The sequence below is a fragment of the Chlorocebus sabaeus genome, chromosome 26 (genome assembly GCF_047675955.1).
Source record: "Chlorocebus sabaeus isolate Y175 chromosome 26, mChlSab1.0.hap1, whole genome shotgun sequence".
NCBI lineage: Eukaryota > Metazoa > Chordata > Mammalia > Primates > Cercopithecidae > Chlorocebus > Chlorocebus sabaeus.
Genome location: NC_132929.1, coordinates 16,765,841 through 17,052,448, shown reverse-complemented (window position 1 = coordinate 17,052,448; position 286,608 = coordinate 16,765,841). Strand labels below are relative to the sequence as shown.

Here is a 286,608-nt window from a genome sequence, read left to right as displayed (position 1 = left end):
TCCAGTTTTATGTATTTTTTCTTTAAAAATCTCCTTTTGCCTGTTGGATTAGCTTAAAGAATGATTTTTCTTAGACCCTCTGATGACTTGTTTTATGTTCTATCTGGATGCATAACACTTGGTCTTGCACTAGACTACAAACATCCTACCCTAGAGGCCTGGTCTTAGTTCAGATTGCATTACCTTCTAGCTGTGTGACTTTGGGCAGGTGTCTTAACCTTCTAAACTTCAGTTTCTTCATTTGTAAATTAGGTTATGGTTGTTGTATCAAGTAATATTTGTGTAAGCACTTGATAGACCTTAAAATGTAAAAATATAGGTTATTTATTTGACTGAAAATTGTATGTAACATCTCACCTTCCTAGTTGACTTAGGCTCTAGTTATTTCATCAGTGTTTTTATGGTTAAATTGCAAAATTCACTGGATGAATTTTCCTAGTGTGGCAAAAGTAAGCAGCTTTTAAATTTAAAAAACTGTAGAAGAATATTTAAGTTTCCAAATACAAGGACATCTAAACAGAATAGTTCTAAAATAACTTTTAAACAATTACTGTATTATGGTAAAGAATGTAAGAGTACCTGCTTTTTGTTTGTTTTTTTTGTTTTGTTTTGTTTTTTGAGACAGAGTTTCACTCTTGTCTCCCAGGCTGGAGTGCAATGGTGTGATCTTGGCTCACTGCAATCTCCACCTTCTGGGTTCAAGCGATTCTCCTGCCTCAGCCTCCTGAGTAGCTGGGATTACAGGTGCACGTCACTACACCTGGCTAATTTTTGTGTTTTTAGTAGAGACGGGGTTTCACCATGTTGGTCAGACTGGTCTCGAACTCCTGACCTCAGGTAATCTGCCCATCTTGGCCTCCCAAAGTGCTGGGATTACTGGCATGAGTCACTGCACCCAGTGGTGAGTACCTACTATGAATATTTCTTAGTACCTTTTTTCTTTACTTTTTACATTTCTGTATGGTTATAAATTTTTTTTTTTTTTTTTTTTTGAGACAAGTGTGTTGCTCTGTCGCCCAGGCTGGAGTACAGTGGCGCAATCTCGCAATCTCGGCTCACTGCAACCTCTGCCTCCCAGGTTCAAGCGATTCTCCTACCTCAGGCTCCTGAGTAGCTGGGACTACGGGCCTGTGCCACCACGCCTGCCGATTTTTGTATTTTAAGTAGAAGTGGGGTTTCACCATATTGGCCAGGCTGGTCTCGAAGTCCTGATCTCAATTAACCTGCCTGTCTTGGCTTCCCAAAGTGCTAGGATTACAGGTGTGAGCCACTGCACCTGGCCTGTATTGTTGTAATTCTTTATAATGGACATGTATCATTTTTACAAAAACATTTGAGTGTGTGGTATGTGGCAGTTCCATCTGTCAGGCTGCACATGACTGGTGATAGTATGCAGCCCAATTCCTGAGCTATGGCCAGGGTGGCATGGAATGGCCCTTCCAATAATCTGGCAACTGGATTGGTTATGCATTAATTGTGTTGGTTGGCTGGTAACAATGTCAAACTATGGAAATGTTATTAATCCAGAAAAGGATATATCCAGAAGAGGGTACATCCCAGACATTTCTGGGTAAACAATTTATTTTTCAATCTTCAATTTAGCTTTTATTTTATTTTATTTTTTATTTTTTTTGAGACGGAGTTTTGCTCTTGTTGCCCAGGCTGGAGTGCAATGGTGGGATCTTGGCTCACCACAACCTCCGCCTCCTGGGTTCAAGCGATTCTCCTGCCTCAGCCTTCCTGAGTAGCTGGGATTACAGGCATGCGCCACCACGCCCGGCTAATTTTGTATTTTTAGTAAAGACAGGGTTTCTCCATGTTGGTCAGGCTGGTCTCGAACTCCCGACCTCAGATGATCCACCTGCCTCGGCCTTCCAAAGTGGTGGGATTACAGGCATGAGCCACCATGCCTGGCCAATTTGGCTTTTATTTTAAAATACCTTTAGCATAGAACTGTCGTAGGACAGAAAATTTAAAAAAACACACACGCAAAGAAATAGAACATTTCAAGTACCTAGACTTAAAAATTAATAGGATAGCATAGACCCAACTTATGGGAAACAGTCTCTAAAATTCAATTCATTAAACACAATTTGAAAGAAAAGCTCTTTTCCCAATGTACCACTATCCTCCTACCTGCCTTGATTTCCTTTAATTCCTAAGTAAAGGGTAAATTTAGTTGCTTTACTTAAAATATCAGCTTCAGTTTTGGTAAAAATTACCACGCCCTTCAATTCTCAACCAGAGTTGTAAAAAATAGGAGCTCAAGTAGTTGTGCTGCCCTAAACAATGTATTGCAACATGTATTGGCAAATATTTCTGTGTATGTCCATTTTTTTCATTTGCTCTTTTCGTTTTTTTGTTATAATGATGTATAAATGTGCCATTAAAAAACCTCTAAATGTTCTGCTTCTTCCATTTAGCTAAGGAAGGAAAGATGATATCTTGCCCATTTTATAAACATAGAAGCCAAGCCTAACTTGCCCAGTTTTTTATGGTTTTCAGTTTCCTACATATGAGAGTTGGTGCTTGCAATGATCCTTTTCTCATCATTCCAAAAAGATGAACAAAACTGAATTATTCAGATTTTATTCTTGTCGATTACTGATATGGGGAAAGGGAAAATACTCCCAAAAAATCTTGTAAAATTCATAGATCTCTTTATTAATTTTCAAGTGTTTGGATGCGTAAAGAAGATTATTTGAAGACGGCTTTTGGAATCAATTAGCATGGACCCCAGCAGTGACTACCATTTCCTCAGCCAGATTTTGTGGAAGAGGGTGAAACTCACATTGGTTTGTGGCGTCTTCGAGGGTGTGCTTCAGCATGTTGACCCTAATAAGATTGTTATCCTGAAGAAAGGTCTTGTTCTATTTCTCATACTGTTCTGCCTTTTAAGAGATTAGTGATTTTCAGTGATAGCTTTCATCTCCATTAGCGATTGGGAGGGTGGCATTATTCCTATTTTAGGGAAAGTATGGGAGGAAGGTTAGAATATCGTTTTCCCAAACAGAACAATGTGACTGAATATGCTGGTTTGTCCCTAATTCTTTTTTTTTTTTTTTTTTTTTTTTTGGGGGAGATGGAGTATCTCTCTGTTGCCCAGGCTGGAGTGCAGTGGCGCGATCTTGGCTCACTGCAAATTCCACCTCCTGGGTTCACGTTATTCTCCTGCCTCAGCCTCCCGCATAGCTGGACTACAGGCGCCCACCACTGCGACTCGCTAATTATTTGTATTTTTAGTAGATAGGGTTTCACCGTGTTAGCCAGGATGGTCTCAATCTCCTGACCTCGTGATCCACCCACCTTGGTCTCCCAAAATGCTGGGATTACAGGTGTGAGCCACTGCGCCTGGCCTGGTTTGTCCCCACTTTTGATATGATAGCAGGGATTTTCAATATAAAAAGTTTTTTTTAATTACTTGGGTACTTCTTTTTTTAATTTCCTTTTTTTTTTTTTTTTTTTTCTTGATATGTCTTGCTCCGTCCCCCAGACCCCCCAGGCTGGAGTGCAGTGGCATGATAGCTCACCGAAACCTCCTGGGTTCAAGTGATTCTCCTGCTTCAGCCTCCCAAGTAGCTGGGATTACAGGCACACACCACCACGCCCAGCTAATTTTTGTATTTTTAATACAAAAAGTATAAAATACAGCTGTTGGCTGGTCTCAAACTCCTGACCTCAGGTGATCTGCCCACCTTGGCCCCCCAAAGTGCTGGGGTTATAGGCATGAGCCACTGCTCCTGGCCTTTTTTTTTTTTTTTTTTTCTCTGAGAATGAGTCTCACTCTGTTGCCCAGGCTGGACTAGTGGCGTGATCGTGGCTCACTGCAACCTCTGCCTCCCAGGTTCAAGCGATTCTCCTGCCTCAGCCTCCCAAGTAGCTGGGATTACAGGCACCCACCACCAAGCCTGGCTAATTTTTGTATTTTTAGTAGTGACAGAGTTTCATTGTGTTGGCCAGGCTGGTCTCAAAGTCCTGACTTCAGGTGATCCGCCCACCTCGGTCTCCCTAAAGTGCTGGGATTACAGGCTTGAGCCACCAATGCCTGGCTCTTTAATTTCTTTCCATATGCATTTTGAAATTAAAAATAACCACCACATTATTTAGAATTGTTTTTGGCTTCAGCAGATGAGTTGATACAGTAAGGGGTTAATTTTTTCATACAAAAAGTAAAGAGGTAGTCAGACGAAGAATAGTGCAATGGCTGTAAGACACCAGCAGGAACCAGGCGCCTTTTGCTCCTGCTCTGCCACGTCAGTGATCATCTGTTATCCTCATGGTCACCAGGTAGCCTCTACAACGCCCAGCTGCAATTCCAGTTCATCATAAAGGATAAAGCTCAAGAACGGGTAAATGCAAGAGAAACATAGGGCAATCTTTTTTTTTTTTTTAAAGACACATTCATGCTCTATTATCCAGTCTGAATTGCAATGGCATGGTGTGATCACGGCTCACTGCAGCTTCAACTTCCTAGGGTCAAGTGATCCTCCGACCTCAGCCTCCTGAGTAGCTGGGACTACACTTGTGCAGACTGCACCTGGTTAGTGTTTTTAATCTTTATTTTTTGTAGAGATGGAGCCTCCCTATGTTGCCCAGGCTGGTCTTAAACTCCTGGCTCTAGTGATCCACCTTGGCCTCCCAAAATGCTAGGTTTATAGGCGTGAGCCACCATGCCCAGCCAGGACAACCTTAAATCTTACAACTTGCAGCTGCATCCAATGAAATAACTTCGTGTTAATATTTTTTTCTGATTTAAGGTTTCTTTTTTGTGTGGAGGAAGGCACATGGAATTTCCATGTCCTCTTTGGTTGTGCCACCCTCCCAGTACCTCCATATCTGCCAATCTGGAAGTTTCAATATATAGAGTTTCCTGGCATAAGTTTCAGGTTCATCATTGAAACATGTATAAATGGCATTTGAAAGATTAATGTTATTAAGCCAAATTTTGAGTTAAAACAGACTTTTAGGGGCTCGGATGGGATTGTAACAGGTTTGTGCAACATTAATTCATTTAGTAATCGTATATTGATTGCTTTATATCTCAGGAACTGTGCTTGGTACCAGGGGTACATGCAGAAATAAGGTGGTCCCTGTTCTTAAAAAGCTTAGTCTAGGGACTGGGCTCAGTGGCTCACGCCTGTAGTCCCAGCACAAAATTAGCTAAGCATGGTAGCGGATGCCTGTAATCCCAGCTACTTGGGAGGCTGAGGCAGGAGAATGGCTTGAACCTGGGAGGTGGAGGTTGCAGTGAGAACTTAGTCTAGCCTATAGTCCCAGCTACCTGGGAGGGTAAGGCAGAATTGCTTGAGGCCAGGAGTTTAAGGCCATCCCAGGCAGCATAGCAAAACCACATCTGTAGAAAAATTATTTTTAATTAATTTAGTTTTTCTTGTTTTTTTTTTTTTTGAAACAGAGTCTCGCTGTGTCACCCAGGCTGGAGTGCAGTGGCGCAATCTCAGCTCACTATAACCTCCGCCTCCCAGGTTCAAGCCATTCTCCTGCCTCAGACTCCCAAGTAGCTGGGACTACAGGTGCCCACCACCACGCCCGGCTGATTTTTTTTTGTATTTTTACAAAGTACAAAACTATAAAAAACATAGACGGGGTTTCACTATGTTGGCCAGGGCGGTCTTGAACTCCTGACCTCGTGATCCGCCTGCCTTGGCCTCCCAAAGTGCTGGGATTACAGATGTGAGCCACCGTGCCAGGCCTATTTTTTCTTTTTTTAAAAATTGAGATGGGGTCTCACCACGTTACCCAGGCTTGTCTCCAGCTCCTGGGCTCAAGTGATCCTCCCGCCTCAGCTTCCCAAAGTGCTGAGATTATAGGCATGAACCACCACACCCAGCCCCTGACAAAAAATATTTTCGACACAGAGTCTTGCTCTGTCATTCAAGCTGGAGTGCAGTGGCACTATCATGGCTTATTGCAACCTTGACCTCATGGGCGCAAGTGATTCTCCTGCTTCAGCCTCCCAAATAGCTGGGACTACAGGCATGTGCCACCAAGACTAGCTAATTTTTTAAATTTTTTGTAGAGATGGGGTCTCTCTGGGTTGCCCAAGCTGGTCTTGAACTCCTGGACTCAAGCAGTTCTCCCACTCAGCCTCCAAAGTGCTGGGATTAGAAGTGTGAACCACCACATCCAGCCTAAAAAACAATTTTTTTTTTTTAAACGGAGTTTTGCTCTTGTTGCCCAGACTGGAGTGCAATGACACGGTATCGGCTCATGGCAACCTCCACCTCCCGGGTTCAAGCAATTCTCCTGCCTCAGCCTCCCGAGTAGCTGGAATTACAGGCATGTGCCACCACACCCAGCTAATTTTATATTTTTAGTAGAGATGGGGTTTCTCTGTGTTGGTCAGGTTGATCTTGAACTCCTGACCTCAGTTGATCCTCCCACCTCGGCCTCCCAAAGTGCTGGGATTACAGGCGTGAGCCACTGCACCCAGCCAAATTTTTTTTTTTTTAATTAGCCAGTCATGGTGGTTCCTACCTGTAGTCCCAGCTACTTGGAGGCTGAAGTGGGAGGATCACTTAAGCCCAGGAGTTCGAGGCTACAGTGAGCTATGATCATGCTCCTGTACTCCAGTCTGGGCAACAGCGCAAGACCCCATCTCTAAAAAAAAATTTTTCTTTTTTTTTTAGAGATGGAGTCTCGGTCTGTCGCGAGGCTGGAGTGCAGTGGCTCAATCTCGTCTCACTGGAACCTCTGCCTCCCAAGTTCAAGCAATTCACCTGCCTCAGCCTCTTGAGTAGCTGGGACTATAGGCGTGCACCACCACGCCCAGCTAATTTTTGTATTTTTGATAGAGACGGGATTTCACCATATTGGCCAGAATCGTCTCAATCTCTTGACCTTGTGATCCTTCCACCTCAGCCTCCCAAGATGCTGGGATTATAGGCGTGAGCCACTGCATCTGGCAAAAAAAAAAAAATTTTTAAATAAAAACTTAGTATCATAAATAGACAAATAGGTAGACAGGTATAATGGAGTGTGAGATCCTCTCTGATAGAAAGTTGCAAAGGATGCTATAAAAACACAAATATTCAACTAATTTCTATCTAGAAGTGCTTGAATTAGGACAGTGGAGTGATTTCCTAAAGGAGGAATTGGTGATGGAACTCCATCTGGTTGAGTAGGAGTTAACAATGGGAAAGGGGCTGGGCACTGTGGCTCACGCCTATACTCCCAGCACTTTGGGAGGGATCGCAACTCATTGCAACCTCCGCCTCCCAAGTTCAAGTGATTCTCCTGCCTTGGCCTCTGAATAGATGGGATTACAGGTGCATGGCACCACACTTGGCTAATTTTTGTATTTTTTAGTAGAGATGGGGTTTCACCATGTTGGCCAGGTCTCGAACTCCTGACCTCAGGTGATCTGCCTACCTTGGCCTCCCAAAAGGCTAGGTTTACAGGCATGAGCCACCGAACCTGGCCCCTTTTGAAAATTCTTTTTTTTTTTTTTTTTTTTTTGAGATGGAGTCTCACTTTGTCGCCCCGTCTGGAGTGTAGTGGCGTGATCTCGGCTCACTGCAACCTCTGACGCCGGGGTTCAAGCGATTCTCCTACCTCAGCCTCCCGAGTAGTTGGGATTACAGGCACCTGCCACCGCGCCTGGCTAAGTTTTGATGTTTTAGTAGAGACGGGGTTTCACGCTCTTGGTCAGGCTGGTTTTGAACTCTTGACCTCATGATCCACCTGTCTTGGCCTCCCAAAGTGCTGGGATTACAGGCATGAGCCACTGCGCCCGGCCTGAAAATTCTTTAGTAAGTTTGTTCTTAGTTGAAAATATGAGTGGAGCTGAGAAGAATAGTCCATGCGGGAGAAAAAATAAATGTCAGGGCAACTAAGAAGTGGGTATGATCATTCAAAGAGAAGGAAAAAGGATGAGGGACAAAGCGTTGGGGACTATCAGTGTATAAGGGGCAAGCAGAGGTATAGAGACAGCTAGGGAGACTGGAAGGAGCAAATCAGGGAGCCACTGTAACAGGGGTTATAAGAAAGTGTATTTCCAGGCAGGGTGGCTCACATCTGTAATCCCACGACTTTTGGGAGGCTGAGGTAGGAGGATGGCTTGAGCCCAGGAGTTTGAATCTAGCCTGGGCAACGTAGTAAGACCCAATCTCTACCAAAAAAAAAGAATAGCCAGGCATGCTGGCATATGCCTGTTGTCCCAGCTACTCGGAAGGCTAAGGCAGGATTGCTTAAGCCCAGGTATTCGAGGCTGCAGCGAGCTAGGATTGTGCCACTGCACTCTAGCCTGTAAGACCGTCTCAATTAACAACAACAAAAAACGTATTAAAATCACTGAGGCCTGAATTTAAATCCTGACTGTTTTTTGCTAGCAGTGGAACCTTGAGCTAGTTTTTCAACCTTGCTGAGCCTCAGAGTCCTCCATAATTGAGACAATGAAATTCTTCTTATGTTACTAGAAAATTGAATATAGGGAAATAGCATGATGCCTGGCTCAGAGTGCGTGCTCAATATGGTAGCTCTAGGTAATTAGTAGGAAAAGAACTAAACACGGTGTCCTGTAACTAAAGAAGAAAGAAGAGAAGGCTGGGCATGGTGGCTCACACCTGTAATCCCAGTACTTTGGGAGGCTGAGATGGGAGGATCACTTGAGGCCAGGAGTTACAAAGAAAGGAGAGAACAGTATTGCCAAAGGTTGCAGGAAAGTCAAGGAAGATAAGGTTGCAAAACATTTTTTTTGGATTTGACAAATAAGTAGTTGGTGATCTTTGACCCTGGTAGGAATATATTCAGTGCAATAGTGAGGGCGGAACTCAGTTATTTGGATTGCTGAGAGGTGTGGAAAAAGACCGCTGCTATGAATACTTCCATCTAGGAAAATGACAGCACATTGTGGACATGGCATCTAACCTTCTCCTAACTCCCTTATCTCCTCATAGGAGAACCAGGATTTGGATCATTGTCCTCGATGATACTTTTGAGTGTGTAGCATGACATGAAGCAGGGTGTGGTCACTAGAAGTTGTGGGCTGCCTTGGCCGGGCGCGGTGACTCACACCTGTAATCCCAGCACTTTGGGAGGCTGAGGCGAGCGGATCACGAGGTCGGGAGATTGAGACCATCCTGGCTAACACGGTGAAACCCGTCTCTACTAAAAATATAAAACATGGTGACTCGCCTATAGTCTGAACTACTCGGGAGGCTGAGGCAGGAGAATTGCTTGAACCCGGGAGGCAGAAGTTGCAGTGAGCCAAGATCGTGCTACTGCACTCCAGCCTGTGCGACAGAACGAGACTCAAAAAAAAAAGAAGTTGTGGGCTGCCTTAAATTTTTTTTCTGGAGTTAAGTGGAGTAAAAATAAATAGAAATATAATTAATAGACAGTCCTTAGCCCCAAAGGACTTAGAATATTCTCAGGAGAATTTTAAATTCAGTGTACTATACTTTTTAGTTTCTCCTGGACCTTAATGGGGTTTCCCTTGTTTTTTTATACTACTTGTTTAAAGGCTGCAGCTTTGTCATTTATTATTGACTCTTCATTCCTTGGGGAAAGATTTGGAGATTTTTTTCGTGATTTTTTTTTAAATAAAACTCAGACTTGGGAAATTTTGAGAGGCATCATATTTTCTTAGAGTTTTAGGAAAATATTATTTTTTATTAACCAAATGAATTGTTTTCTGTAACAGTGAAGAATGTGGAGACAGGTCGAAGTGTCCCAGGAGTGAAGTTGTTTTTTGGGCATGAGATTGTGAATGGTGAGACCCCCATGTTCCTTGAATGCTGGTACTGAGATTTCATTCCAATATTTGATATTGTCTTGCCTTTAATGTTGCGCTTATGAATTCTTAAAGTTGGTATTTGAGAATTGATCCTTCTTACTGCCTCTGTGGGTACTCTATGAGTAAAAGAGTCTTATAGAATTATAATCATTTTGGTTTTACAATGTCAGGTCTGCTGGTGATTATCACTATAGACTCGGACCAGCAGGCAGTTAGGAACGTGAACAGGAAGGGATTGTCTTGCTAAGCAAGCTGCTTAAAATTCACAGTCCGTTCACAATTCCTCATCCAAAACCTTGGGGCCAAATGTCCAGAATCAAGAATTGTTCTGGATTTTTGGAAAATGTAATGGAGTATATGCTGTTTATATTACATAACACCTCCAGAAAGTCGGGCAGTACTCTATAATCACACATTTCTCCAGAGAAATTGGTGGACAGTCATACTAAGTGGAATAAAATCAGACTATCAGACTATAAGGCCGGGCGCGGTGGCTCATGCCTGTAATCCCAGCACTTTGGGAGGCCGAGGTGGGTGGATTATGAGGTCAGGTGATCGAGACCATCCTGGCTAACACAGTGAAACCCCGTCTCTACTAAAAATGTAAAAAACTAGCTGGGCAGGGTGGTGGTCGCCTGTAGTCCCAGCTACTCGGGAGGCTGAGGCAGGAGAATGGTGTAAACCCGGGAGGCAGAGCTTGCAGTGAGCCAAGATGGTGCCACTGCACTCCAGCCTGGGCGACAGAGCAAGACTCTGTCTCAAAAAAAAAAAAAAAAAAAATCGGACTGTAAATAGCTTCTCAGGTCAAGTTTTGCCACCAAGAGTTACAACAAAATTTTGGTTTTCAGAGCTTTTCAGATTTTGGAATGGCAGGAAGCAGCCCTATTCTTTATTTCTGCTAACACAAACCATTTAGCAAGAGTAAGTACAATTGTTTGCCTGAAAGAGTAGCTGTAGAAGCTCATCGGTGTGCTTCATACATGTCAAGTAGGATAAGAGAAAGCAAGAACATTTCTTGCTTTCAGGGACTCAGGAGCTTTGTGCTTCTGCCTTTTAAGGAGTACAGATCAGGAGCTGGATAGAAGGAGTGGAGGAATGAGCGCTCTGGGACCTCTTAGGACTGTGCATCTCTCACTTTGGGGCAGATCTGAAGAAAGGAAAGGACTCCTGTAAATGAGAGTTTACTACTACCTGAAAGATTGCTTTGCTTTGTGAGAAAACTAGAATTTAGGGGCCAGGCGCAGTGGCTCACACCTGTAATCCCAGCACTTTGGGAGGCCGAGATGGGTGGATCACGAGGTCAGGAGATTGAGACCATCCTGGCTAACACGGTGAAACCCCGTCTCTACTAAAAAATACAAAAAACTAGCCGGGCGAGGTGGCGGGCGCCTGTAGTCCCAGCTACTCGGGAGGCTGAGGCAGGAGAATGGCGTAAACCCGGGAGGCGGAGCTTGCAGTGAGCTGAGATCCGGCCACTGCACTCCAGCCTGGGCAACAGAGCCAGACTTGTCTCAAAAAAAAAAAAAAAGAAAAAAGAAAACTAGAATTTAGGAGGAAATTTAAATCTCACCAAATTAATGACTGCCAATCCAGAGCCACTTCAGGGAATACAAGTCTGGACAGCTACCTATTTCTTTCTCATTGCGTATGCTGTCACGAACACTCTGTCCCTTGAATACGCTTTTATAATGGCAGGGATAGTGGTGGTAGTTGGAGTTCTTAATTGTGTTTTCACTATCGGCCTTTGCAGTGAAACAGAGCTCTGGATTGGAGCAAAGCTAGGCTGTGAATGGGTTTGTAGAGAGAAGTGAAGGAATCACTGCTATTGTCTCCCCAACTCAGGAGGCTGATGACTGACCAGCTTTGTGATCTGTTCGCACAGAATTCATCACCTGCTAAATTCTTCTCCAGGATTTGGTCTTCGTTCATACTTTTTTTGAGACAGATTCTCAGTCTGTCACTCAGGCTGGAGTGCAGTGGTGCGAACTTGTCTCACTGCAACCTTTGCCCCTGGGGTTTCAAGCAATTCTCCTGCCTCATCCTCTCCAGGAGCTGGGATTACAGGCGTGTGCCACCAGACCCAGCTATTTTTTTTTTATTTTTAGTAGAAACGGGGTTTCACCATGTTGGCCAGGTTGGTCTCAAACTCCTGACCTCAAATGATTCGCCCCCCTCGGCCTCCCAAAGTGATGAGATTACAGGCATGAGCCACTGCACCTAGCCCAATTTTTGTATTTTTTTTTTAGTAGAGACACAGGGTTTCGTTATGTTGGCCAGGCTGGTCTCGAACTCCTGACCTCAGGTGATTTGCCTGCCTCAGCTTCCCTGAGTGCTGGGATTATAGGCTTTGTTCATAATTTTTAAGCTTTAAGGATAGTCATTTCTTTCTTTGTCCTGTGGCCCAATCAACTGTGGAGGAGTCTTCCCCAAAAGTACCTTGGATAAAAATTGTCAAGATGAAGGATAATAATGGCTAATCAGCATTTTTCAGTCACTTTTACCTTTTCTCTGCTCCAGATTCAGTATTTCTAGATAGTACAGAAAAAAGAGACTTTTGAAACATAGAGGCTTTTTGCTTGAAAAGTACCTAAATGAGGCCAGGTGTGGTGGCTCACACCTGTAATCCAGCACTTTGGGAGGCTGAGGTGAGTGGATCACGAGGTCAAGAGATCGAGACCCATCCTGGCCAACATGGTGAAACCCCCTCTCTACCAAAAATACAAAAATTAGCTGTGCGTGGTGGCGTGCATGCCTATAGTCCCAGGCATGGGACTCGGGAGGCTGAGGCAGGAATATTGCTTGAACCTGGGAGGTGGAGGTTGCAGTGAGCCGAGATCATACCCCTGCACTCCAACCCAGGTGACAGTGCAAGACCTCGTCTCAAAAAAAAAAAAAAAAAAAGAAGGGGAAAACCCTCAAGCAGCACACCATGTGTGGGAAGGTGCATTAAGATTGGGATGAGTGGGAAAGAAATCTCTAGAGCTAATTTGACCACAAAGGTTCCCTAGAACAAAAAGGGTGAAGGGGATATATAGAAAGGTTCCTAATCGTTCTAGATAACCAAGAAGCTTTGTAGGGATAGAATATTGAGAGTCTTTGGTACTTTAGATGATCTCTTCTGTTGTATTTATTGCTGGCCAGTAAAAGCCTCTGTGGACTAACATTTCATTTCCAACTATTGTTTGCAGTACATGGTTAAACTGGGAGTGTGTGGGTAGTGGAGTAGTTAATTGATTTCTGATTGGAAACTCTGTTGGAAGCCATTTGGTTATTTTACAGTGGAACTACTAGATGAAGTGGAACAAGGCTCAGTGAGAGAAAAAGCATCTTCTGTTAGGTAAGATGGAATAATTTTCTTAATTATGATATTTCCTAAATATGCACATTAGGGTAGAAAGCCTTAACTCTAATTCACCAGCCGCTTAATTCCTTGGCATAAGGAAATAGAAATGAGAAGAAATATATAGGTGTTTTCTTCTATTGTTAGATAGCGCCCTCAAGTCAGTGTAATCAGTGGATAAATGGGTCCTCTAGTTAATGAAGGACCACTGTCCTTAATGTTAATGGGTGGCAAAATCTGTGTTTGGTGTCAACGACAAAGAACAAGTTCACCCAAATGTTGTTTCTTGTAAGGATAGTCTAAATGCAGAAAGAACCCGGAAGGAGAAAATGAAGGTTGAAGACCTAAATGCATGTGAGCCTGCTTCTCCTGCCCCTGAGGCACCAACTACCTCTCTGCTGAATGACCTCAAGTACAGCCCATCAGGTGAGTATAGGGGCTCTGAATTTTTTCTTTTCTTTCTTTTTTTTTTTTTTTTTTTGAGACGGAGTTTCACTCTTGTTGCGTAGGCTGCAGTGCAATGGCGTGATCTTGGCTCACTGCAGCCTCTGCCTCCTGGGTTCAAGCGATTATCCTGCCTCTGCCTCCCAAGTAGCTAGGATTACAGGCATGCGCCACCACGCCTGGCTAATTTTGTTTTTAGTAGAGACAGGGTTTTTCCATGTTGGTCAGGTTGGTCTCAAACTCCTGACCTCAGGTGATCTGCCCGCCTTGGCCTGTTAAAGTGCTGGGATTACAGGTGTGAGCCACCGTGCCCGGCCGAGGCTCTGAATTTTCTGGGCTCTCTCTCTTTTTTTTTTTTTTTTTTGAATCAAGTCAGTCAAATTCAACTAGGCTGTCTTTACTGTTTAGAGTTGGTATAACCCTGAATCAAGATTCTCTACAGAATGCTCAGCTGAGCCATTGCTTCTAGGTTCTGAATTAAGATAAAATATTGTGATTCATTTGTTTATTTACTAATTGAGTGCATACTGTGTGTGTACTCATTTATTGGGGTACACTCATTCATTGGGGATTCTGAAGTATGGTATCCCTTCCCTTATTGAGCAGCAAACACGTGCTAAATAAGATAAATAAGTATGGCCGGGCGCGGTGGCTCACGCCTGTAATCCCAGCACTTTGGGAGGCCAAGGCGGGCGGATCAGGAGGTCAGGAGATCGAGACCATCCTGGCTAACACTGTGAAACCCCGTCTCTACTAAAAATACAAAAAATTAGCCAGGCGTGGTGGCGGGCACCTGTAGTCCCAGCTACTTGGGAGGCTGAGGCAGGAGAATGGCGTGAACCCAGGAGGCGGAGCTTGCAGTGAGCTGAGATCACGCCACTGCACTCCAGCCTGGGCGACATAGCGAGACTCCGTCTCAAAAAAAAAAAAAAAAAAAAAACAGATAAATAAGTAAAATATATACTATAATAGTGCCAAATACTAGGGAGGAAAAAAATGGAAGAGAAGTGGTATGTAGGGAGGGTGGTTTTGCAATTTTAGGGTATCCAGGACAAGTCTTGCTGAAATGATAACATTTGCGTAAAGGCCTGAAGGAGGTGAGGGATCAAGCTTTAGGGATATCTTGGGGAAATGTGCTTTAGGCTGAAAAAAAAAAAAAAAACATTACAAAGACACTGAGGTAGGAACATGCCAGGATCTTGAAAGAACAGCAAGGAGATCAGAGCAGCTGGAGCAGGGAGAGAAGCAGTAGATGAGATGGGACCGGTGAGTCAAAGAGGAGTTTGTAGAGCTTTGTGGGGACTTAAACTTTTTTTTTCTGGAGACAGAGTCTCGCTGTGTCCTCCAGGCTAGAGTGCAGTGGTGCGATCTTGGCTCACTGCAATCTCCACCTCCCATGTTCAAGTGATTCTCCTGCTTCAGCCTCCTCAGTAGCTGGGATTACAAGCATGTGCCACCACGCCTGGCTAATCTTTTTTTTTTTTTTTTGAGATGGAGTCTTGCTCTGTCACTGAGACTGGAGTGCAGTGGCACGATCTCGGCTCACTGCAACCTCCACCTGCCAGGTACAAGTGATTCTCCTGCCTCATCCTCCCGAGTAGCTGGGACTACAGGCGTGCCCACTGCGCCTGGCTAATTTTTGTATTTTTAGTAGAGATGGGGTTTCACCATGTTAGCCAGGCTGATCTCAAGCTCCTGACCTTGTGATATGCCTGCCTAAGCCTCCCCAAGTGCTGGATTACAAGCCTGAGCCAGCACGCCCAACTGGGACTTAAACTTTTACCTTGAAATGAGAAGAGAAGCCATTGTAGGGTTTTGGGGTTTTTTTTTTTTTTTGGTTTTGTTTGTTTGTTTGTTTCATTAAAAACAAAACAGGGCCAGGCATAGTGGCTCATGCCTGTAATCCCAGCACTTAGGGAGGCCAAGGTGGGAGGATTGCTTGAAGCCAGGAGTTCAAGACCAGCCTGGGCACCATAGTGGAACCCTATCTCTATTAAAAAAAAATAAAATAAGACTGGGTATGGTGGCTCATGCCTGTAATCCCAGCACTTCAGGGGGCTGAGGTGGGCGGATTGTGCAGACCGCCTGAGCCCAAAAGCTCAAGACCAGCGTGGGCAACATGGTGAAACCCCATCTCAATTTAAATAAAATATTAACAAATTTTGACTGGACGCGGTGGCTCACACATGTAATCCCAGCACTTTGGGAGGTTGAGGCAGGTGGATCGCCTGAGGTCAGGAGTTCAAGACCAGCCTGGCTAACGTGGCAAAACCCTGTCTCTACTAAAAATACAAAAATTAGCTGGGCTTGGTGGTGGGCGCCTGTAATCCCAGCTACTCAGGAGGCTGAGGTGGGAGAATTGCTTGAAACCGGGAGGCAGAGGTTGCAGTGAGCCGAGATTGTGCCATTGTACACCAGCCTGGGCAACAAGAGTGAAACTCTGTCTTAAAAAAAAAAAAAAAGTGTACGCCTTGAAGTATTTAAGATATAAACCTATGAGGAGGGAAACATTACTGGATTATCACAGGACATGTAAACAGTTCAGTTTGTAAGATTATCATTGGTGGGGTTTTTGTTTATTCTGATTTGACAAACAAGATGTTAATTAGTGTTCACTGTGTGATGGGCTAATGCAGGTGATAATGAAATAACACTAGACATTTGAATTGCAATAGAGTAAGAATATATGAGTATGGCCAAAATTAGTGGGAAAGCTATTCTGTTGCTGAGGAAGAGAAATATATCTAATACGATCCTTGTCCTGTAGAGGAAGAGGAGGTGACATACACCGTCATTAATCAATTCCAGCAGAAGTTTGGTGCTGCAGTAAGTATTGTCCTCAGTCATTACTAGTATTGCCTGTATGTAGGTATCATGTCTGTGTCTCATAAATTTCTTTATTATAAGATTTTTGATTTTTTTTCCCTATTAATTCAACGTAGTATTTGGTGGCTGCTATATGCCAGGCACTGTTCTGAGATCTGGAGTAAAACCATAATCAAGACAAAGTTCCAGCACTCCAGGAGCTTATATTCTAATGCAAGACAATAAACAAACGCTTATATTTTAGGTGGCAGTAAGTGCTGGGAATAAAAATAAAGCATGTTATGGGGACTAGAGTGACAAGGAGGTCCTATTTTATGTAGGATAAACAAAGAAAACATCTCTAAGCAGGTGACATTAGAACAAACACTTGAGTAAGTAAGGGAACCATGTAGATATCAAAGTGGAGAACTTAAAGGCTGGACGCTGTGGATCACACCTGTAATCCCAGCACTTTGGGAGGCTGAGGCAGGCGGATCATGAGGTCAGGAGATCGAGACCATCCTAGCTAACACGGTGAAACCCCATCTCTACTGAAAATGCAAAAAACTAGCCAGGCGTGGTGGCAGGCGCCTGTAGTCCCAGCTACTCAGGAGGCTGAGGCAGGAGAATGGCGTGAACCCGGGAGGTGGAGCTTGCAGTGAGCTGAGATCCGGCCACTGCACTCCAGCCTGGGGGACAGAGCGAGACTCCGTCTCAAAAAAAAAAAAAGTGAAGAACTTAAAAGTGGAATTAGCAAGCACAAAGGCCCTGAGGCTGAAATATTCCTAGCTTGTGTGGATGAACAGCAGGGAGGTCAGTGTGACAGTACCACAGTGAAGAAGAATGGTAGGGGATGGAAGAGGGCAGGAGGCAGTTCACTTAGGGCTTTCTAGACATTGTAAAGATTTTGAGTTTAACTTGAGTGAGATGGAAAGCCATTGGCAGTTTCAGGGAAGAGTCAGAATTTTTTATTTATGTTTTTTTTTGAGATGGAGTCTCGCCCTGTGCCCCAGGCTGGAGTTCGGTGGGACAATCTTGGCTCACCTCAACCTCCGCCTCCCAGGTTCAAGCAATTCTGCTGGCTCAGCCTCCCAAGTAACTGGGATTACAGGCATGCACTACCACACCCAGCTAATTTTTGTATTTTTAGTAGTAGAGATGGAGTTTTGCCATGTTGGCCAGGCTGGTCTCAAACTCCTGACCTCAGGTGATCCACCTGTCTCAGCCTCCCAAAGTGCTAGGATTACAGGCATGAGCCACTATGCCTGGCCCATGGATGCATTTTTTTTTTTTTTTTTTTTTGGGACAGAGTCTCACTCTGTCGCCTGGGCTGGAGTGCAGTGGCCGGATCTCAGCTCACTGTAAGCTCCGCCTCCCGGGTTTATGCCATTCTCCTGCCTCAGCCTCCTGAGTAGCTGGGACTACAGGCGCCCACCACCTTGCTCGGCCAGTTTTTTGTATTTTTTAGTAGAGACGGGGTTTCACCGGGTTAGCCAGGATGGTCTCAATCTCCTGACCTCGTGATCTGCCCGTCTCGGCCTCCCAAAGTGCTGGGATTACAGGCTTAAGCCACCGCACCCCGCCTATGGATGCATTCTTAAAATGAGAGTTAGTTATCAACAGGTTATTTTTTAAGTCTGAACTGAAGATTTTTATAAAAAAAAAATAGTATTATTGAGATATGATCCACGTGCCATACAATTTATTTAGTTAAAATGTACAACTCACTTGCTTTTAGTATATTCACAGAGTTGTACATAAAGCAACATAATAAATTTTAGAATATTTTCGATATACCAGAAAGAAACCTCACACCCCTTATCCATCACTCCTAATCACTCCTCAGCCCCTGGCAACCACTAAAACTGCCTGGCCAACATGGCGAAACCCCATCTCTACTAAAAATACAAAAATTAGCTGGGTGTGGTGGCAGGTACTTGTAATCCCAGCTACTGGGGAGTCTGAGAGGGAGGAGGTGGAGGTTATAGTGAGCCGAGATCCTGTACTCCAGCTTGGGAGACAGTGAGACTCTGTCTCAAAAAACAAACAAACAAAACAGGCCGGGCACGGTGGCTCGCGCCTGTAATCCCAGCACTTTGGGAGGCCAAGATGGGTGAATCACAAGGTCAGGAGTTCAAGACCAGCCTGACCAACATGGTGAAACTGTCTCTACTAAATACACAAAATTTAGCTGGGTGTGGTGGTGCGCGCCTGTATTCCCAGCTACTCAGGAGGCTGAGGCAGGAGAATTGCTTGAATCCAGGAGGCGGAGGTTGCAGTGAGCCGAGATCACGCCACTGCATTCCAGCCTGGGTGACAGAGTGAGACTCTATCTCAAAAAAATAAATAAATAAATAAAAATAAGTAAATAAGTAAATAAAATAATAAAATTTGTAGTTTTTTTGACAGGCTTTGTTTATTTAGCATAATGCTTTCAAGGTTCATCCACATTGTAGCTTATATGAGTATTTCACTTATTTTTATTGCCAAATAATATTCCTTATAAATTAAAACAAATTTTTTTTTGAGACAGGGTCTTGCTGTGTCACCCAGGTTGGAGTACAGTGGCATGATCACAGTTCACTGCAGCTTGGACCTACTGGGCTCAAGCAATCCTCCCACCTTAGCCTCGCAAGTAGTTGGGACTACAGGCATGTGCCACAACATCTGGCTAATTCTTTTATATTTTTTGTAGAGACAGCGTCTCATTATGTTGCCTAGGCTGGTCTCAAACTATTGGGCTCAAGCAATCTACCTGCCCCGGCTTCCCAAAGTGCTGGGATTATAAGCATGAGACACCACAGCCAGCCACCAAATCATATTCTATTCTATGAATATACTACATTTTATTTATCCATTCACCATTTGATGGACATTTGGGTTGTTTCTTCTTTTTGGTTATTGTGAATAATGCTACTATGAACATTTATGGACAAGTTTTTGTGTGGATGATTTTATTTCTCTTGGGTAGTTACCTAGGAGTGAAATTGCTAGATCATATGGTAACTCTGTGTTTAACTTTTTTGAGGAATGGCCAGACTTTTTTCCAAAGCTGTTGCACCATTTTACATTTCTACCAGCAGTCTGTGAGGGTTCCAATTTCTTTACATCCTTGCCAACACTTATCTGTAATTTTGAGTATATCCATCCTAGTGGGTATGAAGTGGTATCTAATTGTGGTTTTGATTTGCATTTCTGTGATGGCTAATGATGTTGAACATTTCCATGAGCTTACTAGCCATTTGTATAACTTCTTTGGAGAAACGTCTATTTAGATCATTTGCCTTTTTTTTTTGAGACAGAGTCTTGCTTGGTAGCCCAGGCTGGAGTGCAGTGGCATGATCTTGGCTCACTGCAACCTCCACCTCCTACGATCTCAAGCAATCCTCCCACCTCAGCCTCCTGAGTAACTCGGACCATAGGCATGTACCACCATGCCCAGCTCTTTTTTTTTTTTTTTTTTTTTTTTAAGAGATGAGGTCTTGCTATGTTCCCCAAGCTGGTCTTGAACTCCTGGACTCAAGCAGTCTGTCTTCCTCAGCCTCCCAAAGTACTGGGATAACAGGCGTGAGCCACTGCACCCAGCCTTAATTTTTATATTTTGTGTAGAGACAGTTTCTCACTATGTTGCCTAGGCTGGTCTCAAACTCCTGGGCTCAAGCAATCTGTCCTCCTCAGCCTCCTTCAGTGCTGGGATTACAGGCATGAGCCACCGTGCCCAAACCTTTTCCTATTTTTTAATTGAGTTGTAATAATTATTTTTATCATTGAGTTGTAAGAATTATTTATGTATCAACAGATTATTTAAAGGGTCCTTGACAACAATAAGAAAAAAATGAGGGTAAGAATTGTGGCCAGGCATGGTGGCTCACTCTTGTAATACCAGCACTTTTGGAGGCCAAGGCAGGCAGATCACTTGAGCCCAGGAATTAGAGACCAGCCTGGGCAACAAGGCAAAACCCACCTCTACAAAAAATACAAAAAATTAGCTGGGCATGGTGGCACAGGTCTGTAGTTCCAGCTGCCTGGGAGGCTGAGATGGGAGGATCAGCTGAGCCCGGGGGGTCGAGGCTGCAGGAAGCTAAATTGGAAGGATAACTGGAGCCCAGGAGTTCATGCCGCAGTGAGCTATAATCTGCACTCCAGCCTGGAGGACAGCGTGAGACTGTCTCAAACAAAACAAAACAAAAACCAAAATAAAGCTTTTGCTCTGGAAGTTTGAAGAGGTAATTAGGAATTCTCATCAATAGAGAATGCAGCTTTTGTTGCCAGTTCTGCAGCCATCTTTGGTTGATTGGGGATGAAGCTGAAATTCAGTGCCATTTTCTCATCATTGATGAGAGATACTCAGAATTTAGAACACTTTATGCTCTCTAAAGGGAGATATGTTGCTAGTGTAAATTACTATGCCTTTCTATTATTGAATAATTTACCTATAAAACGGGGAGAATCTTGTATCACGTAAAAGTTTTTATGAATGACGGATTAAGGATTATAGAATTATATAATGAAATAGGATAAGATGATAGATAATCAAAGAACAAGAGTGTGTACCTGGGGTACCATTATTTTGTTTTTTTGTGGGTTTTTTTTTTTTTTTTTTGAGACGGAGCCTCGCTCAGTCGCCCAGGCTGGAGTGCAGTGGCCGGATCTCAGCTCACCACAAGCTCCGCCTCCCAGGTTCATGCCATTCTCCTGCCTCAGCCTCCCGAGTAGCTGGTACTATGGGCGCCCGCCACCACGCCCAGCTAGTTTTTTTTTTTGTATTTTTTAGTAGAGATGGGGTTTCACCAGGTTAGCCAGGATGGTCTCGATCTCCTGACCTCGTGATCCACCCATCTCGGCCTCCCAAAATGCTGGGATTACAGGCTTGAGCCACCGCGCCCGGCCTTTTTTTTTTTTTTAACACAGGCTGAAGTGCATCATCATGGCTCACTGCAGCCTCAGCCTCCCAGGCTCAAGTGATCCTCCCACTTCAGCCTCCCGAGTAGCTGGGGCTACACTACAGGTGTGCACCATCATGCCTGGATAATTTTTTGTATTTTTTGTAGAGATGCTGCTTTGCCCAGGCTGATCTCAAACCCTTGGGCTCAAGCGATCCTCCTGCCTCAGCCTCCCAAAGTGCTCGTATTACAGGCATGAGCCACTGTGCCTGGCCACTGTTTCAGTTTTGAGTAATTCTGTGAATCCGAGGCTTTAAGGGACCTGAAGAGTCCTTGTTTCCGTCTTTCTGAGCAGTGGATACTCTGAGACTTAGCCACCACATATATTCCTTTCAGATATGGTAAATTGCCCTGTGTTAGGGCATGCCATAGTTTGCATGAGGAATCTTGTCTTAAAGATTATAATTTTGGTCCAGGCTTGGTGGCTCACACCTGTAATCCTAGCACTTTGGGAGGCCAAGGCGGGTGGATCACTTGAGGTCAGGAATTTGAGACCAGCCTGACCAACATAGTGACACTCTGTCACTCCTAAAAATACAAAATTAGCTGGGTGTGTTGGTGCATGCCTGTAATCCCAGCTACTTGGGAGGTTGAGGGAAGAGAATCACTTGAACCTGAGAGGTGGAGGTTGCAGTGAGCCAAGATCACGCCATTGCACTCCAGCCTGGGCAACAAGAGTGAAACTCTGTCTCAATTAAAAAAATAAAAACAGATTATGAGTCTTTCTCTGTAGCATCAGTGGTAACAAAAAGTGTCTGAGTTTTCAACTCTTATTGTCATTTGGGGTCTGAGTGATTTGTTTTCCAGCTGTGGAACACTTTTGCTAAAACAAAAAAAAAGAATCAGAAGTATTCAGTGCTGATTTATGTGTGTATGTAAAACATACTGTTTTGGATTAATCAAATTTTGTGAGTTTAACAAAGATGATGCACTTTGTTTACTGCTGACGATTGTACTTGTGCCAATAATGATGTTATCATGCCAACATTCATTCCCTGAAACTTTTTCCTTTCCTTCTTTTTCTTACCAGATACTCCATATCAAGAAGCAGAATGTCCTGAGTGTGGCAGCAGAGGGAGCGAATGTGTGTCGCCATGGCAAACTGTGCTGGCTGCAGGTCAAAGAGTTTTGAAAACTTTTTATTTTGAAGTAATTATAGAGCCACTGGTAGATTTTTTCTTTCTTTCTTTTTGAAAACTGTATTTTAGAGATGGGGTCTCACTCTGTCACCCAGGCCACAGTGCAGATCAGAGCTCACTGCAGCATTGAACTCCTGGCTCATGCTGTCTATCCTGTCACTTTAGCCTCCTGAGTAGCTGGAACTACAGATGAGTGTCACCACACCCAGCTTTGTTTTTTTGAAATGGGGTCTTGCTGTGTTGCCCAGGCTGATCTCAAACTCCTGGCCTCATGTAATCCTCTTGCCTTAGACCCCCTAGTCACTGAGATTACAGGGATAGGCCACTGCACCTGGCTCACTGGTAGATTTATTAATTGTCTTCTTTCTATCATCCTAGTGTCATTGTTGCATAGCTTGTTGGAATGTTCTTCCTTCTCCTGGTACTCAATTTATTCTTTTCAAAAGGAAAGAGCTTCTGTCTCCTATAAGGAGAATCTATAAGATTCACTGTTTTGTTTTTTTTTTAAAGCTCAGTGGCAAGAATAGGTTCACTGTTAAACCATCAGTGCTGTCTCTCAGGCTCTGCTGGAGGTCCTTCCCAGTTCTGTTCTGTCACCTTCGTTCTATGAAGAGTGTTGTCTCTTTTCATTCTGAGGTGGTAGCTTTCCAGAGCAGGTTTCTCACTACATCATTTTAGTTTCCCTGGACCTGGGAGATATCAAATGAGAGTCTCTATTATCATTACTATTATTATTATTTATTATTGTTATTATTATTATTTTGAGACAAAGTCTTGCTCTGTCATCCAGGCTGGGGTGCGATCTTGGCTCATTGCAACCTCTGCCTCCTGGGTTCAAGCGATTCTCCTGCCTCAGCCTCCTGGGTAGCTGGGATTATAGGGATGTGCCACCACACCTGGCTAATTTTTGTGTTTTTATTAGAGACGGGGTTTCACCACGTTGGCCAGGCTGGTCACAAACTCCTGATCTCAAGTGATCCGCCCACCTTGGCCTCCCAAAGTGCTAGGATTACAGGCATGAGCCACCACCCTGGCCAATATTTTTTAAAAGTTCATAGTTAGCCTTGAAGAATAGCTAGAGGATGGATAACCTTTGGGTCCCTCTTCCTTTACTTTTTTTTTTCTCCCAGAGATGAGGTCTTCCTATGTTGTCCAGGCTGGTCTCAAACTCCTGGTCTCAAGTGATCCTTCTGAGTCAGCCTTACTGCAAAGTGCTGAGGTTACAGGCATGAGCCACTGCAGCTAGCCAAGCTTAGCTTTTAGATGACGAGGTTTGAATTAGCAGCACAATACAAATTACTTAAAACAACCCAAAACTTCCATCTACCAAAACAAAAGAGAGTAGTCTTCCTGGTAACACAGGTCTGGGCAGTTCTAGGTTATTTCCTAAATTGTCCCCTTTGGTTTTCTGGGTGTCAGAGGAACATGCAGTTGGCTATAGGTGTCCTTCTTTGTTTTTTTTTTTTTTTTTTTTTTTTTTTTTGAGACAGGGTCTTGCTGTGTTGCATGGGCTGGAACGCAGTGACACAATCTTTTTTTTTTTTTTTTTTAAGAAACATTTTTTTTTTAAATTTATTATTATTATACTTTAAGTTGTAGGGTACATGTGCATAACGTGCAGGTTTGTTACATATGTATACTTGTGCCATGTCGGTGTGCTGCACCCATCAACTCGTCATTTACATCAGGTATAACTCCCAATGCAATCCCTCTCCCCTCCCCCCTCCCCATGATAGGCCCCGGTGTGTGATGTTCCCCTTCCCGAGTCCAAGTGATCTCATTGTTCAGTTCCTACCTATGAGTGAGAACATGCGGTGTTTGGTTTTCTGTTCTTGTGATAGTTTGCACACGTATGTTTATTGCAGCACTATTCACAATAGCAAAGACTTGGAATCAACCCAAATGTCCATCAGTGACAGATTGGATTAAGAAAATGTGGGCCGGGTGCGGTGGCTCAAGCCTGTAATCCCAGCACTTTGGGAGGCCGAGACGGGCGGATCACGAGGTCAGGAGATCAAGACCATCCTGGCTAACACGGTGAAACCCCGTCTCTACTAAAAAAAAAAGTACCAAAAAAAAAAAAAAAAAAAGAAAATGTGGCACATATACACCATGGAATACTATGCAGCCATAAAAAAGGTTGAGTTTGTGTCCTTTGTAGGGACATGGATGCAGCTGGTGACACAATCTTGACTCACTACAACCTCCGCCTCCCAGGTTCAAGCGATTCTAGTGCCTCAGCCTCCTGAGTAGCTGGGATTACAGGCATGAGCCATCATGCCTGGCTAATTTTTGTCTTTTTAGTAGAGACGGGGTTTCACCATGTTGGCCAGGCTGGTCTCAAATTCCTGGCCTAAGGTGATCTGCCCACCTTGACCTCGCAAATTGCTGGGATTACAGGTGTGAGCCACTGTGCCTGGCCTACAGCTGTCCTTTCTGCAACTGGAAGTAAATTAATGGACACGTTTTCCCCAACCAGATCCCTGGGCTTGTGTGTTTAATTTTTTAAATAAAAGCATCGCATGCACTTGTATTAAAAGCAAAAAATAAAAATAAAACTTATGAGAGAAAAAAATCTCCACTCCATTTCAGAGGCACTACTTTTTTTTTTTCTTTTCTTTGGTGGGATGGAATTTTGCTTTTGTTGCCCAGGCTGGAGTGCAGTGGCGCGATCTAGGCTCACCACAACCTCTGCCTCCCAGGTTCAAGCAATTCTCCTGCCTCAGCCTCCCGAGTAGCTGAGATTGCAGGCATGCGCCACCACGCCCGGCTAATGTATTTTTAGTAGAGATGGGGTTTCTCCATGTTGGTCAGGCTGGTCTCGAACTCCCGACCTCAGGTGATCTGCCCGCCGTGGCTTCCCAAAGTGCTGGGATTACAGGCATGAGCCACTGTGCCCGGCCAGAGGCACTACTTGTTTTTGAGATGGAGTTTTGCTCTGTCGCCCAGGCTAGAGTGCAGTGGCACAATCGCAGTTCACTGCAACCTCCGCCTCCCAGGTTCAAGCAATTCTCCTGCTTCAGCCTCCTGAGTAGCTGGGACTACAGGCGCCCGCCACCACACCAGGTTAATTTTTGTATTTTTAGTAGAGAGGGGGTTTCACCACGTTGGCCAGGCTGGTCTCGAACTCCTGACCTCGTGATCTGCCTGCCTCGGCCTCCCAAAGTTCTGGGATTACAGGCATGAGCCACTGTGCCCGGCCCAGAGGCACTACTTTTTTTTTTTTTTTAAAGAGTTGACTAGGCCATGCACTGTGGCTATTCACCGTGGCAAGGTATGGGGGAAGGGGTGTGCCATCCACCCCCCCAGGAACCTGCCCCTGCTCAGCTATCCAGAGGCCCTGTGAATTTAGGCCTTTTCTTTTTTTTTTTTTTTTTTTTGACAGACTCTTAAAAATTAATAAAAGAAAAAAAACGGGCCGGACATGGTGGTACACACCTGTAATCCCAGCACTTTGGGAGGCTGAGACAGGTGGATCACTTGTGTCGAAGAATTCAAGACCAGCCTTGGTAACATAGGGAGACCCCATTGCCATATTAAAAAAAATTTTGGCTGGGCGTGGTGGCTCACGCATGTAATCCCAGGGAGGCCAAGGCAGGTGGATCACCTGAGGTCAGGAGTTCACGACCAGCCTGGCCAACGTGGTGAAATCCCGTCTCTACTAAAAATACAAAATTAGCTGGGTGTGGTGGCGCGCGCCTGTCGTCCCAGCTACTTGGGAGACTGAGGCAGGAGAATTGCTCCCAGGAGGCAGAGGTTGCGGTGAGCTGAGATCACGCCATTGCACTTCAGCCTGCGCAACAGATTGAGACTCCATCTCCAAAAAAAAGGCCGGGTGTCGTGGTTCACGCCTGTAATCCCAGTACTTTGGGAGGCCTAGGCGAGTGGATCACCAAACCTAGTCTCTACTAAAAATACAAATTACCTGGGTTTGGTGGCAGGCACCTGTAATCGCAGATACTCAGGAGGCTGAGGCAGGATAATCGCTTGAACCAGGGAGGCGGAGGTTGCGGTGAGCTGAGATTGTGCCATTGCACACCAGCCTGGGCAACAAGAGTGAAACTCCATCTCAAAAAAAGAAATTTTGTTTTAATTAAGAAAGAAAAAGAGAGTGTATCTCTATCACCTAGGCTAGAGTGCAGTAGTACAAACACAGCTTACTGCAACCTGGAGCTCCTAGGCTCAAGTGATCCTCCCACCTCAGCCTCCCGAGTAGCTGGGATCACAGATGTACCACCATGCTCAGCTGATTTTTTAATTTTTTGTACAGATGGGGTCTCCGTAAGTTTTCCAGGTGGTCTTGAACTCCTGGGTTCAAGAGATCCTCCTACCTTGGCCTCCCAAAGTGCTTATGATTACAGGCGTGAACCACCTTGCCCAGCCTCCCTTTGGGGTTTTTAATGGAGGTTTCATTATGTAGGCATAATTGATTAAGTCATTGGCCATTTGTGATCAACTTAACCTTCAGCCCCTTTCTCCTCCCTTGAAGTTGGGTAGTGGGATGAAAGTCCCAGCCCTCTAATCATGTGTTTGTCTTTCCTATGACCAGTACCCATCCTGAAACTCTAGGAGCATCTAGGAGCCCCCAGCCACCAGACATCCCATTAATACACAAAAAACACTCATCACTCACTTTCAAGATTCCAAGGGGTTTAGGAGCTATATTTCAGGAAACCAGAAGGAAGACCAAATATTTAGTTCATAATTAGAATGCCATAGATGAGACTGGTAAAATTTATTTATTTATTTTTATTTATTTTGAGACAAAGTCTCGCTCTTGTCCCCCAGGCTGGAATGCAATGGCGCGATCTCGGCTCATTACAACCTCCACCTCCCGGGTTCAAGCGATTCTCCTGCCTCGCCCCACCGAGTAGCTGAGATTACAGGCGCTTGCCACCACACCTGGCTAAGTTGTGTGTGTGTGTGTGTTTAGTAGAGACAGGGTTTCACCATGTTGGCCAGGCTGGTCTAGAACTCTTGACCTCTGGTGATCCACCCGCCTCGGCCTTCCAAAGTGCTGGGATTACAGGCATGAGCCACCGCGTCTGGCCGAGACTGGTCAAATATTAAAGTTGAAACTGTAACAAGTGAAAGTCTCGGCCATGCGCCTGTGGTTCCAGCTACTTGGGATACTGAGGCCAGAAAATCACCTGAGCCTGGGAGACGGAGGCTGCAGTGAGCCATGATTGCACCACTGCACTCCACTCTAGCCTGGGTGACAGAAAGACCCTGTCTCAAAAAAAAAAAAAAAAAAAAGGCAGGCACGGTGTCTCACGCCTGTAATCCCAGCACTTTGGGAAGCCGAGGTGGGTGGATCACCTGAGGTCAGGAGTTCAAGACCAGCCTGGCCAACATAGTGAAATCCTGTCTCTACTAAAATATACAAAAAATTAGCCAGATGTGGTGGCGGGTCCCTGTAATCCCAGCTACTCAGGAGGCAGGAGAATCACTTGAACCCAGGAGGCGGAGGTTGCAGTGAGCCAAGATCACGCCCTTGCACTCCAGCCTGGGCAACAAGAGCGAAACTCTGTCTCAAAAAAAAAAAAAGGGAAAGTCTCTTTCACCAGCTTGTCCTTTTCTTTCCTTTTGAAAATCACAGTGATTGTGTCTTACTTTTTCTACTTAAGAGCAAGTTATACCTGTTTTCTCCAAGAATCAAGTACCTATCTTTGGCCAGGCTTGGTGGCTCACGCCTGTAATCCCAGCACTTTGGGAGGCTGAGATGGGCGGATCATGAGGTCAGGAGATTGCGACCATCCTGGCTAACACGGTGAAACCTCGTCTCTACTAAAAACACACACACACACAAAAATTAGCCTGGCATGGTAGCAGGCGCCTGTAGTCCCAGCTACTTAGGAGGCTGAGGCAGGAGAATGGCGTGAATCTGGGCAGTGGAGGTTGCAGTGAGCCGAGATCGCGTCACTACACTCCAGCCTGGGCAACAGAGCGAGACTCCGTCTCAAAAAATAAAAACAAAGAAAAAAGAAAATCACAGTGATTGTATCTTACTTTTTTTACTTAAGAACAAATTATACCTGTTTTCTCTAAGAATCAAGTACCTATCATTTAAAAGTGAAAATGTGGTGGGATATGGTGGCTCACGCCTATAATCCCAGCATTTTGGGAGGCCAAGGCAGGCAGATTGCTTTACCCTAGGAGTTTGAAACCAGCCTGGGCAACATGGCAAAGCCCAGTCTCTACAAAAAATACAAAAATTAGCCAAGTGTGGTGGTGGATGCTGTAATCCAGGTACTTGGGAGGCTGAGGTGGGAGAATCACAAGAGCCTGGGTGGTGGAGGTTGCAGTGAGCCAAGATCACGCCACTGTCATCCAGCCTGGGTGACAGAGCAAGGCCCTGTCTCAAAAAAAATAAAGTTTTGGGAGGCTGATGCAGGTGGATCATTTGAGGTCAGGAGTTTGAGACCAGCCTGGCCAACATGGTGAAACCCCATCTCTACAAAAAATATAAAAATTGGCCAGGTGCAGGGGCTTACGCCTGTAATCCCAGCACTTTAGGAGGTTGAGGTGGGTGGATCACCTGAGGTCAGGAATTCGAGTCTAGCCTGGCCAATGTGGTGAAACCCCTTCTCGCTGGACGCGGAGGCTCATGCATGTAATCCTAGCACTTTGGAAGGCCAAGGCGGGTGGATCATGAGGTCAAGAGATCGAGACCATCCTGGCCAACATGGTGAAACCCCTTCTCTACTAAAAATAACAAAAATTAGCTGGGCATGGTGGCATGCACCTGTAATCCCAGCTACTTGGGAGGCTGAGACAAGAGAATTGCTTGAACCCAGGAGGCAGAGGCTGCAGTGAGCCGAGATCACACCACTGCACTCCAGCCTGGGTGACAGAGCAAGACTCTGTCTCAAAAAAACCCAAAAAAACAAAAAACAAAACCAAAAATTATCTGGACTTGGTGCCGCATGCCTGTAATCCCAGCTACTTGGGAGGCCGAGGCAGGAGAATTGCTTGAATCCAGGAGATGGAGGTTGCAGTGAGCCGTGAGTGTGCCACTGCACTCCAGCCTGGGCAACAGAGCAAAACTTTGTCTCTAAATAAATAAATAAATAAAGTGAAGATGTTACATATTTTATCACATGTCTTTTACTCTTCATCCTCAAATTTCCCTTCCTCAGTTTTGTTTATCCTATGATATGCGTGTCTGGATGGTCTATTGTAGGTGGCCACAAATTGCCGAGTTTACTTATTTGACATTTTCCTTCTGGGAAGTCAAGCTTTCAACAATGGACTTCAGATGATATTAGAAGACAAGAGAATTTTGAAGGTAAGTATATAAACCGATTCCTGTGCTATTAAGATTAGCAGCCAGGTTCTAATGACTGTTCCCTTCTGATTCCTTAGGTTATCCATGATTGTCGTTGGCTTTCTGATTGCCTCTCTCATCAGTATGGAATTTTGCTGAATAATGTCTTTGACACACAGGTACATGAAGGGAAGCACTGGATTCAAACCATTATATGCAGCTCCTGTAGATAAAAAGGCTCATCTGGTAATCTGATGAGTGAAAGTGTTTTTAAATTTTTTTTTTTCATGCTCCATTTCTGCTCACTTTTCATGTAAAATGTTTGTACAATATGTGAGAACATTTGGTATACTATAAAAGCACTGCAGAAAAGTTGCTTAAAATTATTTATAAAGATGTTTTCCTCATTTTGCTCCAGAATTTGTCAAATAAGAAGCAAGATTCATACTCCATAGCATTCAGAAACTTGAGCAATTTAGGGATCATTCAGAAGCCTGACATGGGAGACATAGTGTGAGATGAACAATCACATATCTGCCTTTACCACATATGTAACAATTAAGGCAAGCTGACATCTAGCTCAGGGGTACAGGCCATCCTGCATATGCCCCCCCAAATCTATGTGGGCCCCAAACAGCCTGAAGTGATACAATTTGTCTGTCATCTAGGGGACCTTAGAGAAATGATAAATCCTTAGATTCTACTAGCCATTATTGTTGTTGTTATTATTATTATTATTTGGAAGTGGAGTCTTACTGTGTTGCCCAAGCTGGTCTCAAACTCTTGCTCTCAAGCCATCCTCCTGCCTCAGCCACCCAAGTAAAGGCATGAACCTCTACTAGCTCTTAGAGCTGATCTGGGTTTCTGGTTTGACTGTGAGAACAGTAAAACCACTAGTTTTAATTATGTTTTCTTCAGGTTCTTCTAGTCTTTTAGGTTAATGACAGGAAAGGGAAATCTTGATTATGCAAGCTTAGAGCCTTTGGAGAGAAATTGAACTAATGAGTTGGCCAATTATTTTTGAGCAGCAATCTCTAAAAGTTCAATTTTATGTTACTATATTTGGTTCACTTTTTCTGTTTGTATATCTACTCATAATGAATTTGCTGCCATTTCTCACTTACCTGTTCCTTTGTGCCTTCTTTCAGGATGTTTCACTTAGTAGGGATTGCTTTTATGCTTACTCCAAAATCTAACATAATTGCTGTTTGTTTCCTTGAGGACATTAGGCTTCTTGATTAGATCTTATACATATTGTCTAACGAAGACCTTGGCATATCTGTTCATGTTTTTCTTTTTAGAGTTACATAGTCCAAGAAGCAGAATTTTCACCAATTTGTTTTTCTATAACAGTGTATTAGTTTCTTATTGCTGCTGTGACAAATCACCACAAATTTAGTGGCCCAAAACAATGCAAATTTATTATTTTATTGTTTTAGGGGTCAGAAATCTTGAATCATTTTCACTAGGCTAAAGTCAAGGTGTCTTGCACGGCTGGTTTATTCTAGAGGCTCTTCTGAAGAGAGAGTGAGTTTTCTTGCCTTTTTCAGCTTCTAGCAGCCACTTGTATTCCTTGGCTTGTAGCCCCTTCCTCCATTTTCACCAGTGCATCACTGTAATCCCTGCTTCCATCATCACATCACCTTCTCCTCTGACTGTAGTAAAATCTCCTTCTGCCTCACTCTTAAAAAAAATCACTTGTCAGGCCGGGCGCAGTGGCTCACGCCTGTAGTCCCAGCACTTTGGGAGGCCAAGGCGGGTGGATCACGAGTTCAGGAGATCGAGACCATCCTGGCTAACACAGTGAAACCTCATCTCTACTAAAAATACAAAAAATTAGCCAGTCGTGGTGGTGGCGGGTGCCTGTAGTCCCAGCTACTCAGAAGGCTGAGGCAGGGGAATGGTGTGAACCCAGGAAGCAGAGCTTGCAGTGAGCCGAGATCGCACCACTGCACTCCACCCTGGGTGACAGAGCGAGACTCTGTGCCACAAAAAAAAATAAAAAATAAAAAAATTTTTTAAAAAATCACTTGTCATTCCATTTAGGGACTACCTGGATAATTCAGGATAATCTCATTTCAAAATCCTTAACTTAATCCCAGCTGCAAAGTCCCCTTTGCATGTAAGATAACATTCACAGGTTCCAGTGCTTATGAAGTAGTTATCTTTGGGGGCCATTGGCCAGCCTACCACACATAGATAAATACTTTTAATTATTTATTTTATTAGGTTTTCTTATAAAATTTTCCTGGTTACCAGTAGATAATAAAAGTAATTTTTTTTTTTTTTTTGAGACAAGGTCTGGCTCTGTTGCCCAGGCTGGAGTGCAGTGGCATGATCATAGCTCTCTGCTAGTGAGGCCTCAAAGTCCTGGGCTCAAGCCATCCTCCCACTTCAGCCTCCCAAGTAGCTGGGACTACAGGTACACACCACCATGCCTGGCTGATTTTTAATTTTTTTTAATATATGGGATCTCTCTATGTTGTCCAGGCTGGTCTTGAACTCCCGACCTCAAACAGTCCTCTAGCCTTGGCTTCCCAAAGTGCCGGGATTACAGGTGTGAGCCAACATGCCAGGCCCATCTGTTTTCCTCCCAGAAATGGAGTCTCACTATGTTGCCCATGCTGGCCCTGAACTCCTGAGCTCAAGAGATCCTCCTGGTTCAGCTCCCAACTCGCTGGGACTATAGGAATGCATTCTCAGCCCACTAAAAATAGTTCTTGAATTTTATCTCCCTTTCTTCATTCCCTAAAGGGTAACAAAGACTAATAAACAACCATAAGGCAGGCAGGTATTATAAAACAAGGAGAAAAAAAAAAAATTAGGGGCAGTGGCTCACGCCTATAATCCCAAGACTTTGGGAGGCAGAGACAGGGGGATTGCTTGAGCCCAGGAATTTGAGATCAGCCTGAACAATGTAGCGAGACCCTGTCTCTACAAAAAAGTTTAAGAATACTAGCCAGGTGTAGTGGGATGTGCCTGTAGTCCTAGCTACTTGGAGGCTGAGGCGGGAGGATCCCTTGAACCTGGAAGATTGAGGCTGCAATGAGCCATAATTGTGGCATTGTACTCCAGCCTGGGAGATAGAGCAAGACCCTATATCAAAAAAAAAAAAAAAAAAAAAAGGCCTGGCGCAGTGGTTCATGCCTGTAATCCCAACACTTTGGGAACCCAAGGCGGGCGGATCACAAGGTCAAGAGATCGAGACTATCCTGGCCAACATGGTGAAACCCTGGTAAAAATACAAAAATTATCCAGGCATGGTGGCGCACACCTGTAATCACAGCTACTCAGGAGGCTGAGGCAGGATAATTGCTTGAATCCAGGAGGTGGAGGTTGCAGTGAGCTGAGATCACACCATTGCACTCCAGCTCTGGGCGACAGAGGAAGACCCATCTCAGGAAAAGAAAAAAGAAAGTAGATAAGAACACAGTAAAGTTGGGTTGCTGGGTGTGATGGCTTGTGCCTGTAGTCATGGTTACTATGGAGGCTGAGGTGGGAGGATTGCTTGAGCTAAGGAGTTTTGGACTGTAGGGCGCTGTGCTGATTGGATGCCTGTACTAAGATTGGCATCCATGTGGTGACCTCCCAGGAGCGGGGAAAACCACCAGGCTGCCTAAGTAAGGGTGAACGAACCCAGGTCAGACATGGAACAGGTCAGAACCCCTGTGCTCATCAGTAGTGGAATCCTGCCTGTGAATAGCCACTGCACTCCAGCCTGGACAACATAGCAAGACCCTGTCTCTAAAAAAAAAAAAAAAGTTGAAAATTAGCCAGGCGTCATGGCTTGCACCTGTAGTCCCAGCTACTTGGGAGGCTGAGGCAGGAAAATCGCTTGAACCTGGAAGGTGGGGGTTGCAGTGAGCTGAGATCACACCACTGCACTCCAGCCTGGGTGACAGAGCAAGACTCCACCTTAAAAAAAAAAAAAAATAAGAAATTGAACTTTTATTCTGGTTTTTTTTTTCCCCCATTTTTCAGAATAAGTTGACTGAACAACTTTAAATTTCCTGATGACATGGTCTATTGTGTGGGTCCTTGGGGAAAATGTTATTTAGACATTTCTCTAAATATATTTCTGGCATGAGATAGCTCTCTGTATATATTCAACTGCTCTGTTTGTCTTTTCAAAATACCACAGGTAGCAGATGTACTTCAGTTTTCCATGGAAACGGGTGGCTATCTTCCAAACTGCATCACTACTTTGCAGGAGAGTTTAATCAAACACCTTAAAGTAGCCCCTAAATATCTCTCCTTTCTAGAAAAGAGACAAAAACTGATTCAGGTGAGTGTTAGAGGATGTCGTGTATGACATTATCTTTTTTCAAGTGTTTTCTGAGCAGTATTATCAGCCTGTTATACAGAAAAATGACAGCTGCCATGTAATCATATGAACATTGCCAAAATCTTAACTGTGCCAAATGGGAATAGTTTATATCTGGTCTCAAGTGGATAAAAGCCAGGATCCAGATTTGCTGGCTATCAATTAAAAAGCACTTTTAGGCCGGGCTCAGTGGCTCACGCCTGTAATCCCAGCACTTTGGGAGGCCGAGGTGGGCGGATTACCTGAGGTCAGGAGTTCAAGACCAGCCTGACTAACATGGTGAAATCTCGTCTCTACTAAAAATACAAAAATTAACTGGGCATGGTGGCAGGCGTCTGTAATCTCAGCCACTCGGGAGACGGAGGCAGGAGAATCGCTTGAACCCGGAGTTGGGGGCAGGGGCAGCGGACATTGCAGTGAGCTGAGATCGTGCCACTGCACTCCAGCCTGGGCAACAGAGTGAGACTCCATCTCAAAAAATAATAAATAAATAAATAAAATAAGCACTTTTAAATAAATTTTCTAGCTGTGATGGGGGAAATTTTTGTGAGAATTTGGATCAAGGCAATGGAACCAAAAATCACCCTAGTTATTTCTCCCAAAGTAAAGTAAATTTTCTTTAGCTTCTGACAGCCTTGCATGCAAACTTAGGTCATAATTGTATTGGCTGCAGTTCTGTTCACATAATCAAGTTTGCTGCCTCTGGCTTTGAGAAGTCTTGATTGACCAGCCTCTACCCTGCTCTTTCTCTGTTACACACACACTGTTAATGTAGGAGTATGTGTGCAAAGCGTGTGTATGCTCAAAGGCTATCAATAGTGTGAAAGTAGAAGGTAATAATAGAAGAAAACAATAGTGTCTTAAATTAAGCAACACTTTAAACAGTTCTTTTCTTGAGTCTCACTCTGTCACCAGGCTGGAGTGCTGTGGGGTGATCTCAGCTCACCGCAACCTCTGCCTCCTGGGTTAAAGCGATTCTCCTGTCTCAGCCTCCTGAGTAGCTGAGACTACAGGCACGCACCACCACACCCAGCTAATTTTTGTATTTTTAGTAGAGATGGGGTTTCACCATGTTAGCCAGGATGGTCTCGATGTCTTGACCTTGTGATCCGCCCATCTCGGCCTCCCAAAGTGCTGGGATTACAGGCGTGAGCCACTGCGCCCAGCCTTAAACAGTTATTTTCTTTAAAGTCTTGCTTACTATTCAGAGGAAATTGTTTTATTGTCTCCAGGAAAATCCAGAAGTATGGTTCATCCGACCTGTGTCACCCTCTTTACTGAAAATTTTGGCCCTGGAAGCTACCTACCTGTTACCCCTTCGCTTGGCACTCCTAGATGAGATGATGTCTGACCTAACCACCCTGGTGGATGGTTACCTAAACACGTATCGCGAAGGGTCTGCAGACCGGCTTGGAGGCACCGAGGTAGGTGCAGCTGTCTGTCTTCAGGACCTCCTTTCTGCCTTCTTCTCAAGGAAGGCAGACGCAGTGACACCCTTTCTTCATAGCTGCAATAGTTTTTATGGGGCCAACTTGGTGATAAATACTCTTGAAGGGGTAACAGCTTGGGCATGATCCATCCCCTCACCTTTTTATAATATTAAGTTAGGTTTCCAGGAAATATTTCTGTCTAAGAATGGGTAAGTTTAATATTTCCATGTTTATTTTTTATTTTTATTTTATTTTATTTTATTTTTTTTTTTGAGACAGAGTCTTACTCTGTCACCTAGGCTGGAGTACAATGACGTGATCTCAGCTCACTGAAAACTCCACCTCTTGGGTTCCAGCGATTCTCCTGCCTCAGCCTCTTGAGTAGCTGGGATTACAGGCACCTGCCACCACGCCCAGCTAATTTTTGTATTTTTAGTAGAGGCAGGGTTTCACCATGTTGGCCAGGTTGTTCTCAAACTCCTGACCTCGTGATACGCCCACCTTGGCCTCCCAAAGTGCTGGGATTACAGGTGTGAGTCACCACGCCCAGCCTTTTTTTTTTTTTTTTTTTTTTTGAGACAGAGTCTCGCTCTGTTGCCCAGGCTGGAGTGCAGTGGCCAGATCTCAGCTCACTGCAAGCTCCGCCTCCCAGGTCCACGCCATTCTCCTGCCTCAGCCTCCGGAGTAGCTGGGACTACAGGCGCCCGCCACCTCGCCCGGCTAGTTTTTTTTTGTATTTTTTAGTAGAAACGGGGTTTCACTGTGTTAGCCAGGATGGTCTCGATCTCCTGACCTCGTGATCCACCCGTCTCGGCCTCCCAAAGTGCTGGGATTACAGGCTTGAGCAACCGCGCCTGGCAATGCCCAGCCTATTTTTATTTTTTGAGATGCAGTCTCGTTCTGTCACCCAGGCTGGAATGCAGTGGTATGATCTCAGCTCACTGTAGCCTCAGCCTCCTGGGTTCAAGGAATTCTCCTGCCTCAGCCTCCCAAGTAACTGGGATTACAGGCACCTGCCACCATGCCCGGCTAATTTTTGTATTTTTAGTAGAGACGGGGTTTTACCATGTTGGCCAGGCTGGTCTTGAACTCCTGACCTTAGGTGATTAGCCTGCCTCAGCCTCCCAGAGTGCTGGGATTACAGGCATAAGCCACTGTGCCTGGCCTCCATATTTATTCTTTTTTTTTTTTTTTTTTTTTGAGATGGAGTCTTGCTCTGTTGCCTAGGCTGGAGTGCAGTGGCACAATCTTGGCTCACTGCAAGCTCTGCCTCCCGGGTTCAGCCATTCTCCTGTCTCAGCCTCCCAAGTAGCTGGGACTACAGGCGCCCACTACCACGCCTGGCTAATTTTTTTTTTTTTTTTTTTTTTTTTTTTTTGTATTTTATAGTAGAGATGGGGTTTCACCGTGGTCTCAATCTCCTGACCTTGTGATCCACCCACCTCGGCCTCCCAAAGTGCTGAGATTACAGGCGTGAGCCATCGCACCCGGCCACCCATATTTATTCTTATGCAGCAGAGAGATATAAAAAAACTATAGGTCTGAGGTTAGGAGTTCGAGACCAGCCTGGCCAACATGATGAAATCCCATCTCTACTAAAAATACAAAAAATGAACCAGGTGTGGTGCCACATGCCTGTAGTCCCAGCTACTCAGGAGGCTGAGGCAGGAGAACAGCTTGAACCCGGGAGGTGGAGGTTGCAGTGAGCTGAGATCATACCACTGCACTCCAGCCTGGGTGACAGAGCAAGACTCTGTCTCAAAAAAAAAAAAAAAAAGAAAAGAAAAGAAAAAAAGGAAAAGAAAAGCTTAAACGATTAAACTGAGAATTTCAATCATTTTTCAAGCATACTATGAATATTAGCAATGACTGTCTCAAAAAAATAAAGGGCCGGGGCCGGCTACGGTGGCTTACGCCTGTAATCCCAGCACTTTGGGAGGCCAAGGCTGATGATCACCTGAGGTCAAGAGTTTGAAATAAGCCTGGCAAACATGGTGAAACACCGTCTCTACAAAAAATACAAAAATTAGCTGGGCATGGTGGTGGGCACCTGTAGTCCCAGCTACTTGGGAGACTGAGGCAGGAGAATTGTTTGAACCCAGGAGGTGGGGGCTGCAGTGAGCCAAAATTCTGCCGCTGCACTCCAGTCTGGGTGACCAGCAGAGACTCTGTCTGAAAAAGAAAAGAAAAGAAATGAGAGGCAAGGGAAGGGGAGGGGAGGGGAGGAGTGTGGAGGGAAGGAGAGGAGGAGGAAGGGAGAGAAGGGAAGGGGGAGGAAGAGGGAGAGGGAGGAGGAGGAGGGGAGGGAGACTATAGACCAGGATTTGGCAAACTGTAGCCTGCTGGCCAAATCTGGCCTGCAGACTGTTTTCTCCAGCTCATGAGCTAAGAACAAATTTAACATTTTTAAACGATTGTTTGAAAAAAAAGGAGTAGAAGTAGTATATGAGACTGTGGCTCACAAAGCCTAAACTATTTGCTGTTTTGTCCTTTACAGGAAAAGTTTGCCAGTTGCCACTATAAACCAATCTTACTTATGAATATTGATATCAAATCTTAAAATAATAGCTTTTTTTTTTTTCTTTGTTTTGAGATGGGGTTTTGCTCTTGTTGCCCAGGCTGGAGTGCAGTGGCATGATAGCGGCTCACTACAACCTCCACCTCCTGGGTTCAAGCGATTCTCCTGCCTCAGCCTCCCGAGTAGCTGGGATTACAGGCATGCGCTACCACGCCTGGCTAATTTTGTATTTTTAGTAGAGACGGGGTTTCTCCATCTTGGTCAGACTGGTCTTGAACTCTTGACCTCAGATGATCCGCCCTCCTTGGCCATCCAAGATGCTAGGATTACAGGCGTGAGCCACTGCGCCCAGCCTAATACTGGTATTTTTTATATGAACCCTATATATATTATTGTTTTTAATGTGTCACTGGATTCTAGTTGTAAGCATGGTTCAGTGTGACAAGATTCTCCATTTCAGTAGAGCCAAGAAAGTCTTATGATTATCTTATAAATTGTAATATTCTACATGCATTATTTGTCACAGTTGGAATAGATGGTAACTTTTCTAACCCAATAAAATATATACAGTCATCTCTTAGTATCTGTGGGGGATTGGTTCCAGGATCCCCTGTGGATTCCAAAATCCATGATGCTCAAGTCCCTTATGTGAAATGTAAGGATGATATTATGAAACATATGAATGAACCGGGCGTGGTGGCTCATGCCTGTAATCCCAGCACTTTGGGAGGCCAAGGAAGGCAGATACCTTGGGCACGGGAGTTTGAAAACAGACTGGCCAACATGGTGAAATCCTGTCTCTACTAATAATACAAAAATTAGCTGGGCATGGTGGTGCATGCCTGTAATCCCAGCTACTTGGGAGGCTGAGGCAGGAGAATCGCTTGAACCCAGGAGGTGGAGGTTGCAGTGAGCCAAGATTGCACCATTGTACTCCAGCCTGGGCGACAAGAGCAAAACTCCATCTCCTAAAAAAAAAAAAAGAAATGTATGGATGAAATGTAATGTCCCTTATATGAAATGTAAGGATGATTTAAAGTATAGGGGAGGGTATGTATAGGTTATATGGAAATGTGCAGCAGCATTTTTTCATTTTTCACTATCATATCTTCCCCTATACTTTAAATCATTCTTAGATTACTTATAATAGCTAATACAATGTAAATGCTATGTAAATAGTTGTCATATTGCATTGTTTATGGAATAATGAAATGAAAAAACAAGTTTGTACATAATCATTTCAAATGCAGCCATCCTTTTTTTTTTTTTTTTTTTTTTTTTTTTTTGAGACAGAGTCTTGCTCTGTCACCCAGGCTGGAGTGCAGTGGTACAACCTGGGTCATTGCAACCTCCACCTCCTGAGTTCAAGTGATTCTCCTCCCTCAGCCTCCTGAGTAGCTGAAATTACAAGCATGTGCTACCACGCTCAGCTAATTTTTGTATTTTTAGTAGAGATGGGATTTGGCCATGTTGGTCAGGCTGGTCTGGAACGCCTGACCTCAAGTGATCCGCCCACCTCAGCCTCCCAAAGTGCTGGGATTACAGGTGTGAACCACTTTTTCCTTGCTATTGCAATCTACAATTGGTTGAATCCATGGATGCAGAACCCATGGATATGGAAAGTATCTGAAGAGAGAAGACTACATATTTGTTTGAGAACACTAATATCAGGAATAGTACAAAAATTGTGACTCTCACCACTATTTTAGCATTTTTGAAGCTATTAGCCAGTGTAATTAGAAAATAAAATGTGAGCTATGAAAATCGAAAAAAGGAATCAGAATTATGACTTGCCAGTTATACAACTAAAAACTGAAAAGGAACAACTGAAAAAGACTACCACAAACAAAAAGCCAATTTATAAAGTGCCTGGGTACAAATGTAAAAATTACTAGTTTTTTGATATCCATATAAGCAGCTAAAAAAACATAATCAGAGGCCAGGTGTGGTGGCTTATGCCTATAATCCCAGCACTTTGGAAGGCTGAGGTGGGAGGATCGCTTGAGCCCAGGGGTTCAAGACCAGCCTGGCCAGCGTAGTGAAACCCTGTCTCTACAAAAAAATTAAAAATTAGCCAGGCGTGGTGGCACACACCTGAAGTTCCAGCTACTCTGAGTGGCCGAGGCTGAGGTGGGAGGATTGCTTGACCCCAGCAGGTGGAGATTGCAGTAAACCATGATCACACCACTGTACTTCAGCCTGGGTGACAGAACAAGGCCCTGTCTCAAAAAAAAAACCCACAAAAATTAGCAAGGTGTGGTGGCATGCACCTGTGCTTCCAGCTACTCAGGAGGCTGAGGCAGGAGGATCACTAAAGGCCAGGAGTTAGAGGTTATAGTGAGCCATGATTGCACCATTGCACTCCAGCCTAGGCAACAGAGCAAGACCCTTTCTAAAAAAAAAAAAAATAAAACTCCCCCAAACCTGAAAGAGTTAACAAAAATTTGTAGGAAAATAAAAATGTAATCCAATGAAAAAAAATATATGCATATGATCAGGTAGACTATCTTTGGGAGCTAACACAAGAAACTGCTCTAAGAAGATGTACCTGCTAAGGCAGCTGAGGCCAGGTTGGAAGGGAGACTAACTTTTCCTGTATAATCTTTTTACATGCGTGCATACACAAACAGACACACAGCCCTATGGATTCATTCCCTTTTCAAAATATTGAAATTAGTGGAAAAATGCTACTACTATAATTGAAGACACCAGAGGGTGCTATATGAACACATTTGAATAGACTCTCATTTACCAATTACCATTTGGTACAATAGAAGTGATTTCAGGCCAGGCGCGGTTGCTCGCAACTATAATTCCAGCATTTTGGGAGGCCAAGGCAGGCCGGCTGATCATGAGGTCAGGAGATCGAGACCATCCTGGTTAACATGGTGAAACCCCATCTCTACTAAAACACAAAATTTACTTGGGCATGGCTAGGTGCGGCGGCTCACACCTGTAATCCCAGCACTTTGGGAGGCCGAGGCAGGTGGATCACGAGGTCAGGAGATCGAGACCATCCTGGCTAATGCAGTGAAACCCTGTCTCTATTTAAAAAAAAAAAAAAAAAAAATTAACTGGGCGTGGTGGCAGGCGCCTGTAGTCCCAGCTACTTGGGAGGCTGAGGCAGGAGAATGGCCTGAACCCAGGAGGCGTATCTTGCAGTGAGCCCAGGTCGCACCACTGCACTTCAGCCTGGGCAACAGAGGGAGACTGTCTCAAAAAAAAAAAAAAAAAAAATTTACCTGGGCAGGGTGGCGCATGCCTCTAATCCCAGCTACTTGAGAAGCTAAGGCAGGAGAATTGCTTGAACCAGGGAATCAGAGGTTGCAGTGAGCTGAGATCGCCCCACTGCACTCCAGCCTGGTGACAGAGGGACACTCTGTCTCAAAAAAAAAAAAAAGTGATTTTAAGTACCAAATTCAGAAGTTTAGTTACAATAAACTTGTGTTTGCTTTCTCTTCTTAGCCTACATGTATGGAGCTGCCAGAGGAACTGCTTCAACTCAAGGACTTCCAGAAGCAGCGCAGGGAGAAAGCTGCAAGAGAATACAGGGTGAATGCACAGGGACTCCTAATAAGGACAGTGCTACAGCCAAAGAAATTAGTGATAGAGACAGCAGGAAAAGAGGAGAAAGTCAAAGGCTTCTTATTTGGTAAAAATTGTAGGATAGATAAAGCTCCAAGTTTTACATCTCAAGACTTTCATGGGGATGTGAATTTACTGAAAGAAGAATCTTTGAATAAACAAGCTACAAAGCCTCAGCATCTGCCTCCCATAGAGGAAGGGGAAACCAGTGAGGATTCCAGTAACAAACTCATTTGCTCTGAGTCAAAGGGGTCAGAGGACCAGAGAATAACTCAGAAAGAACACTTTATGACACCCAAACATGAGTTGCAGGCAAATTTATCTTTGAAAGAGGAGATAGAACAGTTATTGATGGTGGAAAACAAGGAAGATTTAAAATGCACAAAACAGGCTATTTCAATGTCTTCCTTTTCTCAGGAAACCAGAATGTCTCCAAGTGACACCTTTTATCCTATAAAAAATGCTGTCCTTTCCACACTCCCTCCTTGTCCAGCCTTGGAGAAGATCGATTCCTGGATAAATCCTTTTCTAACTCTGCCTTAGAGATGTGCAGTTTGTTCTTAAGGCCATGCAGGTGGCATATTTCCTTTGCCATCAGGGCCTTCCACAGTGCCCACGTTCCTCATGTTGTAAATGTAGTAATGCTTCAGTCACAGGGGAAAATTATATCCTCTTGCTTACTCCTGTGTTCCGGGTATGCAGAGAATGAGAACGAATAAGTTAAATGATGGAAGAAGTATAATTTCTGATTATGTCACTGTGTAGAAATGTTCTCAGTGACCAGAGTGCATTATTTCTCATAATTTGGGTTTAGAGGATTTGAAGAAAGGAAAAATCTTGGGCTTAGTGTCAGGAAGACGCCATCATTTTCAAATTTTGTTTTGCTTCTTGACTTGCAGATTCCTTTGAAGGGAGCTGGTAAAACTATTAATGATCCATTTTAAAAATTGGTACCTGATAATTTTACCAGTACTTTTTTTCTTTTTTATTTATTTATTTGTTTTATTTATTTATTTATTTTACCGCTCCTTGTGGAGCAGGGCTACACCATAGGCAGTGTGCCTGGAGTAGCCACTTTTTTCCTTTTTAAAATATATTATTAACTTTATGTTTGAATGTTGTATGTTTTGTCTGTCTCTTAGGCAAATAGTTAATATTATAGGAATCAATAATTTAATTTTTGTTTTATTTATTTATTTTTTGATGGAGTCTCGCTCTGTTGCCCAGGCTGGAGTGCAGTGGTGTGATCTCTGCTCACTGCAACCTCCACCTCCCGGGTTCAAGCGATTCTCCTGCCTCAGCCCCCCGAGTAGCTGGGATTACAGGTGCCTGCCACCACGCCCGGCTAATTTTTGTATTTTTAGTAGAGACAGGGTTTCACCATGTTGGCCAGGCTGGTCTCGAACTCCTGACTGACCTCGTGGTCCACCTGCCTTGGCCTTCCAAAGTGCTGGGATTACAGGTATGAGTCACCGTGCCCAGCCAATATCTTTATTTTAATTTGTTTTTATTTCCTTTACTGTTAGCTGGTTTTGTCCATTTTCCTAACAAAGCAGGAACCCTGGGTTTCTTTTTAGTCTGTCTGTTGTATAAACTTGAAATCTGACTCCATTCTATTTGCCTGGGGTTAGTATACTTTCTTAGGTTGAAAGGAAGGCAGCTTGTATTGAGCCTTTTAAAGTATTGAATGCTTGCAAATTGCTCACGTTCTTTTGTGTAAAATAACCAATAAAGCTGTTTTGGCATATTCTACTTAAAAAGAACAATCTCTCACTTTTCTTAATTGGGTCAGGGTGGAAAGAAATATCTGGATTTCTAGGTCCAGAGTCCAGTTTATAAATCTGTGATTCGGCCGGGCGCGGTGGCTCAAGCCTGTAATCCCAGCACTTTGGGAGGCCGAGACGGGCGGATCACGAGGTCAGGAGATCGAGACCATCCTGACTAACGCGGTGAAACCCCGTCTCTACCAAAAAAACACAAAAAACTAGCCAGGCGAGGTGGCGGGCGCCTGTAGTCCCAGCTACTCGGGAGGCCGAGGCAGGAGAATGGCGTAAACCCGGGAGGCGGAGCTTGCAGTGAGCTGAGATCCGGCCACTGCACTCCAGCCTGGGCGACTGAGCGAGGCTCCGTCTCAAAAAAAAAAAAAAAAAAAGAAGTTGCAATTCTTCTTATAGTTATGTCCAAATGAACATTTATTTCCTCTTTTGTTATCTCTGATTACACTACAAAAAGTCCACTTGTAGAAGAACTGGTATCAAAAACTCAACACAGCGGCCTGTTTATAAGAAACAGCATAAAATAGTTACTTCGGTTCTAAAATAACTTCTCTATTGAAAAAGACTAATCATTTCTACATTTGGGAAATGTTTGTGTTAATTAGTTTTCTGTGGTCAAGTGTTCTTATATTGCTATATTTTCATAATAAATAAATATCGACTCTTACTCTTTTTGCACTTAGGAACAATGTAAGATGAGGAGCATCCTTGTCTGCACTAGTTGATTCTGAGTGCCACTGAGAGAATTGCTATGCCTTTGCAAACTCCGGAACCCAGATCTAATCTGAGTTTAAGATTAAGGCAGGCCTAAGGGCAGTCGGTTCAGCCCTGCAGTTGCCTTATCTCACCTTATACTTAGTTTAGAAAGTCACTTGGGGCCAGAGTAGTTACTGGTTTATCTCTGGTGAATGCATCTCCAGGTTGAGCCCAGAATGTGGTCAATCGAGGTTAACTCTGCAAAAGGCATGGATTCCTGTAAAATTTTTGAACTTCATTTAGCTTCTTAACAGAACCACTCAGTTGCTGGTCTTGAACTCCTGACCTCAGGTGAGCCACAAGATCATTCAGTTGCTACTCATAACATATATATATACATGCTATAAAGTACAATGTAAAAAAAAAAAAAAAATTGAAAAAAAAAAGTACAATGTAGTACCCCTCAGGGTGGGCACGGTGACTCACGCCTGTAATCCCAGCACTCTGGGAGGCCGAGGCGGGTGGATCACGAGGTCAGGAGTTTGAGACCAGCCTGGCCAAGATGGTGAAACACTGTCTCTACTAAAAATACAAAAATTAGCCAGGCGTGGTGGCATGCGCCTGTAATTCCAGTGCCTTGTAATTCCAGGCTGAGGCAGAAGAATCGCTTGAACCCAGGAGGCAGAGGTTGCAGTGAGCCGAGATCATGCCACTGCACTCTAGCCTGAGCGACAGAACGAAACTCCATCTCAAAAAAAAAAAAAAAAAAGAAAAAAAAGAAAGTACAATGTAGGACCCCTCATGTTATAAAAAGGATTTTTCTGGCCCAGAGTGGTGGCTCATGCCTGTAATCCCAGCAGTTTGGGAGGCTGAGGCAGGTGGATCACCTGAGGTCAGGTGTTCAAGACCAGCCTGGGCAACATGGTGAAACCCCATCTCTACTAAAAATACAAAAATTAGCTGGGCACAGTGGTGCGTGCCTGTAATTCCAGCTTCTTGGGAGGCTGAGGCAGGAAAATCGCTTGAGCCTGGGAAGTGGAGGTTGCAGTGAGCCGAGATTGCACCACTGCACTCCAACCTTTCAACCTGGGAGACAGAGAGAGACTCCGTCTCAAAAAAAAAAAAAAAAAAAAAAAAAAGAATTTTTCTGCTGGGTGTGGTAGCTAATGCCTGTAATCCCAGCACTTTGGGAGGCTGAGGAAGTGAATCACCTGAGGTCAGGAGTTGGAGACCAGCCTGGCCAACATGGTGAAACTCTGTCTCTACAAAAAATACAAAAAGTAGCCAGGTGTGATAGCGCACAAGTAATCCCAGTTACTTAGGAGGCTGAGGCAGGAGAATCACTTGAACCTGGGAGGTGGAGGTTGCACTGAGCTGACATGGCACCACTGCACTACAGCCTGGGCAACAGAGTGAGACTCTTATCGCAAAAAAAAAAAAAAAAAAAAAAAAAGCCAGGTGCAGTGGTTCACATCTGTAATTTCAGAACTTTGGGAGGTGAGACAGGCAGATCAATCGAGGTCAGGACTTTGACACCAGACTGGCCAACGTGGTGAATCCCTCTGTCTACTAAAAATACAAAAATTAGCCAGGTATGCTGGCAGGTGCCTGTAATCCCAGCTACTCAGGAAGCTGAGGTGAGAGAATCATATGAACCAGGGAGGTGGAGGTTGCAGTGAGCTAAGATCATGCCACTGCACTCCAACCTGGGTGACAAGAGCGAGACTCCATCTAAAAAAAAAACCAAGCGTGGTGGCGCGCACTTGTAGTCCCAGCTTTTCAAGAGGCTGAGGCGGGAGACTTGCTGGAACCCAGGAGGTGGAGGTTGCAGTGAGCCAAGATCGCACCACTGGACTCCAGCCTGGGCGACAGAGCGAGATAACGTCTCAAAAAAAAAAAAAAAAAAAAGGAAAAAAAAGTTATACTGGACAGTGTGTTTGAGAGCTACTGACTCCCCAAACTAAATGAGCCTTTTGGGCTTCGTTACAGTATTCTCTCAAGTGAAACACTCATCTATACCCGAAACAGCATTTTTCTCTACATCTTAATCCTAGCCTGGAGTGCCTACCCAAATTCTATGAATTTACCATGAATTTCTGTTCTTTGCTAGATCGAGTCTAAAAAAATTCCTGTTAACACAAGACCTGTTGCTAGTGCCATGCGCCATTACCCAGACTTCTTGTCTACCTTTTGGGAAACCCTGCACTTTTGTCTCAACCCATTGTTGAGTTCTTTACTTACTCTGTATTTTCCTAGTCTGAGAGATCATAACCCATGCTTCCCAGACTCTTGGAGTCTTGCTCTAGTCTACCACTAATTTTCTTTATCTCCTCTACTCGGCTGACTTTTCTATACATAACCTATAATTAGAGACTCACGAGTAATCTGACCCTTTTAGTATCCGAAAAAGGAAAGGAGGTTAAATGACCACCCTGGTCAAAAATGCAGAACTGAAAAAGAACCAGTGTTTCTTGGCTTCTTGTTCCATTCAGGCATTCTTTCAACTATAGTACGAAAAGTCACTGCAGCGGCTTTGCCCCTATATAAGAGCTTGATAGATTATGGCACAATAGAACTTTAATTCCCTAGAGGCATCTTATCATTTTGAGACAAAGCACATCCCAGCAGCAAGCTAAGATGAGGCCTCCGGTAAACCGGGATGCCTGGGTGCAATTGACTCCCTATGAGTAATTTGTCAAAAAGATATTTATTTTAAAAGCAACACAAATAACTTACAGAAAATTTAGAAAATAAGAGAAAAAAATAACTACAACCCTACTTTATACAATCCTTCCTGGCATTTTGATATTTTTCTTTCCTCTCTCTCCCCCACCGTACACACACACACTTGAAACACAATTACAATTATACTGTAAATACAATTGTGCTTTTGATATGTATTTTTCTGTTTTGATGTTTCATCATTTGATATGCATTTTTCTATTGTGCTTTTTATGTTATGTATTTTTTTATTTTAAATCGTAACAGCCAACATTTCACTATTTTATTATTTTTTTTTTTTTTGTATTTTTTTTGAGACAGGGTCGCACTCTGACATCCAGGCTGGAGTGCAGTGGCACAATCTTGGTTCACTGCAACCTCCACCTCCCAAGCTCAAGTGATCCTCCCACCTCAGCCTCCTGAGTAGCTGGGACTACAGGCATGTACCACCAGACCCGACTAATTTTTGTATTTTTAGTAGAGATGGGGTTTTGCATGTTGGCCAGGCTGGTCTTGAACTCTTGACCTCAGGTGAACCACCAGCCTCGGCTTCGGCCTCCCAAAGTGCTGGGATTACAGGTGTGAGCCACTGCACCTGGCCAGATACATTAGATCTTCCTTCCTTCCTTCCTTCCTTCCTTCCTTCCTTCCTTCCTTCCTTCCTTCCTTCCTTCCTCCCTTCCCTCCTTCCCTCCCTCCCTCCCTCCTTTCTTTCTTTCTTTCTTTCTTTCTTTCTTTCTTTCTTTCTTTCTTTCTTTCTTTCTTTCTTTCTTTCTTTCTTTCTTTCTTTCTTTCTTTCTTTCTTTCTTTCTTTCTTTCTTTCTTTCTCTTTCCTTCTCTCTCTCTCTCTCTTTCTTTCTTTCTTTCTTTCTTTCTTTCTTTCTTTCTTTTTGAGACAGAATTTTGCTCTGTCACTTGGGTCACAGTGCAGTGGGGTGATCTTGGCTCACTGCAACCTCCACCTCTCAGGTTCAAGCGATTCTTCTGCCTCAGCCTCCTGAGTAGCTGGGATCACAGGTGTGCACCAACACACACGGCTAATTTTTGTACTTTTAGTAGAGACAGGGTTTTACCATGTGGGCCAGGCTGGTCTCAAACTCCTGACCTCATGTGATCCGCCTGCCTCTGCCTCCCAAAGTGCTAGGATTACAGGCGTGAGCTGCTGCACCTGGCCTAGATATTTCATTTTAAAATTAACATGCTATTCAATAGGATTTGGAAAGTGGCTGGGCATGGTGGCTTGTGCTTACAATCCTAGCTCTTTGGGAGGCCAAGGTGGGAAGATTGCTTGAACCTCGTGAGCTAAGATCACAACACTGCACTCTAACCTGGGCAACAGGGCAAGATCCTGTGTCTAAAAAAGGAATAAAATAAAATAGAATTTGAAAAATACAGGAAAATAGAGAAAAATGTACTTATTTTTCTAACCCAATGGAAAAAGCAGCTGACATTTTTGTTAATTCCAGCCTCTATGGATGGGACATTTTTCCCACTACATAGTTGTAATCATACATGTGTATTTTTCCTGCCTCATGCATGCCTTCCTGTGCTGTTACACAAACTAAAGATTTTTAATAACTGCATAATATTCCTAAGAAGATACAGTATGGCTTATTTAACTATTTGGGTATGTTCCGGTTGTTTCCAATGATTTCATGCATAAAGCTTTTTCCATATCTTGGATCATTTTGTTAGAATGAAAATTCAATGTTAGAACTTGCAAATCAAAGTTTGTTTTTAACAATTGTTTTTGTTTATTACAGATCTTGCTAAGTTGCTTTCTAAAAGCATTAACCAATTATTAACCATTGAGAGCATGAGATTTTTTTCTTTTTTCTTTCTTTCTTTTTTTTTTTTTTGTGGCAAGGCCTCTGTCACCCAGGCAGGAGTGCAGTAACACAATCTTGGCTCACTGCAACCTCTACCTCCTAGGTTGAAGCAATTCTCCCTCCTCAGCCTCCTGAGTAGCTGGGATTACAGGCATGCGCCACCACGCCCAAAGAGTTTTTGTGTTTTTGGTAGAGATAGGGCTTCACCATGTTAGCCAGTCTGGTCTCAAACTCCTGACCTCAAGCGATCTACTCACCTCAGCCTCCCAAACTGCTGGGATTACAGGTGTGAGCCACAATGCCCAGTCAAGAGCATGAGATTTTTCTCTTGAGAGGCATGGCATACTTCTAACTTTAAAAATTCGAACTTCTTGGCCGGCGCGGTGGCTCAGGCCTATAATCCCAGTACTTTGTGAGGCTGAGGCGGGTGGATCACAAGGTCAGGAGATTGAGACCAGTCTGGCCAACATGGTGAAACCTCGTTTATAGTAAAAATACAAAAATTAGCTGGGTGTGGTGGCACGTGCCTGTAATCCCAGCTACTTGGGAGGCTGAGGCACGAGAATCACTTGAACCAGGGAGTCAGAAGTTGCAGTGAGCTGAGATCATGCCACTGTAACACAGCCTGGTGACAGAGCGAGTCTCTGTCTTAAAAAAAAAAAAAAAAAAAAAATTCAAACTTCTTTGCCCAGAAACCTCTCTCTCTCTCTTTTTTTTTTTTTTAGACAGAGTTTCACTCCTGTTGCCCAGGCTAGAGTGCAATGGCATGATCTCGGCTCACCAATACCTCTGCCTCCCAGGTTCAAGCGATTCTCCTGCCTCAGCCTCCTGAGTAGCTGGGATTATAGGCATGCGCCACCACACTAATTTTGTATTTTTAGTAGAGACGAGGTTTCTCCATGTTGGTCAGGCTGGTCTTGAACTCCTGATCTCAGGTGATCCGCCCACCTCAGCCTCCAAAAGTGCTGGAATTATAGGCGTGAGCCACCATGCCCGGCCTTTACCCAGAAATCTTAAAGGTTTCTTGTCATTTTTTGGGTAAATTACCTGAATTGGATGCAGTGAAAAATAATGAGAACATAAGTATTAGGAACATGTGAATTCTGATAAATGTTCCTAATCTCTAAGGATATTATGTATATCTTTTATTTTTTATTTTTTTTTTGAGATGGAGTTTCGCTCTTATTGCCCAGGCTGGAGTGAAATGGTGTGATCTCAGCTCACTACAACCTCCGCCTCCTGGGTTCAAGTGATTCTCCTACCTCAGCCTCCCAAGTAGCTGGTATTACAGGTAAGCGCCACCCCACCCGGCTAATTTTGTTTTTTAGTAGAGACACAGTTTCTCAGTGTTGGTCAGGCTGGTCTCAAACTCCAGACCTCAGGTGATTCACCTGCCTCAGCCTCCCAAAGTGCTGGAATTATAGGCGTGAGCCACTGCTCCCTGCCATATAATATGTATCTTAATCATAGAAACTCTAAAAAAGTTAACATACTCATTGTAAAAGGTTACTTTGAAATGTCTTCAGAGCTGGGCAGGGTGAGGTGAGTCATGCTTGTAATCCCAGCACTTTGGGAGGCCAAGGCGGGTGGATCGCTTGAGGTCAGGAGTTTGAGACCAGCCTGGCCAACATGGTGAAACCCTGTCTCTACTGAAAATACAAAAATTAACCAGGCATGGTGGCACACACCTGTAATCCCAGCTACTCACAAGGCTGGGGCAGGAGAATTGCTTGAGCCTAGGAGGCAGTGGGTGCAGTGTAAGCTGAGATCGTGCCACTGCACTCCAGCCTGGGCGACAGAGCAAGACTGTGTGTCAAAAAAAAAAAGACAAATGAAAGAGCAACAACAACAAAGAATGAAAGAGGGGCTATCATTTTAGATTCTACATATGTTTAAAGGATAAAGGAATACTACAGACAATGCTATGCCCATAAGTTGAACAACTTAGTTTTATGGACAAATTCACTGAAAATCACAAATTACTAAAACTGATTCAAGAAGAAAGGGTAGGGGGCTGGGCGTGGTGGCTCACACCTGTAAATCCTAGCACTTTGGGAGACCAAGGTGGGTGGATCCCTTGAGGTTAGGAATTCGAGACCAGCCTGGCCAATATGGTGAAACCCCATCTCTACTAACAATACAAAAATTAGCCGGGTGTGGTGGCACATGCCTGTAATCCCAGCTACTTGGGAAGCTGAGGCAGGAGAATCACTCCAACCCAGGAAGCAGAGGTTGCAGTGAGCCAAGATCTCACCACTGCACTTTAGCCTAGGTGACAGAGGGAGACTCTGTCTTGGAGAAAAAAAAAAAGAAGGGAAAAGGTAGGATAAAGGGACGTCGATTAATGGGTACAAATAGCTGGGTGCTGTGGCTCAGGCCTGTAATCCCAGCACCTTGGGAGGTCAAGGTTGGTGGATTGCTTGAGGTCAGGAGTTTGAGACCAGCCTGGCCAACATGATGAAACCCCGTCTCTACTAAAAATACAAAAATTAGCTAGGCATGGTGGTGCCTGTCTGTAATCTCAGCCACTCGGGAGGCTGAGGCAGGAGAATCGCTTGAATCTGGGAGGTGGAGGTTGCAGTGAGCCGAAATTGCGCCACTGCACTTTCAGCCTGGGTGACAGAAGAAACTCCGTCTCGGGGGAAAAAAAAAAATACAGGCTGGGCAGGAAATTGAAACCATCCTGACCAACACAGTGAAACCCTAAAACCCCGAAACCCCGTCTCTACTAAAAATCAAAAAATTAGCCAGGCGTGGTGGTGTGTGCCTGTAATCCTTGCTACTCAGAAGACTGAGGCAGGAAAATTGCTTGAAGCCGGGAGGTGGAGGTTGCAGTGAGCTGAGATTGCACTGCTGCACTGCAGCCTGGGTGACAGAGCAAGACTCCGTCTTGGAAAAAAAAAAATTAAAAAAATAAAAATACAAAAATTAGCTGGGTGTGGTGGCAGGTGCCTGTAATCCTAGCTACTCGGAAAGTTGAGGGAGAATAATTGCTTGAACCTGGAGGTGGAGGTCACAGTGAGTGGAGATCATGCCATTGCACTACAGCCTGGATGACAAGAGTGAAACTCCATCTCAAAAAATAATAATAATAATAAAATAAATGGGTATAAATATACGATTGATAGGAGAAATAAGACGGTGTTAGATCAGTAGGGTGACTATAGTTTGCAATAATCTATTGTACCTTTCAAAATAGCTAGAAGACAATAATTCAAATGGTTCTAGCATAAAGAAAATAAACATATTTAAAGTGATGGCTATCCAGCTACACCAACTTGATCGTTACAAATTATATGAATATATTAAAATAGCATGTTCTCCAAAATTATATGCATCTATTATGCATCAATAAGAATTAATGAAGAAATAGAAAACCTGAATGGTCCTAAATCAATTAAATAAATTGAATTCATCATGTAAGACCTTCCCAAAAAGAAAACTTTGTACCCAGATAGTTTCACCAGTGAATTTCTATCACACATTTAAGTCAAATAATACCAATCCTGGCCGGGCGTGGTGCCTCGTGCCTATAATCCCAGCATTTTCGGAGGCCAAGTCGGGCAGATTGCTTGAGCTCAGCAGTTCGACACCAGCTGGGCAACATGGCAAAACCCCATGTCCATCAAAAATATAAAAAAATTAGCTGGACGTGGTGGCACGCACCTGTGGTCCCAGCTACTCCAGAGGCTGAGGCAGGAGGATCACTGGAGCCCAGGAGGCAGAGATTGCTGTGAGCCGAGATGGTGCCACTGCACTCCAGCCTGGGTGACAGAGCGAGACCCTGTTTCAAAAAGAAATTACATGTTTTTACAAAAAATTACCAAAAAAGACCAATCCTTCCAGGAAATAAAGGGGATGCATTTCCTGACTCAGTTTATGAGGACAGCATTACCCAGATATCAAAACCAGACAACTACATTGCAAGAAAACTGTAGATCGATATCCTTCATTAATATAGATGCAATTTTTTTTTTTTTTTTTTGAGATAGGGTCTCACTTTATCACAATGGAGTGCAGTGGTGTGATCACAGCTTACTACAGCCTCGACCTCCCTGGGCTCAGTTGATCCTCCCATATCATCCTCCTGAGTAGCTGGGACTACAGGTGCACACCACCAGGCCCAGCTAATTTTTCTATTTTTTGTAGAGACAGGGTTTCCCATGTTGCCTAGGCTGGTCTCAAACTCCTGCGCTCAAGCGATCCAGCTGCCTCAGCCTCCCAAAGTGCTAGGATTATAGGCATGAACCACCGCTCCAAATTTATCAACAAAATATTTTAAAATAACATCTTGAAATATATAAAAAGGATAATACAAAGCATCAAATAACTGTAAAAGTAGCCAGCAACCCTCGGGGCTGCTCTGCCTATGGAATAGCCATTCTTTTATTCCTTTACTTTCTTAATAAACTTGCTTTCACTTTACTGTATGGACTTGCCCCAAATTCTTTTTCACACAAAGTCCAAGAACCCTTTCTTGGTGTCTGTATTGGGACCCCTTTCCGGTAGCAAGGGGACATGGGAACCTTCTCAGGTGATATGAGTGTTCTACATCTTGATTATGCTGGTAGTTACACTGATGTATATATTTGTTGAAACTCACTGAACAATATACTTTAATTGGTGCTTTTTATTGTATGTAAATTACGCTTCAGAAAATTAATTTTAAAACATTTGGAAGCTGCTGGTCTAGTGGGTGTCAGGAAAATAACCATTAGGGCTACAACATTTTTGTTAAATGATGTCAATGAACAGAAGGAGCAAATATGTGTTGCTCTTACAGTTGGATAAAATTCAAACATAATTTTAAAGGAAGCAGTAATACAGTCACATGATTATAAAAGAAACAGAGGCTGAGCATGGTGGCTCACGCCTGTAATCTCAGCACTTTGGGAGGCCGAGGCGGACAGATCACCTGAGGTCAAGAGTTTGAGACCAGCCTGACCAACATGGTGAAACCCCTTCTCTACTAAAAATGCAAAAATTAGTTGGGCGTGGTGGTGGGTGCCTGTAATCCCAGCTAATCGGGAGGCTGAGGCAGGAGAATCGCTTGAACCCAGGAGGCAGAGGTTGTAGTGAGCTGAGATCATGCCAGTTGCACTCCAGCCTGGGCAACAGATTGAGACTCTGTCTCAAAAAAAAAAAAAAAAAAAAGAAAGAAAGAAACAATACAGAAGGGCTTATTAATGAAAATAGATGTTCCCTTGGCTCCTCCTTTCCTAACACAGTCCTGTTCCCTAGAATCATCCACTTTTAATACTTACAATTTTGTTTTGCTCTTTTTCTGAATGAAATAATGTCCTTTGGAGCAACATGGATAGAGCTGGAGACCATTGTCCGAAATGAAATAACTCAGATACAGAAAATCAAATACCATATGTTCTCACTCAAAATGGGAGCTAAACAGTGGGTAGACATGGACATAAGGATGGAAATAATAGACACTGGGACCTCCAAAAGGGGAAAATGGGGGAGGAAGGATTAAAAAAATTACCTGTTGGGTACAATAGAAGCCCAAATCTCACCATTATGTAATATAACGGGTAACAAACCTATACATGTACCCCCCTGAATCCAAAATTTAAAAATTAAAAAGTTGGCTGGGTGCAGTGGCTCACACCTGTAATCCTAGCACTTTGGGAGGCCAAGGCAGGTGGATCACAAGGTCAGGAGATCGAGACCATCCTGGCTAACACAGTGAAACCCTGTCTCTACTAAAAATACAAAAAATTAGCCGGACATGGTGGCGGGCACCTGTAGTCCCAGCCGCTCAGGAGGCTGAGACAGGAGAATGGCGTGAACTCGGGAGGCGGAGCTTGCAGTGAGCTAAGATCGCGCCACTGCACTCCAGCCTGGGTGACAGAGTAAGACTCCATCTCTAAATAAATAAATAAATAAATAAATAAAATAAAATAAAAATTAAAATTTAAAACATTATTTTTTTTTCTGTCATTCAGGCTCGAGTGCAGTGGCCCAATCTCGTCTTACTGCAACCTCTGCCTCCCAGGTTCAAGCAATTCTCCTGCCTCAGTCTCCCAAGTAACTGGGATTACAGGCACCCACCACCACGTCTGGCTAATTTTTGTATTTTTAGTAAGAGACAGTGTTTCACTATGTTGGCCAGGCTTGAACTACTGACCTCAGGTGATCTGCCTGCCTTGGCCTCCCAAAGTGCTAGGATTACAAGCGTGAGCCACTGCACCTGGCCAAAAAAATAAATTTTTGTTCCTCTTTTTCCCAAATGAACCACAGTGTAAACCAGTGGATGTGGAACAGTTGATCGAAGGCATTTAATTGCAACGTAAGCCAGAGAAATCAGAGGGCCAGTAACTTCAGCCTCTTGCTGTGGATCTCTCCATATTGCAACAGTAGCCTCTATGATTAGGATGAGACACTTCCACATTCTGGAATTCTCCAATTCCCCAAGTACATTATTGTTTATAACTTGAAAGCCACCTGATGGCTAAACCCTCAGTATTTTAAATAAGAACTTTGTAATGGAAACAAATTCTAATGAAAACATTCCTTAGGAAGAGCCAAAATGGCAAGTTCCAGGAATGAGGGAATTAAGGGAAAGAAGTTTTTTATTGTATAACTTGTTGGGATGCCATTGAAATAGCAAAATCTCAATGTGGAGAAAAGGAAATTCCTCCTCAGCACTTCCCTCTGAGAAGGTCCACTTAAATGAAAAAAATATATAAATGAAAATATTACATGTACGTCTAGTAGGTATTCAAACTTGCCTTTAAAATAGAGAGCACTGAGCCATGGCGGTAAAGCTGCCTTATACTGTGTCCCACATGGTAGGCTTCATTTGTTTTTTTGTTTGTGTGTGTGTTTGTTTTTTGTGATAGAGTCTTGCTCTGTCACCCACGCTGGAGTGCAGTGGTGCGTGCGATCCGGGCTCACTGCAACCTCTGCCTACTGGGTTCAGGTGATTCTCCTGCCTCAACCTCCCGAGTAGCTGGGATTAAAGGTGCTCGCCACCATGCCCAGCTAATTTTTATATTTTTAGTAGAGACCGGGTTTCACCATATTGGCCAGGCTGGTCTCAAACTCCTGACCTCAAGTGATCCACCCACCTTACCCTCCCAAAGTGCTGGGATTACAGGTGTGAGCTACCGCACCCAGCAGGCTTCATTTGTTTTGTGCTTTCATTAGCAAACATTTTGGAGGACCTTTTTGAAGCCAGGCACTGGACGAGATTGGGGAATCAGAGAAAAAAACACACAATCCCTACTCTCAAAGAACTTCGAGTCTAGTGGGCAATATGTACAAAAAATTATAACTGACGTAATAGTTATGTTCAAAGTGTACTGGTGCATTGTACACATCGGGGAAGTCAGAGGAGCCTTGGAGAAGACATAGCACTTGTCCTGGAACTGAGATCTGTGTCAAAAGCTTTCTTCAGAGGAAAGGGTGCACTTTGAGTAAGAGAACTATAAGGATTTCACCACTGAAAGAGGGGAAAAAATATAGGGTATGATAGTGAGAGATAAGGCTAGGAAATAGACAAGGTCCATGTATCTGTTACAGTTTTTTGGTCAGAAGCAAAACTGACTGGGTGTATTAGTCCATTCTCACACTGTTCTCACACTGCTATAAAGACATACCTGGGCCGGGTGTGGTGGCTTACGCCTGTAATCCCAGCACTTTGGGAAGGCAAGGTGGGCAGATCACCTGAGGTCAGGAGTTTGAGACCGACCTGGCCAACATGGTGAAACCCCATCTTTACTAAAAATACAAAAATTAACCGGGCATAGTAGCACACGCCTGGAGTCACAGCCACTTGGGAGGCTGAGGCAGAATAACTGCTTGAATCCAGGAGGTGGAGGTTGCAGTGAACTGAGATTACACCACAGCACTCCAACCTGGGTGAAGGAGCAAGACTCCATTTCAAGAAAAAAAAAAAAAAAAAAAAGACATACCTGAGACTGAGTAATTGGCTGCCTGCAGCCAATTAAATCTCTTTTCTTTATAAATTATCATTATTAAATCATAATGCTTCAAACTAAATGTATTCTCTCTGTAAATGGTACCAACTTCCAAACAGATGCCCAAGTCAGAAACCCGGGAGCCAGCCAAGACTGTACAGGCTTGTACGGGCTTATACAGGCTGTACAGACCTCTGTTTCTTGGGAGGCCTCAGGAAACTTACAATCCTGGTGGCAGGCAAAAGAGAAGCAAGCACGTCTTACGTTTCTGGAGCAGGAGGAAAACAGCAAAAGGGGAAGTGCCACACACTTTCAAAAAAACAGATCTCGGGAGAACTCTATCACAAGACAGCACTAGGGAGATGGTGCTAAACCATTAGAAACCACCCCGTGATCCAATCACCTCCCACCAGGCCCCTCCTCCAACACTGGGGATCACAATTTAGCTCGATATCTGAGTGGGGACACAGAACCAAACTAGATTACTTGGATAATATAAACAAGAAGGGAATTTACTGGAAAAATGAGTGACTCACAGAACTGACTAGAAGGCTAAAAAACTACACTTGGAAATAGGATTGAGGGCTATGGCAGAACTCTAGTTAGCAGAAACAACTCAACTGGCAGAGTGAGTGCCAGTTATGAATGAGGAACTGAGATGATCAGAAATGTAGATTTTTATATATATATATTTATATAATCTTTATTATATATATATAATCTACATTTATATATATATATATATGTTTGAAACAGAGTTTCACTGTTTTCGCCCAGGCTGGAGTGCAGTGATGTGATCTCAGCTCACTGCAACCGGAAATGTAGATGCTAGATCGTCCTGGTTTAAACTGGAGGATGGATTAAAAAGGAGCAAGAATAATATGAGGAAGGCTTGTATGAAAACTCTCGCACTGATAAAGGTGGAAGATGTGAATGCTTGAATTTGGGAGGGATACAGTGGGATACAGTTGGTAGGATGGAGAGGAATACACAAATATGGGATTTTAGGAAGCAGAATGAACCAAATGACCAATTGAATATGGATGGTAAAGTGTAGAAAGGAGTCTTGGCTGACTCCCAGGTTTCTGACTTGGGCATCTGTTTGGAAGTTGGTGCCATTTACAGAGAGAATATATTGAGAGGATAGTTTGAAGAACTGTGATTTCATAGTTGAATTTTACATGTTTCTCGTTTAGAATACATTTGGAATTCCTACACGGATGTGTCTACTAGGCAGTTAGATATATGTGAATATAGAGAAGGAGAAAGATCGAGCTAGAGAGATTGGGAGATGTAAATGGCCCTTGAAGTGATGAGCATGTACAGTATTTTCTAGGTTTGAGTATAGAGAGTAAGAGAAAAGGAATGAGAAAGATCACACTCTTGAAACAGGGTAAGGCTGGGCGCTGTGGCTCATGCCTGTAATCCCAGCATTTTGGGAGGCCAAGGCAGGCGGATCACCTGAGGTCTGGAGTTCAAGACCAGCCTGACCAACATTGAGAAATTCCGTCTATACTGAAAATATGAAATTAGCTGGGTGTGGTGGCGCATGCCTGTAATCCCAGCTACACAGGAGGCTGAGGCAGGAGAATTACTTGAACCCGGGAGGCGGAGGTTGTGGTGAGCTGAGATCTCGCCATTGCACTCCAGCCTGGGCAACAAGAGTAAAACTCCTTCTCAAAACAAACAAACAAACAAAAAAGGTAAACAGGAAGAGATTCACACAGAGGTCCAGAAGGAGAAGACAAATAGGAAGAAAATCAGAATAGTATTATGTAAACCAGCAACCTCATTTGTAGTTTGATGAACTCTCATTGTGAATTATGTCAACCACAAATTATTTTTAACAGTTTTACTAAGATATAATTTCTTTTCTTTTCTTTTTGTTTTTTTGAGACAGAGTTTCGCTCTTGTTGCCTAGCCTGGAGTGCAATGGTGTGATCTTGGATCACCACAACCTCTGCATTCTGGGTTCAAACGATTCTCCTGCCTCAGCCTCCCAAGTGGCTGGGATTACAGGCATGTGCCACCTTGCCTGGCTAATTTTGTATTTTTAGTACAGACAGGGTTTCACCATGTTGGTCAGGCTGGTCTTGAACTCCCGACCTCAGGTGATCCGCCTTCCTTGGCCTCCCAAAGTGCTGGGATTACAGGTATGAGCCACCATGCAAGACTGATAACAATTTTTTTTTTTTTTTTGAGACAATGTTTCACTCTATCACCCAGGATGGAGTGCAGTGGCGAAATCTTGGCTCACTGCAACCTCTGCCCTCTGGGGTTAAGTGAAACTCCCACTTCAGTAGCTGGGACCACAGGCATGTGCACCACCACACCCGGCTATTTTTTTTTTTTTTTTTTTTTGTATTTTTAGTAGAGACAGAGTCTCGCCATGTTGCCCAGGCTGATCTCAAACTCCTGGACCCAAGCGAACTGCCCACCTCGGCCTCTTTTTCTTTCAAGTCAAATGATCTTACTAGACTATGTTTTGGTGTTGGTCATTCTGGATCACCATTTTCAGATACAGTGTGATTTTTAAGATATACTGTATAGTTTTTGTTTGATTTTTAGAGATGGGGTTCTTACTATATTGCCAAGGCTAGACTCAAACTCCTGGCCTCAAGTGAGCCTCTCAAAGTGCTGGGATTACAGACATGAGACACCCTGCCTGGCCATCTTACATAACATTCTTTTTTTTTTTTTTTTTTTTTGAAACGGAGTCTCGCTCTGTCGCCCAGGCTGGAGTGCTGTGGCTGGATCTCAGCTCACTGCAAGCTCTGCCTCCCGGGTTCCCGCCATTCTCCTGCCTCAGCCTCCCGAGTAGCTGGGACTACAGGCACCCGCCACCTCGCCCGGCTAGTTTTTTGTATTTTTTAGTAGAGACGGGGTTTCACCGTGTTAGCCAGGATGGTCTCGATCTCCTGACCTCGTGATCCGCCCGTCTCGGCCTCCCAAAGTGCTGGGATTACAGGCTTGAGCCACCGCGCCCGGCCTTACATAATATTCTTAATGCCTTTTAGCTTTTTATGCAGCGATACATTAGAGTGTTAATCTGTTTATTTATTTTTTATATTTTTTTATTTTGAGACACTCTCACTCTGTCACCCAGGCTGGAGTGCAGTGACATAATCACTGCTCACTGCAGTCTTGACTTCCTGGGCTCAAGCAGACCTCCCACCTAAGCCTCCCAAGTAGCTAGGACTAGAGGCGTGTGCCACCATGCCCAGCTAGTTTTTTAAAAAAAATTTGGGCTAGGCACAGTGTCTCACACCTGTAATCCCAGCACTTTGGGAGGCCGAGGCAGGCGAATCACAAGGTCAGGAGTTCGAGACCAGCCTGGCCAATATGGTGAAACCTCGTCTCTACTAAAAATACAAAAATTAGCCAGGCATTGTGGCATGCACCTGTAGGCCCAGCTACTCAGGAGTCTGAGGCAGAAGAATCGCTTGAAGTCGGGAGGTGGAGGTAGCAGTGAGCTGAGATCGCGCCACTGCATTACAGCCTGGTTGATATAGCAAGACTCCATCTCAAAAAAAAAAAAAAAGAATTTTTTTTGGGCTGGGCACGGTGGCTCATGCCTGTAATCCCAGCACTTTGGGAGGCCAAGGAGTGCAGATCACCTGAGGTCAGGAGTTTGAGACCAGCCAGGCCAACATGGTGAAACCCCACCTCTACTAAAAATACAAAAATTAGCCGGGCATGGTGGCACGTGCCTATAATCCCAGCTACTCAGGAGGTGAGGCAGGAGAATCACATGAACCTGAAGGCAGAGGTTACAGTGAGCTGAGATTACGCCACTGCACTCCAGCCTGGGTGAGAGTTAGACTTTGTCTCAAAAAAAATTTTTTTTTTTTTTTTTTTTTTTTTTTTTTGCGGAGACAGCGTCCCACTATGTTGTCCAGGCAGTCTAGAACTCCTTGCTTCAATCAGTTTTCCTGCCTTGGCCTCCCAAAGTATTGGGATTACAGGTGTGAGCCACCACATCAGGCTAGGCTCAATTAATTTTTTAACTTCACAGAGCTTCCTATTTTGTTGCTTTTGTGTAGTGTTAAAATCACAGTGGTTTGCTTTCTGAGATTTCCTGGCTTTTCCTTCTTCCCTTACTTTTCTCTCCCTTTCCTTTTCTGTTTTCCCTATCCTGCTCAGTTTTTATTCCATTTCTAGAAGTTTCTCCTCAGTGTGTGGTCTTGTCCTGGAAGGGATCCATGGTTGGTTTTTATACAGAGTTTATAGGGTCTAGACTGTTCAAGCCTGGGTATACCTTCAGACTTTGGGATCTTTATATGCAATCGCTATTGGAGTGAACAAACCCCTTTTTGTTTCAGCTGTTGTTCTCAAATTGACCCTTAGCACTCTCTAGTGAATACCAATTTTCTTCTTAGGTCTGTCAGATACCCATCGCTTCCCTCTGCTGTTTTTCCCACATGGATGTCACTATCTCTTGGGTTGTGCCTCTTTGCAATTTCAGGTTTATGGGTTACTTCGTCACCTAGTATGTTGTAAATATTGTTCATGGGTTTGGAGTTTTGCCTTCTAATTATTCTGTTTTTATGTGGGGATTTGAGAAGATCTAAAAAGTACGCCACCATTACCACTCTGCCATCTTCCCAGAATCTTGGTATATACTTTTCTTGTTACTAAAAGGCCTAATGCTGTGGCGTCCATCTTGGGTGCGCTCTCTCTGTCAGATCACTTGCTCTGGTTACCGTGTTGGGAGAATACTCTTGGGAGGATTCAGCCTGACAAAGAACCACCGACTCCAGTCAACAGTCTGTGAAGGACTATGTCTTCATCTCCAACAACCAAACAACGGTCGTTCCTCTCCAGCAGATCCTCCCCAGGCAAGCCTTCAGGTGACTACAGTCCAGCCTATAGCTAGATCACAAACTCATAAGAGACCCTGAACCAGAACCACCCAGCTCAACTGATCCTGGATTCCTGACTCCCCAGAAATTGGGAGATAATAAGGATTTGCTGCTTTAAGCTGCTAAATTTTGGGTAATTTGTTACCAGTGATAGATAACCAATACACCTATCAACAGATGATCCCATTTTGTGGTCCTGGATGTCTTGCTGCCTTTGATGGTGTTTTTGTAACTTTTTTTTTTTTTTTTTTTTTGAGACGGAGTCTCGCTCTGTCGCCCAGGCTGGAGTGCAGTGGCCGGATCTCAGCTCACTGCAAGCTCCACCTCCCGGGTCTACGCCATTCTCCTGCCTCAGCCTCCCGAGTAGCTGGGACTACAGGCGCCCGCCACCTCGCCCGGCTAATTTTTTGCATTTTTAGTAGAGACGGGGTTTCACCGTGTTAGCCAGGCTGGTCTCGATCTCTTGACCTCATGATCCGCCTGTCTCGGCCTCCCAAAGTGCTGGGATTACAGGCTTGAGCCACCGCGCCCGGCCTTTTTTTTTTTTTTTTTTTTGAGATGGAGTCTCGCCCTGTCGCCCAGGCTGGAGTACAGTGGCGCAATCTCAGCTCCCTGCAAGCTCCGCCTCCCGGGTTCACGCCATTCTCCTGCCTCAGCCTCCCGAGTAGCTGGGACTACAGGTGCCCGCACCACGCCCGGCTAATTTTTTTGTATTTTTAGTAGAGACGGGGTTTCACCATGTTAGCCAGGATGGTCTTGATCTCCTGACCTTGTGATCCGCCCACCTCGGCCTCCCAAAGTGCTGGGATTACAGGCGTGAGCCACCACGCCCCGCTAAATTTTTTTTTTTTTTTTGAACATTTAAAATACATAGTAAAGTCAAAAGATTGCACAGTGAGCACCCACATACCCACTACCTGGATTCTGCCACTCATATCTTTCTGTGGCTTTTTTTTTTTTTCTTTTTGAGACAGAGTCTCACTCTGTCGCCCAGGCTGGAGTGCAATGGGGAGGTCTTGGCTCACTCTAAGCTCTGCCTCCTGGGTTCGAGTGATTCTGCTGCCTCAGCCTCCCGAGTAGCTGGCATTACAGGCGCCCACCACCATGCCTGGTTAATTTTTGTATTTTTAGTAAAGACGGGGTTTTACCATGTTGGCCAGGCTGGTCTCGAACTCCTGACCTCATGATCTGCCTGCCTCAGCCTCCCAAAGTGCTGGGATTACAGGCATGAGCCACCGTACCCGGCTGGCTCTTCCATCTCTTGATCCTCCCATGTGCCATGGAGAATAAATCCATTCCCTCTCCCAAGTGATAGTCCTTTGAGCGCTTGGAGATGAGTGTCATGACTTCTCCAAATCTCCTTTTCTTCCCAAACCTTTCATTTCTTGCCCTTGCCCTGTTCTCCTGCTGCTGTTGGGTTTTAGCTGGATTTGGCTACAGAAAAGCACTGGTGGAATCTAGGAGGGAAGAGGGAGGATGCCAGGATATTGTCCTGCCTCATTTTGCCCTGGGTAGTATTTCCAGCATTGGCTACCTCTCCTCCATGGCAGCATTATCAGCCTGACAGACCTGCCATGGTTTCAGCTTCTACAAGGTCATTCTGGCTCCTAGGCCTTAGTAATACCACTTCTTTGCTTTGCTCCTTCAGCTAAGGTATAGTAGTGTCTTCCTGCTGTTGATAATCTCTAGACTGCCTCACCTTCTCATCTCCTCCATCAGCCATGCAATTTATTTCCTGTACTAAATTTCCTCCGTTTCCAATACTTTGAATGCTTCCTATTTTCCTGGTTAGAGTCTGACAAATACAGGGATATACCACATAAATTTTGAGGAAGATCCATGTCATAAGAGAACACCTGTAGTGCTTACCGCAATCGTCTGTGATTTCTCCCAGAGACAGAAAATCATGTTGCGTGAATTTATGTTGTCTTATCTGTGCCCTGCTGTCCACATAATGCCTGGAGGAATGAGAAAAGTCCTCTTTTCAGAGGTGCATTGTAATTAGAAGTAAAAAAATTTACAATAATATTTTGGAACATGGTATAGTAGTGAGTTTTAAGTGTAGGAAAGGAAGTGGTGTTTGGAGTGATATCTTTGAAATGAGATTAGAAGAAACTTGACAACCAAGAAAGAATGTCAGAGGATTCCATTTTGGTCAGGCAGATGAATGAAAAGTTGACTGTACATTGAAAATCTCCCTTCGGTAAGAAAAAATTAGGCCTAGTGATGATGAAATGCAAATACCAGTAATATTGTATGACTTGTTGCTAATGTTTAAAAAAAAAGGGAAATAAAAGTATCATCCATCAGTTGTGTTTCTCATTGTATGACATAGATTAAATATTTTATTTATTGTTATTTTTGTAAATATCAACGATGTGTCGTTGTGATATTCCTACACCCCCCTGCCCGCCCTGATTTATGTTGTAGGTGCTGAACAAATAATAGGAATTCAGGAAGAATGAGGAAAGAATACATGAATTTCAGAAAATGTTTCTGGAAATTACCACAGTGTAATTCTAATTTCAACATTAAATAAAATAAAGAAATAAATATTTAGAAAGAAAAAATGTGTACGCCTCTAAAGGATGAAGGAATTCTGACTAATCAACAGCAGTGATGAATTATAAATAGTTGACCTTGTCAGATTGGTATGAGTGGTTTTCTGGGGGATTTTTGGATTAAGAATTCCAGGAATGAGAGAAGAAGAGAAGTGTTAGATATTCAAAATTGGGCTATCAGTAAAGCATTTTGATCTAGCATCTTGTGAAATCTCAATTACGAAATTAATTTGTAGTGATTTCCAGGTGAGAGTGGTAACTGGAAACTTTCAAGGAAGACTTAGAGGAACAAGAGAGGAATGCCAGGAAAATTTTAAAACTTTTTTATTGTGAAATATACTTAGAAGTTAACTAAATGAAAATGTACTGTTTACGGAAAAATCCAAAGCGAACATCCAGTTCAGGAAATAAAACATTACGCGGCCAGGCAGGGTGGTTCATGCCTGTAATCCCAGCACTTTGGGAGGCCAAGATGGGTGGATCCTGAGGTCAGGAGTTCGAGACCAGCCTGTAGAACATGGTGAAACCTATCTCTGCTAAAAATACAAAAATTAGCCAGCCATGGTGGCACATGCCTGTAATCTCAGGTACTCAGGAGGCTGAGGCAGGAGAATCACTAGAACCCAGGAGGCAGAGGTCGCAGTGAGCTTATTTCACGCCACTGCACTCCAGCCTGAGTTACGTATTGAGGCTCTGTCTCAAAAAAAAAAAAAGGAAAGGAGGCGCATTTTACCACCACTTACCACCACTATTGATGTTCCCTTTGTTTAGTTATTGCAAACAGTGTTGTTATGAGGTTTCTTATATATGTATCCTGGTGTAAACATGCATTAATTTCTCCAGGAGTGGATTTGTTACATATGTGTATATTTAACTTTGCTGCCTTCTGCCAAACTGTTTACTGATTTACACACCCAACAGCAGTGTATGAGAGTTCCTAATATGCCACATTCTCACTAACATTAGGCATACTGTTTTTTGTTTTATTTCATTATATTTTATTTTTCGAGATGGAGTCTCGCTCTGTCACCCAGGCTGGAGTGCAGTGGTGCGATCTCGGTTCACTGCAACCTCTGCCTCCCAGGTTCAAGCGATTCTCCCGCCTCAGCCTCCTGAGTAGCTGGGATTACAGGCATGCACCACCACACCCGGCTAATTTTTGTATTTTTAGTCGAGACAGGGTTTCACCATATTGGCCAGGCTAGTCTCGAACTCCTGACCTCAGGTGATCCACCCACCTTGGCCTCTGAAAGTGCTGTGATTACAGGCGCGAGGCACCACACCCAGTCTGGAGAGAAATAACGTAATTCATATGGGTCAAAATCATTTTTAAGGATGCAGTCTAAGAAGAAATAAATTAATAATAAGGAAAATAAACAGAACAGCAAATACAATTACTTTGTAAACAAAATTAAATATCGTAAAATATATATATATATATATATTTTGAGATGGAGTCTCAGCCTCCCAAAGTGCTGGGATTACAGGCATGAATTTTAGGCCCAGCCTAAAATTAAAATTAAAATTTAAAAAATTAGCCAGGTGTGGTGGCACCTGTAGTCCCATCTCCTGGGGAGGCTGAGGTGGGAGGACTGCTTGAACTGGGGGATGGAGGATGCAATGAGCTATAATGGCTTCCCTACACTCCAGCTTGGGCAACAGAGCAAGACCCTGTCTCAAAAAAAACACAAAAATTATTTTCTGGCCCGACACAATGGCTCATGCCTGTAATCCTAGCACTTTGGGAGACTGAAGTGAGAGGATCGCTTGAGCCCAGGAATTGGAGGCTGCTGTGAGCCATGATCGTGCCACTGCACTCCAGCCTGGGCAACAGACCAAGACCTTGTCTCAGAAAGAAAATTCTTTTCTTTTTCTTTTTCTTTCTTCTTTTCTTTTCTTTCTATTTCTTTCTTTTTTCTTTTTTCTTTTTTTGAAACAGAGTATCACTCTGTTGCACAGGCTGGAGTGCAGTGGCACGATCTAAGCTCACTGCAACCTCTGCCTCCAGGGTTCAAACAATTTCTCCTGCCTCAGCCTCCCGAGTAGCTGGGACTACAGGTGCACACTACCATACCCAGCTAATTTTTGTATTTTTAGTGGAGACGGAGTTTCACCATATTGATCAGACTGGCCTCAAACTCCTGTCTTCAAGCGATCCACCTGCCTCAGCCTCCCAAAGAGCTGGTATTACAGGCATGAGCCACCACACTCTGCCAGAAAAATTATTTTCTTACTCCACCATTCCAAGGATATTTCCTTTGTTATGTTTTTTGGTTCTGCCATTTATATTTGAATTTCTAATTTACCTGGGATTGATTTTTTAATAAACTGTGAGGTAGGGATCCAATTTAACATGTTTCTGTAGATGGACACCTAATTGTGTGGCATCACTTATTGAAAAACTGCAGTGCTCCCACCACAAATTATCCAGTGTCAATGCATGATGAGTCTTTGCTGGGTTCTCTACTCTGTACTATTGGTTATTTATTTATTTTATGTTGGTAACACACTGTCTTAATTATTATAGCTATTTTATTTTTATTTGTTTATTTATTTTTTGAGGCAGAGTCTCACCCTGTCACCCAGACTGGAGTGCAGTGGTGCCATCTTGGCTCATTGCAACCTCTGCCTCTTGGGTTCAAGCAATTCTTCTGCCTCAGCCTCCTGAATGGCTGGGATTACAGACCCATGCCACCACGCCTGGCTAATTTGTGTATTTTTAGTAAATACAGGGTTTCACCACGTTGGACAGGCTAGTCTCAAACTCCTGACCTCAGGTGATCCACCTGCATCGGCCTCCCAAATTGCTGGGATTACAGGCATGAGCCAGCATGCCTGGCCTCTAATGTTACTATCTTAGAAACCATGATACATCTGTAAAAACTAAGACATAGATATTGGTAAAATAAGATTAAACTGCAGGCTATATTTGGATTCTGCAATTTTTCCACTAACGACCTTTTTCGGCTCCAAAATCGAGTCCAGGGTAATACATTGTTAGCTACTCTTAATAGCATATTTTTTATAAAACTTATTTTTGGCCGGGCATGGTATCTCACGCCTGTAATCGAAGCACTTTGGGAGGCCGCGGTGGGTAGATCACCTGAGGTTAGGAGTTTGAGTCCAGCCTGGCCAATACCACGTAACCCTGTCTCTACTAAAAGTATAAAAAACTCCCTGGGTGTGGTGGCATGTACCTGTAATCCCAGCTACTCGGGAGGCTGAGGCAGGAGAATTGCTTGAATACGGGAGGTGGAGGTTGCAGTGAGCCAAGACTGCACCACTGAACTCCAGCCTGCATGACAGAGAGAGACTCCATCTCAGAAAACAAAAACAAAACAAAACAAAACAAAATCCATAGAACTTTCTAGTAATTCTAATTACTATGTAGATTCATTAGTATTTTCTACATATACAATAATATTGGCCGGGCGCGGTGGCTCAAGCCTGTAATCCCAGCACTTTGGGAGGCCGAGACGGGCGGATCACGAGGTCAGGAGATCGAGACCATCCTGGCTAACCTGGTGAAACCCCGTCTCTACTAAAAAATACAAAAAAACTAGCCGGGCGAGGTGGCGGGCGCCTGTAGTCCCAGCTACTCAGGAGGCTGAGGCAGGAGAATGGAGTAAACCCGGGAGGCGGAGCTTGCAGTGAGCTGAGATCCGGCCACTGCACTCCAGCCTGGGCGACAGAGCGAGACTCCGTCTCAAAAAAAAAAAAAAAAAAAAATATTGGCTGAGGATGGTATTTCCTGCCTGTAATCCCAGTACTGTGGGAGGCCAGGGCAGGAGGATAACTTGCGCCCGGGAGTTTGAGACCAGCCTAGGCAACATAGCAAGACTCTGCATCTAAAAATATATAAAACATTAGCCAGTCATGGTGGCACACCCCTGTAGTCCCAGTTACTCAGGGGGCTAAAGTGGGAGGATCACTTGAGCCCAGGAAGTTGAGGCAGCAGTGAGCTGTTACCGTGCCAGTGCACTCAGCCTGGGATACAGAATGAGACCCTCTCTTACAAAAATATTCTTTTCCTCGGGAGGCTGAGGCAGGAGAATTGCTTGAATCCAGGATGTGGAGACTGCTGTAAGCCAAGATCATGCCACTGAACTCCAGCCTGGGTAAGAGTGAGATTCCGTCTCAAAAACTATATATATTTTTTCAGTTTTTTTAAAATTAAATTTTAAAAGATTATTAGGCATATTCTTTTCCAAAATATAATAATCTGGTAAAAATGAATATACTGTGTAAAAGACATATCAGATTTACCATGTTGGGAGCCAGAGCAAGTAATACCTGAAATTAACCAGTACTCAGAGTCTGTCTTCTTTGTATATATTTACTGCTCCTAGTTTTTATCAGTTCTTTCTCATAAATTATTTCTCTTTTCCAAATGTGCTTTTTTCTTGTCTTAGTTCAAGCATTGATCTCCTTATTTTTGTTTGTTGGTTGGTTTGTCACTCAGGCTGGAGTACAGTGGCACGATCTTGGGTGGGCCACTGCGCCCAGCCAATTAGACAGTTTTTATATTCAAGGTCCTTATAATCTGAAAAACAAGATATGTAAAAATCAGTATTCTAATGGAGTAGCTCTTGCATTCACATGCTGGGAGCTCCTAGTAAGGACCTTAGAATGGGGGAGACAGGCGGGGTGTGGTGGCTCATGCCTGTAATCCCAGCACTTTGAAAGGCCAAGGCAGGAGGATCACGAGATCAAGAGATCGAGATCATCCCGGCCAACATGGTGAAACGCCGTATCTACTAAAAATACAAAAATTAGCTGGGCATGGTGGTGCGTGCCTGTAGTCCCAGCTACTTGGGAGGCTGAGGCAGGAGAATCACTTGAACTGGGGAGGTTCAAGAGGAGCAAGACTCTATCAAAAAAAAAAAAAAGAATGGGGAAGTCTAGGATAAATCAGGCGGTCTGAGAGGAAACCTTATAATGGGGTCCAAAGAACATAATTTTGGGGTCAGTCTTTGAGGGCCCCAAAGAGAGGGGTCAGGATATGGGTGCAGAATTTCTCATCAGCAAAGATGCTGGCCACAAAGTAGAACAAGAGGGGTCGTGTGAGTCAGTGTAAGCAGTACTGCAGAAAGAGTCAGTTAGAAACTGTGTAAGGGGTCAGAGCTTCTGCTGAAAAGACTCCAGGGCTGGTCTGCTGCCCTGAAAGGAAACTGGAATGACAGCCAGGAACCCAAGCTAGAGGTCTGTTGTTCAGACTGACTGTGTACACTGGAGAGGCAAACAGGAAGACTCGATTCAGTGTTTTTTTTTTTTTTTTTTGAGATGGAGTTTCGCTCTTGTTGCCCAGACTGGAGTGCAATGGCGCAATCTCGGCTCACTGCAACCTCCGCCTCCCACGTTCAAGTGATTCTCCTGCCTCAGCCTCCCCAGTAGCTGGGACAACAGATGCACACCATCATGGGTGGCTAATTTTTGTATTTTTAGTAGAGAAGGGGTTTCACCGTATTTGTCAGGCTGGTCTCAAACTCCTGACCTCAGGTGATCCACCCACCTCGGCCTCCAAAACTGCTGAGATTACTGGTGTGAGCCACCACACCCAGCCCCAGTCATTTTCTCACTGTTATAATTTTTGGAAAGGCAGTTTCAAGATCTGTGTGTCTATCTCTACACCAATACTAGACAGCTTTAACTTATTTAGCTATCTAGTAAGTTTTGAAATTAGATAGACTGACTCCCCTCCCTTTATTCTGCATCTTCAAAATTGTTTTAGCTATTCTAGTTCTCTTACCAAAATGGTTCCCAATCCAGACCTCAAGAGACAGTTCTTGGACCTCTCACAAGAAAGAATTTGGGGTAAGGCAACAGAGAAAAGCAAAAAGAAATGTATTAGACAGTATGAGGCTGGGAGCACTGGTACACGCCTGTAATCCCAGCATTTTGGGAGGCTGAGGCAAGCAGATCACTTGAGGTCAGGAGTTTGAGAACAACCTGGCCAACTTGGCAAAACCTCATCTCTACTAAAAATACAAAAATTAGCTGAGTGTGGTGATGCGTGCTTGTAATCCCAGCTACTTGGGAGGCTAAGGCAGGAGAATCACTTGAACGTGGGAGGTGGAGGTTTCAGTGAACCAAGATTGTGCCACAGCACAAGAGATACCATCTCAAAGAAAAAAAAAAAAAAGTATGAGAGGGGCTGAGGGATAAAAGACTACAAATTGGGTTTAGTATATACTGCTCGGGTGATGGGTGCACCAAAATATCACAAATCACCACTAAATAACTTACTCATGTAACCAAATACCACCCGTTCCCCCAAAATCTGTGGAAATAAATTTTTTTTTTTTTAAAAAAAGGGGAAAAAATGTTAGGGCAAGAGAATTAAAGCTCATCTTTCTTAGCACAAAATCAATTTGTAAAGTCTTTTTTTTTTTTTTTTTTCCAAAATGGAGTTTTGCTCTTGTTGCCCAGGCTGGAGTGCAATGGTGCAAACTTGGCTCACTGCAACCTCTGCTTTCTGGGTTCAAGAAATTCTCCTGCCTCAGCCTCCTAATAGCTGGGATTACAGACACCCGCCACCATGCCCCATTTATTTTTGTATTTTTAGTAGAAACAGGGTTTCACCATGTGGGCCGAGCTGGTCTCAAACTTGTGACCTTAGGTGATCCACCACCTTGGCCTCCCAAAGAATTGGGATTACAAGCGTGAGCCACTGTGCCCTTCCAATTTGTAATATTGTACATGTGAAAATAAAAAATCTCATGTACCCTATAAATATATACACCTACTATGTACCAACAAAAATTAAAAATTAAAATATTACAAAGTGGACAACAAAGGAAAGTGAAGAAATAGAGTGGCTACTCCATAGGCAGAGCAATGTACGGGCTGCTCAACTGAGTATACTTATAGTTATTTCTGGATTATATGCTAAACAAGGTGTGGATTATTCATGAGTTTTCTGGGAAACAGGTGGAGATTTCCCAGAAATCACAACTGAGGGTTCCTCCCCTTTTTAGACCATATAGGGTAATTTCTGGGTGTTTCCATGGCATTTGTAAACTGTCATGGTGCTGGTGGGAGTGTTTTTTAGTATGCTAATGTGTTACAATTAGTATTTAATGAGCAGTGAGGACAACCAAAGGTCACTTTCTTCTTTTTTTTGAGACAGAGTTTTGCTCTTGTTGCCCAGGCTGGAGTGCAATGGTGCGATCTCAGCTCACTGCAACCTCCACCTCTCAGGTTCAAGCGATTCTCCTGCCTCAGTCTCCCATGTATCTGGGATTACAGGTGGCCGCCACCAAGCCTGGCTAATTTTTGTACTTTTAGTAGAGACGGGGTTTCACCATTTTGGCCAGTCTGTCCTCAAACTCCTGACCTCAGGTGATCTGCCCACCTCGGACTCCCAAAGTACTGGGAATGCAGGCGTGAGCAACCGTGCCTGACCCCCAAAGGTTACTTTCATGGCCCTCTTGGTTTTGGCAGGTTTTGGCTGGTTTCTTTACCGCATCCTGTTTTATCAGCAGAGTCTTTGTGACGTGTATCTTTTGCCAACCTCCTATCTCATCCTGTGACTAAGAACACCTAAGCTCCTGGGAATGCAGTCCAGCAGGTCTCAGTCTTATTTACTCAGGCCCTATTCAAGATGGAGTCACTCTCGTTCAAATGCCTCTGACAATGTCTTTGCTTTGCTTTTATTTATTATTATTTTTTTTGAAACAGAGTCTTGTTTTGTCTTCCAAGCTGGAGTGCGGTGGTGTGATCTCGGCTCACTTCAACCTCTGCCTCCTGGGTTCAAGAGATTCTCCTGCCTCAGCCTCCTGAGCAGCTGGGACTACAGGCGTTCACCACCGTGCCCGGCTAATTTTTGTACTTCTAGTAGAGACGGGATTTCACCATGTTGGCCAGGCTGGTCTCAAATTCCTAACCTCAAGTGATCTGCTGGCCTCGGCTTCCCAAAGTGCTGGGATTACAGGCATGAGTTACTGCACATTGCCTTGCTTTTCTTTTAGAAAAAGTTTTCCTGTATCATCATATAAATCTTGCTGGGATTTTTTTTTTTTTTTTTTTTTTTTTTTTTGAGACAGAGTCTTGCCCTGTTACCCAGGCTGGAGTGCAGTAGTACAACTTCGGCTCACCCCAAACTCCACCTCCCGGGTTCAAGGGATTCTCGTGCCTCAGCCTCTCAAGTAGCTGGGAGTACAGGTGCATGCCACCACGCCAGGCTAATTTTTATATTTTCAGTAGAGACAGGGTTTTGCCATGTTGGCCAGCCTTGTCTCAAAATTCTGACTATGCAGGTGGATCACTTGAGGCCAGGAGTTCAAGACCAGCCCGACCCATATGGAGAAACCCCGTCTCTACTAAAAATACAAAAAATTAGCCAGGCGTGGTGGCACATGCCTGTAATCCCAGCTACTTGGGAAGTTGAGGCAGGAGAATCGCTTGAACCTGGGAGGCAGAGGTTGCAGTGAACTGAGATCTTGCCATTGCATGCCAGCCTGGGGAACAAGAGCGAAACTTCATCTCAAAAATAAATAAATAAGTAATAAAAATAGACTGGGCGTGGTGGCTCATGCCTGTAATCCCAGCACTTTGGGAGGCCAAGGTGGGTCGATCACCTGAGGTCAGGAGTTCGAGCTCAGCCTGGCCAACGTGGTAAAACCCCATCTCTACTAAAACTACAAAAATTAGCCAGGTGTAGTGGCAAGTGCCCATAGTCCCAGCTACTCAGGAGGCTGAGGCACAAGAATCACTTGAACCCAGGAGGCAGAGGTTGCAATGAGCTGAGACTGAGCCGCTGCACTCCAGCCTGGGCAACAGAGTGATACTCAGTCTCAAAAAATAAAAATATATATATAAAAAATTAAATGTATATATCAGTTTGGGGAGAATTAACATCTATACTATGTTGCATCTTCTAGTCCATAATCATGGGATATCTCTCTCTTAGAACTTCTTTGATTTTTTTCACCAATATGTTATGGTTTTAAGCAAATAATTCCTATGTGCTAGATTTACACATAAGTGTTTTTTGAACAATTTAAATGGTATAGGTCGGGCATGGTGGCTCATGCCTGTAATCCCAGCACTTTAGGAGGCCCAGGCAGGCGAATCACTTGAGTAAAGGAGCTCCAGATCTGCCTGGCCAAATCCTGTTTCTACTAAAAATACAAAAATTACCCGGGCATGGTGGGACACACCTGTCACAAAGTCAATTGATCAGTTAGGGTGGGGCAGGAACAGATCACAATGTCATCAGTTAAGGTAGGAACTAGCTATTTTCACTTATTTTGTGGATCTTCAGTTGCTTCAGGCCATCTGGATGTATACATGCAGGTCACAGGGGATATGATGGTTTAGCTTGAGCTCAGAGGCCTGACATTCCTGTCTTCTTATATGAATAAGAAAAATAAAACAAAATAGTGGTGAAGTGTTGAGGCGGTGAAAATTTTGGAGGTGGTTTGGAGAGATAATGGGCGATGTTTCTCAGGGCTGCTTCGAGCGGGATTAGGGGTGGCGTGGGAACCTAGAGTGGGAGAGATTAAACTGAGGAAAGATTTTGGGGTAGGGGTGATATTGTGGGGCTGTTAGAGGGAGCATTTGTCATATAGAATGATTGCTGATGGCCTGGATGTGTTTTCGTGTGAATTGAGAAACTAAACAGGAGACACAAGGTCCAAATAAGAGAAGGGGAAACACAGGTATTAAAGGGCTAAGAATTGGGAGGACCCGGGGCATTCAATTAGAGAGTGCCCAAGGGCGTTCAGTGTAATTACTTGTTTGGTTGGCAAGTTTTTGGGCTCTATCCTTGAGTTGTTTTTTTTTTAATGTTGTCATATACCAGGCCAGATTGATTTAGGTAAAAAACCACTCTTCATTTAAAAATATACAGAGTCTTCCCTTTTCAGCAGTGAGTTAGTCGAGGCCTATTCCTGTCTTTTTATGTTAATAAGAAAAATAAAACAAAATAGTGGTGAAGTGTTGGTGTCATGAGGGGAAGATAAAGCTGTTTGGTCCTATTTGCTAATTGAATTTTGGAGGAAGGAAAACGAATGTGCATGTGCCTGTCCAATTAGCAGGTAAACACATGTAGGTGGAGGAGTCACAGAGGAAGAAGAGGCCTTTTGTAAGGCAAAACTGGAAATGTAAAGTAAAAAGATGAGAAGGAGAAAAACTGGGCGTGACCGACAGAAGTTGGAAGGCTAGCTGCTTCTTTAGTTACCTTATTAGCATAAGCATTGCCTTGAGCAATGGGATCTGATGCCTTTTGGTGGCCCTTACAGTGAATGACCCTAGCTTCCTTGGAAGTTGAGCAGCTTTAAGAAGAGTTTTTATTAAGGAGGCATTAATGATGGAGGACCCTTGTGTAGTAAGGAAATTTCTTTCTGCCCATATAACAGCATAGTGGTGCAGGATATGGAAGGCATATTTAGAGTCAGTATAAATATTGACACGTAGTCCCTTTGCAAGAGTGAGAGCCCAAGTTAAGGCAATGAGTTTGGCTTGCTTAGAGGTAGTGGAGCAGGGCAGAGTGGTAACCTCAGGAATAGGTGTAGAAGCTACTATAGCATTGCCTGCCTTTGCTGGTGAGTGGCAATTAGGCCTGGTGGAACTGCCATCAATAAACCAAGGGTGATTAGGGTGACGAACAGAAAAGAAGGATGGGGAAATGGAGTGAATGTCAGGTGGATCAGAGAGATACAGTCATGGGGGTCAGGTGTGGTATCAGGAATAATGTGGGAGGCTGGATTGAAGTCCGGGTCAGGAACAATGGTAACTGTGGGAAACTCAACAAAGAGTGAGTACAGCCAAAGGAGCCAGGGGACAGAAAGTATATGCATCAGATGTGAGGAAGAAAATAAGATTTTAGAAGTTATGAGAACTGTAGAGAGTGAGTTCGGCATAGTTTGTGATTTTGAGGGCCTCTAAATATTAAAGCAGTGGCAGCTGCCACACACAGACATGAGGGCTAAGTTAAAACAGTAAGGTCAAGTTGTTTGAACAGAAAGGCTACAGGGCATGGTCCTGGCTCTTGTGTAAGAATTTTGACTGCACAGCCCTGTACTTTGGCTGTGTGTAATGAAAAGGGTTGGGATGAGTTAGGGAGAGCTAGTGTGGGAGCAGCTTCTAGGGTTGTTTTTAAGGAATGGAAAGAGGAGTGGTGAAAGGATTTCGGATCTATGGGGTCAGCTAGGTTTGCTTTTGTAAGTTTATATAATGGTTTAGTCAGGATGGCAAAACCAGGTATCCAAAGACAAAAGTACCCAATCATGCCTAGGAAGGAAAGGAGTTGTTGCTTTGTAGAAGGGGTTGGAATTTGGGAGATTAGCCAGACATGATCAGCAGGGAGAGCACGTGCTTTTGTTTGTTTGTTTGTTTGTTTTGTTTTTTTGACAAGAGTCTCACTCTGTCACTCAGACTGAAGTGCAGTGGCACGATCTCAGCTCACTGCAACCTCCAACACCCAGGTTCAAGGGATTGTCCTGCCTCAGCCTCCTGAGTAGCTGGGACTACAGGTGCATGCCACCATGCCCAGTTAATTTTTTTTTTTTTTTGTATTTTTAGTAGAGATGGGGTTTCACTGTGTTAACCAGGATGGTCTCGATCTCCTGACCTTGTGATCCACCCGCCTCAGCCTCCCAAAGTGCTGGGATTACAGGCATGAGCCACCACGCCCGGCCCAAGAGCATGTGTGTTTTTATGAACAATTATGCTGAGATAGGTAACAGATGAGGTAGAAATTTGGGCTTTGGAGCAGGATATGTGATATCCCTTTGAGAACAGATGTTGCAGGAGCAGGAGGATGCCCTGTTGAGAAGATTTATAGAGGGTGCTATAAAGTAGAAGGTTGTCAAAATATTGAATAAGGTGAGAAGCAGATGGATGGAAAGAAAGTAAATAATGAGAAAGGGTTTGACTGAAGTAATGGGGGCTGTCTTTGAAGCCTTGCGGCAATACAGTCCAGGTAAGTTGATGAGACTGATGGGTGTCAGAGTCAGTCCAAGTGAAAGTGAAGAGAGACTGGGATGAAGGGTGTAAAGGAATAGTAAAGAAAGTATATTTTAGATCCAGAACAGAATAACGGCTTATGGAGGGAGGTATTGAGGATAGGAGAATATATGGGTTTGGCTGGATAGACAAGACAATTTGGTTGATAAGGTAAAGATCTTGGACCAGCCTGTAAGACTTGTCTGGTTTTTGGACAGGTAGAATATGACAGTTGTAAGGAGAGTTTGTAGGCTTTAAGAGGGCATGTTGTAACAGGCAGGTGATAACAGGATTTAACTTTTTAAAGCCTGCTGTGGGATGGGATATTGGTGTTGGGGGAGGTAAGGGTGATTATGTTTTAATGGGATGATAAGGGGTGCATGACCGGTCACCAAGGAGGGAGTAGAGGTGTCCCATACTTGTGGATGAAGGTAGGGAGACATGAGGGAAGGATTCAATGGAGGCTTTGAACTGGGGAAAAGGGCAGCAATGAGGTGTGGCTGTAGTCTAGGAATAATCAGGGTAGTGGATAATTTTGTTAAAACGTCTTGACCTAATAAGGGAACTGGGCAGGTGGGGATAACTAAAAAGGAGTGCATAAAAGAATATTGTTTGGGAGTTTTAAGAGGTTTAGAAGCCTGGCCATCAATACCCACAACAGTTATGGGGGCAAGGGAAACAGGCCCTTGAAAAGAAGGTAATGTGGAGTGGGCAGCCCCTGTATTGATTAAAAAGGGGACGGACTTACCCTCCACTGTGAGAGTTACCTGAAGCTCGGCGTCCGTGATGGTCCAGAGGACCTCTGAGACGATCGGGCAGCATCAATCTTCAGCTGCTAAGCCGAGCCGATCTAGGAAGGAGTCAGTCAGAGAGCCTTGGGCCAGAGCTCTGGGGCTCTGGCAGTGGCTGCCAGGCAAGCTGAACAGTGTGATTTCCAGTGGGGTCCCGCACAGATGGTACACAGCTTAGGAGGAATCCTGGGCTGTGGGCATTCCTTGGCACAGTGGCCAGATTTCTGGCACTTGAAGCAAGGTCCTGGGGGACGAGGCCCTGGAGGAAAGCCTGGCCACTGCAGTTTAGGCGTTTTGAAGTTCTTGTCTGCTGGAGATGTGGCTGGGGTTTCTCTCACAGTGGAGGCAAGTAATTGCAACTCAGAAATATGTTGCTGCTTGGCTGTCTCTTCTCTATTATTGCACACCTTGAAGGCGAGGTTAATTAAGTCCTGTTTTGGGGTTTGAGGGCCGGAGTCCAACTTTTGGAGTTTCTTTCTAATGTCAGGAGCAGATTGAGTGCTAAAATGCATATTGAGAATAAGACGGCCTTCTGGCCCTTCTGAGTCCAAGGCTGTAAAGCATCTCAGGGTTGCTGCTAAAGGAGCCATGAACTGGCTGGGTTTTCATCCTTTCCTTGGGTGGTTTCTTTAAGTTTGCCATAATTAAGAGATTTGTATGCTGCCTTTTTAAGCCCTTCAACTAGGCAGGAAATCATGTAATCTCACTGAGCTATATCTGGGGAATCTGTCTGATAGTTCCATTGGGGGCCCTCTTGGGGAACTGCTCTAATGCCTTCCTGGAGGCCTGGCTCATGAAGCTGGTGGCTGTCCGTGTGAGATTGGGCTAGACAAAAAACTCTTTCCCATTCATCTGGGGAGAACATAGAAGTTAGGATGACATTTAAGTCACTCCAGGTTAAATTGTAGGACAGAGTTAGATATTGGAATTCCTGTATATATTTAGTGAGGTCTGATGAGAAAGAGCCTAAACTCTGGCTGATCTGGGAAAAGTCTGATAGAGAAAAAGGCACATGTACCCTGACTATGCCTTCAGCTCCAGCCACCTCTGTAAGAGGAAATTGTTGGGCAAGTGGGGGAGAGTTAGTTGCGGAACAAAACTGTAAGCCAGACCGGGTGTGAGGAGGGGAGGTAACAGAAGGGTTATGGGGTTGGGGAGTGGAGGCTGAAGAAGAGTTGGAGCCTTATTCAGCCTGGCAGGTAGCGACCTGAGGAGCAGTAGTCTGGGGAGGAGGGGAGAAGTCAGATGGATCAGTAGAAAAGGAAGATTCAAAAGACTCAGTGATGCTTGGGGTTGGGACTCACGAGACAGGTGGGAGGGAAAGAAGGAGGATTTGGGATGAGTCACATTGGGAACAGAGACTAGGGAGGGAACGAAGTGTGAAAAATGCCTGGATGTAAGGCACCTCAGACCATTTGCCCATTTTTCAACAAAAATTATCTAGGTCTTGTAGGATGGAGAAATTGAAAGTGCCATTTTCCGGCCATTTAGAGCCATTATCAAATTTGTACTGGGGCCAAGTGGTGTTGCAGAAGAAAATAAGATGCTTAGGTTTTAGGTCAGGGGAGAGTTGAAGAGGTTTTAAGTTCTTGGGAACACAGGCTAAGGGAGAAGAAGGAGGAATGGAGGGTGGAAGGTTGCCCATAGTGAAGGAGATGAGCCCAGAGGAAAGAGACGGTAGAGACACAGGGGGCAGGGGGTGGTACTTGCCACCCAGGGGAGGCAGTGCTTGCCACCAACATGAAGGATCAAGGCAGGTGTCCCCGTGGTGATCAGACACCTCTGAAATGTGGGTGAATAATCAGGCAGGCATCCCCGCAGTGATTAAACACCAAGGGAAGACTGTCTTCCTGAGTCTGTAACTGGCAGCAGAGTTTTGAGTTCACAGATAAAATGCGTTTCTTCTGTCTCTACCAGAAAGGGAAAGGAACCAAAATTAAGGAAGGGAGAGATTGAAGAGTGGAGAGATAGTGAGAGAAGTTGGAGAAGAGAGTGAAAAGACCGCTTACCCAATTTGAAGTTGGTGAGATGTTCCTTGGGCTGGTTGGTCTGAGTACCCAAGGTCATAGGTGGATCTCCTCACGGAGTGAGGATGAGGACAGGGGACCAGTCTCCTGAAGGAGTCCCTCTGTCCCAGGTCTTCACCACCAAATGTCACGCACATCCATGTGAAGAGACCACCAAACAGGCTTTGTGTGAGCATAAAGCTTTTAAATCACTTGAGTGCAGATGGGCTGAGTCTGAAAAGAGAGTCAGCAAAGGGTGGTGGTATTATCATTAGTTCTTACAGGTTTGGGTTAGGCAGTAGAGTTAGGAGCAATTTTTTGTGGGCAGGGGGTGGATCTTACAAAGTACATTCTCAAGGGCTGGGAGAATATTAAATGTACCATCTTAAGGGTGGGGAGGATGTACCGTACAAAGTACATTCACGAGGGTGGGGGAATATCGCAAAGTACATTATCGCAAGAGCGGGGAGGGTGTATTGTCACAAAGTCAACCGATCAGTTAGGGTGGGGCAGGAACAAATCACAATGGTGGAATGTCATCAGTTAACGCAGGAACTGGCTATTTTCTCTTCTTTTATGGATCTTCAGTTGCTTCAGGCCATCTGGATGTATATGTGCAGGTCACAGAGGATATGATAGCTTAGCTTGGGCTCAGAGGCCTGACAACGGCAACCTCCGTCCCCCAGGTTCAAGCGATTCTCCTGCCTCACCCTCCTGAGTAGCTGTAGTTACAGGTGTGCACCACCATGCCCAGCTAATTTTTGTATTTTTAGTAGAGATTGGGTTTTACCATGTTGGCCAGGCTTGTCTCAAACTCCTGACCTCAGGTTATCTGCTCACCTTGGCCTGCCAAAGTGCTGGGATTTTTTTGTTTTGTTTTGTTTTGTTTTGTGAGGTAGTCTCACTCAGTTGCCCAGGTTGGAGCGCAATGGCACAATCTTGGCTCACTGCAACCTCTGCCTCCTGAGTTCAAGCGATTCTCCCACCTCAGCCTTCCAAGTAGCTGAGATTGCAGGTGCCTGCCACCACGCCCAGCTAATTTTTGTATTTTTAGTAGAGACGGGGTTTTGCCATGTTGGCCAGGTTGATCTTGAACTCCTGACCTCAGGTGATCCACCTGCCTCAGCCTCCCAAAGTGCTGGGGCTACCGGCATGAGCCACAGTGCCCGGCTCATGATAGGTTTGATGACTATGAACTCTCTTCATCAGACAGTGTGTTCCTCCATCTGACAATATCTTGATTTTCCATTTACCCTTGAAGGACATTTTCACTGGGTATAAGATTCTGAGTTGTCAGTTCTTCCATCATTAGAAAAATATTTTGCGACTTTCTTCTGACTTCCATGGTTTCTGATAAGAAATTCACTGTCATTTGAATTGTTTTTCCTCTATAAGTAATGTATTATATCTGTCATATTGGTGTTGACTTCTAGTGATTATCTTTTTTCATTCAGTTTAAGATTTTCCTGGTTCTTGGTGATTCTGCATGGAAACTTGGACATTTTCACATTATATCTCAAAATAAGACTCTAATCTTATTTAACTTTTTTTTTTTTTTTTTTTTTTTTTTTTTGAGATGGAGACTTGCTCTGTTACCCAGGCTGGAGTGCAGTGGCGTGATCTTGGCTCACTTCAACCTCTGCCTCCTGGGTTCCAGAGATTCTCCTGCCTCAGCCTCCCGAGTAGCTTGAACTACAGTCACCCACCACCATGCTAGGCTAAATTTGCTATTTTTTAGTAGAGACGGGGTTTCACCATATTGACCAGGCTGGTCTTGAACTCCTGACCTCATGATCCACCTGCCTCGGCCTCCCAAAGTGCCAGGATTACAGGTGTGAGCCACCGCGCCCATCCTAAATCTATTTTAGTTGGCTTTCTCTGACACTATTCCAGCCAGAGAAGAGGAGGATTCCTCTTCCCATCATGTAGAGGGAGAAGTCCAGATTCCCCACTTGCTCTACATTGACATGAGGGCTGGAGTTCCAGATAACCACTTGGTCTTCACTGATGCTATGAGGTAGGGGCCCTTGTTATTCCCAGATGTTAATGAAAGTCCTGGTTCCCTCGGCCTTTTGCTGCTTAGCAGAGGTGTTGGACACCTTGGTACAGTCTTTAATAGTAGAAGTCTAGGCTCTTCACTCAGCCTTTGATGACAAGAATATTGGCTGGGCCACTTTTTACTGTGGTATTTAGAGTAAAGTGGTTATTGTGTAAAAATATTCTGTCTTACCAGGCTGTACCTTTCCTGGTTGTTTGGCAAGACAGACAGCTTTCACTGGGGCCTTTTTGTTATATGCATTGGTTTCAGTGGGCTAATTTTTGTATTTTTAGTACAGATGAAGTTTCACAATGTTGGCTAGGCTGGTCTCAAACTCCTGATCTCAGGTAATCCGCCCCCCTCAGCCTCCCAAAGTGCTGGGATTACAGGTGTGAGCCATGGCACCTGGCCCATAGTTGCTAACTTCTTTAGATCCAAGTCTGAGATATGAAACAAAAAGAAAACACAAGGAGGGCCAGGCATGGTGACTCAACCTGTAATCCCGGCACTTTGGGAGGCCGAGGTGGGTGGATCACCTGAGGTCCGGAGATCGAGACCAGCCTGACCAACATGGAGAAACCCCGTGTCTACTAAAAATTCAAAAATTAGCCAGGCATGGTGGCGGGCGTCTGTAGTCCCAGCTACTCGGGAGGCTGAGGCAGGAGAATCGCTTGAACCTGGGAGGCGGAGGTTTCAGTGAGCCAAGATTATGCCATTGTACTCCAGCCTGGGCAACAAGAGTGAAACTCTGTCTCAAAAAAAAAAAAAAAAAAAGAAGAGAGAATATAAAAAGGAAACATAAGGAAAACATAAGGAGATCACCATAGTGTTGCTCCTTGAACCCTGAGGGTTCTTGCTGGTCTCTTTGTTTTATACTTTTCAGAGTCTTTTTTTTTTTTGAAATGGAGTCTCGCTCTGTCGCCCAGGCTGGAGTGCAGTGGTGCGATCTGGGCTAACTGCAAGCTCCGCCTCCCGGGTTCACGCCATTCTCCTGCCTCAGCCTCCCGAGTAGCTGGGACTACAGGTGCCCGCCACCTCGCCCGGCTAGTTTTTTGTATTTTTTTTTAGTAGAGACGGGGTTTCACTGTGTTAGCCAGGATGGTCTCGATCTCCTGACCTCATGATCCACCTGTCTTGGCCTCCCAAAGTGCCGGGATTACAGGCTTGAGCCACCGCACCCAGCCACTTTTCAGAGTCTTGTGTTGAATTTAAATATAATGTCTAGGAGTTTTAGTTGCATTTAGTGGGAGGACTAGGGAAAAATTTGTCTACTGTGTCATCCTTAAAACTCTGGTTTTGCAAGTTAATGTATCTCAATTTATTTCTCTGATACTCCCTCGTGATTAGATTTGGGTTAGATTAATTTAGCTGTAATTCTGCAGAAGTGATGCTGAGTTCTTTTCAGTGCATCATATCAGAAAGCACGTTATCAATTAATATCATTATCAGCCATGTTAACTTTGTTACCTTTGATCACTTGTTTGCCAGGCTTCTCCACTGTGAAGTTACTATTTTACCTTTTATAGTTACTAAGTATCTTGTAGGGAGATAGTTGAGATTATGTAAGCATCCTCTTGCTCCTTTAACTTTTACTCACTAGTTTTAGCACTGCACAGTGTACAGTGATACATCGATAATTGAATCGGTTATTATGATGGTTATCAAATGGTGATTTTCCAATTCCATTATATCTTCTTCACTTACTATTTTGCATTTTCCTGAAAAAACTTTCTTGCCAGGAGCGGTGGCTCATGCCTGTAATCCCAGCACTTTGGGAGGCCGAGGCGGGCCAATCCCTTGAGGTCAGGAGTTCAAGACCAGACTGACAAACAAGGAGAAACTTTGTCTCTACTAAAAATACAAAAAAATTATCCAGGCATGTTCGTGTATGCCTGTAATCACAGCTACATGGGAGGCTGAGGCAGGAGAATCGCTTGAACCCAGGAGGTGGAGGTTGTAGTGAGCTGAGATTGCTCCACTGCCCTCTAGCCTAGGCAACAGAGCTAGATTCTATCTCAAAAAAAAAAAAAAAGAAAAAAAAGAAATTTCTCTTCTCCATCATTCATTCATTCATTATTCATTATTTATTTATTTATTTTTTATTTTTTGAGATGGAGTTTTGCCTTTGTTGCTCAGGCTGGAGTGCGATGGCAGAATCTCGGCTCACAGCAACCTCTGCCTCCTGGGTTCAAGCAATTCTCCTGCTTCAGCCTCCCAAGAGGCTGGGATTACAGGCACATGCCACCGTGAATGGCTAATTTTGTATTTTTAGTAGAGACTGGGTTTCTTTATGTTGGTCAGGCTGGTCTCGAACTCCTGACCTCAGGTGGTCTGCCCGCCTTGGCCTCCCAAAGTGCTGGGATTACAGGCATGAGCCACCATGCCCGGCCTTTTTTTAAAGATGGAGTCTTGCTCTGTGGCCAGGCTAGAGTGCAGTGGCACAATCTCGGCTCACTGCAACCTTTACCTCCCAGGTTCAAGTCATCCTCCTGCCTCAGCCTCCCATGTAGCTGGGACTACAGGCACGTGCCACCACGCCCAGCTAATATTTTGTATTTTTAGTAGAGATGGGATTTTACCATGTTGGCTGGGATGGTCTTGATCTCTTGACCTAGTGATCCACCCACCTCGGCCTCCTAAAGTGCTGGGATTACACCAGTGAGCCACCGTGCCTGGCCTGTGCCATACAGTTTTAAACAACCAGATCTCATATGAAATCAGACAGGAACTCACTTATCACCAAGGGGATGGTGCTACGCCATGTGTGAGGGATCCACCCCCATGATCCAGTCACCTCTCAGCAGGCCCCATCCCCAACATGGGGACTCACATTTCTTTTTCTTTTTCTTTTTCTCTTATTTTTTTTGAGATGGAGTCTTGCTCTGTTGCCAGGCTGGATGAAGTGCAGTGGCGCGATCTTGGCTCACTGCAACCTCTAACTAACCTCCAACTCCCGGGTTCAAACAATTCTCCTGCCTCAACTTTCCAAGTAGCTGGGATTACAGGTGCCCGCCACCACACCCAGCTAATTTTTGTATTTTTAGTAGAGATGGGGTTTCACTATCTTGGCCAAGCTGGTCTCAAACTCCCGACCTTGTGTTCCGTCTTCCTCGACCTCCTAAAGTGCTGGGATTACAGGCATGAGCCACCATGCCTGGCCCCGGAACTCACATTTCAACATGAGATTTAGTAGGGAAAAACATCCAAACCAAAGTCTTTCATGGCATTTTGTTATTATAAATTGTATTTTCAATATTTTAACTTTCAATTGCTTGTTTCTATTATATGAAAATATAATTTTTTTTTATACAGTTGAGACCAACACAGGTTTGATCTGCACAGATCCACATATCTTTCTATGAATTTTCTTCAGGTCTGCCGCCACTGAGACAGTAAGACCCTTCTCTTCCTCCTCCTCCTCAGCCTACTCAGTGTGAAGGCAGTGAGGATGAAGACCTTTATGATGCTCCACTTCCACTTAATGAACAGTGTGGTATCTGAACCAGGATTCATTCCCCTCCTCTCCCCTTCCAGTTCAGCCAAGTGGAGACTCCACTCCAGGGTGGTGCAGCCAAGAGCACGGGCCTTCCTCTCTCCCCAGCTTCCAGTTGGAGAGCCATCTTCCTGGTAAGGGCAGGATGTCAGCAGTTCTCATCCAGCTCCCAGCTACCCGTTGCTGACACCAAATTCCGGGCAAATGTGCCAGGATCCTTTCTGCTGCCTAGCCCCTGCTGTGGGACAGAGGCTGTACCTTGGGTGTGGCTGTGCTGAGAACACTGAGCCATTCTTTGCTCTAGGAGTGGCTCTGAAGGTGGTGGTTCCACACCAAGGCAAACCAACACCTGTGGCTTCTCCACCACATCCACTGAGCTCTCAGCTCCTAGGCAGAAAGATCATTTGGAGAGAATTATGGCATTGTCTCTCCCACACTCCAAAGACTTGGCCTAGAGATTTTGCCTGGCAGGGGAAACAGGTTTTAAAGCAAGTATCTCCTAAAAGAAATGAAAAAAAAAAAAAAAAAAGCAAGTAGCTCCTAATCTCTTCCCAGAAGAACTGACTTAATTTGCAACAAAGTGTGGGAGAATTTGAGCCTAAGCGTTCTCTCAAAAATAGTGGAGGTTGTGATGAGGCAATTGGGAGGAGTCATTGGATATATAGACTAAAATGTGGGTTGGCTAGTGTGCCCAAGAGAACTGGAAAGGTAGACATTTGTGAGAAACTTGCCTTGGGACTGAACAAATCTCAAATCTTAAAAATTGACCTTGACAACCATCTCCTTAAAGGAGCCTGAATTCGATTGGATTATTCTGTGAAGCAATTTGTGACCAAGGGCATTATTGAAAGGAACAGAGCAATCAGTGGTGAATGGAATTTAATAACTAGATGTGATCAGGGAAAAGACACTGTCAAAAAGATCCCTGCCAAAATCTGTCATCCCAGATTGTGGGATGGTCCTGAGTGACCAACATCAGAGGCTTAGAACTGTTGGGAGTAGGAAGCTGGGTGCAGTGGCTCACGCCTGTAATCCCAGCACTTTGGGAGGCTGATGCGGGCAGATCACCTGAGGTCAGGAGTTCAAGGCCAGCCTGGCCAACATGGCGAACCCCGTCTTTACTCAAAATACAAAAATTAGCTGGGCATGGTGGTGTGTGCCTGTAATCCCAGCTACTTGGGAGGCTGAGGCAGGAGAATCGCTTGAACTAGGAAGCAGAGGTTGCAGTGAGGCAAGATGGCAGCACTGCACTCCAGCCTGGGCAACAGAGTGAGACTCTGTCTCAAAAAAAAAAAAAGAACTGTTAGGAGTAGGGAACAGGTTGCACTGAAGCATTCCACCTAGTCACTAAACAAACAATCAAATAACAGGACCAGCCCTTTAATAGCAGATCAGTACCCATAGTTACTATATTACTTATTTATTATTTATTTACTTTGACAGGGTCTCACTCTGTGGGCCAGGCTGGAGTACAAAGGCATGATCATGGCTCACTGCAGCCTTGATCTCCTGGGCTCAAGCAATCCTCCTGCCTCAGCCTCCCAAGAAGCTGAGACTACAGGCATGCACCATCATGCCTGGCTAATTTTTATATTTTTCATAGAGATGGGGTTTCACCATGTTGCCCAAACTGGTCTTGAACTCCAGAGCTCAAGCAATTTGCTCACCTCAGCTTCCCAAAGTTCTGGGATTACAGGTGGGTGCCACTGTACCTGGCCTAATATTTTAAATATGCCAGTTTCCCATAAACAAATTATGATACTTATAAAAAAACAGCAAACTATGATCCATACACCGGAAAAAAGCAGGAAACATACACTGCCTGCAACTGCAAGCAGATGTTGCATTTGAAAGGTTTCATGGTACCCATTATATTATTTTCAGAGAACTAAAGGAAAACACGGTTTGTGAAGGAAAGTAGGATAACAATGTCAAATGAAGTAGAGATTATATCAATGAAGACATAAAAATTATTATTATTATTTTTTTTGAGACAGAGTCAGCCCAGGCTGGAGTGCAGTGGTGCTATCTCGGCTCACTGCAAGCTCCGCCTCCCAGGTTCAAGCCATTCTCCTGCCTCAGCCTCCTGGGTAGCTGGGACTACAGGCGCCCGCCACCACACCCGGCTAATTTTTTGTATTTTTTAGTAGAGACGGGGTTTCACCGTGTTAGCCAGGATGGTCTCGATCTCCTGACCTTGTGATCTGCCTGCCTCGGCCTCCCAAAGTGCTGGGATTACAGGTGTGAGCCACTGCACCTGGCCAAAAACTCTTTTTTTATTTTTTGAGATGGAGTCTCGCTCTGTTGCCCAGGCTGAAGTGCAGTGGCATGATCTCCGATCAGTACAACCTCTGCCTCCCAGGTTCAAGTGATTGTCCTGCTTCAGCGTCCTGAATAGCTGGGATTATAGGTGCCTGCCACCATGCCTGGCTAATTTTTGTATTTTTGGTGGAGACGGGATTTCGCCATGTTGGCCAGGCTGGTCTTGAACTCCTGACCTCAGGTGCTATGCCTGCCTCAGCCTCCCAAAGTGCTGGGATTACAGGCGTGAGCCACCGCACCAGTCTGAAGACATTCTAAAAAAGAACTCCATAGAAATTCTGATGTTGGCTGGGCTCAGTGGCTCACACCTATAATCCCAGCACTTGGGAGGCTGAGGCAGGTGGATCTCTTGAGCCCAAGAGTTTGAGACCAGCCTGGACAACATGGTAAAACGTAAATACAAAAACTAGCTGGGCGTGGTGGTGTATGTTCCTTGTCCCAGCTACTTGGGAGGCTGAGGTGGGAGGATCACTTGAGTCCAGAACGTCAAGGATGCAGTGAGCTGTGATTGTACCATTGTACTCCAGCTTGAATGACAGAGTGAGATCCTGTCTCAAAAACAAAACAAAACAAAAAAACAGAAAAAAAAGGAATTCTGATGTTGAAAAACACAGTAACTGAAATGAAAAAGTCACTAGTAGGACTCAATTTTTGATGTGAATTATCAGAAGAATGAATTTGCTGTCATGAAAATAGGTTGACATATTTTACGCAATCCAGGGAACAGACAGAAAAGTGAATGCAGAAAAATGAACAGAGCCTCAGAGACTCATTGGACACCATTGAGCATACAACAAAATACATAATAGGAGTACTCAGAAGAAGGAAAAGTACTCAAAGGAGGGAATAAAATCATGTCTCTATGTTTGATTTTTAATAAGAGTGGCAAGACCATTTAATGAGAAAATAAAAATTTACATTTTTATTTTTTAGTTGTAAATATCTTCTATAAAAGAATCATTTTTTAACAAATGGTGCTGGATATTCATATGCAAAAGAATGAAGTTGGAGTCTTACTTCACTCCATATACAGAGATTAACTAAAAATTGGACATAGACCTAGGTGTCAGAGCAAAACCCAGAAAATTCGTAGAAAAATACAAGTAAATCTTTACAATCATAGATTTGGCAATACATTATTTTTTTCTTTGAGACAGGTTTTCACTCAGTCACCCAGTCTGGAGTGCAGGGGTGTGGTCAAAGCTCACTGCAGTCTTGTCCTCCTAGGCTCACATTTTTATTTTTAGCTGTAAAAAAAAAAAAATGTATTTTTAGTTCCACCCTCCCAAGGAGCGAGACTACAGGTGCATGCCACCATGCCCAACTAATATTTCTATTTTTTGTAGAGAAGGGATCTCACTATGTTGCCCAGGTTGCTTTCAAATTCCTGGGCTCACTTGATCCTCTTGCATTGGCCTCCCAAAGTGGTGGGATTACAGGCATGAGCCACTGCACCTGGATGGCTATTAATTCTTATATATGACATCAAAAGCATGAGTGATCAAAGCTAAAGTAGGTAAAGTGAACATCAAAATTAACTTTTCTGGCCAGGCACTGGGGCTCACGCCTGTAATCCCAGCAGCTACTTGGGAGACTGAGGCAGGAGAATCACTTGAACCCAAGAGGCAGAGGTTACAGTGAGCCGAGATTGCGCCATTGCACTCCAGCCTGGGTGACGAGAGCGAAAATCCATCTCAAAAACAAACAAAAAAATTACCTTTTCTATTTCAGAGGACCCCATCAAGAAAGTAAAAAAAAACCTATAGATGAGAGAAAATATTTGGAAATCAGAGTTCTGAAAAAGAACTTGTATCTTGAATATGTAAAGAACAATTACAACTTAAAAAGAAAAATCAATTGTAAAAAGGGGCAAAAGATTTGCATAAAACTTTCTTTTTTTCCTTCCCTTCCCTGCCCCTCCCTCCCTCCCTCTTTTTTTTTTTTTTTAAGATGGAGTCTCACTCTCTTTTTTTTTTTTTTTTTTTTTTTTTTTTTTTTTGAGACGGAGTCTCACTCTGTCGCCCAGGCTGGAGTGCAATGGCTGGATCTCAGCTCACTGCAAGCTCCGCCTCCCGGGTTCAAGTGATTCTCCTGCCTCAGCCTCCCGAGTAGCTGGGACAACAGGCGCCCACCACCTCACCCGGCTAGTTTTTTGTATTTTTTAGTAGAGACGGGGTTTCACTGTGTTAGCCAGGATGGTCTCGATCTCCTGACCTCGTGATCCGCCCGTCTCGTCCTCCCAAAGTGCTGGGATTACAGGCTTGAGCCACCGCGCCCGGCAAGTCTCACTCTCTCACTCAGTCTGGAGTACAGTGGTTCAATCTTGACTCACTGCAATCTCTGCCTCCCACGTTCAGGTGATTCTCCTGCTTCAGCTGTCTGAGTAGCTGGGACTACAGGTGTGCGCCACCACACCTGGCTAATTTTTGTATTTTTAGCACAGACCAGGTTGGCCAGGCTGGTCTCAAACTCTGGACCTCAGGTGATCTGCCTGCCTCAGGCTCCTAAAGTTCTGGGATTACAGGCATGAGCTATTGCGCCTGTCCTTTTTTTAAAATTATTTTTTGAGGAGGTCTTGCTCTGTTGCCTAGACTGGAGTGCAGTAGCACAATCTCAGCTCATGCTGGAGCCTCTATCTCTTGGGCTCAAGTAATCCTCCTACCTCAGCTTCTTGAGTAGTTGGGACTACAGGCATGTGCTACACTCCTGGCTAATTGTTGTATTTTTTTGTAGAGGTGAGATTTTGCCATGTTGCCCTCACTGCTCCCAAACTTCTGGACAGAAGCCATTTGCCCACATTACCCTCTCAAATTGCTGGGATTATAGGCACGAGCCACTGCACCCAGCCTAAACCAATTCTTTTTTTTTTTTTTTTTTTTTTTTTTTGAGACGGAGTCTCGCCCTATTGCCCAGGTTGGACTACAATGGCATGATCTTGGCTCACCACAATCTCTGCCTCTTGGGTTCAAGCGATTCTTCTGCCTCAGCCTCCCGAGTAACTGGGATTACAGGCATGTACCATCATGCCTGGCTAATTTTGTATTTTTAGTAGAGATGGGGTTTCTCCATGTTGGTCAGGCTGGTCTCGAACTCCCGACCTCAGGTGATCCACCCGCCTTGGCCTCCAAAAGTGCTGGGATTACAGGCATGAGCCACTATGCCCAGCCCAAAACGAATCTTTTATTGTAGTAACTGCAAACTGAAAATTCTGCAGACATTTGAAACAGTGTCAGTGAGTTGGGACTCAGGTGAGCAGGAAAGATGTGGGCAGGTATACTGTGCCTAAAGGCTGAAGCTGTGGTTCACTTCCATTTAGCTGTTGCACAAGCATCGCTACATTGTCCTAGTTTTCAAGAAAAAAAAAAACTCGAAACAAAATCACACATCTGAAGGCCAGTTATAGACAAAGACCGGTTTCTGTCCCTTGCTTTAATACTTAAAATGCATATGTAGCCAGGCGTGGTGGCTCACGCCTGTAATCCCAGCACTCTGGGAGGCCGAGGTGGGCGGATCATGAGGTCAGGAGATCAAGACCATCCTGGCTAACACAGTGAAACCCTGTCTCTACTAAAAATACAAAAAAATTAGCTGGGTGCGGTGGCGGCACCTGTAGTCCCAGCTACTCAGGAGACAGAAGCAGGAGAATGGCGTGAACCAGGGAGGTGGAGCTTGCAGTGAGCCGAGATCGTGCCACTGCACTCCAGCCTGGGCAACAGAGCGAGACTCCATCTCAAAAAAAAAAAAAAAATGCATATGCATCCCGTTTATTCCCAGCTGAATGCACTTGTTCTTCACCTGCCTGTTTTCCCTGGAATCTCAGATAACAATGAGGATGGTGGTAACTATTTGCTCAGTGGAATTGGTGGTTGGTGGGCACAGCCTTATGGTTATTATTGTTCGTATTGTTGCCATCTCTGTTACATCTGATAAATCTTTTTTTTTTTTTTTTTTTTCTTTTGAGATGGAGTCTCCCTCTGTCACCCAGGCTGGAGTCCAATGGCGTGGTCTCAGCTCATTACAACCTCCGCCTCCTGGGTTCAAGGGATTCTACTGCTTCAGCCTCCCAAGCAGCTGGGATTACAGGTGCACACCACTGCACCCAGCTAATTTTTGTATTTTTAGTAGAGACGGGGTTTCACCATCTTGGCCAGGCTGGTCTTGAACTCCTGACCTCAGGTGATCCACCCGCCTTGGCCTCCCAAAGTGCTGGGATTACAGGTGTGAGCCACCGTGCCTGGCCCCCCCTTTTTTTTTTTAAGACCGTCATTGTTAATATTCATTGTGTGCTTGAAAAATGATTGAAATTCTCAGTTTAACAGTTTAAGCTTTTCCTTTTGTTCCTTTTTTTTCTTTTCCTTCTCTTTCTTTTTTTTTTTTTTTTTGACAGAGTCTTGCTCTGTCACCCAGGCTGTAGTGCAGTGGTGCGATCTCGGCTCACTGCAACCTCCACCTCCTGGGTTCAAGTGATTCTCCTGCCTCAGCCTCCCAAGTAGCTGGCATTACAGGCATGTGCCACCAGGCTTTGCTCATTTTTTGTATTTTTAGTAGAGACGGGGTTTCATCATGTTGGCCAGGCTGGTCTCGAACTCCTGACCAAGATCCACCGACCGTGGCCTCCCAAAGTGCTAGGATTATAAGCATGAGCCACTGCACCTGGCCACAACAGTACAATTTCTTTCTTTTTTTTTTTTTTTTGACATGGAGTTTCACTCTTTATGCCCAGACTGGAGTGCAATGGCACGATCTCAGTTCACTGCCACCTCTGCCTCCCGGGTTCAAGTGATTCTCCTGCTTCAGCCTCTTGAGTAGCTGGGATTACAGGCATGCGCCACCACGCCTGGCTAATTTTGTATTTTTAGTAGAAACTGGGTTTCTCCATGTTGGTCAGGGTGGTCTTGAACTCCCAACCTCAGGTGATCCACCCGCCTCAGCCTCCCAAAGTTCTGGGATTATAGGTGTGAGCCACTGCGCCCAGTCAATAATAGAGTTTCTAAAACGAGGAAGTCAGCATTGATACAATACTACGAACCACATTAAAAAACTTATACAAGTGTCATCAGTTTTTCTACTGATGTCCAGTTTCTGTTCCAGGTTCCCTCCTAGGACTCCACGTTGCATTTACTTGTTATTTCTCCTTAGTCTGTAGGTCTCTGAGGGTCCTTGGGTCTTTCCTTGTCTTTTTCGTGACCTTGATGGTTTCGAAGAGTATTGATCAATTATTTTGTGGTATAAGTCCCTGAATTTGAAATAGTGTGGTGTTTTTTTCATGAATGGAATGTGGTTATGAATATTTGGTAAGAATACCACAGAAATTATGTTGGGTCTTTCTCAATGCAAAATATTAAGGGGTTCAGGATGTAAACATATCTTATTACTTGTTTACCTTGATTGGTTGGTTAAGGTGGTTTCTGCTGAGTTTCACCACTATAAAGTTACTGTCTTTCCCTTTGTGCTAAAATGTATCTTGGGTGAGACACTTTGAATCTATGCAAATCCTGTTTCACCACAAATTTTTTTTTTTTTTTTTTTTTTTGAGACGGAGTCTTGCTCTGTCGCCCAGGCTGGAGTGCAGTGGCCAGATCTCAGCTCACTGCAAGCTCCGCCTCCCGGGTTCACGCCATTCTCCTGCCTCAGCCTCCCGAGTAGCTGGGACTACAGGCACCCGCCACCTCGCCCGGCTAGTTTTTTGTAATATTTAGTAGAGACGGGGTTTCACCGTGTTAGCCAGGATGGTCTCCTGACCTCGTGATCCACCCGTCTCCGCCTCCCAAAGTGCTGGGATTACAGGCTTGAGCCACTGCGCCCGGCCTCACCACAAATTTTTAACCACTATTTTAGCATCCCTTAGTGAATCTTGTCTGCAGCAGTGATTACTGTAGTGTTTGTCTAATGGTGAGTTTTGTTATCCCTCTTTCCTTCCACATTTACTAACTAAAATTCTACTCTAAGAAAGAGCATTCTTTTCTTCCTTCTTCTAATTTATTTATATTAGTATTTATATCAGATATTTACTTATATCAGAATGAATATTAAAATTAATATATATGGTTCATCTATGGTTCATGATCCAATGCTATTATGATTTTCTTTGTTGCCTTGGCCATTAGGAGTTCTTTCAGGTTGCTTTCTGTGGTTTCTAGTTTTTTTTTTTTTTTTTGAAACAGAGTTTGCTCTTGTTACCCAGGCTGGAAACTTTGCCATTTCTGCCTCAATCCTGCTACATAATTCCCATTCCTTCCCTTCTTCCATTCTCCTCATGTAAGAAATCAATCGCATTAGTTCCTGGCTAAAACTTTTTTTTTTTCTTAATTATTATTTTTTGAGACAGAGTCTGGCTCTGTCGCCCAGGCTGGAGTTCAGTGGCCTGATCTCGGCTCACTGCAAGCTCCGCCTCCCGGGTTCACGCCATTCTCCTGCCTCAGCCTCCCAAGGAGCTGGGACTACAGGCACCTGCCACCATGCCCGGCTAATATTTTTGTACTTTTTTAGTAGAGACGGGGTGTCACGGTGATAAACAGGATGGTCTTGATCTCCTGACCTCGTGATCTGCCTGCCTCGGCCTCCCAAAGTGCTGGGATTACAGGTGTGTGTGACAAAGTGGTGTAGCATTTGCATATCACCTACACATCCTCCCATACACTTTAGATCATCTCTAGATTACTTATAATACCAATACAATGCAAATGTTATGCAAATAATTATAGTGTATTCTGAAATGAGTTATTATTTATTTTTTGAATATTTGGTAGAAATGGGGTCTTCTTTTGTCGCCCAAGCCGATCTCTATCTAACTCCTGGCTTCAAACGACACTCCAGCTCAGCCTCTTAAAGTGCTGGGGATTACAGGCCTGGCTAATTATTTGTATTTTTTTTTTTTTTTTTTTTTTTTTTTTTTGAAGCGGAGTCTCGCTCTGTCGCCCAGGCTGGAGTGCAGTGGCCGGATCTCAGCTCACTGCAAGCTCCGCCTCCCGGGTTCACGCCATTCTCCTGCCTCAGCCTCCCGAGTAGCTGGGACTACAGGCGCCCGCCACCTCGCCCGGCTAGATTTTTGTATTTTTTAGTAGAGACGGGGTTTCACCGTGTTAGCCAGGATGGTCTTGATCTCCTGACCTCGTGATCCGCCCGTCTCGGCCTCCCAAAGTGCTGGGATTACAGGCTTGAGCCACCGCGCCCGGCCAATTATTTGTATTTTTAGTAGAGACGGGGTTTCACTGTGTTAGCCAAGATGGTCTTGATCTCCTGACCTCAAGATCTACCCCGCCTTGGCCTCCCAAAGTGCTGGGATTACAGGCGTGAGCCACCGTGCCCAGCCTTTTTTTTGAGTATTTTTGATCTGCTGTTGGTTGAATCCATGGATACTGATCCCGCAGATATAAGGACCAACTATATATTATACTTTTGCCTTTAAGCACTTTTTTTTTTTTTTAAGACAGAGTCTTGCTCCGTCGCCCAGGCTGGAGTGCAATGGGCTCATGGCAACCTCCACCTCCTGGGTTCAAGCGATTCCCCTGCCTCCTGAGTAGCTGGGTGGATTACAGGCGCACGCCATCATGCCCAGCTAATTTTTGTATTTTTGGTAGAGATGGGGTTTCAAGGTTGGTCAGGCTGGTCTCGAACTCCTGACCTCGTGATCTGCCCACCTCGGCCTCCCAAAGTGCTGGGATTACAGGTGTGAGCCACCGTGCCTGGCCATGCATTTAAGCAAATTTAAGGTTTTTTTTTTTTTTTTGGTCCTTGAGACAGAGTCTCGCTCTGTCCCAGGCTGGAGTACAGTGGCTCAGTCTCGGCTCACTGCAACCCCTGCCTCTCAGGTTCAAGAGATTCTCCTGCCTCAGACTCCCGAGTAGCTATTATTACAGGTGACCGCCACCACGCCTGGCTAATTTTTTTTTTTTTTTAAGTAGAGATGGGTTTTCGCCATGTTGGCCAGGCTGGTCTTGAACCCCTGACCTCAAGTGATCCACCCGCCTCGGCCTCCCAAAGTGCTGGGATTACAGCCACCGCACCCGGCTTGCAAATGTAACTTTTTTTTTTTTCCTTTTGAGGCGGAATTTCGCTCTTGTTGCCCAGGCTGGAGTGCAATGGCGCGATCTCGGCTCACCGCAACCTCTGCCTCCAGGGTTCAAGCGATTCTCCTGCCTCAGCTTCCCAACTGGCTGGAATTTCAGGCATGCGCCACCACGCCTGGCTAATTTTGTATTTTTAGTAGAGCCGGGGTTTCACCATGTTGGTCAGGCTGGCCTGAACTCCCGACCTCAGGTGATCCGCCTGCCTGACCTCCCAAAGTGCTGGGATGACAGGCGTGTGGCACCGCGCCAGGCCACAAATTTAACTTTTTAAAGGTCAGTTAACTCAGCACAAGGCGGCTACTTGATGACCGTAATAAAGTACTTTTCGGTAAAATGCTAAGGGCCAGATTGAAATGGATTAAACAATGACACCCAAAGGAACTGAAATAACAGCACATTTAACTTTTAGAAAGTTCTAATTCTTATCTATACCTAGGCCTTACACTAGGCAATTCTCACCACATATCCTGGTGGTTGGGTCGATTACGTGTATTACGTTTTCTCTTTCGTAGAGACGGGGTCTTGCTATGTTGACCAGTCTAATGGACTGCTCTAAGACGTTTGGCCTGAGGTGATCCTTCCAGGCAGGAGGATCACTACAGGCCAGGAGACTGGGACCAGCCCACTAGACTGGGCAACATAGCGAGACCCCAAGTTTAGTAAATGTGGGTGGCAGTGGACTCAAATTGTAGAGTTGGCACAGGTAAAAGTAATTATTCACTTTTCAAAGGCATACTGTATGGATGTGAGAACAGGCTGGCATTTCCGATAACAGGTCTGCGTGTTCCCAAGTCCTTGTATCCTACAACCTTCACATAGACATCTAACTATGCTCTTACCTAACCTCTAGCGCTCTTGGTCCCAGAGTCTAAATAGGAGCCCCAAACTAATCACTGTATAGTAGTCGAACTTCCCGGCACTTCCCCGACAATCTACAACCCCATCCAAAGGGGTCAGAAACTGGTAATAAAATACCAGCTATGAGCCTCTCCTTCCCCTCAAGAGATCTATCAATTCGGCCTCACCTTCCCACCTCTAGCCTGCGGGAACAAACATCCCAGGATCCCGGGCGGTTTCGATTGACGTTACTTCCGGGAAAAGTAACCTTGCTTCGGCGGTTGCGGGCCTGAAAAGCTCTCGCGACATTTCCTCCCGCGAGATCTGCTTGCTCACTGTAGCGATGACATCCTCCTCCTCCTCCCCGCCGCCTTTCGGCAATCTTCGCCAGTCCCAGCCCCGACCAATCTGTACTCAGATGGCATGGATCAGGGTCTCCCCTCGAACCCCGGTTCGCACGGGGCGTCAGGTGGCAGCGGCGGGGTGCGAGCTGCGCGAGGCCGACGGCAGCGGCACTGCGGGTGGCCACGGGCAGGCGACAAGCAGTGAGTGTGGGCGGGGCGGGGGTAACCCACCCGTGTAGCGGCTCGATTGTTCTGGCCTGGCTATGGCGCCTCTCCTCCCCCCCGCCATGGCTCCCCGTGTCCCTGCTCCGCTCCTCTCAGTGAGTGAAAGTGGCCGCCGCCGCCGCCGGCCCAGCGCCCGCAGCCGCCTCAGCGCCGCCGCCATCTTGGGGTCCCAGGAGCCGCGGAGGGAGCGAGCTAGGAGCGTCCACGCCCAACGCAGTCACCGTCCCACGGCCTCAGAGAGCGAACCGCGGCTCCACCGTCGGCGGGGCGACCCCCCCCTCCGGACCCCGCCCGCACCCCGCCCCCCCTCCGCCGCCGTCGCGGCGGCGGGGCCAGGCGGCCCGAGGTGAGGCGACTAGACGTGGGCGGGCGAACGGAGAGGGGGTTGTGTAGGTCGTGTTGCGCCCCTCTCTGCTGGCGACAACTGGGCCGCGTCTTAAAGGGGCCGTCGCCCCCGGCCCTTGCATTTGTTGGGGTTAGTATGGAGGATGGGTGTGGACACTCCCCGCAGGATTGGGACCTCGGTGACTAGGGCCTTGTCCTTCCCGTCTCTTATCTCTGGAGACCCGGGGTCATGCGGTGACCTCAGCTACCTGAGGAAGCCCGTGGGGCGCCCACACGTGGGGAGTGTGTTAGACCAGGTGCACGTGGGACCCGGTGGGGCGGTGTCGGGCTAACACGTGTGTAGGTTTGGGGGTGGGCAGGGGCAGGGCGGAGGCTGGAAGGCCTTGAGTGGGAACCCCGTGAGGGTTGTATATCTGTCATTTTAAACAAATGAGATCAAAGGGCTCGTTAGTGTAAGTGTCAATTTGTAAGGGGCAAGTTAAGATATGGTTGAATGGTGCACGCTGCTGGCTGGTGTTGGGTGAGGGCAGGCTGACACCTGCATAGACTTAGGAGTGTCTAGATGACACCCCTTCTGGTTTTTTAGGTTTTTGCAGAGCGACTAGGAAAGTGTCATCCTATTTTGACACTTCTTCTTGAGCTTGCTAATGAAAAGTACTACTTCCGTAATCTCCGAGGCTGGAAGCCCCCTACAGTTTAGGAGTGACAGAGCCTAGGAAGCCACTTACTATTCTAGTTAACAGCCAACTGTGCCTGGAATTCTTTGATTCACACACTGTCTCTAGTTTGATGTACTTGTTAGAAATGGGGGAAGGAATTTGGAGGTTGACCTGGCTAACGTCACAGGTTAGTTTTCCAGTCAGTGACTTTCATTATTTCCTTCACAAAATAATTGTGGCTTTTCAGTGGCAATATAAATTAAATAATAGCTTTATTGAAATATGATTCAAATACCAAAAGATTCAGCTTTCTAAAGTGTATAATGCAGTGATTTTCTAAAACTATATTTATTAAGTTCTGTAGCCATCAACCACTATTTTAATCACCCTAAAATTAATCACCTTAAAAAAGAATCTCTAGAAGCCATTTAGCAGTCACTCCCCATTCCCTCTCTCTCCAGCCTCAGGTAACCACTAATATATTTTCTGCCTAGATTGCCTAAAAAAAGAAACATACAACATGTATCTTTCTTTGCCTGGTTTGTTTCACTTAACATGGTGTTTTCAGGGTTCATCCATGTTGTAGCATATATCGGAACTTAATTCTTTATTTTTTGTTATTTTTTTATTTTTTGAGAATGAGCCTCCCTCTGTCGCCCAGGCTGAAGTGCGGTGGCGTGGTCCCGACTCACTGCAACCTCTGCCTCCCAGGTTCAAGCGCTTCTCGTGGGTCAGCCGAGTAGCTGGGATTACAGGCGGCTGCCACCACACCCGGCCAATTTTTGTATTTTTAGTAAAGACGTGGTTTCACCATGTTGACCAGACCTGTCTCGAACTCCTGACCTCAAGTGATCGGCCTGCCTTGGCCTCCCAGAGTGCTGGGATTACAGGCATGAGCCACCGCACATGGCCTCATTCGCTTTTAATGCCTAATAATATTCTGTTGTAGTTGCATTTTATGTTTGAAATTTCCAAGCTCCTCCTCCTATAAAACAATTTGAGATCATTATGTGTGGTAAAAGTTGCATACCTTCTAGACTTTAAAATGAATTTTGTTTTTAAGGGATTAAATTCCATCGTTTTTGTTTACTGTGTTCTTTTCCTCTACATTTTATTTCAGTAGAAACTGAATCAATTTTTGAAAGTCTGTAAATTGTGATAGGAAATAATTGTAGTGAGCACAAATGTGATTAGAAAAGTTTATGACTAATAAAAACATTTTGAGTACATCAAGGTGGAAATGTGATTAAGCCAAAGCAACAAATCAAGAGCTATGATGCTGGGTATGGTGTCTCAAGCCTGTAGTCCATTACTCAGGAGGCAAGAGGATCACTTGAGTCCCTTGTGAGCTATGATTGTGCCAGTGCACTCAAGCCTGGGCGGAGAGTGAGACCCTGTTTCTAGAAACAAAACAAAACAAAACAAATTATAAGCTGTGGTATTAGAAGTTCACTTAATGAAAGTTTGTTGGCCGGGTGCGGTGGCTCATGCCTGTAATCCCTGCACTTTGGGAGACTGAGGCGGGTGGATCACCTGAGGTCAGGAGTTCGAAACCAGCCTGGCCAACATGGTGAAACTCCGTCTCTACCAAAAATACAAAAAATTAGCTGGGCGTGGTGGCACACACCTGTAATCCCAGCTACTCAGGAGGTTGAGGCAGGAGAATCGCTTAAACCTGGGAGGCAGCGGTTGCAGTGAGCCGAGATCACACCACTGCACTCCAGCCTGGGCAACAAGAGCAAACTCCATCTCAACAAAACAAAACAAACAAACAAAAAAACTGGCTAGGGGATTTTATATGTCAACCTACAAATTCACATTAAATAGGCTAGGCTTGGTGGCTCACACCTGTAATCCCAGCACTTTGGGAGGCCTAGGCAGGCGGATTGCTTGAGCTCAGGAGTTTGAAATCAGCATGGACAACATGGCAAAATCCTGTCTCTACAGAAAGTACAAAAATTAGCTAAGCATGGTGATGTGCACCTGTAGTCCCAACTACTTGGGAGGCTGAGGTGGGAGGATGGCTTGAGCCCAGGAGGTGGAGATTGCAGTGAGCCGAGATCGAGCCACTGCACTCCAGCCTGGGCGACAAGAGCCCAAGCTGGCTCGACAACAACAACAATGACAAAATACACATGAAATGTAAATGCTAGGACGCAGTGGATTTTAGAGTGGACAGAGTGGGTTAGTGTTCATAGGAGATCGAGTTTTTGTAGGAAAACAGTTGAAAGTTTTTGTTTTTTTTTTTTGAGATAGAGTCTCACCCTGTCACCAGGCTAGAGTGCAGTGGCACGATCTAGGCTCACTGCGGCCTCTGCCTCCTGGGTTGGAGAAATTCTCCCAAGCAGCACATGCCACCACGCCTGGCTAATTTTTGTATTTTTAATAGAGACGGGGTTTCACCGTGTTGGCCAGGCTGGTCTCGATGTCTTGATCTTATGATCTGCCTGCCTCGGCCTCCCAAAGTGCTGGTATTACAGGTGTGAGCCACTGTGCCCAGCCAACAGTTGAAAAGTTTTAAAGTTGGATCTTAAGTATCAAAATCTTGATATGATAGGCTATAGCATGTAGAGAATGAGAAGGGCATACTAATATCAGACAATACTAATATCAGATACTAATATCAGATAATATCAATACTAATACCACATACTAATATCAGATACTAATATCAGACAACTTTTGTGAGTCAGTATGGTAGATACCTTATATATTATCATTTTAATTCTCATGAAACTTCCTGGTAGTTATCCTCATTTTACAGATGAGAAAATTGAAACCAACTTAAATCACATAGCCAGTAAATGACAGAATCAGTATTCTGTTTTTGTTACAGTCCTTCTGCCTTCCCCATAAATATTTTGAAGAGTATTTTCGGCCAGGCCTAGTGGTTTACACTTGTAATTCCAGCACTTTGGGAGGCAGAGGAGGGAGGATTACATGAGCTTGAGTAGCTTGAGACCAGCCTGGTCAACATAGCGAGACCTCATCTCTACAGAAAATAAAATTTTTGGACTAGGGTGATGTGTACCTGTAGTTCAGCTACTTGGAAAGCTGAAATGGGAGGTTTGCTTGAGCCCGGGAAGTTGAGGCTACAGTGAACCCTGATTGTGCCACTGCACTCCAGCCTGGGCAACAGAGCTATTCCCTCCAGAACAGGGTTCTTAACATTTTTTTAATTTTAATTTTTATTTTTTTATTTTTTATTTTTTGAGACGGAGTCTCGCTCTGTCGCCCAGGCTGGAGTGCAGTGGCCGGATCTCAGCTCACTGCAAGCTCCGCCTCCCGGGTTCATGCCATTCTCCTGCCTCAGCCTCCCGAGTAGCTGGGACTACAGGCAGCCGCCACCTCGCCCGGCTAGTTTTTTTTTGTAGTTTTAGTAGAGACGGGGTTTCACCGTGTTAGCCAGGATGGTCTCGATCTTCTGACCTCGTGATCCGCCCGTCTCGGCCTCCCAAAGTGCTGGGATTACAGGCTTGAGCCACCGCGCCCGGCCAACATTTTTTAATGTATCTTGAACCCGTTTGTAGTCTGAAGACACCTATTCTGTTGGGCAAGAGGTATTTTTTCCCCCTCCCGGCAAAGAGGTTTTTTTTTTTTGAGACAGAGTTTTGCTCTTGTAGCTCAGGCTGGAGTGCAATGGTGTGATTTCGGCTGACTGCAGCCTCCACCTCCCAGGTTCAAGGGATTCTCCTGCCTCAGCCTCCCGAGTAGCTAGGATTTTGCACCACCACACCCGGCTAATTTTTGTATTTTTGGTAGAAACGGGGTTTCACCATGTTAGCTAGGCTGGTCTCAAACTCCTGACGTCATGATCCGCCCACCTTGACCTCCCAAAGTGCTGGGATTATAGGTGTGAACCACTGTGCCTGGCCTGTTTTTGAAACTTCTTAGTAAATAAGATTGTGTTAAGGCTTAAGAACAGACCAGACCATTTAAAAAAAAAATCATTTTTTTTGAGACGGAGTCTCGCTCTTTGGCCAGGCTGGAGTGCAGTGGTGCGATCTCGGCTCACTGCAACCTCCGCCTCCCGGGTTCAAGCAATTCTCCTGCTTCAGCCTCTTGAGTAGCTGGGACTACAGGCATGTGCCATCATGCCCAGCTAATTTTTGTATGCTTAGTAGAGATGGGGTTTCACCATGTTGACCAGGCTGGTCTGGAACTCCTGACCTCAGGTGATCTGCCTGCCTCTACCTCCCAAAGTGCTAGGATTATAGGCGTGAACCACTGTGGCTGGTCTATTTTATTTTTTAAGCGTTAACTGTTCCTTATTTGATATTACACATAAACCACACCCTAAAGTGCTTTTCAGTAAGTAAAAGGAACCATTTTAGTTACAAGGAATTCTAATTAGCTTGGCATAGTTAAGGCCAAAAGTGTAGACATTGCTGCCTTATCATCAGCCCTTTCCTTTAAGAGGCAAATAAAAACAAAACACAGGTGAATTGTGCTTGGTTCTGAGACAATGAAGGAATTTTGCCAGTGTTTATATGGGCTAACATAACCAGTTATATAAATCTAAATATAAAGCCAATCTCCTATAGGTTTTAAGATGGCATTCACCATCTTGATGAAAAGTTGAACATTACTAATGAAGTTCAGTCATATCTTTAGAAGGGGAAACCAGTGGTATCATTTACTTAATTGGAATTACTGTTAAAATAAAAACCAAGACCTTCACGGTAGCTCACACCTGTAATCTCAGCACTTTGGGAGACCGAGGCAGGCAAATCACTTGAGTCTAGGAGTTTGAGACCAGCCTGGGCAATATGCCAAAACCCCATCTCCAGAAAAAAATTAGCTGGGCATGGTGGTGCATGCCTGTAGTCCCAGCTACTCTGGAGGCTGGCTAAAATGGGAGGATCGCCTGAGCTCAGCAGGTCAAGGCTACAGTGAGCTGTGATCCTGCCACTTAACTCCAGCCTGGATGACAAGCGAGACCCTGTCTAAAAAATAAAAGAGGCCGAGTACCGTGGCTTAAATTTGTAATCCCAGCACTTTTGGAGGCCGAGGCGGGTGTATCATGAGGTCAAGCGATCGAGACCATCCTGGCCAACATGGTGAAATCCCATCTTTACTAAAAACACAAAAATTAGCTGGGCGTGCTGGCGCGTGCCTATAGTCCCAGCTACTTGGGAGGCTGAGGCAGTAGAATCGCTTGAACCCTAGAGGTGGAGGTTGCAGTGAGCCAAGATTGCGTCCCTGCACTCCAGCCTGGTGACAGAGGGAAACTCCGTCTCAAAATAAAAATAAAAATAAAAATAAAATCCAAAAAACCAAGTATATTCGTTTAACCACGGCCAGTTTTCTTTTTCTTCTTTTTTTTTTTTTTGAGACGGAGTTTTGCTTGTCGCCTAGGTTGGTGTGCAGTAGCATGATCTCAGCTCACTGCAACCTCTGCCTCCCAGGTTCAAGCAATTCTCCTGCCTCAGCCTCCCCAGTAGCTGGGATTACAGGCATCCGCCACCATGCGTGGCCATTTTTTTTTTCTTTTTGAGATGGAGTCTTACTCTGTTGTCCAGGCTGGAGTGCAGTGGTACTGTCTCGGTTCACTGCAACCTCCACCTCCTAGGTTCAAGTGATTCTTCTGCTTCAGCCTCCTACGTAGCTAGGACTACAGGTGCTTGCCACCACACCTGGCTAATTTTTGTATTTTTAGTAGAGATGGGGTTTTACCATGTAGACCAGGCTGATCTCAAACTCCTGACCTCAGGTGATCCATCCGCCTCAGCCTCCCGAAGTGCTGGGGTTATAGGTATGAGCCACTGCGCCTGGCGTAATTTTTTTATTTTTAGTAGAGACGGGGTTTCACCATGTGGCCAAGCTGATTTTGAACTCCAGACCTCAGGTGATCCACCTGCCTCAGCCTCCCAAAGTGCTAGGGTTACAGCCATGAGCCACTGTGCCTGGCCAGACATTTCTGTTTTGTAATAAATATGGCAGTGATCAATTACTCATTAGTACATTTTTTGTTTTTTGTTTTTTTTGCAGTGTCTTACTCTGTCACCCAGGCTATAGTGCAGTGGGGCAGTCTCGGCTCACTGCAACCGCTGCCTCCCGGGTTCAAACAATTCTCCTGCCTCAGCCTCCCTAGAAGCTGGAATTATAGGTGCCCACCACCATGCCCAGCTAATTTTTGTATTTTTAGTAGAGATGGGGTTTCACCATGTTGGCCAGGCTGGTCTCGAGCTCCTGACCTCGAGTGATCTGCCCGCCTTGGCCTCCCAAGGTGCTGGGATTACAGGCGTGAGCCACTGTGCCTAGCCATTAGTAGCTTTTTTGAGGTAAGCTGTCAAATCTGTCCTTTTCTGCCTTATTAATGCTGGCAAAGATCATTTTTGTTCCAGGAATGTACTTCTTGGGATTCTCCAAATACTATATCAGTGTATCCTCCCCCTAGGCGATGCTTTTTTTCTTACTGGCATCTGTGTAAGTGAATCCAATAGCCTGACCTGTCTTCTTTCCAAAGAGACTGTGGAGATTTGGCCCAGTCTTTTGCTGGCCTCCCTTTTCCATGGTGTGGCACTGGGTGTGCTTCTGATCCCACATATTCTTGCGTTTTTCAACATCACCCTTATTTAATTTTCTGTTTTGTACAAAGGTTCCTGTTCTGAGGGTGGATGTCCTGCTGTCTCAGTGTCTACTTAATAGCGTTGTTAGATATAAATGAGGCAATCCATGTGATGTGCTTAGCACCATTCCTGATACATAATGTTTAATAAATACTATATATTGTTAGTTGAATTGAACCCCCATTTAACAGTGGAACTATTGAGACCCAGAGTGGGTAGCTGCCAGTCCTCGTCTATTTATGGCTTTTCAATGGATTCACCTCATAGCTCTTGACTTCATCATCTTTCTTCCTTACCATGCTGTTTCCACTGAAAGTTGTATCGTTTAATTCAGTTAAAATTACTGCTTGATAAAAGTATTCTGTTTGATACTGTAATGGTGGACACGTGGCATTATGCATTTGTCATAACCCATAGAACTTTACAGCACAAAGAGTAAAGCTTGTTTGTTTATTTATTTATTTATTTATTTATTTATTTATTTATTTTTTGAGGCATAGTCTTGCTCTGTTGCCAAGGCTGGAGTGCAGTGGTGCGATCTTGGCTCACCATGACCTCTGCCTCCTGAGTTCAAGCGATTTTCCTGCCTCAGCCTCCCTAGTAGCTGGGATTACAGGCGTGCACCACCATGCCCAGCTAATTTTTGTATTTTTAGTAGGGACGGGGTTTCACCATGTTGGTCAGGCTGGTCTCACACTCCTGACCTCGTGATCCACACGCCTCGGCCTCCCAAAGTGCTGGGATTACAGGCATGAGCCACCATGCCCGGCCTATTTATTTATTTATTGAGACGTAGTCTCGCTCTGTTGCCCAGACTGGAATGCAGTGGCACGATCTCAGCTCACTGCCACCTCTGTTTCCCAGGCTCAAGCGATTCTCCTGTCTCAGCCTCCTGAGTAGCTGGGATTACAGGTGCCCACCAGGGCACCCAGCTAATTTTTGTACTTTTTTTTTTTTTTTGAGGCGGAGTGTAGCTCTGTTGCCCAGGCTGGAGGGCAGTGGCCGGATCTCAGCTCACTGCAAGCTCCGCCTCCCGGGTTCACGCCATTCTCCGGCCTCAGCCTCCCGAGTAGCTGGGACTACAGGCGCCCGCTACCTCGCCTGGCTAGTTTTTTGTATTTTTTAGTAGAGACGGGGTTTCACCGTGTTAACCAGGATGGTCTCGATCTCTTGACCTCGTGATCCGCCCATCTCGGCCTCCCAAAGTGCTGGGATTACAGGCTTGAGCCACCGCGCCCGGCCAATTTTTGTACTTTTAGTACTGACAGGGTTTCACCATGTTGGCCAGGCTGGCCTCGAACTCCTGACCTTAAATGATCCACCCGCCTTGGCCTCCCAAAGTGCTGGGATTATAGGCATGAGCCACCACGCCCGGCCTAGGTAGTTATTTTTTTAATGACAGAGTCTTCTACTGTCACCCATACTGGAGTGCAGTGTCACGATCATGGCTCACTGCAACCTTCACCTCCTGGGTTCAAGCAATTCTCCTGCCTCAGCCTCCGAAGTAGCTGGGATTACAGGTGTGTGCCACAATGCCTGGCTAATTTTTGTATTTTTAGTAGAGATAGGGTTTCACCGTGTTGGCCAGGCTGGTCTCAAACTCCTGGTCTTGAACTCCTGGCCTCAAGTGATCGCCTGCCTTGGCCTCCTGAAGTGCTAGGATTACAGGTGTGATCTGCTGTTCTGGGCTAAGAGTAAGCTTCAATGTATGCAAGTTAAAAAAAATTTTTTTAGAGGTCAAGGCCTCAGGCATGCAAACCTTGGCAGGAGAAACTATCACAAATGTGTGAAACAATCTTGCTAAATGGGAGGAAGGTGCTGTTTTAAGTAACTTGGGAAATGAGTGAACTCTGTAAGACAAAAGGAACTGTACATAAGCCTTATACTTTAATTCATAAAGTTACATCCCAAAGGGTTAGAGGTTAACAATTCTGATACTGGTTTAAATGAAAATGTGTTACTGATTATGTATGTAACTACAATTGAACAGTTAAGTAAATGGATGGCAGGAGGCAGGCTTTTCACTGTTGAAGTGGGATTTACAGATAAGCAAGGTGAGGAGGCTAGAATAATCTTTGTGGTAATGGATTCAAATTGGAGATACCAGTGCAAAATAGTTCCATGTTTATATGTAGAAATATTTGTAGATATATGTACATACTTGAGTTAATATACACAGATATATTTCCATTCTTTGTCAGCTGAGAAAGTTGAAAGAAACAACACCTAGGAGTGCACCTAGTGTCCAGATCTTGGTTTCTTTTCTTCCTTGAGACATGGGTCTTGACCTGTCACCCAGGCTGGAGTGCAGTGGCATGCTCACTGCAACCATGACCTTCCAGACTCAAGCTATCCTCCCACCTCAGCCTCCCAAATAGCTGGGGCTGGGACCGCAGGTGTATGCCACTATGCCCAGCTAATCTAATTTTTTTCTTTTTTTCTTTCTTTTTTTTCTTTTTTTTTTTTTTTTGAGACAGGGTCTGGCCCTGTCACCCAGGCTGGGTTTTGGTGGTGCAATCTCAGCTTACAGCAACCTCTGTCTCTTGGGCTTAAGCCATCCTCGCATCCCAGCCTCCCAGGTAGCTGGGATTATAGGTGCTCGCCACCACGTGTGGCTAATTTTTGTATTTTTCATAGAGATGGGATTTCGCTATGTTGCCCAGACTGGTCTCAAACTCCAGAGCTCAAGTGATTGGCCTCCCAAAATGCTGGTATTACAGGCGTGAGTCACTGCGATCAGTCAAAGTTTTCTGTTTTTATAGAGAGGTGGGTCTCCCTATGTTACCCAGGCTGGTCTTGAACTGGTGGGCTCAAGCAGTCCTCCTGCCTCATCCTCCCAAATCATTGGGATTATAGGTGTGAGCCAGGACACCTGGCCCCGGATCTTAGTTTCTAATACTATTCTCCAGTAAAAGAAACTAGGGCTCCTTGGAGAAATGGTTGATTCTGTGATTGGGGCAGGAAATATATATAAGATGAACCTTGAGTATCTTGTGCCAAAAAATAAGAAGGTGCTCTAAAAACAACAACATTTCACATTAATGGGGTTATGTCAAAGAAGCAAAGGAACCAACTGAAAGTTTCCGGTGACCAAAGCTGGAACAATTTGAGTAGCAAAATCAAAGTAGAATTGGATTATGACCCATATTATAAAATAAAGTTTTATATTGATATAAACAGATGATTGAATGATTGAATAAATTAAAATACTCTTTGAAATACTCCAGTGGCATAGTATTATGTCCTGGGAGCCTCTAATTTGCTGCAAGTACTTCAGACTTGGAGTACTTAATTTTGTGGGGCTTTGAAGTCACACTTCTTGGATTCCCATCTTGGCGCACTTCTGTTTGTATGATCTTGGGTGAGTTAGTTAAGCTCAGTTTTTGGTAAAATGGTGGTTGTAATAATATCGACATCATATAAGGTTTAAATGAAAATGCAAACACATATGAAACATTTGGCACATGAATCTCAGTAGAATGGTTGTGTATGTAGCCTCCTTACTAAGTATTTGAGAAAATAGAGAAATTTGGATCCCCACTTGGAATTCTTTATAATGGAGGTACCTCCCAACCCCCAAGCTTCTTGCATAAAGGAAAATGTCTAACATTTGAAGAAATGTTTATCAACCACCTGGTTTGATGTAAACATATCTCCTTGTTGATTGTTAGACCACATAGTTAATAGAGTGAAAGTAATTACATTTACTCTTTATATAATCATCACAGATATGACTGACTGAAATATCTACAGTTTGAAAAGCAGGATCCAGTTAGTGTACAGTTCAACTCATGCTTATTTGCAGATGGTTTGTCTTTGGGATGAATTACCTTAACTTTGATTTTCAGTCTTCTTTGAGGAACACAGTTCTACATAACTTCTCTGTTACTGCCCAGACTGGTTAAGTGTGTCCACTCCCATAATGAACACTGACTTTTAGCATAGTAAAATTAAGTATAAAAGTGAATTTTGTACAGAATATATAATTCTGTACAATATAAATACTGATAAGAAGTTGGCCGGGTATGGTAGCTCATACCTATAATCCCAGCACTTTGGGAGGACGAGGCAGACAAATCACTTGAGGTCAGGAGTTTGAGACCAGCCTGGCCAACGTGGTGAAACCTCATCTCTACTAAAATACAAAAAAAGTTAGCTGGGCGTGGTGGCTCACGCCTGTAATCCCAGCTACTCAGAAGGCTGAGGCAGGAGAATCCCTTGAATCTGGGAGGCGGAGGTTGCAGTGAGCCGAGATCGGACCGCTGCACTCCAGACTGGGAGAAAGAGCAAGACTACCCATTAAAAAAAAAAAAAAAAAAAAAAGAAAAGAAGTAAGGGCCTAGTAGTAACTAGAGAGTATGAAGCAATCAGCCCAGAATTACTCATGAACACAGCTCAGGAAGTCTGATATATGAGAGTATGATTCTGAAGCATACAGTTTACCATTAACATGAAGCTGTTGGCAGGGCAGCTGAAGTATGATCAGAGTTCGCATTCAGGATAATGAAGAGCCAGAGTTCAGGGTGTGGAACAGGCTATTCAGTGATGAATTGTTCCGAAAACATTGAATAGTTCTTTCATCCTTAGCAATACAGTATGAGCGTGTGGTCAGATGAATTTTATTTTACTTTATTGCTTTTTTTTTTTTTTGAGACGGAGTTTTGTTCTTACTGCCCAGACTGGAGTGCAGTGGCCACAACCTCCGCCTCTCGGGTTCAAGCAATTCTGCTGCCTCCACCTCCCAAGTAGGTGGGATTACAGGCATGCGCCACCATGCCTAGCTAATTTTGTTGTGTTTTTAGTAGAGACGAGGTTTCTCCATGTTGGTCAGGCTGGTCTCGAAACTCCTGACCTCAGGTGATCAGCCTGCCTTGGCCTCCCAAAGTGCCAGAATTATAGGTGTGAGCCAGCACGCCTGGCGGTGAGATGAATTTTAAAGAGCCTTTTTGCTCGAAGTGAGACAGGTCTAATAGGAAGTTAAGAGCCATTTTAAAGGAACTCTTAATTTGGCTGGAATGTGGGGAAGTCGTAAAAGATTAAATTGAAAAGGTAACTCAAAACCAGATGATAAAGGTCTTTAAATTTCAGGCTGAAGAATTTAGATTTTATTGAGTTTTGGAAAACTATTGAGGAACTAATGACATAATCAGAATGATGAATTTGGGCTGGGTGTGGTAGCTTACACCTGTAATCCCAGTGCTTTGGGAGGCTGAGGCAGGTGGATCACTTGAGGTCAAGAGTTTGAGATCAGCCTGACCAACATGGTGAAACCCCTTCTCTACTGAAAATAGGAAAAATTAGCTGGGTGTAGTGATGGGCACCTGTAATCCCAGCTACCTGGGAGGCTGAGGCAGGAAAATTGCTTGAGCCAGGGAGGTGGAGGTTGCAGTGAGCTGGGATCGCGCCACTGGACTCCAGTCGGGGTGGCAAAGCGAGACTGTGTCTCAAAAAAATATAAAACAAGAATGATGATTTGGGAATACTGATCTGAAAGTATCTGTGAGGATGAATTAGAGTGATAAGAACCTGGAGGTGGGAAACTCAATTAGGAAGCAGTAGTCTAGGTGTGAGGCTAAGAAGCTAAATGAAAACACTGATAATAGGAAGAAACTGACATATTCCAGACATTATTCCCAAAGAGGAATTAACTACACATTGGGGCTCAGTGTATGTCAGGAGAGAAGTAGAAGGGGGTGTAAAAAATGATTCATAGATTTTGAGTCTGAATAATTGTTATATAAATAGGAAAGACAGATGAACTAGCTTCTGCGGAGCCATATGAGTAGTTTGGGTTTGTAGGGACTAGAAAGCATCTAGAAAGCATTTCTAGAAGCATCTAGAAATGTGGATTGTATGCTGTGCAAGTTGAGAGCTAGAGGGTCAGTCATACAACAGTGTTAATTGAATTCCTGGTAGAAGATGAGATTTTCTAAGGGGTAGGAATAGATGACAGAACTTTGGTGTACTCCACATTTAGAATAAAGTTTCAGTCAAGGAGTTAAAGAAGGAATAGTCCAAGTTTTCAAAGATTACACAGTAGAGTATCCAAAAGCAAGAGTCGCTCAGCAATATTGACTTCATTCGTTCTGATAAACAGTGGTTATCAGAGAGCATGGTTCTTAACTGTATCAGACCCAACTCTCCTTTTTTATTACAAATATTTTATAATACACCCCCCCTTTTTTTTTCTTTGAGACGGAGTCTCGATCTGTTTCCCAGGCTGGAGTACAGTGGCATGATCTTGGCTCACTGTAACCTCCACCTCCTGAGTTCAAGCAATTCTCCTGCCTCAGCCTCCCAAGTAGCTGGGACTACAAGCACCCACCACCATGCCCAGCTAATTTTTGTATTTTTAGTAGAGATGGAGTTTCACCATATAGGTTAGGCTGGTCTCAAACTCCTGACCTCAGGTGATCCGCCTGCCTCGGCCTCCCAAAGAGCTAGGATTACAGACGTGAGCCACCGCGCCTGGCCTAATATGCCCTTTTTAAAATCCTAGAATGAAATCTATAGGTAATATAACATGTAATTTTAAAAAGCAGTATGATGCCCTAATTGTAATATATTGGGGAAACATAAATAAAGTAACTTACAGTTACACAGTATGTATTTTAAAATGCAAATGCATGGGCACAAACCCATAATAGGTGACATAAGAAATAGTCATATCTTCTTTTTTGAGGTGGAGTCTTGCTCTGTCACCCAGACTGGAGTTCAGTGACACAATCTTGGCTCACTGCAACCTCCACCTCCTGGGTTCAAATAATTCTCCTGCCTCAGCCTCCTGAGTAGCTGGGACTACAGGTGCATGCCACCAAGCCCAGCTAATTTTTTGTATTTTTTTTTCTTTTTTTCTTTTTTTTTTGAGACGGAGTCTCGCTCTGTCGCCCAGGCTGGAGTGCAGTGGCGCGATCTCGGCTCACTGCAAGCTCTGCCTCCCGGGTTCATGCCATTCTCCTGCCTCAGCCTCCCAAGTAGCTGGGACTACAGGCGCCTGCCACTATGCCCGGCTAATTTTTTGTATTTTTAGTAGAGACGGGGTTTCACCATGTTTGCCAGGATGGTCTTGATCTCCTGACCTCATGATCCGCCCGCCTTGGCCTCCCAAAGTGCTGAGATTACAGGCGTTAGCCACCATGCCCAGCCAATTTTTTGTATTTTTAGTAAAGACAGGATTTCACCGTGTTAGCCAGGTTGGTCTCGAACTCCTGACCTTGTGATCCGCCCGCCTCAGCCTCCCAGAGTGCTGGGATTACAGACACAAGCCACTGTGCCCGGCAAGAAATAGTCATATCTTTTGTACGAGTATGGAGAATCACCTTGACTAAGAGTTACAAATAAAGTTTATTTGTGTTGGTGACTCAAATAACACAACAGGTAAGAGGAAACTATTGAGCTAAGGTGAAATAAAAGAGGATGGAATGATTTGCTTCTCAGGCTCTTCCAAGATAAATGGGGAATGACTTCAGAATTTTGAGGAAGAGGGAAAAAAGATTTGAAGTAATCTTGGTAGAGAATGAGAAACAATTGATAGAAGGTGGGTAAAAGGGTTATTGAGAATTATCAAGTGTTTTGCTGAAGCTGGACAATAACAGATGGGTCAGGGTGATGGCCATGCAGTTTTCTTGTAGGGAATGAGAGACAAGTAGAGGAGGTGAAAGTGGTTATTATAGCAGCAGCTTTTAACATGCTAATCAAGACTAGGCTGAATTGGGAGGCCAGCAATCTTAAAAGGTGACAAAAAAATAATTGTCAGCCCAGTGGGTGACTGATGCCTGCCTGTAATCCCAGTACTTTGGGAGGCTGAGGTGGGTGGATCACTTGAGGCCAGGAGTTTGAGACCAGCCTGGCCAACATGGTAAAACTCCATCTCTACTAGAAATACAAAAATTAGCCAGGTGTGGTGGCATGTGCCTATAGTCCCAGCTACTTGGGAGGCTGGAGGTGAGAGAACTACTTGAACCCAGGAGGCGGAGATTGTGGTGAGCCAAGATAGCCCCATTGTGCTCCAGCCTGGGCGACAGAGGGAGACTGTCTCAAAAAAAAAAAAAGAAAAAAAAAAAAGAAAAAATTGTGGATGGTAGGTAGTAATGGTTGTACAACAATGTGAAAGTATATAATGCCACTGAAGTGTACACTTAAAAATGGTTAAAGAGGTAAGTTTTTATGTTATGTATATTTTGCCACCATAAAGAAAAAAATTGAACACTTAAAAAATGATATAACTTGGTTCTCCAGATGTCATCATAAGACTACTTGTGGAGATATGTGGAGAATTTCGTGCTTGCAGCACCTTTTTTTGGTGGTATGGTGGACATAAGGGATTGCATTGCACCTGTCATTTCAGCCATCAGTGGTGATGTGCTGCAAAGATGATTTCTGGGATGAATCAATTGATAGGATTGATGTATACGGGGCGTCCAAAGGGAGTGTATATTGAGCATTGTAAGACTAGAAGTAACTATGGTCTTTCTTCAACAAATTGTTTTTGATTTCATACTCACATAGGTACTGAGGAATAAGTTTTGAAAATATTCCATTCCTTTTGAATCACTCAGTATTACTTGGTAGTCATACCTCGTTAATTAGTGTCATCTTTGTTATCAGGTAAAATAAGTAGAGCATGGATTAATTGTTCTGTAATAAAAGCTTGGGGTGGAGCCAAGCAGAGTACTTTTACTGATTTATACATGCATCAAGATGAATTATTTGCTGTTCTCTAATTAAGGGAATTTTGTTGTATTTTAAAAACCGATGTCTTTGAAATCTTCTGGAGTGGGTATGTTAGGTCTCACTTTGAAAAGGTGAAATTTAAAGTTTTTTTTTTTTTTTTGATAGTCTCACTCTGTTACACAGGCTAGAGTACAGTGGTGCATTCATGACTCACTGAGGTCTCAGCCTCTTAGGCATCAAACCATCCTCCCTCCTCAGCCTCCTGAATAGCTGGGATTACAGGTGCATGCCACCACACTCAGCTAATTTTTAAATTTATTTTGTAGAGACAAGGTCTTGCTATGTTACTCAGGCTGGTCTTGAACTCTTGGACTCAAGCTGTCCTCCTGCCTTACCTCCGAAAGTGCTGGGATTACAAGCTTCAGCCACTGCACCTGGCCAAAATTATTTTTTAGCTTTCTTTTTTCTTCATGTTATCAAGACTGACAATTTACATACTATGAAATTCACATACTTTAAATAAAATACACAGTTCTGCATATTTTGAATATATTTTTGGTAGATTTACAGAATTGTGCAACTGTCGCCACAATGGGAGTTTGGAACTTTTTTTTTTTTTTCTTTCCCTTTCTCTCACTCTCTTGTGTGGTTTTTTTTTGAGACAGGGTCTTACTCCAGGCTAGAGCGCAGTGGCACAATGATAGCTTACTGCAGCCTGGACTTCCTGGGCTCAAGCAATCCTCTTGACTCAGCCTCTTGAGTAGCTGGCACTACAGGCATGCATCACCATACTTGGCTAATTTTAAAATTTTTTGTAGAGACAGGGTCCTGCTCTGTTGCCCAGGCTGGTCTCAAACTCCTGGGCTCAGTGGATCCACCCACTTCAGCCTCCTAAATGTTGGGATTATAGGTGTGAGCCACTGTGTCTAGCCTATCTTTTTTATTATTCTAGTGGGTATAAAGTAGTATGTTGCTGTAATTTTATTTTTAATTTATTGATATTCAGCATTTTTTCATGTGTCCATTAGGTAGTCTTACATCTTTGCTGGTAAAATGTCTGTTCAAAATCTTTTGCCCATTTTTAAATTGGGTTATTTATCTTACAGAGTTGTAAGTTTTACGTGTACACACTGACAAACAACTGTGTAAAAAAAGGAGTTGTTTATGTGAATACAAGACCTTTATCAGATAGATGACTTGCAAATATCTTCTAGTCTGTGGCTTGTCTTCATTTTCTTTTTCTTTTTCTTTTTTTTTCTTTTTGTGTCACCCAGGCTGGAGTGCAGTTGCAAGATCATGGCTCACTGTAGCCTCAACCTCCTGGGCTGTAAATGATCCTCCCACTTCAGCCTCCCTAATAGTTTGTCCAGAGGCCTGTGCCACCATGCCCAGCTGATTTTAAATTCTTTTGAAGAGATGGGATCTCACTGTGTTGCCCAGGTTGATCTTGTCTTCCTGGGCTCAAGTGATCCTTCCGCTTCAGTCTCCCAGAGTGTTGGGATTACAGGCATGAGCTACTGTGCCTAGTTTGTCTTCATTTTCTTGATATACTTTAAAGTGTAAACGTTTTTAATTTGCGTGGTCTCATTTTTGATCTTTCTTGCTTTTGATTGTGTATCTAGAACTTTTTATGGTCAGTCATGAAGATTTTCTCCTGGTTTTTCTAGAAGTTATACTGTTTTAGATAGAAAGGTTATATTAGAAAACTGTAAAAAAAAAAAAAAAAAAAAAAAAGACAACTCAAAGATACATGATTGCCTTTAAAGCTTGTCACTTAGTTGGCCAGGCGTGGGGGCCCACGCCTGTAATCCCAGCACTTTGGGAGGCCGAGGCAGGCAGATCACAAGGTCAGAAGACCATGCTGGCTAACACGGTGAAACCCCGTCTCTACTAAAAATACAAAGAAACAACAAAAATCTTATAACTTAGTGTTTTTTTTTTTTTTTTTTTTTTTTTTGAGATGGGTTTTGCTGTCATTGCCCAGGCTGGAGTGCAGTGGCACAGTCTCGGCTCACTGCAACTTCTGCCTCCCAGGTTCAAGCGATTCTCCTGCCTCAGTCTCCTGAGTAGATGGGATTACAGGTGTCCGCCACCACGCCCAGCTAATTTTTGTATTTTTAGTAGAGACAGGGTTTTACCATGTTGGCTATGCTGGTCTCAAACTCCTGACTTCAAATGATCCGCCCACCTCGGCCTCCCAAGGTGCTGGGATTACAGGCGTGAGCCACCGTGCCCAGCCTCACTTAGTTTGTTTTAGGAACTTTTAATAGAATAATTTATGGGACGGGGCGCAGTGGCTCATGCCTGGAATCCTAGCACTTTGGAAGGCTGGGATGGGTGGATCACCTGAGGTTAGCAGTTCGAGACCAGCCCGGCCAACATGGTGAAACCCTGTCTCTACTGAAAATACAAAAAATTAACCGAGCGTGGTGGCGGACGCCTGTAATCCCAGCTACTTGGGAGCCTGAGGCAGGAGAATCACTTGAACCTATGAAGCAGAGGTTGCCCTGAGCTGACATCACCCCACTGCAAGAGTGAAACTCTGTCTGAAAGAAATAATAATCTATGGCTTATTGAGTATTTACGTCATTTGGTGGGCTTATTAGTCTAAATTAAGTCATTATTTAATTCTACCGTAACCATTTAAGTATTTAGAGATAACCAGGTATAAGGCAGAAGTTACTGTTTGAAAGTGGTGGGAGAAGGCTGGGCGCAGTGGCTCACGCCTGTAATCCCAACACTTTGGGAGGCTGAGGCAGGTGGATTGCTTGAGATCAGGAGTTCAAGACCAGCCTGACCAACATGGTGAAACCCCATCTCCACTAAAAATGCAAAAATTAGCTGGGCGTGGTGATGGGCTCCTGTAGTCCCAGCTACTCGGGAGGCTGAGGCAGGAGAATTGCTTGAACTCCAGCCTGGGCGACAGAGTGAGACTCCATCTCAAAAAACAAAAACAAAAACAAACAAGAAAGTGGTGGGAGAAAAGTTGTTATACTGATTGTGTGATTATGTCTCTAGTGAAGATGTTCTGACCCTAACGTTGTCTTTAACAATGTAAGGTGCCGGGCGCGGTGGCTCAAGCCTGTAATCCCAGCACTTTGGGAGGCCGAGACGGGCGGATCACGAGGTCAGGAGATCGAGACCATCCTGGCTAACACGGTGAAACCCCGTCTCTACTAACAATACAAAAAACTAGCCGGGCGAGGTGGCGGCGCCTCTAGTCCCAGCTACTCGGGAGGCTGAGGCAGGAGAATGGCGTGAACCCGGGAGGCGGAGCTTGCAGTGAGCTGAGATCCGGCCACTGCACTCCAGCCTGGGCGACAGAGCGAGACTCCGTCTCAAAAAAAAAAAAAAAAAAAAAAAAACAATGTAAGGTAACAAAGACAATGCTTAGGCTATACCCGTATTTCTCACCCTCACTTTTATTCTTTTTGCTCCAATTTTCTAAATCATTTCTAAATTTTACTCATTATAGCATTTTTACAAAGGATAGTAAGATACTCTGCCGATACATCTATTCCCTTGTAAATAAGATACTTACATATATGTACGAATATGAATTCAAAATGAAGAGGGTGGCACCTATTTTGAAGGTAATGCTGAGAACGAGTGCTCCTCTAGTACTTTCCTTTCTGAGGTGCACAACAGTGAGCTTGGGGTGTAGATTTGGATAGTTGTTTATTCATAGTTTTGGGCAATTTTTTATTGAAAGGGATAAAGGAAGTGGATATACATTTTAAGATACTATTTTGAAAAAGTATAATATGAATTTTCATTGTGAAATGTAACCGTGTTGCTTTATTTTTATATTCTTCATATCCTTTTAACTTCTGCCTTTGCTTTAGGAGGCAGTGTCTAACAAGAGCTTTATCATGATCTTTTCTGCAGACTCCTATCTTCTGAGTGTCTTGTGTTCTAGAAGGTCTGATTTCTCTTCATATTGGGAGCAAGCAGGCAAGAGAAGGGGAGAATGGATAGTAATTTCATCTTTCACTTCTTATCTCTGTTCTGCAGCCGTGCAGTCGGAGGTCCTTGTGCATGAAGACAGATTTGTTCTATGGCCTCGGAGTTGGGTGCCAGGGATGATGGCGGCTGCACCGAGCTGGCAAAGCCCCTCTATCTTCAGTACTTGGAGAGGGCCCTCCGGTTGGACCATTTCCTGCGACAAACGTCAGCCATCTTCAATAGAAATATTTCTAGGTATGTTATCTTTGCAATATATTTTACCAAATTCCTGATTTCCATCATCCTTATAGATTTTATAGGATTAAAGTATCTTATGATTTTTATATTTGATATTTTCTTTTGCCTCTTTCAAATAAAAACAGTCAATTTATTTCAGAGGATCAGTTTCTTCTGTAATGTGTCCAGTTGTACTAACTTTAAATTATCATATTTTATTGAGTCAGCTGTAATTGTGGATTCATTCTTCAATTTATAGTGATGACAGTGAAGATGGACTGGATGACAGTAATCCCTTATTGCCCCAATCTGGGGATCCCTTAATACAAGTTAAGGAAGAACCTCCAAATTCATTGCTTGGAGAAACTTCTGGAGCAGGCAGTTCTGGAATGTTGAACACATATTCTCTGAATGGAGTTCTACAGTCAGGTCAGTGTGGTGTGACATCCCGCTTTGGACTATCAGTTATCTTGGGGCAGTCATCCTTTAATTTTTTTATTCTTTGTGTTTCTTTATACAGAATCAAAGTGTGATAAGGGGAATTTATATAATTTCTCTAAGCTGAAGAAAAGCAGAAAGTGGCTAAAGGTAAGAGATAAAGCAGAATGTTTACAATGCATATAGTCTACTAAAGTTACTAATAGATGGGAAAGTTGTCAACTCATTTTGGCAGATTGACAGAGTTTTTCAAATATGAGTCCTTTATACTGGATGTGTTTTTTTGAAGAGATTATCGAGAAAATCTGGAGGATTCAGTGAAGTCATTTAGCAAACATGAATTGAGTACAGGTTGAGTATTGCTAATCTGAAATGTTTGAGACCAGACGTGTTTCAGATTTTGTTTGTTTCTTTGTTTTTGAGTTGGTGTTTCGCTCTTGTTGCCCAAGCTGGAGTGCAATGGCGTGATCTCAGCTCACTGCAACCTCTGCCTCCCGGGTTCAAGCAATTCTTCTGGCTCACCCTCCCGAGTAGCTGGGATTACAGGCACGCACCACCATGCCCGGCTAATTTTTTTGTATTTTTAGTAGAAACAGGGTTTCACCATGTTAGCTAGGTTGGTCTTGAACTCCTGACCTCAGGTGATCCGCCCACCTCGGCCTCCCGTAGTGCTGGGATTATAGGCGTGAGCCACCACACCCAGCCTCAGATTTTTTTTTTTTTTTAAATATTTGCAATACAAAATGAGATATCTTGGAGATGGGACCCAAGTTAATAAACACAAAATTCATTTATGTTTTATATACACATTATACACATTGCCTGATGGTATATTTTTCCCTTGGGGATGCTGAATAAACTCTGTGTTGTATACCTGTGTTTTGACTGTGACCTGTTACATGAGGTCAGGTGTGGAATTTTCCACTTGTGTCATCTTATTGGTGCTCAAAACCTTTGAGATTTTGGGGTGTTTTGGGTTTTTGGAATAGGGATGCTCAACCTGTTATAATGTACTGAGGGGAAAGAGGAAGTACAAAAATTTATCAGATGAAGTCCTTGCATTCATTGGGTCGCATAATCAGGAATATTAATTCTATAACTTTCGTAAGTTCCTGAGTAGTTTATTCATTGAACAGATGTTGATTTAGTGCATCCATGTGCACGTGCCAGGTACTATTATGGTTGCGCAAGTTTCCTGCCCAGTGGTGCTTACATTCTAAAGGAGGCAAGCAGTTAGTAAGCCTGTAAACAAGTAAATAAACATGGCTTCTTTAAAGAGGTAACATTTCAACTGATTCTGAATGATCACAGAGAACCATCTTGTATCTAGGGTAACAGCATTTCAGTCAGAAGGAACAACCGTAAAAGTCCTGAGGAAAGAAACAGCTTAGTATGCTTGGCAGAAGAAGAAGTCTAGTATGGCTAGAGCACAGTGAATGAGGAGGATGGTGGAAGATGAAGTTACAAGGCTATGATCACATAGGTCTTATACACTATGTTAAGGAATTTGTGTTTTACTGTCGTTGTAGTCTTAAGCCATTGGAGTGTTTACAAGCAGAGAGGTTGTTAATCTCATTTACACTCTTACAAGATTACTGTCAGTGGCCAAACTGAATTAAGGATAGTATTTCTTTTTTTTTTTTGAGACGAAGTCTCGCTCTGTCCCCCAGGCTGGAGTGCAGTGGTGCGATCTGGGCTCACTGCAAGCTCTGCTTCCTGGGTTCATGCCATTCTCCTGCCTCAGCCTCTTGAGTAGCTGGGACTACAGGCGCCCACCACCGCGCCTGGCTAATTTTTTTTTGTATTTTTAGTAGAGATGGGGTTTCACTGTGGTCTCAATCTCCTGACCTTGTGATCCGCCCACCTCGGCCTCCCAAAGTGCTGAGATTACAGGCGTGAGCCACCGCGCCCGGCCAAGGATAGTACTTCTTTTATTGAAACTAATTATTTATCTTTTCTACTTTTCCTATGAAGTACTCAAAAGCAATTAAAAGCCTTCATTATTATCACTAGGTCCTTCAAAAGGCTCATATGTAAAAGGTCCGATTTGGTCAATATCAGTGACGCTTTAGGCTGTTGGAAATGCAGAAATTGTTATGCTTAGCTGTCATATTTTGAAAAATTGAGTTATAATTCATTGCCATAAATTTCACCTTTTCATTTTATTTTATTTTTGTTTGTTTATTTTTGAGACAGGGTCTCACTTTTTCACCCTGGAGGGAGTGCGGTGGCACAATCTCAGCTTAGTGCAGCTTCGACCTCCTGGGCTCTAGTGATCCTCCAGTCTCACACCTGTGAAGTAGGACTACAGGCCCGCACCACCATGTTCAGCTAATTTTTGGGGGTTTCGCCATGTTGCCCAGGCTGGTCTCGAACTCCTGAGCTCAAGCAATCTGCCTGCCTCAGCCTCCCAAAGTGCTGGGATTACAGGTGTGAGCCACCGTGCCTGGCCAAATTCACCCTTTTAAAGGTTAAAATTTAGTAGTTTTTCATGTATTTACAAAGTTGTATACCCATGATTACAATGTAATCTTAGAAAATTTTTAACATTCTAAAATGAACCTTGTACCCGTTAGCAGTCACTCTCCATTTTCTTTTTTCTTTTTTTTTTGAGATGGAGTCTTTCTCTGTCGCCCAGGCTGTAGTGCAGTGGTGCGATCTCAGCTCACTGCAGCCTCTGCCTCCTGGGTTCAAGTGATTCTCCTGCCTCCACCTCCCAAGTAGCTGGAACTACAGGCGCTCGCCACCACGCCCAGCTAATTTTTGTATTTTTAGGAGAGACAGGGTTTCACCATGTTGGCCAGACTGTTCTCAAACTCCTGACCTTGTGATCCCCCTGCCTCGGCCTCCCAAAGTGCTGGGATTACAGATGTGAGCCACTGCGCCCGGCCAGCAGTCACTCTCCATTTTCTATTTCCTCTGTCTCTTGGCAGCTGCTAGTCTGCTTTTTGTCTGTATTGATTTGCCGCTTCTGGAATTTTTGGTTTTGTTTTTGTTTCCTTTTTAAGAGATAGGCTCTTGCTGTTTCCTAGGTTGGAGTGCAGTGGTGCAGCCATAGCTCACTGCACCCTCAAACTTCTGGGGTCAAGCAGTCCTCCCTCCTCTGTCTCCCAAGTAGCTGGGACTATAGGCACATGCCTTTTTCTGTACCGAAGAGATCTTATTAGGTTGCCCAAGTTGGTCTCGAACTCTTGGCTTCAAGCAATCCTCCTGCCTGGGCCTGCCAAAGTGTTGGGATTACAGGTGTGAGCCACCACTCCCAGGCTAGACATTTCGTATAAATTGAATCCTATGATAACATGTGACCTTTTATGACTGGCTTCTTTAATTTAGCATAACATTTTCAAGATTCTTCATATTGTAGCACCTACTAATGTGTTATTCCTTTTCATGGCTGAATTACACCTCATCTGGATATTCCACATTTTATATATCCGTTTATCAATACATGGATATTTGGGATATTTCTCCTTTTGGGCCATTACAGCTTGCTTTCTGTATTTCTTTATACCCTATAGGTAGTTGTGTTTTTTGCCTTCATGTTTGGCATGTATGTATAGTTTGTATGTATAGGATAGTTATGTATTGTTTCTACTTTTGTAAGTATTCAGAGGAATTTTTAGCCTTGTTGCTGATAGCATGTCCCATTTTTTTTTTTTTTTTTTTTTTTTTTTTTTTTTTTTGAGACGGAGTCTTGCTCTGTCGCCCAGGCTGGAGTGCAGTGGCCGGATCTCAGCTCACTGCAAGCTCCGCCTCCCGGGTTTACGCCATTCTCCTGCCTCAGCCTCCCGAGTAACTGGGACTACAGGCGCCCGCCATCTCACCCGGCTAGTTTTTTTTTTGTATTTTTTAGTAGAGACGGGGTTTCACCGTGTTAGCCAGGATGGTCTCGATCTCCTGACCTCGTGATCCGCCCGTCTCGGCCTCCCAAAGTGCTGGGATTACAGGCTTGAGCCACCGCGCCCGGCCAACATGTCCCATGTTTTATTGCATTTTAATTTGTATTCCCTAAGTTTAATTAGTATCCTTAATGTTTTTCAGTTGAATTTATAAAGCGTATCATAAGGGGAACTGGAGTGTCTGTCTTCCTGCTGTTTTTGTCATTGTTTTGTATCTGGGAAAAAATGCTTGGATTATAAATGGAATTGCTTCACAGCAAAAGATACATTTCTATTTTCATCCTTTTCAGAGCATTTTGCTAAGTGATGAATCCAGCGAGGCTGATTCTCAGAGTGAAGACGATGATGAAGAAGAACTCAATCTCAGCAGAGAAGAACTTCACAACATGCTTCGGCTACACAAATATAAGAAACTTCACCAAAATAAGTATAGTAAAGACAAGGAGGTAAGAGTTTCAGGAGGAACACTTCAGACTGAGTATTCACCCTCTGCTTTATAGTCATTAAAGATACATCATTTTGGCTGGGCGTGGTGGCTCACACCTGTAATCCCAGTACTTTGGGAGGCTGAGGCAGGCGGATCATGAGGTCGAGAGATTGAAACCATCCCGGCCAACATGGTGAAACCCCCTCTCTACTGAAAATACAAAAATTAGCTAGGTGTGGTGGCGTGCGCCTGTACCAGCTACTCAGGAGGCTGAGGCTGGAGAATCGCTTGAACCCAGAGGCGGAGGTTGCAGTGAGCCGAGATCACGCCACTGCATTCCTGCCTGGTGACAGAGCGAGACTCCATCTCAAGATAACATCATTTTGTGGAGCTGGAAATTATCCTCAGCAGTAAGTGTAAGTGGGAGCTGAACAGTGAGAACACATGGACACAGGGAGGGGAACAAGACACACTGGGGCCTGGGCAGATGGGTGCAGGAGGAGGGAGAGCATCAGGAAAAATAGCTAATGCATACCGGGCTCAATACTTAGGTGATGGGTTGATAGGTGCAGCAGACCACATGGCACATATTTACCCGTGTAACAAACATGCACATCTTGCACATGTACCCCGGAACTTAAAGAAAATTCCTGACTGGGTGCGGTGGCTCACGCCTGTAATCCCAGCACTTTGGGAGGCTGAAGTGGGCTGATCACTTAAGGTCAGGAGTTCGAGACCAACCTAGCCAACTTGGTGAAACGCCATCTCTACTAAAAATACAAAAACTTGGCTGGGCGCGGCGACTCAACGCCTGTGATCCCAGCACTTTGGGAGGCCCAGGCAGGTGAATCACCTGAGGTCTGGAGTTCGAGACCAGCCTGACCAGCATGGAGAAACCCTGTCTCTACTATAAATACAAAATTAGCTGGGCATGGTGGCACATGCCTGTAATCCCAGCTACTCAGGAGGCTGAGGCAGGAGAATCGCTTGAACCCAGGAGGTGGAGGTTGCAGTGAGCCGAGATCATGCCACTGCACTCCTGCCTGGGTAACAGAGCGAGACTTCATCTCAAAAAAAAAAAAAATTTTTTTTTCTAAAATTCTCTGATATCAATGAAATTAAACTACTAATACTTCAAATGTACTGGACTAAAAGATATGTTCTTCAAAAAAAAAGATACGTCATTTTAACTTTATGTTTTGGTAGTGATAGAGCAGCTTTATTGAGATGTAATTCATATAACAAAACTTTAGCCTTATATAGTGTGCAATTCAGTGTTTTTTAAATATATTCATAGAGTTGTGTTACTATCATTACTGCCTAATTCCAGAATATTTACATCACCTCATAAACTGCGTGCCCCTTAGCTATTGCCCCTCATTTTATCTATCCCTCAGCCCAGACAACCACCAATCCACTCTATTCTCTTTTTTTTTTTTTTTTGAGACAGTCTCGCTCTGTTGCCCAGGCTGGAGTGCAGTGGCACGATCTTGGCTCACTGCAACCTCTGCCTCCCAGGGTCAAGTGAGTCTCCTGCTCAGCCTACCGAGTAGCTGGGATTACAAGCGTGCGCCACCACGCCTGGCTTATTTTTTCATTTTCAGTAAAGACAGGTTTTCACCATGTTGGCCAGGTTGGTCTCGAGCTCCTGACCCCAGGTGATCCTTCTGCCTTGGCCTCCCAAAGTGCTGGGATTATAGGCGTGAGCCACCATCCCCAGCCCAATCCACTCTGTTTCTATAAATGTGCCCATTCTATACATTTTATACAAATGGAATCATGCAACATGTGGCTGTGTCCAGCTTCTCTCACTTAGTGTCATATTTTCAAGATTGATTAATGTTGTAGCATGTATCAGCATTTCATTTCTTTTTATTGCAAGTATTTGTTGTATTTATACCTTACTTTATATATGCATTGTCCAGTTCATGAACTATGATTAACGTATTTCTACTTTTTGGCTATTTTGAATAATGCTGCTATGAAAATTTGTGTACAGGTTTTGTGTGGATGTGTTTTCATTTCTCTTTATTATGTACTTAACAGAGAAATTGCTGGGTCATATGGAAATTTCTTGCTTAGCCTTTTGAGGAATTACCGGAATGCTTACATTCTAGTGTTGCTTATTCATGCACTTGCTCTTTGGGAGTAGTGTTTCTCTCTTGGAAAGCTCTTCATACACTAACATTAAAATGATGATAGTTTTGAGTGACAGCTATTTGAACGTTGTTACCAAAGCCTTCTAACTCTTTCTTTTCTTTCTTTCTTTTCTCTTTCTTTCTTTCCTTTCTTTTCTTTTCTTTTCTTTTCTTTTTTCTTTTCTTTCTTTCTTTCTTTCTCTTTCTTTCTTTCTTTCTTTCTTTTTTTTTTTTTTTTTTTTTTTTTTTTTTTTTTTTTGAGACGGAGTCTCGCTCTGTCGCCCAGGCTGGAGTGCAGTGGCCGGATCTCTGCTCACTGCAAGCTCCGCCTCCCGGGTTCACGCCATTCTCCTGCCTCAGCCTCCCGAGTAGCTGGGACTACAGGCGCCCGCCACCTCGCCCGGCTAGTTTTTTGTATTTTTTTAGTAGAGACGGGGTTTCACCGGGTTAGCCAGGATGGTCTCGATCTCCTGACCTCGTGATCCGCCCGTCTCGGCCTCCCAAAGTGCTGGGATTACAGGCTTGAGCCACCGCGCCCGGCCTCTTTCTTTCTTTCTTTCTTTTTCTTTTTCTTTCTTTCTTTCTTTTTTTCTCTTTCTTTCTGTCCCTTCTTTCCTTCCTTCCTTGCTTGCTTCCTTCCTTCCTTCCTTCTCCTTCTCCTTCTCCTTCTCCTTCTCCTTCTCCCTCCTTCTCTTTCTCTTTCTCCTTCTCCTTCTCTTTCTTTCTCTTTCTTTCTTTCATTTTGCTGTTGTTGCCCAGGTTCGAGCGCAATGGCGTGATACTTGCTCACTGCCACCTCCACCTTCTGGGTTCAAGCGATACTCCTGCTTCAGTCACCTGAGTAGCTGGGGTTACAGGCATGCGCCACCATGCCCAGCTAATTTTGTATTTTTAGTAGAGACAGGGTTTTTCAGTGTTCGTCAGGCTGGTCTCAAACTCAGGTGATTAGCCTGCCTCGGCCTCTCAAAGTGCTGGGATTACAGGGGTGAGCCACCCTGCCCAGCCGGGTTCTGACTATTTCTACAAGTGTAGAACATTGTACATAATGAACAATAGTATATTTGAAGACCTAAGAATTTTCTAGCAATTAGTTAAGGTCCAAAATTAGTTCAGAGAGATTGGAATAATATTCTGAACCTTATAAACCTGTAGAAGTGGTAAACAGAATATCTGACCAATTTGATGTAAAAAGTTCCTTCCTTCTTAAACTCCAGCACTAAGGGACTTGGCGCTCCATGCTAATTTAATTTTGATTTTTAACAGAGGACATTGTATTAGTTCCCCATGTTAATCTTTCAGTCTTATTTCAATCCTTGGACAATTTATTTGGCTATAATCCAGGAAAGAGATTTAACAGTGGGTTACCTAATTTTAATTTATATTTATGCATTAGTAATATGTGAGACAAAATTAATATGAGATTTGGGGATTAAGTGAAATATTTAAAAGCGTTTACTTATCACTTCCTGGATGGAAAGAATTACATTATTCGTATGTTAGAATTTTGGCAATGTAGGTACTATCTAAATGATAGCAGACTCTCTTAGTGGGAGATGAAGAGAGAAAAGACTTGAAAGATTCAAGAATTGGGATGACTGGTGACTATTTGAAGCAGACATATGACTAATAGAAAAGCAAGCATGAAGGGCCAGTTGCAGTGGCTCACACTTGTAATCCCAGCACTTTGGGAGGCTGAGGTGGACTGATGCCAAGATGGGCTGACCACGAGGTCAGGAGATCAAGATCATCCTGGCCAACGTGGTAAAACCCCATCTCTACTAAAAGTACAAAAATCAGCTGGATATGGTGGTGTGTGCTTGTAATCCTAGCTACTTGGGAGGCTGAGGCACGAGAATTGCTTGAACCAAGGGATGGAGGTTGCAGTGAGCCGAGATCACACCACTGCACTCCAGCCTGGCAACAGAGCAAGACTCTTGTCTCAAAAAAAAAGGAAAAAAAGGAAAGCAAGCATTAGGAACCTTAGTAAATCTGAGGACCTGCTGGTAATAGAAATATGGTTTATTTCTTGGTTGTGAATTTCCAATGGGAGACATTTCTGCAAGGAATTAATTTCATGTCTCAGTATATGTCAGGTTTAAGTAAGTATTCTGGTAGAAATTCAGAAGCATGAAGAGTTTTGCTTTCTTTTTTTTTTTTTTTAAATTATACTTTAAGTTCTAGGGTACATGTGCATAACGTGCCGGTTTGTTACATATGTATACTTGTGCCATCTTGCTGTGCTGCACCCATCAAATTTTCAGTGACCTGTTACATGTATAGGAGTTGAACTCATTTGAAGTTAAGGAAGGGATTCTCTTTGATATACTAAATGTTACTGATCTCTTTGTGGGAAGAATACTGTATTTAGAAGCTATGATTTCCTCTGGCTTAGTTTTCTGTAGTAAAGATAATTTGAATGCTGTACTATAGAAAACAGGCCCATCATGGTCTTTGCCTGCTTCAGTTGCAGCAATATCAGTACTACAGTGCAGGCCTGCTCTCCACATACGACCCTTTCTATGAGCAGCAACGGCACCTACTTGGACCCAAGAAAAAGAAATTTAAGGAGGAAAAGAAACTTAAAGGTGAGCATGTTGAACTGCCTTCCACATATATTCATTCTTAGTTTCAGAATTGCATGTGGCCTACTGGTGCATTTGGACTTTATATATATATAGTCCATATGGTAGAAATTTGCTTTATTTGAAAAACTCTCTTTCTAATTAGTAGCAAGTACAATTTTCCCCTTGGTATCCATGGGTGATTGGATTCTGGACCCCCGGCAGATACCAAAATCCAGAGATGCTCAAGTTCTTTATATAAAATGGTATAGTATTTGCATATGAGCTGTGCACATCCTCTCATATACTTTAAGTCATCTCTGGATTACTTATAATATCTAATGCAATGTAAATGCTATATAAATACTTGTAATCCTATATTGTTTAGGGAATAACAATCAAAAAAAGTTTGTACGTATTCAGTACAGCTGCTGCAACAATTCTCTTTTTTTTTTTCCCTGAATATTTTTGATCCTCAGTTGGTTGAATCCATGATGTAGAACCCACAGATAGGAAGGGTAGACTATATTATTAACCTTAATTCATATTTGGCTTGTAGTCTTTAGTTCTACAATTGGAAAGACGGATTCCTAGCTAAAGGTTTAGGCAAAATTAGTTTATTCCATTTTTCTTATACACACACTGCAAATATTGCAAATGTTCTGGGATAGGAAGTTGGTTATGCACAGAGAAGTAAGAAAAGTAACCCGAAGTGTTTGGAATAAGTTATCATTGTTGCTGTCCGAGGTGATTTAAAATAGATCACCTCCTGATGATCTTCTGTAGTGTTTGTTTGCATGTTTGACAGGAAATGTCCTTTCCTCTCTTATTAAGCTCTCAGCAGCTGGATATCAGGAAGGAAACTGAAAGAGAAAGTTTTAAACTATCTTTATAAGGCAAATTTTATTCCTGTGAAAGTATTAATTCTTTTTTTTTTGAGATGGAGTCTTGCTCTGTCACCCAGGCTGGAGTGCAGTGGCACTATCTCAGCTCACTGCAACCTCCACTTCCTGAGTTCAAGCAGTTCTCATGCCTCAGCCTCCCGAGTAGCTGGGATTACAGGCGCACGCCACTACACCTGGCTAATTTTTGTATTTTTAGTAGAGATGGAGTGTCACCATGTTGGCCAGGCTGGTCTCAAACTCCTAAACTCAGGTGATCCGCCTGTCTTGGCCTCTCAAAAGTGCTGGGATTACTGGTGTGAGCCACCGCACCAGGCTTGACGGTATGAATTCTACTCAGAAAGGCTCCTTTTAGCCTTCCCTTCTTTTTCCATCATCTTTATTAGTGTTTTCTCACCCTCCACACCCTTTCTCCAACCTGAATTAAGGTTTTGTTTCATGTATTTTTGTCTTGCAAGTCTTAGTGACATATCAGTGTGTTTTTTTCTTCTCTTTTATTTTTCTTTATCCACCTTATAGGTATACTTTTTTCTTATTTTCCCCACACTGCATAGATGTATAGCCACCTTATATTGCCACCAAGTAGAAATAAGTTTCCTTCTTTTGACTATTCCTTGAGTCTGTGATACCTCAGACACTTGCTTACCTATTAGGTTCAAAATAAATTTGGTTCTTGCCATGTGCCTGTAGTCCCAGCTACTCAGGAGGCTGAGGCGGGAGAATCACTTGAACCTGGGAGGCAGAGGTTGCAGTGAGCCAAGATTGCGCCCTTGCACTCCTGCCTGGGCGACAGGGTGAGACTCTGTCTCTGGGGAAAAAAAAAAGAAAGAAATTTGGTTCTCGGGTTTTATTCTGTATTTCACTTTCATATAAACAGAGTGAGTATCCAGTGTTCTTTTCCAGGTTAGTGAGTTATCAATCAGTATGTTTCTTCTTCTCTGTTATTTTTCTTCCTCTAGGGATATTCATGGGTCTGAGTAGATAAAGGGATATATGTTGTCAGTGTCAAGTGGAATAAGGAAAGAACCTTGCATTCTTTAAGTTGTGAGGTTGCTTTGTGACCATCTTTTGTGGAAGTGCAACCCTGTTAGCATCTGTTTCTTTTGCAGCTAAGTTGAAAAAAGTGAAGAAAAAAAGACGAAGAGATGAAGAACTTTCCTCTGAAGAATCCCCTCGTCGCCATCACCACCAGACCAAAGTCTTTGCCAAGTTTTCTCATGATGCACCTCCCCCTGGCACTAAGAAAAAGCACTTATCCATTGAGCAGTTGAATGCTCGTCGCAGGAAAGTATGGCTCAGCATTGTGAAAAAGGAACTACCAAAGGTAAGTGAATGCCTCCAGGACATGGAGATTGGGAGAATGTATTCTCTTCCCACCCACTAAAGAGGAACTCTGAGAGCTAGATACTTTCACAGATAGGAGTTCCGCAAGGAAATTAATCTGTTGGAATCAAGGAGATGCTGAGTAGTACTCTTCAGTTAACAGTTTCTTCTAGAATGTGGTCAGAATTCACAGGACAATTAGTTATTGTGTGATGCTCCTTGGTCAAAAAATTGGAGGACAACTTCTTCGAGGAAAGAATGCAGTTTTCTTAAATATAGCGGTAGATACTTGACAGCCAATTTATAGGTGATATTAGAAAAAATTAAAAAGAGGCCAGGCATAGTAAGTCACACCTGTAATCCCAGCACTTTGGGCGGCTGAGGCGGGTGGATCGCTTGAGCCCAGGAGTTTGAGACCAGTCTGGACAACATGGGGAAACCCCATCTCTACAAAAACGAGCTGGGTGTAGTGGCACATGTTTGTAGCCCTACCTATGCAAGTGGCTGAGGCAGGAGGATAGTTTAAGCCCAGGAGGTTGAGGCTGCAGCGAGCTGAGATCGCACCACTGCACTCTAGCTTGTGTAACAGAATGTGTAACATAATAAATATTTATTTATTTTATCTCAAAAATTAAATAAAATAAAAAGGAGTTGATATGTTTCTTAGAGAATTTATAAATGTTTGAATGTTGCTGGATAATCACAGGCACTAGAATAAGATGTGAATGATTTAAAAGAAACATGTATAAACATTTTTCCTCTTTTAATTCATTTGGTTTTGATAACATTTTATTTTATTATTATTATTATTTTTGAGATGGAGTCTTTCTCTGTCACCTGGGCTGGATTGCAGTGTCATGATCTCGGCTCACTGCAAACTCTACTTCCCAGGTTCAAACAATTCTCTTGCCTCAGCCTTCCAAGTAGCTAGGGCTACAGGCAGATGCCACCACCCCTGGCTAATTTTTGTATTTTAGTAGAGATGGGGTTTCACCGTGTTGGCCAGGCTGGTCTCGAACTCCTGACCCCAGATGATCTGCCTGGCTTGGCCTCATACAGTGCTGGGATTACAGGCGTGAGCTACCGTGCCCAGCCAATAACATGTTATTTTGATATAATTTCAAAATTAACAGTTGCAAGCCAGATGCCATATGCAGCGGTTTTTTTTGTTTTTGTTTTTAAAGAAGTTGCAATTATAGTCCAAGGAATGTCTGTTTACCCTTAAGTGAGATGCACCAGTTGTTAACATACTGCTCTTAAGGATGAATTGAGTGCAGTCCTGATAGAAACAGGATATTTCATTATAAATTGGATTTTTTTTAGAAACAGGGTATTTTATGAATTGAGAAAAGTTGATGCTAAAGTCCATGTGATGAAGTCAGAATGTAGGAGTAGCTAGGGAAGAATTGGAAAATCCCTACTAAACGTTAGAACACACTACAAAACCTCTACAGTTAAAAAAGTGTGATACTGGCACATGAATAGGCAAATAGACAAGTAGAATAAACCAGTGGACTTATAAATTAGTAATATTGGGACAACTGGGTAGCAATTTTGAAAAAGATAAAACTAGATCTGCATCTTACTGCAACCTCTGCCTCCTGGGTTCAAGCAGTTCTCCCACTTCAGCCTCCCAAGTTGCTGAGTAGCTGGGACTACAGGTGTGCGCCATCACGCCCAGCTAATTTTTGTATTTTTAGTAGAGACGAGGTTTTGCCATGTCAGCTGGGCTGGTCTTGAACGCCTGACCTCAAGTGATCTGCTCACCTCGGCTTTCCAAAGTGCTGGAATTATAGGCGTGAGCCACCTTGCCAGCCTGTTTTAATGTTTTGAGGATATTGCATTTGATCCCTTGGTGTGGTGGTGTTTTGCTACTGTAAAATAAAAATTTTTTTTCTATAGCAGTTAATAAGTATTTCTGGAGACATAGTTTATGCTTGAGCATTCTTTTTTTGTTGAGACGGAGTCTCGCTCTGTTGCCCAGGCTGGAGTGCAGTGGTACGATTAGTGCTGCGATCTTGGCTCACTGCAACCTCCACCTCCCAGGTTCACACCATTCTCCTGCCTCAGCCTCCTGAGTAGCTGGGACTACAGGCACCTGCCAGGACACCCGGCTAATTTTTTTTGTATTTTTAGTAGAGACAGGGTTTTACCGTGTTAGCCAGGCTGGTCTCGATCTTCTGACCTCGTGATCTGCCTGTCTCGGCCTCCCAAAGTGCTGGGATTACAGACGTGAACCACCGTGCCCAGCCTATGCTTGAGCGTTCTTGATGGGAAAGTTATGGGAAAGCCTGCTTAGTACCTGATGAAGAGGCCTCATATGGTGCCCTTTCAATGAAAGAAATGAGTTTTCGTTTTTTTGAGATGGGATCTTGTTCTCTTGCCCAAGAGAACTGGAGTGCAGTGGACTGATCTTGTTTCACTTCAGCGTTGATCTCCCAGGCTTAAGTAATCTTCTCACCTCAGGCTCCTGAGTACCTGGGGCTATAGGTGTGTGCTACCATGCCGAGCTAATTCTGTTTATTTTATTTAATTTTAATTTTTTTTTTGAGACGGAGTTTCGCTTTTGTCACCCAGGTTGGAGTACCATGGCACGATCTCGACTCACTGCAATCTCCACCTCCTGGGTTCAAGCGATTCTCCTGCCTCAGCCTCCTGGGTAGCTGTGATTACAGATGCCTGTCACCACAGTCAGCTAATTTTTTTTTTTTTTTTTTTTTTTTTGAGACGGAGTCTCGCTCTGTCGCCTAGGCTGGAGTGCAGTGGCGCGATCTCGGCTCACTACAACCTCCGCCTCCTGGGTTCATGCCATTCTCCTGCCTCAGCCTCCCGATTAGCTGGGACTACAGGCACCCGCCACCCCGCCCAGCTAATTTTTTGTATTTTTTAGTAGAGACGGGGTTTCACTGTGTTAGCCAGGATGGTCTCGATCTCCTGACCTCGTGATCCGCCCGCCTCGGCCTCCCAGAGTGCTGGGATTACAGGCTTGAGCCACCGCGCCCGGCCTTTACAGTCAGCTAATTTTTGTATTTTTAGTATAGACAGGATTTCACCAGGTTGACCAGGCTGTCTTGAAGTCCTGACCTCAGGTGAACCAACCACCTCGGCCTCCCAGAGTGTTGGGATTATAGGCATGAGCCACCATGTCCGGCCCAATTCTGTTTATTTTTTCTAGAGACGAGGTCTCACTATGTTGCCCAGGCTAGTCTCGAACTCCTGGACTCAAGTGATCCTCCTGCCTCAGCCTCCCCAAATACCGGGATTGCAGGTGTAAGCTGCTGTGTGTGGCGAAGAAATGGCTTTTTTTTTTTCTTTTTTGAGACGGAGTTTCGCTCGTGTCTCCCAGGCTGGAGTGCAGTGGTGCGATCTCGGCTTACTGCAGCCTCCACCTCCTGAGTTCAAGTGATTCTTCTGCCTCAACCTCCCAAGTAGCTAGGATTACAGGCATGTGCCACCATGCCCGACTAAGTTTTCTATTTTTAGTAGAGATGGGATTTCACCATGTTGGCCACTCTGGTCTCAAACTCATGACCTCAAGTGGTCCACCTGCCTCGGCCTCCCAAAGTGCTGGGATTACAGGTGTGAACCACCACACCTGGCCAAGAAATGACTTTTTAGTGGGAGTATTTGAGGTTCCTGGCTTCAGAGTGACAATAGCTCTTTAATTAGTAAGAGTTTTTTATGAAAGGCTCATATATTCCTTTAAATTTGCTGTCTTATATGCAAACTTTAGAGAAATGGCTTTTAGACCTTCTTTGTCACTTTGAACCCATTGTTTCTTTAGCATCAAGGAGAGTGCTCTTCAGTAATGAAAGAGCCACCCAGCTCTGCCTCTTCAGTGTCTTCTTCCATGTCAGATAGACATCGTGGGGAGTCAGATGTCTGTATTGACTTTTCCCCCCCCTTGGCTAGAGTGGAAAACACAAATAGCTGGATACTGGGTTGTGGGCTGCTGGGTCATTTTGTGTTAGGTCTTCCTTGGAGTTTAGTTTTAGAGAAGATTAGGCTTATGTGGTGACAGAAACTGAGTAGTAGTGATATCAGGTTTGCCTAGGCTGGAGGTGGGGCTAGAATCACAACTTGGGAGACTAGTTTATCGTTTTCCTAATGATTCCTGTATCTGGGTGCCCTGTTCTCTCAGCTTTGCAGATTGGCCCTGGTAAGCAATATGTTTTTACTCAGAATGGTACTAAGGTTTAGGTATTTTGACATTTTGCTAGTCCACTTCAAGCCTTACGTATAACTTAATGTCTTCCTAAAAGTATACAGAAGACTATTTAAGGCATCCACAACACTGATTCTTCTTGATGCTTTTTTAATAGTTTTATGTATGGTGTTGGACAGTACATCTGGATGACTTACAGAAGTAATGTATCTTGCTCGGCTTGACATTTTCTAATCCTCTAGGAATTGATTAAAAGACTGTTCATTCTATATAGTCTTAGTTCAAAAATGAATCCTAAATGAAATGCTGTTTTTTAAATATTTTAGGCAAATAAGCAGAAAGCTTCAGCTCGTAACCTGTTTCTCACCAATAGCCGAAAGGTAAAATTGTAGTTTTGTATTTTCCATTTCATGTTTTGCTGGAATATATTCTTCTTTGGGTCCATCTTGCTGCTCTTGTCTGTTGTAACCTGTTGATCATGAATCTAATAGTTCCTAAGAGAGTTTCTGAATGTTCTCAATCTGTTTGTTTGTTTGTTTGTTTATTTATTTATTTATTTATTTATTTTTTGAGACGGAGTCTCAGCCGCCCAGGCTGGAGTGCAGTGGTGTGATCTCGGCTCACTACAACCACTGTCTCCCCGGTTCAAGCAATTCTCCCATCTCACCCTCCCGAGTAGCTGGGATTACAGGCACCCACCGTCATGCCCTGTAATTTTTGTATTTTAGTAGAGAGAGGGTTTCACCATGTTGGCCAGGCTGGTCTTGAACTCCTGACCTCAGGTGATCTGCCCGCCTCAGCCTCCCAAAGTGCTAAGATTACAGGCATGAGCCACCGTGCCCGGCCTCAATCTGTTTATTAAATAAAATTATTCTTCCTCACATTTCTGGTATTTGAACCTTTTTGGATAAGACCATAGCCCACCCTGATTTCTTGAGCAGATCATGGAATCTTCCTGTCTTCAGTCTCGTCGTCTAAGAAATAATGATGTGAATACCTTCCCTTAGAGGAAACTAAAACAACTTCCTTTCGGAATTGTGAGGATCAGATTAGGCCATGTTATTAGTTGTGTTTCTCTGGGGTAGTCATTCAGCGTCTCTGTTTCCTCATTTATAAGGTGGATGATGGTAAATGAGGGTGATGCTGATGCCAATTTCGTAGGATTTGAAGAGTAGATTAGTTTAATGTATTTTTCAGTGGTGCTAAAGATATAATAAGCAGTGATAGCTATTATTAATGTGTGTGATAACATTTTGTAACTTCCGAGTACATCCCAGGTCCTTCTTAGTCATTATAAATTTTCATCTTCTAAGTTGATAGAAATCAGATAGATTTCTTATCCCTGATATTACCACAGGATCTGGACCTATGTCACAGTACTATACAAGGACATTAATCAAGTTGCAGGAGAAAGAGATGTGGTCAAGGATGACAGTTTGTATTCAACAGAGTGAGGAATGGTGTGGTTTAGAATCCAGGAAGAACCAACCTCTGGTATGGGGTCCTTTCTGCTGTAATGCTGTTGTTGTTTTCAGCTTGCTCACCAGTGCATGAAGGAGGTGCGTCGAGCTGCCTTGCAGGCCCAGAAGAACTGTAAGGAAACCTTGCCTCGTGCCCGCCGCCTCACCAAGGAGATGCTCCTGTACTGGAAGAAATATGAGAAAGTGGAGAAGGAGCACCGCAAGAGAGCAGAGAAGGAAGCTTTGGAGCAGCGGAAGTTGGATGAGGAAATGCGGGAGGTAGGGCAAAAGCATACCATTTTGAAAACCCTAATTATTACAGCCATTTGAAGAGATCGGTTTGCATTTTGAAAATTGTACATCTAACCAATGACACAGTCAGTTATTTTTTTTTTTGGTAGAGATGCAGTTTCGCCATGTTGCCCAGGCTGGTCTCAAACTCCTGAGCTTCAAGTGATCCGCTTGCCTTGCACAGTCTGAAATTTTTTTTTTTTTTTTTTGTTTGAGGCGGAGTCTCGCTCTGTCGCCCAGGCTGGAGTGCAGTAGCGCAGTCTTGGCTTACTGCAAGCTCCGCCTCCCGGGTTTATGCCATTCTCCTGCCTCAGCCTCCCGAGTAGCTGGGACTATAGGCGCCCGCCACCACGCCCGGCTAATTTTTTGTATTTTTAGTAGAGATGGGGTTTCACCGTGTTTGCCAGGATGGTCTCGATCTCCTGACCTCGTGATCCGCCCGCCTCGGCCTCCCAAAGTGTTGGGATTATGGGCGTGAGCCACCGTGCCCGGCCCAGAAATTTTTTTAAAGACTTAATTTTGAGGATGGTGATTTTAGACTAGTAAACCAATTCTGCTTTTAGTCTTTTGGTATGGCCCTCCTCAGGCCTTTTTCTCATTTTCTTCTAAACTGTCTTCCTCTATTTTGGGCTCTTATTCCTCAAAAAAAAAAAAAAAAAAAAAAGGAATGAGCAAAAGAGAAAGTAGCTTTTAATTCATCTTGGTTTGTTTGTAGGTGCTGACTGCACTTTTGCTTTTTTTGGACAATAAGAAATTGATGCCAAATTCAGGGCCAGATAGGGACAGTGGACAATGAGCCCAGTTTTCTAAGACTTACCCTTCACCTACTGTACTGTTTTATTTATTTAGTTTTTGAGATGAAGTTTCACTGTTGTCACCCAGGCTGGAGTGCAGTAATCTTGGTTCATTGCAACCTCTGCCTCCCAGATTCAAGCAATTCTTCTGCCTCAGCCTTCCGAGTAGCTGGGACTATAGGCACCCACCACCACGCCCGGCTAAGTTTTTGTATTTTTAGTAGAGATGGGGTTTCACCGTGTTGGCCAGGCTGGTTTCAAATTCCTGAGCTCAGATGATACGCCTTCCTCAGCCTCCCAAAGTGCTGAGATTACAGGCATGAACCACCATGCCCAGCCTACTTATATTGTTTTAACTTGCAGCAAGTACTGTTGTTAAATCTGATGCCAGCTGTTGTAGGCTGTGTATATTGCTGAGGGAAGCAAGAGGTGAGAATAAGAAGGCAAAGTCATTGTATTGCCATTGATAAACCAGCTGAGATGAATGGAAAGAGAGTTAAGATTTGAAGAAAGAAGGGAATTAGTGGATTGGATGATGTTTTCTTTTGGGTATATGTAGTAACTCATGTCGAAGGGAAGCTTTGGAGCCTCTTCTGAGCTCTTGATCTTCCCTTATTTTATCATGACTTCGAGAATGAAGATGGATTTTGCTCATTTCTCTTTAGTCTCCTGGTTAATTTGCATATTTGTATTTGCATGCAAGGTAATCATATTATCAAGTTAGTAGTAAACATTTGATGCTTTTGGGAATTCTTAACTCACAGAATTTAAAGTCATTTGAGAGTTAGCCACAGATCTTGAAGTTTTGTAGGCAGCTTGGCCTGTATTCTAGATTTGTGAGACCTAGATTCTTAGTTATGTTGATAGCTAACTGATGCTTATGCTGACTTATGCATCTTTTCCTTTGAACTTTTGAAATAAATCTTTGACGTATCCTGTTTTCTTAATCTACTTTGTTCATTTAATCATGTGGTAGTTAACTTCTTTAAAGTTAAAGATGTTATTCTTGGCCGGGTGCGGTGGCTCACATCTATAAACTTAGCACTTTGGGAGGCGGAGGCGGAGGCGGGTGGATCATGAGGTCAGGAGTTCAAGACCAGCCTGGCCAACATGGTGAAACCCCGTCTCTACTAAACATACAAAAATTAGCTGGGCGTGGTGGCGGGTGCCTGTAATCCCAGGTACTCGGGAGACTGAGGCAGAGAATTGCTTGAACCCGGGAGGTGGAAGTTGCAGTGAGCCGAGATCATACCACTACACTCCAACCTGGGTGACAGAGGAAGAATCCATCACACACACACAAAATACACACACACATATATATATATGTGTATATATATATATGTTATTCTTTTTCTTAATTGTTTTACTTTGGGAAGTTTTCCTTAGGCTGAGTGTATTGGCTCATGTCCGTAATCCCAGCAGAAAGGCAGAGAGGCAGGAGGATCGCTGGAATCCAGGAGTTCAAGACCAGTCTGGGCAACATAGTGATACTTCGTATCCATAAACAGTAGAAAAATTAGACAGGTGTAGTGGCAAGTACCTATAGTACCAGTTACTCTGAAGGCTGAGGTGGGAGTATTGCTTGAACCTGGGATGTTGAGGCTGCAGTGAGCTGTGTTCTTGCTACTGCCTCCAGCCTGGGTGACAGAGTGAGATACCATCTCTTCAGAAAAAAACAAAGATTTTCGTGATAGCACTTTAGGTTTGAAACATGAACATTCATTATGACAAAGACTTAATTTTCTCTCTCTTTCTCAAGTGTTCTTCTATTTTGGATCTTGCTCAGGTACTATAATGCTTTAAAGAGACAGGATAATTTTACGTAGATTACTGCTTTATAAAATATACTTTCAATCTTTTGGATTTTTTTTTTTCTGTATTCCTTATTTTATTGTTTTCCTTTTGGGAGAGTGGATCAAGGATAAAGTATATTTTATGAATTTTGTTATGAAATAATTCAAAATAATGACTCTTGGACCAATAATGCTCTTTTTTGGGGAAAAAAAAATAAAGCAAACAAGGCTGGCTCACGCTGTGAGCTCACGCCTGTAATCCCAGCACTTTGAGAGGCTGAGGTGGGCAGATCAAGAGGTCGGTAGATCAAGACCATCCTGGCTAACATGGTGAAACCCCGTCTACTAAAGATACAAAAAATCAGCTGGGTGTGGTAGCATATGCCTGTAGTCCCAGCTACTCAGGAGGCTGAGACAGGAGAATCGCTTGAACTGGGGAAGTGGAGGTTGCAGTGAGCCGAGATTGCACCACTGCACTCCAGCCAGGGCGACAGAGTGAGACTCCACCTCAAAACAAAACAAAACAAAACAAATGACTCTTTAATATGCTACTTATACTGTATTCTGTGTTCCATATAATTTAGTATTTTGGATTATGTTTTCATTTTATTATTCATCTTAGGAATGATTTTATTTATTGACACAATGATTATTTTTCTTACCTGGTTGTTTTAGAGTAGAGGCACTTAAAAAAAAAAAGTGGTATCTTACTCTGTCACCCAGGCTGGAGTGCAGTGGCATGATCTTGGCTCAGCGCAGCGTCTATCTCTTGGGCTTAAGCAATCCTTCCGCCTCAGCCTCCAGTGTAGCTGGGGCTGCAGGTACATGCCACCATGCCTGGCAAATTTTTGTATTTTTTGTAGAAACAAGGTTTTGCCATGTTGCCCAGTCTAGTCTCAAACTCCTGAGGTCAAGCAGTCCACCTGAAAGGCACTTTTAGGCTTCTCACATTAAAAAATATATGTATGTTTGCATGTGTGCGTGTATTCAGTCTATATTCGTTTTTTGTAGCTATTATTATCACAGATGAAGTACAGATTGTTGGGTTTTGTTTCATTTTGTTTGAGGTAGAGTCTTGCTCTGTCACCCAGTCTGAAGTGCAGTGGCACGACCTTGGCTCACTGCAACCTTTCCTCCTGGGTTCAAGCGATTCTCCTGCCTCAGCCTCCAGAGTAGCTGGGATTATAGGCGCCCGCCACCCCACCCAGCTAATTTTTGTATTTTTTATCAGAGACAGGGTTTCTCCATGTTGACCAGGCTGATTTCAAACTCTTGGCCTCCAGTGATCCGCCCGCCTTGGCCTCCCAAAATGCCGGGATTACAGGCATGAGCCACCATGCCTGGCCAAAAAATACAGATTGTGTTGGGGAGTATTTTGTTCCTTCCTATAGATGGTTTTGGGGAGTATTTTCTTCCTTCCATTAGCCTTTTAATTTCATATACCTATTGTATTGGCTTTCAGAATAACTTATAGCTTTTTGTCAGTTATTTTGACTTTTGGTGGTAAAGAAGAGTTTTGGGACCGGTGTGGTGGCTGACCGGGCGCACTGGTCACGCTTGTAATCCCAGCACTTTGTGAGACTGAAAGTGGGTCGATCACCTGAGGTCAGGAGTTTGAGACAAGCCTGGTCAATATGGTGAAACCTGTCTCTACTAAAAAAATACAAAAATACATGCCAGGCACAGTGGCTTACACCTTTAATCCCAGCACTTTGGGAGGCCGAGGCAGGCGGATCACGAAGTCAGGAGATTAATTCTGGCTAATGCAGTGGAACCCCATCTCTACTAAAAATACAAAAAAATTAGCCGGGTGTGGTGGCGGGCGCCTGTAGTCCCAGCTACTCAGGAGGCTAAGGCAGGAGAATGGCATGAACCCAGGAGGCAGAGCTTGCAGTGAGCCAAGATTACGCCACTGCACTCCAGCCTGGGCAACAGAGGGAGACTCTGTCCCAAGAAAAAAAAAAAAATTAGCCAGGCATCGTGGTGTATGCCTGTAATCCCAGTTACTTAGGAGGCTGAGGCAGGAGAATCACTTGAACCTGGGAGGCAGAGGTTGTGGTGAGGCTGCAATCGTGCCATTGCACTCCAGCCTGGCCAACACAGTTAGACTCTTGTCTCAAAAAAAAAAAAAAGTTTCTGACCTGTACGTTTTCAAAAATAATAAAGCTATATAGACATGTATCCACCATCCAGGTTATAAAATGGAATATATGGCCGGGCGCGGTGGCTCAAGCCTGTAATCCCAGCACTTTGGGAGGCCGAGACGGGCGGATCACGAGGTCAGGAGATCGAGACCATCCTGGCTAATACGGTGAAACCCCATCTCTACTAAAAAAAATACAAAAAAACTAGCCAGGCAAGGTGGCAGGCGCCTGTAGTCCCAGCTACTCGGGAGGCTGAGGCAGGAGAATGGCGTAAACCTGGGAGGCGGAGCTTGCAGTGAGCTGAGATCCGGCCACTGCACTCCAGCCTGGACGACAGAGCCAGACTCCATCTCAAAAAAAAAAAAAAAAAAAAAAAAAAAAAAAAAAAAAAAGGAATATATTGTTTGAATTTAGTTGTCTCAGTGCTACCATAGAAAAGTCATGTAAGAAAGAAACATTTTAGTCAGAAGCCTAATGGAGAAAAGATTCACAGTATAAAGAAGAGCAAAACACTCATTACTAGTAGATTATGAATGAAAATTATTCATTGTGGCTCACACCTTAATCCTAACACTTTGAGATGCTGAGGCTGGTGGATCGCCTGAGTTCGAGACCAGCGTGGCCAACATGGTGAAACCCTGTCTTTACTAGTAATACAAAAATTAGCCGAGGTTAGTGGTGCTCACCTGTAATCCCAGCTACTCTGGAGGCTGAGGTACGAGACTAGCTTGAACCTGGGAGGCGGAGGTTGCAGTGAACTGAGATCGCGCCACTGTACTCCAGCCCATACGACCAATCAAGACTTTGTCTGAAAAAGGAAAATAAATTCATTCATTGCTTTTAGTGCCACTGACTTGGCTAAAATAAAATTGTTTATCAGCAATGTTTACATTTTTAAAAGTAAAGAATTGGTAAAGGATTTGAATGCAAATATAAGTGGTGAATTCTCCACTACTTCTTGGATATCATTAATAATTGGGCTCTGTTTTCACCTTTTTCCCTGTTTAGGCCAAGAGGCAACAGCGAAAACTCAACTTCTTAATTACCCAGACAGAGTTGTATGCCCATTTCATGAGTCGCAAACGAGACATGGGTCATGATGGTATCCAGGAAGAAATCCTAAGGAAACTGGAAGACAGTTCTACCCAGAGACAAATCGATATAGGTGGAGGAGTGGTAGTTAACATCACACAGGAGGATTATGGTGAGTCTTCAATCAGGACTTAGAGGAAGACTACCTCTTAATTTTTATATCTAAAGGTTATATACATTAATTCTTGCAAATTTTTTATTGATTCATAGGTAATTTACCAGAAAAGAAAGATTTATTGTACTGGAGTAGGGAAAGTGTGTTTGTAATACAGAAGTATAAGACCATTTATTAAAGAATTTGAATAGGAAAGATTGTGGTTATATGATCTTGCAAGTTTGGGAATATTTTTGTTGTGATTTGTTAGTAGAAATAACCGGTATTGTAATCAGAGTTCAAAGAACTGAACTGCGTTTCAGGAGAGGAAAACATCTCTCACATAATAAGATTCTTGGTTATTTAAGCACGAGAAAGCAGCTGTTCAGTTGTCTTTGTGTGATCACAAGGAGAGGGAGGAATTGGGATGAAGTTTGAGAGGAATTTCACAGAGAATACTGATTAAGATTGTGTTGAGCTAGAAATAGTAGAGATTGTAACTGCTTTATCATATTTTGGGGATTACATATGTCGTATTTCTCCGGTTAAAATAGTTTCACCTAGCATAAATATATTAAAATTTTGAATCCTGGTTGTCTTGATTGTTGTAGCTTGGTATCATTTGGTAGAAGAAACCCTAATACTGAGAGGCAGTGGATGCCAGTGCCGTAGTTTTTGTGAGCTTTCTTTGGCTACTGGAGACCGAGGCAACCCTCCACCTCCATTGCATTTCCAGCTTCTTACCTCTGAGAATTTAGCCTTTCTCTTCCCCCACCCTCTGTGAACCCAGGGATAAGTAGAATGAGGGAATCAGGGATCCACATATATTGGTGTTAATTGCATCTTAGAACAAGATCAGTTGATAAAGTGTGATAATCCATGAATTTTCCTTTTCAGATAGTAACCACTTTAAAGCCCAGGCCCTGAAGAATGCTGAAAATGCTTACCATATTCACCAAGCTCGGGTGAGTCTTCAGATAGAAAGGTTTACTGTAATTGGCCCTGGAAATACCTTACAAGCTTTTACTTAGGTGGTCTTCCTTTAGTCTTAATCACATTTTCGATTAAAAGCATAGACTAGCTTGTGTATATGTGTGTGAGTAATTGTGTGTAGGGTAGGGGGCTGGGTCTCTTTCACTTTAGAATAGTAGGGATACTAGAGGAAAGGCAGAAAAACGAATATTCAGTTTTCTAGCTTCAGCAATGTTTTAATTTCAAATTAGAACAGTTTGTGTTTTTTCTTTCTGAGTAATCATGGGCAATATAGTATGAAATGCATCATAGATGTTTAATGGAAAAAAACATACTCTTGGCTTGTTAAGAGAGCCATATCATAGTTTCAAAAAACTGCTACATTATTTAATGCCTTCTTTCACTTAAGTAATAACTTGCTCTTTGTTATTTATTTTATTTTATTTTTGAGACAGAGTTTCGCTCTGTCGCCCAGGCTGAAGTGCAGCGGGGCGATCTCGGCTTACTGCAAGCCCCGCCTCCTGGGTTCACACCATTCTCCTGCCTCAGCCTCCCAAGTAGCTGGGACTACAGGTGCCTGCCACCACGCCCAGCTAATTTTTTGTATTTTTAGTAGAGACGGGGTTTCACTGTGTTCGCCAGGATGGTCTTGATCTCCTGACCTCGTGATCCACCCACCTCAGCCTCCCAAAGTGCTGGGATTGCAGGCATGAGCCACCGCGCCCGGCCCATTTTTTTTTTTTTTTTTGAGATGGAGTCTTGCTTTGTCAGCCTCCCGAGTAGCTGGGACTACAGGTGCACAACACCATGCCCAGCTAATTTTTTTTATTTTAGTAGAGATGGGGTTTTACCATGTTGGCCAGGATGGTCTCTATTTCCTGACCTCGTGATCCACCCGCCTTGGCCTCCCAAAGTCCTGGGATTATAGGCATGAGCCACTGCGCCCGGCCAAAGCTCTTTGTTATTTATCATATAGTGATGTTTGACAAAATCAGAAAGAAATTATAATCAAGTTGAATTAAGTAAAAAACTTGCTGTTTTTAATATACTGCATAGGAGCCTCTATTTAACATTGACAGAGCGGAAGTCAAGGATAGACGAATGTGACCTTCCCCAATTTCTAATATAATTGTTACATTAAATAATATCATATACTACATTATATTATCAGATTATGAGAAATTTTTTTCCAATTATTTTTCTTAGCACAGGGTAGATATATTGTTATCTTGAGTTTTATTTGCATTTAATATTTTTCCTATTTTTTTTTTTTTTCTAATTTTTTTTTTTTAACTTTCCAGACAAGGTCATTTGATGAAGATGCAAAAGAAAGTCGAGCAGCTGCCCTGCGGGCAGCAAACAAGTCTGGCACTGGGTTTGGGGAGAGTTATAGCCTGGCTAACCCATCTATCCGGGCTGGTGAGGATATTCCACAGCCCACAATTTTTAATGGCAAATTGAAAGGTTATCAACTGAAAGGCATGAATTGGTTGGCCAATCTCTATGAACAGGTGAATTTTAGAACTCTTTTCTAAAATTCTCTTTTATTAACTCTTTTCCTAAAGTCATTTGTTCAGTGTGATTGTGAAACGAGTACAAGATCTGGCTGGGCGCGATGGCTCATGCCTGTAATTCCAGCACTTTGGGAGGCTGAGGCAGGCGGATCACCTGAGGTCAGGAGTTTGAGACCAGCCTGACCAACATGGTGAAACCCCGTCTCTACTAAAAAATAAAAATAAAAAATTAGCCGGGCGTGGTAGTACATGCCTGTGATCCCAGCTACTTGGAAGGCTGAAGCAGGAGAATCACTTGAACCTGGGAGGCAGAGATTGCGTTGAGCCAAGATGGCGTCATTGCACTCCAGCCTGGGCAACAAGAGCAGAACTCCGTCTCAAAAAATAAATAAATAAATTTAAGTACAAGATCATGTTTTAGATTTCACACTTTTGAAAAGCTGTATCCTGGGGAGGGATTGCATTAGGAGAAATACCTAATGTAAATGACGATTTAATGGGTGCAGCACACCAACATGGCACATGTATACATATGTAACAAACCTGCACGTTGTGCACATGTACCCTAGAACTTAAAGTATAATAAAAAAAAATGTAGATTTATTAAAAAAATAAAATAAAAAGCTATATCCTTTGACAAGAGGCAGAAAGTTGTCTCTGTTTCTCTTTGTTTTTGAGACGGGATCTTACTCTGTCACCCAGTCTGAAGTGCAGTGGTGTGTTTATGGCTCACTGTAGCCTTAAACTCCTGGGCTCAAGTGATCCTCCTGCCTCAGCCCCCAGAATAGCTGGGACTATAGACACATGCCACCATGCCTGGCTAATTTTTGTATTTTTTGTAGAAATGGGGTGTCTCTGGGTTGCCCAGGCTGGTCTCAAACTCCCAGGCTCATGCGATGTGCCTGACTTGGCCTCCCAAAGTGCCAAGACAGGCGTGAGCCACTGCACCCAGCTGATGTCTTTTTTTTTTTTTTTAACCTGGAGAGCCTACTAGAGAATATTTGTATATTTCTTATGGTTTGTCTTATATGGACTTGGTAAATCTAATTGTTTTTGTGTCTGGGTTGTATTAGCTAACAAACTGGCCTTGCCCTGTCTCGTGTACCATGGTTCATAGTTGTAGCTAGCTGTAGCATTGGCAAAAGCAATTACTATAGCAGTGGATAAAAGTGTTGAGGCTGAGTATCTCTAGTCACTTCTCTTTAAACAAGCCTGTTATCTTGGTCGTTCTTTTTGGTAATAGGTCAAACTTTATTTGATGAAATGTATGAGGTGTTGACCATGTATTTTTTTCCCCCAGGGTATTAATGGCATTCTTGCTGATGAAATGGGCCTTGGGAAAACAGTACAGAGCATTGCCCTTCTGGCCCATCTGGCTGAGGTGGGTAGATGCAATCTTTCTATCTTAATTTCTCTAGAATTTAGAGTAATTTCTATTGAAAATCAGCCACTTAAAAGCACTATGCTAAGCTCTGTAGCATTCCAAGATAGTGGGACTTGATTCTTGACTGCGAGCTTTATAAGGGGACAGTATTGTGTAACTTTTTGGTTTTTAAGAGGTCTAGGACAGTTTTTGAGCATGTGATTTTGAGACATTCCCTTCCACTCTGCATTGATTACCACCAGTATAGTGGCAAGGGCAATATAGTTAGATCAGAACACCTTGCCTAACATTTCAACTCTACTCTTATTACCAGTGTAAACATGGGCAATTTAGCCTCTTTTCAACTTAACTCTCTGAGGCTTAGTTTCCTCTTCTATGGAGACATTATCTACTTTATGGGAATTTTATAAGAATTAAATTTTAAAAATGTGTAAAAATACTGAAAAAAAAGCAGAAGCTGTATACCTATTAAATAACTGTCAGATTGTCATGATAACTAGTATACTAGAAAACAATACATACAAGTCAGTGTGTCATAAGTGCTCTGTGGCTGCGACCTATAAGAGGTCAGAAGAGGGGATAATTGCTTGCCACTTTTTTCTCAAGGTGTGTCTTTATGTTCTTATTATTAACATAGGATATTATTTTTGAATGTGCAGATTTGGGATTTACTCAGTATTTCTCTTGTTTCCTATTCTTAGATTGTTCTTGTCATTAATTATAATTTTGAATTAAATACCTTCCCTTTTCCTATAGTTGGCTGACTGGGTTTTTCTGTTGCAGAGAGAGAACATTTGGGGACCTTTCTTAATAATTTCACCTGCATCTACACTTAACAATTGGCACCAGGAGTTTACTAGATTTGTTCCTAAATTTAAGGTAAATATCAGTCCAAGCAAAACATTTATTGCTTTTGACTCTCCTTTTCTTGTCTTACTTATTTAATTACTCATAATAGTTTTAAATTTTGTCCAGGCTTGGTGGCTCATGCTTGTAATCCCAGCATTTTGGGAGGTCGAGGTGGGTGGATCACAAGGTCAGAAGGTCAAGACCATCCTGGCTAACATGGTGAAACCCTGTCTCTACTAAAAATACAAAAAATAAAAATAAAAATAAAAATTAGCCAGGTGTGGTGCCATGCACCTGTAGTCCCAGCTACTCAGGAGGCTGAGGCAGGAGAATCGCTTGAACGGGGCGGAGCGGGAGTGGGGGAGGTTGCAGTGAGCCAAGAACACGCTGCTGCACTCCAGCCTGGGCGACAGAGCAAGACTCCTTCCGTCTCAAAAACAAAAATATCTCATACATTGTTCCAGAATAACTTGCATACAATCACTATAAAACTTACTGCTGGGAACAATGAGTGCATATTGCATTTAGCCTGATGATTGATACTCCTTGTCAAACTGCCATAATAGAAAACATCTACCTTGTTTGGTTTAACATAGATTTTGACAAATCATACGGTTAGTACACATCCTGTCATTTATGGCATTGCTCTTTTCATTCAAATCTATTGTAAATAATTCGTATCTTTTTTTAAATACATGTCTTGCTTTTGTTTTTGTTTTTGTTTTGAGACGGAGTCTCGCTCCGTTGCCCAGGCTAGAGTGCAGTGGTGTGATCTTGGCTCACTGCAACCTCCGCCTCCCAGGTTCAAGCAATTCTCCTGCCTCAGCCTGCTGAGTAAGTGGGATTACAGGTGTCTGCCACCTTACCCAGCTAATTGTTTTGTAGTTTTAGTAGCGACTGGGTTTCACCACATTGGCCAGACTGGTCTCAAACTCTTGACCTCAGGTAATCCACATGCCTTAGCCTCCAAAAGTGCTGGGATTACAGGCGTGAGCCACCGCACCCAGCCGGTTTTTTTTTTTTTTTTGAGTCAGAGTTTTGCTTTTGTTGCCCAGTCTGTAGTGCAATGGTGCAGTCTCTGCTCACTGCAACCTTTGCCTCCAGGGTTGAAGCAATTCTCCTGCCCCAGCCTCTCGAGTAGCTGGGATTACAGGCATACGCCACCATGCCCAGCTAATTTTGTATTTTTAGTAGAGGTGGGGTTTCTCCATGTTGGTCAGGCAAGTCTCAAACTCCAGACCTCAGGTGATCCGCCCGCCTCAGCCTCCTGAAGTGCTGGGATTACAGGCATGAGCCACTGCGCCCAGCCCATTTTGCTTTTTTAATAGAGGCAGATCTCACTATGTTGCCCAGGCTGGTCTTGAACTCCTGGCCTCCAGTGATCCTTCCGCCTCAGCCTCCCAAAGTCTTGAAATTACAGGCATGAGCCACTAAACCCAGCCAGTTCATTTTCTTAATACTCTGAAGTCTGATCTCTAGTCTTAGTCCAGCTTATAATGTCTAAGGTAGATAATGTGTACATTGATTTAATTAATTCAGAGGAAAAGAATTCAGGTTGAGGTAGGAGGTGATCAGCAGGGAGGTATTTGGCATTCATTGGGTAAGACATTGATTAGATTTAAACAGCTGCTTAGTTATGAAAAGTTGGAGGAATTTAAGAAAGAATAGGATTTATTATGTTGTTTGCAATTTAAAAGGATTGAAAATGAGTAAACTGTGTTCTGACCCCAGGAATATGATAATGAAGTTGCACAGTTAGGATAGTATTTTGGAGATTATATATCAAAATATGTTGACATGATCTCTGTGATTTTTGGTCTCTGTAGTAGTGATGGGTTTCATGTAGTTTGAGAAGCATGGGATAGGGTGGAAATGTGAGGCAGGTGTTTTTCTGGCCTATGCTTTGTATGGAATAGGAAATTATCTGGGATTTCCCACTTTGAGGCAGCTTTATGGCTGTGGTCCCATTTTGTGGCTAAATTGTAGATATAGAACCCGTACAAGGAGTATTAGGATATATAGCTTTTAACTTGACTGACTCATTTTCATCTTGCTAAGATGATGATGAGATCATTCTTATGCAATTTGTTGAGTATTGTCTCTTGAATTATTTGTCTTGTGGAATGGTGATCACCATCTTTTTCTGCTTTTTTTTTTTCATGTAATGTTCAGTATATATTTGAACAATGCAGATGTTGAAAAATAAAAGGTCTAGGCCAGGCACGGTGGCTCATGCCTATAATCCCAGCACTTTGGGAGGCCAAGGCGGGTGGATCACGAGGTCAGGAGTTCAAGACCAGCCTGGCCAGGATGGTGAAACCCATCTCTACTAAAAATACAAAAATTAGCCGGGTGTTGTGGTGAGGGCCTGTAATCCCAGCTACTTGGGAGGTTGAGGCAGGAGAATCGCTTGAACCCGGGGGGCGGGGGGCAGAGGTTGCAGTGAGCCAAGATCGTGCCACTGTACTCCAGCCTGGGCGACAGAGTGAGAATCTGTCTCAAAAAAAAAAAAAAACCAGAAAAGGTCTTAAAATTTTTTCACCAAACCACTTAAGTTTTCAATAGCTCTTCCACTGGCTGATAGATGGCCATGTGATATTACTAATGTCATTGATACCTTTCCTTTGACTTTATAAGTATGCCTGAAACAGACCTATCATTTGCATGTTGAACTTTCTGTTGATATTCTAATTTAGGGTAATATGCCTGTGGGTGTTGCCACCTCTTTTGATTTTTTTTCTTTGCTTTTTTTTTTTTTTCTTAGATACATTTTCTCCTTCTGTCTTCCAAGGTGGAGTGCAGAGTTGTGATCATAGCTCACTGCAGCCCTGAACTCCGTCTCAAGCCATTTTCCCACATCAGCCTCCCAAGTAGCTAGGACTACAGGCATGCACCACAACACCCAGCTGATTTTTAAAAAATTTTTTGTGGAGATGAGGTCTTGCTATGTTGCCAAGGCTGATGTCTAACTCATGTTCACACAATCATCCCACCTCGGCCTCTTAAAATGCTGGGATTATAGACATGAGCCACTGCATTTGGCCTGATTTTGTTTTTTTCCTAGTGCCCCAATATATGTTTTATTGTGACAAAATACTAGAGCATAGTATTTACCATTTTAACTATTAAAAATGGACTGGGCCTGGTGGGTTATGCCTGTAATCCCAGTACTTTAGGAGGCTGAGGTGGGAAGATCACTTGAGTCCAGGAGTTCAAGAACAGCCTTGCCAACACAGACCTTATCTCTACAAAAAATTTAAAAATTAGTTGGACATGGTAGCGCATGCCTACAGACCAAGCTTATGAAAAAATGGGCTGGGTGTGGTGGCTCACGCCTGTAATCCCAGCATTTCGGGAGGCTGAGACGGGTGGATCACCTGAGATCGGGAGTTCAAAACCAGCCTAACCAACAGGAGAAACCCCATCTCTAGTAAAAATACAAAATTAGCTGGGTGTGGTGGCACATGCCTGTAATCCCAGCTGCTCAGGAGGCTGAGGCGGGAGAATCACTTGAACCCGGGAGGCAGAGGTTGTGGTGAGCCGAGATTGTGTCGTTGCACTCCAGCCTGGGGAACAAGAGTGAAACTCCATCTCAAAAAAAAAAAAAAAAAAAAAAAAAAGTACATTGTAGTAGCATTAGGTACATTCACGGTGTTGTGTAGCCATCACTGCTCTCTAGTTTCATAACTTTTTCATCACCCCAAACAGAAGGCCCTTACCCACTAAGCAATCACTTTCTATTCACCTTGTGCTATAGCCTCTGGCAACCACAAATTCGCCTCCTGTGGCTGGATTTGCTTATTCTGAACACTTCGTGAATGCCTTTTCTGTCTGGCTTCTTTTACTGAGTATAAAGTTTTCAAGCTTCATCCCTATTATATCATGTATCAGTGCTTTATTCCTTTATATGGCTGACTAATATTCCATTGTGTATATATATCACATTGTGGTCATCCATTCATCGTTGATGAATATTTGGGTTGTTTCCACCTTTTGGCTGTTGTGAACAGTACTGCTGTGAACATTCCTGTGCAGGTTTTTGTTTGAACATTTTTACTGTTTTCACTTCTTTTGGGTATATACCTATGAGTAGAATTGTTAGGTCATATGGTAATTCTACTTATTAAGGAATCTACCACCTGGTTTTTGTTTGTTTGTTTGTTTGTTTTTGACACAGAGTCTTGCTCTGTTGCCCAGGCTGGAGTGCAGTGGCGCGATCTTGGCTCACTGCAACTTCCGCCTCCCACGTTCAAGCAATTCTGCTGCCTCAGCCTCCCAAGTAGCTGCAACTACAGGGGTGTACCACCACACCCAGCTAATTTTTGTATTTTTGGTAGAGATGGGGTTTCACCATATTAGCCAATCTGGTCTTGAACTCCTGACCTCAGGTGATCTGCCTGCCTCGGCCTCCCAGAGTGCTAGGATTACAGGCATGAGTCACCGCGCCTGACCTGCCACCTGTTTTTGAATGACTGTAAGCTAAGAATAGTTTTTACATTTTAAAATTATTGATTAAAAAAAACTTTCAGAGAATGTGACATATGAAATTGAAAGTCATACATATTGGAACATAGCCCCACACTGCACTCTTTGTCTACTTTTTTTTTTGAGGCAGTGTCTCGCTCTGTTTCCCAGGCTGGAGTGCAGTGACATGATCTTGGCTCTCTGTAACCTCTGCCTCCCCTGGGTTCAAGGATTCTCCTGCCTCAAGCTCCCGAGGAACTGGAGCAGGAACAGGAGCCTGCCACCATGCCCAGCGAATTTTTGTATTTTTAGTAGAGGCTGAGTTTCCCCATGTTGGCCAGGCTGGTCTCGAATTCCTGAGCTCAAGTGATGCTCCTTGGTCTCTCAAACTGCTGGAATTACAGATGTTAGCCGCCCCCTGCCAGCTTTTTTCTTTATCTGATGTCTTGAGATGGAGCTTAGAGTATTCATTTTCAGCTTCTAATATATGTACATTTAAGGATATTCATTGCTTTCTGAGCATGACTTTAGCCATCCAAAGGTTTGATGTGTCATATATACATTATCTTTGAGTTCATCATAATCTCTAACTTCCATTGCAAGTTCTTTTTTGATCCATGGGTTATTTAAAAGTATATTTCTAGGTGGGATGATAACTTGAGCCCTGGAGTTCAAGGCTACAGTGAGCTATGATCACACCACTGTACTCCAGCCTAGGCAACAGGGTGAGACCCTATCTCTTTTAAAAAATAAGAAGTGTAATTTATAATTTTCAAACAGTAAAGGATTGTCTAGATGTCTTGTTTTTTATTAATTGATACCTTAAATTCACACTGGTAAAATAAACTTTTTATGACTTCAATGCTTTGAAATTTGAATCCTCGTTTTCATGGCTCAGCATATTGTCAGTTTTTATATGTCCTCTGTGTATTGGAAAATTATAGGTGTTCTGCCTTTATTCATTGCAGTGTTGCATATATGTTGATTTAGGTCAAAGTTTGTTAACTTGTCCAGCTCTTTCATGTCTTTGCTGATTTGCCTGCCTATTCTGTCACTGACTGAGAGGGGTATATTAAAATATACCATGATTATGGATTTGTCCATTTCTCTTCTGTCCATTTTTGCTTTATATATTTTGAGGCTGTAAGATATATACAGATTTATAATTTTATCTTTCTGGTGAATTGAACCTTTTATTATGAAATTTTCCTTTTAAAGACTTTTTGACTGAAAGTCTGTATTTTCTGATACCTGTTTTTCTTTGGTTAATTTTTTTCTGAATACAGAATATGAGAACATCTTTGCTTAATTTTTACATGGCTTTTTTCTTCCTTTTATTTATAATCATTTTACATCATTTATGGTGTAATTCTTTTTTTGAGTTGGAGTCTTCGTCTGTCACCAGGCTGGAGTGCAGTGGCACGATCTCAGCTTACTGCAACCTCTGTCTCCAGGGTTCAAACAGTTCTCCTGTCTCAGCCTCCCCAGTAGCTGGGATTACAGGCGCATGCCACCACGCCCGGCTAATTTTTGTATTTTTAGTAGAGAGAGGGTTTCACCATGTTGGCCAGACTGGTCTCTAACTCCTGACCTCAAGTGATTCGCCCGCCTCAACTTCCCAAAGTGCTGGGATTCTGGCGTGAGCCACCGTTCCTGACCTTAAGGTGTATTTCTTGCCTCTTATTGGGAATATTTGTGCTGTTAATGTAAATGCTGATAAATACTGAGTTTAAGTCTGCCGTACTAATTGTTTTTCTACTTGTGGCACCTGTTTAATTTTTCTTTTTTCCGTATTTTTAAATTAAAAAAAATTTTTTTTTTTTTTTTTGAAATGGAGTCTGGCTTTGTTGCCTAGGCTGGAGTGCAGTGGCGTGATCTCAGCTCACTCTGCCTCCCAGGTTCAAGCAATTCTCCTGCCTCAGCCTCCTGAGTAGCTAGAATAACAGGCGCCCACCACCACGCCCAGCTAATTTTGGTATTTTTAGTAGACACAGGGTTTTCACCATGTTGGCCAGGCTGATCTTGAACTCCTGACCTCAGGTCATCTGCCCATCTTGGCTTCCCAAAGTGCTGGGATTGCAGGCATAAGCCACCATGCCCTAATTTAAAAACCCATGACAGCGCTCAGGAGATCCTGAGAAATATGTCCCAGTTTTTCGGTTCTCTCCTTTCTTATGTCCTTTTGGACTGATTAAATGTTACTGCTCTCCCTCCCTCTCTTAGCTTATTATTTGTCTTAGTTTGTTTTGCGCTGCTATAGCAAAACACAGAAAACTGGGTAATTTATAAAGAAAAGAGATTTATTTCTTACAATTCCAGAGGGCCTGAGAAGTCAAAAAGTGAGGGGTCCTCATCTCACAAGGGCCTTCTTGTTGCATCACCCCAGATTGGAAAGCAGAGGAGCAGAAGAGCCCAGGGGTGAGGGGAACTCCTGTGATAATGGCGTTAATTCATTCATGTGGGCAAAGCCCCCATGACCCCCCTGAAAGGTCCCACCTCTCACTATTGTTGCATTGAGGATTAAGTTTCCAATACATAAACCTCTAGAGAGATGTTCAAACCATAGCACTAGTCATATATTTATTCTTTTTGGTTTTTTATTGGAGACAGACTCTCGCTCTGTCCCCCACATTTCAGTGCAGTGGTGTGATCTCCACTCACTGCACCCTCTGTGCCCAGCTAATTTTTGTATTTTTACTAGAGACAGAGTTGGCCCGGCTGGTCTTGAACTCTTGGCCTCGAGTGATCCATCCGCCTCAGCCTCCCAAAGTGCTGAGATTGCAGACATGAGCCACCACACTTGGCCTATTTTATTCTCTAGTAGATAATCTGGGGGAGAAACTTGCTTTCTTGACTTAAGAAATATATATAAATTAAGAGTTACTACTTTCTGGATAATATAAAGACTTCGGTATACTTGAACTACGTCCCTTGTGTCTAGACTTACATGCTCTAGGGTTTTTTGTTTTGTTTTGTTTTTGTTTGTTTGTTTTTTTTTTTTTTGAGACGGAGTCTTGCTCTGTTGCCCAGGCTGGAGTGCAGTGGCCGGATCTCAGCTCACTGCAAGCTCTGCCTCCCGGGTTGACGCCATTCTCCTGCCTCAGCCTCCGGAGTAGCTGGGACTACAGGCGCCCGCCACCTCACCCGGCTAGTTTTTTGTATTTTTTAGTAGAGATGGGGTTTCACCATATTCGCCAGGATGGTCTCGATCTCCTGACCTCGTGGTCCACCCATCTCGGCCTCCCAAAGTGCTGGGATTACAGGCTTGAGCCACCGCGCCCGGCCTATGCTCTAGGTTTTATATACTTTTAGTATTTTAAACCCCATGAGACATTTTATTATTGCTTATATATTTTATGTTTAGATATATTCATATTATATATTCAGTTTTTATTAATCTTCATTTCTTCCTGCATACTTCTGCTTCCATTTGGCTGAAATTTTTCAAAACAATAAAAAATAGCAGTCTGCAGATTAAAGAAGCCCTATGAGGTCCAGGGATAAAGAGAAAGAAAACCACATCTAGAAACATCACAGAAAAAGTGCTGAATCTTGCATTCTTTGGTTTGTTTGTGCTTTAATCTGGATATTATCTTCTGACTTGTCATCTAGTTCACTAATTTTCTCTTCAGCTGCATCTAATCTGTCATTAGATGCAACCATTAATTTCTAGATTTTAGTTTTATTTTTCAGTTCTAAAAATTCACTTTGATTATTTTATAATTTACAGCATACCACTGAAATTCTGTCTTGTGTTTCATTAACAAATTAGCATTTTAAAAAGTATTTTTTATTTTTATTTTTAAATTTTTAAATTTTATTTAGTTTTTTGAGACACAGTCTCACTCTGTCACCCAGGCTGGAGTACGGTAGCATGATCTCAGCTCACTGCAACTTCCACCTCCCGGATTCAAGCGATTCTCCTGCCTCAGCCTCCCGTATAGTTGGGACTACAGGTGCATGCGACCACTCTCAGCTAATTTATTTTATTTATTTATTTTTTTATTTTTAGTAGAGACGGTGTTTCACCATGTTGGCCAGGATGGTCTCGATCTCCTGAGTTCGTGATCCACCCGCTTTGGCCTCCCAAAGTGTTAGGATTACAGGTGTGAGCCACCACGCCTGGCCTAAACTTTTATTTATTTATTTTTTTTTTTTGAGGCAAAGTCTTGCTCTGTTGCCCAGGCTGGAGTACAGTGGCACAATCTTGGCTCACTGCAACATCTCCCAGGCTCAAGCAATTCTGCCTTAGACTCATGAGTTCCTGGGACTGCAGGCGCGTGTCACCACACCTAGCTAACTTTTGTATTTTTTGTAGAAGCAGGGTTTCACCACGTTGCCCAGGCTGGTCTGAAACTCCTGAGCTCAGGTGATCTGCCAGCCTCAGTCTCCCAAAATGCTGGGATTACAGGCATGAGCCACCACACCCAGCCAAAAGTCTGTTTTTAACATTTTTATTATTTTAATCCCTTCTGTGTACATTATCTTTCTTTCATGTAGGCTTTCAGTCATGTGGTATGGTCTTTCTATATGTCTGATTATTTTCTAATGCTATGCCAGACATTGTATAGGAAAAACTATAGAAATAAGTGTGGGCTCTCACTACTGTTTTCTTCTAGAGAGGATTTATATGTTAGAGAGGATTTATATGTTTTTCTGCCACTAGTAGTTTTTTGGGGATTGGTAGGGATGCAAATTATTCAAATCCTTCTTAATCTGGTCAGGAATTCAGATGTTCTGAGACTGGGAGTCGGTATCTATTCAGGCAAGTCTATGTATGGTTTACTATAACTACTATCTTGTAGCCTTTGAATTCCAATTTAAAGCCAGGGATGTGGCTGGTTACAAGAGTCTTTTTCCTTGAACTCCAATTTTTGTTCTCTATGTCTTACATCTTTTTTTTTTTTTTTTTTTTTTTTTAAGACAAAGCCTTGCTCTTGTCCCCCTGGCAGGAGTGTAATGGCATCATTTCTGTTCACTGCAGCTGCCTCCCAGGTTCAAGCGATTCTCCTGCCTCAGCCTCCCTAGTAGCTGGGGTTACAGGCACATGCCGTCACACCCGGCTGATTTTTGTATTTTTAGTAGAGACGGGGTCTGACCGTGTTGGCCAGGTTAGTCTCCAACTCCTGACCTCAGGTCATCCACCCGCCTCGACCTTCCAAAGTGCTGGGATTATAGGCGTGAGCCACCGTGCCCAGCCTGTCTTACATCTCTTTAGAAAATGTGTCCTCAGTTTCTTACCCTCTCAACTAGAACTTTTGTGTTGCAATGGTACCATCAGTGAGAAAGTATACCACATACGAGGCTGACCTCTCTGGGCTTCCATTCTTTTCTTATTTGGGCCTCTGTAATTGCCTACTATCTCAGTAGCTGTATTATGCCTTCAGACAAATGAATTTTGTGTGTGTGTGTGTGTGTGTGTGTGTGTGTATTTGGACAACAGGGTTGGTTAAACCACTTATTCCACCATTGGCAGGAGAGGACTTCCTATACTCATTTTATTAGTTTCTTTTTAAATCATTCCGAATTATATATTTGTTATGATACTTTTAAGATCATCAATAGAAAGTAATGTATATATCGGCCCTTTTTCTAGGTGCTACCATATTGGGGAAATCCTCATGATAGAAAAGTCATCAGAAGGTTCTGGAGTCAGGTAACATTCTACTTAAACTGCATACATACATACCGTGCATGCAGTCATTATTTCTCTAATCGATGTGGATAATTTCTTTTAGACAAAATCTCATTTATTATGTATTTCTGGACACTGATCAAGTTTCCATTTTTCTCATACAGTACTTTTCCTATTGTAGGCAATCAGCTGGACTTGATTTCCAGGATTAATTAAGAATCTTTTTTTTTTGAAACAAGGTCTTACTCTGTTGCCCAGGCTGGAGTGCAGTGGCATGATCACAGTTCACTGTAGCCTTGACACCCTGGCTCAAGCAATCCTCCCACCTCAGCCTCCCAAACTACAAGCAGGAGACAGCACACCCTATAGGCTTGCTACACCACGCCTGGCTAATTTTTGTATTTTTTGTAGAGATGTGGTTTCAACCTGTTGCACAAGGTGGTCTCAAACTCCTGGGCTTAAGTGATCCTCCTGCCTTAGCCTCCCAAAGTGCTGGGATTACAGGTGTGAGCCACCACACCTGGCCAGAACTTTTTTCTTTAATAAGCTGAAGACTAGTTTTCAGCCTAGTTTGTGGTAAATGTGACTGCTTTAAAAACAGTAGTGACTGGGAATGGTGGCTCTTGCTTGTAATCCCGGTATTTTGGGAGGCTGAGGCAGGAGGATCACTTGAGTCCAGGAGTTTGAGACCAGCCTGGGTAACACAGTGAGACCCCATCTCTACGTAAAATAAAATAAAAAAAATTAGCCAGGCATGGTGGTGCATGCCTGTAGTCCCAGCTATTTGGGAGACTAAGGCGGGAGGATCACTAGAGCCCAGGAGGTTATGTTTGCAGTGAACCATGTTCACACTGCTGTACTCTAACGTGGGTAATGGAGTGAGACCCTATCTTAACAATAGTAAAACAAACAAAACCCCACAGTATGGTTCACTTCACTGCACATCTCCCTACCATATGGGAGAAGCACATCTTCAGGGCTATCTTAAACATTTCGGCCCTAGAAAAACAGTCCATACATCAGTTCCTTATTATGAATTATTAGGTTTCTCTTTTCACCCTTCCCCTTTTATATTTACAGAAGACCCTCTACACTCAGGATGCCCCCTTCCATGTGGTTATTACCAGCTATCAGCTGGTGGTGCAGGATGTAAAGTATTTCCAGCGGGTCAAGTGGCAATACATGGTACTGGATGAGGCTCAGGCGCTCAAGAGTAGTTCCAGGTAACATGAGTAGCAGAAACCAAACTCAATGCATTGGGTTAAGTATACACACACACATAGACACAGACACACACAGACACACGCACACACACATATAGACTTGTGTATATGAATGAAGATATGAGAAGTTTTATTTTATTTTTTTTGTAGAGACAAGGTCTCGCTTTGCTGCCCAGGCTAGTCTTGAACTCCTGGCTTCAAGCGATCCTCTTGCATCGGCCTCCCCAGGTGTTGGGATTACAGGGATGAGCCACCCGTCCAATATATGAGAGGTTTTAAATCAGACATGACTTGATCTCTGCATCAGTCATGTACCTGATCAGAAGACAGAAATTCCCTTTTTTTATTTTTTCATGGAACACAAAGTTAATGCCAAGAATACGAAGACTTTTCTCAACTTTTATCTCCCTCTTCAAGAAGGTGACATTTTTACAGGTCATCTCTTCAGGGAAAATTTCTGTAGAGGAGGGAGTCTCTGCCCTTGCTTTAAGATATTATTTTAGACAGGAGTTCTAAGTAGGAAGTAGAATGTTAGGTTATGTGGATTGGATGCTCTGTTTGTTTTATGTAGATTATCTGAGTCCCTGGATGGTTTTCAGATCTCCCAGAATCCTTTTATTTTAAGTCATGTGTTTAAAATATTCCAATACCTTTGAAGTCCCAAAGTAAAAAAAAAAAGTGTTATTTGGTGATATTAAACCTTGGCTTTGATGTATTTTTTATTAACTCTTGGTGAGTCCTTAGAACTTGATTAAAGGTCTGTGTTAACTGGCTGGATGATATTTTCTGCAGAACTTTCTTTTTTCTTTTCGTTTCTTTTCTTTCTTTCTTTTTTTTTTTTTGACACGTAGTTTCGCTCTTGTTACCCAGGCTGGAGTGCAGTGGCGCAGTCTCTGCTCACTGCAACCTCCACCTCCCAGATTCAAGCAATTCTCCTGCCCCAGCCTCCTGAGTAGCTGGGATTACAAGTGCTTGCCACCATGCTCTGCTAATTTTTGTTATTTTTAGTAGAGACGGGGTTTTGCCATTTTGGATCTCGAACTCCTGACCTCAGGTTATCCACCTGCCTCTGCCTCCCAAAGTGCTGGGATTACAGGCATGAGCCACTGTACCCGCCCTTCTGTGGAACTTTCTATCCTCAGAAAGGTATTACTTCCTACAGCAATCTTTTTTTTTTTTTTGAGACAGGGGACAGGGTCTTGCTTTGTTGCCCAGGATGGAGTGGTACAGTGGCACAGTTGGGGCTCACTGCAGCTTTGACCTCCCTGTCTCAAAGGATCCTCTCATCTCAGTCTCAGAGCTGGGACTATAGGCGTGTGCCACCATGCTGAGCTGATTTTTTGTGTTTATAGTAGAGACGGGGTTTATCCATGCTGCACAGGTTGGTCTTGAACTTCTGGACCCAAGCCTTCCAAAGTGCTGGGAGTACAGACATGAGCCGCCATGCCTGGCATACCGCAGTTGTTCGAAGGAGCATATGCCTTTGGCCAGGAGCAACGAAGATTCGTTTTACGTTTTCTTCTCACACAACACTCCTCATAACTGCTCCCTCCAAACTCATACTGGAAGTGTACAGATTAATAATTTTAACACTTTATACTACAGATATGTACTTTCTAATTAGATGACTTATATCAGCAAAACTGACTAAAGATAATGGAAGAGTTTATAAAATCAGAAATTATCCAACTCTGCCTATTTGAGGCTATTTTTTCTGAATCCAAATACCATGTTTTCAGTAGAGAGGAGTCATTTCCCTTGGAAGTTTCCTGTTTTCAGCTTTGTTGAATAATGTTTTTCAGTTGAATACATGATGGAGTACTTGATTCTGAATGTTAGTTTTTTGGAAGGCATTTTTGTCAATATGGGGTCTCAGTAGGATAATTAAAGAATGATTTGTTGCTAACATGAATTTGTAACTTATTTTATTAAACAGCGTTCGTTGGAAGATCCTCTTACAGTTCCAGTGTCGGAATCGTCTTTTGCTAACCGGGACCCCAATTCAGAACACCATGGCAGAGGTAGGCACTAGTCCAGGTCCCAGGTTTTATATCTTCATAAAACAGAAGGATTCCAGCAGAGCGTAGAATTCTTTACCCATTCCCCTGCAGTGCTACTGCTTTGTATAAATTATAGTCCCCACATAAAAGACTTGCCCCAACTCATCTTTCAGGCATAGGCATCATTCCTGTTTTCTTATTCTCTGGCATAAGGCCAATGAGTTACTGTATTCTTTTGCATTTATGTAAGGAATACTGACCACATTAGAAAATGTAAACATTTAACGCAGAGACGTGTTTTTGCTAGAGTTGAAATGTAATATTTGTTGACGCAAAGGGGAGCTAAAATTTTTGGGGGGAGTTGATCATCTAGAATAAGGGTCAGAAATCTTTATAGAGGCTGAGTGCAGTGGCTCATGCCTGTAATCCTAACAACTTGGGAGGTCGAAGTAGGAGGATGCCTTGAACCCAGCAGTTCAAGACCAGCCTGGGCAACATGGGGAAACCCCAACTCTACCAAAAAAAAATCAAAAAATTGGCCAAGCATAGTGGTGCACACCTGTAGTCCCAGCTACTTAGGAGGCTGAGTTGGGATGATTGCTTGAATCCTGAGGTCAAAGTTGCAATGAGCCGAGATCATGCCACCTTACTCCAGCCTGGGCAACAGAGTGAGACTCCATCTCAAAAAAAACAAAAACAAAAAACAAAAAGAAGAAAACTTCATAGAAACTGGCAGATAGTACATGTTTTATAGAGTTTGCAGGCCATACAACCATGGTTGCAGCTACTCAACTTTGCTTGTTTAGTATAGTAGCCATAGACAATACATATAAGTGAATGGCCATGGCTATGTTTCAATAAAACTTGATTTAAAATAGTGGTAGACCAGACTTGGCCCAACAGGCCATGTTTTTCTAATGCCTAATCTAGGATTATTAGTAGCAAGTTATCATACCTTAGGTTGTGTTGAGTTATGGGATAGATTTTTATAAGAAGATCGTTAAAACTATTCCATTGCAAAATCTGAGCATGACTTTCACTTTCAAACTTTTAAATTTGAAATTAATTGAAAAATAATCACACTTTGCTACAGCACCTAATAAAATTAGGGTTGGTTGATGAGGCAAGCATGTAGTTGAATTCATTCATTCTCTTGTCTTTCACTCACACATACACATAGATCTAGGCACTTACACACGAATACACCTGCAGTTATCTCTCTCTGTCTACCCTAATACATCCTTACACACTGTCGTTTTGTTGCTCTATAGCTATTTCATTTGTATCTTTGTTTACAGCTTTGGGCTCTGCTGCATTTCATTATGCCAACATTATTTGATTCACATGAAGAATTTAATGAATGGTTTTCCAAGGACATTGAGAGCCATGCCGAAAACAAATCCGCTATTGATGAGAGTGAGTACTATTATGAACTGGCTTTCTTTCTGTCTACCTATCCGTATAGGCAACCACATAATTGCATATTTTATTTTATTTGAAGAATTTTTCTTTCAGTATACATAGACAAATCAGGGAAACAAAACCACATATTTTGCTTATAAAATGCTTACATTTTTTGTACATATTTAACAGTCAAAAAAGAATTAATTTAGATGATTACTACTATAGTCTTATCTAATCAAGGCAGATCAGGCTTGATTCATAAAGTACTATATTTTAGCTTGCAGAATTCATGTTTCCCATTTAGATCTTGGAAAATTCATATTGGCCAGGCATGGTGGCTCACACCAGTAATCCCAGCACTTTGGGAGGCTGAGGTGGGCAGATCACCTTAGGTCAGGAGTTTAAAACCAGCCCGGCCAACATGGTAAAACCCTGTCTCTACAAAAATACAAAAATTAGCCGGGCATGATGATGGCAGGTGCCTGTAATCCCAGCTACACGGGAGGCTGAGGTAGGTGAATCGCTTGAACCTGGGAGAGGTGGAGGTTGCAGTGAGCCGAGATTGCCTCATTGCACTCCAGCCTGGGTGACAGAGCAAGACTCCATCTCAAAAGAAAAATTCATATTTAATTGTTTGTGTAATGGATCAAGACTTTTTTCCTATGATAAAAACAGCAAATATTAGAAGGGTCATTTTGTTATTTTTCTCTCTGTCTTAGAATTTGTTTCCGTTGTGAGCATTTTTAGCCTTATCAATACTTTTGATCTTGTTGAATAATATCTCTCTGATTTTAAGAGCATTCTGGAGTGTTTATTACACAGACATGAGCTTGCTCACTATTAGAAAAGTCCTTATGTGGTTTTACACTACAAGTTGTTAATTTACTGACGTCTTTTGGAAGGTAATTTTCGGGGAACACTGACAGTCCCAGGTAATTTTTATTATACTTATAACCCTATTATTGGTAAAATGTCCCTAAAACGTAAAAATGAATTCTAATGAAAATAGAGCCTAATACATTTACCCTGTTGACTATAGCAAAATGGTACAGAAAGTTAAAATTCCTTGCTTTCCTACTTGGGGAAAAGTTTTAGTCTACTTTTAGAGAATCATTGAGCCAAAGGATTTTTGAAGAGTTCAGTGAGAGATGAATGTGGTATTTGTTTCTGTTGTTTTTGTGAAATCAGTATAATGTATTATTTGGGGGCCTCCTGGCATTTCAGATCAACTTTCTCGCTTACACATGATTTTGAAGCCATTTATGCTGAGGAGAATCAAGAAAGATGTGGAAAATGAATTATCTGACAAGGTGAGTAAAGAAGACCTCATGTGTTTAAGCATCATTAGGCACCAACTTAAGATTCCAGGGGGAGAAATTTGTTGGTATATGTTTAGTTGGAAAGTTTGCTTGAAGGAAGAGGTTCAAATTTGCATGGATCAAAGAGAACTTAAAATGAGGCAAATAATTGAGGAAAATAACATCTTTTTTTCTTTTTCTTTTAATGCTTTTTACTAGAGAATTTGAAACATTACAAAAGTAGAAAGATAGTATAATGAATCCCCTTGACCCATTGTTCCATTACAATAATCATTAACTCTACCTCTCTCTTACTCAAAAGCAAATCCCGGATGTTTTATAAATGATTATTTGTTTATAAAGTGTTTTCATGTGTATTTCTAAAAGATTCAGTTTTTTAAAATACTGCCTAACTGCATGCCATTATCACACCTATTTCAAAAGACCAATTCCATGATAGCATCACATATCTAGTCAGTGTTCAGATATCTCCAGTTGTCTTTGTGTGTCTGTCTCTCTTCTTCAAAGAACTAATTTTGTAGCCAGGTGCAGTGGCTCACGCCTGTAATCCCAGCACTTTGGGAGGCCGAGGCGGGCGGATCATGAGGTCAGGAAATCGAGACCATCCTGGTTAACATGGTTAACTAAAAATTACTCTACTAAAAATACAAAAAATTAGCCCGTCGTGGCGGCAGGAGCTTGTAGTCTCAGCTTCTTGAGAGGCTGAGACAGGAGAATGGCATGAACCCAGGAGGCGGAGCTTGCAGTGAGCCAAAATCACGCCACTGCACTCCAGCCTGTGCGACAGAACGAGACTCTATCTCAAAAAAAAAAAAAAAAAAAAAGATTTTGTCAGAATAAGGATACAAGCAAGGTCCACACATAGCATTTGGATGGTCTGTGTCTCAGTATCTGGTTTGTTGTTTCTTTTGAGGCAGAGTCTTACTCCTTCACCCACACTGGAGTGCAGTGGCACAATCTTGGTTTACTGTTGCCTTGACCACCTGGGCTCCAGTGATCCTCCCCTGTCAGCCTCCCAGGTAGCTGGGACTACAGGTGTGTGCCACAGCACCTGGCTAATTTTTGTATTTTTTTTTTTATTTTTTGTAGTGACCAGTTTTGTCATGTTGCCCATGCTGGTCTCAAACTCCTGAGTTCAAGGGATTCACCTGCCTGGGCCTCTGAAAGTGCTGGGATTACAGGTGTGAGCTACTGTGCCCGACCTCTTAGTATCTTTTAATCCCTCCCTTCTTTTTTCCCCCTTGTAATTTTTTTTTTTTGTAAGACAAGGGCTCGCTCTGTCACCCATGGTGGACTGCAGTGGTGCAATCATGGCTCACTTCAGCCTTGACCTCCCTGGCTCAAGCAATCCTCCCACCTCAGCCTCCCTAGTAGCTGGGTCTACAGGTGTACACCACCATACCTGGCTAATTTTTCATTTTTTTATAGAGACAGGATCTTGCTATGTTGCCCAAGCTAGTCTGGACTCCAGCAATCCTCCCACCTCAACCTCCCAGAGTGCTAGGACTATAAGCGTGAGCCACCGTGCTGGACTTAAAAAAATCAGGGATTGTATGTATATACACTTCAAAGAGAGGAGTGGAACTGTACCTTTTCAGCCTCCCTAGTAGATGGTACTATAGGTACACACCACCATGCCTGGCTAATTATTTATTTATTTATTATTTTTTTGAGACTGAGTCTTGCTCTGTCAACCAGGCTGGAGTGCAGTGGCACGATCTCGGCTCACTGCAACCTCCGTCTGCCTGGTTCAAGCAACTCTCCTGCCTCAGCCTCCCGAGTAGCTGGGACTACAGGTGTGCGCCACTGTGCCCAGCTAATTTTTGTATTTTTAGTAGAGATGGTGTTTCACCATGTTGGTTGGCCAGGATGGTCTCGATCTCTTGACCTCATGATCTTCCCGCCTCGGCCTCCTGAAGTGCTGGGATTGCAGGCATGAACCACCACATCTGGCCCTGATTTTTTATTTTTCAATTTTTGTAGAGTCAGGGTCTCCACTGTGTTGCCCAGGCTGGTCTCAGAACTCCTTGGCTCAAGCAATTCTCCTGCCTTGGCCTCCCAAAGTGCTGGGATTACAGGTGTGAGTCACTGCACCCAGCTAGTTCATAACTGTTGTTTAGTGCTACATAGGGAGGTGATCTGAAGATCTAGTATGGTGCTTAACCACTGTGTATAGTATGTGTTTCTTCAACATCATTTAGTGTTTTCTATCTTATTATAGTTTTGTTAGGGAAAGTTAGAGAGGGCATTAAAGCAAAGATGACATGTGAGCCAAGTTTCAAATGATGAGTTGGCATTTACTAGGAAAATATGGTGGGAATGGGGGGCTAGGCAACAAGGGCAGCATGAGCAAAGATAGAGTAACATTTAAATATGCAGCCTGTTTTGGCTAACTTTCAGATAATTGTGGTTAAGTGACTTAAGTGGTATGTGAGGAGGTTATGATGACGAGAAACTCAGACAGTAAGGTAGGTTAGATTATGGGAGAACTTTCTTTCTTTTTTTTTTTTTTTTTTTTTTGGAGATGGAGCCTCGCTCTGTTGCCCAGGCTGGAGTGCAATGGTGCAGTCTTGGCTCACTGCAACCTCTGCCTCCCGGGTTCAAGTGATTCTCCTGCCTCAGCCTCCTGGGTAGCTAGGATTACAGGCTCATGCTACCACACCCGACTAATTTTTGTATTTAGTAGAGACGGAGTTTCACTGTGTTGGCCAGGCTGGTCTTGAACTCCTAACCTGTGATCTGCCCACCTCAGCCTCCCAAAGTGCTGGGATTACAGGCGTGAGCCAGTGCACCCGGCCTGATTATTGGCGGCTCTCTTTGCCGTGATGAGAAGTTTCAACATTTTACTATAGGCAGAAATGCACATTGAAGATTTTTTAGCAGTTGAATTCCTTTATAAGCTATATGTGGAATGTATATCACAACCAGAAGAAACTGGAGGCAGGAGGACCGCAAAATATTATCAGTCTATACTATATCAGATGAAGGCCAGCAGCAGGCAATGGGTGTGATTAGAAAGGGTGGTAGATTTCCAAGCTGAATTGAAGGATTTAGGAAATACTAGAACACGGGGTGTCAGAGAGCATTCAGAAGTGAATTAAGTTTGTCTTTCCCAACTGATGGAATGGTAATGCTATTCACCAATTTAGTAAATTGTGGAAAAAAGAACTGTTTTTCTGACACATCACGTATACAATTGCTGCAGACTGAGTGGTACTCTTAGAGTTAGTAGTTGCAGGTACTGGCCTGGCTATGTTTGGGAATATATTTTTGTATGTTACTGTGATAACTGCTAGTTGGCACTGTTAGAAGTGGAAGAAATTGCCCAGGGAAAGCAAATGGAATGAGTGATGAAGAGAAGAGGGCTGAGGAATATACATGTTTTCTGAATGATTGTCCAGTTCACAGGTTTATAGAGATACTGAGTTCACATATGTTTATTCTCAATCATAATAATGGTTTGTGTGTGTTTTCAACTTTAAGCTGATGCTGAATTTTCTTAGAAACTACTTTTCCAAATATAAATGTTCTTATTGATTTTTAGATTGAGATTCTAATGTATTGCCAACTGACCAGCCGACAGAAACTGTTATATCAGGCATTAAAGAACAAAATTTCCATTGAGGATTTATTACAGTCTTCTATGGGCTCTACCCAACAAGCACAGAACACCACCAGCAGCCTCATGAATCTGGTCATGCAGTTTAGGAAGGTAAGAGCTTAGGTCAGTTGCCTTGAAGTTTTGTTTTTTTGTTTTTGGGGGTTTTTTGAGATAGAGTCGTCTAGCTCTGTCGCCCAGGCTGGAGTGCAATGGCGCGATCTCAGCTCACTGCAACCTCTGGCTCCCAGGTTCGGGTGATTCTCCTGCCTCAGCCTCCCAAGGAGCTGAAACTATAGGAGCCTGCCACCATGCCTGGCTAATTTTTGTATTTTTAGTAGAGATGAGGCTTCCCCATGTTGGTCTCAAACTCTTGGCCTCAAGTGATCCACCCACCTCAGCCTCTCGAAGTGCTGGGTGAGCCACTGCGCCTGGCCTTGAAGTTGTCTTTATAACCCACTTCAAGAAAAACAGTCTATCGTTGATGTCAGATAAACAAAGGCTGTTAATGAGATGAAAATGGGAAAGTATCCATTCCCAAAGGTAAACATTTGGGATTTGGGATCCCCTATCATTACGTATAAAGATGTCTGCATGTGGTAATATTGTCTTACCATTTCCCTTCCTTTTTAGGTGTGTAATCATCCAGAGTTATTTGAACGACAAGAAACTTGGTCTCCATTTCATATTTCCCTAAAGCCATACCACATTTCAAAGTTTATCTACCGTCATGGACAGATCAGGGTCTTCAATCATTCACGAGACAGGTAGGGAAGTATTACTATCTGTTCGCTATTAGTGTTTTATAATTTACAGTTTTATTGCTTAGCAGATAAATATAATAGAGAGTATATGAGATCTCCAACAATGAGACATTTAAGTAAAGGGTGGACAACTATTTGTTGAGGGATCTTATGGAAGGAATTTGAGCACTGTTAGATCTTCAGCTAGGTAGCCTTAAAGGCACTAGTCACTTCTGGTTCTTCTTTGAATCAGGAATGTGCACGGATTTGTAAATAATATACTTGCAGCCAGCATGCATATCTATGCCCCATTGCTGAAATTGGTTTGTGATGGCTTACTTTACATTTGGAATTGCACTTGTGGGTGAACTGATTGTATTGTAAGTTAATCATATTTACCTTTTTCTCAGAGTCGGCAATGATAAATTTAATAAAGTTTAAAGTGGTTGTTAAGGTGATACACTAGAGATGACTTCCATTCGGAAAATAGATGTGTGGTCCATTCCACACCTGTGAGTTAGTATGGCCCTGGCTTCTGAATTTTTAAACAAGTTCCCAGGGGTTTTTTCTGCATATCAACATTTGAGAACCATGGATTTAGAAAGCTCTTTAGAGAAAGTCATCACCAATATTTAGTTTAATGAAACTGAAATTGAAACACATTTCTTGGATTTTACTTTATGAGTTATTTGTAGCTCCAGGTTAATATTTAACTTGAGCAGGGGGAAACAGGCCAGAGCTATATTGCTTTTTTGTTTAATATAGTATACGATGCCTTAGGGCACTAGAATTGTGATTCTCTGAAATAAATTGAGACTACTTTTAACTTGTATTATCTTCTTACACTGTCATTAAATACTTTGTATTTTTTGACATGTATGCTATGATTTTTGCTTGGTAATGTGGCAAGAAACTTCTTAGAAGTGAAAATAATTCCAAAACTAAAAGGTTTTACTTGGTATGGAGCCTCTAGTTAACTTTCTATTATTTATATTTGGGTTTGGCTTTATTTTATTTACTTACTTTGCAGGTGGTTAAGGGTTCTTTCTCCATTTGCACCGGACTATATCCAACAGTCTCTCTTTCATAGAAAAGGTAGGTGTTTTGATCTTTGGGAAAGGAAGTTTGTCAGGGTTTTACCAGGATGCTCTTTGTTTTGCTGAGAGACTGATTTAGAACGAGTATTAGTTTTGCCTATATGGTAGGCCTTTATTTATAAAATCTTGGTAAGATTTAATTAAGGAAATTAGTTATCTTTATAGGCTCTGTGATTTGTAGCTGTGAGAGGAAGAAGTAGAAAATAGTATTATTGACTTTCCGTCTTTATTTTATACCTGCCTTTCAATTTCTTGCCCTTGAAACTTGACAAAGTCAGTGCTGGAGTCTCTCATTAATGAGACTTCCATCCGTCTTAGCCTAAGGAAAAGAAGCTACTCAACTTTGCGCATTGTCCAAAATATTAAGGCCAAGGTTCAGGACCTTTCACCTCTGTCCTGTCCTTATCTTTTTCCTGGCATTGGACAAAGAGAAGCCATTTAGGCAAGCATCCAAAAATCCCAAAGGTAACATAGGAGCCATCTCTAGTCTGGTCCATATATGCCGTATCTCATAGGCCTGCCTCCCTTATCTATAATTGTAGTATAAAGGTGTGGCACCCTAACTTCCACCGAAGTGGCTATATCAGAACCTTTAGATTAGTGTTTTGTTCTTAAGTCAGAACTCAGCAGTTGAGCAGGCTTTAACTGAGCATCGTCTCTTGGTTTGCTGTTGGGTTTCAAATTGTCTTTTCTATTTCAGGTATTAATGAAGAAAGCTGTTTCTCTTTCCTTCGCTTTATTGATATATCTCCGGCAGAAATGGCAAACCTTATGCTTCAGGGACTTTTGGCCAGGTGAGAGGTTTGCTTATTGTTTGATAAGAGAGCAGTTAGGAATAAATGGGATAGATATTGAATACCATGGAATTAAATATTTAATATTAAATCATCTTAGGGAACTTGTCATTAATTTTCTTTTGTTAAGAATGAAGTTTGTAGGCCAGGCACGGTAGCTCATGCCTGTAATCCCAGCACTTTGGGAGACCGAGGTGGTTGGATCACCCGAGGTTGGCAGTTCGAGACCAGCCTGACCAACATGGAGAAACCCTATCTCTAAAAAATACAAAATTAGCTGGACATGGTGGTGCATATCTGTAATCCCAGCTACTCAGGAGGCTGAGGCAGGAGAATTGCTTGAACCTGGGAGGTGGAGGTTGCCGTGAGCTGAGATTGTACCATTGCACTCCAGCCTGGATCAGTTGAGGCCAGCCAGGATCAGTTGAGACAACAAGAGCAAAATTCCTTATTAAAAAAAAAAAGAATAAAGTTTGTTTGCCAGGCCCAGGTGCAGTGGCTCACACTTGTAATCCCAGCACTTTGGGGGGCCAAGGCGGGTGGATCACTTAAGGTCAGGAGTTCAAGACTAGCCTGGCTAACATGGTGAAACCCCATCTCTACCAAAAATACAAAAATTAGCTGGGTGTGGTGGTACACCCTTGTAGTCCCAGCTACTCGGGAGGCCAAGGCAAGAGAATTGCTTGAACCCGGGAGGCGAAGGTTGCAGTGAGTCAAGATCACTCCACTGCACTCCAGCCTGGACAACAGAGCGAGACTCCATCTCAGAACAAAGCAAAACAAACAAACAGACTAATTTGTTATTCATAAGTGAATTGTACCTTTCTTTTGCTCATTTAATAATTTTATGATGCTTCATAATATACCTTAAATAGGCCAGGCGCAGTGGTCATGCCTGTAATCCAGCACTTTGGGAGGCTGAGGCAGGTGGATCACCTGAGGTCAGGAGTTTGAGAGCAGCCTGGCCAACATAGTGAAACCCTGTCTGTAATAAAAATACAAAAATTAGCCGGTCATGGTGCCAATGGCCTGTTTTAGCTATTCAGGAGGCTGAGGGGGGAGAATCGCTTGAACCCAGGAAGCGGAGGTTGCAGTGAGCCTAGATCATGCCACTGCACCCCAGCCCAGGCAACAGAATGAGAATACACACACACACACACCCCCCCACACCACACACCACACACATATGTATACACACACACACACACACCCCTTAAATATAAACTGTTTAGGCTTTTCTCCCGTAATTTCTAGTAAGTCTTATTTTACTTATTTCTATAGGGCGAATGGAAGCTGGTGATTCATTTAGTTAGTGGTGATTGCAGCATAGCCTGCCTCAAGTGTTATGGGAAGTTTAATTCTCTGTTCTTTGGTATAATGGTTCTCACTGATTTTATTACTTTTGATTTATGTAATTAGAAATGGTTATCTCCTTAATATGAAGGTTTTTTTTTTTTTCTTTTTTGGAGACGAAGTCTCGCTCGGTCGCCTAGGCTGGAGTGCAGTGACTGCAACCTCCACTTCCTGGGTTCAAGTTACTCTCCTGCCTCAGCCTCCCAAGTAGCTGGGATTATAGATGTGCACAACCATGCCTGGCTAATTTTTGTATTTTTAGTAGAGATGGTGTTTTGCCATGTTGGCCAGGCCAGTATCAAACTCCTGACCTCAGTTGATCCACCCACCTCGGCCCGCCAAAGTGCTGAGATTACAGACCTGAGCCACTGTGCCTGGCTGAAGACATTTTTATGATACGACTTTTTGTGCTAGAGGTGAATGTTTCTTTTTTCTTCTTCTTTTCTTTCGGGAGACGGGATCTCACTCTGTTACCCAGGCTGGAGTGCAGTGGTGCGATCTCGGCTCACCGAAACTTTTACCTCTGAGGTTCAAGTGATTCTCCTGCTTCAGCCTCCCAAGTAGCTGTACCACCTCTACTTTTGTAGAGGTGAGGTTTCACCATGTTGGCCAGGCTGTTCCCAAATTCCTGACCTCAATTGATCTGCCTGTCTCATTCTCCCAAAATGCTGGGATTAAAGGCGTGAGCCACCGCACTCGGCCAAGGTGAATTTGTTTTTGTTTGTTTGTTTTTGTTTGTTTGAGACAGAGTCTTGCTCTGTTGCCCAGGCTGGAGTGCAATGGGGCGATCTCAGCTCACTACAATCTCCACCTCCCGGGTTCAAGCGATTTTCATGCCTCAGCCTGCCAAGTAGCTGGGATTACAGGCGCGCACCACCACGCCCAGCTAATTTTTTTTTTTTTTTTTTTTTTTTTAGTGGAGACCAGGTTTTGCCATGTTGGTCAGCCTGGTCTCAAACTCCTGACCTGAGATAATCCACCTGCCTTGACCTCCCAAAGTGTTTGAATTACAGGCATGAGCCACTGCACCTGGCAAATTTTTTTTAATATTGATAGGAGCTTTGCGGAGGATTTTAGTTTTCATGGTAGCAAACCATGTAATGTGAAAGAATTTATCTGAAAGTAGGAAAGTAGGAAAGAACTGTTTCTAAAATGATAAAGATTTACAAAAGAGTTATGTTAATGAAAGACAATCCTTGGATCATTCCTTGCTGCTATGAACGACCCTCAGACCTCCATGGAGCACTGAATAAACGTGTCTGCTGTGGTTTGTTTCAGATGGTTAGCTCTTTTCCTGTCTCTGAAAGCCTCCTACAGGCTCTATCAGCTACGCTCCTGGGGAGAGCCAGAAGGGGAGAGCCATCAGAGATACCTGAGAAACAAGGATTTCCTTCTTGGGGTTAATTTTCCACTCTCCTTTCCAAACCTTTGCAGCTGCCCTTTGTTAAAGGTAAGCACTTATTTGAGCGTACATTACCTCCTTAGTATCTTCTTTCGTTTTCCTTGAATCAGTAAAAATAATAGTAAAGTAAATGAAGGCCTGACAGAACCAAAAAGTTCCCAGAGGAGTGGGTGGTGCAGGGTATTGAGTTCTAACTTAATTTATACTTTGTATATATATTTTTGAGTGCATTTATATTTTCAAAATGTTTATTTTTTACATTACTGTGAAGTACACAGATCTTAAGTGTACAGCTCTGTGAATTTATATATGTGTATACTCTTGTGTAACAACCATCTAGGTTAATATATAGAACACTTCCAACTCCCTCATGCTCCTTTCTGTTTAATACCTCTAGTTTAGAAAAGACAAACCAACAATTAAAGGTAATTGCCATTCTACTTCTGTCACCATAGATTATTTTTGCCTGTTTTGGAACTTTATATAAATGAAATTATCTTGTATGTACACTTTTGTAACTAGGATTTTTCACTCAGTATTATTTATGAGTTTTGTCCATGTCATATATAGCATTATTTTTTTATGGCTATGAAGTATTACATTGTCTGAACGGACTACAATTTATTAGTCTGTTCTACTGTGGTAGATATTTTGGTTGTTTCCAGTTTTAGGTTATTATGAATGAAACCTGTATGCACATTTGTGTACATGTTATTTGATGAATGCAAACATTACTTTCTTTGGCGTTTACATCCAGGAATGGAATTGCTATACTGTCAAGCATAACGCTGTTTAGGTTTAGTAGCTTTTGCCAAACGGTTTTCCAAAATGGTTTTATAAATTTACATTTGCACCTACGGTATGTTATTCAGCATCCTCCACTACACCTGGGAATGGCAATCTGTTTTGTTTTGTTTTGTTTTGTTTTGTTGTGTGACTCCTTATGAATAATCATTCCTTACAGTTATAATTAAGTTTTTAATTATTTTGAGTATTATATTTAAATATTAATTATTATGTAGTGGCATCTCATTGTAATCTTAAATTGTATTTCCATGGAAAGTAATGATGATGTGTACAGTTTCATACAATTCTTGGCCCTTACAGAATAGTAGGTGACAAAGAAGGTGAAATAAGGTGACAGGAACTGAAGTTATAGATGTAGGTCCAGATCATATGCAACCTCATAAGAATTGCCGAGGGTTTGGAATTTATTCTGAGTGAAATGAGTAATACTAGAGAGTTTTGAGAAGAGGAGTGACAGTTCGTTTGTTAAAGTCCTTCAGCTAGATTGAAGTTTAGAAACTAGGTCATTTTCCTTGTATTCTATAGAAAATGTTAATGGGGTAGTTTGACAGTTACTGTTGTGGAATGAAGGACATTTTTTGGCTAGGTCGTCCAGTATTTGCACCCTGTACACTGAAAAGCTCACATGATTTCCTTCTCTTCTATTTTCCCAGTTGGTTTCTTAAGCATTACTCCATGTAATTTTTGGACTTTGGAGAGGGAGTCAGTAATGCAAATTAATGTAACTGGATTCCAGCCTGTTTGGAATAATGCAGTCAGTGGTGGCAGGGTGATTTCCTGCTGCTGGTGAAATATTCCTAGTACGTCTACTGGGAACACTGGTATGTCTGAAGAGTTGCTTAACCTTCTGTAAAAGATTAATTCCTTCTCTCAACCCCTAAATTTGGTAATATATGTTACTACTGTAATACATTTTTATCAATTCTGCTTTTTATACAAAAAGCACCATTCTTCCAAGAGATTGTTGTTCCCTGTTATGTAGACACCTGCATTTTTCTTAACACTAGAGATATGCATCATTCATTTGTATTCTCTGTTTTCTGAAAATATTATAGTATGTTCCAGAGCGTCTGCTTAGTGAGGTCCTTATATCAGTTAGAACTGCCTGAGAAAGGCAGATGTGGGTAGTATGCTTTTTGGGAAACTGGTCATAAAATATGTTTACCCAGTTGAAAGATTCACTTATATTTACTCATTTTAATTTTATCCCATGTTGTGGATAGACATTTGCTCTTGTAGTGGTTTAGAGTATATAGTAAATTAATGAGCTAATGGGCCACAGGGAACTGAAAGCTTATCATATATGTGTGGAGACACTGTTCTGCTTTCAATCTCATCATCCTTATCTCCAACATATGTATGTATATTGAAATACCAACCAAGTTGTATTTTGCTAGAGCTTATTGTTCTCATAATTAATGATAAGACTGTCAGCCGGGTGTAGTGGCTCACACCTGTAATCCCAGCACTTTTTGAGGCCGAGGCAGGAGTTCAAGACCAGCCTGGCCAAAGTAGTGAAACCACCGCATCTACTAAAAATACAAGAATTAGCTGGGTATGGTGGCACGCGCCTGTAATCCCAGCTACTTGGGAGGCTGAGGCACGAGAATTGCTTAAAGGGAGGCTGAGGTTACAGTTAGCAGAGATCACATCACTGCACTCCAGCCTGGGTGACAGAGCAAGACTCCTTCTCAAAAAAATAAATAAATAAAAATACAAAAAAAATTAGCTGGGTGTGGTGGCATGTGCCTGTAATCTCAGCCACTCAGGAGCCTGAGGCAGGAGAATCTCTTGAACACGGAGGCAGAGGTTGCAGTGAGCCGAGATCATGCAGCTGCACTCCAGCCTGGGCGAGAGAACAAGACTCTGTCTCCAAAAAAAAAAAAAAAAAATTAAAAATTAGCCAAGCATGGTGGTGGGTGCCTGTAGTCCTAGCTACTCAATAGTCTGAGGCAGGAGAATCCCTTGAACCCAGGATGTCAAGGCTGCAGGGAACCCCGATTACACCACTGTACTCCAGCCTCGGTAACAGAGCGGGACCCTGTCTCAAAAAAAAAAAAAAAAAAAACTCAAAAAGGAAATCTTTGTTTTTCAGCCAAGCAAAATGATCATTAGATATTATCCACTCTTAAAGGTTAGCCTAGGTTCTGAATATAGAACCAGAAGCCAGCTGGGTGCGGTGGCTCATGCCTGTTAATCCCAGTACTTTGGGAGGCCGAGGCAGGTGGATCACCTGAGGTCAGCAGTTCAAGACCAGCCTGGCCAACATAGTAAAACCCCGTCTCTACTTAAAAAAAATACAAAAATTAGCCGGGCATGGTGGTGGGCGCCTGTAAGCCCAGCTACTAGGGAGGATGAGGCAGGAGAATCACTTGGACCCGGGAGGTGGAGGTTGCAATGAGTCAAGATCGTGCCATTGCACTCCAGCCTGCAGAACAGAAGCAAAACTCCGTCTCAAAAAAAAAAAAAAAAAAAGAACTAGGAGCTCCAGATTTAACAATTAACAACAATGTAGAGGCTAGGCATGGTGGCTCATGCCTGTAATTCCATAATTCCAGCACTTTGGGAGGCTGAGGCGGGATGATCGCTTGAGCCCAGGAGTTAGAGACCAGCCAGGCCAACATGACAAAACCCCATCTCTACCAAAAGAATACAAAAATTAACCAAGCCTGATGCCATGTACCTGTAGTTCCACCTACTTGGGAGGCTGAGGTGGGAGGATTGGGAGGCTGAGGTGGGAGGTTCGCCTGAGCCCAGGAGGTTGAGGCTAAAATAAACAGTGATCTCACCACTGCACTCTGGGCTTCTGAGGGTGACAGAGTGAGGCGCTCTACATCTTTGCAAGAATGTGGTATTGTCTGTCTCTTCATTTAAACTTTGTTGGGTAGTGGTGTCTTACTGTGTCTTTAGTTAAATTTCTCTTGTGAAAATGATTTTGAATACCTTTTCTGGTGTTTATTGGCCATTTGGATAATTGCCTTTTTGAAATGTTTGTTCAAAACTCTTGCTTATTTTTCTATTGGGCTGACTGTATTTTTCTTATAATTTGTAGTTCTTTGTATATTATAAATATCTTCTTCTCTATAACTTTCTCATTTTCAGTGGTACCCTCCCCTGCCCACTCTTTTTTTTGAAACAGGGTCTGGCTTGTTCTATTTCCCAGGCTGGAGTACACTGATGCAGTCATAGCTCAGGATTAGAGTTAGGTTAGGGTTAGGTTTACTGTGTTGTTCAGGCTGGCCTTGAACTCTGGCCTCAAACAATTCTCCGGCCTCAGCCTCCCAAAGTGCTGGAACTTAAGCGTGACCTACTGCACCCAGCCTCAGTGTTGTCTTCTGACGAATAGTTAATAATTTTTGTGTCCTACTGAAGAATTCTTTGCCTCCAACAAATTCGTGAAGAGAGTTCTGTTTCTTTCCGTATCCCATCTGTTGAAAAGACCATTCTTACTGGACTGTAGCATCACTTGTCAAGCAGGTGTCCATATATGTGTTGGTCAGTTTCTGAACTCTCTTCTCTTCCATGAACCCATTTGACTATCCTTGAACCAGTGCTACTCTATCTTAATAAGTACAGCTTCACAGTAAGTCTTGATAACTGGTGCACAGGTCCTCTGACTTTGCATTTCTTCTGTATTGTGTTGGCTGTTCTTAGCCCTTTGTGTTTTCATGTAAATTTTAGAATTGGCCTATAAATCTTACTTTATCATATCCTCTTTCCTTTTTTTTGGTAGCAGCAGGGTCTCACTATGTTGTATCCAGGCTGGTCTTGAACTCCTAGGCTTAAGCAGTTCTTCCACCTTGGCCTCCCAAAGTGCTGGGTTTACAGTTGTGAGCCCATGTGCTCGGCTAAATCTTTAATCTCACCTCTTTTTAGCAGTCTAGGTGGTATATAGGTCAGAAGTCCCCAAATGTTTTGATTATGTACCCCTGTAATAACAACATTCTTAATCTGTTTCTCCAATGTCTGTATGCTATCTTGTTTTAAATTGTGTACATGTACTAACATATTAATATTTACGTTGTGAAGTTTGCGTGTGCCTACTTTGGAAACCACTGATGTGAACATTTTATTTGAATAGGGAATGGTGGTAGAGGGGAGACTCAGTGTTCACTATAGAAGATATTCCTGTGTTTTACATGCTGTACATTGTTTCTCAAACTATTTTAAATTATTTGACCTCAAAGGTCCATGGAGGGCATTGATTTGTATATTGTAAGTGCTTATCGATTGAATGAATATCCAGTGTAGAATGTGATCTTTGGGAATTGTCTGGTGCTTCTTTTTTCATTGCTCTAGGCTACCTTCAGAACAGCCTCTTCCCAGTGTTAGTCCAGTCCAGCAAGGAGAAACATGTAATTAATGTTGTTTACAAACGTATTATTGCATACCACAGTAGGCAAAGTGTGTTAACAATCATTATCCCTGTGCTGTATTTGGAAGAGTCACTCGTGCACGCATTGAAAATATACACTCACGCTTTAAAAAACACACACACACTTAATGTGGTTCAAGATAAGACTTTAAATACTACACAATTAACTGCCTGATTAATGGTAGATAATTAATGGTAGAGTTCAGAATGGGAGAAGATTACTTGATAGAAATAGTATTGTGAAGTTGCATGCAGGCTGGGTGTGGTGTTGGCTCGTGCCTTTAATCCCAGTACTTTAGGAGGCTGAGGTGGGAGGATTGCTTGGAGCCAGGAGGCAAGACCAGCCTGGACAACATAGTGAGACTGTGTCTCTAATTTTGAAAAAGTTAGATTTTGAGTGGTAGAGATTTGGATAGGCGGAACATAATTCCAAGTTAAGGATTTGAGCCAAAATAAAGGACAGTAATGACAGAACAGTCTAGAAGGGTAAGTTTGGAAAGTCTTTGAATGCCAGCCTATGTGGGTTTAGATAATAAGCCTGTTGTCCCAGCCCTATTTGTGTTACTTTCTTCAACAAATACTGAAAGTTGTATTCCTGGGGTCAAAGTGTTGGTAGCCGCTGTGAAGTCATGAGAAGGAGTATTCTGGTAGTGAGTTCAAGTAAGGCTGCTAAACCACCAGTGTCATTATATCAAACCAGTTGGGGATCTTTGTTATTTGTATTTTATGAAAATTAACCTCAGAGTGTGATATTAGGAAGAATGGAGGCAGCAATCCATGTTAAGGAAGATCTTAAGCAAAAGTTTGAAGTGTCAGGTACTGAAGACCCGATAGCAATGGTTGTAACAGAAAGATTATAGAAAAGGGATCAAGGGACTTTGATCGGCTTGGATATGGATGGGCATTGGAGATGGAAAAATTACTTTGAAAAGCCAGAGTTCAAGAGAGGATCCAGAGGGGATCTTAAGTTCCATATCAAGTTTAAAGCAAAAATGAAAGAGTGAGATTAAGAACTCTTTGTGAGTACAGATAGAAAAGAGAAGGCAGGACCGGGCGCGGTGGCTCACACCTGTAATCCTAGCACTTTGGGAGGCCGAGACGGGCGGATCACGAGGTCAGGAGATCGAGACCATCCTGGCTAACATGGTGAAACCCTGTCTCTACTAAAAATACATTTTAAAAAATGAGCCGGGCGTGGTGGCGGGCGCCTTTAGTCCCAGCTACACAGGAGGCTGAGGCAGGAGAATGGTGTGAACCCGGGAAGCGGAGCTTGCAGTGAGTGGAGGTCGTGCCACTGCACTCCAGCCTGGGTGACAAAGCAAGACTCTGTCTCAAAAAAAAAAAAAAAAAAAAAAAAAAAAAGGCAGAACCACAGTTGTAAGGATTTATAGGGAGAAAGATCCTGGTTAGGAGGGTTAGATAATGAGTATTGAAGTGTGACAGTTAAAAAGAAAAAGTAAGGTATTTCAGGAGGGGAGTTTGGTTTAAGTGAAAGTTGACTTTTTTTTTTTTTTAAGAGAAAAGAGCCTTGCAGATTTCACAATGAAAAGGGAAGAAGAGGTCGGGTGCAGTAGCTCACGCCTGTAATCCCAGCACTTTGAGAGGCCGAGGTGGGCGGATCACCTGAGGTCAGGAGTTGGAGACTAGCCTGGCAAACATGGCGAAACCTTCTCTACTAAACATAAAAAAAACTAGCCAGGCGTAGTGGCCTGTACCTGTAATCCCAGCTACAGGAGAATCACTTGAAAACGGGAGACAAAGTTTGCGGTGAGCTGAGATCATGCCACTGCATTCTAGCCTGGGCGACAAAGCAAGACTCCATCGCAAAAAAAAAAAAAAAAAAAAAAAGGAAGAGGAAGACAGTAAAGAGGGCAATTGAATGTGCAACAGAGACATTTTGTGGGGGTGCACAAGTAGGTTAACTATACTTTTTTTTTGAGACAGAGTCTTACTCTGTTACCCAGGCTAGGGTACAGTGGCACAACCTTGGCTTACTGCATCCTCTGCCTCCCAGGTACAAGTGATTCTCCCGCCTTGGCCTCCCGAGTAGCTGGGACTACAGGCGTGCGCCACCACTCCGGGCTATTTTTTGTATTTTTAGTAGAAGGGGGGGTTTCGCCATGTGGGCCAGGCTGGTCTCGAACTCCTGGTCTCGAGTGATCCTCTCGCCTCGGCCTTGCAAAGTACTGGGATTATAGGCGTGAGCCACTGCACCCGGCTCAACTATACTTTTTAATAGGATGAAAAACTCTTGTGAATACTGGCAGGCTGTATGATTAACAGAAAGATACTTCTCTGCCACAAAGAGTGTTTTACAATGTCCAGAACAACTAACACTAAGCTTAACATTATTTTATTTTATTTTATTTTATTTTTTTGAGATGGAGTCTTGCTCCGTTGCCCAGGCTGGAGTGCGGTGGCACAATATTGGCTCACTGCAACCTCTGCCTCCTGGGTTCAAACTATTCTCCTGCCTCAGCCTCCCAAGTAGTTGAGACTACAGACATGTGCCACCACGCCCAGCTCATTTTTGTATTTTTAGTAGAGATGGGGTTTCACCATGTTAGCCAGGCTGGTCTCGAACTCCTGACCTCAGGCAGTTTTGCCCGCCTGAGCTTCCCAGAGTGCTGGGATTATAGGCTTGGGCCACTGTTCCGGCCTTAAGCTTAACATTAAAAAAAAAAAAAAAAAAAAGCCCTATTAAGTGGTTCTCTTTCTCTCTCTTTTTTGTTCTTTTTTCTTCAAGGTAGAAATCAATCTATTTTTAGTTTTTGTTTTTGTTTTTTTTTGAGACAGTCTTGCTCTGTCACCCAGGCTGGAGTGCAGCGGAGTGACCTCAGCTCACTGCAACCTCCACCTCCGAGGTTTAAACGATTCTCTTGCCTCAGCCTCCCGAGTAGCTGGGATTACAGGCTCCTGCCACCACACCTGGCTAATTTTTGTATTTTTAGTACAGAGGTGGGGTTTTGCCATGTGGGCTATACTGATCTCAAACTCCTGACCTAAAGTAACCTGCCTGCCTCAGCCTCCCAAAGTTCTGGGATTACAGTCGTGAGCCACCATGCCTGGCTAAAATCAATTTAAATGTTTGGACATTTTATATAATTCATCTTGCCTTTGTGGTCCGGTTATTTTGGGCACTTTTAAGGTTAAATAAGTGTTTGCTGAATGACCTAGTGAATAATGGCACATATGTTAATGAACCAATATTAATATTAATACCAATATTGGTGCATTGGTACTAATTGGAACATGGTATGTATTAATCTGAGGGAATGTCTTCTAGCCTAAAATTACAAGTACAGTTTTACTCTTAATATTTTAAATAGAATTTTGTGAAGAGCACTAACTTCTCCTAGGGGTTTAGGGAAAGTGGGCAGGATAGGTAATCTGATCATTCATTGATCTTATTGCACTTAGTTATTTTTGCCCTGCATTTGATCTGAGAACTAGAGGTGACATTCTTTGGGTAGTAAGGAACACCAGAGAGAAGTGAATCTATAGAAACTTGCAATAGAGGTTGCTAATGAGCTCAACTATGGATTTTAGCCCCTGTAGTAGTACTTATATAACATATTATCTTAAAACCTAGAGATTAAAACAATAAACATTTGATATCTCACACTATTTCCATTGGCTGGGAACTTTGGAGCAGCTTAGCTAGGTGGTTCTTTTTTTTTTTTTTTTGAGAGAGAGTTGCACTCTGTTGCCAGGCTGGATCGCACCGTGGTGCGATCTCGGCTCGCTGCAACCTCCGCCTCCCAGGTTCATGCCATTCTCCCACCTCAGCCTCCTGAGTAGCTAGGACTACAGGTGCCCGCCACCGTGCCCATCTTATTTTTTGCATTTTTAGTAGAGACGGGATTTCATCATGTTAATCAGGATGGTCTTAGCTCCTGACCTCGTGATCCACCTGCCTCAGCCTCTCAAAGTGTTGGGATTACAGGCATGAGCCACCGCGCCCGGCCTTTTTTTTTTTTTTTTTTTAAAAGAGATATAGTCTTGCTTTGTCACCCAAGAAAGAGCGTAGTGGTATAGTCATGGCTCACTGCAATCTCCACCTTCAGGGCTCGAGCAATCCTCCCACCTCAGCCTCTCAAGTAGCTAGGACTACAGGCACATGCCACCACACCCAATTAATTTTTGGATTTTGGTCTCAAGGGATTCCCCTGCCTCAGCCTCCCAGAGTGCTGGGATTAGGTGTGAGCCATCGCACCTGGCCAAGGAATTTGTGGCCTTATAAAACTACCACAGCCCCTTATTTCCAGGCTAATCCCATTGTATCAGATATTTCATTATGAAATTTCTTTTGGGTTTCCTGTTCTGAGATTCTGGCTTAGACTGTAGATGAGTTCTGACTGTAGTACTAGTTCTCAACCAGTTTTTCAACTAGAAAGGATTTTGGACTCTCTCTTTGTGCTCTGTTACCCGTGTTTCTTCACCGCAAATGTTAGCTGGGAAAAATAGTAACTATAGTATAATAACGAGGTTTTATTTTCAGCAGGGATTCTTTACTCATAAACTCTAACTTCTTGTGAGCATTTTTTTTTCTTTTCATTGCAAACTCTGTGTTTTCATTTAATTTGTCACATTAGTTCTGATTATGTAACTTTAATTATATGGAAACATAATGCAGAAGAGAAGCCATTCTCCAATGAAGACAAATTATGTTTCAAGGTTTTAATGGAAGAATATGCAAGTTGAGCCCAAATTCCATGTTCCAGATCAGTCTTAAAAAGTTTGGGCTTGTTCTTCAGCCAACAGACCTGAGAAGAGACATGGGGAAATGTAAAAGTTGGAAGGGGTCTCATCATTCTTTCTCTTATGAAATTAAAATAATATTTTAGACTAAAGCTCCTTTGGAGCTAACACGCTAGTTTTGAATTAATTTCCCCATTTTTAGCTTTGTCTCTTAAGGCAGACAATTTTTCATTCTGTTTCCTTCTATGCCTTTGTTTTATAAAGAGGGATATACTGTTCCTGTAGCCTGTCTCCTAAATACAGCTTCCTGTCATCAGATCAAGGTAAAGGCTTTGTTTTTCTCCTCTGGTGGAGACAGATGAGTGTTCACTTAGCTACATGTTGTCATATTGGTCTTACTAAGCTGTGTGAGGTCACATACTACCTGAGCCATATTCAGCAGTCTAACCCAGTCCTCCCCTTCTTTTCTTACTCCCCAGGGAAAGGAATGAATCCAAACAGCGAGAAACTCTCCTCTCCCCACCTCCCCCAACCCCATAATGTGCCTCTCTAAAACCCTTGCCCTCACCCACCCTACGGTGAAGACAAAATATGAATTTTTTTGGTTACAGAATCCAAAGAAGTACTATTTTTGTATTATTAGCTTCAGGATGATACATAAATATCAAGAAACTAAGAACTAGGCTACGGACACAGATCAGTTGATACTTAGGGATGTTTTGGATAAAGTTTTGGGTTTTTAAATCTCTTAATTGATGTGAATGCTTTTCAGATACTTCCTTCTCTCATGTTTGTAGAACAAAAACTAGCATGGTTCCATGTATTCTACTTACTTTTCTTGTGTTCTACCCTGCTTTGCTGTTAAGAATTTCAAGAAGAGGCCGGGCGCGGTGGCTCAAGCCTGTAATCCCAGCACTTTGGGAGGCCGAGACGGGCGGATCACGAGGTCAGGAGATCGAGACCATCCTGGCTAACACGGTGAAACCCCGTCTCTACTAAAAAGTACAAAAAACTAGCCGGGCGAGGTGGCGGGCGCCTGTAGTCCCAGCTTCTCCGGAGGCTGAGGCAGGAGAATGGCGTAAACCCGGAAGGAGGAGCTTGCAGTGAGCAGAGATCCGGCCACTGCACTCCAGCCTGGGTGACAGAGCCAGACTCCATCTCAAAAAAAAAAAAAAAAAAAAAAAAAAAAAGAATTTCAAGAAGGAATAGATTTGGGTCAAAACTTTCACACACCTTCCCTGCACTATGGTACCTCGGCCAGAGTTATTTTCTTACACTGTTTTGCAGTAAAGAGTGTGATTTTGTTTGTTTGTTTGTTTTGAGACAGTGTCTCACTCTGTCTCTCTACTCAAGGAGGCTGAGGTGGGAGGATCACTTGAGTCCAGGAATTTGAGATTACAGTGAGCTATGATCACACTACTGCACCCCAGCCTGGGTAACGAGATCGTGTCTCAAAAAAAAAAAAAAAAAAAAAAAAAAAATCTTATTCAGGCAGCAGAGATAGAAAAGAAAATCTTACTTTGCTTAGAAGAATAAAGACAAAAAAGAGAGGCTGTCATAAATATACCATTTAGTTATCTTTCTTGGGGCGGAACAGATTTGAGTCTATTCCAATTAAATGTCATGTTAAAAATTAAAAATGATGGTTGGCAGACACAGAGTACAGTACCAGTATTGATTCTGTCTCCTGTCTGTCTCATTGAAACTGTTGTCATGGTAATGGTCTACTTATGCGTAGTATGTGTTGAACGTTTTTTTTTTTTTTTTTTTTGAGACAGAGTCTCTGTCACCCAGGCTGGAGTGCAATGGCATGATCTCGGCTCACTGCAACCTCCGCCTCCCGGGTTCAAGCGATTCTTCCGCCTCAGCCTCCTGAGTAACTGGAACTATAGACACATGCCACCACACCTGGCTAATTTTTGTATTTTTAGTAGAGACGGAGTTTCATTATGTTGGCCAGACTGGTCTCAAACTCCTGACCTCGTGATCCGCCCTCCTCGGCCGCCGAGTGCTGGGATTACAGGCATGAGCCACCACGCCCGGTTGAACGTTTTGTATACTCTACAGCTCTAGTGAGTCAAGCGACTTATAAAAATTGGGGACATTTCAGATTTTGCAATTTAAAATACACAAAGGTTCTAAATATAGAGTTGTTTTGAAAAGAGTGGCATGTGTTGAAGTTTTAAACACTATTCTGTATTAAATCCTTAGAGTTTTTTTGACAGGCTATTGATGAAGATTCACCCAAACAGGAAGTTTTCAAAAACTCTTCCACTAAATGTTAATTTTCAGCTATAGTATCTGTATCTATCATCATTTCCTAAGATCGTAAGTGCTACAGATGCCCCTTATGGAAAACTCTGGGAAACTATTGTGTTTGTCTGCATTAATTTTCCCCCTTTTTGTTTGGATGCTTAAAGTATCCATGAAAGTGGAATCAGTGTAATCTAAGAGCTGATTTATCGACACTACTATTTCATTTAAAGTGAAACTTTTTCCTCTGTATCTAAATTTGACATGTTCTTTAAGATGTAGAAAGCTAATTTTGAGTAATGGAGACCTACATTTTTAACATAAGCATTTTTAATTTTAAACAAAACATGTAGCACAAAGCATGGCCTTTTATTAAATGAGTAAGTCTAGGTCTGAGGGAAAAACATCTGTGTGTTTTCTGTGCTGTGCTGTGCTGTGGCAAGGAGTATGCAGCTGTGGAGCCTGTCATCCTGGCCTGCTTATTTTCACTTGAGACTTTTGTATGGTGCAAAAAGAGTCTTTAGAAAAGCCTAACTTCACTACTGTGTGCATATTATAGTCTTGGCGGCAAGACGCACACAGCTGCCAGTGCTTCCAGGGTAATGAGACATTCAAGAGCATGAGAAAGGGACAAAAGAATAGCAAAAGCTGTGACCACGTGAAAACCAAGTCAGATTCCCCATAGTATGGCCTTCTTCCTCCCTCCCTCCCTCCCTCCCTCCCTTCTTCCGTCCTTCCTTCCCCTTCCTTCCTTCTCCTTCCTCCCCTCCCTCCCTCCTTTCCTCCCTCCTTCCCTCTCTCTTTTCCTTCCCCTCCTTTCCTTCTTTCTTTCTCCCTCTTCCCTTCTCTATGTCTTTTCTTCTTTCTTTCATGGCTAAGTTAGATTAAAGAAGTAATGAACAAACTTTCTTTTCTATCCACAATATTGCTTAAGGTATTCTTTGTATTCTTCCATGTCAGGCATACATTTTTCATTATCTAGCAATGTCTAGCAGTTCATGTTGCTACGTGAAGGGAAATTGGATAGTGTGTTGGTACCAAGGTTCACATATACTAAACCAGATTTGATGGAACTAATGTTAAGAGAAAAGAATCTAGAAAAGTATATATTGGGTAAAACATTCTAGGAGTAGTCAGGGTTTCTCTAAAGCTGAGGCTATATGTTGAGCATTTTGAACATTGTTACTGTTTTTTAAAACCTGGAATCAGAAAGCTATACATCACCTTGACTTAGCAACTTCAATGAGAATACTGTTTTAACCCAGCTCATAAAAAATAAGTGAATGAGCCGGGTGCAGTGGCTCACGCCTGTAATTCCAGCGCTTTGAGAGGCCAAGGTGGACAGATCATGAGGTCAGGAGTTTGAGACCATCCTGGCCAACATGGTGAAACCCTGTCTCTACTAAAAATACAAAAATTAGCCAGGTGTGGTGGCACACACCTGTAATCCCAGCTACTCAGTAGGCTAAGGCAGGAGAATTACTTGAACTGTGGAGGTGGAGGTTGCAGTGAGACTAGATCACGCCACTGCACTCCATCCTGGGTTACAGAGCGAGACTCAGTCTCCAAAAAAAATGAAATAAAATAAGTGAATGTTGGCCGGGCATGGTGGCTCATGCCTGTAATCCCAGCACTTTGGGAGGCTGAGGAGAGGGGATCACTTGTGGCCAGGAGTTTGAGACCAGCCTGACCAACATGGCGAAACCCCATCGCTACTAAGAATACAAAAATTAAAGGCATGGTGGCGCACACCTGTAGGCCCAGCTACTCAGGAGGCTGATGTAGGAGATCGCTTCAACCTGGGAAGGCGGAGGTTGCAGTGAGCTGAGATCGTGCCACTGCATTCCTGATTGACAGAGAGAGACTCTGTCCCAAAAATAAAAATAAATGCATGTGTTCTAATTTGGGAATGACCACCCTTGGGAATAGAATGTTGCTAGTCAGACTTTTTCCAGAAAGGTGATAACAAATAATGTGCTTTGTTAAAAGAACTCCCTGTGGTGAGTTGTATTCTTTTCTTACTAATAACTACAGTGCTGAAGAGAAGATAATTGGAGGAAATGTTCATTCTTTTATTTTCTACCTTTATATTATTGGAACAAAGTAAGAAACAGGTTTCTGTTGAATTTTGCCATTTTAGAGTACTCAAAATGAAGATGATTTCATGTGATCCCTGACAGAGACATTATTTAGTTGCTGGTCTGTAGAAGTTAGTAAGAATTCAGAAGTCTTTAGGTCAGCTACTGCTGCTACCTCAGCCATCTGCCCAGGAATGGTCTGATTGACAGTGGATGTCCCAACTGGCAGCCCTGGACTACTACTTAGCTGGCCGTAATGAGCACAAGTTGCTAGACTTGCCATCTCTCCAACCTAGTGAGGGAGCAAGATGGGCTATTGCTGATGTCACTTTCAGGAAACAAACAAAAAACATGGCTACATCTTTTTACCTTTTTCCTCCTAGTTATTCAATATTAGAAGAACAGTCTGACACCTAGCCTACTAATCTTTGTAATGATCCTCATGTTAGACATTCAGGTGATAATGGGCATAACCATGTAGAGAGATAATGAACTTCAGTGGAGATGCTACCCAAAATCAAGATGGGAACATAGATGTTATTAAAAGACTGTCAGAAGGTTAAAATTCTTCTTTGGGTAATGACAGGGACCTCAATATTTAGAGAAAAGGCCAAACATATCATAGCTACATGGGCCTAGCAGTATGTCAAATGTTGTAAACACTTCTGTAGTCTGTAGTTAGAAACCACCGAAAGACAGCCAAGCTATCCTGGAAAATAGCTATAGTCTTCAAATTGTTTGTGACAGTTATTTAGAAGATGCTGATTGGTTCATAGAAACAGGTAACAATGCATATGTCATACTAGACAACTTGAGATCACTCCTTTCAAACTGTGAGCCTTAAGAACCCATTTCCTTACAGAGATTCAAGCCCTGTGGAAAATAAAGCTGTACAAGTGGAAGAGCAGGATATGAGCTGAACATATTGTCCTCAGAGTGATTTGGTACTGGTATTATAACTATTCTCTTACGGAGGATCCAGGTTGCTGTTCTGACCTTGGAATTTGTATTCTTGACCTTATAACAATGTATAAATTAGACTGCCTTGTATGTTATCTTCATCTACATGGTTATTTTGGTCATCAGCCTGCCTCACTGAGATATCAGTAAAACAAATAAGAATGCAGATCCAAAGATAAAATGTATAACATACTGAAGAAGGAACTTCTGCATCTCTGAAATAGAACACCATGTCCCACTGAGGACTTATTTGTATGTGAACTTTTCATACATAAAATCTTTCATATGACTAGCTGTAACCTGACGCTTTAACATGAGTTGTGAAGTCTGTTAAAATCCTTTTTTTTTTTTTTTGAGACGGGATTTCACTCTTTCACCCAGCTGGAGTGCAATGGCATGATCTCGGCTCACTGCAGCCTCCACCTCCTGGGTTCAAACAGTTCTCTTGCCTCAGCCTCCCGAGTAGCTGGGATTATAGGCACCTGCTACCACGCTGGCTAATTTCTGTATTTTTAGTAGAGACAGGGTTTCACCATGTTGGCCCCGCTAGTCTCAAACTCCTGACCTCAAGTGATCCACCTAAAGGGGATCCTGGCCTAAAATACATTTTTGATAGAGCAACATAAGTTGACAATAAATATATTTTAAATGGTTGTCAGAGGCACTAAAGAGATATGATTTCCTGTTATTGACCACTTGTATTGATTACTCTGAATAAATTAATAAGAAAACAAATGATGCTAAACTGCCTTAAAGAAAAATTTAGAAGGAAATTGCCAGGTGCAGTGGCTCACGCCTATAATCCCAGCACTTTGGGAGGCCGAGGCGGGCAGATCACCCGAGGTCAGGAGTTCAAGACCAGCCTGGCCAACATGGTGAAACCCCGTCTGTACCAAAAATGCAAAAATTTGCCAGGTGTGGTGATGAATGCTTATAGTCCCAGCTACTTGGGAGGCTGAGGCTTGAGAATAGCTTGAAGCTGGGAGGTGGAGGTTGCAGTGAGCTGAGATCATGCCACTGTGCTCCAGCCTGAGTGACAGAGCAAGACTCTGTCTCAAAAAAAAAAAAAAAAAAAAAAAAGAGAAAAATTTAGAAGGAAATTGTGTTGGTCATCATTGTTTTCAACACAAGACATGAGTTTGCATCCACAGTACAACAGATGAACCAAACTTCCCCTGACATTCCCATACAAGTGTTTTGTCTAATGAAGTTTTGCTGTACCTGTTTTTGATTAACAATATCTCTTCCAGAAAAAGGTAGACTTATAAATGACAGTTGTTTAAGGTGTATTAATAAAACCACATTTTGAAATTAACATAGGCTTCAACTGTATTATATACTTGGGTCTAATTAGTGGTTGTTTATTAGAATTAATAGTATTTCAGGGAAGAAAGCTCTTAAAGTTAGATGTTTAATATGTGACTTTTTTTCATTTTGCTTACATTAAACATAATTATAATTGGCACTCATTTGCATTTTTATTTTGCAGTCTCTTGTTTTCAGCAGCCACTGTAAAGCAGTGAGTGGCTACTCAGACCAGGTCGTCCATCAGCGGAGATCAGCTACCTCCTCTCTGCGTCGCTGCCTGCTCACTGAGCTGCCATCTTTTTTGTGTGTGGCCAGTCCACGAGTAAGTGCCCCAGGAGGGAGGAGATTAAATAGATGGTAATAGGAGAAATAAACCAATTTTTAAGGGATTTATTTCTTAAAAACAATTGTTTTAAACTATTTGGACTTTAAGAAACATATAAATTCTAGTATTTTAAAAGGTGGGCATTTGTGGTTCTGGCTTTCCCCAGACAACACTTATACTCACCTTCATTTGTTGATTTCAGAGTAGTTTATGGTAGATAGCTTCTTTTTATTTAGTCAGGGGCTCTAAACTATGGTAGGAATAAGCCATCTGTCAGGTAGAATATATATCACCCAACAGCAGGGTCGGGGCGAGGGAGCCATTTGTCACCTGTGTTGAGGTTTTTGAGGGTTTTCATGGGAGGGGGTCAGATTGGTAAGGATGGGGGGAGATTTGATCTGGTCATATCACCTCAGTACAGTCTCCAAATAACAAGAGGAAACATAACACTCCAGCATCAAGAACCTTCTCAGTGTTGTGTTTTCTTGCTTTCCGAAGCAGCCTCGCTTGGACTGTCATTCACATGTCTGTTCCATCTGAAAAGTGACTGTTGTATCTTCTTTGCTATTCACCTTTTATCCACTGTTATTTGCAGATTAGGGTTAGTTTCTATTGTGGTTTCAACTTTGAGCAGTTGTCTGCATCCTTCCTAATACACTGTTTATCAAAATAGAGCATTCTTACCATTGCTGACAAGCATTGCTGCAAAGGCTTTAATTGGCACATTGGGGTTGTTTACTTTGCCTACATCTTCCATCCTCTTTTTTATCCCTGTTGATCAGAGCCAGACGAAAGATCTACGAAGAAGGGAAATAATCCAACTGTGGCCACGTTCTGTGGTTAGAGCCAAGAATGAATTTCTGTCTTCCCAGTTCATTTCTTTTTGCTCCAAGAGGCAACTTTCAGTTAGCCAGGAAGCTCTAAGAGGTTGACATTTCTTACCCTTCTATGTTTTTCTCTTGTTTATCCACTCATCTTAACAAGTGTACTGTTTTTACAGTTTTTTTTTTTTTTTTTTTTTTTATGTTTTTGAGGCAGGATCACACTGTGTCACCCAGCCTGGAGTGCAGTGGCATGATTTCAGCTCATTGCAACCTCGACCTCCTGGGCTCAAGTGATCCTCCCTCCTCAGCCTCCCAAGTAGCTGGGACTACAGGTGCACACCGCCACTCCTGGCTACTTTTTAAATCTTTCGTAAAGAAGAGGTTTTTGTCATGTCGCCCAGGCTGTTCTCGAACTCCTGAGTTCAAGCAATATGCCTGCCTTGACCTCCCAAAGTACTGGGATCACAGGTGTGAGCCACCGTGCCCGGCCTATTTTCACAGTTCTATTCAAAGAAGAAGGAGCCTTTTCTATCTTCCTTGTTAATATTTTTCTACCATTATTTTTTATCAGCTTGCGTTCTTTATTTAGTTTATCAAAAGACAGAATCCGCCAGGGGACCCCTAGAAAGATGAATCCTGTTGACTCCTGCCTGCCTAGATTTCTGTCTGCTGCTCCTGTGCAATATGAGTTTAATAACCCTTGTCACTATCAACTTTGTTTGGTTTATACTAGTTATCTGGAAAGTATTTGGGTTTTGTACATACCCAACATGTTCTTCCAAAGTATTCTTGGTCTTAGAAGCTTAAGTTGATGCAGGGAAATGCACTTTTTCTAGGAAGCATTTAAAGCCAAGTGCTTCCATAGAAGGCAGTCTTCGGTCTTTCATGGTTGTATGGTTGGTCTTGTTCTCTTAGTATGATAGGTGTATATACCAAGAGACCTAATAAGAGGAAGTTTAGATTTCTTTTTTTTTTTTTTTTTTTTTTTTTTTTTTGAGACGGAGTCTCGCTCTGTCGCCCAGGTTGGAGTGCTGTGGCCGGATCTCAGCTCACTGCAAGCTCCGCCTCCCGGGTTCACACCATTCTCCTGCCTCAGCCTCCCGAGTAGCTGGGACTACAGGCGCCCGCCACGGCGCCCGGCTAGTTTTTTGTATTTTTTTAGTAGAGACGGGGTTTCACCCTGCTAGCCAGGATGGTCTCGATCTCCTGACCTTGTGATCCACCCGTCTCGGCCTCCCAAAGTGCTGGGATTACAGGCTTGAGCCACCGCGCCCGGCCGGAAGTTTATATTTCTGAGAGAGGCACATCAAGTCTTTTTTAACTTCTCCTGTTCCCAGTGTTTTGTTTTTTGTTTTTTGGTTGTTGGTTTTTTGTTTGTTTTTTGAGATGGAGCCTTACTCTGTCACCCTGGCTGGAGTGCAGTGACACAATTTTGGTTGAATGCAGCCTTCGCCTCTCAGGTTCAAGCAATTCTCGTGCCTCAGCCCCCCAAGTAGCTGGAATTACAGGCGCATGCCATCACACCCAGCTAATTTTTGTACTTTTAGTAGAGACAGGGTTTCACCTTTTTGGCCAGGCTGAGCTCAAACTCCTGACCTCATGTGATCCCCCTGCCTAAGCCCCCCAAAGTGCTAGGATTACAGGCCTGAGCAGCTGCACCCAGCCTGTTTCCAGTGTGTAAGGAGCCAATAAAGATGAACTATCTTGGCCTGTCATTGTATTTATTTGTTTACCTGAAAGTTCTTCATTTGTTACCAGTTGGATCTCCCCAAATATCTATAGCCCACCACTCTCAAGAACAGCGCCGCTCTCTCACGCATGCATGTCCCATCTGTACTACTTCAGTATTGTTTTTAGAGGAGCCAGAAATCCCAGCTACCATGCCTGCTGCTGCTGTTTCTCTCAAGAAAAGTAAATGTAGCTCGAGGAAAACTCTTAATTACTGTGAACATGTGTTGGCAAGCAGGGAGCAGGAGAAAGCTTTTATCGTTTGGCTGAAAGCCTGCTCCTTTCCCACTTGGCCCCTCTCATGTTTGTAGAGTTTCTTTACATAGCTAAACCTGAAAATGGGAGTAATTACACCATGATTAGGAGGACAGGAAGAAGAGTTTAGGTATCTCTGAATATTTCATACACAGGTATACAACTTTTACCTTTCAGATCAGTCCTAGGGATTCAAATCAGTGAATAAGGCAAAATGTCATGAGATACCCTAATTATCTTATATTGACTTCTAACCTATCTGTATTGGGGGAGAGAAACTGATGTCCTTTGAAGCCAACCCTGGCCTTGAATTAGGCAAATTAATATCTCTGACACATGCTATGAAAAACTTCAGGGTCAGTTCAGGAAGAACTGTGCCACTATGGAAGGAATTATAGGAGTTGTTTTATCATTAGCTGAGGAATTAATTCTGCAGGGTTAATAAATTAAGGCCCTAGGAATTCTTACCAAAATACTGCAGCGCTTGGAGCGGTTACGCTTCCTTCACCTAGAGCAGGAACATACATGTCCTCAGGAAGGACGCGCTGAACGCTTAAGGAGGCAGCCCCTGAAGGTACTGTAGCTTCAGAAGTTAATGAAGCAAGAAAGGGGTTAGCTCCTGTAGGACAAGAGGGAGTATGCATTTTTTGTGGGGCGGGAAGAATGGTACGTCATGCTTCATCTCCCCTTCTGATCAAATCAGAAGGTCACTTGGGGTTAGCAGAATAGTGGGAGGCTGTCTGGGATACAGCTGACTTAGAAAGCAGGATTTATTCTAAGTAGATTGTACATTTTTGCCCTCATTTGGACCTCATAAGTACATTGCTTACATACTTACAACATGACATTGTATGATTCTGCATATATTAATATCTTGATCCTGGGCTTCTGGCCAAAGAAGCCTGTCAAAACATGCAAAAATATTTCACTAAGAACAGTGTCTTAGAAACCTCTCAGCATTCAGTCCTGGACCTGGAAGGGTGTCATCAAAATGTAAATTGAAAAATGGATGAAAGTTTATAAGTGGAAAAAGTTGTTTTGTTTTTAAACTATAAGAGTGCCTAGAAATGAATCCCAGGCAGAAAAACCATTCTTCTTGTGTGTCTGTTCTTTCATGCTGAGATTCTGGCTTTTGGCTTTTCATCTCGAGAATATGAGCACAGAGTCTTTATGTAAAAAAAATTTTTTTAATCAAAACGGTTATCTGTGAATATAAAATTGGTCTGTATGATTTTTTTTTTTTTTTTTTTCCTAAGACAGAGTCTTGCTGTGTCACGCAGGCTGGAGTGCAGTGGCGCAATCTCATCTCACTGCTGCAACCTCCACCTGTTGGATTCAAGTGATTCTATCACCTCAGCCTCTCGAGTAGCTGCAATTATAAGCAGGCACTACCATGCCCGGCTAATTTTTGTATTTTTAGTAGAGGCGGGTTTCACCATGTTGGCCAGGCCGGTCTCGAACTCCTGACCTCCGGTGATTCACCCACCTCGGCCTCCCAAAGTGCTGGGATTACAGGTGTGAGCCACCGTGCCCGGCGGTATGAGTCTTACTAGAGAAGACTAAATATGCTTTACTCATCTAAGAGTATGCATGCTGTTCAAGATACATAGAACTGGTCATATTTCTGTAGTGTACACTATTACTTTTAAAACTTTTTATAGAGGTATAGCTGCTATTAATTTTGCAGGTCTGCGACACATATCCTACAGGGGAGATGTCTGCTCTGACCCAGAATCTGCTGGGATACTGCCATGTCAAGTCATAGAAGGGAAAGAGACCCAATTTTCATCCATCTGCTTTGTATTCCCATATTTATTTGCTTTTATTTGGTCCATATTTATTTGCCCGTGCTCATTTATTCATGGGAAAAATGAATAAGTTGGAAGCAAGAAAACAAGCTCCTTTTTTTACCTTTTTTTTTTGAGACAGTCTCTCACCCTATCACCCAGGCTGGAGTACAGTGGCATAGTTTTGGCTCATTGCAACATCTGCCTCCTAGGTTCAAGCCATTCTTGTGCCTCAGTCTCCCAACTATCTGGGATTACAGGTGCACGCCACCATGCCAGGCTAATTTTTGTATTTTTTGTAGAGATAGGGTTTTGCCGTGTTGGCCAGGCTAGTCTCGAACTCCTGACCTTAAGCGATCTGCCACCTCGACCTTCCAAAGTGCTGGGATTACAAGTGTGAGCCACCACGCCCAGCCGAAAACAAGTTCCTTCTGGAGAGGATAAAGGTGTTACGAGTTTCTGGTACTGTTTGGATAAACTATTTTTGTTGTGAACTGGTTTTGGAACTCCAGGCCCAGTTTGCTGTGACCCTCTGTAGTTTTGCATCTGGACTATAGATGGCACTGCTCCCTAGCAAACTCAGTTCAGCTTCATCTGCAAGCCAGAGTATTCTCTGGTTATTGGTAAATGATGCTCTTTCTGTCACGTTGGTACCCTCCAGAGGCACCTGCAGCCCCGTGGTCAGCTGTTTATATGCCTCAAGGCAGTATTTCTCAAGGTTCAGCTTGGGATGCTGGGGTGCTTGTCAAAAACATAGATCTGTTGGCCCCTCCCTCAGTTCTTCTGTATTGAAATCTACACTTTTGATCTGCTTCAAAGGAGGTCCTTATGCATACCAAAACTTGACAGCCATTTCCCTAAAGCTTGATCAACATGAAAATAGAAAAGTTAATAGCAAGATCAAGTTCCCTCGGTGCCTAACTTCCATGAAATAATAGAACTACCTAACTAGATACAGCCAGTGTTTTATGTTCTGATCTCTCCTATGCTGTGGCCCTTGCTTCTCATACCCTGTTTCTCCCCATGTCTTAGTCTAGCTCTAGGGTTCTTCTGAGCAATTCTGCGTATGCAGATTGAGTATCTCATCCAAAAATCCCAAACCCAAAATGCTCCAATGAGCATTTCCTTAGTGCATCATGTAGGCACTCAAAAGTTTTAGATTTTGGAACATTTTGGATTTTAGATTTTCAGATTAGGGATATTCAACCTGAAATGGGCTTTGAGCATTTTTGTCAGCGTGGGCTTGACAGATAATCACAGCCTCCACATTTTAACAAAAGCTAGCCTTGTCATCTTCAACAAGTTCCTTACCAATTGACTTCACAGGTATCCAAATACTGCCTGTTAGAGTAAGAATAAACCCAGATAGCCAAAGAAGGATAAAATCTGTATTTCTGAATTGGCGTGAGCCCTCTACTCCATTGAGTGAGCAGCAGCTGAGTATTGTTTGGTTACACCTTGTATTGAGATAAGAATTTGTGTATAGCCTTTGGCCAAGCCAGGAAACGAATCTGCTACTCTCTGGCAATTGCTTCCCTACTCAGTTCCCTGCCCTCCCCACTCCCCCTTCTCCAGTTTACCGCCTGAAAGAAAGTTTCTCTTTCATTAGGTTTGTCAGTCAGCAACCTGGTCAGGGAAGAGGAGAAAGCTGTCGATAAATTTGGGAGCTTTGCCACAAAAGCATTAAAGATGACTTTAAATATGCCAGGCCAATATTCTTTAGTTTTTAAATGATGTCTGACTAGCTGCAGCTCCCTTTCTGTCATCACCATCATGCGTATGGCTAAGAGAACTTTGCCAAGAATAGTATCTAGCAGTGAAGGAGGTGGGAAAATGATCAGATATATATGCATGTAATAGAGTTATTGTTGACTGGTATCCTGGTTTGTCTGCAAACTCCAGCTGTCTTTGGATCTTTAGTTTGTTTGCAGGTTTCATGTTATAAGAGGTTGGCTTTTTATCTGGAAAAGCTCACTAAGTCATTAGGGACAGCTTAGTGTGCCAGAACAGGTATTTAAAACCACTAGTCTAAGAACCATCCACATTAGTCTGATTTCAAAGTTGAGGTTCCCAAAAGGCATAGTGTGTATGGACAATGTGAAACAGCCATCTCATGTGAATCTTTAACTGCAGGTTACCGCCGTACCATTGGATTCTTACTGCAATGACCGAAGTGCAGAATATGAAAGGCGAGTTCTAAAGGAAGGAGGGAGTCTGGCAGCCAAGCAGTGTTTGTTGAATGGGGCCCCTGAACTAGCTGCAGACTGGCTAAATCGACCATCACAGTTCTTCCCAGAGCCAGCTGGAGGTCTGTGGAGCATCAGGCCTCAGAATGGCTGGTCTTTCATCAGGATTCCAGGTGAGTTCTCAGTTCTCTTGGAATATGTTCCTCGCTTTGGCAAGGGGAGAACCAGGGTTCTCTCCATGTGGTCCTTTCAGATAGTTGGAGTTTACTGTTCTTGAGGTTTCTACTTCCTTTTTTGTCCTTAGTAGTTTATAGGTAAGAACATTAGTAATTTATGATGAGTGGAGAGAGAAATATTTTTAGATTTCTGCTTAAATACACTCCTTTGACATGCTTACAGCTGAGAAAGAAATGCCACTCTTAAAAAGAAAAGGTAGAAATAAACTTAGTAGGATAGGCTGTAGGTCGAATGAGTACGGTTGTCTTGTGCCATTGCCAGTGGAATGAATGAGAATGTTGTCACTCACAGAAAGCCTAGTTTAAATAGCATAAACAGTGTCCTACATGAAGCACTAGAGATATGAATGATAACAAGAGAAAAACAGTGCATTCTATGCCAAAATACTAGCGGATTCCCAGATCCCCTAGGGTCAAAGTCAAGGGTTGAAAGGAAACTATGTTTTCATCTTTGCTTTAGTGAGACTACTTTTAAGGAAACTGAACACAGAGAATTCATAGGCTCACGTTCTTTGCTTACACCTGTAGGCAAACTGGAGTGGTAGCTTGGAGCTATAGTGTTAGTTTTGGTTGTCCAGATTCTCTGACATTTTGACTGTATTCCGGTTTTGTTTGTTTGTTTGTTTGTTTGTTTGTTTTGAGATGGAGTCTTACTCTGTCGCCCAGGCTGGAATGCAGTGGCATGATCTCGGCTCACTGCAAACCCTGCCTCAACCTCCCAAGTAGGTGGGACTATAGGCACCCACCACCACGCCCGGCTAATTTTTTGTATTTTTAGTAGAGACAGGGTTTCACCATGTCAGCCAGGATGGTCTTGATCTCCTGACCTTGTGATCTGCCTGCCTTGGCCTCCCAAAGTGCTGGGATTACAGGCGTGAACCACGCGCCTGGTCGACTATATCCCTTTTACTGGCATGTAATGGAAATAAACTAGAGCTAAGCATTGAACAGAGGTCTTCTTCTGTCTCTAAGAGATAACTGGATTCCAGTGTGCAAGGCCTGGTTTTTCCATTTTATTTTGTCAAGTGTCAAGGTGTTTGCACCAGTCTGTTAGTAGCTTGGGAGTGCTTTGAGAACTCCAAGATGTCTTTCTGAGTATCTGAAAGCAGTATTACACATGGCCTTGTAGCTGACTTAAAGCACATGAAAGCAGTGAGTGGAAATAATATTGTTTGAAAATCGGGGGGGGCAACCTAAGTGTAAAGCAAGCTGATAAGGAAACCACAGAATCCCAGGCAAGAGATGAGCACCGTTATTGAAAGAAGCAAGATAGCACCTTACTTCTTTTTTCTCCCTTCTTCATTCTGGCTCCTAAGTTCCCATTATAGGAGTAGATGGCTTATTGCTGGCGTTGTGGGAATCTCTTGTGGCTTTTCCTGTTCTTTGAAAGAAAAATGGACCTTGTTTAAATAGCAGGAAGCGTCTGAGTTCTTTTTGCATCGATAAAAAGCACCAGCCTCACTGGCTGTTTACTGTGAGAACCAACCAGCTCCTCACCCCATTGTGCTCTGTAGACTAGCTGGGACAGGGCGGGGGTTGGGGGTGTCTCACTGGAACCCTTATTTCATCTCTTTCCTTTATACTTTTACATTTTCTCTTTCCCTGAGAAGGGTTGCTTCCATATTCCTTGAGAGACTAACCAAAATCTTTTGGGTTTCACACCTTTTCTTCTCCATGTTTCACCAGAAAGATGTACAGTCCCTTCAAAAAGTCCCCTTTCCTGGGAAAAAGGAGATATTATTTAATCTTCTGCCCTAATTTTACTGCCATAGGATACATTCTTTTTATCGCTGAACAGGATTTTACACTGTGGATGGTAAAAACCTATATCTAAATGAAAGTACTATAAGATTATACCATAGGATTGTAGGAAAGTTTGTAAGAGAGTATGATAGGTTTGTTCATTTCAACATTTTTTAAGCTCCTGTTTTATTTATTTTTAGCACCCAAGGATCCAGAAAGCTCCTGTTTTAAAGAAGGGGTTGGACACAGGTTTGACTTAGCAGAATCAGCTGGATTTCCAGAGAATTGTGTTCCTTATGTCTCTGTATCCTGCTTAACAACAGGTGGAGCTCTTGTCCAGTGCAACTTAAGTGACTTCTTAAAACTTGGCTAACAAATGCCAGCCCCAGAAGTCACTCTAGGGTGTTCAGAGAAAGAAACCTGTTTTTCCTGCATATCTTATTTCCTCCATTTAGCATGCTTACCAGCAAATCAGAGATAGTGTTCATTGCTTAAGTGTTTTAAGGCTGTTGCTGAAGTGTTTCTTCTTAGTCCTTTTCCTTCAGGGCAGTACAAAGAAATCCAGTCCATCCACTTCTCCCTTCCCCACCTACACGATAACTAGATAACAAGCTGACAGCAGGTACCACTTCATGCTTCCTTTAGTCGTAGCAGAGTTCTGTCTTTATAAGTATATGCACATCTTCATTTCTGAGCTTTTCTAATCCTAGGAACAGTTCATTCTGATTAGTAAAGTAGATGTGGGAAGCAGGACTGTTTGAAAACCATTGAATCATGATTTAGTTTCTCAAAATTCAGACATAAAACAAATTTGTATATGCATTAACATTTGTGCTGAGAGAGTATATCTAAATGGAGAAAGAAGATAAGCAGGCTACAGAAATCTTACGAACTTAGCTTGCCCACTCTCACTCAAGGGCTGAAAAATATATCGTCTTTTTTTTTTTCACCTTGTGCTTTTAATGAGAACAGAGAGAAGTATAATATCTAAAGCTGATTGGTAGCTCTGTGGTGAATGTTTAGGAGCTATCAAAATTTTTTTTTTTTTTTTTTTTTTTTTTGAGACGGAGTCTCGCTTTGTCGCCCAGGCTGGAGTGCAGTGGCGCGATCTCGGCTCACTGCAAGCTCCACCTCCCGGGTTCACGCCATTCTCCTGCCTCAGCCTCCGAGTAGCTGGGACTACAGGCGCCCGCCACCTCGCCCGGCTAATTTTTTGTATTTTTAGTAGAGACGGGGTTTCACCGTGTTAGCCAGGTTGGTCTCAATCTCCCGACCTCGTGATCCACCCGCCTCGGCCTCCCAAAGTGCTGGGATTACAGGCGTGAGCCACCGCGCCCGGCCAAAATTGAGAGACCTTAGGGAATTCAGTTACTGGAGAAGGGTAATTGTGGTAAGAATAAAACCTTAAAAGTTGTTATGAAAGCTTTGCTGCCTGCTCAGACTTGGAATTTATACAGTACTCCTTGTCTGGTGCCAGGGAGAGGGCTTAGCAGTCAGTTCTGTCCCAGCTGCCGTCATTTGATTGTGTTGGTAAGGAGACCAACAAAAAGAAGAGCATTTCAATAATCTAAACAGGACCAAACAAAGAGACTGAACAAAGGTGTGTGCCACAGTGTCAGGGAGGGGGTGGTGGAAGGAGACATGGCCTGGCAGCATTCTGAAGGTGGGAAATGGCAGGCTGCAGTGCAGAGGGAGTAAACAGCCAGGACCTGTGGCTTTGTAGCAAAAACAGAGTGGCCAGTGATTTGTTATGGTGCTGTCAGCACATCCGTTCTTATTCTTTGTACACAATAATTGTGCATTTGGCAAATTGTGGCAAGAACAGAGAATGACTGTTGAGAACTTTTGGATTGCTGTCAACAGTCAGACTCTGTCATTATGAAGAAATGCCATAGGTTCAAACCCAGAAACTGAGGAGGTACATTGTGTTTTTCTTAACAGTTTTTCTCTTTTAGGTGTTAGTTGTCTACATAATATCTCTGTCCTTTCTCCCTTTTTGTGTCCTATGGCCACTTCCACATGTACTCTTACCCAACCCCTTAAGCCTATACTCTTCCCCTCTTAATGGCAGCAATTGTTCAGGGCATGTTTATGGACCAGTCTGCAAACAGGAAACTCTACTTCCTGAATATGATGGGAGTTAAATGATACTAACTTAATAAGATGAAAATTTGTGAGTTAAGTGTTCTTTAAAGATCTGTTGCTGAAATGCTTTTCTTGTGAGAAGAGGAAGGAGAACGCCCAAGTTAGTGAGCGAGAGGAGCTTCATTGCGGAGAAACTCAAAGTCAGTCTTTCTGAAAAGACCTGCTGTCTTTATTGAATTAACATACAACTAGGGTTAATGACATTTACCTGCCAACCGATTTGCAGTCCTCTCAGAGAGCTAGTTTTGGGTTTAAAAAAAAAAAAAAAAAAAAAGGTAGGGGGCTGAGTACCATGGCTCAGCACTTTAGGAGGCCAAGGCGGGAGGTTCCCTTGAGCCCAGGAGTTCAAGACCAACCTAGGCAATATGGCAATACCCTGCTTCTACAAAAAACAGAGACAAAATTAACTGGGTGTAATAGCTCACCTGTAGTCCAAGCTACTCAGAAGGCTGAGATGGGAGGATCACTCGAGCCCAAGAGGTCAAGGCTGCAATGAGCTGTTATCGTGCCACTGCATTCCAGCCTGGGTGAAGAGTGGGACCCTGTCTTGAAAAAGGGGAAAAAAAAGAGAGAGGTTATAAATCTCTTTGTTTGCTGTTCTCCAAAGGCAGGTAGGTTACATTCTCAGTGCTTTCGAGATGTAGACAGTCACAGAACTAGCAGAAACAGATGTCTAGAGATAGGATGAACAAAGGAAAAACAAAATTTTCAGGTCACTTAACAGCAGATTGATGTAGATGTCACCCATAGGTGTCAGTGTATACCTGGTGTCCTCTGAGTAAGGATGTGGAGCAGGGATGCTTTTAAGTAAAGAGCACATGTCTTGTTGAGAGTCATCAGGGAATTTACACTTCCCCCTTTTGGGATATCTTTTCCCAGGGCACTCTTGGAGTCATGATCTTTTCAGGGCTTTGCATTCTCCCTTTAGAGCACTTTTCTGATCTCATGATGACAAGCATCTTGGTTATAGTGTTTGTGGTTGCATACAGCTTTGCATTGAGTGATTTTGTCACTTCAATTAAATACAGTTCCCCCCCACCCCCTTTTCTTCTCCCCAGGCAAGGAGAGCCTCATCACTGACAGTGGAAAGCTGTATGCCCTTGATGTCCTGCTGACTCGGCTCAAGTCTCAAGGGCATAGGGTCCTTATCTACTCCCAGATGACCAGGATGATAGACCTGCTGGAGGTAGGAGAAGGAATCTTGGGGACCTAGGATACCTTGACATTTAATTTGTAGTAATCAGATGTCCATGACTAATGTTAGTCCTGCTTAATGGGAACCCCAAAACTCCCTTTTTTCTTTTTTCTTTTTCCTCTTTTTTTTTGAGACATAGTCTCACTCTGTCACCCAGGCTGGAGTGCAGTTACACGATCTCAGCTCTGCAACCTCTGCCTTCCGGGTTCAAGCGGTTCTTCTGCTCCAGTCTCCCGAGTAACTGGGATTACAGGTGTGCACCGCCACACCCCTCTTTGTTTTTTTGTTTTTTTTTTCTTGTTTTTTTTTTTGTATTTTTAGTAGAGGTGGTGTTTCTCCATGTTAGCCGGGCTGGTTTTGAACTCCTGGCCTCAAGTGATCCACCCACCTCAGCCTCTCAAAGTGTTGGGATTACAGGCGTAAGCCACCAAACCCAGCCCCCAAAACTCCTTATTTTGATTTTATAATCTATAAAGGGAGCAGAGTTAGATCCTGGCGTGGGGAGTGTGTGAAGGACTTGCGCCCCCTTCCGTATAGCAGTGAAATAGAACACCCTTTACATCCTTCTTTTACTAGGGAAGACATTTCTTAATTTTAAAGTAGGTCACAGCGTAGGAATCTAAAATTATGTATGGAAAACAAGATTTAGGATTAGTTCTCTATGTAAAAAAGCAGAGAACAGCTATTCAACCTGAGTTAATGTAGTGATTCTCAACTTGACTACTTATTGCAATTACCTGAGAAGCTTTTTAAAAATATGGATGTCTAGTCCCATTCCTAGAGATTCTTTCTTACTACGTTTGAAATGAGGTCTGGGCATCAGGATATTTAAAAGGTCCTGGGGTGATTCTAATATGCATCCAGGCTTGACAGCTACTAAGTTAGTGGAAAAGATATAACTGTGCAAAGCAGCTTTTGTTTCTTTAATTGCTTCTTTGTTGAGGTTTTTCTCTTTCTTATCTGAGTGGTGACTTATTTTTTAAGGGACAGGAGGTCACAGACCTTGAAACAGGAGAGTGAAAATGAGAACAGATAATCACAAACTAGCAGAATAAGTCTTTACATAAATAAAGTTTGAGAGGCAAAAGCACCTGGTTGTCAGAAGTACATGAATATTCTCATGTTTTTATATATGTAAGGCTTCATACCCTCACCCTGTTACACCAGGGAATAGTAATAAGTAAGTGGAAATTGTACTGTTGTTATCATTACCTAGGAATAAAGCAATAGGGACCATATCAGTAGAGAAGGAATGAAGGCTAGCATTAAGGAGGGTTTTTAGGCTTTTTGGAAGCCAGGATTGGCTTGTTGAATTTTGCAATGAATTTATCTGAAATCAGTGGGAGGTTTCTTTTAATAATTTGGTAACTTCTTTTAGCCAGAGACATAAATGATTTTTGGGGTCAGTTTCAGCACCAAGTCTTAGGTTTCATAGCCCCTTGAATGATGTTGACAGGCTAAACTCTCTGGTTTGTATTATGAGTAGGCCACTTATTCCTAAATGATGAAAGTGCCTATAAGTGAATGTAAGTCACCATAAGAGAGGTGATTAAGCTGTTGCGTTTGATGTATATGTTAACTATGTTAAATGTCCTAACAGCAGTAATCCAAAATAGAAGGACCGCCTGCATGTCTAGTGTTCCGTTCAAACATGCTCCCAACAGCCAAAACAACATGAGTAACTTTTCCTGCAGTGGGGCTCTTTTTAGGTAAAGTGCACTTTCCTTGTCCTCAAGAGGCAGGGAAACTATAGCTAAAGTAGTGATCTTCAGCTGCTAACAATTAAAGAAAAAGCAGTATGCTAAGGATACTAGTAAGGGACATAATGGTGTTTCTTTTCCAAGACTGTAGTATTACATGTTGATTTATATTAAAGGGAAGTTCCAAGGGAATGTGAATGAGCAATCAAAAAATAAACTAGCTTTGGTAGGTAAAGGTGAGTGTAGGTGGTTTTAAGTTTGATACAGCCTCTATTTTAGTCCTTCCCTTGGTGTATTGCACACTTCTAGGTTCTCATTAAATATTACTAAAATAAGTAATTCAGAGTATGATAAGTTTCGTTCAGGATAAGTGCTGTAAATTCTACCCACCAGGATCACTTCCTCTCTATCTATAATCCAACAGTTATTTTTGGGTTGTGGACCTAGTGAGTAGGTTTTGCAAATAAGCAGCTTGAGAGCCTCTCTAAACATAGATGTATTTCTAAGGGGAATTCCAAATTAGGGAAATGCAAATTCAAAGCCTGAATTTCACAACTGCTGACATTCCTTAGCCATATGTATAACATGCATCTTGGATGCTGAAACTAGAAAATGTTGCAACTATTTGTATGTTTTAAAAGCTAAAATGAAACTCTTGTCTGGTTTCCTTAATACTAGTGGTTCTTCATTTATTTTCTTAAAGTTATTCATTTTTAATTTATTTTAATATTATCCACTCAAATGAACCACATTCTGTATTCCAGGAGATTAGTACTGAAATAGAATTTAATTTATGAGCACAGAATTACAGTGCCCACAGTGTTTACTGTATATCTAATCATTGATTGAAATATAAACATATTGTACATCTTGAGATAGTGCAGCACTAGGCCTGCATTTTTTTGTCTTTGAAAGAGTGTTTTTCAGTCACTTTCATAATAGAAACTCTGAGTACTAACATTCATTAAAGCCATGTTTCAGCATTAAAGCATGACCTGGCACGTGGTCTTGCACTAGGACCTTCTGAATAGATGCTGTCCATTGAGTGTTCTTGACCTTAAGAAAAAACACAAACTTAAGTCTCAAAATGTTGGTTGTTTTGTTATTTCAGGATTTTCCTTTTTCTCTTGAAATCGTATACCCTCTTCAAAGAGAGAAAGAAATGCTTCCAATAGAGTAAGAGTTAGAAACACACTGCGGGTATCAAAGCTCTGTGTTGCTGTGGAGTATGTCAGCAGCTCTCTTTCATCCAACAGGCTTTTTGGAGTTTTGTTGTTGTTGTTATGTGCCTTAGCCATGCCTGTCTGTCTCTGTTTCTGGGGCTTGGCAGAACTAGAAGACATTAAGAATTCACATACTTCTCTATGGCCAGGTTTCCATTCTGTGAGAAATACTCGTTTTGGACATTACTATTTGCACAGTATTTTTTAAAGTCATTGATCGCTTCCTTTTTTCCTTGGGTAAAAATCTGGCTTTAAATTTCTTGTGTGTATATCAGATCTTCTTCCAAATAGAATGTATTCAGAAATGTTGTATTATTTCATATGGCATCTAAATAGTAGTATTTCCAGATAGGGAATTTTTAAAAGGAGAGTGCTTTTGCTGTAACAAATGGGCACTAAGAAAAACCAAAATAGTGAAGAGGAGACTGCTTAATTTCCAGGGCTAGGAGTTTTTAGTTTGCCACTGGCAGAAGTCAAGGACATAAATAGGTGAGGGAATCATAGATCAATAAATGTCGTTATGAGTTTATATTTACTGAACCACCAATAGGATCTTTTTTGTTGTTTTTTTTGTTGTTGTTGTTTTGTTTTAGACGGAATCTCACTCTGTCACCCAGGCTGGAGTGCAGTGGCGGGATCTCGGCTCACTGCAACCTCCACCTGCTGGGTTCAAGCACTTCTTCCTCAGCCTCTGGAACAGCTGGAATTACAGGCACGCATCACCATGCTTGGCTAATTTTTGTATTTTTGTAGAGATGGGGTTTCACTGTGTTGGCCAGGCTGGGCTCGAACTCCTGACCTTAAGTAATCCTCCCATCTTGGCCTCCCAAAGTGTTGGGATTACAGGCGTGAGCCACCGCACCTGGCCACCTATAGGATCTTGGCTGTTGGGCATACTAGGGGAACACATGATCCCTGTGCATTTGGGATGGTGGTATCCAGCTGGATGTCAGGCAGAACTTTTCCTGCCACCACCAATTTTACCATGGTTAGGGACTATTCTCTGTATTCTAGTAGCAAAGATCTTTTAACTTACTACAAATGACTTATCTCTGGGTCTTCTCTTTTGAGTTTCATTCCTGTTGCATCAAGCAACTGAGTTTGTAGTTTAAGGAAATAAGCCACTTGATACTTTCCTATGCAATAAAGAGTACTTGGAAAGAGTTAATCATTTTTTGCTATATGTAGTGTAATTGTTAAATACTGAAATCCAGACAAATCTTGAACTGCACCAATATGTGATAATAGTGCAATATAGAATTAAATCCAGATAATCCATACATAATGACATTTGAGACCCTGAGTTGTGTAACTTGCTCAGTCAGCTATCCAAGTGCAGTTGCTCACTGGGGGAAGATTTATCCTGAGTAGACATTCTGTCATTTATGAGTTGGCCTGTCTTAGAAATGCAGGTTACCTTTGGAAGCTGTGATTCTGAAGATACTGTAAAGCTGGGTATTCTGAAAATGCCCCATGGAATGAAAAGCAAATTGGGTTGGCACATCTGATATCTTAAGTTGCCTGCTTGGCCTTCTTCCAAGTGTACTCTACTTCCTTTCAAAAAAAAGAAAAAGAAAGAAAATTGGGGCTACTGTTAACTAGAGTTCTTATTAGGTCTTAGGAATTATAGGAGAAAAATTGTCAGCTTACAGCCATGCTGTGTATAGTCTTTTTAATTCTTTTTTTCCTCCATGCTACCTTTGAGCAAAGCATTAATGCTAGGCAGATGCAAATATTAGTTAAACATGGTGTTTGACTTTAAGGAATGTATCTAGTGGAGGAGACATATACATATACAAGTAACTGTCAGTGAACCCTGATACTAATGTCAAAATGTGTGAATAGAGCTGAGGATAGCAAGAAGGATACGTTTATTTCTATCTGAGTCACTCTTAAGGAAGGCATCACAAAGACAGTGACATCTGAACTTAAGAACAAATAGAATTTCAACCATCAGGGAGAAAGGAATTTGAGACTAAGGAAGCCAGATGTAAAAAGAGAGATGGAAAGGTACAAGAGTAGTCCACTGTGACTGGAACATATGGCATAGAAGAAAGGGAGATAAAAGGAGTAGGTTGAAGTCAGATTATTTTGGGCCCATGATTGCCTTTTGCTTGTCTTGCTCCAAAGGGCTCTGTATTAGATAAGGGAATTATGGTTGTCAACTTAACTCGCTTGGTTCAATTTACTTGGACTGCAGAAAAATTGTAATAGAGAGAGTAGCCTTTTTGCTAATTATATACCCCAAAGATGGAAAACAGCATGTCTAAGAAAATAAAATTACATCACATTTGCAGGTTTGTGGACCATACTGAGTCCTTTCCCAAAATTGTTTTATCAAAATGAAATCTGGTTAAAATGAAATCAGAGCCAGCTTTGGAATAGAAGTTTCAGAATGAAAGGTTGGTAATAGGATATATAAAACATTTGCCTTTATTTTTTCAGGTGTCCGATTATCCTTTCTTTATGATGGTGGTGGATCAGATTATGGACAGGATATATCAAAAACCATAGGGTTAATGGGGCTCCCTTTTATTTCATGTTAGTAGTGCTGATCATCCCTTCCATCTGAGAAATAGTGGGAGGGTTAAGCCAAGGACTCGGGAACCAATCTGCTTGAGTTTCAATCCTAGGTCTGCCACCGACTGCCTGTGTCACATGAGGGACCTTAACATCTGTAAAATAGGAGGGACAATAATGAACCTACTCTTAATATACACTCATGAAAATTAAAAATCTAAAAAAAAAAAAAATGTAAGAAGGAGGTGATTGGAAGCTGTTGCAGGGCAGATCATGAAGATTTTGATCGTGATCTCTCATCCTGGGGGAAAAAAATTAAAAGAGAAATTTAAAAATATATTAAATAGCACCTACCTTAAAGGTTGCCATAATGATTAGATGAACATAACCAGGTAAAATAGAATAGTGACTGGCAGTTAGTGAATGCTCAGTAAAACTATCTTGAGTTATGCTGGCAGCTTTGTTTGCATGCCACTGATGTGGCATGTGGATGTGATCCGAAGTCCTACCTTTTAATCAGTGACATGCAAACAGAGCATTGTCTTCCCAACTTGTATAGTAAAACAGTGGTTTTCAAACTGATGAGATGTGTTAGAGGACCGGTAGATATTAAACAGAGATGGCCACTCTTTATCAGTCAGGATAGCAATGCTTTTATCTATTATCTATATTAGAGGGGTTCCATATAAGAGTTTGCTTGAAGAAAGTATTCTAATGCTTTAAAAACAGTGTATGTTTGGCCAGGCACAGTGGCTTACACCTGTAATCCTAGCACTTTGGAAGGCCAAGGGAGGAGGATCACTTGAACCCAGGAGTTCAAGACCAGCCTGGACAACATAGCAAGACCCCCATCTCTATAAAAATTTTAAATTTAAATTAAAAAATTAGCTGGGCATAATAGTGCGTGCCTATAGTTCCAGCTACTTGGGAGACTGAGGTGAGAGGATCACTTGAGCCCAGGAGGTCGAGGCTGCAGTGATCCAAGAAAACTATTCTTCAGCCTGTGCAATAGAGCAAGACCCTGCCTCAAATACAAAACAAAACCAAAAAAACTGCATATGTCTACCATAGTGCTTCTCAAAATTAATGCTTTCGAATCAAATGTTATTAAAATGCATATTTTAATGGTGTGCTGGACATCGTGGCTGACGCCTGCAATCCCAGCACTTTGGGAAGCCAAGGTGGATGTATCACCTGAGGTCAGGAGTTTGAGATCAGCCCGACCAACATGGTGAAACCCCATCTCCACTGAAAATACAAACTTAGCCAGGCATGGTGGCGCATGCCTATAATCCAGCTACCTGGGAGGCTGAGGCACAAGAATCACTTAAACCCCAGAAGTGAAAGTTGCAGTGAGCCAAGATCACGCCATTGCACTCCAGCCTGGGCAACAGAGCAAGACTGCATCTCAAAAAAAATAAAAATAAAATGCAGATTACGATTTACTGGGTAAGAGGTGTGTCCCTCAATTCTGCATTTCTAACAGACCTCAGGTGGTACAAGTGCTGCCCATCTAAGGGCCATGCTGAATGGCAAGGTTCAAAGGGAAACTGCCCTGCATTCCCTGTCTAGTGGTTGTTCTCAGCTGCCAATATAGGCTATCAGAATAATCTTTGAAGTTTTTTCCAGCTACAGCTTTACTGATGTATGCTTGATAAATAAAAATTGTATATATTTGAGGTAGATCATGTGATATTGTCTCTCTTAGAAGATTTCACATATACGATACAATATTATTAGCTGTAGTCACCATAATGGTTAGATCTCCAGGATTTTTTTGATTTTGCATAACTAAATCTTTGTACCCTTTGACCAACATCTCCCCATTTCCCCTAGCCCCTGGCAACCCCCCTTCTACTCTCTACTTTTATGAGTTTAACTTTTTAAGCTTGCACATGTAAGTTGAACCATGCAGTACTTGTCTTTCCATGTCTGGCGTATTTCATTTAACATAATCAGGTTTACTTATGTTGATTTCCTTCTTTTTAAGGCTGAATAATATTCCAGTATATATTTATATATATACACCACATTTTCTTTATCCATTCACCTGTTTTGTTTGTTTTGAGAGAGTCACCCTGTTGCCCAGGCTGCAGTGCTGTGGCATGATCTTGGCTCACTGCAGCCTCAAACTCCCTGGGCTCAGGTGATCTTCCCATCTCAGCCTCCTGAGTAGCTGGGACTACAGGCACATACCCGCACACCCAGCTAATTTTTGTATTTTCAGTAGAGATGGGGTTTCGCCATGTTGGCCAGGCTGGTCTTGAACTCTTGACTTCAAGTAATCCACCTGCCTCGACCTTCCAAAGTGCTGGGATTACAGGCGTAAGCCACTTCCCCCGGCCAACCACCACACCTGGCCCCAATCTTTGTCTTTTAGGTGTTTTCCTATAGTATGAGGTTGTAGATGTTGCTGTATTCAGACTTTTAACAGATCTTTTCATGTCCATTTTCTTGTTTTCTGTTTTTTTAAGCTATTTACTGAAATAGACTCTAAATTTACCAAAGCCTGAAATCCCACTGCTCATCTTAGTTCAAGAGCTAAGACTTGAAGCTGTGGAAGGGAATAATTCACTTCTGTTGCCTCAGTAACAGGTTCTCTATAATCAGGGTTGGTTTGATTATGGTCTAGGAATAATATCCCTGGGGTTGTGCTGGCTTTGATATATAAATATGTAAACAGCATCATTTACTAGAAGATTCATTCATCAGTGCTTTTATGTGGCTAGAAGTTCAGTTTAAAAGGCAAATCAGGCCAGACGCAGTGGCTCACGCCTGTAATCCCAACACTTTGGGAGGCCAAGGCAGGCAAATCACCTGAGGTTAGGAGTTTGAGACAAGCCGGGCCAGCATGGTGAAACCCCGTCTCTACTAAAAATAGAAACATTAGCCAGGTGTGGTGACGGTTGCCTGTAATCCCAGCTGTTCAGGAGGCTGAGGCAGGACAATCGCTTGAGGAGACTGCAGTGAGCCACGATTCCGCCACTGCACTCCAGCCTAGGTGACAAGAGCAAGACTGTGTCTCAAAAAAAAAAAAGGCAATATGTAACAAACCCGCACGTTGTGCACATGTACCCTAGAACTTAAAGTATAATAAAAAATAAATAAGGCTAAAATTATAATCTGTGTTATGGGTGACTCTCTGTAAACTATCTTGGTATTGTCTAGTTATTTTGTTGTTCTGATTGCAACATTCTTTTTTTTTTTTTTTTTTTTTTGAGACGGAGTCTCGCTTTGTCGCCCAGGCTGGAGTGCAGTGGCCGGATCTCAGCTCACTGCAAGCTCCGCCTCCCAGGTTTACGCCATTCTCCTGCCTCAGCCTCCCAAGTAGCTGGGACTACAGGCGCCCGCCACCTCGCCCTGCTAGTTTTTTGTATTTTTTAGTAGAGACGGGGTTTCACCATATTAGCCAGGATGGTCTCGATCTCCTGACCTCGTGATCCGCCCGTCTCGGCCTCCCAAAGTGCTGGGATTACAGGCTTGATTGGATTAGCTGCAAAAGGTATAGCAAGCCTCTAAGGACCGTCATCTTGCTATCATTTGATACCTTCTTTCCTGAAGTCCTTTTTATCCAAAACACCCGCTACCCTTCTGCCATTAGCTCAGTCCTACAATATAGCAATGCCAGCAAGTGTGAACTTGAAGCTCACTTTGAGTATTTTATGCTCCTCTTTGATTATCACAGCTCTTAAGGAACCACTTCGAGACAGAAAGAAATAGCAAAAAATTAAATTAAAATTAAACCAAACATAAAACACAATGAAGATGCGTATGTCAGTGAGCTTGTCTACTTTGTTGACCAGCTTTGCCTCACATGTACCCTAGCCAGAGACCTCTGCCAAGTTCTTGGCACTCACTCCATCTAAGAATAGGCTGTCACATACGCTGCACCAGATATACCAAACTACACCAACCTTGTGTGCTAAAATGCCCCACCAAGTATAAGAGTTACATATGAAAATATAGCAATATAAGAACATTTGACCACAGAAAACTAGTTAACACAAACATTTCCCAAATGTAGAAATGATTAGTCTTTTTCAATAGAGAAGTTATTTTAGAACCGAAGTAACTATTTTATGCTGTTTCTTATAAATAGGCCGCTGTGTTGAGTTTTTGATACCAGTTCTTCTACAAGTGGACTTTTTGTAGTGTAATCAGAGATAACAAAAGAGGAAATAAATGTTCATTTGGACATAACTATAAGAAGAATTGCAACTTCTTTTTTTTTTTTTTTTTTTGAGACGGAGTCTCACTCAGGCTGGAGTGCAATGGCCAGATCTCAGCTCACTGCAAGCTTCGCCTCCCAGGTTTACGCCATTCTCCTGCCTCAGCCTCCCGAATAGCTGGGACTACAGGTGCCCGCCACCTCGCCCGGCTAGTTTTTTGTATTTTTTAGTAGAGACGGGGTTCGCCAGGATGGTCTCAATCTCCTGACCTCGTGATCCGCCCATCTTGGCCTCCCAAAGTGCTGGGATTACAGGCTTGAGCCACCGCGCCCGGCCAAGAATTGCAACTTCTAAGAATGGAGAGGCAGTCTCTCCATTGTATCTTTTGATGTCTTAAAAGTTGTAATTCCTCTTGATAATGTTAAGAACATTCTCTGCCATAGAAAATTACCTTGTCTTTTGTTTCACTCTGATACTTAGGCCTCCCCTAACAGTGATGCATGCTCTGATGGGAGAAGGAAGCTTAGGCTGTAAATGGAAGCATTTTAATCAGTAAAGATTTGCTCTGGGGAAACACATTCATTTCAGCGAACGTTACTCACTGAAAAAAAAAGTAGGTATTTTCATAGCTGTGAAAGATATCTGGTTGATGACTGAAAAACTATTTTGGTTTGTGGAATTTTTTTTTTTTTTTTAATGAAACCTATAGGAATTTACAGAAATAAGATTAGGTTCCAAACTGAAATTGAGAGTGATTATAATCTTCAGATTGCCCTGGATTTTCACACATTGGCAGTAAACTCATTTACAAGTAAACTTCCTGTACTCTTGAGGTTGCGCTCTCCCCATTCTGGATATAATGGCTTGCCTCCAATGTGGACAAGGTAGAAGACTGGTAGATGCTTATGGAAATCAGAATACAGTAATTTGCATCAGACTTACTGTGTCCTTTCATCCCGGTTGGCAGGAATACATGGTTTACAGGAAGCATACTTACATGAGGCTTGATGGCTCATCCAAGATCTCGGAGAGGCGAGACATGGTTGCTGATTTTCAGAACAGGTAATGTTCATGGGAATTACAAAAATTATCTTTTTAATTTCCCTCTAGTGCTTGAAATGGTTTTTTTTTTTTTAATGCCAGGGCATCTGAGATTAATTAAGGAATCAAGATGTAATTCCTGCCATTTTAAGAAGTTACTAAATCTGCTTATCATAATTCAGATCTATGTGTCTGGGAGAGAAAAAGAGAATATACCTGATAGTTTGTATGTTTGAAGTATGCTTTCTTATGACACCAGCGCCTATTTCTTTGGATAACAAAAGAAATCGTTTCTAAGTATGAACCAAGATCCTCCTCAATAGATAATAGGTATGTAGAAAAAAATCCACCAGCGTATATTCCTCATTGCTTACAGTAGCCGTTTCTTTTTCTTTTTTTTTTTTTTTGTGAGACAGTCTTTCCCTGTCACCCAGTCTGGAGTGCAGTGGCACGATCTCAGCTCACTGCAGCTTCCGCCTCCCTGTTTCAAACAATTCTTGTGCCTCAGCCTCCCAAGTAGCTGGGATTACAGACATGCACCACCACACACAACTAATTTTTGTATTTTTAGTAGGGACGGGATTTCACTATGTTGGCCAGACTGGTCTCGAAATCCTGGCCTCAAGTGATCCACCCACCTCCCCCTCCCAAAGTGCTAGGATTATAGGCATGAACCAATGTTCCCGGCTGCTAACAGTAGCAATTTCTGAGTGTTGACTTAAAGTTATTAGTTTGTTTCTGTGTTTCATTTTGTATAAGAAAAAGTACCTTTTATTTTCCTGCTTTCCTTTCAACGTAGTAGCAGCACAGTGCAGTATGACAAATTGCAATACTGTACAATCTATTCAGCTGGCAGCTCTCATCCACATACCTCTCCCACCTACTAATGAGCCTATGAAATTTCAGTTACCGCCTGCTGAATGCTGATGGTTTACAGAGCCATCATTATCCTGAGTGCAGTTTCTCATTGTAATAGGTAGAGTCTGGTTTACTGCTCTCTCCAAGGAGAAAGCCAGGCCTCACTAGTGACGGTCTGCTGAACTTCATCTTCAGTTTTCTTCCTCAGACCTGGAGAGCTGAGGAATAAAGCAGATCTTAATATCAGTAAATCAGAACAGCTTTGACTTTGGCTTTTAATTGCATGGCCTCTTAATATTTCACTTTTGAATTCTTGTGAAGAAAATTAAGCACATAGCCATTTTATTTAGATAATAATTTTTAATTTCATTCAGTTCTAAAGCATGGTTTAATTCAGACATAAAATAATTTGGCATAAAACACATCCACAATTCAACATAGAATGTCCTCTGTTTAAGGGTTTTTCCTAAGTTAAAACTACACACCAAAATTCCAGGTGCCTGTTTGACCAACAATAAGGAGAAGATCTGCTTCAAACCTATTTCCATTTGTTACCCTGGCACAGCTGTGTGGATAGCCTGACCTAACTTCTCACCTAGCAGAAGCTATCAGTAGATTCTAAAACCAATTATTTGAAACATGAGTAAGCATTGTGGCTCCTTAGCCCACCACATTGTTTTGGCAAAAAGAGGAAAAAAAAAATTACTGGGCGATCTTCATCTTTTCTTAATTCTAAAATCAGTGATACGTATCTTATCATGTCATGTCCTTACCTACTCCAGCCTCAGAGCTGCAACTTGACAAGAATCTTATGTGCAAGATCTATAGACTGTATGTTTCCTCAGAGTGCCTGTATTTTCTCCAGTCATGCCAGTGTATCTGTGATGTGTGTACACTGCTATGGGGTGGCATGCTTTGTAATGAGAAAAGCCATTAAGTAATAGGTATTTCACCTGATACTGTTTGTGTTTATTTTCCACTAGTATATTTAATATTGTACATTTAAGGATCTTTTTAACAATAATGTTTTGTTTTTCTTCAGTAACAGTTGGGGCCTTTATATATTATAATGAAATGCCTATTGAGAAAAAGGCCGGGTGTGGTGGCTCACGCCTGTAATCCCAGCACTTTGGGAGGCCAAGGTGGGCTTATCATCTGAGGTCAGGAGTTCGAGACCAGCTCAGCCACCATGGTGAAACCTCATCTCTACTAAAAATACAAAAATTAGCTGGGCGTGGTGGTGGGTGCCTGTAATCCCAGCTACTCAGGGGGGTGAGGCTGAGGCAGGAGAATCACTTGAATTTGGGAGTTGGAGGTTGGAGTGAGCAGAGATCCGCCACTGCACTCCAGCCTGGGTGACAGAGTGAGACTCTATCTCAAAAAAAAAGAAAAAGAAAAGAAAAATCACCCACAGTCCCACTACTGTTAACATTTTGGTATATCCTCTAGGCTTTAACGTATGTATAGGGTTGTATTTATACTGTTACCATATTATAGGTGGGATTTTGTATCCTGATTTCTTCTACTTAATGTTCTATCATAACCATTTTCATGTATCATTAAAAAGTCTTTGCCGACAACCTTTATTTTATTTATTTATTTTTTTTGAGACAGATTCTCACTGTCACCCAGGCTGGAGTGTGGTGACGCGATCTTGGCTCACTGCAACCTCCACCTCCCAGGTTCACGTGATTCTCCTGCCTCAGCCTCCCGAGTAGCTGGGACTACGGGCACCTGCCACCACGCCTGGCTAAGTTTTTGTATTTTTAGTAGAGATGGGGTTTCACCATGTTAGCCAGGATGGTCTCAATCTCCTGACCTCGTGATCCGCCCGCCTCAGCCTCCTAAAATACTGGGATTACAGGCATGAGCCACTGTGTCCAGCCTTGCCAACAACATTTTTAATGATCACTGTTCTGTTACACTGGGTATATATACCACTTTTCTATTATTGAATAGAAATATCTACTAGAAATGTTGAGTGAATATTTTTGTGTATAAAGCTTTGTCATTATTTTAGATTACTATCTTAGCATAGATTCAAACACGAGAAATTACTGAGTGAAAGGATAAGAACATTTAAGACTATGTATATTTCTTTGTAGAAAATTCTACTGATACAGACCCCAACCAGAGCTGTAGTATGTTGACTTCTAGTGATTTGGGCTTCTGAGTAGTAGAGCCGCAGTCGTTCTCCTGGCTTACCCAATTATTAGAAAACGGGGCTGTGAGACCCAGGGCTCAGTATATTTTGCAGTACCTTCGTAGTGGAAAAAAATCAGGAGGTATATAATTTATTATCTCTGAAATCTCTTACTTTACTTGGGAAGCAGAATTACTTGGGCAATCCCAGTAGTAGTGCACAATAATTTTGAAAAGTTTAGCTCTAAAATAATGGCATTTTCACCATTAAATTTTACTTGGATTTACTTAGTAAAAAATGTAGTTTTTCACAGCTTTTATTAGGAAATCTTGCTTGAGCCTTCAGACTCTACAACTGAGAATTACTTAGGTAACAGTGAATGTTATTTAGAGTCAACATTTGGGTAACCATTGTTTTAACACCCTCTATCTAATATTAGGCAAAATGGAAAAAGAGACTGAAGTCTCCTTCTGATCCTTGCGTACATTACAAACTGGATGCTTAGAGTTGGGATTATGGCAAAGAAGTAATCTATTTCTCATGTGTAGAATCTGGACTGTGCATATACTGACCCCTCTAAAGGGGGGAAAATGCTCAACTTACAAATTTGAGTGACTGCAATTGCCTGATACAGAGAAAAAGACAGGTGTTTTTGGACACAAGCACTCCTTGCCAAATAATTTAATTAGTATTAATGAAAGACATCCAAAGAAAAAATTGTAGTTTCAACTGGAAAGCCTTGTGGCTCAAAGGTCAGCCAGAGTAAACAACAACGCCTATAAAAAGCCATTTACATTCCCTTCATACAAGATTTATTTATGAGGGATCCTTCCAGGAAAAAGTCTGACTGAGACTAAAGACTGTTTGGCCAGGATGTCCTGACTGGGCAACATTCAGAGCATGTGACCAGTGCGTGATCCTAGAAGCCATTCGCAAGGTCTTTGCTCTGTGGCGCCTTGGCCTTTGCTTCCCTTCCTCCTAACCCATGACCTTTACCAAATGGATCCTCGCCCCATTATCTGACCACTCAGTGTGACTCTTTGGAAAACATGAGGGAAAAGTGACTGTAGCATGGATTTTTTTCTTTGTGAGTGTCGTAGAGATTCACAGTTGTCTTTCATTGTGGTTCCTTTTCAGTCATTCAGCAAGCCTTTACTGCAGTCAGCTATGTGCCTAGCACTATTTGGGTATGTTGGTGCAAAGTCACCTCAATGGGTTATTAAAGAAGAGTGAGAGTGAGACCTACACATGTCTTTGCTCTGTGGTTTTATAGGCCCCTTAACAGACCAGCCAGATAGCTGGTCTTTAAGGTCTGTTCCAAGTGACCCTGAGTTGAGATGCCTTTTCAGCTTCCTAGAGAGGGCACCCAGACCACCATGTTGCCTTCTGAGATTTTGTTTTCTCCTGTTTAGTCAGAGCCCCTAAAACATTAATTCACATTATCAATACTGTTATAGCATTATTCATTAGAAAGGAACTTCTTAGTAGTTTGATTTAGATATTTTTGGTTTTTACAGCAGTATAGTCCATGATTAGAACTAATTTCTTTGATTATAAGAACCCAAGGTTTCTGCAATTCTTATTTTTTCATTACAATATGATAAAATTACGTTGAATTCATCATCTACCTCATCATCACAAGGCATCTTTTCAGTACATAATTGATATCCAAAAGAAACCATTGTATTTCTAAGTTTTTCTACTAATTTATTTTTACTTACATTTCTTTCACTAGTGTTCTTCTGTATATAGCCCCTATTTGTAAGTGATTACATCTGAACTAAACTCTGACTGTACAGACTATGGAAATTACCCATCTTTTTCTTTTCTTTTCTTTCTTTCTTTTTTTTTTTTGAGACAGGGTGTCACTCTGTCACCCAGGCTCTGGAGTGCGGTAGAACACAGTAGAGCGATTACAGCTCACTGTATCCTTGACCTCCCAGGCTCTACTGACTCTCCTACCTCAGCCTCCCAAGTAGCTGAGACTACAGGCTTGTACCACCACACCCAGCTAATTTTGTATTTTGCAGAGACAGGGTTTTGCCCTGTTGCCAAGGCTGGTCTTGAACTCCTGACCTCAAGGGATCCACTCACTTCAGCCTCTCAAAGTGTTGGGATTACAGGTATGAGCCACCGCACCTGGCCAGAAATTACTTATCTTTTTTTTTTTTTTTTTTTTTTTTTTTGAGGCAGAGTCTTGCTCTGTCGCCCAGGCTGGAGTGCAGTGGCACTATCTCGGCTCACTGCAAGCTCCGCCTCCTGGGTTCACGCCATTCTCCTGCCTCAGCCTCCCGAGTAGCTGGGACTACAGGCGCCTGCCACCACGCCCGGCTCATTTTTTTGTATTTTTAGTAGAGATGGGGTTTCACCGTGTTAGCCAGGATGGTCTCAATCTCCTGACCTCGTGATCCACCCACCTCAGCCTCCCAAAGTGCTGGGATTACAGGCTTGAGCCACCGCGCCCGGCGAAATTACTTATCTTTTTGCTTCTAATACTTCCTTTTGTTGTACTGCTCAAATGCCTTGTCTTTTCCCACCAGTCCCCCATACCGCCACCCTGTACCCATTCCCTGACACCCCATGCTCTTATTTTGGGTCTTCTCAAGAATTATCAAAGAAAAGTCCTAGCCATTGAATGACTCCATCAACTCTCACACCAGTATCAGAGGAGCCTTTGATTCCTTGCCTCTGTACCCACCAAAGCAGGAGAGGAGGATGTATGGAGCAAGAGCAGTCTTCTCAGTGCCGAAGTGGGAAGGATTGCTTATCCTTTTTAAGAGATAGAATCTCCCTCTGTTGCTTAGGCTGGAGTGCACTGGTGTGATGTGTAGCTCACTGCATCCTTGAACTCCTGGGCTCAAATGATCCTCTTGCTTCAGTGTCCCAGATAGCTGGGTTTACAGGTGTGTGCCACCATGCCTGGCTAATTTTTTTTTTGAGATTTTTGTGTAGATGCAGGGTCTTGCTGTATTGCCCAAGCTGATCTCGAACTCCTAGCCTCAAGTTATCCTCGCACCTCAGCCTTCCAGAGATTAGTACGACCCTAAAAAGCTCAATCAGTTTTTATTTGAAGCCTTATTGTGGTTAAATATTCTTCTTTGGGCCTGTGAGGTACCATGCCTCCTTCCATTTACATCATCCCATATCTGTGGGAAAATGTGTTTATAAACTGGCAGATGCCCTTCACCCTTTTGGTTTACACTACATGATTTAATCATAAAGATGGCATTTTATGAATCAAATAAAATTATGAAATATTAACTTTTGTGATAAAATTCAAGGATAAACTAGTAGAACCTTCATCGGAGCACGAAGCATTTGGAATCACTAACTGAGAGACCGCCACCCATGGTCTGTTATCCATGCCTCTCTAGGAAAGTTGTGTTTAATTCAATGCAAATAATGGGCAGATTTCTACAGGACATACCTACCTTAGTGATTAACCAGGATGTTTATTTCAAAATAGTTCTTTCACTGATACTTATGTTTAACATTGATATGTCATCAGTTAGTCACTTCAGCAGTATTTATAGCATCTTCATTTTATAGTCCAGGAAACAGACTGTCAGCAGTCAAGTGACTTTACCAAGGAAGAATAGCCTGAAGGGATGAGAGCATCCTGATGTCAGTATATTTGTTTCTGGTGTTTTTGTTGTTGTTGTTGTTTTGTTTTGTTTTTTGTTTTTTGTTTTGGTTTTGTGGGGTTTGTTTTTTGTTTTTTGTTTTTTCCTTACTGGAATCCACAAAATAAAAAATTCATTTTACACTGTGATTTTAGTACCTTTATTCTGCATTTGAAACTTCACAAAACATTACTTACCCTTATGACTTGTAATGCATTAGAATATTTTCTAATCTCTTTTTTCTTTCTTTAATGTTGTCTAAAGCACCAGACTGATGTCATGACCAATGACAGGTGTGACCTGCACTTTGAATAACACTAATCTAAATGAATTTCCAGTTGGATTCTCCACTACAAACATGAAAAAAAAAAAGGGGGGGGGATTAACAGCTTGACTTAAAAGGACCGTCTTGTTTGCTCACCAGTGTAATGCAATCTATTTTCCTTAGAGATATTCTAGAAAATAGCCTGAGGTGTCAGGAATATGAAGATGCAAGATAATCTTAAGATATATTTATGCAATCTATACGAACTGGGCTAAAACCAAGCCCTTATTTGTGTGTGTGTGTGTGTGTAGATAAATCTTAGAGTCAAAAGCCTGTTCTGGGCACAGTAGCTCATGCCTGTAATCCCAGCACTTTGGGAGGCTGAGGCACGTGGATCACCTGAGGTAGGAGACCAACCTGGTCAACATAGTGAAGTCCCGTCTCTACTAAAAATACAAAAATTAGCCACGCATGGTTTTGGGTGCCTGTAATCCCGTAATCCCAGCTACTCGGGAGGCTGAGGCAGGAGAATTGCTTTAACCAAGGAGGTAGAGGTTGCAGTGAGCCGAGATCACGCCCCTACACTCCAGCCTGGGTGTCAGAGCTAGACTCCATCTCCAAAAAAAAAAAAAGAAAAAGAGCCTGTTCTTTGTGATCTGGTATGGGCTTGTTCCCAGAAGACATTCAGTAAATATTTGCTGCTCGAGTGAGTGACAGTGGTACCTACTGGTTTGTTTGTAAATTCAGTGTTTCTTTGAAAGAACATAGGAAGTAGAAGGAAACTGAGAAAACCGTATTTAATCATTTCTATGTAAGGGGTGTGTTTGCATTCATCCAAAAGTGCTTAGTTCCAGCCTGTCTTCATGGACTGATCCTAAATTCAAGTTAGCACATAAAAGTCACGGCCTGGGTCTTAGTTCTTTGAGTCATTTTTCAGGGACTCAACTTTCTTCATCTTAAAAATGAGTGTTTTGACGCTGGACGTGGTGGCTCGCGTCTGTAATTCCAGCAATTTGGGAGGCCAAGGTGGGCGAATCACAAGGTCAAGAGTTCAAGACCAGCCTGGCCAATATGGTGAAACCCCATCTCTACTAAAAATATAAAAAATTAGGTGGGTGTGGTGGCGAGCGCCTGTAGTCCCAGCTACTCGGGAGGCTGAGGCAGGAGCTTGTACCCAAGAGACAGAGGTTGCAGTGAGCTGAGATCACACCACTGCACTCCAGCCTGGGTGACAGAGTGATACTCCATCCAGGAAAAAAAAAAAAAAAAAAATGAGTGCTTTGGAATAATAACATTAGTCCCCAAACTATTACAAGTCATGATTCTTAGAGAAAACCAGGAAGTACTAATTTACTTGACCCCTCTATATGAACTAGGAGTGGTTTGATTTAAAAATGTGACAGAGAGGTCTGTACATCTGTGGTAACATATTTTTCTGTTATATTTGCTACATGTTTATACTTGTGTTGCCTATCAATCATTTATTAGTGGGCAGCAAAAGTTTATCTTCAGATTGGAAGATGACCTCCATGTTTGATTGTAAGAACAGAGCAACATTGTATAATGCTTTACAGAAATATCAATCAGGCCTAGGTAACCACCAAAACTCCTTTTAGTCCTAGACTCTATGTTCTATATTCAGAGAGATCTCTCTTTTGATACATGCCATTTTTTCTTTTCAGTTTTTCCTTTAACGTATCTCTCCCTTTTGTGCAGGAATGACATCTTTGTGTTCCTGTTAAGCACACGAGCTGGAGGACTAGGTATCAATCTCACTGCTGCAGACACAGTAAGTAATGAGAGTACAATCAATTAGATATGCAGGTTTTCTACTATGAAACCTACTGTGCAGGTTTTTCTACTATGGCATTCAGTTTGTGTTACCCTTTGCTTTTGTATCACAAACTTGCAAACTTTTTATTTCTTTGCCTCTTGTATTAAAAGACTCTAGTTGCTCTTTGACTGGAACTAGAGTATTTTAGCTTTCCTTACGGACTTTACTATTCATTTTCTTTGAATAAGTTTGTTTTTGTTTTTGTTTTTTGAGACAGGGCCTCACTCTGTCACCCAGGCTGGCACGCAGTGGCATGATCATGGGTCACTGTAGCTTCTTCAACCTCCCCAGTCTCAGGTGATCCACCCACCTCACCCTTCCAAGTAGCTGGGACTACAGGCATGTGCCACCATGCCCAGCTAATTTTTGTATTTTTTGTAGAGATGGGGTTTCGCCATGTTGCCCAGGCTGGTCTTGAACTCCGAAGCTCAAGTGATCCACCTGCCTCCACCTCCCGAAGTGCTGGGATTACAGGCGTGAGCCACTGTGCCTCACCTGAATAAGTTTCTTACACATTCATTCGACAGCTATTTCACGAATGCCTACTATGTGTCTGATACTGTTCGAGACACTTAGGGTACATCAGAGAAAACAGACTGGAAAAAAATCAGTCAGTCCATCCAGATTTGTTTTAGGAGCTATAATTGAACACATCAGAAAGGATTATTTTGTTACTCTTATGCATTATTCCATTAATGGAAAAACCCATTTTTTGTATCCTGAACTTTAAAAGGTGGTTGGAGAGCAATGAAAAGGGTAATTTCAAAAATAAGATTGAAAAGACATTCCAACAAAGTATCCACTCTTTCCTACCCAGTCTCCTTGCAGGAATGCTTCAGTGTTTGAAAGGGGGAAGAAAAGAGGATTCCTGGCTGAGTGTGGTGGCTCACGCCTGTAATCCCAGCACTTTGGGAGGCCAAGGAGGGTGAATCACGAGGTCAGAAGATCAAGACCATCCTGGGCCAACATGATGAAACTGTGTCACTACTAAAAATACAAATAAATAAATAAATAAATAAGCTGGCGTGGTGACACGTGCCTATAGTCCCAGCTACTCAGGAGGTGAGGCTGGGGAGTCCCTTGAACCCGGGAGGCAGAGGCTGCAGTGAGCCAAGATCACATCACAACACTCCAGCCTGGGTGACAGAGCGAGACTCTGTCTCAAAAAAAGAAAACAGAAAAGAGGATTCTTTTTGAATCTCAGAATTATTCCTAAGATTCAAATATATTTAATAAAAATTTTAGTAACTTTGAGATTTTAAAATACATAAATAGGAAATTGTTTTATAAAAGGCATAACTCTAAAAATGCCACTTAATATAACTATCATGGTGCCTCTCTGAAATATAGAACGTCAGAATCCCCACAACTATGAGGAGAAAGCAAACTCATGAGGGTAATGGAGAAATGAGGTACAGCAGTGTAGAGGCTTGAATAGATTCACAGTAGCAGGGGGAATATCTCTCTTTCTCTCTCTCTCTCACTAATCTGATGCTACAGATTCTGTAATAGCAACTATAGGATGTACCTTCCTTGGCATCTAAACTTTCAGTCAGTTAACCAGGTACGGCAAGACATCAGCGCCCAAGGGCCACTGGAGGCATTGCTGGGTAGCTGTACGTCCTCAGCATCTGTCATCCTATGAGAGGGCTGCCAGTGTAGTGTGTGGTGTTCTGTGGGTTCTCTGATGTGGTGGCTCACTTGAGCCATATCACATAGTTTCTACCGTATCAGATAGTAGAAACTTGCCTTTCTCCTTGTTATCTCTTGGTTCTCTGCCCTCTGTATCTTTTAAGAATTTCAGGCCGGGCACGGTGGCTCACGCCTGTAATCCTAGCACTTTGGGAGGCGGAGGCGGGCGGATCACGAGGTCAGGAGATCGAGACCACAGTGAAACCCCGTCTCTACTAAAAATACAAAAAATTGGCTGGGCGCGGTGGCTCAAGCCTGTAATCCCAGCACTTTGGGAGGCCGAGACGGGCGGATCACGAGGTCAGGAGATCGAGACTATCCTGGCTAACACGGTGAAACCTCGTCTCTACTAAAAAATACAAAAAAAAAAAAAAAAGAATTTCAACATAGTCATACTCTCAATGTGAGTACAAGATTCATCACTTTGTCCCAGCTGGTCTTTTGGACTCCACTCTCAGTTCCCAGCTTCATACCTGTTGATCCAAATCCATTCTTTGCTATGCTGGTACTCTGTTAATTTCTCTGTACCCTTTATTAATCATGCCATTCCTTTGATTAAAACTCTTCAGGAATTCTCCATCAATTATAAAATAAAGTATAAGGCTCTTCATTTGTGTCCTTTATCTACCTTTACAGCCTAATTATCAGACCACTTTCCCTTCCAAATTTTATATTCCAGAAATAATGATTGGCTTGTAGTTTCCTGAACACACCGTGCCATATCACACTGTTGGATAGTGTTCCCTCAGCCTAAGTCATCCTCCCATGAGTCTCCTCTTCTACCTGGTGAACTTCTGTTTGTTCTTTAAAACCCCATTCAGGTGTCAATATTCCTTCCCCAGTCCCTCCCTTTATTCAAGTTAATCAAAATGCATTGTAAGTAATTATTTTATATACTAGACTTTGGCCTCAACAATGGAAGGAAGTCAAAAGTCTGCATTTCTAGGCTGAGCACGGTGGCTCACACTCGTAATCCCAGCACTTTGGGAGGCCAAGGTGGGCAAATGGCTTGTAAGACCAGCCTGGCCTACATGGTGAAACCCCATCTCTACTAAATATACAAAAATTAGCTGTATGTGCTGGCGCATGGTTGTGGTCCCAGCTACTCGGGAGGCTGAGGCAGGGGAATCACTTGAACCCAGGAGGCGGAGGTTGCAGTGAGCCAAGATCGCACCACTGCACTCTATCCTGGGCAATAGAGTGAGACTCCATCTCAAAAAAAAAAAAAAAGTCTGTATTTCTAGTACCTGGAACAGTTTCATTTGTTCATTCATTCATTCATTCATTCCTTAGACAAATGTTTAATGAGCATCCACCAAGGGCCCAGCATTGTTTTAGGCACTAGGAATTCAGCATGCAACAAAACAAAGTTCCATTTCTATCTTCTTAGTTACTATAAATTACATTTCTAGTGGCAGGAGAGGAGACAAAGCATAAAGAAATGGAAAAAAAAAACTAATAATATGGGGCCAGGTGCGGTGGCTCACACCTGTAATCCCAGCACTTTGGGAGGCGGAAGCAGGCGGATCACAGGGTCAGGAGTTCAACACCAGCCTGGCCAATATGGTGAAACTCTCTCTCTAATAAAAATACAAAAAAATTAGCTTGGCATGGTGGTGGGCGCCTGCAGTCCCAGCTACTCGGGAGGCTCAGGCAGGAGAATTGCTTGAACCCAGGAGGCAGAGGTTGCGGTGAGCCAAGATCACGCCACTGTACTCCAGCCTGGGCGACAGAGCAAGACTCCATCTCAAAAACAAACAAAAAACTGATAATATGAATGCTATGAAGAAAAATTCATCAGGTAAGGAGTGATAGCATGAGAATGATCAGGGGTTGCTGTTTTATATGGATTGGTAAGGCATCTCTGATAAGGTGACATTTGAGCCAAGATCTGAAGAAAGTAAGGAGGTAACCTAAGCATATACCTGGCAGAAGGAAGAGCATTCCAGGCAGAGGAGATAAGTGAAAATCCCTAAGGTGAGAACATGCTTGGCATAATCAAGCAAAAGGAAGGAGCCCAGAGCGGGTAGAACAGAATCAACTATGGGGAGAGTAGTATGAGATGGCTGTTGCAGAAGCAGATCATATAGGGTTTAGTAGCCATGGTAAGAACTTTGAGATGGAGAGCAATTGCAAGAGTTTGAACAGAGGAGTCACATGATCTGGTTTGAGTTTTAAATGCATCCTTCTGGCTTCTGTTTAGAGTGGGAGAAAAAAAGGAAACACTACAAGGAGACATAAGCAGGAGGAGTATCAGACGTTAAGTGGCAGTGTCACCCAGGCAGCAGAGTCTGAAGTTCAGAAGAAAGATTAGGGTTAAAGCTGTATTTTCTTTTCTTTCCGTTTTTTGTTTTTGTTTTTGTTTTTTTGGAGACAGAGTCTTGCTCTGTCATTCAGGCTGGAGTGCAGTGGCTTGATCTCAGCTCACTTGAACCTCCACCTCTCAGGTTCAAGTGATTCTCCCACCTCAGCCTCCCGAGTAGCTGGGACTACAGGCGCACAACACCATTACCAGCTAATTTTTATGTTTTTAGTAGAGACGGGGTTTCACCATATTGGCCAGGCTGGTCTCGAACTCCTGACCTCAGGTGATCTGCCTGCCTCGGCCTCCCAAAGTGCTGGGATTACAGGCATGAGCCACCTGGCTTTAAAGCTGTATTTTCAAATCATGAGGCTGTAGATGATATTTAAGACCGTGAGGCTGTATGAGGTCACCTGGGAAGGTCTAGCATAAGTTCATTTTATTAAAATATGTTTCTGTTCTTCTCAGCTTGCCTATCTCAGGTTTAGTCTGTGGTTTCTTAAGGAATAGTTTCTCTGGTTGTTCATTTAAATGGTTAAAAAAAGAAAAAAAAAAAAGCAGGTTTAAAAGGAGAGATGTACATCTTGCTTCCAAGGTTCACATAGTTTGCCCTGTAGGAGTAAAGAGCATCCTGCCAGCCACAAAGAAGCAAAGTAGACTAGGCCCCTGATCCATAAGTAGAGGAATAAGAGTAGGAATTCTTTTTTCATCTTGAAGGCCAGAGAGGGGCTCTAGGCTGGGCATGGTGGCTCATGCCTGTAATCCCTGCAGTTTGGGAGGCCAGAGGTGGGTGGATTGTTTGAGGGCAGATGTTTGAAACCAGACTGGGCAACATAGCAAGACACCATCTGTACAAAAAGTTTTTAAAATTAGCCAGGCATGGCGGCACATGCCTGTGGTCTGAGCTCCTCGGGAGGCTGAGGTGGGAGGTTTGCTTGGGCCCAGACTGCAGTCAAGACTGCAGTGAGCTGTGATTGTGCCACTGCACTCCAACATGGGCAACACTGAGCCCCTGTCTCAAAAAAAAAAAAAAAAAAAAAAAGGCTCTGAATACTCTGATTTCTGAATTCTGAAATAATTTACATTTTAATTTTGGGGGAAGGGCTTGGGGATTCACTTGTAAATTAGAAACTCCTGGAATAGTTCTTAGAAAAATGAGACATCAAGATTGAAATTAATTCCGAGGATGTACTATGTGTGTGTGTTGCTAGAGAAACAGTACGGTTAGCTGCTTTCTGGCATTTTTCCTTTGCCCTGAGATTTATTTAGCTTTGGGATTTCCCCAGAACCATTTATGGACAAGGAAGAGATTAATCAACCTAAAAATGTCAGGAAAAACCTAATGTCTTATGATTGAGAATGCATATGTAAAAATGTGGTACTCTTATCTGGCCTTCTCTGTTAGTAAAAACATCATTTTAGCAAATGATGTATAGCAGCTGCCTCTTGCTGTGTCATTGTTTGTATATTCTTCCTGAAGTAAGGTTATCTTTGCATTTGACTCTGTTTAGTAAGGGGTTGTTATAAACTGCACTGTTTGTGTTTCTGTGTCAGACCTATTTTAAATGCTTATGTGTAAGGAGAATGAAGAGCTTTTCTCCCTTTGCAGAGATTCAAGAAGTCCTGTCTCACAGGACAGCTTGTAGCCCTCTGCGGGGGCCAAACCTCCTCTCATTCTCTTGGGAGAAAAAGCTCCACCCTCCAAGTGTTGGTCCAACTTTTCCCAGTTGTTCCTCTAGAAATTTTCCTGTTTTAAATCTCACTCTCTCATCCCCTGAAACTCCTTCTCATTGACCTATGCAGCCAGGCCCCTCTACCAGATGGTAACTGTCACCTCTCTTCCCCTGTGCCTGCCCTGCTTGGTGTTTACAGTGTCATGAAGGCACTGACTATTGTTTCCCCTTAGTCATTGCTGGGCCACGCTTTGTGGATTGACTTGCCTTAATCTTTCCTAGTTAAGTCAGTTGTTCTAGTCCTTTCATTGTTGTTTTTCTCTACAATGTCTCACTGAGCTCCATAAACCCTACTGCCAAGTATAGGCGCCATCCCTGTCCCACTGCGGTGCATTGTCTCCCTCACCACTCCTTCCAGTTCACATCGTGGTTAATTCAGTGTTAGATTAGATGATAACCACACATCTGTCTTGGTTTTTAGTTCTCTCACTCTTGTTCTTAACCTGTTAGTTTGTACGTATTTCATATTTTCCCCTGCATAAGTATTTTTCTCAATCCTATTTTATTCTCTTTTCCTCCCAAATTCCCCACCTCTTGGAATCCATTTAAAGGATAAATATCTTCTATATTTGGAGATTTTTGAAGTTAATATTGTAAACCCATCTCCTTAGGCTTTAATCTTACTGTTTATGAACTCAAAAGAACACAAGTTGAATCAGGTTTGGTTGCCACTGGGTCTTCTAGGAAAAAATGTGAATATTAAGACAGTACCTATGAAGCAATTCATAATATGGCTCTCCCTCCACCCACCTCTACCACGCGCATCCCCACATTATAAATTCATGCTGAACCATAGCCTCAAGCTTAGACAGCTCAAGATACTATCTTTTGGGTGTGACATCAGCCCTCAAATTCCACATGTGTAGTCATTTTAAATACATTGGGCATCATGGGACAACATGAACCAGAAAAAAGATGAAAAAAAAGTACACTGGGCAAGTAATGTTATCCTCTAGTCCAACTGAACGTCTTCATTTTTGTTAGCTGTGTTTTCCCTGAAAGTTCAAACTAGGTCTTCTGGAAGTTTGTATGTCCTCTTTGAAACTCCAAAATGTCCTGTGGTCAGGTTTGTTAAGTTCCTCTAGAGGTGACAAGCATTGTGCACTCCTAAATCTTAGGTTTGCAGGACACTAGATTGACAGTAAGGTTTCACAGTGACTTTCTTTGGCCAGCAATTTGCAGTGTTCTTCCCAAGGATTCTAACCTGTGCTAACAATGGAGGGAAACCATTTTGGCCAGGCGTAATGGCTCATACCTGTAATTCCAACACTTTGGGAAGCTGAGATGGGAGGATTGCTTGAGCCTAGGAGTTTGGGGCTGCAGTGAGCCAATATGCCACTGTACTTCAGCCTGGGTGATAGAGCAAGACCCTGTCTCAGAAAAGAAAAAGAGAGAGAGGCAGAGAGAAACAGTTTCAAGAAAGATGACTCACTCTTTCAAATAGTACACATGAAATAATTGGACACCATAGAAGTTAGTGATTAAGTGGGGACTTGGGCCAAGGTAGGTAAGCAATGCCAAGTATTGTTACTACTATAGGTTGCAGAGGGAGACTGTTAGGTCACTCTCCACCCCAGCCCCTTGCTGTGATCTCAGACCAGTCTCTAGAAGAGTTTTGGGATTCTAGTTCAGAGAAACAGCTTGAACAAAAAGAGGTGTACACAAACGTATTATAAGCCAGGACCACTGAAGAGACCCATCTGTCTAAAGGGAAGGGACATATTTGTGTTAGGAAAGAATAGGAAATAAAGTTGGCTCTCTATAGCAGGGCCTGATTATTTAGGAGAGTTTGGACATGGCGTGTAACTGGCAGATAGCTGGAATGGCCCACAGTGGTAGCCAAGGTAGACTGAAGAGGAAAGAGACTGAGATCTAAGAGTCCTGCTGATGTAACAGAGCGCTAATCCAGATGTAGGTTTTGAGGGCCTGGTCCAGAATGGTAACAGTGGGACTGTAGAAAGGACAGGTTCATTTTTGAAACAGTGACTGGATTTGGTGACTTGTGATTGGATATAAAGGACGACACATGAGATATGAGGACCATTTTGAACTGGTCCACCATGTTGGATGGTAGCCTCAAGAGCTGAGGACCAAGGAGTTTGTTTTAGGATCACTTAGTGGTGATACATTTTGTTGTTAATTTGTTTGTTGCTCAACAAACTAGAAGTCACTTCCAGAGACCTCTTTAAACATTCCATCCTAGGAATTCATGGGCTAGTAAATGACTGTTGATGAGAGCCTGAGAATTCTAGGGAAAGCCATGCCTGTTTCCAAGATGGCCCCAGTGTTTTGTTTTATTTTGTTTGTTTTGAGACAGAGTTGCTCTCTTGTCGCCCAGGCTGGAGTGCAATGGCATGATCTCAGCTCACTGCAACCTCCACCTCCTGGGTTCAAGCGATTCTCCTGCCTCAGCCTCCTGAGTAGCTGGATTCACAGGTGCCTGCCACCACACCTGGCTAATTTTTTTTTTTTTTTTTTGAGACGGAAGCTCACTCTGTCATGCAGGCTGGAGTGCAGTGGTGCAGTGTCGGCTCACTGCAACCTCCGGCTCCCAGGTTCAAGCAGTTCCCCTGCCTTAGCCTCTCAGGTAGCTGGAATTGCAGGTGCGCACCACCACGCCCAGCTAATTTTTGTATTTTTAATAGAGACGGGGTTTCACCATGTTAGCCAGGCTAGTCTCAAACTCCTGGCCTCAAGTAATCTACCTGCCTTGGCCTCCCAAAGTGATGGGATTACAGGTGTGAGCCACCATGCCTGGTTAGTTTTTGTATTTTTAGTAGAGATGGGGTTTCACCATGTTGGCCAGGCTGGTCTCTAACTCCTGACCTCAGGTGATCCACCTACCTTGGCTTCCCAAAGTGCTGGGATTACAGGTGTGAGTCACCACACCTGACCTGTTTTGTTTCTGAGACGGGGTATCGCTCTGTCACCCAGGCTGGAGTGCAGTGGTGCAATCTCGGCTCACCTCAACCTCTGCCTCCCAGGCTCAAGCAGTCCTCCCACCTCAGTCTTGTGAATAGTTGGGAGCAGTGGTGCTTACTTAGGCAATGTGATTTTGGATAAATGGTCTAGCTCATTTGTGCCTCATTCTCCTAAACTACAAAATATGTGAGTCTTAACAGTATTTAAATCATGATCATTATCGGATTTTTTTTTTCTCAGCACAAATAACAGTGATAATTCTGGGATTTAAATGAGTTAATGCACTTAGAACAATGCACTATAAGTGTTAACCGTTAATGTTATTAATGTACTAAGCACTACATTTTAACTATTAATATTATTGCTACTCTCTTTTTTTTTTTTTTTTTTTTTGAGATGGAGTCTCGCTCTGTCGCCCAGGCTGGAGTGCGGTGGCGCAATCTCCACTCACTGCAAGCTCCGCCTTCCAGGTTCACGCCATTCTCCTGCCTCAGCCTCCCGTGTGGCTGGGACTACAGACGCCCGCCACCGCGCCCGGCTAATTTTTGTATTTTTAGTAGAGACGGGGTTTCACCGTGTTAGTCAGGATGGTCTCGATCTCCTGACCTCGTGATCCGCCCATCTCGGCCTCCCAAAGTGCTGGGATTACAGGTGTGAGCCACCGCGCCCGGCCGCTACTCTCTCTTTTTAAGTGAAAACTGAAAAAAATAAAACAGGAGCATGTATCTTTTGCTCAGGGCATGTGAAGGAATGGCTTTGTATCTTCTAAGAAGATGTATCTTAGCTCAGTATCATAGAAAGGAATCAGACCCTACTGACACCAAACTGTTGCAAACAGACGATTGGCTGGGTTGCTCTCAGAATTTCTGGTCCTTCCCTAAGAGTGCTTCAGTTTTTACTATATTCTATGCAGGTGATTTTCTATGATAGCGACTGGAACCCCACTGTGGACCAGCAGGCCATGGACAGGGCCCACCGCTTGGGGCAGACAAAGCAGGTTACTGTGTACCGGCTCATCTGTAAAGGCACCATTGAAGAACGCATTCTGCAAAGAGCCAAGGAGAAGAGTGAGGTAAGCACAAGGGAAAGAAATTCCTGCCCTGATGGAGCAAACAGAAAGTCTGACCACATCGACTGGATTGAGACTATTTAAAACTCTATTGCCTTTCATTGGTCCTGATGAAACTACAATTTCTTCTGAATAGAAAATAAAATCAGGTCCCATGCAATAGCAATCTTGACTTCCCTGGCCATGCCTCATTCCCTTTCCCCCAGAATGGTTTCCGTAGCCTGGATCCAGCTGTTGTTCATGTGGAGACTGACACAAGTAATGGCCTCTCGCATTCAGAGGAAGAAGGATTGACATTTTTGAGCTCTTATCCTAATACTCTCAGCTTATCTCCCTCTGAATTGTATGCCAAATTTGTTAGTTTCCAAAGAAATTATTATTTTTTGTTTTCCATCCTGATTCAGTACTATTAGATTTTCTAGTTAGCAGTTCCAAGCAAAGAAGTTATCATTTTCCTTCTGTCAGACAAATAATCTGGATGAGCCAATCAAATGAACTGAAATGAAAAGGGAGAAAGAAGAAATAGGAAACCAGAGGCCTCACCTGAGGAGTGGGTTGAGAACGATGTGTGTCTTTTTCGGGATATTTGCCATAATGGAATGGATGCCTGGAGGTGACATTTTGATCTGCTTTGGTGTAGATTCAGCGGATGGTGATTTCAGGTGGGAACTTCAAACCAGATACCTTGAAACCCAAAGAGGTGGTTAGTCTTCTTCTAGACGACGAAGAGTTGGAGAAGAAACGTATGTACTCTAAACCTCTAGACACTCCCCTCACGTGTCTGAGAATGGAAGAGGTACTTGGCTGTGTGCCAAGGGTAGGCAAAGCCAAAGGCTATATTTAGAGAAAATATTTTTGTGCTAAAAACCCGAACAAGATTGTGTTCTGGGCCGGGCATGGTGGCTCATGCCTATAATCCCAGCACTTTGGGAGGCCAAGGTGGGCAGATCACCTGAGGTCAGGAGTTTGAGACCAGCCTGGCCAACATTGTGAAATCCTGCCTCCACTAAAAATACAAAAAATTAGTTGGGCATGGTGGCGGGCGCCTATAATCCCAGCACTTTGGGAGGCCGAGGCAGGAAAATTACTTGAACCCAGGAGGCGGAGGTTGCAGTGAGCCAAGATCGTGCCATTGCACTCCAGCCTGGGCAACAAGAGCAAAACTCCGCCTTAAAAAAAAAAAAAAAAAAAAAAAGGCAAGGTGGCTCACACCTGTAATCCCAGCACTTTGGGAGGCCGAGGCAGGTGGATCACGAGGTCAGGAGTTCCAAGACTAGCCTGGCCAACCTGGCGAAACCCCGTCTCTACTAAAAATACAAACATTAGCCAGTCATGGTGGTGGGCACCTGTAATCCCAGCTACTTGGGAAGCTGAGGCAGGAGAATCTCTTGAAGCTTGGAGGCGGAGGTTGCAGTGAGCCAAGATCGTGCCATTGCACTCCAGCCTGGGCAACAAGAGCAAGATTCCATCTCGAAGAAAAAAGAATGCGTTGTGGAGTAGAGGGCAAAATTTGTGTGTATTTTAAAGGTAAATGTGGCTTCAAATAATGTAGCTTGCACAAGGAAGGCACCTGACTTCTTAGCAGTAATAAATTTGCTCTTCTGCCCAGAAAAATGTTTTTATGGAAAAGTTGGAGAAGCACGCAGCTCTAACCGTACAAACCCTCCTCCCATGTGTTTTCTGGCTTTTGAGAGCATTGGGTTTCAGATTAATCCTGTGAGACTTTGAAGCCTTCCACAGCATTACAGCAGAAAATAAGTTCACATTTGCCAGCACCTTCTAAAACCTTTCAGAACTCTACAGCCATGCTCAATCTGTGCAAAGCAGAGATAATAAAAGGCTGAAATGAAAAAGGGAAAAAGAATAATGTGAGGAAAGGCCTATAATAATTTTTTTTTTTTTTTGAGACAGAGTTTTGTGTGTTGCCCAGGCTGGAGTGCAGTGGCGCAATCTTGGCTCACCACAACCTCCACTTCCTGGGCTCAGGCAATCCTCCCGACTCAGCCTCTGGGGTAGCTGGGACCCACGCACATACCACTGTGCCTGGCTAATTTTTGTATTTTTATAGAGATGGGGTTTTACCATGTTGGCCAGGCTGGTCTCAAACTCCTGGGCTTGAGCAGTCACCCCGCCCTAGCCTCCCAAAGTGCTAGGATTACAGACGTGAGTCACCACACTGAGCCAGCCCATAATACTTAAATACAGTGTGATTTAAACCCAAAGCTGAGAATCCAAGTTAGAAAACCACTGGTTATCTGCCTTAAACAGATAGAAGTGATACCTTGGAAAATAAACATCGGGGGATATGGCCACCTTAATTTTAAGAAAGTGAGGATTATGATTACCACAGGTACTTCATCAGGTCTTCATTTATCTTCTTGATAGTGAGGCTGCGGCAGGAAGAGAAACGGCAACAGGAGGAAACCAACCGAGTGAAAGAGCGCAAGCGGAAGCGGGAAAAGTATGCAGAGAAGGTATCTCCAGCCTGGAACGGTGGATAGGGGCTAATGGGGCCTAGGGTGCTTACCAAAAAGGCTTTGGGGTACATAGCTTCTCATCTTGGTTACTGGTTGGTATCCAGCTTCAGCTGTGTATGATCAGCCACATTTCTGGGCTGACTCATGTTTTACTCAGGAGAAATGTGGCCTTGGTAGATCTGTAGTCCCCACACAAACTCACACTTACAGTGGTCACAGTTTAATTATGGAAACCATTTGTCAGGGCTATTAGAAAGCGTGTAAGGCTAAAAGGTGACTAAGATCGGCATTACTTACTTATATTATTAGGCTCCGTAGAATCTTAGAAAGGGCCTAAGAGGTCATGAGATCCATAACCTACCAGAATTCTGCTTGTATACCACTCAGTGTCATCTGTCACTAGAAAAATAAACACCTGGCTTAGAAATAAGAAATAAGAAACAAGAATAAGAAATGTCCATTCATCTCTTTTTCTCCAGTTCACACCAAGGATTTGAACTGTCTTAAAAATTGTTCTTAAAAAGAAAAACAGATATGTAGAAACTATATTGAAAGCATTGGTCCTCTCTTTTGTGAGACTGCATTCAGTCAGCCCCAATAAGTGCTGGATGTGCCAGCGGCTGGTGAGGCTCTTCGCGCCATGAGGATCAGGGTTGGTGTGGTCTGGTTAAGTGTGACTGCCCCAACTTTAAACTCTATTATTGTGGCAGATATTCATAAGCTTTTTTTTTTTCCTTTTGAGCCGGGGTCCAGTTTCTGGGCTCAAGCAATCCTCCCACCTCAGCCTGCTAAGTAGCTGGAATTATAGGCATGTGCCACAGTACTCAACTGAAATACACATAGACTCCTATTAAACCATCCCTTCTTCCTTATGCAGTTTTTCTTCCTTAAAAGTATGCTGATTGAGAAGTTATAAACTAAAGAAGAAAAGCTCTATTACCCTTTTCATCCCAAATCCTGCTTTTCTTTTGGGGTGCATCCTCACACGTTTTCCATATTTATCTGTGGTTCCCAGAAGAAAAAGGAAGATGAATTGGATGGGAAAAGGAGAAAAGAGGGTGTGAACCTGGTGATCCCATTTGTTCCCTCGGCTGATAACTCCAACCTCTCTGCTGACGGAGATGACTCCTTCATTAGCGTGGACTCAGCCATGCCAAGCCCTTTCAGTGAGGTGAGGCTCCTTTTAGATGCCTGCATCACAGCAGTAAGGAGTGTCCTGACCGTGTAGCAGGGACACACTGCTGAGCAGTCTTTGCTTCTCCTGGAGTTCTCCAGCCCTGTTGAAGTAGGTTGCACATGAATTCTGTAAGGAGAAAAACAAATGAGGACAGGTTGGTTTCTCAGAAGCCAAAGCAGCCTCAGCTGTGAAGCATGTTCCTAGCTGGGTGCAAGGCCCTGGGCAGTGAGCACAGGGAGTAGTAATGATCTTAACCCTTCCTTTTCTAGATCTCCATCAGCAGTGAGCTGCACACTGGCTCCATTCCTTTGGACGAGAGCAGCAGTGACATGCTGGTCATTGTGGATGACCCAGCCTCCTCAGCCCCTCAGTCTCGAGCTACCAACTCTCCCGCATCCATAACAGGCTCTGTCTCAGACACCGTGAATGGTAATTGCTGCTGTCTTGTACAGCTTGGGCCTGGTCCATTGCCCAGCACTGGTTTGGTTGTGGGTAAGGTCCTGATTCCTTCTAAGATAATGGTATTTTTATTCTTTCAATCGCTTTGTCAAGTAAAATGAAGAAACAAAAGGTATAGGGAAAGCAAAATAAGAACTTTATAAAGATTTAAAACTTGTTTGTTTTTTAGTCATCCCTGTCTTTCAGATTCACCATTATTTTTGTTAGTTTTTAATTAATGTTAGCTTTTCTGGGCCTTTCCTCACTTTATTGTGTGGGGCCCAGTGTTGCTGCCATTTCTTGGGGAGCTCTGGGTTCAAAACTCGAGGGTAAAATTTGACCCTCCAAGGCAGATGAGTCCCAGGTAGCAAGTCGCTTCCCTTTGTAATGGACAAATTTAAAGAGGAAACTCACGAGTAATGTAACTACTCTTCAGCATGAAAAGCAGCTTGAGGAGTTAGGATGTTTTCATTGTTTAGAATTCTGTGTGACTCTGATCTAGCCATTATTAAGTGGAGATATAGACCTCCTCGTGGGTCCTAAAACAAACACCCCAAGAGCCCGCTTTCCCTGTCAGGAGAAGATTATGTTAACATCTTGGAGAGATTCACTTTTTTTTTTTTTTTCCCCTTTTGGCCCATTTGTTCCCACAGGAATTTCCATTCAGGAAATGCCAGCTGCAGGACGTGGTCACTCAGCCCGAAGCCGAGGCCGCCCCAAAGGTTCAGGAAGCACAGCCAAAGGAGCAGGGAAGGGCCGGAGCCGAAAGTCCACAGCAGGCAGTGCTGCTGCAATGGCAGGAGCCAAAGCCGGGGCTGCAGCGGCCTCTGCGGCTGCCTATGCTGCATACGGGTACAATGTGTCTAAAGGTACAGAAGCCCAGGGTGGCTGCAGACTTTGTTCTGGTCAGAGACAGTCTAGAAATTCTGTCAGGTAGAACATGTAGGAAACCCCCAGGCCGGGAGCCTTCTTCCTAGAGCCCCAAGTGGGGTTCTGCTTCTTTGTAATAAGCACTGTTGACTCACCCCTTGCCCTCCTGATGGTACAGGGCTGCCTTTGGACTGGAAGTAGCTGTAGAAAGAACTGAATTGTGGACTGTACTACTTTAAACATTCTGAATTTTTCTTGATTTGGGGAACTGATTTGTTTTCTTCCTAGGCTTTTATTTCTGAGATCCACACTTTAGTGATCCAAATTAGCATAGTTAACATTCATTCAGCTATGTGATTTATCACCTAGATATGAGGCACCTGCTGTGTGCATAGGCGTATACCACATGGGCCGTGCACAGTGGCTCACGCCTGTAATCCCAGCGCTTTGGGAGACTGAGACAGGCAGATCACTTGAGGCCAGAAGTTCGAGACCAACCTGGTCAACATGATGAAACCCTGTCTCTACCAAAAAAAACACAAAAAATTAGCTGGGTGTGGTAGCCTGTAGTCCCAGCTACTTGGGAGGCTGAGGCACGAGAATTGACTGAACCCTGGAGGCGGAGGTTGCAGTGAGCCAAGATCATGTCACTGCACTCCAACCTGGGTGATAGAGCAAGACTCTCAAAAAAAAAAAAAAATGTAAAAAGGAGTATTCCACATGGACCTTGCTTCTGAGTGTATAATGGCAATGAGAAGGGGAAGCCATACACGCAGTATGCTTAATAGCAATCCACAGCCAAATACAGGTGAATGAAAAGAGGAAAGCAGCCATGGTGGTTGTAGGTCAGGAGAGGGAACCGTGGACCTGCTGATAAGTTGCCTGTCTGTATTCAAAAGGGAGGAGAAGAATGAAGGATTTGAACTGGTGACCGAGAGCTGGCAGTGGCCAAGGCATATTGGGGGTCACTGAGCAGGTTAGGTTCCACTGAAGAGGAGCAGTGGGAGTCAAGTTTGGAAACACATGGTGAGGCCTGCTGGGCAGGAGCTTAGCAGATGTGTGACAAGGGGCTGCAGACAGTTTGAGAAAACAAGTGGTTGTTGTGACCGTGTTATGTGAAGGATGATTGTAGCTATAAAGTACAGGACATTTGAGTGTGGTGAGAAAGAGAGAGCCACTTACAGACCTTTCTTCCCATTCAATACATGGGCTTAGTATTAGCTCATAGGATTGTTGTAGCAAGTAAAGGCATACTTGTATAGAAAGTGCTTGGAGTGTAGTAATTGCTCAGTAATTGTTAGTTTACTTGCCTTTTCTCCTACTACAGGAATCTCAGCTTTCATTTATTGGTTCTTCCAGGAAATATGAAGTATGATAGAGGAAATATGAAGTATAATAGCCTCGCCCAGTGTTTTTTAACCCTTGCCAACGTATCACATCCTTGGAAAACAACAATCATGCCAGTAGTCAAGGCTCCCATGGCAGGGTCTCACCCATGGCTGGGGCATTGCATATGTTCATAGGGTTTCTCCTCAGAACCTGCACAGTGCAGAGGGCAGGAAGGGTAAGGGAGATAGAGGGGGTAGAGCAGCACAAGAAAAACCAACAGTGCTTGGCAACTGGAAGTGGAAATCAAGGGAAAGGAGTGGTTCAGACAGTGCCTGCAGTTCCACTGTGGATGAGGAGAGAGATATGTCTGCCCATGAAGCACTTAGAATTCTTTTTTGGAAAGTAAAACGAGTACATATGAAACAATTGAAGAATCATATTAGACAGTGTGTTATCACATATAAGTGGATTTGGCTCATATAGGAAAAAGGGAGGTTCACTGTTACCCAGGGAGTCATCACTGGAGATGGAGGATTTGAGCTGTGCCCTTGAAGTGACACAGGCCTTGGAGAGCAGGGTGGCCATTGCCAGCGCAAGGAGAACTATATGAGTATAGACACAGGATAGAGAATGGGCAGCCTTGTACCCTCTGGCCCGACTTACTAGAGAGTAGCAGGAGCATGAAATTGAGAAGGAAACATCTTATCACACGTGGTGTCCCAAGAAAGAAGAAAAGAAAAGCCTGTTTGTGCCTAGTAAGTTACAGCTCTCATCCTGTAACCTTGGTGTTTCAGGTTGTAAAATGTGTGCTCTATCTAGAGTGCCATGATGAACATTTTACCATCTGTGGATGAAGTAGTATGGAGAGGGTTGGGTAGTGTCATTTTCTCTTAAAAATCTATCCCTGTTACCGAAAAGACAGTTGGCAGGAAGAGCAAGCAAACATGCAAGAAGAAGTTAGCAAGGAGTTGCAGGGAGGAATTGCCACCACTTCTCCAGCTCAGACTCATAACCAAGGCCACAGGCTCCAAGGAAGCTCACGTGGGACTGGTGCTTACGTTCTTGTCTCTCTCTCCCCACAGGAATCTCCGCCAGCAGTCCTCTGCAGACATCCCTTGTTCGACCTGCTGGCCTTGCTGACTTTGGACCTTCAAGCGCCTCCTCTCCTTTGAGTTCCCCTTTGAGCAAGGGAAATAATGTTCCTGGGACTCCCAAGAACTTCCACATGACCAGCAGCCTAGCCCCAGACTCTCTGGTCCGGAAACAGGGCAAAGGCACCAACCCCTCTGGAGGACGGTAACCATCTGGGCCCTCCATCTTCCTTCAACCAAACCAGGGCTAGAGTCCTGACCTGCCAGTGGTCTTTGGATGGCTTGCCCCATGCAGCATCTTCCATCCTGAGTCAGAAGCGGAAGTGTCCAGCAAGGGAAGAACAGGCAGGTGGATGGTGTGAGCACTTTTATCATCTGTGTCTCATCAGGAGCATCTGGGGTGCCTATAGAAGGAAGGCACAGGGCAGGGATCAGCTCCACTGCATCTCAAGTGAACTGCATAGCCAAGTCTTAAACCTCTCACGGGGCAAGCCTGACATAGACCCCCTTTAGATGCTCAGGCACACTGTTTCCATCCCCATTCCACTCTTCGGCTCTGACACGTCCCTTGCAAAGTCTCCGCGGGTGCTGTGAAGAGCCTTCCATGGTGGAGATTTCTCTTACAATTGTGATTTCTCGTAGGGCTAGTAAGGGAGGAGATTGTGTACCTGTTGTCCACAGTCTTCAGGCAGCTCCCCAGGTCTCTGAACCCCATTTGCCAGAGTGTCATCATTAAAGACAGTAGTGACTGCAAGAGATGGTGGAGGCTGCTAAGCATGGCAGAGGCTAGAGGAAGTATCCACAGGCAGTTGTGTTCCCAGCAGTTCCTCCCTGTCCTGCATGGTTCACACCAAGAGAACCTTCAGATCCCACCAGCAACAGTAGCACCTTCCACCCAGGGGACTCACAGAAGCCAGTAAAGAGACCAGGAGCCACCTCAATCAGCAGGACAGCCTCACTGCCCCTCTCGCAGCCTCCCCTTTGCCTGTCCTGAATGCACAGTCTCCCTGCTCATCCCCTTCAGCCCCCTGCTTGGCTGTATGCACTGTCTATATTGCACTGAGAGAGGAAGGGACAGTAGGAATGAGGTGGAGAGGGCGGAGGGAGGGGGCAGGCTCGGCACCGGCCCGCGCAGCCGCAGCCCGGCCAGCCTGAGCTTGCTGCCCTTGGCAGAGACAGAGGGGCAGCGTTTGCATGGGAGGTGTTTCTGCCTGCCCTGCCTGATGTCCCTGGTGGAGCAGGTGCCTCCGGGCGGGCAAGCCTCTAATTTGCACACCTGAAAATCGCGGAATTGAGTTTAGATAGATTGATTTTTAAAACTTTTTTTTGGAGTAGGGGGCATAGGGGAATCATTTAATTTAAATCATTAAGATTCCCCTGCTCAAACCCAGACTCCTGTGTACAGATGCTATTTAGAGGGAATCAGAAAAATGCCAAGCCTTTTTTCTCTTTGAATGTGCTGTCTATTTTTATAACTGAACTTGTACATATGTATAAAGAGAGACACATCTTCCTTTTACTAACTGGATAAAAAAATCTTAAATAAAATGGAGTGAGATAATTTTATGTAAATTTTGGTGTCTGTGGTCTTTGCAGCTGCCTCTCCTCAGAAGCAAACTAGAGCCCTTGGTGGATGTGGCAGGATACAGGGAAAGCAGAGCCCTCGCCTGTGATCAGAAAGGACGGGGATTGCTGGGACAAGGAGTGGACCATGGGTGTTTCCTCAGGAGCAGAATTGATGGGGCTTCTGAATTTGCCCTGACCATCAGAAAGGAGGCTTGACCAAGTGTGTGACATGCAGTGGTCAGGACCCTTGTCTCCATGGTGGGCTCTTTATGACTCAGGACCTAGACCCCAGGACTGAGGTGTGGGCGGCTTGGCCTGGGCGCCATCAAGTAGAGCTACATAGTGGTCATCTTAATGGTGACAATGTTCTCAAAGTTAGCTGTACTCTTAAGAATCACGAAAGAAAATGGTGAAATACATTCCTAAGGATGCCAAAGACATCCAGGCTGTGAAAACTTAGCTTAGTGATAGTTGGAGAAAGAGCACTAGTTCCCACCCTGGCCTGGCAGCCAGTATTTCTCAGACTGGGTAGAACACTGATACGCTCTTGTATCACCCGTGGGCAGGGTTCATGCGGTTCCCCAGTGCGCTGGCTGTGCGGCCTCCCTAGCCTTGCTCGCCCTGCACGCTGTTGGTCAGGGTGGGCTGGGTACTGGGCAGCTGATGCCCACCACAGTCACAAGGATCAGCCTTTCTTCATTGGTATCAAGTAGCATTAGTAGAGACTCTGGATCTTGTTTATCTTGCTGGTGAACTTGACCAAGGCCCCACACAGAATAAACCAACATCTGAACCAAGCAGTTCTGCCTTTACATGCTACGTAAAGATTTTTCATAAGAAAAAGTAGTAATTTGACACCTGAATCATCCTTTAAGGCAACGCTTCTCCAGTGTTAATGTGCATACAAATCACCTTGAGATTGTAAAATGCAAGTTCTGTTTCTGAAGGTCTAGGTTGAGGCTTGAGACTGAGTTTCTTGATAAGATGCCAGGTGATGGCCATGCTGCTAGTCCTTGGACTACCCCTGGAATAACAAGGCCCTAGGGTGCCTTCCAGCCCTGCCAAGCAGAAAATCTCTGCTCTTTGCCCACACCCCAGCCAGGAAGCCCTGTGCAGGAAATACTGGTTTATTTTTCCTCTTACCCAACTTAATTCACCTGATGACAGAAAATGAAATCCTAGCATTCCTACAAAAATTCAATCCCTTATATGTTTTCTCCATTTTTGTTGTTGTTTTGTTTTTTCATTTTAAAACTGTCTGTTCATAATTTTCTCCATCACCACCTGAGTAGCACCTCTTGGGCATGTTCGGTGTGAGAGAAGGCCTCAGATTTACTACTGTCCCTCTCCTGTGTGGCCTCCACCAAGATGCAACATGTCATGGAGAGTGACCCCTAGACTCAGTGTTTCCTGTGCCCTGTGTCCTTTGATTGTGACCACCAGACTCCTGGATCAGTCATCTTTCTCAGCTAATTCCTAAGCCCCTCTTAGGGGGCATGGAGACCATTTGGCTGCTCTCCCACGCTTCTCTGAGACTGCCAGAGAGTCGCGAAATCCCGCAACTGGGGAGGCAGCGTGTTTACTGTGGGTGCCCAGTTCAGCCAAGCTCATGGTGCACATTCAGGCCACTTAGATGGTGGGGTAGGAAGGAGAAGGCAGGCTGTGTTCTAGAGAAAGCAGAGACTTCTGGCTGTCACGACATTGTGTGTCCAAGTACTAAGAAGGCCCACTGCCTCATCAAAGGACCCTGAGGAAGCTGGGTGCCTCCCTTATCTGGCCTCTAGCCTCTTCCTGCACCCTCATTTCTTTCTTGCTTCAGGTCCTGGGACTTAGCTGGCTTCCCTTTCCTCTTCAAAACTGCCACCACCCACTCTCTCACTCCAGTTTCCCCCCCAACCCCCACCCCGGTGGCAAGCTGCTGGGGGATGGACTCCTGGTTCTCTCCTAGCTGCTGCCAGAAATGAGCATCTTGCTTTTTTTTTTTTTTAATTAAGGATTTTCTTGCTCATCAAAACAAGGACACCAGGCAAAAACAATACTGTACATGGAGAATTGCAAAGCTTAAGAACTACTTCAGAGTCCTCACAGAGTCCCTGCCTACAGTTCCTGGCACCCTCGGTGGGAAACAAGGGTTCCTGAGGGAGAGGTTCCCTGACTCTTGCCTCCTTCCTAGAGAGCTGAGTTCTTTCTTCCAGAAAGGCAGATGGAGTGTGCATCTGTGAGTGCCCGCAAGGCCTCTGCCTCTGCTCTCCTGCCACTTGGGTTTTCATTGTTCACATAAATCTCAAAAATGAGTATGTGGCCCAAGGGTTCGGGAGGCCTCTCTGGGTCTGACTTGGCAACAGCCTCGGGAAGAAGGAAGGGAGCACAGAGGTTCAGAGTTGCAGGAGGGGGGCAGTTTTCTAAGCTTGCCCAGCTGATGCCCCCCTAAAGCAGCTCTGGGAGATAATGCCCAGCCTCAGCTCAGAATGTTCCACCCTCCTACCACCACCAGCATATCACCACAAACCCCACCCTGAACCAGAGGCCCGCCCCGCAAGCTGTTCCTGGCTGCCAGAGAAGAAAGGAGCTCCCCTCCCATTTCCCAGGTGAGAGGTCCCGAAGACCTATGCAGCTCCATCCTTGCACCCTTGAAGAGATGGTGCCAGTTACCTGGGGATGTCTGAGCAGAGTGGTAGGGAGGGTTCAAGTCCAATGGATTGGCAGTGCAGTTCAGCTTCAGCAGTCTTAGTTTGCCTTCAGCCCAATGGAATTGGGAAGAGCAGCATAAACTCACCTAGAATTTTTCTGAATAGCCAAGTCTTTCAGAGGGCTAACATTTTAACCCGGTATTTTAAGCACCAGAATTGGCTTGGTTAGAACTCTCTTTAAAGGATACTGTGTCACTGCATGGTTAAACAGAACATATGGAACATACCTTAACCTTTCCTAAGGGCTTAGGTTCATGTGGGCATCTGGTGCCTTCAGGCCCACTGGGATGTACTACTATTTCCCCTGGATTAAATCATACCAAGAGCTACATGGCCACAAATCTGTGTGTGTGTGTGTGTGTGTGTGTGTGTGAGAAAGAGAGAGAGAGAGAGAGACGGGATTTTGCTCTATCACCCAGGCTGGAGTGCAGTGGTGCAATGACAGCTCACTGCAGCCTCGACCTCCCAGGCTCAAGCGATCCTCCCTGATCAGCCTCTACCATAGTGCTGGGGTTCTAGCCACAGTTCTTAAGTTCTGAGCAGTACCTGTGCCAGCTGCCTCAGTGTTTTTGTGCTTATATGATGAGGTAGCTTCTACCCTTAAAAAATAAAAAAATCTTTTTTTCTTTTTTTCCCTCAAACACTGCAGACCTTAACACCCCTTCTTCTAATGTACCTTTTCTAAATTGTTGGGGGCTTGGAAATCATTTAACCTAACTCAGAACTTCTGAGCTAACAAAAAGAACTTCAAAGGAGGATCGTAGAGTGTCCTAGGAATGAAGTAACTGAGCTTCAGCGCGTGCTTTCCATGGATGCCTGTGGCCCTCTGCTGGGTCGCAGTGCCACAGTTCTGGATAAGTAATGTGTTCTAGATAGGGGTGTTCCGGTTTGAACCAGTTCAATAAAGTTGGTTGATTTTATTTTACTCCTTTTTTTCATTCTTAAAAAAAAGTATAGATCACCTTGCACAACGAGGAAAAGTTCTGCCAAGGGGTCTAGGCAGCAGACTGGAGCATGCTCTCCCTCTCGGACTCCATCTGCAGGCAGTGTACATCAGTGGCGTCCATCACGGGATTTTAGTGGGAGCCGTGAAAATGAAATGGGCAAGCCCAAAAGCCAGCGTTGTTGCACTTCAACTCCACTACCCATCTTTATGCCTCATCTTGATTGGGCTAGGCTGGTCATCCCTAGGGAGTAATTGCAGTGTCTGTCCACCGGTTGGGCCATAAACCCTCTGACCAGTCAATCTCATTGTTCATATCGGTTAAGGTAACACACGATGCCGTAACAGACCCCAAAATGCAATAGCTTAAATAAGATATAAATTCTTACTTCTCACACAGAAGAGTTTGAATTTCGATCTGCTCTACACGATCATTGACTGTCCCAGATTCTTTCCATCTTGTTTCTCTGCTATTTCCACGCTTTTGTCCTCATCAGCATGGTCATTGCTGGTTTATAGAAATGTCCTATGGGGCCAGACACAGTGGCTCACACCTGTAATCCCAGCACTTTGAGAGGCCAAGGCGGGCAGATCACTTGAGTTCAGGAGTTTGAGTCCAGCCTGGCCAACATGGTGAAACCCCGTCTCTACTAAAAATACAAAAAATTAGCTGGACATGGTGGCAGGTGCCTGTAATCCCAGCTACTCAGGAGGCTGAGGCAGGAGCATCGCTTAAATGCAGAAGGTGGAGGTTGCAGTGAGCCAAGATTGTGCCACTGCACTCTAGCCTGGGTGACACAGCGAGACTCCATCTCAAAAATAAAAATAAAAAAAAGAAAAAGAAATGTTCTATGGGAGGGGAAGACTGGGGAGGGGATTCACCTACTGTACTGTCTTAAGACTTAGACCCTTAAGTGGCTCACACACTATCAGAGAGAACTTTAGACCTAAGGACCTATCTAACTCCAAAGGAGGCTGCCATGTAAATACGGAAGAAGAGAACAGATTTGGATGGACAGCCGAGAGTTCGGACACAACGCTCCAATGGAAAGTGGGCAAAAACACTTACTAAGGATTTATTTTTTAAAGCACTTTCTTTGTGCCAAGCACTGTATGTAAATAGAAAATATACACACATGCAAATGGGTAATAGCCATGGGAAATGTTTGGCCATATTAGGGCTCTACAGAGAGACAACCAATAGGATATAGATATATATAAGGGGATATATTGGGGGAATAGGCTCACATGGAAAGTCCCATGATAGGCAGTCTGCAAATTGGAGAACCAGGGAAGCTGGCAGCGTGGTTCATCCAAGTCTGGAAGCCTTAGAAACAGGGAAGCCAGTGCTGTAACTGTCAGTCTGAACCTGAAGACCTGAAAACCTAGGGAGCCTCTGGTGCAAGTCCCAGAGTCCAAATCCCAGAGAACCCGGAGCCCTGATGTCCAGGAGCAGGAGAAGAAGGGCGTCCCCACTTTAGAAGAGAGGGAATTTGCCTTTCATCTACCTTTTTGTTCTACGTGGGCCCCATACCATAATCCAGTCAAGCTGACACCTAAAATTAACCATCACGTCAACCTCATTGATAAATGCAAAATAAAACGAGAATCCTAGCATGTCCTGTCATATTGGGTGAAATTTGTTTCCACATAACAATTGCCAGAGTTGGCTAAGCTATAATAAATGAAACATTGTAGTTTAAGCTTCAAGACTCATGTGTGTGCCCTCTGCATATGTGGCATGAAGCATGGCTCCAGCCTGGGGGACCCCCTCTGCCTTGGAAGAGGTGGTCCTAGGGCTGTCCCTTTATCTCCAGTGACACCTGCCCCTGGTGGGCCTCATCCAACATCCAGACCTCAAAGTTGACCTCAAGGAGAATGATCTGGACAAAATGCTGTTCCACCATAACCCCAACTTCATCACCAATGAACCCCTCAAGGATTGGCATGGTGGGAGCTGAGGGCCAGGAGCAATGAGGACCTGGCTGGCTGGACCACACCTGCAGGATCAATGAGTGAGGCCCAGCCTGGACAAGCATCTGCGAGCAAGTTACAGAGGTGGCTATGCAAAACGTTCCAAAACTATCAATAAACATTTTATATCCATGTACTAAAACACAGGACTACATTTTCTTCCTATTATTTTTATAGAAAGTGATATTGCAATATCGTTATCGCTCAAAACGGCAAAGAATGTGTAGCTCTTCAGAAAAAGACAATAACGGCCGGGTGCTGTGGCTCACGCCTGTAATCCTGGCACTTTGGGAGGCCGAGACGGGCGGATCACGAGATCAGGAGATCGAGACCATCCTGGCTAACATGGTGAAACCCTGTCTCTACTAAAAATACAAAAAAATTAGCCAGGCACGGTGGCAGCGCTTGTAGTCCCAGCTACTCGGGAGGCTGAGGCAGGAGAATGGCGAGAACCCGGGAGGGAGGCGGAGCTTGCAGTGAGCTGAGATCATGGTACTGCACTCCAGCCTGGGGGACACAGCCAGACTCTGTCTCAAAAAAAAAAAACCAAAAAAACAAAAAAAACAATAACAAGCGATGAGGATACAGAGAAATTGGAGTCATTCATTGTTGGCAGGGACATAAAACAGTGCATGTACTTTGGAAACAGTTTGGCAACTCAAAAAGTTAAATGTATTGTTACTAAGATTTTATCTACTTGGCTGGGTCACACAGTATGCAGATATTTAGTCAAACATTCTGGGTGTGTCTGTAAGCATGTTCTTGGACAAGATTAACATTTACAACTGTAGGCCGAGTAAAGTGAATTGCTCTCCCTAATGTGGGCAGGCCTCATCCCATCAGTTGAAGGCCTGAATAGAACAAAAAGGCTGCCCTTCCCCTAGTGAGAGAGAACTGCTCCTACCTGACTGACACGTTGGCTTCTTCCTGCCTTCGGACTCGCACTGAAACATTGGCTCTTTCTGGATTTCAGGTCTGCTTGCATCTGGACTAGAACTGCACCATCAGCTCTCCTGGATCTCCAGCTTGCTCGTTGTAAGAAGTCTCTACTTCATGTCTACATCCTATTGGTTTTGTTTCTCTGGAGAACTTTTATTAAGATGGTTTGTCATGTGACCCAGGAATTCCATTCCTAGGTACATACCCAAGAGAAATAGAAATGAAAAAACATCCACACATAAACTCGTACACAGGCCGGGCGCGGTGGCTCACACCTGTAATCCCAGCACTTTGGGAGGCCGAGGCAGGCGGATCATCTGAGGTCAGGAGTTTGAGACCAGCCTGGTCAACATGGTAAAACCCCATCTGTACTAAAAATGCAAAGATTAGCCGGGCATGGTGGTGGATGCCTATAATCCCAACTACTCAGGAGGCTGAGGCAGGAGAATCACTTGAACCCAGGAGGCAGAGATTGCAGTGAGCTGAGATCGCGCCACTGCACTCCAACCTGGGCGACAGAGCGAGACTCCGTCTCAAAAAAAAAAAAAGGAAGAAAAAGAAAGAAACCTGTCCACAAATGTTCACAGCAGCATTATTCACAATAGTTAAAAAAATAGAAACAACTGAATATCCATTAACTGATGAATGGATAAAATGTGATATGTCCATACAATGCAATAGTATTTAGCAATAGAAAGGAATGAACTTGATATGTGCTATGATGTGAATGAAGCTTGAAAACAATTTCTGCCAGATCTCAGAAAAAATAGTAATCATAAGTGAAAGAATTCAGGCATAAACGACCACAGTTGTATAGAAACAGAAAATATATTCGTGGTTACCTAGGGATGAGGGGACTGAGTGGTATCAGCGAAGGCGAAGGGTTTATTTTTGGTCTGATAAAATGTCCTAAAATTGATAGTAATGAAAGCTGCATAGTTCTGTGAATATACAGTATAAGCCATTGAATTGTACACTTTAATGGATAAATTGTATGGTAGGGTAATTGCATTTCAATAAAGTTGCTAAGAAAAAGAAAATGCAGCCAGAAATGTAGTGAAAAAGTAGGTTGAACAACGTGGAATTGCTCTCTCACCATACGACTATTTTTACTTACAAATAACGCATTTTCAAATGTTTCAACCCATTGATAATTAAAACCAATGATGTTATTTTATGATTTTTGAGGCTTTTTTTTTTTTTTTTTTTTTTTTGAGACAGGGTCTCGCTCTGTCACCCAGGCTGTAGTGCAATGGTATGATCAGGGCTCACTGCAGCCTCGACTTTCAGGGTTCAAGTGATCCTCCTACCTCAGCCCCCCAAGCAGCTGGGACTGCAGGTGTGCACCACTATGCCCGGCTAATTTTTTTTTAACTTTGGTAGAGACAGAGTCTCACTGTGTTGCTCAGGCTGGTCTCAACTCCTGAGCTCAAGCAGTCATCCCACCTCGCCCTCCCAAAGTGCTGAGATTACAGGCGTGAGCGACCATGCCTGGCCAAGGTATCCTTAAATTTTCTGTTATTCTAAATATTCACTTTTGTACTTAATTGTTTATTCTTTTTCTTAAAAAGGGCTTCCCCAAGTTGCATGAGTTTTAGGCCTCAAACACCCAGATCCCAGGGTGGGAATGTGAAGAGACAGAACCTTTTATAGGACAATTTGACAATGTGTATTAAGAATTTTCAGGCCGGCTGGGCACAGTGGCTCACGCCTGTAATCCCAGCACTTTGGGCAGCTGAGGCGGGCAGATCACGAGGTCAGGAGATGGAGACCATCCTGGTTAATACGGTGAAACCCCGTCTGTACTAAAAATACAAAACATTAGCCAGGCAAGGTGGCGGGCGCCTGTAGTCCCAGCTACTCGGGAGGCTGAGGCAGGAGAATTGCTTGAACCCGGGAGACGGAGTTTGCAGTGAACTGAGATCCCACCATTGCACTCCAGCCTGGGAAACAAGAGCGAAACTCCATCTCAAAAAAAAAAAAAATAATAATAATTTTTAAAACCTCCATGCTGTTGATCCAGCCATTCTATTTTCAGGGATCCCTACACAAGGGTGCCAGAGGGCAGGGCTTCTCAACTTCAATGTGAGAACTGCCTCCTGGAACTCTTATTAAAATGCAGACTGATCTGCTAGGTCTGGGAGTCATGTCCAGTAAGTTCCCAGGTGATGCGGAGGCTGCTGGTCTACAGGCCCTCTCTGAGTAGCCAGAGGATGTTCTTTGGTTATGTCCTCAGCATTTCCCCCCATTCCCCTACATCGTGCAACAGCCACCCTCACACGTCTTGCCACAGTTACCCACTCAAGGACGGACTGGGAACCCAGACCCAAGACACTCAGGGTTATAGATTCCCTCCCTCAACCCTAGCCTTTCATCAGGTGGCCCAGTCAGAGCAAAACAGGCCACTCCCATGGTCACGAACAGAAAAGTTTATCACCCAAGGGCAGCAGAGGAGCCAGTCTGAGGGCACCACTGCCAACAGAGAAGGGCAAACCCTGAAGAACTCCAGGGAAATGGAGTAGGATCCCTGACTGAGCCTTGCCCAAAGCTTCTTTCCTCTTAACTGCTGAGTTTCACCACTGACTCCTGTTTGCTTCATGCTTGTTTGAACTAGGTTTTCTGTTACATCCAACTTGGACGATAAGTCCATGACAGCATAATTGAACCTAGCAAAAACTTGAGACAACCCGAATGCCTCACAACACAGGACTGGTCAAATAAATGTTTGCATATCTATATGATAGAATGATGAGGTGGCCATTAAAAATCATATGCTCAAGAATATTTGATATCATGGGAAAATGCTCAGAATATCCTCTTAGGAGAAAAGTAGGACACAAAGAGGAAGCACTAGAAGGACGTCAATTTTCCTGGATGGTGGAATTATGAATGATTTCTAAGTTCTTTGTTTTATTGTCATTTTATTTCTGCATTTCTAGCATATCCTACTTCTCATATTCCTTTCTATTTCCAGTACATATGAACAGTCTATTCCAGGATACCTTTTATCTCATTTTTAAATTTCTCCAAGCATAATGGATACCTCTTATTGTGATCCAATCTACAGCTCAAGTGTTGTCTTTTATTTTGAGACAGGGGTGTCACCCTGTCACCCAGGCTGAAGTGCAGTGACATGATCACAACTCACTGTAACCTTGACCTCCCGGGCTCAAGAGATCCTCCTACCTTAGCCTCTTGAGTAGCTGGAACTACAAGGGTGCACCATCATACCTGGCTAATTAAAAAACTTTTTTTTGTAGAGATAGGATCTCACTATGTTGCCCAGGCTGATCTTGAATTTGTGGGTTCAAGTGATCCTCCTGCCTCAGCCTCTCAAAGTGCTGGAACTACAGGTGTGAGCCACTGTGCCTGGCCCAGCTCAAGTGTTCTTTTAAAACCCTGTCACTGAGCCAGGCACAGTGGCTCATCCCTGTAATCCCAGCTACTTTGGGGGCTGAGGTGGGAGCATTGCTTGAGGCCGGGAGTTCAGGACCAGCCTGGACAACAATAGCAGATCCCGAATGTAAACAAACAAAAAACACTTCTGTCCCTGTTCTGCTTCCAAGTCCTTAGTGGTTTCCTGCTGGGCTCAACAAAGGCTGCAGAGCTAATGGGGTCCTCAGGCCTTGCAACTTGAGCCTGCAACACTGCTATTTAGCTCACATCATTTTTTTTTTCCTTTTTTCTCTTGGAATGTGCCAGGCTCTCTGCTCCCTCAGGGATGTGATGTACATGGTTCGATTTTTAAATTCTTTTCTTTTTCTTTTTTTTTTTTTTTTGAGAGAGAGGATTTCACTCTGTCGCCTAGGCTGGAGTACAGTGGCACAATCTTGGCTCACTGCAGCCTCAACCTCGCAGGCTCAAGTGATCCTCTCACCTCAGACACCTAAGTAACTGGGACCATAGATGTATGCCACCATGCCAAGCTGATTTTAATTTTTTTTAGAGACAGGGTTTTGCCATGTTGCCCAAGCTGGTCTTGAACTCCTGGACTCAAGCCATCCTCCTACCTCTGCCTCCCAAAGCACACGAATTATAGGCGTGAGCCACCAAGCCTGATTTTTAAATTCTTTATAACATTCTGTATTTTCCAGATTTGCTACTTGATCATGTGCTATTTTATAATCAGTGCTATTAGGAGAAAGTTTATATTTGTATGGGAAATTAAGAATAAACTCAAAAACAAGAAATGAATCAAAACTTTCTTTTTAAAAAAGAATTTTTTTTGTAGAGCTAAGGTCTCACTATATTGCCCAAACTGGTCTCAAACTCACAGGCTCAAGTGATCCTCCTACCTTGGCCTCCCAAAGTGCTGGGATTACAGGAGCAAGACACCATGCCCAGTCCCAGTGAAAATTTTCTCACAGTGTGTCTCCCTATTTCATTTCGGTCCATGTGATAAAATAACATGGCCAGGCGCGGGCTCATGCCTGTAACCCCAGCACTTTGGGAGGCCAAGGTGGGCTGATCACCTGGTCAGGAGTTCGAGACCAGCCTGCCCAAAATGGCGAAATCCAGTCTCTACTAAAAATACAAAAAATTAGCCAGGTGTGGCATCAAGCGCCTGTAATCCCAGGTACTCAGGAGGCTCAGGCAGGAGAATAGCTTGAACGCAGGAGGCAGAGATTGCAATGAGCTGAGATCGTGCCACTGCACTCCAGCCTGGGCCAGAGAGCAAGACTCCATCTCAAAAAATAATATAAAACTAAACATAAAAATAACATGGTCACACCCACTGCCCCTGAATGTTTGCGAGGAGCCTTTGGAGAAGCTGTACTTCAGACTAAGGAACGACTCCAAAGGCTGCAATTTCAGGTGCCGTGGGGAAATATTTGAAGGCAGGTATGTCTTTGTTACGCCTCGGATGCTGAGCTGTGATAATCACTTGCACCGGTTTGCAAGGCTGACGTTTTGGTTTATCTGGGCATAAGGCCAGCTTTTCTCTCAGTAGAGAAGGGAGCCTGTCTTCACCGCCCATCACCCACATGAGTACTCTCTACCTCTCAGTGTTATTTCTGGCCCCTCTCTTTTTGTGCATAAAAGCTTTTTCTTTGTCAGATCTGTATTTTATTTTATTTTTTTACTTATCTGCTTATGAATACATAATAAACTTGCACAGTTCAAAATTAAAAGCATACAAAAGGGCATAAAAAGAAAAAGTCTCTCTCCCATCTCATCCCCTAGAGCCCAGTTCTCCTCCTGGGAGGCAAACTCCGTTGACAGTTTCTTGCAATTCCTTCCAGACATATTTATATGCTTTTTTAAAAAACAGGATTATACTCACGTTATGTATCTAATTTTGTATGCTTTTTGTACCACTTAACACTAGAGTAATAACATTAATAGTTATGTAAAGAAACTAAAATGTTTCTTAACATTAGCAGACACTCTTCATAAGCATTCATAATGACTGCAAATATGCCGTCCAAGGGAGATGAGCTATTTTATTGTTTACTGCTGGACAAATAGAGTTTTCCCCCTTAAATCCTCCGATTCTGTCCAAGATGACACTATCTACATGAGTTCAACTAGAGACTGCAGTTTATTTCAGACCCGGATCAGCCATTTGCTCCCTGGGGACGCAAGGCTCTGGGGTCAGGAGGAGGCCCAGCGCCAAGCCAGAAGGATGAGCGGGTGGTCCCTGGTCTACGTGGCCTGCAGGGGCTGGCTGTGTGGTCCAGGCCGGTAGAGGAGATATATTTAACTGGGTCAGATGCTGCTGACTGTGTCATGGCCCAGGAGGATTGTGCTGTTGGTAAACAAACCAGAATGTCCTGGCTGCAGCCAGCCCTCCTTCCTCCACCCTCTCCTCAGCTGGCTGACCTGGCAGGGTGTGTGAAAAGCAGAGGAGAGCATGACCAGAGAGAGGGCTCAGACGCAGGGGCCCCTGCAAGGCGCCTCGCCCAGGCAGGATTGGGAAGGGGCCTTGTCTCACTGCCCTTAGTTGTTTTTTTCCCTATTTCCCTCCTGCCTCTACCAACGCAGCACAGCCTGGGCGGCCCAGGAGGCATTTCTGCTCCCTGCCTCCTCCCACGCTTCCCTCTCTCCCTCCAGCCCAGTCAATCTTATTTGCCCTGCTAAGTAAGTGGAGTTCATTCATTCGTGTATTCATTCCATTCAACTCATTTAGCCATTTATTTATTGAACAAAATTCTTTCAAGGACCTAAGATAAGCCAGGCTTCGAGCTGGCCACCAAGAATACAACAAGAGGGTGGGCGCAGTGGCTCACGCCTGTAATACAACAGGAGGCCAGGTGTAGTAGCTTACGCCTGTAATACAACAGGAGGCCGGGTGCAATGGCTCACACCTGTAATACAACAGGAGGCCAGGCGCAGTGGCTCATGCCTATAATACAACAGGAGGCCAGGTGTAGTAGCTCATGCCTGTAATACAACAGGAGGCCAGGTGTAGTAGCTCATGCCTATAATACAACAGGAGGCCAGGTGTAGTAGCTTATGCCTGTAATACAACAGGAGGCCAGGTGCAATGGCTCACGCCTGTAATCCCAGCACTTTGGGAGATTGAGGCGGGCGGATCACCTGAGGCCAGGAGTTTGAGATCAGCCTGGCCAACGTGGTGAAACCCCGTCTCTACTACAAATACAAAAAGTAGCTGGGCATGGTGGCAGGCACCTGTAATCCCAGCTACTTGGGAGGCTGAGGCAGGAGAATCGCTTGAACCCAGGAGGCGGAGCTTGCAGTGAGCCGAGGTTGTGTCACTGCACTTCAGCCTGGGCAACAGAGAGAGACTCCGTCTCAAAAAAACAAAACAAAACAAAACAAAACAAAAAACCAAAACCAAAACCAAAACAAAACAAAACAGGAACATGCCAGCTCCTGCCTTCTGGAGCTTAGCTCTAGTGAGATGAGAGATCATCAAATAACTAATTAGGTATTGGTGAAAAATAATGCTATCAAGGGCAATAACAACAAGGCTGGGTGGGTGGCTCCTGCCTATAAACCCAGTATTTTGGAAGGCCAAGATGGGAGGATCATTTGAGCCCTGGGTTTTGAGGCTAGCCTAGGCAACATAGGGAGACCCTGTTGCTAAGTAAATAATAATTAATTAATTAATTAAATAGAAAAGAAAAAATAACCACAATAATAACCAGCAGTCACATAGTGCCTTAAAGCGTATGGAGCGTTTTCACCCGAAAGCATATCTAATCCCAAGAATCTGAGAGGTAGCTAATGGTTGTCAGTCCCACTCTACAGGTGAGAAAATGGCAGCTTTGGGAGATTAAGTAACCTGGCCAAGGACTTACATCTGGTAAATGGAGCCCCAGCTCTTGAACCCAGTTCCTCTGACTCCAAGCCCACATCCTTCGTGCAAAAGAAGAGATATTGGAACTGGATGGAACAAGTTTCCGGTCCAGCTCTTCATTTTGCATTTGAGGAGACAGAAGTCCAGAGAGAGTAAAAGTGCCTTGACTAAAACACACTGCTGAAAACAGAGACTGGAACCTCCAGACTCCCAGCCCAGGACTCTTTCTTTGCATCTAAACAGCAGTTCAGTGCCCTGATCCCGGGGGAAGCCCTGGTGCACGTGGAGGTGCGGGGTGGCCATGGGAGGTCAGCCTCCTCCCTCGGCTGCATCCCCAGCCAGCCCGCCCCACTCTGCATAGTTCCTCTTCTGAGGTAACAGTCCAGAGCACCCCTCTGAGGTCCCCTCATCACTGCCTGCCTCTTGCTGGGTGACAGGGCTTTCAGCCAACCAACACGACCTAGGTACCTCCTGTGTGCAGGCTCTGCTGGGATACATGACCTTGGTCCCTGCCCTCTTGGGCTCACAGAATGAAGAAGAATCGACGAGGACATGGTGCAATAGAAGCTGCAAGAGAAACAGCACGAGTGGCAGAGATGCATGGCAGGGCCCCAAAGCCAGACCTAGGTGGTCAGGGGTAGGGAAGGTTCAGGGAAGGCTTCCTAGAGGAGGTGACATCTCAACTGAGCCCTGGAGCCTGAGTGACAAATTAGCTAGGGTAGAGCTGGTAGGGATGAGATTTTTAGGATGAGGAAATGGAGAAGGGTACAAGCCCCAAGGTGAGAAGGTCCTTGTCTGTGGCAGGGATGTCCCAGGTTTCTGCCCCACCAGCGCCCATCTGTCAGTGCACATCACACTGTACAGCTGCAGGTGGCCTGTGAGAAGGAACCAGGTCTCCCTCTGGAAACCCCACAGGCACGGGCCTGCTCCTATGGAAGGCATCCCATGTGAGCAGCTTGTCATCAGCTTTCACCACCCATGGACTCCCCATCCCTCCTGCCAGAGCCCCTCCCCTTCTCCTGCCACCCTCTTTGCCTGGCACAGGACATGACTGGGCCCCATGAGGGGCTGTGCCTGGCTGGACATGACTGGCTGGGGGAAGCCGCAGGTGGGTACGTTACTCACCTGAGTCCCCTTCCTACCCCAGTCACCAACATCGTTAGGCTGTGCCCAGGAAGAGCCAAGCTCCTTTCCTGTCGGGACAGGAGAGAGATGGTGGGCGAGGGGACGCCACTCCATGAAAGACGCAAATGCCCCTCTAGCTTAGCACCCCAGGTGGGGGAACTAGCAAGAGGCAGCCCCTTCCCCTGGTATGCATTTGGGGCCCTGGCCTCTCACAGACAGATCAAGGAAGAAAGAAACAAACCCAGCCAAGATGGAGGTGGGGGCCAGCAGTGTGGTCTGTGCTGCCGCAATCAGGTACCCGCCAGGGCCGCCATGCCTGGCTGGTCTGCCCTTGCCCATGTGGCTTCCAGCCCCACATTCCTGCACCTTGCACATAAACCTTCAGATTGAGTAATAGCCTGGGGAGGCAGGCTGGCACTTACCCTTGAATATGATTAAGGTTTTTATGGGGTCTTTCCCTCCAAGGTGACACGTGACGTTGCATTCAGGGAGTCATTGCCCATGGGAACCACATTTCCCACAGGTCCTCTGAGCTCCTCCTGGGGCCCCGGAACTGTGCTTTATGCTGAGGTAAACCGTTCCTGCCCTCGGGGGTGTTCGAGTTGGTGAGGACAGACCTGCAAGTAGATCAAGCCAGTAACACGGGCTGGGCACAGAACAGATCCAGGCAGAAGCGGCAGGGGCGGCGCTGTGGAGGGTACCGGGTGGCTGGGAGGCAGCAGCGTGAAGCCAGGGCAGGTGCTGAGGGTGAGAGAGGGTGGTTAGAAGGACGTCTCAGTTGGGACAGCAGCAGGAGCAAAGGCTGAGTGGCCACAGGTAGCATAAGGCAGGAGGGGTCGCAGGTGGCTGGGGTCTGGGGAGAGCAGGACCCAGGTTGTCCGTGTGGAGGGGGCCTGGCCAGACCTGCATTTTAAATTATGTGGAAAATGAATATACAGGGCACAGAACAGGATGGTAGATGCATTTGGAAAGAGTGGGGTGACAGTGGTGGAAGTAGGGCAGGTACCACAAATTCTTAGGGCAGGTGAGATGGGCAGAACTTTCGAGGGTTGAGGAGGGAGCCCGGACCCAGGTTCCTGGCTCGGCTGGGAGGTGTCAGGGCTGGGGTGGGCTTGTGGGCATGGGCACCCCAGGGCTGAAGCTTCCTGGGGAACGGATGGTCCAGGCAGAGGCCTGGCGAGGGGCAAGACCCAGGATGGAGCCAAAATGGGGACAGCAGTGGCAGGCGGAGGAACGGAGGCACAGGGGTGAGAGCCAGGAGTGTATAGCGCAGTCCCAAGCAGGGAGGAGAGGCAGGAAGGCTCAGCTAGGGCTGGGGGGCGGGGCGGGGGTACAGAAAATTGAGTTCCCTGGGGTAAAGATGGTGCCACCAGGAAAGGCTGAGGACCTGGTTGAACCTTCAGGGTGTGTTGAGCTCTCCTCATGCCCAGAGAAATGCCTGGGGCAAGGGTGAGGCCAGGGCGAGCTGAGGAGGAAGGACAGGCCTGCAGGGGACTCTCCACAAGCAGTAAGAGGAAGGATAGAGGACAGCGGTCCTCCCTGGCCGCCACCCCGGGCTTTGTGCCCTGAGCGGGGCCCCAGTCGCTGGGCTGGCGGTGAAGGGTAGAGGACAGGCTCCTGCAGGCTTTGGCCAAGCCCGTCTGACAGCCACCAGCTCCATTAATAAAGTGACCCTGCTGTGTCCCAGTTCTCTACAGCCACCATGTAATTTAGTGTCCAAACTGGGACACTTTTGAGAGTCAAAGTCATAATTACTGCAGAACAACAGAATAAACTAGGGCTGACCTGGCCATGCCAGGATCCACGGTCGCCCTACCCTCACGGAGCAGCGGGGCCCTCTGCTCACACTCCGGCCATCTGGGACACGCCCTGTGATCACTGCCTCCCCTCTCCTGGCCTTGGCCCTGGAGCATCCGACACCTCTTCAGATCCAGGCCTGGGGAACGGGGGAGTCTCACCCATTTGTGGTCCTTCTTCCCACACCTTCTGCTTCTCCAACTAACATTTCCTTCTTCAAGGGCAGACAGCCCTCAGAGGAATGCGGTCCTTCCTGTAGCCCAGTGGGGGACAACCTGGAGAGACCCCCACCAGCCCTAGAAAGGTACACGAAGGCCACATCCTCCTGCACGGTCCCTGTCCCCTACTGATGAGAGACCCCACCCTCTTGGCAAAGTCCTGGGATCCCCAATCTCCTCCCTTCTGCTTGCTTCAATTTCCAGCGGGCTGCCAGGAGGCAGATCCACCACCGTCCCAGCTCCTGTCTTTCCTCCAGACCTCGCCAGCACCTGCCTGGAACATCTCAGCAGCCTCCCGTCATGTCTTGTGCACGGCAACCCATCTTTCTCTGGCTACAAGCACAAGCCTCTGGGCCTGAACAATACACGAGTCTACCTTAAAGCAGACAAAACAAAGAAAAAGAACAAAACAAACAAGAGACCCTTCGGTGGGAAGGAAAACATGAAAAAAACACAAACATCACTACAGAAGTCAACTTCTCTACAAGAGAATGTCCTCTACATTTGTCCTCTAACACTTCCTCTACCATCGAACCCCGGAGCAGCTTCCTGCCTCCTCCCCAGTGCCCCAGAGCGTCAGCCACTCAGCGTGGCCCTTTCTTCTTTGCCGGAATGCCCCTTCTACCTGCTGGATTTCTACTGCTTCTCTGAGGGCCCCAGAGCCAGCCAGCCTTGCCCGTCCCTGAGCTCCCGTTACCCTTCCCAGGCCAGGTGTGAGAGTGGTTGTGTTTGTCTGCTGCCCACAGCAGTGGGAGGCCAAGGGGCCTGGACTGTTGTAGGCTCAATAAAAAGCAATGAATGGGCTGATCCTACCCAGCGACTCCTGGCTCTCCAGGAGGATGTCCTAGAGGCACAGATGGGATGATTCTGTAGCCTCTGCTAACTCTGAAATTCCCTAATGCTGCAGCCTAAGGTTGGGCACCCAAACATCACCCTGCTCAAGTCTCTCCCAACTAAAGAGGAAAAGAAACAATCAGAAAACTTTTTTTTTTTCTTAGATGGAGTCTTGCTCTGTTGCCCAGGCTGGAGTGCAGTGGCACGATCTTGGCTCACTGCAACCTCCGCCTCCCAGGTTCAAGTGATTCCCCTGCCTCAGCCTCCCAAGTAGCTGGTACTACAGGTGCCCACCACCACCCCTGGCCTACTTTTGTATTTTTTAGTAGAGACGGGGTTTCACCATGTTGTCCAGGCTGATCTTGAACTCCTGACCTCAAGTGATCTGCCTGCCTTTGGCCTCCCAAAGTGCTGGGATTACAGGCGTGAGCCACCACACTACTACGGTAAATGTTAATAACTATATCCCACATAAACAAAAGCTCTTGCCGGGCGCGGTGGCTCAAGCCTGTAATCCCAGCACTTTGGGAGGCCGAGACGGGCGGATCACAAGGTCAGGAGATCGAGACCATCCTGGCTAACACGGTGAAACCCCGTCTCTACTAAAAACACAAAAAAAACTAGCCGGGCGAGGTGGCGGGCGCCTGTGGTCCCCGCTACTCGGGAGGCTGAGGCAGGAGAATGGCGTAAACCCGGGAGGCGGAGCTTGCAGTGAGCTGAGATCCGGCCACTGTACTCCAGCCCGGGCGACAGAGCAAGACTCCGTCTCAAAAAAAAAAAAAAAAAAAAAAAAAAGCTCTTGGGGTCCTCCACAATTTTTCATTTGTGAAGGGGTCCTGAGAGCCCTGCACCTACCGTTTCCTCAGTTATCCCTGTTTCTCTCTCTTCTTAGCAACCATGTTTCCTGAAAGCTGCTTCCCCTCCCACTGGATCCTCGGCCCTGCCCTGTGGCTTCCCATACTGTTCCTGAAATTGCTCTCACTGAAGCCACAAGGGACCCCCCTGGCATTTCATCCAGTGGACACTCTTCCGTCCTCCTTTCCCTTGACATCTTGGCAGCGTGACCACGTCGTGCGCCTCCTAGAGACACCTTCCACCCTGGCTCTCTGCACGCTGCCTTTCCTGGTTCTCCGCCTACCTCTCCAGCACTGGTTCCTGACACCTCTTCTTGCTTTGCTCAGACCACCAGGGCTGGGCTCCTCAGGGCCTGGCCCGGCCCTGTTCTCTCCTCCCCCTACCAGAGGTTTAAGCCCTGTCTCCACATGTGTGGTTCCCAAGTCTCTAACTCCAGCCCAGCTTTCTCTCCTGACTCCCACACCAATATATCCGGCTGCCCTGAACATCCCCGTGGAAGTCCCTCCTCCCCGCACAGGCACCCCTACCTTAAACGCAAGGCTATTTCCCCCAACCCTTTCCAGATCTGCCACCGCCCCAGGAGCCCCAGCCCTACTGTCCCTACCCTCCCTTCACTCTGCTTATCGAACCAGCCACCAAATGCTGTCAACCTCACCCTTAAACGATTCTGCAATCCCTCCCCTGTCCATTCCCATTGGCATGCCTCGGCTTGGGCACCCTTCACCTCCCTCTGGCCTCTCGCCTCCAATCTGACTTCAGCCAGTGTTCTCTCTTAAGCACATCTCCGCCCTGCTCAGAATCCACCAGAGGCCCCCACTGGCCCAGGAGGAATGCGACCCCGCAGCATGGCACAGCACAGGTCACCAGGCCGGCAGTCCTGCCACCTGTCCGAGCTACTCTGTTCCCGCTGGTCTGAGCTTGCCTCCCCTCAGGCACGTGCTGTTCCCTTACTCTCTGTTCCTGAGAAGCCCCTTCTCAGGTTCCCTCTCCGAGAAAGCCAAGGCGGCCTTCCCTGACCGCCCTGCTCACGTCAGAAGCCCTTTCTGGGTGCGCAAGGCCCTCTTCTCCTCCTATTCCATGCTGAATGGTCACCATCAGTTTCTAGACTCCAAGTTCCTTGAGGAGGAGGAGTTCTTTACCGCTGTATCCCCAGAGCCTGCAATGGTGCGTGGTACACAGTGGGAGCTTAAGGAAATACTTGCTGATTGAACGGCTTGATGGATGCAAGCCCGCTACGTGCAGCTGGCAGCAGCCCTCCCCACCATCAACTCCCAGGGTAGAGCAGGGCTCTGCTCTGGCTGGCTGGCAAGAGGCCCAGGAAGCACAGGAGGCAGCTGTCCAGGGCTCCCTGCCACCTGCTGCCTCCTCCTTTTGTGTTGCCCTCACCAGGCTCCCAGAAGAACCTGGCTGGACTCCACACTCTTCCTATCAATGGCCAAGACACAACGCCGCCAAGACAGGAGCACACGGCCCAGGCATGGCACCTCCCCAGTCACAACGGCTGCCCAATTTGATTGGAGTTGACCCTGCCAGGGACACCAAGACCAATCCAGGACACCGGCCACAAGAACAGCAGCTACACATACTACCCAGCCTGCCCCATACATCATCCCACAGCATCGTCCCCTCACAGAGACTGAACTCATGCCAAGAGGGCTGAAGGCTTTTCCCGAGGTGACTGGGCAATGAGGAGGAGGCTGGGTTGGACTCTCAAGGCACTTTTTTTTTTTTTTAATTTCCTTTGTATTTTTTATAGAGATAGGGTCTCACTATGTTGTCCAGGCTGGTCTCGAATTCCTGGGCTCAAGTGATTCTCCCACCTTGGCCTCCCAAAGTGCTGGGATTACAGGCATGAGCCACCATGCCCAGCCCTTGACCTCAAGCTATTCTACTGCTAAAGCCTGTCATTTTGGCTCTGCCCCATTCTGCAAGTCCAGCGGTTGAGTAGCACTAAGAGGCCACTCCTGATGAGAAGCTCAGGACCAGGCTGAGATCCCGGAGCTGTGATCTGTCCCCAAGAGCTAGACAAGAACATCTGGGGACAGGCAGAGGGCAAACTTGGGGCCCACAGTCCAGTGTGGGTGAGCCGGGGCAGGGGATGGCAATGCAGAAGGCACAGACAAGGCCACATCCCAGAGGCAACAGTGAGCACTCAGACTCTGAGAGCAACAGAGACACCAGGTCCTCCAGGCTACAGGCCCCTGCCATCAGCCTTGCCTCAGAAGTTGTCATCACCCTACCCTAACCTATAGGCTCCTTTGGCAGGACCCCAGGGTTCTGGCCCAGCTGTTACGAAGAGGCAGCCGCTGGCCCTGCAGCTGGAGAAAGAGCTGGTCTGAGCTCCAAGCCTGCCAGCCTCCTTGGGCAGCTGGGCAGGATGAGACAGAGTCCAGGTCGGTGGCAAGGACACTGCTCACAGCACTGCCAAGTAGAGCATGAGCTGAATTCTGCACAACTCAGGGGGCACTATTTGCATGTGTAAGGTATGAACTGTACCCGTGAGAGTGATGTCACCTGCTAATTCTGCCTGCCCAGCTGCCCCTCCCTGGGAGAGAGGGAAGAAGAGGAAGAGGGAGCCCTTTCCCTTCTTAGGAGCCTTCCAGGGCATCACCACCTCGCTTGCCCCAAACCCCCACCTGAGAAAGAACCACATTCCAGCCCAGCACAGATAAAGAGATAGTTTTATGGATAACAGTATGGGACAGACTGGGAAGCTGTCAGGGCCAGTAGTGATGAGCTTCCCAGGAATAGACCAACACACAGGCAGGAGTGGCCCAGACAAGTAGATAGACAGACAGAGGGACAAGGAAACCACCAAATGAGTAAGAGGCCCAGGCCAGGCTCAGCAGCTGTGTCCAGGCATCAGCTCCAGCTCTGCCCTGGGGAACCAGTGGAGGAGAAGGGCTGGCCGGGGCCTCAGTCCTTGCAGAGCTCCTTCTCTTCATGCCCTACTATCCCTCGTCCAGCCTGCTGGGATCCTTGGCAGGTGGAATTCCCAGGGCTATGGATGGCTGGGCTGAGTGAGCAAAGGATCGAGCCTCTTGGAGACTCCCTGGGGAGGTGGAGGCCTGGGTGGTGTGGGGTTAGCAGCAGCACTTGGGGGAATCTGGTCAAGTTCCAGGATGGGGCCACTGCTCAGCAGGGCTCCCTGTGTCCAGGGCAGGTCCTCCGCCTGCCCACCACACCAACATGGTGCAATAAATAAAGTTTCAAGTAGTAAGTTTAAAGCAGGAGAGCTGGAGGCTGGCAGACTGGCAGGGGCTGAGAAAGAGAAGCCTCCAGCCACCCACCATGTCTGCTCAGCGGGCTCAAGCGGTCGCAAGTCTGTCTTGTGCACTGGAGTGGGGGTCTGGCCTTGATGTCCACATGGGCACTCCCCGCAGGGGCTCAGCCCCTCACACCAGCGCCAGAGCCTGCTCAGTGGGGCAGAAGCAGGGCAACATGGTGCCCACAGCGTCCACGATGGCTGCCAGGTGCTCATCCTGTGCCTGAGGCCCACAGAGCTGCATGAAGTCTGCCAGACGCAGCAAGTACTCAAGGTTGTGGCCGGAAAAGCCCCGGCAGGCCAGGATCTGCGTGGCGATGGCCTCTTCAGGAGCAGGGCCCAGGTAGCCAGGGTTCTGTGGGGTGGCCACATAGGCCAATGCCTTCAGTGGCTGGTCAGGAGCATCTTGGGGATAGAAGGTGACCTCCTTGGTATCGTAGCCACCAAGCACTGCCTCTCGCACATTTAGGTACTTCAGGGCTTCGCTTACCTGCTCCCCTTGCACTTGATATGCCACGCCCCAAGTGCAGCCCTGGGAAGAAATAAGGACACCCAAGGTCAGTTATGACAGCTCCTTGCTGCTCCCTCTCCTATGCTGGCATGCCACCCCCACCCAGGACTGTGCTCTATAAGGGAGGCTGTGGTAGGCTGATGAGCCATCTGGTGGCAGTCCTCAAGCCATTGTTCCCTCTTTCTTAAGAACAGTTGAAAGGCCAGGTGCGGTGGCTCATGTTTATAATCCCAACACTTTGGGAGGCCAAGGCAGGTGGATCACTTCAGGTCAGTTGGTCGAGGCCAGCCTGGCCAACATGGTGAAACCCCATCTCTACTAAAAATACAAAAATTAGCCAGGCATGGTGGTGCACACCTGTAATCCCAGCTACTTGGGAGGGTGAGGCAGTAGAATCATTTGAACCCGGGAGGTGGAGGTTGCAGTGACTTCAGACTGGGTGACAAGAGCAAGACTCTGTCTTAAAAAAAAAAAAAAAAGAAAAAAAAAAAGAAATAGTTGAGGCCAGATGCAGTAGCTTACGCCTGTAATCCCAGCACTTTGGGAGGCTGAGGTGGGCAGATCACTTGAGGTCAGGAGTTCCAGACCAGTCTGGCCAATATGGTGAAACTCCGTCTCTACTAAAAATACAAAAACTAGCTGAGTGTGGTGGTGCATGCCTGTAATCCCGGCTACTCAGGAGGCTAAAGTGGGAGAATCGTTTGAACCTGGAAGGCAGAGGTTGCAGTGAGCCAAGATCGCATCACTGCACTCCAGCCTGGGCAACAGAGCGAGACTCTGTCTCAAAAACAAACAGATAAACAAAACAAAACAACAACAACAAAAAACAGTTGACAAAGTGGTCTAGTACCAGGGAGACAGGATTCCTCCTCAAAGCGTGGTCCAGGATGCGGTGGTATCGCCTGCAAGCTGGTTAGGAATGCTGTGTCCCAGGACCCACTGTCATGCTACTGAACTAAGATCTGCATTCTGACAAGATCCTCATGTGATTCGGTGAGAAGCAGTGAGCTAGAACACGTTTCTACTCTGCCAGAGAAGCATCACACAGAGCTAGCCTGCAGCCAAGAGCCTATGAGCTCTATCTGCTGGTCCCCCTTCACCCTGGGCCAGGGTCCCCTTCATGATTCAGGCACTTACCTCATGATCTTCAAGGAGCGTCACCACACGGCCAGGCTAGGGAGGGAAGAAAGATTTTGAAACAGACAAGTTACAAATCAGCTCTGCCATCAGCAAGGAAACCTTTATCAATCCCGCTAGCCTGCGCCTCAGAGTGCCCTGCTCTGCACGCTCAGAGTCCCATTCATGCAGGGGAAGGTGGGGGAGTGATGCACGGATGTAGGAGAAACAGTAAGACAGATGTCAGTGGTCCCAACTGGTGATCAATACAGGGATCCACAGGTTCACAGACTCCAGCCATCACAGTGATGCACTGGACACATACATTTAAATAAGCCACAAACCCCAGACACAGGTTTACACATTTCTTTCTATTAGCCCAGAAAGCCCCGGACATTCCAGGGCACTGGCGCCCAGTATCCCGCCCCCAACCCCCTCACTCCCCTGGGCACGGATGGATGCTCACCATCTTGTCGCTGCCCCGATGGAAGGTGTCTCCCTGCCAGAAACGGCGGCTGTAACCGCGCACGAAGCCCACAAGGCTGTCGCTGTAGGCGAAATCGGGCCTCCATACCAGGGAGCCGTACCCGAAAATCCACAGAGCTTGAGGGTCGCCGTCGTTTCGGGGGAACTGAGCGGACGGTGTAGGGGACTGCGAGGCGGGCGGGGTGTTCGAGGCTGCAGACTCCTGCTTCATGGTGCCGGGCACAGGGATAGGCCCAGGCGGCCTCCGGGGCTGGTCTCCGGCGTGGGCACGGAAAGACCGACGGACGCACACACCTGGCCTGGCACTGCTTGGTCGCTCCAGCTGAGCGCCCCCCATGGAGGCGCCCTTTAAACCCTCTTGCCGGGAGACCACGCCCACCACGGCCAGCTGCCGCGGTGATTGGGGCGGGGCAAATCCCCTTTTGGCCAATCAACTTCGGATTGTGCTTCTCACTTAACCCCGCCCCAGGCCCAGCGCGCCCGCTGATTGGTTCGGCTCCACCTCTGTGGCAAACCTGGCAGGAGTGATGCAACGGCAGGGGAGGTTTCTCTAGCGCCGGCATGCAGCAAGGGCGCCTCGGATTGCGTCAGGCGGCGGGTAGGGGGAACCCACCGGGCACAGGGCGGGCACCGGGAGTCTCCCCAGCCGCCCCCTCATGGCCTGGGCCCCTTGGAGGTACGGCGAGCGAGTCCCAGGCGGTGTCTGACCAGCCTTGCCGCTCGTGCACCTGGCCGAGTCCCTGCCAATCTAGGTGGCACAGACTCAGTCCCAAGTCGAGTCCAGGGCACGTCCAGAAGGAGCGCTCTGGGCGTCGTAAAATTCCGTCTCTGGGGCCCCTCCTGAGATCATGCACTGCGGGAAAGCTGTCGGAGGCACCGTCCGCATTCCACTCAGGTGCCTCACGCCGTTGGCCAGTGTGAGCAAACGGAGAAACTGGGTCGCGGGGGGCGGCAGGGGGTTCTGCAGAGACTGCGGGACTGAGTTAGGTAGGCCAGGCGCCTGAAACTACAGACCTCACATGAGGGCTATGCCCCTGACCAGGCGTGGGACCCCTTGAGCCCAGGTAGGCTCGAGGAAGAGCCTGTTAGAGCGCTTGGATCGGCCGGCAGTCACTTGGGCTATAAAGGGTATAAAGATGCAAAAGCCAGGCTAGTCTTGCCCCCAAGGCGATGGGTTTAGTTCTTCCTGGACGTGAGATTTTGCAGCAATGATTAATCCTTAGGCACAAGGTCCCAGGAGCAGCGGGCAAGGAGGGCCCAGTGAGGTCCCCACAAGGCTATGGCCAGCTACTGGTCTTCGCCCTTGGCTTCTAGCCTCCCAGCCGAGTCCACAGGCCGACTGGGGTTGACCCCCTAAACAGCAGCAAGGGACTGCCCTCTGGGGGTGTCGCTGACTGTAAAAGGGAAACAGAGGCAGCTGAAGGCCTTCTCTCCGAACTGGCCAGGAGATGGCTGGCAGGAGAAATGTGCAACATGGCTTCTCATTCGATTCTAATTCAATATTTAAACTAAACGTGATCTGCACACTTCACATATTCATTCCCAAGGTGTCGCAGACGTAAGTGGGAAAGTTGCACAGCAGTGTGTGTAGTACGAAGCTATTTCTTTAAAACAAAAAGTATTCGTGTAAGAAATAATCTGGAAGAATATATCTAAACTGTTAGAGGCTGGCACCAGAGGAGGACTTTCAGTATCAAACTTAAACATTAATGAAAAAGTCTGGATTTTTTTTTTCCTTTGAGATGGAGTCTCACTCTGTTGCCCAGGCTGGAGTGCAGTGGCCCAATCTCAGCTCACTGCAAGCTCTGCCTCTCCGGTTCACACCATTCTCCTGCCTCAGCCTCCCGAGTAGCTAGGACTACAGGGGTCCACCAACATGCCCAGCTAAGTTTTTGTATTTTTAGTAAAGATGGGGTTTCACTGTGTTACCCAGGATGGTCTCGATCTCCTGACCTCGTGATCGGATTACAGGTGTGAGCCACCGCGCCCTGCCAAAAGTCTGGATTTTTACAAGGAGCATGAATTACTTTTCCAACCAGGAAAATATATATATATATATATATATATATAGGCACATGGTCCTTTCTGGTTATTCCTTTTTTTTTCACTTTCTCTCCATTCCCCACATTCACTCTCCCTCTTCTCTTCTATCCTGTCCCCTTTAGTTCATGTGAGCACCTCCTTTGTTGGTAGCTTCTTAGAAGAATGTCCTCGTCTCCATTCACCAGCTATGTGTTGTAGGCCGGGAAGTGGGAAACTGGTATCCACACATTGTTGAAGTATCTTTCACAAACAACCCTTTGAGAAAGCAGCTTGGTGATACAAATCAAGAATCATAAAATATCCCTGCCCTTTGACCCAATACTCCTTCAGGAAATTATTCAAAATACGGGAACAGCCATATGCCTGAATATTTTCAATGCATTGTTACTTTTTTTTTTTTTTTTTTTTTTGAGGCAGAGTCTCCCTCTGTTGCCCAGGCTGGAGTGCAGTGGCACAATCTCAGCTCACTGCAACCTCCGCTTCCCAGGTGGCGATTCTCCTGCCTCAGCCTCCTGAGTAGCTGGGACTACAGGCACCTGCCACCACGCCCGGGTAATTTTTGTATTTTTAGTAGACACGGGGTTTCGCCATATTGGCCAGGCTGATCTCAAACTCCTGGCTGTGATCTGCCCACCTCGGCCTCCCAAAGTGCTGGGATTACAGACGTGAGCCACCACTCCCAGCCATTACTTACTATAGCAAAAACAAAAGAAAAAAACTACTTAAATATCCAAAATTAGCTAAATTTTTAAGGAAATTATGTCAATTTAGCATTCATATGACGGAAAAATGCACATGCATGCACACACACACACACACACAGAAAACAACCTAAATACCCAGCAATAATTAGTTGCATAAATATGATATAGTCCATTGAATTTGTGCAGACATTAAAAACAATTATGTATGTCAGGCCGGGTGCAGTGGCTCACGCCTATAATCTTAACACTGTGGGAGGCCAAGGTGGGCAGACTGCCTGAGCTCAGGAGTTCGAGACCAGCCTGGGCAACATGGTGAAACCCTGTCCCTACTAAAAATACAAAAAAAATTAGCCAGGCACGGTGGCGGGTGCCTGAAATCCCAGTTACTTGGGAGGCTGAGGCAGGAGAATTGCTTCAACCCAGGAGGCGGAGGTTGCAGTGAGCCAAGATTGCACCATTGCAGTCCAGCCTGGGCAACCTGGGCAACAGAGCAAGACTTCGTCTCGGGAAAAAAACAAACAATGTAGTAAAAATGTGTATGATTGCATATTAAGGCAAAAATGCAAAATATAAATTTTCATATGTACTATTGTTAAAAACAGTAACAATAAAGATAGGGAGGCAGCAAATACCAGTGTGTTGGGATTGTGAGCAGTTCTCTCCTTTGTTTTCCAAGTTTTATGGAAAGTAATGTTTAAATAATAATAAGTTAATTTTTGCTGGGCGTGGTGGTTCACACCTATAATCCCAGCACTTTGGGAGGCCAAGCAGGAAGATTGCTTGAGCTGAGGAGTTTGAGACCAACCTGGAAAACATAATGAAACCTCATCTCTACAAAAAATTTTTAAAAATTAGCCCGGCTTAGCGACATGCACCTGTGGTCCCAGCTGCTCAGGAGGCTGAGGCAGGAGGGCTGCTTGAGCCCAGGAGGTCAAGGCTGCAGTGAGCTGTGATTGTGCCACTGCTTTCCAACCTGGGCAACAGAGCAAGATCCTGTCTATAAAAAAAAAAAGTTACTTTTATAGAGTCATTAGTGGTTTTCTGGTGGGGGAGGGATGGATAGCATACCTGAAACATTTAGGGAACATTCTCATGATGCCCGTTCTCAGACCTCCTCCCACCCTGACCAAAGTCCCAGTGTTTCATAACTCATTTGGCAATGTCTTCAATAACCTGATCTTGCTCCTGGCAGAGTCAGACATTCCCTCCTCTATGTTCCCACAACACTTTACGCCACTGCAGTTCACTGATCTGCCCCTTCCAACTTGTGCTTACAACAGAAACACTCATTTATTACGTGCATACCATGTGCCAGGCAATTGCTAAACGCCTTTACATCATCCATTCTAATTACATGTTTCTTCACTACTTTGTGAGGTAAATATCATTTCACAGATGAGCATGCAGGAAAGCTAGGTAAGCCCTGTTGGTGACGTAACAGAAAGTAGTGGAGCCTGGGTCTGAAGGCAGCTGGGCCAGCTCCAGAGCCTCCTGGCTGGGAATCATTTGTGTCCTGCCTGTCACTCACCTGAGCGCTTCCTGAGAGCATGGTTCATCGCTGAAGGCCCAAGAGAACCAACACAAGTCAGGCACGCGGAAGATTCTCCACAAATACAGGTAGAATAAGTGAGGCTGTTGCTTGGAAAAGGCCAGGGCTATATCCCATGTCCCACATAACACAAGTTCAACCTCGACCCTCAAAATAGGAATCTCCACAGAAGTTGGCCCAGGGGATCTGCAACACCTTCCTGGGAACACGTCTTGGCTGTCCCTATTCCTTGCTCATTCTTGCCAACAACATCTGTCTCTTTTCCTCTCAGCGGGACACTCCCAGGCAGCAAACCACTCGCTTAGCTGGTTCCTCTCTGTAACTTCAACAGCAAACCCTTCCCGTCTTTCCTTCTAACGCCCCCCAGGAGGGGGCTGCTGATGTCATGCCCACAGAGGTGCCAGCTCATGAGAGGCTATGGGCCCAGGCATCACCTCCACTTTGCAGAGTGGCACGTGATGTGCACGTGATGTGCACGTGGTGGTTTCCTTTTTTAGATATTTCCCAAATTAACTGTTTCCTTATTGTTCCCCTCTGGGTGGCTACCTCTCATCTCCTGAGGATCTGTTCCTTCTCTCTTCTCTTACCAGAGATTGGCATCACCTCCTGGTGTTAGTCAGCATGTTTATCTGAAACAAGGGAAGGCTGTTTTAGGAGCTAGGGAATGATGCTAATTTATCCGCTAAAGGATGAAGTTGCCTTATAATGCTACTGATTCCTGAAGGATGAAAAACTTTCCCAGAGGCCTGAGTGCACCGTGTGCCAGAACTGGTGGCATCAATGGGCCTGCTATGTCCAAAGAAGAGGCTGAGGCCGCCAAGCTCAGGCCTGAAGCACCTGGGTACCTGGATGACAAAGATGTTGGCTTCCTTAGTCCGGAGGACTGTCCGGGCTGTGAGCAACAGGAAGCTGCAGCCCACGAGGGCCACCCGCAGTCTGACACCTTCCGCAGTAAACAAGATAAAATAACTTCAAGATAAGCCTGAGCATTAGGTGTAAAAGTTGGTGTCTGAACCAGGGCCTGTAATGACCTTTCTTATATTCTAGAATAAACGAAGACAAAGGAGATTTCAATGAAGAAGTTATTCAAGATGGAGTCAGAGTGTTAATCAAAAAGAAAGCACAACTAACACTTTTAGGAACAGAAATAGTCTATGCTGAAGACAAATTATCCAGTGAGTTTGTGTTCAATAACCCAAACATCAAAAGAACATGTGGCCATGGAGAAAGCTTTACTATTTGAAATCTCAGGACGCCTCTGACCATAAACTCCAAGAAAGCTCTTGGAAGCCCTGGGACTCACAAATAATTCATATGACTGTCACATGCTTAATGTGTGCCTGCCTCGTGAGGAAAATATAATTGATGCATTTTGGAAATGTATTAGATTCCAGAAGAAATGATATTTGTAGTCTCTGTAAGGGACAGAAAATGAGAAGTCATCACTCTCTTTGGATCATTTGACTCTCTTGCATCCTTTGTTTTGAACCAGTTTCATTAAAGTTGTCTTCCTGGGCCCCTGTTTCTCCATATCCTGAGCAGTGTGCACTCATCAGGTCTCTGCTGGATGGCCTGAACATGCACCTCCCTCGGCATTTCTCCCAACCAGACTGGGGACTCCTACAATTCAGAGACAGGACGTCCTGACTGCTGGTAGTAACATGGTGGTGCATTGTTTTTCCACCCAAACTTAGCATAGCCTGTTTACATTTTTATCAAAACTTGCTTTTTGTTGTTGTTTTTTCTTTTTTATAAAAAATGTCATTGTCAGATGCCTCATTGCGTACCCTTTAATAGTACCGGGCAAAGATTTCCTTGAACTATAATACAGAATACTTCTGAGTGATGGTATCAAAAGGCGAGAAAGACTTCATCTATCTGTTTTTTAATTCATTTCTTTGGCCACCCTATATGTCTGCTCAAAGAAGGGATCTCAAGCTGACTTTCAGTTGAGGGGTCTCTTAAAAGCCATCTAGCCCACCTCCCTCAATTCTGTACACAAGGAAGCAAAACCCCAGGGAAGCCAAAGGGCTCCTGTCTGCCCCTACTCCACAGGCATGGGGAGAGCGGGAACTCTACCCCCATCTCCCCTTCCTTGTAGATGACACATGTGCTCTGCCCTCCAAGGCAATTAGTGAAGGCAAATGGTCTGGCTTGTCTGGTCAACATTTTGATATAATCTCTTTATAATTTTATGGAGATCAGCTGGGCGCGGTGGCTCACACCTGTCATCCCAGCACTTTGGGAGGCCAAGGCAGGTGGATCACTTGAGGCCAGGAGTTTGAGACTAGCCTGGCCAACATGGTGAAACCCTGTCTCTACTAAAAATACAAAAAAACAAAAATTAGCTAGGTGTGGTGGCGCACACCTGTAATCCCAGCTACTGAAGAGGCTGAGGCACAAGAATTGCTTGAACCCGGGAGGTGCAGACTGCAATGAGCTGAGATCACTCTACTGCACTCCAGCCTGGACAACAGAGTGAGACTCCATCTCAAACTAAATAAATAAATAATATATATATACACACATATCTATACACACATACACACACACGCACGCACACACATACGTATATATACATACATATACATATAAGTAAAATTTTATGGAGATCATATATTTTTATTTTATTTTGAATAGGAAAAATATTTTAAAACACTTTTATGTGAATTACCTTCTTGTTTCTTTAACCTTTGAAACAATGGTTTGTAGCAGAGAAGACACTGTAGCAACCTAGAATTATGCTTTTGGAATGTGGTCCTAATTGTGAAAGAGAACATGGGGCCTTTCCTTAAAACCCACTATGCATACACTTTCCGCGTGCTTTTTTGAAAGCTGGTTCTCATGGATTCAAGTAGCTGAGTTCATTATGTTTGTTTCACCTACTAAAGTAGCTGGCACAAAAATGCACCGAAACCGCTGGGTGTGGTGGCTCACGCCTGTAATCTCAGCACTTTGGGAGGCCGAGGCAGGCCGATCACTGAGGTCAGGAGTTTGAGACCAGCCTGGCCAATATGTTGAAATCCTGTCTCTACTAAAAATACAAAAGTTAGCTGGGCATGGTGGCAGGCACCTGTAATCCCAGCTAGCTACTCAGGAGGGCTAGGCAGGAGAATCACTTGAACCTGGGAGGCGGAAGTTGCAGTGAGCCGAGATCGTGCCATTGCACTCCAGCCTGGGCAGCAGAGTGAAACTCCATCTCAAAAAAAAAAAAAAAAAAAAGAGAGAGAGAAAAAAAATGCACCAAAACCTAGAGCAGCAGTTTTATGTAAACTTTCATGAGTTTGCATCATTGATATAATTATTGAGCCACTTATAATGTGGGCAAAACTGTATGTATGTAGAGATTCAGTTGTCAGTTTTTAAAATGTGGCCTCTCTGTGATCATAACAAAAAAAAAAAAAGAAGAAGAAAGGAAAAGCCTTCCCAGACACTGCTTCTAAGTTCAGCTTGCTCATATTTGAGCTCAATTCCACCATGTCCCAGCTGAGTGACGCTAGGCATGGTGTCTTTAGTTCTTGGTTTTCTCAACTGTAAAGAGGGAATAAGTAACAGCATTGACCTTGCAGGGCCTGAAAAGGATTGAAAGAAATAATACCGTAGGCAGTACCTGTCACACAGAAACACTCAACAAATGTTGACTTCTTATTGTCTTTACTTCAATTTCACTTTCCATTTCATCCAGGGCAGAGCCATAGTGAACCTCTCATTCTGAAATAGCGCAGAAGAACGAAGTGGGTCAGGAGGAAGTGATCAAGGTAAGCATTTTAGGATCAGTAGAGGACATCTCCAGCTATCTCACTCTCCATCCTTGCCATGCAATTCACAGACTGTTCTGGCAAGTAGGGTGCCAAAGGAATGTGGGGTGTTTTTTTTTTTGAGACAGGGTCTCGCTGTGTCATCCAGGAAAGTGAAGTGTCTCAATCTCAGCTCACTGCAACCTCGACCTCCCAGGCTCAAGTGATTCTCCCATCTCAGCCTCCTGAGTAGCTGGGACTACAGGCACCTGCCACTGTCCAGCTAATTTTTTGTTGTTGTTGTTGTTTTGTCATGTTTCCCAGGCTGGTCTCAAACTCCTGAGTTCAAGCGATCCGTCCACCTTGGCCTCCCAAAGTGATGGGATTACAGGTGTGAGCCACTGCACTGGCCGTGTTTTTTGTTTGTTCGAGACAGGGTCTCACTCTGTCCTCCAGGGCGGAGAGTAGTGGCATGATCATGGCTCACTGGGCCTTGACCTCCTGGGTTCAACTGATCCTCCCACTTCAGCCTCCCAAGTGGCTGAGACCTGCAGGTATGCACCACCATGCCCAGCTAATTTTTTTGTTTGTTTTTGAGACAGGATCTAGCTCTGTCACCCAGGCTGGAGTGCAATGGCATAATCTCAGCTCACTGCAGCCTCTACCACCCAGGCTCAAGCACTCCTCTCACCTCAGCCTACCGAGTAGCTGGGACTACAGGTGCATCCCACAATACCCAGCTAATTGTTTTGCATTTTTGTAGAGACAGGGTCTCCCCATGTTACTCAGGCTGGTCTTGAACTCCTGGGCTCAAGCGATCCATCTGCCTTGGCCTCCCAAAGTGCTGGGATTATAGGTGTGAGCCATCGTGCCCAGCCAAGGCATGGTTCTAAAAGACAGAGTGGGTAATGGTCTCACCCAAGCACACTATTAGCAGAACAAACATCCTATTGACAGAACAAACAGTTGCTTGAGCCAAGAGAGATTTTCTGTGTATGCATGGAGTGAAGGTGCTAAAATAAATAAATTAGTAAATAATCCAGCATCTATGAGGAACCATAACCTCCCATGGACCTCTGAAAGGTAAGTGTGTCCGCAGGTCTTCAGGTCTTGTGCAAAGAGGACCTAGGTCCCACCGACATTCTGGCCAAAGGAGGGGCAGATGAAGTAGAGGATCCCTACATACAGTCCACCTCAGAAGAGGGAGAGACAGTCCCAGGCAGCTGTTCTGCAGGGTGTGCCAACCAAACCCATGGCCGAGGGGGGAAGGCTGCTTGGCCCTTGGTCCACGAAAGCAGGGACTGTAGAGATTCACTCATATCCTGGCAAAAGGATGCCTGGGATAGTGGAAAAACCTGGCTTCCTGCCCATTTTCTAGCCTCCAAGGAGGTGGAGAGGTCCGGCTGACCGGGCACCTGTGGGGTGGCTGGTGTTCCAGTTATCCAGAACTCAGTCCTCATCTACCTGGAAGGAAAGAAGCTGGGGTTCCAATAGAGGACTGGTGGGTGGTGCTCCCAATTCCAAGGAGAGAGAAAAGTACAATTTGTGGGGACAGGAAGCAACCAGCTGCAGGGCTGAGGAGAAGCTGTAGTGTGGAGCATTTCAGTGGGGTGCCAGGGCTGCAAAGATCCACAGGGTTGGGGTGAGCCTCAGATCTCATGGAAATGCTGTGGTGTGGTGGGACCTGGCTCTAGAAGAGAAGCCTCAGAAAACCGGCCATGTGGAGAAGTCAGGGTGCTCACAAGGGGCCTGGCTGGTGCTGTAGATTCTGTGGCCCACAGGGAGCCAAGGCAGTGAAGCCCTTTCAATGAAGGAGAGCAGCTGGGATTCCTTCTTCCCCAGGGCCCACTGCTAATAGAATGGAGAATGTCCAGGACCTTTCAGATCTCTTCTACCAGAGACAGAAGAGGAAGCGCTGAGGAAGGGAGTTGCTGGTAGAGGAGTGAAACTGAACAGACTGGGCTTAGTACCATGGGCCTTGCCCCAACACCTGCCACTGTGGGAAAGGGACAGCAATCCTCCAACAAGTCAAATGGCCAGTGCCGATGTGCAAAACCCCAAGCCCCACCAGGAGGAGGGTCACTAGAGACAGATAGGCTAGCCATGCCTGGCAGGGCTGTGGCTCTGCCCTACAGGGAGTGCCATGACACAGGGCGCTTCTGGGCCAGAGCCGACCTGTTGCCAAATCCGGATTCCTGTGATGCTAGTTACCATCATGAGGGTCTGGCTGTAGACTCACTTGGATTCTTGGGCCCTGTGCCCTGGCCTCAGAGAAACTTTGTGGATGAAGTAAGTAAGTTGAGCCCACTCTTGACCAGAGTGTTAAGGGGTACCATGTCCCAGAGGCCAGGGAAAGGTGGCAAAAAGTCACTTGTGGCAGATCTCCAAAGGGAAGGTGACTCTTGAGGACCTGGGGGTCCTGCTGTCCCTTCCCACAGCAAGGGCCTCCCTTCTACCCCTACCTACATCAGAGGAGGTTGACCTAGATTAGTGATGCTCCTGGAAGGCAGGGGCACACGGAAGTGATGGTGACAGAAACCTGTGATCTCAGCTGCTTTACTTGGTCCTAGGGCTACTGCTGGTGTCACAGTAGGTAGACAGGCATGAGCAGCACAGGAAAGGACGCTCGACCCCCACCAGGAATCTCAGGTAACCATCAGGTGATGGTCAGGTGGCTGTTACCCTGTCTCTCTAAAATAACAATTGTTGCAGCCCGCACCAGGGAAAGGCAGTCTCTCAATAGAGAGAAATACCTGAAACTGATCAGCAGCTTCCCGATAAGATCTCAGGAGTAGGGCAAGTGGGTTCAAGCGAGTACACTAGGAGGCAAAATGGCGGAGCTCAACTGGTATCTGACCTTCCTCTAAGAATGCTCGAGTAGTGAGGGAAAAATGCCTCAAGTGAGCATGTGCACAATCCAGTAAGCACACTGCACACGCGACCCCTCCCAAGAGCTGGCAGGCCTCGGGCACGTGGACCGCCCATCCTCAGGGAAGAGTCAGGGAGAGGAGATGCAAGGCTCCGGAAGCACGCCAACATAGAAAACCCCAAGTCAGAGGTCAAACGCGCACTTGAATCTCTCAAGTCGCCCACTTGACCCTCTTCCAAGTGTACTTTACTTCCTTTTGTTCCTGCTCTAATACTCTGTAATACACTTTCACTCCCGCTCTAAAATTTGCCTCAGTCTCTCCTTCTGCCTTATGCCCGTCGGTGCAATTCTTTCTTCTGAGGAGGCAAGAACTGAGGTTGCTGTAGACCCCCATGGACTGGCCACTGCTAACACTGGGACTATCCTGCCAGACCCCAACCTCCCTAGGTCCCACCCTGCTGATGAGGGCCGGGGCAGGGGGAGCTCAGAAAGTGGCTCACTTAGAGATGCTTGAGGAGGATGAACTTACCAGCAGAGGTTGCAACACTGCTCCCAAATGCTTCCATACATCCTCATTTCAATCCCCTAGCAACGCCTAACAGGCATTACCCGCAGAGGTTAAGGATAAGCAGCTAGATGGTTAGCGGCCCTGGGCAGACAGCAAGTCCTGCTTCCAGTGCTAATCAGTGCTGAAGGAATGAAGTAGATGGACTTGTCCCAGAGCACCAGGTAATGAGGGGTGGCGCTGGAAGGGAGCTCCAGCCCCATAACCCAAACCGGTGACCGGCCCTGCTCGACGCCATTCCCTTCCCTTGAGGATGTCTCTGGACCAGGATGGCTGGAGGCCTGTGGGGTTGCGAGGGGGGCTGGCTGCTGCGACGGCGGGGCCAGGGGAAAGGGCTTGCTCCCCTGGACACTGTGAGAATATTTGGGGAAAAGCCCGGCACTGGGTTCTCCCGAGGTTACCCGTTCAGCTTAGGGGCTCGGAGCCCGGAGCCCGGAGGGAGCTCGGGCGTCTGGCCGTCCCCTGCCGCCTTAGTCTCATCGGCCCCGGACGGAGAAGGGGGGCCCCAGAGAGCCTCCCGGGGTCGACGGCCCCTCCCGCCCGCAGCCCCGACGGGCGCGCAGCGCCCTCTAGTGCCGGGAAGCAGCGCCCTCGCGGTCCCGCCCGCCTGCCCGCCTGCCGGCCCGCGGCTCCGCTTCCCGCGGCCGCGGCCCGGCGCGGGCTCCCAGGCCCGGGCGAGACTGGGGAGGCAGGAGGCGGAGCCGAGCGGGCGGGGGAACCTCCGAGAAGCTCGCGGCCTTCGGCGGCTTCCCGGCCCGGGAAGTGAGCCGGGTCGGCTGCCGCAAACAGGAAGTCGGGCTGTAACAAAGAGCGCGGGGGGCGGGGAGCCGCGGGAGCTGCGGGGCGCGGCGGCGGCAGGTGGAGGGCTGACCCAGGCGGCCAGGCGCACCTGCCCCTTCCGCCGCCGCGCGGGGCTCGGGGTGCCCTAGGCGCGAGGGACGGCGCAGCCGCCCAGGGAAGGCCACTGGAACCTCACAGGCGCATCCCCGCCCGAGGAAGGGACAGTCACAGTTCCCCCAGTGAATCACTTCCACCCCTTTCCCGGAATGCAGCAGGCCATGTGGGGCGGAGGGCTGGGGCTGCTGATCCTGTGGACCCACGGGGAGAGGCTGGGAGAGCTGCGGCGAGGGGACCTACGGAGAGCTCTGTGGGTCCTAGTCAAGAGATGGGAGCATCCACACCACCTTGGTTTAGTCTGGTGGCCTTTTCTAGCCTGGGATGGGGGAGGTGGGAGCCACTATCCTTTTTTCCCTACCTCCTGACCAGGCTGACCCTGGCCGTGAGGTCGGAGAGGGGACCCTGGCTGAGCAAGCAGAATAAAGTCATTTCTCCCTCTGCACAACCCCTCCCTGACTCTATCAGCCGGGGGCCCTGGAAAAGCAGCTGTCCTCAGGTCACCGTGGGGTCAAATTGATTCTCCAGGCAGGGCACTGGCTCCAGGCTGTTAAGGAACTACTAAACTCTGAATTCCCTGGTGAAATACCCATGCAAATTAAAGGTGGGCATTTGCTAACCTGTGGAAGGCACTTCACAAGTGAGTCTAGAACTATTATCTGGCCTCCTTTCTGCCAAGCCTAGGAGATCTCCTGTATCCCAGGACACTCAAGTGATCAGGAAAGTCTTGGGTGCCTCACCTATCAGAAGGGGCTGGACTCTCAGGAAATCCTGGGGAGAAGGGGCTTCCTCCGCCGAGGCCTGTTTACACCCCAAGTGCCTGCCCAGCTTCTGGCATGTTGTTGAAGCTGGAGCCTGGCATGAGCTGCAGGTCGGAGCTGCGCAGACCAAGTTCCCCACGGGTCCCCACTTTCCCCAGAAAGCCAGCTTTTTTGGTGGGCTCTCCAGCTCCCCATCTAGCCCATCAGAGCAGCTGTGAGCTTTGCCAGTCAACTCTTCTCCGGGGCTCTTCTCTGCGAGTCTGGCAGCCAGTGCAGCCCGTCACAGCCTGGTGTTGTGGACGTGCAGGCCTGCGGGTGTCCTACCTGTCCCCCACATGGGAGCCTCGTCATCTTGCCTTCGTGTCCCAGCCCAGTTTCCCCCTCCCGCACCCCCCTAGGGCCTGGGAGCTGCTTTCCTGTTTCATTTTGGGCAGGAAGAGTGAGGTCGTGTTGTTCTTCCCCCTGCTGCCGGCTCAGGCTGTGGGAACGGTTCCCTGAATGCTTTCCTGTTTGATACCCTGTGTGTACAGTGGAGGGAACAGGGAGCGATGAGTGAGGCATGGAGCGTGTGCATGCTCCCGTGTCTCTAGCATAAGCACCCAGGTCTGGGGTGGGCATGGTGTGTCTGTGTCAAGGAGAGAGGAAAAAAGGGAGGGTAAGTAGCACTCCAAACCCTTGAACTCCATTAGGAGCAGGGCATCTGGTGGGTCTATTTTGCTTTACTGTGGACAGGCTGAGAGCTGGAAGCATCTGCTCAGCTTTTTGTCAGTGGCTCATTTTTTCATAATTTGTTCTCCATGGAGCATATTTTCGGCTATAGAGAGGGCTGTGGCACCCTAGGGACTATCCTGTGCCTTAGAGGAAGCTAGGCATGAAACTCCTAGTGAGACTGGAAACTCCCTCATTAGTGCCTCAGCAAGAGAAACCTGGACTCAGGGAAGGCTACCTCCTTTCTCCCTGTCTTTGCAGTCTTCAATAAATTCTAGCAGCCCTGGGCAGACAAGGTTCTCAGACTGTCAGCGCTCTTGTCTGCTACAAAGAGGAAAAACAAGGCAAACCTCCCTCCTGCCCTGTCTCCCAAGACCTGTGCCCTGCTGGGGCTAAGAAAAGAGCGAGGCACCCTGCAACAGCAGGAGGAAGGACCCAGATGTCACCAGGGTGCAGAGGCCCCATCCCATCCTCCAACAAGAGAATGCTTTTTTTTTTTTTTTTGAGATGGAGTCTCGCTCTGTCGCCCAGGCTGGAGTGCAGTGGCACGATCTTAGCTCACTGCAAGCTCCGCCTCCCAGGTTCACACCATTGTCCTGCCTCAGCCTCCTGAGTAGCTGGGAGTACAGGTGCCCGCCACCACGCCCGGCTAATTTTTTGTATTTTTAGTAGAGACGGGGTTTCACCATGTTAGCCAGGATGGTCTAGATCTCTTGACCTCGTGATCCGCCCGTCTTGGCCTCCCAAAGTGCTGGGATTACAGGTGTGAGCCACCGCGCCCAACCAAGAGAATCCTTTTGAGTATGAGAAAAACAGGCAGAACTAGGGAGTCCCATAAGCTTTTTCAGGCTTGAAGAGAGGAAGGAAGAAGTGATTCAGGTCAGGAGGAACATGCCTCAAGGAATAGTGAGGGCATAAAGAGGGAAGGGGGTGCTGTGCCAACTCAAAGTTAGCAGGCAGGGAAGGCTGGCTGAGGCTGGGGACTAGATGGGTGAGGCTCGGCTCCTCAAGGAATGGAAGAAGACAAGGGCCTGGGGTACAACATGCCAAATCCAAGTGTCTGCAGAGGTCCCAGGGGTTCTGGCGGGGCACAAGGCAGCAGTAGAGGAAGGGAGTTTAGAGTTTTTTGGGTGAGAGGGCAGGGGTGCCATCACAAAGACAGGACCCAATAAGTAATAAACTCCTGTACACATCTGTTTCATATTATAAATACACATTATATACAAAATAATGTTATAAAATGTAGAAAGGTCAGTGCTTCTGATTCTTAAATTATTGAAATACTAGACTCCAAAATAAACTACAAAAAAAACCAAACAAAATAAAAACTCATATTATTGATTTCTGAAGACCAGCTTTGAGGGTGGTCTGGGGCAGTAGTGGACCAGAGCCCAGGCTCGAGGTCATGGAGGTGGGCTTGAGGGAGGAAAGGGCCCAGGCGGTCGCAGCACCTGATTTCCCCCTCAATGGAGTTTCCAACATACTGCCCTGAGTGCCCTAGTTAGGCCTGGCACCCTTGGCTGGTGGGAGGGGTAGGCCCTCTGCCTGTCTGCTTACAGGAGCCCAGGGCCAGAGGGTGATAGAAGCCGGGTAGACCGACATTCTTGCCCAAAGGACCTAGACCAGAGAGCCAGGCCCGCATGTGGTAGTTGGAGGCATGGGGCAAAAAGTACTCCCCTCCCTCAAGCACTCACCTCACCTGCAGGGCAAACGCCGCCAAGAGAGGCACCCAGTGGTTTTCCAGCCCACAGGAGGCCCTGCCCTCACTGGCCCCCTCTCTCCTTTCTGATTTGGGCCCAACTGTCGCCATGGAGCCTGGGCCAAAGGCACTTTTGGAAACACGGATGCCAGTGGAGGCCACAGCAGCTCCAGGCCCCATGGGGCTACTGCCACTCTCTCTGGAAAACAGGCCAGACCCCCAGAAGGAGCCCCCCAAAGGCCACTGCCGGCAGGGCAGGTCCCAGTGGCATCTCTCCTCTCCTCTGTTCCCCTGGCTGGTGCAGCTGCCAATCTGATGCCAGACAGACACCCAAAGGTGTGGAAGGGTATTGCATCTCTTGGCAAGTTCACAGTCTGTCCGGTTCCTGCCATTCCCTCCTCCTCCTGAGAGCAGCACGTTGCATATGAAAAACGTCCCATCCAGGATGCAATGTAAACAATGCAGAAGGAAGGTCCAGCCACGGGGCTGAGCAGGGATATCCAGGTAGGCTCCTGCCTTATACCTGGGAGCAAGCAGAAGGCAGGGAAACAGGTTACCCTGGGCATGCGCACTCCCTCCAGGCCCTCCCTGGGCTTCCCTGGGAGAAGCCGATGGGGCAGGCAGGGGCCAAGGGCAGGTGGGGCAGTCCTCCCCAGTCTTCAGCCCAACACACACACGGGCTTGGGAGCTTGTGCTCATGAGGTCAATAGCGGAAGCCAGTGGGAAGGGGCAGGAGGGGCACAAGGGATGAGGGGCTCCCTCATCCATCAGAGGCTGGCAAGCAGTGCCATATGGCTGCCCAACCCAGCACCAATACAGCAAGGAAGGACCAGACCAGGCTTGCCACCATGGTTTCTGTTTCAAGCCCTTTGTGGCAATGAGGCCAGTAGGGACCCAAGGCAATGAGACCAGCAGGGACCAAATGGATCAGGGATCCACTGAACTTGGCCTGCCAAGGCAGGGTTCCAACCTACCCTTCAGGAAGGGCCCATGGGTCAAGAGGGACCAGGCCACTTTCCCACCCACAAAAGCCAGGAGGGAAGGCGAGCCCAGCACTCACCTCCGTGGCAATGACACATTCGTTCCTCTCCTCTGATATCAAACACACAGACTGGTACATGGAGTCCCTGGGGGAGCATATCGCTGATATCCGACACTCTGGCTTTTCACTGAGGGAACATAAGACAGGTGTGTGAGGGCAGGACGGGGAGAGGCTCACGGGGAGGGAGGACCCTGAAGAGCCAAAGGGCACCTGCAGGCTGGTTCTTAAGGAAGACACAGGGGCTGGAAGTGCCCAGTGCTGGGCTGCTGCGGGGGGGCGGGGGAGGGACACTTAGGAACAGGCCCCTAAGAGAGCCACAGGCCTCCCAACCTCACCAGAAGCATCTGAGCCCTGCAAAAAACCAGTGTTGCCACTAGAGGCAAGCCACACTATGGAAAGATGGAAGTCACAAGAGACACCCTAGGGACACTTGACATGTGTGAATGAACAAATGAATGAATGGGAGGGAAGGACAAAGGACCCCTGGCAGAAATCCTACTGGAGGATCTTCCTGTCAGTAGCAAAACCCCAGCTGCTTAACTGCTTCCCGCCTGGCCTAGGAGGAGCCCAGGCAGAACCACATCAGGCTGGTGGCCAGGCCCTGGGCTTCCGGGCGCCACTCACCTGTGTAACCGCAGTGGCGCCTTCTCCCCTAAGCTCTTGTCACTGTGGGGAAACTTTCCTGGCATGGTCCCCCGCCCCAGGGGTCCTGGGGCCAGATTATAGTCCAATGTGTGGTTTTGCTGTTTGCCACAGTTGGACTTGTCCAGGCCACAGTCCACTTCCAGCTCCTTCTTCTGGTTTGTGTTTTTAAGCTGGGCGGCAGGAATCAGGTTGTCCTTCTGGAAGTCCGACAAGTTGTTCATGGCCTCCCTGCTGCCGTCGTCTGGCCGTCGAAGCCGCAGCTGCCGCACAGCCACTGCCACCATGCCCAGCAGCACCAGCAGCACCGCCAGCCCCACGCCCAGGGAGACGGCCACCCAGGGGAAGCTGGGCGGCAAGCCCACGGGGAACTCGCAGCGGCTGCCCACAAAGCCATAAGGGCAGTTGCACACGAAGGTGTCTGTGGAGAGGTCAGTGTAGCAGGTGGCCCTGTTGAAGCAGGGACTTGAGGCACAGGCATCGATGGATGTCCGCACCTCACAGCGCCGGCCAGAGAAGCCGGCAGGGCAGGTGCACATAAGCCCATTCTCCAGGTCATGGCAAGTGCCACCATGGGTGCAAGGGTTACGGGCACAGTCACTGACGTGGCGTTCACAGTAGGTCCCCGTGAATCCAGGACGGCAGCGGCACATGCGGCTTGGACCTCGGTTTAAGCACTGTCCCCCTGTGAGGATGCAAGAGACACAAGTCAGTGATAGCCTGGGAGCCCCCTGGGGCATGGGGTGGGAGCCCCATTCCAGGAACATGCTCAGGCCCTTCTACCTCCACGTGCAGAGCCCACTACAAAGAGAACTGCACAGAGTCAGGAGACCTGGAGTTTAGCATGACCCTGATTCTCTAGGCCTCAGTGGGCTCATGTATTAAAATGACTAGCATCTTACAGAGCTTTAACGTAGACTCAGACAGATAGGCTTGAGTTTGGACCTCAGCTGTCTCTCTGGCCTGAGATCTGGCGCTTGCTGCTTAACCGTGTCCCTAAGCCTCAGTTTCCCCATTTGTTAGACTGGAGTAGAATGCTAGCCCCTTCATAGGATAGCTAGGAAGGTGCATGAAGTCAAGAGCCCATGCTTGGTATATAGTTAATGCTCAGATAAGTACAATCGTGATTGTTTTACTTCATCTTCACAACCACATGAAGGACAGAGGACAGGTGTTATAGTTTCCATTCAGTGATGAAGAAACGGCAGTGCCAGAGGCTTCAGTGAGAGAGCAGACTCCCTCTCAGCCTTTCCCACCCCTCTCCAGCTCCTAAGCGCTGCCTGCCTGCCTGCCTCACAGAGGGTCACCTGGGAGCCAGATAGACAAGGATTACCAACAGGCTTTGTGCCTCGGAAGGTGTGAACATTCAAGATGCCTCATGCTACCTCATGCTCTACCTGGGCACGGGGCAAGATGAGGCCTCCAGGAGCAGGGCTCTGACTGAATCACTGCCTCCTTTGAGGAGAAACACGAAGCCTCCAACATCCCTCTCTCCAGCTCAGGACTTCCTGGGGAGGGTCAGAGGCCACCCCGGCCAGGACAGCGTTCTGACATGGGAATAGGAATGGAAGCCGTGCAGGGTGAACACCACCCCTGCTCCTAAGGCCTGTGTGCCACTAACCAGCTCCGCTTCCACAGCCCTCCCAGCTGATCAAGCAAGCTCTTCGCCCTCCGGAGCAGATGGGGGGCCAGAGTGGCAGACAGTGCCTCGCTCCTCTCCTGACCCTCCCTCACCAGAAGTCTCTCTCAGCCCCAGTACCAGTCCACCAGGTTAGAAGGGCAGCAGGACATACCGTTGGCACACGGGTTGCTGGTGCATCTGTCCACTTTCTTCTCGCAGTTGGAGCCGGTGAAGTTGGGAGGGCATTCACAAGCATAGCTGGCCCCCTGGTTGCGCTCCCGGCAGGAGCCCCCATTGAAGCAGGGGGAGTCAGCGCAGCTCAAGGTGCTATGTTCACAATGCAGGCCATAGTAGCCTGGGGGACACAGGCAGTGGTAGCCATCCTCCTGGTCCTGGAGAGACCATAAAGGAGCCAAAGTCAGACCCTGGGGGGCAGGGATGCATGACTGAAGGCCGGGCCCCACCTGCCCACATGCATGTCCATAGCTGTACATCCACTGGCTGCCTAGGATAAGGATGCCCAGACACCACCTGACACCTCTGTCTTCCTGAGCTGGTCTGGGCCTCACCTTACAGCTGCCTCCATTGCGACAGGGGTTGCTGTCACACTCGCTGAGCTCCAGCTCACAGTCCACACCAGTGTAGCCTGGGCGACAGGTGCAGGTGTAGCTTCGCTGCCCACTGTTGGAGCACGTTGCCCCATTCTTGCACGGGGAGTGGTGGGTGCAGTAGTTGAGATCTGCAGAAACAGGAACCAAGCAGGTAAGCAGGGCCAGGGAAGTCACTCACCTCTAGGCTCCTTGCAGTCCATGTTTGCCCCTATGTTTGGCTCAAAGATGCCTCAACTCAAAGTCTCCCAGGCCCAAACATCCTTCCTCCACTACCGATAAAATCTTTTCTTTCTTTCTTTTTTTTTTTTTTTGAGACAGAGTTTCGCTCTTTTTGCCCAGGCTGGAGTGCAATGGCGCGATCTTGGCTCACCGCAACCTCCACCTCCCGGGTTCAAGCGATTCTTCTGCCTCAGCCTCCCAAGTAGCTGGGATTACAGGCATGTGCCACCACCCCGGCTAATTTTGCATTTTTAGTAGAGACGGGGTTTCTCCATGTTGGTCAGGCTGGTCTTGAACTCCTGACCTCAGGTGATCCACCTGCCTCGGCCTCCCAAAGTGCTGGGATTACAAGCGTGAGCCACCACGCCCCGCCTTTTCTCTTTCTTTTTTTTTTTTTTTTTTGAGACGGAGTCTCGCTCTGCCGCCCAGGCTGGAGTGCAGTGGCCAGATCTCAGCTCACTGCAAGCTCCGCCTCCCGGGTTCACGCCATTCTCCTGCCTCAGCCTTCCGAGTAGCTGGGACTACAGGTGCCCGCCACCACGCCCGGCTAGTTTTTTGTATTTTTTAGTAGAGACGGGGTTTCACCATGTTAGCCAGGATGGTTTCGATCTCCTGACCTCGTGATCCGCCCATCTCGGCCTCCCAAAGTGCTGGGATTACAAGCTTGAGCCACCGCGCCCGGCCTCTTTTTTTTTTTTTTTTAACAGAGTCTCGCTCTGTCGCCCAGGCTAGAGTGTAGTGATGTGATATAGGCTCACTACAACCTTTGCCTTCCGGGTTCAAGCGATTCTCATGCCTCAACCTCCCAAGTAGCTGGGATTATAGGCATGCACCACTGTGCCCGATTAATATTTGTATTTTTATGGGGTTTCATCAGGATGGCCAGGCTGGTCTCGAACTCCTGACTTCAAGTGATCCACCCGCCTCGACCTCCCAAAGTGCTGGGATTACAGGCCATCGCACCCGGCCTAAAATCATGTTTCTTAAAGCACCTCGAATCACATATGACCAGTGCAGTCAACCAAAAGTGAAACAACACAACTGGAACTGGAAGACGTCCGTCCTGCCAGGGAAACTCACAAACTGCCAACCCAAGTAGGAGGAAGATAAGGAAGAAGAGCGAGGGCAAGGCCACATGTTGGGGAGGAAGTCAGAAAAGGCGTCATGGAGGAGGGGCAGCTGAGATAAGCCTGGAAGTAGGGATAAAATTTCAACAGGTAGAAATGGTAGAGGAGTGATGTGAGCCACCATAGGCAGTGATCGGGCACTTTTTAAATGAAGAGGTGTTACAAGGGCATTTTGAAATATAAGTATTTGTTTTTTTATTTGGGAAGGACAGGGAGGGAGAACCAGACAGAGTAAATATAGGGCCTGCAAGTGCTGTGTTTGCATACAATGAGTATATGACTGTGTCACTTGGGAGCAAATATGGTGGAGAGGGAAGGGAATGAGAAGGAACCAGATGCGTGAGTGTTGGGGTGGGGATGGTAGTAAAGGGACAGACACACACACACACACACAGAACACAGGGACTGAATCTCAAGACCCTTGTTGACAGTAAGTCAGGGCCTAGGCAATTTATTTCCATCCTGGCAAGCCCTCCGCCCACCCTACCCAGGGCTGCGCTGGTGTCTCTGGGCAGCAGGTGCACCCATTTGATCCTGAAAATGGGAGGCACAGGCTGCAGCTGGCTAGCAGGATGCAAGAAAAAAGGCTTCCTCCTCCCCTAAGGTTGAGACTGAAAGGCCCCTGTATAGCCAGAGAGTGACTACCCCTAAACACCAGGTAGAGACTGCATGGGTTCAGGCAGGTGGTAACTAGCTAAGAGCAGGGGAGGCCGTTTGTGCCCACACCAAAAAGTCGGTTAGATGCCACTCCGCCCAGAGGCCCAGCTCACCCACAGCCTCAGGTGGCCAGTGGGCACACCCCACCAGACAGCTGTTTAGGGGAGAGCTGCTCAAACAGCCCTGGAAGGTAAGCAAACACTCAGGGGGTTAATAGGTAACTACGGGGTAGAAAGAGGAACTGAAACTGGCATCCTCTCTCTTTGGCCTTGCTAGGATTTCTGAGTGCAACCTCCAGGCTGCCGACCTTGTCATCCTCCTGGGTTCTTCAGTCACCCTGGCTCCACCACCCCCTGCCTCCGCACCTGGAGAAGGACCCACTGCCTCATTCTAGGCAAGTTGTAAAGATCCTTAAAAGACCCTAGATCCTTGGAAGATCATGGGAAAGCCAAGTCTGCAGTCACCAAGTAAGAAGGATCCAGGCAACAAATCGGATTTCCACCCCCCAGCTCCATCTCTCCCATCCACTCTGCATCCTCTCTTCACCCTGACTCACCTTGGTCACAAAACAGGCCTCCCCAGCCCTCATCACAAGTACATTGCCAGGGAGTGCTGCAGGTGCCGTGGCGACAGCCATTGTGGGGGATGCATTCGTTACACAGCCGGCCCTGCCAGCCTGGGCGGCAGCTGGGGAACAAGAGAGAGGTAGAGTGAGGTGAGAGGCCTTGGCCAAGGGAGGGCTCCCACTCACCACTTCCTGTCCCCTACTCACAGGCACTCTGCTGGCTTGCTGCAGTAGCCATTCTGTTCATGACAGCCCGAAAGACAGAGAGCTAAGGGAAGAACACAGAGCTGGGTGAGGCTGGGATGCCAAGGACTCTTAAGCTCCATTCTCCCCTGCTGGCCTTCGGGGTCCCCTAGCTCTCCTGGGCCCACTTCCTACTCCTGGCCTCCCAGAGGAGCCCTGGGTATCTTAAAGTGAAATGATGGCACAGGGAAGGAGAAGTCAAGTTGGATGGAATGTCATCATGGGCTTCTTGTGGGCTTTGGCATGATGGGAGGAGCACTGGGAAGAGAGAGGAGGTCTGAGGCTAAGCCCACCCTCAGCATCCCTAGGTGTCCCTGAGGCCCAGCTAGTAGGAGGCCCAGACCCGCTCTTCAAGGGAGACACGCCGTGACCAAGAAGCTTCACTGTGTTTGCTCAGGGGACCCTCCCCTTCCACACAGGTGGGAGCTTGGCTGCTTACGCTGTTGGCAGTACTCCCCAGTCCAACCGGGCAGGCAGGACAAGTTGCCATCTGGCTGGCACACATAGTGGCCGAAGTGGTCATTGCGCTTCTTGCACAGGCGGGAGCAGTTGTCTCCATAGTAGTTGTCACTGCAGATGACCCGGTAAGAGTAGCGCAGCCTTGTGAGGGTGCTGGTTTGCTCATCCAATAACCAGTTCTGACCCACAGCTAGGGAGCCCTGGATGGCGATCTTGCTGATGAGTGCATCTGGTGGCAAGGCCTCTGAGGGGGCAGAGGGTCGGGTCAGGGAAGGGTCGCCAGTCCCCAGGGGTGCCAGTGACGGCTGGCCAATGTCCTTCTTGGCTGTGATGATGGTGATCAGCCAACAAATCAGCCCAGTTATCCAGATGACCCCCACCTGCCAGCAAGAACAGGCTGGAGAGACCCAAAGCCCCCCTCCGTAGCTGCCCTATGTGTGTGCATGTGCAGGGGGCCTGATAGTATTCAAAAAGGGGACAATAGAAGGATGTTAAGATATCCCAGGGTCTTGGAGGCAGATAGGGAGGGGAAAGAGGAAAAGAGGTCAAAATGGACAAAAGAAAAAAAGAGAGAAAATCTCCCCAGGCTAGGGAGGACCCTGGGAGCAGGGGGTCCTTTGGTGCCCATTCAGGGATTCTGCCTCCAGAGGTGGGTAATGGTTTCTTTTTTCCTTTTCAAAGTGAGAATTGTTGTGCTGCTGAAATATCCTTTTCCTCTGTGTCAGAACAACATCCCAAAGCCATTATTCCCTTTCCAAAGGAGCGGAATTCGCGAAAGGTGTAAAATACAGGAAGGGGCCCGTCAGCGGCGCTGGCAGCTTCAGCCTTTCTCACCGCCGTACTCCCCGCGTTCCCACGCCAAAAATAACCCGCAGGAAACGCAATTGTGCTCTGAGTCCAGGCAGCGAGCGGAATCCGAGCGTCCAGCGCGGGGCGCAGCTCCAGGCCCAGCTAAGCGTCCTGCCTCCCACCCCCAAGCCCGCACTTCCCCCGCCTAGAACAGATTAACTCTTTCGGCGCTGCGCCGTGTCGCCCCCGTGTGGTGGCGGAGCGAGCTACTCACCTGGCCGCAGGTCGTCTCCTGGTGCGTGCCAAGCTTCGATGATGAGTGAGAAGGTACCCTGGGAAAGGGGGTGGGGGGACGGAGAGATGGCGAGATGAGCAAGCCGGGAGAGGTGGGGGTGCCTTGCGGCAGCCTGTCTAATTAATCTAATTGCAGGATTCAGTTACTGCGCCCGGGTCAACATAACCAGGCTGCGCACAGTGTAGCGCTTGAGCAGGGAAGGCAAGAGGAGAACCCCCGGTAGAGAGAGGGTTGAGGGACGGGAGAGTGTGTAAGCGAGAGCCATTGAAGGAGGCGGAGGTAGGGTACCGCACCAGAGTGGTAGGTAATGAAAGTCGTGTCCCAAGAGCTGGGGACGGGAGGACATAAACTGGGAAGAGGCAGACTGGTGACAGCCTTCTCTGGGATCAGGTCCCAAGAGAGAGTCGGGAAGAAAGAGCCAAGAGAGAATGCATCCTGGGCTTTTTGGGGGTGGGGGGTGTGCAAGGAAATCTGGGGAGGGGGCTTTGGTCCCAGGGCGCCTCCTCTCTCGGCTTCTGCGACCTCCCAATGCGCCCAGGCTGTGCTCACCGGCCAGGTGAAATTGAAGGGCAGTTGGAGAGGGTTGCGTCCCCCGCCGCTACTGTCGTCCCGGACAGCGAAGGAGTTGGTGCCCAATACCGGCGTGGAGACGCTCCCAAAGGTGCAGGGTCCGGGCGAGACGACCGCCTGGAAGTGCTTAAGGCAGACGCGGAAGAAAGTCCGGCAGCCGGGCTCGCAAGGCCGCCCACTGGCCAGTACGCCGCGCTCGTTGACGAACTCCTGCAGCTGCAGCTGGAAGACGCCGGAGCCGGCCGCGCGCTATTGCACAGGGACCGAGGGAAGGAGGGAGGGGACTGGTCAGCTCAGCTGGTGCCCGGGGCTCAGGCCCAGAGCGCGGCAGAGGGGACGGAGAGGGCGCGGGACGTGTTACCTGCTGCCAAAGTGCCACCAGCAGCAGTAGCGCCCAGCCAGAGGCACTCCAGGACGCTGCCGCCATCCCCTGGGGCGTCGCTCTCTCCACCCGTGGGCCCTGAATCTGGCTCTGTTCGCGACGCCGCTTTCCCGCGCGTCCGCCAGCCGGTGGGGTCCCTGAAAAGAGGCGCTCCTCTCGGTACGCTGCTCCCCCTTGGCCTTCTCGCTAGCTCCGCTGCAGCTGCCGCGGTAGGTAATCCAGGTGACTGCGGCTGGGCGGCGACAGCGCAGAGGACGTGTCTTCCGTCTAATCCTGGGGTTGCAAGCGGGCTAGAGCCGGGGTACGCTGCACCAAGGCGGCTGGGGCTGCGGCTCTTGGCCTCGTGTTCCCGGCCTGCGCGCAGCGCCGCTACTGAAACCTGCGCGCTGGGAGCCTTCCTTATATATATTGGCTCCTCTCCTCGCCGCCTGTCACTCAGACTCATGGTCATTCTCCCCTCCCCTCCCGGCCTCTAGCAGCTACAGTCCCAGCGCCGCCCGGAGGGGGCCTCCGCCCCCGCCGCTCCCCCCTCCCCGTCAGCCAGTCGGGCGCAGGTTCCCGCCCCTCCGTGCAGCTCGCAACCTCTAGGTTCTCCAGCTCTGCGCGTGCCGAGGTGACCAGTCCTACGTGATGGCGGGGTTAAGGGCTGAGACCCTTGCCTCCGGAGGATAGAGGGGTTGGCCGGTAATGGGGCAGGAGGTGAGCGGGTGGTTCGGGGATGGTCTTGGGGGCGGAGACACTAGGTAGTCGCTGTAGGCTGTACGTCCGCAGCAGGCACTAGTTACTTAGTGTTCTAAAGCAGGTAAGAAGAACTTAAACCTGGAATGCGAAAACCAGCGCTAGGGAAATCCGATCTCGTTTTCCTTCCTGGACCTTCGGGACCCCTTGTCTCATCGGCCCCCAACCTATGAGTGCCCACCCCACCACGCGTCCCCAGCGCAGCAGGGAAGCCAGCAGAAGCGTTAACCTCTCCGTGGCCACTCTGAGCAAGGCTAGGGGCTAAGGGTCTAAGGCTCCGGGCCCTTTCTGTGCACCTGTTGGGCGTCTCCCTCTCTAGCTGCGGGGGCGTGCCCAGCGCGTGCCTTCTCCCTTCTGCCCCCTGCCAGGGCTTGGCGCGTGCCAGAGACCCAGACGCGTGGTCCCTGAGGTGGGGGAGGGCGGGGCGTGGTCCCGGAGGTAGGAGGG

At 44.8% G+C, this 286,608-nt stretch overlaps 4 protein-coding genes, 1 long non-coding RNA gene and 1 pseudogene across 8 annotated transcripts; 3 read left to right on the top strand and 3 right to left on the bottom strand.

Annotated features, from left to right (window-relative positions):
- The first annotated feature begins 2,676 nt into the window (after positions 1-2,676).
- EXD1 (exonuclease 3'-5' domain containing 1) lies at positions 2,677-43,309 on the top strand. Its single transcript, XM_038009846.2, has 11 exons — positions 2,677-2,862; positions 9,662-9,730; positions 13,034-13,091; positions 13,393-13,520; positions 16,306-16,364; positions 22,317-22,403; positions 29,609-29,713; positions 29,791-29,871; positions 33,834-33,977; positions 35,249-35,440; positions 41,430-43,309. Exons 1-11 carry the CDS (start codon positions 2,730-2,732, stop codon positions 42,090-42,092), a joined length of 1,719 nt encoding a protein of 572 aa, XP_037865774.1. The 5' UTR covers positions 2,677-2,729; the 3' UTR covers positions 42,093-43,309.
- A 52,729-nt stretch (positions 43,310-96,038) lies between these two features.
- On the top strand, positions 96,039-236,661 carry INO80 (INO80 complex ATPase subunit). Of its 4 annotated transcripts, none has more exons than XM_008016982.3 (36): positions 96,039-96,347; positions 116,265-116,450; positions 116,692-116,861; positions 116,953-117,020; positions 121,060-121,215; positions 125,799-125,919; positions 127,907-128,121; positions 132,612-132,665; positions 133,821-134,024; positions 139,779-139,974; positions 140,854-140,921; positions 142,230-142,439; positions 143,743-143,823; positions 144,610-144,705; positions 154,736-154,795; positions 155,855-155,997; positions 157,934-158,018; positions 159,296-159,413; positions 160,626-160,711; positions 164,265-164,432; positions 164,952-165,085; positions 166,092-166,156; positions 166,859-166,952; positions 169,584-169,755; positions 186,371-186,511; positions 193,242-193,467; positions 198,477-198,604; positions 209,193-209,287; positions 217,872-217,944; positions 227,552-227,710; positions 228,348-228,450; positions 230,093-230,181; positions 231,200-231,355; positions 231,631-231,790; positions 232,453-232,668; positions 235,081-236,661. In XM_008016982.3, exons 2-36 carry the CDS (start codon positions 116,308-116,310, stop codon positions 235,296-235,298), a joined length of 4,671 nt encoding a protein of 1,556 aa, XP_008015173.1. In that variant the 5' UTR covers positions 96,039-96,347; positions 116,265-116,307; the 3' UTR covers positions 235,299-236,661. The 4 variants fall into 4 exon arrangements, with proteins under 4 accessions (XP_008015173.1, XP_008015175.1, XP_008015176.1 ...); XM_008016984.3 differs by having other exon boundaries at positions 231,203-231,355; positions 235,081-235,698; XM_008016983.3 differs by lacking the exon at positions 96,039-96,347 and adding an exon at positions 96,375-96,476 and having other exon boundaries at positions 235,081-235,698.
- A 79-nt stretch (positions 236,662-236,740) lies between these two features.
- On the bottom strand, positions 236,741-255,224 carry LOC103245804 (uncharacterized). The gene is made up of 3 exons (XR_502063.3): positions 252,013-255,224; positions 251,591-251,658; positions 236,741-251,032 (listed from the first exon to the last, which is right to left on the bottom strand). It is a non-coding gene; the product is annotated as an uncharacterized lncRNA (long non-coding RNA).
- Positions 255,225-257,957: 2,733 nt separating this feature from the next.
- Positions 257,958-261,016, bottom strand: CHAC1 (ChaC glutathione specific gamma-glutamylcyclotransferase 1). The gene is made up of 3 exons (XM_008016986.3): positions 260,653-261,016; positions 260,208-260,243; positions 257,958-259,091 (listed from the first exon to the last, which is right to left on the bottom strand). The coding sequence occupies exons 1-3, from the start codon at positions 261,007-261,009 to the stop codon at positions 258,690-258,692; spliced, it is 795 nt and encodes a 264-aa protein (XP_008015177.3). The 5' UTR covers positions 261,010-261,016; the 3' UTR covers positions 257,958-258,689.
- A 180-nt stretch (positions 261,017-261,196) lies between these two features.
- LOC140710447 (iron-sulfur cluster assembly 1 homolog, mitochondrial pseudogene) lies at positions 261,197-266,740 on the top strand (annotated as a pseudogene).
- Positions 266,741-275,683: 8,943 nt separating this feature from the next.
- On the bottom strand, positions 275,684-285,861 carry DLL4 (delta like canonical Notch ligand 4). Its single transcript, XM_008016987.3, has 11 exons — positions 285,403-285,861; positions 285,021-285,290; positions 284,451-284,508; positions 283,368-283,631; positions 282,893-282,953; positions 282,677-282,807; positions 280,076-280,245; positions 279,679-279,898; positions 277,868-278,570; positions 277,262-277,370; positions 275,684-276,724 (listed from the first exon to the last, which is right to left on the bottom strand). The coding sequence occupies exons 1-11, from the start codon at positions 285,466-285,468 to the stop codon at positions 276,719-276,721; spliced, it is 2,058 nt and encodes a 685-aa protein (XP_008015178.2). The 5' UTR covers positions 285,469-285,861; the 3' UTR covers positions 275,684-276,718.
- Positions 285,862-286,608: the final 747 nt, after the last annotated feature.

Coding starts and splice junctions, on each gene's coding strand:
- EXD1 (XM_038009846.2), top strand. CDS start 2,730: ATGGACCCCAGCAGTGACTACCATTTCCTCAGCCAGATTTTGTGGAAG. Junction 13,521..16,305: donor CCTCAAGTACAGCCCATCAG/GTGAGTATAGGG, acceptor CTTGTCCTGTAG/AGGAAGAGGAGGTGACATAC. Junction 35,441..41,429: donor ACCGGCTTGGAGGCACCGAG/GTAGGTGCAGCT, acceptor TTCTCTTCTTAG/CCTACATGTATGGAGCTGCC.
- INO80 (XM_008016982.3), top strand. CDS start 116,308: ATGGCCTCGGAGTTGGGTGCCAGGGATGATGGCGGCTGCACCGAGCTG. Junction 139,975..140,853: donor CATCACACAGGAGGATTATG/GTGAGTCTTCAA, acceptor TTTCCTTTTCAG/ATAGTAACCACTTTAAAGCC. Junction 169,756..186,370: donor GCAGCTGCCCTTTGTTAAAG/GTAAGCACTTAT, acceptor TTTATTTTGCAG/TCTCTTGTTTTCAGCAGCCA.
- CHAC1 (XM_008016986.3), bottom strand. CDS start 261,009: ATGGGGGGCGCTCAGCTGGAGCGACCAAGCAGTGCCAGGCCAGGTGTG. Junction 260,244..260,652: donor ATCGGGGCAGCGACAAGATG/GTGAGCATCCAT, acceptor TTCCCTCCCTAG/CCTGGCCGTGTGGTGACGCT. Junction 259,092..260,207: donor CGCTCCTTGAAGATCATGAG/GTAAGTGCCTGA, acceptor ATTTCTTCCCAG/GGCTGCACTTGGGGCGTGGC.
- DLL4 (XM_008016987.3), bottom strand. CDS start 285,468: ATGGCGGCAGCGTCCTGGAGTGCCTCTGGCTGGGCGCTACTGCTGCTG. Junction 280,246..282,676: donor AGGCCTGTTTTGTGACCAAG/GTGAGTCAGGGT, acceptor CTGTTTCTGCAG/ATCTCAACTACTGCACCCAC. Junction 279,899..280,075: donor GCAATGGAGGCAGCTGTAAG/GTGAGGCCCAGA, acceptor TGGTCTCTCCAG/GACCAGGAGGATGGCTACCA.